Source organism: Erpetoichthys calabaricus, chromosome 16 (genome assembly GCF_900747795.2).
Source record: "Erpetoichthys calabaricus chromosome 16, fErpCal1.3, whole genome shotgun sequence".
Classification (NCBI taxonomy): Eukaryota; Metazoa; Chordata; class Cladistia; order Polypteriformes; family Polypteridae; genus Erpetoichthys; species Erpetoichthys calabaricus.
This window is the reverse complement of record NC_041409.2, coordinates 76,711,733-76,955,880: the sequence shown is the minus strand read 5'-3', so window position 1 is coordinate 76,955,880 and position 244,148 is coordinate 76,711,733. Positions and strand designations below refer to the sequence as shown.

The 244,148-nt window shown below is 38.8% G+C and overlaps 1 protein-coding gene across 9 annotated transcripts; it reads right to left on the bottom strand.

Annotated features, from left to right (window-relative positions):
* Positions 1-1,270: 1,270 nt before the first annotated feature.
* eml1 (EMAP like 1) lies at positions 1,271-233,140 on the bottom strand. Of its 9 annotated transcripts, none has more exons than XM_028822316.2 (23): positions 232,986-233,140; positions 124,083-124,265; positions 115,001-115,133; positions 105,678-105,731; positions 86,135-86,269; positions 78,650-78,678; positions 58,758-58,887; positions 57,410-57,559; positions 49,419-49,488; positions 38,411-38,521; positions 38,101-38,196; positions 33,647-33,781; positions 32,679-32,778; positions 29,006-29,160; positions 27,404-27,529; positions 25,786-25,917; positions 24,205-24,272; positions 16,856-16,944; positions 15,854-15,951; positions 14,525-14,612; positions 13,708-13,803; positions 12,696-12,826; positions 1,271-2,284 (listed from the first exon to the last, which is right to left on the bottom strand). In XM_028822316.2, exons 1-23 carry the CDS (start codon positions 233,011-233,013, stop codon positions 2,159-2,161), a joined length of 2,463 nt encoding a protein of 820 aa, XP_028678149.1. In that variant the 5' UTR covers positions 233,014-233,140; the 3' UTR covers positions 1,271-2,158. The 9 variants fall into 9 exon arrangements, with proteins under 9 accessions (XP_028678149.1, XP_051775857.1, XP_051775853.1 ...); XM_051919897.1 differs by lacking the exon at positions 232,986-233,140 and adding an exon at positions 232,856-232,982; XM_051919893.1 differs by lacking the exon at positions 232,986-233,140 and adding an exon at positions 210,362-210,508.
* Positions 233,141-244,148: the final 11,008 nt, after the last annotated feature.

Here is a 244,148-nt window from a genome sequence, read left to right as displayed (position 1 = left end):
CAAACAGAAAACAGTATGTTTGGATGGGTTCCCACCTCTCAAGACTGTGTCCAAATCAGCACACATGCTGTGTTACAAACTCCCCAATGTACACCAATGACTGTAGGTCTACAGACCATAAGGTAAAAATCTGATGACATCACTATTGCTGGACCAATTACTAATGGAAATTAAACAGCAAATAGAAAGAAGGTGTCTCGAGTCTTGGTGTGCTACAAATAAGTTCATTAGCTCCATGACAGAGGAAATGGTCAATGACTTTATAAACAACAGTTAGAACCTCTCCCTTGAGTAATTAATGATTCTATAGTCAATGTGGCAGAATCCTTTAAAAGTTTGGGCAGAACTATCACAAACACTCTCGGCTGGAATCTTAACTCCACTTCTATCACTAAGAAGGATCAGCGCCGGTTATACTTTTTACACCACCTGAAGAAATGAAATATCTCCCAGCCTGTCGAAGTACAATTCTACAAAGCCAAAAGTGAAAGAGTGATCACATTATCCATTGTTGCTTGATTTGCTTCAGCAATGGTCGGCTCCAAAAATAAATTGCAGCTTGTTGTGAGGTCTGCTGAGAAAGTAATTGGCTGTGCTCTTCCATCTGTTGCAGGCCTGTATGCATTTAGCGTCATAAACCAAGTGAAAGGGATCAGCACAGACTCATCTCAGCCAGGTCATCACTTGCTCCAAAAACTCCCCTCTGGTAAACACTTTAAGTCAATTAAAGCTTAAACTGTCAGACAGTGGTAACGTTTTTTTTTTTTTTTTTTTCTAAGTCACTAAGGTCATTGTTAAATAAAGTGTACAAGTAAATGTGTGTGCATATTGACAAGTGAAAGCATAAATGCTAAAGTTGGGCACCTCAGATTTCATATAAAGTTCTCTTTATACAAAATATTAGCTTGTTTGAACTGAAAAAATGAGGAAATTCATTCAAATGTTTCTTCTCCCAGTGATGGACCAGTCCGCACAGTTTTACAGCTAATTAACCAGGTTTGATAATATTATTCTGTTTTGCGTCTCTTCTGTTTTATTGCCCAGATTTACTGAAGCAAACCTGTCCCGTCTGCCCGTACCACTGGCAATTACAGGTTTTTATTACAGCATACGGTACACGGTAGTTCTGGGATTTCAAACGTTTTACTCAAATGCTGCATTTTCTTGCTTCAATTATGGTCTCTTCAAAAGATGTCAATGAACATTTTGTTCAGCATGTGTGTGCTACTATAAAAGGGAAACAGTTATGCAAACATTAACCAAGACAATACTTTTGTTATCAACATCTTTATGTGTATTTTTAGTATTTTCCTTCAACACGTCATGCTTTACAATTTATTAATATTTAAAATCATCTTATTACAAAAAAACAATTTTACAGGTCATCTAATATTATGGATATTTATTGTGATACGAAGTCATTTTGTTTAAGGTCTTTAGACCAAGTATGTTTGATGCATTTTTGTAGCATCATGGCATAAACCTAGAGACCATCAGCGATGTACTGTAGTGTGTTCCACTTGGAGGGCTAATTCCAGAAAAAAAAAGCAGCACAAACAAGCTGGCCCTCACTCGGAATCCTTGGGAAGTCTATTTGAATCAAAAGACTTGATGACAGAGCAGACCTAAATCTAAATAAAGTTGATATGGTTAAAAAAGATGCGCCTGGGTATGCATCTGACTGAAAGGCAAAAAACACTGCTACCCCGTGGCAGTAGAAGAAACTGTAGTAGACCAGCAACTGTACATAAAACATTTAGAAATAAAACTCGTTGAAGTCTCAAAGGCATTTACTTTTGCAGAAAAAAAAGTTGTTGGAAGGATACTGGACACGTTTACCTGTTTGCTGACGCAACAGAAAATACTCATTTTAGATGCTCACTTTCTATGTGTATTGTCAGCAAGAAAAATAGTTATATCCAGTTTGATGTAAAGGCTCCACGGTGTCTTTGACTCTGTATGCACCACTTTTAAAAAGAACGTGGACCACTTATTGAAAGCACTTTTGTTCCTGAGCAGCAAAAAAAAAAATAAAATAAAATAAAAAAAAAAAAAATTCCAGAATTGAACCTGCAAAGTCAAGGACTGCCCACAATTTACCACTTGCACATTTTAAATATCCCAAAAGGAGAGTTCATCTTTGCAATCCTGGACATCCTTATACAACTCTCCACTGCATAACACTCATGTCTTTGCCGCCAGTGGAGATGAGGTAACTGTCATCAAAGAGAAAGCTTACATTGGTCACATGACTACTGTGTCCACCATACACATGGCTAGGAGCCTGGAGGGAGGAAAAAAACATACATAAACAAACAAACCCACGCAAAGGTTAACTTGAAAACACATCTACTTTAAGGTACACATTGCAATTGTAGGCTAAGATTTCCTGTCCCTGTCCACAAAATTGGAAACTGCATCATATAAATATCCGTCTATTTCCAAGTTTGCATTTTCCAGTTTAGTAACTAAAATATTAATAGGTTATTTATGATATTACTGTGGTCATTTATTAATTAATGATTCATTTTTAGCATCTGTTTTAATTTCCATGAGGTTGCAGATTTAGTGTGTTGCCCAACCTTAACACAACTGCACTATAAAAAGGTGTCGTGTAGTGTGTACAGTGAGGCATTTAAGCTTTGATTACTCAAAGAAATTAATTTGTAAAAGATTGGTGCTCAAATGCTGAGCTTTACAAAAACATTCTAACTATTAGCTAACCAAATTAGCATGATGGACAGAACAGCCCCCCATCTAAATACAGTGCAGCCGGAAAGTATTCACAGCGCATCACTTTTTCCACATTTTGTTATGTTACAGCCTTATTCCAAAATGGATTAAATTCATTTTTTTCCTCAGAATTCTACACACAACACCCCATAATGACAATGTGAAAAAGGTTTACTTGAGATTTTTGCAAATTTATTAAAAATAAAAAAAATTGAGAAAGCACATGTGTATAAGTATTCACAGCCTTTGCCATGAAGCTCGAAATTGAGCTCAGATGCATCCTGTTTCCCCTGATCATCCTTGAGATGTTTCTGCAGCTTAATTGGAGTTCACATGTGGTAAATTCAGTTGACTGGACATGATTTGGAAAGGCACACACCTGTCTATATAAGGTCCCATAGTTGACAGTTCATGTCAGAGCACAAACCAAGCATGAAGTCAAAGGAATTGTCTGTAGACCTCCGAGACAGGATTGTCTCGAGGCACATATCTGGGAAAGGTTACAGAAAAATTTCTGCTGCTTTGAAGGTCCCAATGAGCACAGTGGCCTCCATCATCCGTAAGTGGAAGAAGTTCGAAACCACCAGGACTCTTCCTAGAGCTGGCCGGCCATCTAAACTGAGCGATTGAGGGAGAAGGGCTTTAGTCAAGGAGATGACCAAGAACCCGATGGTCACTCTGTCAGAGCTCCAAAGGTCCTCTGTGGAGAAAGAAGAAACCTTCCAGAAGGACAACCATCTCTGCAGCAATCCACCAATCAGACCTGTATGGTAGAGTGGCCAGATGGAAGCCACTCCTTAGTAAAAGGCACATGGCAGCCCGTCTGGAGTTTGCCAAAAGACACCTGAAGGACTCTCAGACCATGAAAAAGAAAATTCTCTGGTCTGAGGAGACAAAGATTGAACTCTTTGGTGTGAATGCCAGGTGTCACATTTGGAGGAAACCAGGCACCGCTCATCACCAGGCCAATACCATCCCTACAGTGAAGCATGGTGGTGGCAGCATCATGCTGTGGGAATGTTTTTCAGTGGCAGGGACTGGGAGACTAGTCAGGATAAAGGGAAAGATGACTGCAGCAATGTACAGACACATCCTGGATGAAAACCTGCTCCAGAAGGCTGATTGAACATCTCTGGAGAGATCTTAAAATGGCTGTGCACCGAAGCTTCCCATCCAATCTGAAGGAGCTTGAGAGGTGCTGCAAAGAGGAATGGGTGAAATTAGCCAAGGATAGGTGTGCCAAGCTTGTGGCATCATATTAAAAAAGACTTGAGGCTGTAATTGCTGCCAAAGGTGCATCGACAAAGTATTGAGCAAAGGCTGTGAATACTTATGTATATGTGATTTCTCAGTTTTTTAAATTTTTAATAAATTTGCAAAAATCTCAAGTAAACTTTTTTCATGTTGTCATTATGGGGTGTTGTGTGTAGAATTCTGAGGAAAAAAATGAATTTAATCCATTTTGGAATAAGGCTGTAACATAACAAAATGTGGAAAAAGTGATACGCTGTGAATACTTTCCGGATGCACTGTATTATATTCACACAATATATATATTATATATATATATATATATTTTTCTTCTGGTTCGTCCTGCTTCCACTTCAAAACTGGTCCCGCCCACACACAGCCAACACAGCATTTCTCGATTCCTATTCGCCCTCTTCCAACCCTTCCCCACGCTGCCTGCAGCTCCATAGGAACAGAAAATGGTGAGAAAGGAATTCAGAAATCAAGAAGAAAGAAATACTTCTTGAAAGACGCAGTTGTGAATAGGTGTTTTGCTGGAGACAACAGATAATGAGTCAAAAGATCTAACCCTAGAAAAACCCTGGTTTTTGTAGATTAATGCAAACGTTTGTCCTTGGGACTTGTTAATAGTCATGGAGAAGGCGAGTCTGAGTGGGAATTGTGTGCGTTTAAATTTAAAAGGGAGATTGGTGTCAGAAGGAAGGAGAGAGGTTCTGGGAATGAAGACTGTTTCAGAATTTTGGATAGCTATCAGTTTGCACTCAATAATATGTGTATGTATTCGGGTAATGATGAGTCTTGTTCCGTTGCAAAGACCTTTTGATGGCATAATTTTTTGGAGGAGCATAACTACGGCTCCCACCTTTAGATGAAGGATATGGGGAGGCATGCCAGTTGGTGTGAGGGTGTATAAAAACTCCTGTGGGTATATTAGTTGATCATTAGGATCGTCACTGACCACTGTATCTACACTCTTGGAAGGTCACTTTTTCACCCTGTATAAGATCAAGAACTTTGTTGTTAATACGTAGAGAATCGTCGTTTGTGACGCTCAGTATTGCTGTTGCAGCAAGTTCTTGGGGAGTTACAGTTGAGAGATTAATATCGTAAAGTTGAGCAACTGGGTCTTGTTGTTGTGGTAAACATTGAAAAGGTAGTTCTGCCGTGTCTCCATTTTTACCTTCCCCAACTTGAAGAAGCCATCGAACAAATTGAGTTTCACTTTTGAGAGCTCTCATATTTTTTTGTGAGTTTTAGGACCTTCATTTCGTTCCACAGCCTGTGTTTGTTGATGCAAGAGGCAACGGTGAGGGCTCGGGAACTGCGGAAGATAACAGGCAGTATTTGGCGGAAATCTCCACCAAGAAGAATGGTTTTATTACCGAAAGGTGCATTTTCGTGAGTGAGATCTCGCAGTAGTCTGTCAACAGCTTGAAATGCATCACAATGTGTCATTGGTGCTTCATCCCAGATGATAATTTTCGCTTCAAGTATATTATTGGCATTGTTGGTATTTGGCTTCACATTGCAGGTTGATGTTGGTGTGATTTGAAGCGGTATTTTGAACACGGAATGTGCAGTACAGCCACCAGGTAGCAAAGTTGCTGCGATTCCAGTTGAAGCAACCGCTATTGCCACGTCTCCTCTACCTCTAACAGAATGAATGAGGGTTTTGTATACAAAGGTCTTGCCTGTTCCTGCATGGCCATCGAGAAAGAAATATTTCTTGGAATTAACAGGTGGACTGTATATTGCCTGCAGTACTGTTTGTACGACTGTTCGCTGATCGTCGTTGAGTTGTTGTGTGTAATCTGAAGCTATGTTTTGTTCGTGGAGAATGTCAACACAGGTTGGAGTATAAAGGTGGGATGAATTCGGTGACTGGGAGATGAAATTGTTGAAGAGTCATGCCATATCACTTGAGTATTTCATTAATTTCCGAGAGAGCGTACATCGGGGCAGTGTCAGTTGAATATTTAGTAAACAGGTCTTCGCAAATTGCCAGTTTATGTGTTTGCCATAGGTCCGGGACGTTGACAGGTTCCCCAAAGGCACAAACGATAAGGAAGCTGCATCATAACCTTTGTGAACATATTTGTAGAGAAATTTGATGGACTTCATAGATGAGCAATCTTCGACTTTAATATATGCATTGAATTTTTTACTCAACCAAGGGTTGTACGGAACTATCCATAGATTATCAATTATAAACTTGCCTATTTGTGCAGTTTGCCCTTCTCTTCTGCAGTAGATTGGGTACCGTTAATGTTTTCTTGCGTGTGTTCCTTGTAATCTTTCGGGAATCGCTTGGTGCAAGTACCATCCTTCATACACAATGCTGTTTGGTTACCTGCTGTACCACATGGTCCATGTACCATTCATTTAGTAACAATTTCAAATAACTTCGGGTCAATGTCAGGGTTAGGGAGTTCAGCAGTGACATATTTATCAATGTCATCTTTGGTTCTTATTTTAGAATTATTGTGAAGAGTAAACAGCATGTGGGCATGAAGGCCGCGCACTTCTGAAATTTGATTACATAAATATAAGAGATAACAACCCCAAAAAGATGTTGTTGTAGAATGTCTCTAAATAATTCCTGCAGCGTAGCTCTTTTAGGGCGGATGTCGACTTTTGTCGACAGGAGGGGTTGAAGGCGAATGTCGACAAAAGTCGACATCCAGGGATAAAGGGCGACAATCAGCTGTTAATGGCGACAAATCTCACTGTCACGTCACAGGCATTCCCTCTGTGCTTGGAGGAATGCTAGACTCGTTGACTCGGCAAATAAACATTGCGTGTGCGTGAGTTGCGAAATGTAAACAATGGCAAGATGGCACCGACATGTGAAAAGGCAGCGAAGCAAGTGCAGAAAAGAAAACACTTGGCAGACGTTGTTTTGCGCATTACCGCGGAGTCGGACTCTTGATTTTTCAGAATCGGACTTTATTGGCAGTGATCAGGAGATCGAGCAAGAGAGTTAGAAGCAGGCATCAACTGATCAGACACCAGCCGATGCCGCGCGAGCGGATCTGCTGCCAGTTGAGTGCCTTCGCGCAGCCGATGCATCTACGGCAAGGTTCGCATGGGATAAATACACATACATTGATCCGTTGAGAGCCGATATGGCTACCGGAGTTTACAAGACGGCATGGCTTGCTTTTGGACACGACAGATCACCAGCTGCTGTACTTCAGGTTGCTCTCTCCTGATGCTGCTTTTCAGCTACTGTCAGACGAGACAAACAGGTAGGCAGAGATTTTTTTTGAATCGCGGGCTGCGTTTGCATCGCATTCTCGTTATTCAAAGTGGAAACCCACAACGAAAGACGAGATGAAGCGCGCTGTGGCATTACAAATAGAGATGGGACAGAACTGGTGAGATAACTTCAGGGAGCATTGGTCCAAACGTGTTTTGTCCCCTGGTGGCTTAGGTACGTGCTGCTGCAAAGTTTTATTCACTTCTGTAATAAACAGAAGCAAATCCCATGGGGTGAGCCAGGCTATAATGCCATACATAAAGTTCATAAAGTTTCAGAAGATGAAAAGAGGTGACAATACGGTTTTCATGCAGGCAGAAAACTTGGTGGCAGTGGCATGGCACGATGGCAAATGGGTGACTTGTCTCTCTACAGTACACACTAACAATATATGTTAGAAAATGCAGCAACAGACAATTGAAAAATAGGCATCAAAACAACACATAGAGAATTCAGGCTCATACAACATGCAAGACAGTAACATTTGTCAAAAGTAAATATTTTTTGTTGATTTGATATGTTAAACAATTGCTTTGTGTTCTTTTTTAAAAAATGTTAGTTTTTGGAAAAATATTCAGCCCTGGGAGAAAAGAAACAAAAAAAAAATTAGCCCTAAAAGAGTTAATCCAAAAGACTCGTACTACAAAATCAGGTCTGTGCTCCGGTCTTTGGGTATCCGACAGCGCATGTAGAATTTCCGGCCAAGCAGGATTACATGTGAAAGTGATAAATAAATCAGGCTTTCCGAATTTACGTACTATGGCCATGGCATCCTGATCATTTTGCCTACACGTACGTTTTTATTTTCAGCCTTTGCTAGCAGTGCGTCTGATAGTCCTTTGTATTGTTCCATGCGCAAATCTTGTTGATGTAATCTGAGATAGTTGAGACGCGCGCCCTCTGTTTTAACATACGCATCTACGACATACTGTTGGAATAGTTTGCAGCTGGAGTGCAAAATACTAAATGTATTCCTCATTGATAATCTGTATGCGTAAAATTGGCATTGAGTAAGCCTGATTCGGTTGGTGGTTCTTTTATCGGGAACATGTTGTAAATCTTTGTGCCAGCCAATGTCTCCGTAAGGGAATAAAAGTGGGTAAACCATAGGATCGCAATTCATATTGAGAGTGGAAATCTGTTTACAGGAGTTGCCTCTGGGATAGATGCAAATATCCCTTTCGGCAGGGGGTTCGCCATATTCTCCGACGAAAATCACTGTAACATCGGTGTGACATTGTATCGTCGTAAATCCTGCCCAGGGTTTTCCTTGAAAACCATTCGTACAGATGCTGTTGGACTGGACTGAGCGATTTCATGCATGTATTTGTATGATTTAGCGAAGGGGTTGATTGTTCTGAGCATGGAATCTATCTGGAGAAGTAAATTTTCGCTGCATGCAAAGTTTGCTTTATTTTGTAAACATACTTCAGTAGCTTGTGCTGTGTCAAAAACATACAACTGTCCATATCCTAGACAGGTAGAAGTGTTAGCGTATAGTGGAGAGATTTGGTGATAAATTTGCCCGTGTATTTTAAAACAGTATGGTTCGTGGCCAGGAGGTTGAGTTATCTGTGCACCCATGGAAGCAAACGCTAGAGAAGAGTTGTATTCTCGAATGTGTTCATGATAATTTTTACCTTCTGATGTTTGCTGTGTAAGAAGCTGTTGCAAAGACACAGGTGGCTCCCGCAAAGATGGTAAAGCTACTTTACCGTCGTGGTAGCACCTCGAGTACTTGTTGGATGCATTATGCTCAGCAGGCCAATATAGTGCATGATAGTGTTTGCACTGTTGTTCTGGAGTCCCAATGTTATACTCTTGGATGGGAAGACAGGAATGAGGTGAAGAAGTACCTGTGGTAATGGGAAGAGGATTGTGTGCATGTCTGCTGAGACTGCGTTGGTTTGGAAACGTTGCTTTGCAGATGTTGCATTGAAAGACTTATGAATGAGTTATGTTGTGTTTAGTCAGACAATCCTGTGTAGTGAAGTTCTTATTGCATTTCTGGCACTCATATAGTTGTTGGGAAGAATGCCTTTTCTTGTGCTTAGCAAGTGAGGTTCGCGTTTGAAAAGTTTTCTTGCAGGAATCGCACTGGAAGAATGTGTTACTGGAGTGGGAGTCAGGTAATTTTTCAGTGGAGTGACTTTTTGTGCGTTTGTGAAGATAGTTCTGCGTTGTGAAACATTTTGTGTAAGTGTGACACTGAAACAATTTGTCATTGCAGTGACTTTTCTTGTGTTTGGCAAGGCTGGGTTTTGTTTTGAAAGGTTCACTACAAATGTCGCAGAGGAAGGTTGTACCAGTAGACGAAACTGTAGTGTTTTGTGGAAGAGAAGAATGACTGAGGACTGATGTGTTGGTGTTATCAGATATTATATGCTGCTGTGGAGACATGATTGGAATCGGTAGGAGTGCTTTATAGTGGCCATTGTCCAGTTGTCCTGAGTACAGAATGTAAATGAAGAGAGTATTTCCAGAATTGTAAATACAAGGCGGGATGTTGGGGTCGTGTTTGAAGTAAATGACAATGGTAGCATGGAGAATCTCTGAAAGAGCTTGAATTTCAGCTTCACCACCATAAACTCCAGATGTTGCCATGTATTGATAGTACTCCTGACTTGTTGTGATAACTCGATTTGCGTTGGAAAGAACAACAGGAAGAACGTCTCCAAATCTGTCCCAACGTGATGCAACAAAATCTACTGCCCTATGTCGTAGTGAAAGTGCATTGCCTTCGTCAACCGTTTGTGTCAAGAAATAACCCATCGATAGGAACAGGCACTTGCCGGATCGCGGAATAGAGATGACATTGTACAAAAACCCGTCGACAGAGAAGAAACTGTCGTTCATTTTATAACAAAGGCTTAGGAAACAACTGTCGCAGTATAACGATAATAGCAACGTGTATGGGAGGCCGCAGGCAGCGTGGTGAAGGGTTTGGAAGAGGACGAATAGGAATCGAGAAATGCCGTGTCGCATGCGTGTGGGCGGGACCGGTTTTGAAGAGGAGCCACAGACATCGTGGGGAATGGTTTGGAAGAGGACGAATAGGAATCAAGAAATGCTGTGTTGGCTGCATGTGGGCGGGACTGGTTTTGAAGAGGAGCTGCAGACATCATGGGAAAGGATTTGGAAGAGGATGAATAGGAATCGACAAATGCTGTGTCGGCTGCGTGTGGGCGGGACCGGTTTTGAAGAGGAGCCGCAGACATCGTGGGGAAGGGTTTGGAAGAGGACGAATAGGAATCGAGAAATGCCGTGTCGGCTGAGTGTGGGCGGGACCGGTTTTGAGGTGGAAGCAGGACGATAGGAGGTGGAAGCAGGACGATAGGAACAAGCGGTTGCCGGATTGTGGAATAGAGAAGATGTTGTACAAAAACCCGTCGACAGAAGATACTGTCATTCATTTTATAACAAAGGCTTAGGAAACAACCGTCGCAGTATAACAAAAATGGGAGGCCGCAGGCAGCATGGGGAAGGGTTTGGAAGAGGACGAATAGAAATCGAGAAATGCCATGTCGGCTGCGTGTGGATGGGACTGGTTTTGAGGTGGAAGCAGGACAAACCAGAAGAGAAATAAATAAGTGGGGAAAGTCTGCTTGTGGCCCTCACTGCACATGTATGGAAATTGAAAATTCCATTCGTAACTAATGCCAGTGCTAGACTCCATAACACAGTAATAAGAATGCAACAAGTCAAAGAACATCAAAACAACATCCCTCAAAACAGCCCTTCTCAAGACTACATGATGTTAGATGTAGGCAACAACATAAAGGTTAGCCAATTAAAGATTGAAAGAATTTCTAGACCTAAGTCAGAATTTTTGAGTCATTTAATGGGTGAGGAAGACATGGACATAATAGCAATACAAGAAACTCACACCAAATCAGGCGACAACCTCTGGAACAGAGGTAGCATTTCAGGATATGTCCTAATCGACACTATACACAGTAATGTGCATGGAATCACAACATACTGTATGCTAAGTCCTCTTTGACTAATTACAAAGTAGTATACAAAGGCTATGCTAATAATATGCACATACAGGCAATAAAAGTTAATGGAGTCACTATAGCCAACATGATTTACAATGTTGCATTGTAGACGTGTGTCATTTTTTCCACTCTTTATCAACAGAAACAACCGGCCACAATCGTCTAGTTCTCTACTTCTTTTAACTAGTGTTTTACCATTCCGTAAGAATTTATGCAGCTCTTTATTTGATGCATCAGGGGTACTGTTTATCAGATTCTGAATGCACAGCTGAAAAGTGCTTCATTATTGCAGAGTGTATTTTTGTTGTATGTGAATTTACACTACCATACTAGGAAAACAATTCAATAAAATAAACTTTTTATCATTCAATAAAAAGCATTACAAAACATTTTGTGTTCTCAAGAATTATGAATGTTTTGAAATAACTGGTAAATGGCTAGATGGTGACAATGCTGACTGGTGAAGAGCAAGGTGGTATCATGAATCTGCATTATAGCTTTAATGAACTTGTTTTGATGGACTTTTTTAAAGTTATAATTTATATCTTTTTTAATTATGTTTATAACAATTAGTTACGAATGCTCTGAAATCACTTCAGTTTTTTTTTTGTACACCCCATCTGGACTCACAGGTATGAGAAAACTTACATATGTGATATACCATTCGACTTGCTTTGATGTCCACTTATGCAAGACATTGCACTTTTTGGTGTTACCCCCATCTCTGACCCTTCAGACCCAATAAACACACTTTTTGGAACATATTTTCTTTAGGAAATTATACCCTTATGATAAAGAATAAACCAATATGAGTCTTCAGTAGATGGACTTGAAGTTCTGCATGCCACAAACACAGACCCAATGGGGTTCACCCCATAATGGTATACGAGGGGTCAAAGTTACTCCTTTTCACAAAACTTTGAAAAAAATAAGGATCAGTAATATACCATATGGAGTGTCATTTACTGCTATTTTGAGGTTGCTGATCATGAATATGATAATATTTTTCATATTTCTTTACCAGTTGTCCTAGCCCTCTAAGATGCACTTCCAAAAGGTTAAAATGACAAATTTCAAACATAAGCATGTGGGGTATCATTTTAGACTGTTTCGAGGTCATTGTTTAGGAATATGATGTTATTTTTGATCCTTTACTACGGTTCTAGCCGTCTATGGACATCTATTGGAGGGTCAAAAATGACAAATTTGTATTACACTTGAGAATATTCAGACATTTAAATTGAAGCAAACATTTTAAAATTTCAAATATCTGACACAACTGTTCTCGTTTATTCTGTTCTTCAATATCATTAAGTAAATAAATTTTTTTTTTTTTTTTTTTTTTTAAGAACACCCTGTTTTAGGATGTTAAATAAATAATGCAAAAACTAGTCAAACCAAACTGAACATGTTCCCTCACTGATTTTACTATAGTGAGTAGAATCTCTTACCCGGAACTGGGAGCAAGGATATGAGAAAAGGTGGACCTTCCCAAAGTCATCACCAGTAGATAAAAAGGTTTTGTCATGAGACCTGTAGACTGCATTTATATCAGTGCCATCAGATCCTTCTGGCCACAGACCTGGTCAACAACAACAACAACAAAATTGTTTGCTTAATTAGCAAGATTCAAATACGGTGATGGAATACTATATTAATATCTGATTAAACACACACACACACACACACATATTATATGTGTATATATAGAGGATAATGCTTAGACTTACAAGAATCAAAGGAAATATATAGCAAAAAATTCCGGGGGTTTGGGTATGTGTGGGAGGACAAACTTCAAAAAGAATCGCAACACGTATACAGGAACATCGCAACGCCGTCAGAGGAAAGGACTCACTATCATTGATCTATACACATACTAAATCAACAGGACATACATTTAACTGGGATAATGTACAAGTAAAATTTAAGGCCAGTACTAAAAGTGCCAGAGAGCTGACCGAATCTTGGCTATCAAATGAGAATGCCATCAACAGACACTTGACATAAATCCAGCATATGCAAACTTAAGAACATGTTCATAATAAATAAACTGTACACCCAATACCCCCCCCCCCTTGATCACACTGACTTAGCCACCTCCCCCCATAATTTTTTGCTGTATATTGCCTTTGATTCTTGTAAGTCTAAGCATTATCCTCTGATGAAGACCCCTGCCAGGGGTTGAAAGCTCAGGAATAAAAACAACTTTATGATACGCGATTCATTTTTCTCCCTTTGTGGATCTCCAGCTGCAAATATGTAAACCGTATCACAGACCTTCTCTTCCATATGATATATTATATATATATATATATATATATATATATATATATATATATATATATATATATATGTATACATACATGTACATATACATACATACATATATATTTATACATACACACACACACACACACACACACATATAATATGTTGATGATAATATCAAAAAAAAAACCTTACCAAAAACATGGAATCCAAGTGGGCAGGTGCAAGTTTCCCATTCAATATCTCTGGTTGTTTCAACACTGACAACTTGCTTGCATACAGATGGGATCCCTTCAAGGCACATAAATTAGATAACATGGCTCAGTATTTACAGAAGAATGATAGACAGCATTTATTGGAAAAAAGCAACATTTCAGGTTTTTACTGCCAGGTAAACAATGTCTTTTGAATTTAAATACAGTACTTCACTGAGACTACAAACTTCAACAAACTACATGAATTTGTTTTTGATTCGATTAAGTGAATTCCTAATTTAAATTTAAACTTGTCCGGTGGGCTTTGTAATTCTAAATAATGACATATTTATTTCAATGCAGGGGTAGTGCTTTTTGCAGAAGTCTGGTCTTGCACCTGTTGGTGATTGCAGATGGACACACGAAAAATTGGGAGTTTGGTCATTCAGTTTGGGCAAGGTGAGGTTTATGTTGATAGTGTTCATTATAATAAAAAATGATAAGGAAGAGCTAAAGAAACAAATGACAATGACACTTTTCAAGGATACAAGATATTACACTTGCCACAAAACCTTTTAAAAAGTCAAATGTTCTCACTGTAAAAATGTAATATATTATTATGAGAGAATCAAAATGAGACTTGACTTATCTGGCAGCTTATTCATGACAGATGCACGGAATTCCTGTTTACTAATAAAAAATTCTCAATAGCTCGAACACGATTGGTTCCCATGCAGCCTGCAAAGTTTACTTTACTTTTGCCTGTATCTCAAATTAACTGTATGTAAATTGACATTTAAAGCATGAATGATACTTACAGTACAAAATTTCATAATCTCCTGAGTTAGACATCAGGTATTGGGAATCAACAGACCAGTCCAGGTGAGTAATAAAGCTGGAATGACCCTGTAAGTAACAAATTAATCATCAGAACAAAAAAGCATTAATATATATTGTAATAAAATATGACTGTGATATGTTTTGCATGGACCTGCTCATTGGAACATACAAATATATTTTTAGACACTTTCAAAATAAGGCAACCTCTTTTTTTTTAGTAATTGCGACTAATTATAAGATCAATTCACATTTTTACTACCCATCTTCACTTAAAACATTCATGGCAAATTGGATATAATATTAAGTACAGAAACGGCCATTGTCGCAGACGGCTCGGGCCATTATCCAACCGGGATGTGATTATTGTGGAAGGATCTGGGGAGAGAGCGGATTCAGGTCATTAACTCCCCCGGGTTGCTAGGTGGCAGACCCCCTGGATTGCTGCGGTGCACGGATTCCTGAAGAGCTCCATGGGAGTTGGAGTTTGCAGCAGCCCTGTTGGGTTCTGTGGGCACTGCCAAGAGGGTGTTGCAGGAACGGTTGAGCTCTTTGTTACTGCACTTCCGCCACACCAGGAAGTGCTGCCGCAAGAAGATCACCGGACACCTGGAGCACGTCTGGGTGCTCTACAAAAGGAGACAGCTGTCACTATTCTGGGAGTCTGAGTTGGGAGGGAGGCGAACAGAGCTTGCTGGAGGAGGAATGAAAGCAAGGATGAGAGAGAGCGAGACAGAGAAAGAAGAAAACAAAGTACTCTGTTTGATTGTACTGTGCTGCTGTGGGGAGCGAGGGAAAAGCGCTTCCCCACGTGAATAAAAACATGTGCTGTGTTGCTAAACTTGTGCCTGGTGTCTGCTTGTGTCGGGTTTGGGTGGCTGGAGCGCCCCAGTCAGGTCACACCATAAATCATGCTTTTGAACGGAAATTCATATGCAATCTAAACATCTCAATATTATTCAAAACTGATCCAATTTATGATAATGTATTTATATAGGTTAAATAAATACATGCAAAGATAAATAAAGGTTTCCAATTTAAAATTCTAGCCATAAAGAATTCAGTAACATGTGAAAAGGAAAATTGAAATGATATTAGCCTTGTATATGTGGATGCAATTTCAAGGTGAGTCCGCTTATTAAAAATACCAAGTAAACGCCACAATGGAATAGTGATGCACTTTTTTCTTGCACAGCTGGACTGTAATAAATATTCATAAGGGCTAGACAGTATGAAATGAATGCTCACCACATGATAGCTAATTGTATAAATTTAAAGAAAGCACAGAAGTCAAATCAATTAAAGCTTACCGAACACTTTCCAACTCTACTGTATTTCTTGCCATTTTCACTGACACAGTATATGTAAATGTAATTGTCATGTGAACCAATAGCCAAGAAACTACCATCTGCAAAAAATACAGAAAAAACATGTTAAAAAAAACTGTACACCATTTTATGGCAATCAACCTCAAAAATATAAAAAGTACATAGTAATGTGAATAAATCAATTACTTTATTATTAATTAATTCCCTGGCAAAATTTTGCATAATAGGGCTTTGGTGCTCAAATTGAGTGAAAGTGGGAGAACATTGATTGTTTCTGATTAAAAAGTAACTTTTAATAATTCAAAATTTAAACGTTTTGCTTTAAAGTACTGTTCAGTAGCACAAACTCCTAGAATTAAAAATTATTTGCTTAGAATGAATTGAAAATTGCCCAAAGAGCAAATCCCTGACCTACTATAATTTATAAATGACAATGAGTATTCTTACACTTTGCTGAAGAAGCAAAGACAGGCCCACGTTTACATGGGCATAAAATATCAACAAGGCAGCTACAGTTCAAGAAGGGTTGAGAAACATTTCTGAAGTCCTCTGCAATGGCACTGAGAAACATATTTCACTGAAAAATATCAGAAAAAGCCTTTCGACGCTGTTTAATAAAACAGACATTTGAATATCCCTACACTTATTTTTGAACTTTACAAAAATAACATTTCATTTAATTTCTAAAATGCAGGTTATACTCCCTATAAATTATAATCTATTAACTTTTATCGTAAAAATAATGAAATATAAAACTGAACTTTTTTCATACATCACTACCTCTCTACGATTGGAAAATTTTTGTCCAGCTTGGAAACATGTAGAAAAATGGCTAGAAAACTATTGTATGTTTTAAGCTGTATAATTTTGGAATATATGCCCATGGCTCCTGCAGAGGTATGAAAACATTGAATTCTAAACTATTTCTTTATTCACATGGTATCTCAGTAGTCCAATCCAGTTTTCCTAAGTCCTTTAACTAACCTGGCGAGTACTGCATAACTGACAGTTGCTCACTGCCATCCGTATGTACTGTGATTAAATCCTTCGTTTCAGTGTCCAGAACAAGCCACCTGTAATTGAAAAGCAGATGCATTAGCTCTTCATGGAACAGACACAAAAAATTCAACAATTTAATAAAGGTTGTGCAATTTAATGGCGCAAAGAGAAGCGGGAGGGCAGTGTAAACAGCAGGAAGGGATATCTTAACGTGGCCTATATGCCAAGGCAAATGGCCCTTAGCTGCAAGATACACTAGAGTATGAATCTTCAAGGCAACAGTGGACAGCAGCTATATTTGGCTATATATATTCCTGGAAATAGTCTTGCAAGAGAGATAGGAATCAAGATAGGAGCAGTTACAGGAGCTTGCCTTGTGAGGAGGAAGAGGTCACTGATTAAGGAAGAAGAATGGTGCAAGGTAGAAGGACTGCTGTACAGCTGGTTTGTTAAGCCTGAAGTGTTTAGTAAGTCCAAGCCTTTATTGTTTTATTCTCTATATTTGTGTTTCTTTAATCCCTCAATTTCACTGCCCCACTGTATTCTTGGTTTTGAACAATACATTAGCCTTTATAACCTGTTACTACTAGTCTATACAGTTTTCACTTTGGGTATGGGGTCTGCTCCAGAATATCCTTGTTTTGTGACAATGATATATAACATCTCAAAGAAGTTTATAAAAAATTAGTGCACTACAAATATTATGAGTGTGGACTAGGAAAGAAGCATTCTCAAATTATACAGTGAGCTGAGGATTAGCACACAATCTGTAATGGTGGGAGTTCATGGCTTGTATTTTTAGTCTTTACACAGCATGACTCATTAAGTACTTGAGCTTACATTATTTTGAATTTAAAGATTAAAATCCACACAAATCATGTCTTGAAATATGATTTACAATCATATTTTCACTAATAATAATAATAATAAATTCTTTGCATTTATATAGTGCTTTTCTCACTACTCAAAGCACTTAGCAAGAGCAGAGTCCCTTTTGGCATTTTACAGGATTCGAACCGGCAACCTTCCGATTGCCAGTGCAGATCCCTAGCCTCAGAGCCACCACTCCGCCTACTCAAAAAATACTCTAAAACTCGAAAAACATCTGAAATTACATTTTGACTATTCAGAATATGAATCACAAGTTATGTCTTTTTTTCATACAAACCTCTGGCTTCTATGGTAGTTTCAGACTGTGATATCTGTAATTCTATTGTGATTAATTAAAATCAGAAGTAGAGAAATCTCTAAAGTACCTGAATTAGATTTCAAAAGCATACGTTTTGGTATCTAAAATGAAGTTTTAAGTAGTCGAACTTTTAGATTTTTACAATTCTTATTTAGAATAATCAAAATATAATCACTAACATTTAGGAGTCAAGTCATGTTACATACAATACATACAAATAAATTTGCAAAAACCTCAAGTAAACTTTTTTCACGTTGTCATTATGGGGTGTTGTGTGCAGAAATCTGAGGAAAAAAATGAATTTAATCCATTTTGGAATAAGGCTGTAACATAACAAAAGGTGGAAAAACTGATGTGCTGTGAATACCTTCTGGATGCACTGTATACTGTATCACAAAATACATTATGAATACCTCTAAATTACCTTCAGATGAGTCAATACTGAAATTTGGGTATGTGAAACTTTCATTTTTGACAAGATAAAAAAATATTTTAGCCTTCTCAAAATCAAATTACGACTAGCAAATGTGACTATGAGTCATCAATTAAAGACATTAAAAGTTACAACAGCTGAAAGGGAAGGCAGCAAAAAATAATGGAAAAGAATCCACAGAAGAGAAGACATTTGAGTATTGCTGTATAAAAGCAAAACTGCAAAAATAGAGATCTGTTTTAGTCAGATAAAATGAACCAGTGTAATGGGTAGTAGTTAAAAAAGTGAATCAGAGCAACATATTTAAACATTAGCTGTTTGTTATTTAATTAACTTAAAGTTTCTTTACATTGTTACATCATGAAGATTAAACTACCACTTTCCTGAAACTCTTACAACCAAATTACATTTCCATTGCCATAGCAAAGGAGAAAAGAAACAGTAAAGGGTTTACAAGTACAGTGGAACTTCGGTTCACAAACGTCTCGGTACACGTACAACTCGGTTTACGACCAAAAAGTTCGCCAAACTTTTGCCTCGGTTCACGACCACACACTCGGTATACGAACAAGCCAGTTTCCCTTTCGGTTTGTGCGCGCTGATGATTTCCGCACGTGTTGCATTGTTCTCGGTCAGACGTGCATGCGTGCTTTCGCTGTGAATTCTATGTGCTCTATTTCATTTCCCTTCCGGTTCGTATGTGCCGATTACTGTATTTAAGCACGTGTTCAGCCTCTCCCTGTTCATTGTTCTCAGTCAGACGTGCGTGCTTTACCTGTGAACTCTTTGTGCTCTACAATATTTCATGTGCTTTTGCAGTTAACCATGGCTTCTAAGCAAGTGAAGAGTGGTGAGAAGAAAGGTTTGCAGAAAATTGAAATCGAAGTAAAGAAAGAAATTATTGAAAAGTATGAGCGTGGCGTTCGTGTTACTGATCTTGCCGCCGAGTACAAGAAGTCAAAACCTATGATTTCGACTATTCTAAAGCAGAAAGAATCTATTAAAGCAGCTGATGTTGCAAAAGTAGTTACAGCGTTAACCAGGCAGAGGCCTCAAGTGCTGGAAGAGGTGGAAAAACTGTTTACCAGTTTACTCATTTACCAATTTGAGATCCCTCGTGCTTTCAAGTAGCACAATGTAAACAAAGCCAGACTGCCAGTGATGTGGAGGGCAAACACGAAGGGTTGGGTCATAAGAACTTTGTTTTTGGAATGGCTACACGAGGCTTTCGCTCCCACCAGCTAAACAGCTAAAAACACCAGAAACCCAAGAAATCACAAGAGAGAAAACACCTGAAGGAAAACATGCCTCCATCGCGGAGCCAGACTCTCCCTCAAAACTGTAACCTCCTGTCCACCCTTTTTCTCCTCACTTCATGCCAGACCTTGACTCATGCAAGGTTAGTTTTCTTGGTGGTTTATGGTTAGTTTTTGTATTACAGATTTTTCAAATGTTCCTTTTTTCCCCCCTGTGTTTAAAACTCATTAAAAAAAGTGTTTGTACAGCGATCAGTTGCAAGGCTATAGCGCGAACTCCTGTAAATGTTACTTTCTTGGCTGCTTGTGGTTGGTTTTTAAATAAAGTTCGGATTTGTTCAAATGTTTCTTTTTTTCCCCTGTGCTTAAAACTCATTAAAAAAAAGTGTTTATACAGCAATCGGTTGCAAGGCTATAGCGCGAACTGCTGCAATGTTACAGAGAGAGAGAGTGGGCTCGCGTGCTGCTGAGAGAGAGAGAGAGAGAGAGAGAGAGAGGGCACGTGCAGCTGAGAGTGAGCGAGCAAGCCTGGGTATTTGTGTCAGTGTTATTCAATGTTTTTACATTAGTTTACTATTACACTGTGCATTCTATGGAGTAATTAACTATATTTGTGCTTAAAAATCTTTAAAAAAATATATTTTCATACAGTTTGTACGGTCTGGAACGGATTAATTGTATTTACATACAATCCTATGGGGGAAATTGCTTCGGTTCACGACCAAATTGGTTTATGACCAGAGGTTTGGAACGAATTATGGTCGTGAACCGAGGTTCCACTGTACACCTGCAGAAACAACAAGAAGGAAGAGAACCACAGGCTGCAACAGCCAAGTTTTTAATAGTAGCTGCCAAAGAAGAATTTTCAGGGTCCCAGCGTGAGTTTGAAGCTAAGAGAGCTGTACCACATAGCTTAGCATTCCTACATGTTCAATTTTACATTCAAGTTCAACTTCAGTTTCAGGCTGAATTTTAGGTATATTGTGAGCAAATCTGAAGCCTCTTCCTCTGCACTGCTTACTTTTGTTGCTATGTGTTGATCTGACATTCCATCTAATTTGTCTACCCCACCAAGGAGAATTTAATAAAGGACACATACTAAACAATTATTCACAGGATTTAAAACATATTACAGTGGTGCCTCACACAACGAACTTAATTCGTTCCAGGAGCAAGTTTGTTATGCGAAAAGTTCGTTATGTGAAACGCGTTTTCCCATAACAATACATGTTAAAAAAAATAATTCGTTCTGTAGCATAAAATATGCTAAGATGACATAAAAAAGAATAAATTTTTTGTTATTATTTTTATTTAGATACATCTAAAAACATAATTTTTTTTTAAAAAAACACACATTTTTTTAATTTTAAGACAGACTAAGTAGAGTCTACCGAATCTTACACATCTTCATCCATTTTCTGCTTTTTGGCCGATGGTTTCATGAAAAACCTGTCCAAAGTCGTTTGTTTTTCTCTTTTCTTCAACATCTTCCGGAAATAACGGACAAGAGTATCGGAGTAAAGATCGTTGATCCTGTTTGCTTCAGCTGAATCCGGATAGTGGGCATTGGTAAACTCCTGAACTGCTTTCCATTTGACCAGGATGTTCTTGATGTCAGCAGTTGGGATTGGTTGATTGTTTGATTGTTGCTCCTCGTTATCAGATGACGCTTCCCTTTGAGCATTGTCCTGTTGCTGGACCAGAAGTGCTTGGAGCTCTTCAGTTGTCAGCTCTTCTTCGTGTTCCTCAATAAGCTCCTCTACATCCTCTTCCTCTACCTCTAATTCCAACCTTTGGGCCACTGTGATGATGTCCTTCACCACTTCTGTGTCATCAACTACTGCTTCTTCCTGGGTCCACGAAGGCACAAGCATCTTCCAAGCAGAAATGAGGGTCCTTTGTGACACTTCTTCCCAGGCCTTCTGTATAAGTCGTATTGCCATAAGGACATCAAATTTCTCCTTCCAAAACTTTCGGACAGTCATATTGTCTCCACCAAACTCGCATTCTTCAAACACCTTATTAAAGAGGGCTCTAGTGTAGAGTTTTTTAAAGTTTGCAATAACTTGCTGATCCATTGGCTGAAGAATGGATGTGGTGTTTGGTGGCAAATACTGCACCTTGATAAAAGGATAATTTTCCTGCAATATTTCCTCTAGGTCTTTTGAGTGAGAAGGGGCATTGTCAAGTATCAGAAGGGCTTTGAGCGGCAGTTCTTTTTCCAGCAAGAATTTCTTCACGGCAGGAGCAAAGGTTTCCAGAATCCATTCGTTGAAGATAACTTGGGTCACCCAGGCTTTTTGATTGGACTTCCAATGGACGGGCAGTTTGGACTTAATAACGTTATTTTTCTTGAAAATTCTGGGATTTTCAGAGTGATAAACCAATAGAGGTTTGATCTTGAGGTCTCCGCTGGCATTAGACGAAAACATAAGGGTAAGTCTGTCCTTCATGGCTTTGTGTCCTGGCAATTTCTTCTCCTCTTTTGTAATGAAGGTTCTGCTCGGCATTCTTTTCCAGAAAAGACCCGTTTCATCGGCATTGAACACTTGTTGTGGGCAGTATCCTTCATCCTTAATACATTTTTGAAAGTTAATAGAGAACTTTTCTGCTTCTTTCTTGTCAGCACTGCCAGCCTCACCATGCATAGTAACGCTGTGGATTCCACACCTTTTCTTAAATCTAAAAAACCACCCCCTGCTGGCTTTGAATTCTTCTTCATTATCTTGATTGCTGCTACTTCCAGGGACGTTTTTCTTTAGATCGTCATAAATTCTCTTGGCTTTGTGACAGATAATATCTTGGGTTGTTACGTCACCTTTCACCTGCCTGTCCTTAATCCAAATCGCTAATAGCCTCTCCATTTCCTCGTGGATTGAAGACCTATGTTTTTCATGAAATAGTTTTGATACTCCTTTGGCTACTTTGGCTGATTTGATTGCATCCTTATTTGTCAAAATGGTGAAAATGGTGGTCTTGCTGAGGCCAAACTCTTTGACGAGGTCACACTGTTTTACCCCACATTCACTCCTTCTAATTATTTCCTGTTTCATTTCAACAGAAATCACCTTCCTGCTTTTTTTAGAAGCCATGATATACAAAAAATATTGAGTTTAACTTAAAAGGACGACTGCCGTGATACGTGCGTGATTTAATTCGTAATGAAGAAAGATTGCCGCGATACGTGCTTAAGTTAAGCGCAGTGACTAACGACTGCCTGCAGTGCCTGCGCGGAAGGATGCAATACATCGGCAGCGATCGTGGAAGCTCGGGCGAAGCAGTCGTGGAAGCTCGGGCAAAGCGGTCGTGGAAGCTCAGGCGACTTCGTTGTGTGAAACGAAGTTCGTTGTATGAATCATGAAATGAAGTTCGTTGTGTGCAGCGTTCGCTGTGCGAGGCGTTCTTTATGCGAGGCACCACTGTATAAGTATTTTACTATATTATAAGGATTGCAAATCTAAAATCTTCACCCCATTTCTAGAATTCCACAAATTGAAAGCACAAGGAAACAAAAAAGTATTAGCTTTCCTAAAAAAGTAAAGCTTAGAGCATTGCTTCTCTAAGCTGTGTTTAATGAAAATTAACAAAAATCACATGCAAACATCAAAAGCAAATCAATGTACTGCTATAATTTTTAAATCACTTTCACACTTGTAATGTTCTTAAGCTGCCAACAGGTGTCACACTTTGATAAACAATCTTTTTTTCCCCAGAAATACCAGCGTTCTCCCTTAAGGTCGATGCCATAGAGCAGTGTTTCCCAAACTCAGTCCTGGGGAACCCCTGTGGCTGCAGGTTTTTGTTCCAGCCGGATTCCTAATCAGTGACAACACCTGATAGCACTGATCTCATTTAATTAGCTGGTATTTGTTTTTCTTTTATTCGACATTCAGAAAAGCACAGCAGCATGATTTTTACATTTATAAGACATTTAGAAATATTTCTGCTTTTGCTATCGATTTAAATGCTTAACTCTTTTGTTGATTTCATTATACTTTGCCCTTTCTCTGTGCAGTTTTTCCCCTTTCGTTGCATCTTAATAATGACAATTTAAAATGAGCAAATCAGACACCCAGGCAAACAACACTGAATAATCAAAGGCTGCAACTACTTTAAAGTCAGAGCCACTAATTAGTAAATAATGGATTAATTAAACAATTAGAAGACCTAGAAAAGTAGAATGAAAATCAAGATGAAAATACTGTTAAAAAAGAAAAAAATACATTATTCCTATATAACTGCTTGGTACATTTTAATATTTTTGTATTAGCAAACTTAGTTTTCTAATTTCTATATTGTTCCCTAAACACATAACTTGGGAAATATCAGTTCACTTAATTAGCCCAGGAGTTCAATTAAAAACAGAAGCTGGTTGGAACAAAAGCCTGTAGCCACAGGGGTTACCCCAGGACCGAGTTTGGGAAACACTGCCATAGAGCAAACTCTAACAACTCACCTGCCTGTCTGTGTTCCTATTGCGATCATGGCCCCAGAGGGATGAAATCCTGCTGACTGTGCTGCATCCTATTATTTATTACCAGAGAAAGGTAATTAAGAAATTACATGAAACAAAATTGAATGAAAATAATTACAGGCAAAACAGAGGTTTAATATGTTATCTTCCAAGAATTAAAAAAAAAAAATCCCTGTGATAACAGAGGAATCTAAGAGGTAGCATCTGTAATTTAAAACAACTAATGTTACAAATGAAAAGCATTGAGAAATGTTAAAATTCAGAAAATGCGGACAAATTATAAATAATATTAATGTTTTTGAATGATAAAAAGTAGCATAATTTGTAATGCTCAAGGACATTATAAGGGTTAGAGGAGAAAATGTTCTAGCACTGTATAGTGGATAACAATTGAAAATCGAAAGCTGTTTTTTTTTGTGGTTAACACATCTTCTGGTATATGAATTACACTATTACATAGCTGGACAAAGGGAACATTAATTAAGAAAAGGTCAGGTCAGGTCTAGGAGAATGCACTGGCACAGTGCATCACCACATCCACCACATGATGGATGAGCTCAAGATCCTGGTTGGCCTACCCCCAGGCAGAGATGCGGTCTAGTGCCACTCCCCGGAAATGACCATCTATCTGCCACAGCGAGGTGTTACAAGGGCATCCCCTTGGCCTGGTCCAGCCACTCAGGTCCTCAACAATGAGGATTCTGTGAGCCGGATCAGCCTCTGGGAATCGCACCACATGGCCATAGTGCCATAACTGATTCTCCCTCACAATACAGGTAATGTGCCTCATTCGGGACTCCATGAGCAACCGCTTGTTCCACACAAACTCTAACCGGCAGTACCCAAGGATTCTCCAAATAGACACAGTTCCAAAGCAGTCCAGTCATTATCTCAGGTACCCAAGGATTCTCCAAAGAGACACAATTCCGAAGGAGCAGAGTCATTATTTCAGGTCACTGAACAGAATCCATGTCTTGCAACCGTATAGCAAAACAGGAAGCACCAGGACACTAAAGACTTGGACTTTCTTTGTCCTTTTGCAGAGATATCAGGAGAGTCACACATCCCTTTTCCTGCGACCTCATGACTTCCCCATGCTCTCCCAATCCATCTACTGACTTCAAAGGAAGAGTCACCAGAGACATGAGGTAAGTCAATCTCTCGACGAGGACAACATTGTCTCCACAGTCAAGACACATTGTTGATGACTGTGCCCAAGAGGTCATTAAAGGCATGGATATTGGTTTTTAACACTCACAACCCTCGCTCAGTCTCTTGAGAGCCCTGATCAGAGCCTCCCAAAGATCCCAGTATCGTTGGCAAAGTCAAGATCAGTGAATCTTTCTTCAACAAACTAAGAACCCTAATACTTAAGGAGCTGGCAGAAATGTGCTCTCCATCACCCCAGCCCAACAACTTGGCTCAGTGGGATGGTTTGGTAAATACTTTTACACAGCTCAAAGACAAATCAGTTTTACCAAATGTTCACACTACAGATAAGCACGACAAAAAGCCAGTCTGAACTGAGTCACAATGACATGATGATGATTTCAATACATATACCTCAATTATTTTGTTCCATACAGGACGACGCATTACAGAGTCCCATAAGATAACATGTTTGTCATGACCACAAGTTAGAAACAGAGGTTTGGAAGGATGAACAGCAAGTCCCCAAAGCTCATCTGTATGACCCTAAATAAAAATAGAAAAAAATGCAGTGAGTACATCTAATTGATTTTATTTAGAGAAAGGCAATTACTCAGTTTCATTTGCTTCCCTATGCTTTTTCCTTCAACAAGCTAACAGCATTCCTTGTAATAAAAAATAATGTTTTTTTACTGTTAAAAGTTTTCTTTTAATAAAGGAATGTACAGTGAATAAGTATATTAAGTGAATATTTTATTAAACTAGATTAGAATACGGTATTAGTATTTACGCTATTATTACCATCTCTGTAGTTAAATTACTTGATTGGTCTTGGGGCAAAGAATAAAAAAAATAAAGCTATAGATGTTGTAAACTAGAATAAGTTAGTAATGTTTGTTCATGTACATTCCATCCAAAGGACCTTGTATCCAAACACTACTATGACACAAACATGTCTGCACCCTGTAAAACTGGGATTTATTTTGGCAGCTGAGATCCTAGAATAAATGATGTATTGCCAGTTAAATTTGGGAACACAGCCCATGAATGGCTGGAAAAATTCTTCAAATGATATTCCAGCAGATGACAGTCTCATATGATTTAAACATGTGCAGTGTCAAGGGTACACTGCTAATCGATGTAAAATACTGAATAATCTCTTTAAAAAAAAAACTATTGCTTCAAATTCAAACCGCACACATTTTTAAAAATAAAATTATGAAGGGAATTATTTTTAATACTATAAGGTAAAGAGCATCTATGCAAAAATCCCCTATACCTTGCATTTAATATTTTTAGAAATTCAACAATGTTTTAACAAGTGTTCTTTATAGCTCTCTTTAAATGTAATACAAAACCCAATAAATATAGGATATTATGCATGGGAAAACCTTATATGATTGTCACGCTACAAATCTGCCTTGGGTAGATGTTGCAAAAAAAGAGCAGGTTATTCACACACACCATATTAGATGACCGAAGCACAGTTTTTTTTAAATCAGTCATTCAATACTCTCAGATACACTTTTGGCTCCTTTGTTTTTCTTTGTAGGTTTGGAAAAATAATTTAAAAAATGGAAATAGAAAGGCAATGCTTAGGAAACACTTAACTTTATGGAGATGTCTAAAAAGCATAACCGTGACATTTTAATTTTTTATATATTTTACATTTGCTACATACCACCAGAAACAAAAGCGAAACTAACAAGACACTTTTTCTATCCAATATATTACTAGCAGAAAGAACTATTGTTTTGTGGTTTCTAGTTTTTCAGATGCATTTAAAGAATGTGTACTTAAAAGGATACAAAAATATCAGTTGTTAAGCAACTAGCAAGAAATGTGTTCATTTCACATTCCCACTGCATTTAGAGCTTGTTTGAGAAATTATAATCAGGTCAGAAACTTTTAGGATACACGAAATTGATGGAATGGCCCCAGCTCAGTTCATCTTTTACCTGCAATCTTTTAAATCTGTGTTTTTACATGTTTTTGAGCTATTTGAGATGTAATTAGTTTTCTAAATATTTACCTGTGTGATTGGAGTAAAGTCACCCCATAAAGTGCCCTGAAGTACAAAATTTTTGGTGGTACCAATGAGAACGCTTTCTCCTTTGCTTTCAGCTACTGTTCGTACAGGTCCAAACATCTCAGGAATCTAATTGGGGATATAAAAATAGCAAGAGATTTAACAGTAAAATAAATTATTTGGTTTTATGATAGAGCAGTGGCACATTAAATCTCAATTCCTCTGATTTACTAAACTAGAATCTTTATTTTTCGCAAAATATTCTGACTTTTTAAAAAGAGCACATAGGTAGACAATAGTTATGTTCTTTCTATACAGAGTCTACTAGGAAGGTTAGAATATCAACAGATCAACACAACATAAAATAAGGGTATGATCTGTTTTTCATTATGGCAGTGATAAAGTACTTACACCCAGACAGATCTTAAACTGGTATTTCTACATAGACATACATTTGCAGCAGATGTTAATACAAAAAAGGATAGATAAACAAAAACAAACAAATAAATAAAAGAATTAACTTTGTTAACATCATAAAAGCAAACAAATAAATAAAAGAATTAACTTTGTTAACATCATAATGTGTAATTAAATACAGTATATTACAAGACAACTAAAAATTTAAATGAGTAGTAAATCCATTCATCACTGAATCCAGTTCAGTGTCATAATGACCATAGCCTACTCTAACAGCATCAAGGGAAAGGCAAGAAGCAACTCTAGATGAAACACCAGTCCATCACAGGGTATATTCCTGGATCCAGGATCCTGGATGTGTGAGGCAGCACTGTTAAACGCTGTACCATCATGCTGCCAGGTTACTTACAAACAATGTAAACAGTCTGTACCTCACTTTCAACTCTTTAATCAAATACCATGACACAACTGACACATAGAAATGGAAATAAAAGAAAATTAAATATTCTATAAATTGCGACCTGTTGGGGGTGCTCTTAAGTCAACCCTTCACTTAAAATGACTCACAGACACCACATGGTCCAGTCCCAAGGGTTTTTATTTATAAAAAGAATGGTTCCAGGGAGGTACAGGGAACAGGTTATACACTTAGTACTTAATGGTCTATCTCAACAATACATGAATTTTTGTCCCTAACCTACCTTTCTCTCCCCTCCATCACTAAAGGTATTAGAAGGTTTCTCTCTTTTCTCTCCACTTCACTCCTGACTTCTCCATCACCTGGCTGAAGGAATGAGGCTGCATTTAAAGTGTAACTATTGACGACTTCCAGGGTCTCAGCCAATCAACTGACCAATAGTTCTAGGTCATTCCTGACCTATTAGGAATTATACTACCATCCACTTAATGGACCGGGTGGAAACATTTTTTGCTGTAACCTGAGAGTAGCTTGCTGCTGCTCCCTCGCTGGCGGGAGGTGGTATCTAGTCCTCCTTTGGCCACTTCCACTACTCCACCCAGAACAGGATCCCTAATTGCTCCTTTGTATCCCATTTGGGTATTGATCCCAAACAGCTCCCTGACTGCACAAAAAAAAACCTTAGCAGTGTGCCTCTGTACATTGCTTACTTCACAACATACATTGCTAATTAGTGAGGACAGCGTTTTTACACAAAACATACTTCTTACCTCAACTGTCTGGATCTTTTGAAAGTTTTCATTCCAGGATATAAGTCGTCTGTCTTTCCCACCACCTGATACTAAAACACCACTGCGCAGCATACAAAGTGCAAAAATACCTCCTTCATGTGCTCCTTGAATTGCATAAATAATTCTGTTACAACCTGCAAAATAAAAGCAAAGTGCTCTCTTCACTGACAATCTTCACCTAGTGCCACTCTCTAGATTACTTAGTTACAATCAAAGACAAAAAGATAATTTGTTCTTGACTTAGTTCATTACATCAAGACTGGTATTAATGGATATCACATAATTTCAAGATGTTTGTATTTGTTATTTCATAAATAGATGTGTTTTCTGAAATTGCCTGAGTATTATTTCAAATGTCAAAATACATTTTTCTCCTTTATCACATTCTGTTAAGACAGAGTGCACTCGTTCTGCTCCGAGCCGTCTGTGTCTGCCTTTCAGTTATTTTATACCAATCAAATTTAAAGTTAGCTTCTGATATTGTAAATGAAGAACTTAATGTTTTGCAACAGAAATCCATCAATATCAGATTCACTAAGCCCACCCAAAGACCTGTCCCAAAGCTGAATATAGCCTATATTCTAAGATGGATTATCAACAAGTCATTTTTATGAAAATTACAGGGTACATAATGTTTTTTGAGTGATGTGAAAACAAACACACATGTAAGTCAGCTTTACTTATACAGATATAGCTTGTGTTTTCATGCTCTGTCTAGGTATTATTTCAAAAGTATGCTCTAAATTTGAAGTAGGAAATTATTTTAGTCTGAAAACCATCAATCACTGACTCCAATTTGAAATTTGTTTTGTTAAGAAAGTACAGAGTTGACCTAGTGCAGTGATGGAGAACCTTTTAGAGACCGAGTGCCCAAACTGTAACTCAAAACCCACTTATTTATCGCAAAGTGCCAACATGGCAATTTAACCTGAATACTGAGGTTTTAGTTTAGAAAAAACAACTCACACATTAACATCTTTTGCCTTAAAAGAAAAACACAATAACAGAACTTTCAATGATACAAACAACTTTTTACTGAAAGGTAAAAGTTTGCATTTGGCATGATTTTGAACAATTAATGTAATTTTTGCTGTTGTATGCATGCTGATAATTTGTCTAACCTTAGCTCATACTTTGTAAGTTTGAAAGCAACACATGTAGCACTCAGGTCATCTGTTAGTCTGTTTCTGGTGTAAGATTTGATATAATTCAAAGCTGAAAACAGCTGCTCACAAGCATAAGATGATCCAAACAAAGTAAGGAAAGAAATCCCAAGTGCTTTCATTGACTTAAAATTATTTGACAGAGAATTCCACACTTTAAGGATTTAATTTCCAGAACTAACTGTGCTGTCCTTTGTCATCCCTTCTATCTTCTCAAGTGTTTCACGCAGGTCTTCCCCATTAACCTTCGTTCCTGTTCTCTCTCATTTTTTTCCCCTTTCCATCCACCTCGCGCTTCTATTATATATTATGGGGACATGGATCAGGTGTGGCGATTATCAGGTCCCGGCAACAATTACAGATGCGGACGACTCCTCACCTGTGCACTTAAGAGAGGACCGCCTGCATCATGAAGCTCCTAGGAACCGCTCTGGCTACACTACCACACCCCCCTCTAAGCCGCAAGTGCAGCGATTATCTATTAAAACTGGCCTTTTCAATTTTGAGCTGTGGACCCGCTATACCACATCCCCTCCAACCTAGCTCCTCTCCAACCCCACCATGGGAATCACCTTCGCCACAGACTCAACAGGCTGCTGTCCACGCCACACCCTCATGCCGCATGTGAGCCGCCCTCCTTACCCCAGACAGGAGAGGGAGGAAGCTCTCCCACTGGGCTGCTGGGCAGAGGGGCGAGTGATCTGAGAAAAGTCCTCAGGCTCGCATGGAGAGGGGGAGGGGAGCAGCCCCGCCCCGTGTCTCTCTGGCTTTCTAGTAACGAACTCTGTGCTGGGGCGACGGCGTGCATGCCAACAGAGTGGGCTCGGAGTGCCCACTCTAGCATGCGTGCCATAGGTTCGCCACCACTGACCTAGTGCATACTAGAGTCACCTAATACTTTGCTTGAAAACAGTGCCGGTCCACTGAGAAATCCATAAAGACACAAAAGAATCCCAATCACAACAGGGCACAAAGGACTAAAAGTTAATGTACAGAACTATGCTGCCTCCTGTAACAGAGCAAGTGCCTTTTAAAGAAGGGTCAGGGTGCAAGGACAAATAAAAGGCCACTTCTCCTTGGTTGGAATTGACACGGAGATTGGCGCTTAAAGCCACCTCTGTTCCAGAGGCATCACTAGTTGAGAAGAAATTGGGTTGTACATTCGAATAGAGTGCCAAGGTCTATAGAGAAAAAGAAATATCACAATAGGAGAGCTTTACTTTAGTACACTAGTAGGAAAGTAGGTGAGGTGCAGCACCAGAGAGACAGACGTTTCAACCTTTACAGGTGGGCAAAGGGAGCAGCAGGTTTAATGATTTGCTTTTGCTTATGTTGAACTTTGTATTTTGAGTTTTCTTTTTTTACATACCTTCCAGTGACTATTGACTATTTTTTTTTACTGACAAAGGTAGTTTATACTTTTTGCTTTTCTTGGAGTAATTCTGGTTGTGGACAGTTACAAGTTTGATTTTTTCCCTTTTTTGTATTCTTTCCAATGATTACTTTTTTGGTTTACTTCAAGTGGTGGAGGGCTTCTACTTTATTAAAGTATACAGGTATGTAACTAAGGTTTGCTATTTTCTGACTTATAACCTGTACATAATATAATATTGCAAATAAAACATGCAATTCAGTAACAGGGCCGGACAGTGGGAGATCTGGGGTTCAAGTGCCGAGTGCTCTATGCATAGAGTTTACCTGTTCTCCCTGTATGCAACAGTATCCTCCCACAGTCTAAAAACAAGCAGGTTAGGTGGACTGTTAATTCTAAACTGGCCCCTGACTTGTGTGTGTGAGTGTGCGTGTGTGTGTTTGTTCATCCTGTGATGGGCTGCTGCCCTGTCCAAGGATTTTTCCTGCTTTGTGCTAGATACTTCCTGGGATAGAGCTCTCACTTCCCTGTGGCCCTGCTTTGGATAAGTGGATTCAGAACACAGAAATGGATACAATTCAGTAATACAAACAGCTCACAATTTATCTAACCAGCTGGGATAAAGATGATCTCTATCTCATATAGTTAGCACCAGTGTACGATTTAATTTGCATTAAATCACTCAAAGTTTTCAGTCCCGAAGAGCAGGTGTGTCTACTGTAGTACTGTCCTTCCTGATGGACAGCAGGGGAGACATGGCTTGTGTCTCTAGCATTTTGCATTTTAGGGCCATATTAACAATGATGCAACATGATGTAAAAGACCACAATTGAAATTTAAAAGCACTCAAGAGCCAAATGTGAAAAGTTAAAATCATGCAATGTAAATCTGCACTGTTCAGGCCAAAACATGTTAATAATCACTTCATTCTCAGTAACCCAGCAGAGTTCATCTCCAGTGAGGCTTGTTGCTAACTGCAGAGCTGAATTTAAATCCCGTAACACCAAAGTGTTTTTCAAACCTTCATGGCTGCCTATATTATCAATACAACTATCTGGTCTACTATATTCATACCTAATAATGAATATGTGCTCACATATGGGAAATATTTACATACCTTTTCCCCAAATTAGGATATTACCACTGGAGTCACCAGTTATTGTGTCCCCATTTTCTGAAAAAGTCACACACAATACAAACTTTGGCTTTTCTTGCTTCTGCATGAAAACAAAAAAGTCAGTTTTTTTAAATTTATATACAAAGTTTTACTAATTTTGAACACTTTTATAAAGTTGTCCGTTTTACATGGATTTTATTAAGAAAATTAAACATTGACTTAGTAATAATAATAGAGTTCATCTCATGGATATTTGGTTTGTTCACAGGCAAATACACAAATGCCACTCTTACAAGAGCACCATAAATTAGGGCAAGTCCTTATTTTTTTTCTTGCTACTGGTTTTTCTACCAAGTTCACAGAAACCAGCTGTGAAATGTTATGGTTTTGGTTCCAATATGCTGATTCCTTGGTGTTCACATTTAAACGAGGCTACAGTGAGGTGATTGTTGCACACAATCTCATGTAGGCAGTCAAAACTGTAATGAAAGAATTGTTGCTCTGAGAAGTGTTTAATCACACATTCTTTAGTAGTTTAAATATATTTTTAGCAGTATTTTTTCTGCAAAATGAAGCCAAAAGTGAACTATAACTACTTCTTGCAGTTTTAGCTGATGACAGTGTGCAGCACAACTTGGAAACCTTAATCCATAATGATAAAGTACTTATGCAAATACCAAAAAAGCTTCAAGAAATATACCTCTTGCAAACTGTAAAACTGTACACAAAAAATATCTCCATATGGTTGTATAAATATCCATCTCTTTTATGTTTGATAACTCCAATGCATGTTTTTTGCTTAATACAGAAAAATACATGGAAAGAAGATATCAGCCTGGTTCTGACTGCTGTTGGTACCTGGTTTTAGTGCAAAAGGGTAAAATTTCACAATACTATAAAAGACAAGTTTGAATAATTAGGAAATGCAGGTAACATTGTATTAAATAGTGCCAATTTTTCAGGTTTACCTCAAAGAGTCCTTGTTTTTTAACAAGACAGCCACCTTCCAATGTCCAGAAATACAAATGTGATTTTCCACAGGTCACAATAATGTTGGCATCTGTAGGGTGAAAGTCAGCAGCAAACACAGCTTCATTTGAGCACTGCCAACAAAAGAGAGATTTAAGTGTTAAATTGGAAATAAGTGTAAAAAATTCCAGATGTTGTAAATGTGTAATAAAATAATTGAACTGGACCAAAATAATTTCACTACACAAAGCAGCAGATGTCTGGCACCAATCACAAAGCAAGTTGAGTCAGTATGCTCCTGGGAATACAATACATAAAAATTCACAAAGAAACATCACCATTAAGAGGTCATATATACATTGCAACACATTACATGCAACTATCTGGGGCACTGTTTATACTTGTTAATATTGGTACAATGCCGCTTTCCTTTAGCCCTGTGTATAGGCACTGCTGATTATTCGACTAAACACCAATTTAAAAATCTATGGAAACTAGGCAGATATTATTGTTTAGAACAATTTACTCAAAAAGAAGGTGTGAAACTGCAGGATGAATTACATAAAGAGATATTCAGTACACACCCTCAATAAAAATGACAGCAATTTGAGTTATCAACAAATTAACTGCAGAATAAGTTATTTTACATAAAAGCTACATATTGTATTTAACTTTAAACAACTATAAGTGAAGATTCTTAAATTTTAAATTACACTGTCCATCCATCCATCCATTCTCTTCCGCTTATCCGAGGTCGGGTCGCAGGGGTAGCAGCTTGAGCAGAGATGCCCAGACTTCCCTCTCCCTGGCCACTTCTTCTAGCTCTTCCGGGAGAATCCCGAGGCGTTCCCAGGCCAGCTGGGAGACATAGTCCCTCCAGCGTCTCCTGGGTCTTCCCCGGGGCCTCCTCCCGGTTGGACGTGCCCGGAACACCTCACCAGGGAGGTGTCCAGGAGGCATCCTAATCAGATGCATCTAAATTACACTGTATAGCATGAAAGTTATAACAAACATTGGTTTGTAAATATATAATTCATTATATTGATTTACCTAGGGCTGTCTTATGCAGTAAACATGGTCTGTTCATTCATTCTTAATGTAAACATTCATCTTATTCATCTGGTTCAATAATAATGTTCTGATAAGAGATGCAACATATTTTCAGGTGATGCAATTCAGATTAACAGGAAGACTCTTGCAGTACTAAGAAGATCACACACAGTTACCAAACTGAACTTCCCATCTAAACTAAATATGAATGATGTCACATTCTCAGCAAAAAATCTGTGTTCAACTCTGGATTTAAACAAATAGCCAAAAGAAGTTGCAAAAACATTACAATATTAAACTCTAGCAGAGTCAGAATACTCGGAATTTCAGGTACCTTAAGACATAGAATTAATGCATGTACAAAGTACAATAACTCTGGCTCATCTGGAAAAAAACTGAAATGTTGCTGCAGAGAAAACAATACATATTTACATTGAAAATGGAGGGTCTGCTCAGCATGGCAAGCAAACCTCAACTATGTGAACTGCACAGGTCAAATTGGAACCTCATTAGTGCTTTCCCACTGTGCAAATGTTTTCCGGGGAGTTTTAAAAACCTGGGAACTTTTGTAGCATTTCCATCACAGGAACTTGGGCTACTTGGAGTCGTGGGTACTTTTTTTAGCTCCTTCTTTATTGTATGTACTTTTCATTCAACCAGGAAGTATCGTGGATGGGATTCAGGCAATGAATTGTGCTGATTGGTTGACCACAAGCACTGACTCCATATTACAAATGTATTAGTAGTTTGGACTTTGTAGAGTTATCAGTCAAGATAGAGCACCGCACTTGCACTGCATCACTATTCATAGCTGCCTCCCAGATGCGCTCTGTTACTCAACACATCAAAGTAATAACCTTCCCTGCGAAGTAGCCATCACTTCCAAGAAAGTAAGGTAGGTGTGTGTGGGGGGGGGGTTCCCCCTTGTGGACTCCCAATCATATATCACTTCACACCACATCACATATTTTGCAGAAAGGTTACTGTTCTTGCTGGGAGGTGTAAATACGACACACAAAACTGCCCATAGATCACAAGTAGCACAGGATCTTCATTGTAGAGGAACTCATAGGTTACTGAAAACATAGCTTTTGTGGTGGAATAATGTTTAATGTTCATTTGTCTAAAGTGTTCAGCCGAAACAGAATGGAGACATGATGCAGGAGGTAGACAATACAAAAAGCACATTCTAAATAACTATCATGGGTCAATACCAGAGTCAGACTTTGAGAACAAAGTTCAAAATGCTAACCAAAAATCAAGTCAAAAAAACACATAATAACTTTTAAGCCCTTTGATCAAACACACTACTAACAACATAAAAGTATTTTGTTAAGTGTTCAGCTTCACTAAGAACAGCTAGATATCACTACTGCATGTTGAATTCCTAGTCCTTTCCTCACAACTGGCAGGATTTATATTTACTTAATACATATTGTAACAAGGTCCTCCTTATCCAGAATAATTTTATCCAGAATAATATTGCAGAAGACAAAGTCTAATTAAAGGGTGTGATTATTCAAAAGCACGGGGAAGAGGGTGGAATGAACAAAGAGATAACACAAGTAAATCAGTAACAAGCTTGTCTGAGCCTACCTGTACTGTTCTGATACATCTAAATGGTGGTGTAGCTCAGCCGTCTGCCCTCCTCACATTACACAAAAAATGGATATGTTGACTTTTTTCCTTGTCTCTTTTTGTCCTGCCACTGAGTTCTTGCCCAACTTACCTCCTAAATCTAGGTATAATCTTGTGGCCACTTCTGGCCTGGCTCTGAATTATGTCCAGAATCATGAATTGGTCTATAATGTGTTGGGGCTACCGAGCCACAGTTTCCTCTGGTGGGTACCAAGCTTTCCATGGCCCTTAAAAGCAGGGCCACTTAGGGAGCCTCTCAGCTGTTGTTCTTAAAAGGGCAACTGGGTCCCACTCCTTATACTCTCACGCTATGTGCTACTACTTACTGTATCAAGCTGGAAAGAAACTACTGGCATCTAGTCAGTGCTCCTGGACTTTCCCTTTGAAATGGTATCCATGTTCCACTCCAAAGTCAGGTCCAAGTACATTTAACAGCTTAACACAATGCAATGTAAATTGAGTGAATTATAACACTGGCTGTATCGCAAATGTAAGAGGAGCTCCAGACACAACATTGCTGGTATACATTTTTTGTACCGGCATTATAGTTTAAGTTTTCCATCCAGCACAAATCTACTGGAGAAAGCATTGTTTACTAGACAGTTAGCAGCAGACCTGTAAGAAGGTTGTGATTTTACTCTTTCATTTCAGTCTGCTGGATGAAGTGATTATGGCTAGAGGTGTTATCTTTGCTATGTCTGTATCTCAGCACACTTACTTAATGTTTTAAAATAGGTTTTTATCAATGATTTTAAAAAGATGAAAGAATTTATACTTAGTCTCATGATTAATTACCGGTTCACACCTGGGGCAAAGCAGTTATAAAACAAGACTAAAACCGGTTGGGTTCAAGTCTTATTAATGTCACAAGCTTCTTTTTAATTCAGAATGCAAAACCCAGCTCTTCAGCAACTAAAACTATATTAGATCAGTTTTTGTTTGCTTAGTATAAAATTTTCATTTGATCTTTAAATCACTTGATTCAATTAAAATTGTCAGTCTTGATTACTATAGGCCTTTCAGAATCACAACAGGCAGTGATGCAAATTCATAATTTTACACAAAAAGCAAAAATGAGTAATTTATCCCTTTCAATTAACAAGACAGCATGTCTTTCACATATTTGAGGCTTTTTAGATAGAAAGATAGATAGATAGATACTTTATTAATCCCAAGGGGAAATCATTTTGTGATTCAAAGAAAAGAAATAAGCAAATGGAAGATATACAAATTTTTATAGTGCAGAGATTCTAAATCAAAAGAAAAAAAAATCAAATATTCACTTTATTATGCATATTGAAACTGTTTCCTTCTTCTAAGAGGAATTAAATCCTGGCACATCTGTCTTCTATGTTATGTGATGTGATGGGAATGTGCCAAAACTGAACCATGGAACAGTGATTTTACTCACAAAAAATGTCTTCAGAACAGCTGGGAAAAACTGTGCCAGTGTAGAAAGGGATAGCCAGTATTCAAAGTATAACAACAAAGCACTTCACAATTTTTAATAACTGACTAGAAACAATCCAAGTAACACACCCGCATTGGAAATTCTGAGTATGAAACAAGATTGAGAACTAATATAGTAATTAGGATTTAGAAAACCTAGTAGCCAAGTTAATTTCATATACTGAAGCCAATGTTTCAGTTTACAATACTTTTCTGGTTAACACAAAATCCACAATTGTTTTCCACATGTATAAATAGAACTAGCTACATTCAAAGCTGTAACATTTATTTATCACAGTGAATTTTTTAAAAATACCTTGGCATCAGCAAGTCTCTCCACTTTTTGCCAGTCCCATACTGAGAGAACATGGTCATTGGAGTCATCCACCATGCACAGGTTACTGCCCCCATTCTGTAAAGTACAGATATAAATAGGCATTCATTTTTCAAGGCTGATTACTCCAATACTGGTTATGCAATAACTTTCCTGTAGTACAGTTTCTATGGAATTCATCATGTTTATCTGTAAATCTTAAAAACACACTAATTGTTCTTCCTGGTAAAATTTCATGGTCCCAAACAATTTAAAAAGAAAGACAGAAAAATAATCCTGTAGTAGAACTTACAGATTTTGAGAATGAAACACATGTGACAGCACGATCACAAAATCCTGTCCCAATAACGTGAAGTGTGTTCAGGCTGACTGAATCCCAGACTCTTACATGTGGGGGTAGCTGCTGTTGAGAAAATTTAAATGATTAAAATTTTACTTATCACATATTCATACTAATCCTTTCTTTACATCTCTACTAATCAAAGTTAGCATTACATACACAGCGCTTTCTTCAAAAGGCTATATATACTCTTATGTTCTAAAACTTTCCAAACAAGAATTCAGTAGATTTTCACCTGAAAGACAGTTTAAGTACTGCCTTACAGAAAAAGCCATTATTACCATCAACTGCAATAATACAGTTCAACCTCTGAACCTTAGGACAGTAACACACAATTTGAGGTGCAATTTAAAAATATCCTCTCTCTTACAGAAGGAACACCTTCATCCATGCATTCCAATGCATATGGCTTTGACCTTATGGACTCAAAGGCATTTTACAATGTTTACATATAAAACCATTTGACACTAGGAAAACATATTAACATATTTTGAAATCATACTAAGAGGCTGAATCTTTAAAAACAGTGTTCAAACGATTTGTAATAATTGGGTGATAACTTGAAGGAAGAATTCAGCAGCAGATTTACCAGACTGAACAGTTTATACTAGGATATAATTTATATACAATACAATCCCTCTTAACCGGCCACCTTGGGACTGGACCCATGGCCAGTTGCCATTTTGGCCAGTTAATCCGACGCAAACCTATTTTCATGTAGAAAAATATTTCTAAGCTATGTACTTCAATGTTCCTGAAGAAACCATATCCACAAGGCTTCATCCACGATTTCGCACAGAGGTTTTTTTTCCTCGTACAACGACTGGACAGTGTGGTGTAGTGGGTCCACAGCTCAAGTCAAAAAGGCCACTCTTTAAATAATAATCGCCGCCCTCGCGTCCCCGTGATAAATAGAAGTGCGAGGCGGCTAGGGGGAGAACAGGAAAGAACGTGAGGTTAATGGAGAAGGAAGCAGGTAGAGGAAAGCCGGTGCAGGAGAGCGAGTGAGAGAGAGCAGATTCGATGGAGCAAAGGCAGGCAGCTAGGAGGTGAACCCCTGCAGAGGAGTGTTTGGTCGACACTCTGTGGGGCTGAAGAAAGCGGTCACTCCAGCTGAGCGATCACGGAGCTGGAGTGACCGGTATTGAAGACGACTGACCGTCGAAAGGCAGCAGCAGTTGGAGGCTTTGGGCTGGTTTAGCCCCAGTGTGAGTGCCCTGGCTGCTGGGGAAAGAACCCAAGTCTCGGTCCGGATGGAGCCCGACGTAGCCATGGATTGGAGGGCTACCGGACCAGTGTGGAAGGCAGCTGCACCTGCAGGTAGGGCGACTCCCCTGTTGCAATGCCCTATGGGATAAGCAGGGGAGCTGCCAGGTAGAAAGAAGGTGGCACCATGGAAAATTCATAAAGGAATATGTAAACAGGAATCACTCTGAGCATAGGAGCCCTCTCACCTTCCAGGAAACAAGGAAGTGCATACATCTATAATAATAAAAGGCAAAGCCCTCACTGACTGACTGACTGACTGACTGACTCACTCACTCATCACTAATTCTCCAACTTCCCGTGTAGGTGGAAGGCTGAAATTTGGCAGGCTCATTCCTTACAGCTTACTTACAAAAGTTAGGCAGGTTTCATTTCGAAATTCAAAGCGTAATGGTCATAACTGGAACATATTTTTTGTCCATACACTGTAATGGAGGAGGCGGAGTCACGTATCGCGTCATCATGCCTCCTACGTAATCACGTGAACTAAAAACAAGGAAGAGATTTACAGCACGAGTCGCACGCGGGAACGAAGGTAAATGACGTTAATTTTTGACTGTCTTTTAATACTGTGTAAGCATACATATTAACACATGTGCAATTAAACGTGTGCATTTACGGGGTGATTTCTCAGGCTTAAAAGCTCACCTTTTATCAAACACGGGAACAAAGGTAACTGACGTTGTTCACCGTCTTTTAATACTGTGTAACCATACATATTAACACATGTCCAATTAAACGTGTGCATTTACGGGGTGATTTCTCAGGCTTAAAAGCTCGCCTTTTACTAAAAAGGTAAATGCAAAACTATTTTCAATCAGTTTATTGAAACGCTCCCGTTAAGGATTGCAATAACATATTCGCGAGATAAAAGAACAAAGTAGGGGGAAATGGAGGAACAGCCGCAAACAGCGAAGAGCAAAAAATTAATTAAACAATTGAGAACGGAGCGAGTTAAGCATACAAGCATGTTCATAACGGAAACAAACCACGGTGTAAAACGTAAGTTTAAATTAAGTTTATAGAAACGCTCCCGCTGCGGATTGCAATAACATATTCGCGAGATAAAAGTTTAATGAGAAGACACGAGGTATAAACGAACCACACGCCGTGGCGCAACGTTAGGGGCAACAGTTTCAACCATTCTATGATCTGCTTCTCGCAACTGAAAGACGGCACATGGCGGATGTTAGCCGACTTGCTGACCGCAACGTTAGGGGCTTCAACTATGGCGCTGACGCCACATCTCAGTGCCAACACTTTGCAGACTCTACTTAAAAGACACGCCCTCCTCACTGGACAGTTAAAAACACCAATCAAACTAACGATGACATCAAGTATTACCCAATCAAAAGTAGGAAAGGAGGCATCTTCATAAAATGCGTGTGGGATGATTTGCATGAGACGCTGCTTTAAAAAAAAAATGATAAAAAAAATACGGGATAAATCCCGTCCAGTATTGATTCAAAACGGGACGCGCAATTTCATTCTCAAACGCGGCACGATTCCGTATTTTAAAGGACGGGTGGCAACCCTACAGTGCCAGGTAACCACCCATACAATCACATTGTGATTCAGACTAGGAATGCAATGAATGTAATTACCCCGATCTACATACAAGGCGAAAGTCTTGCAACATTCAAAGATGATGGTTTGGGATAAGTACACCATACAACATAAAAGAGCTTATGAAGCCTTGAACCGAAAAAAGCAAGATCTCAGAGATCGTAAAAAAAAAATAGGAGGTAATGTTGTTTTACTTGCTGTACATTTTAGTCAAACATTACCAGTTATTCCACGAGGGAGACCAGCAGATGAACTCAACGCGTGTTTAAAATCCATGCTTCTCCCACGCTCGGTTATATGTCGCGTGTTCTCCGGTAGGTGCACCAAAAAATGTATACATTTAAGCATGTAATGGGCAAACAAAAAATGAGGTATACCCGAAGGCACTGCAGTAGTACTTAATGTAACTTTACTTCTTAAATGTTAATGTTTTACTGTTTAATAATTTATACGCTTCTTATATGTTGTTCAAATTCTTTTATCAAAATACCACTGACAGCGCAATGCACGATAACATGGAGTGAATACGCCATACGCATCCGCCCACGGCTGCCCTGCTGTGCGCAGATAGGAGTTGATTCTACAATAAAATAAAATAAAGATAAAAAGAGTAAAACAATCATCACCCATAAAGCGTGTGTGTGTGTATATATATATGTTGATATGTGGATGTGTATATGTATATATATATATATATATATATATATATATATATATATATATATATATATATATATATATGTAGATATGTATATATATGTGTATATGTATATGTATATATATGTTTATACAGTGGTGTGAAAAACTATTTGCCCCCTTCCTGATTTCTTATTCTTTTGCATGTTTGTTACACAAAATGTTTCTGATCATCAAACACATTTAACCATTAGTCAAATATAACACAAGTAAACACAAAATGCAGTTTGTAAATGGTGGTTTTTATTATTTAGGGAGAAAAAAAAATCCAAACCTACATGGCCCTGTGTGAAAAAGTAATTGCCCCCTGAACCTAATAACTGGTTGGGCCACCCTTAGCAGCAATAACTGCAATCAAGCATTTGCGATAACTTGCAATGAGTCTTTTACAGCGCTCTGGAGGAATTTTGGCCCACTCATCTTTGCAAAATTGTTGTAATTCAGCTTTATTTGAGGGTTTTCTAGCATGAACCGCCTTTTTAAGGTCATGCCATAGCATCTCAATTGGATTCAGGTCAGGACTTTGACTAGGCCACTCCAAAGTCTTCATTTTGTTTTTCTTCAGCCATTCAGAGGTGGATTTGCTGGTGTGTTTTGGGTCATTGTCCTGTTGCAGCACCCAAGATCGCTTCAGCTTGAGTTGACGAACAGATGGCCGGACATTCTCCTTCAGGATTTTTTGGTAGACAGTAGAATTCATGGTTCCATCTATCACAGCAAGCCTTCCAGGTCCTGAAGCAGCAAAACAACCCCAGACCATCACACTACCACCACCATATTTTACTGTTGGTATGATGTTCTTTTTCTGAAATGCTGTGTTCCTTTTACGCCAGATGTAACGGGACATTTGCCTTCCAAAAAGTTCAACTTTTGACTCATCAGTCCACAAGGTATTTTCCCAAAAAGTCTTGGCAATCATTGAGATGTTTCTTAGCAAAATTGAGACGAGCCCTAATGTTCTTTTTGCTTAACAGTGGTTTGTGTCTTGGAAATCTGCCATGCAGGCCGTTTTTGCCCAGTCTCTTTCTTGTGGTGGAGTCGTGGACACTGACCTTAATTGAGGCAAGTGAGGCCTGCAGTTCTTTAGACGTTGTCCTGGGGTCTTTTGTGACCTCTCGGATGAGTCGTCTCTGCGCTCTTGGGGTAATTTTGGTCGGCCGGCCACTCCTGGGAAGGTTCACCACTGTTCCATGTTTTTGCCATTTGTGGATAATGGCTCTCACTGTGGTTCGCTGGAGTCCCAAAGCTTTAGAAATGGCTTTATAACCTTTACCAGACTGATAGATCTCAATTACTTCTGTTCTCATTTGTTCCTGAATTTCTTTGGATCTTGGCATGATGTCTAGCTTTTGAGGTGCTTTTGGTCTACTTCTCTGTGTCAGGCAGCTCCTATTTAAGTGATTTCTTGATTGAAACAGGTGTGGCAGTAATCCAGGCCTGGGGGTGGCTACGGAAATTGAACTCAGGTGTGATACACCACAGTTAGGTTATTTTTTAACAAGGGGGCAATTACTTTTTCACACCGGGCCATGTAGGTTTGGATTTTTTTTCTCCCTAAATAATAAACACCATCATTTAAAAACTGCATTTTGTGTTTACTTGTGTTATATTTGACTAATGGTTAAATGTGTTTGATGATCAGAAACATTTTGTGTGACAAACATGCAAAAGAATAAGAAATCAGGAAGGGGGCAAATAGTTTTTCACACCACTGTATGTGTGTGTGTGTATTTTATATATATAAAACACAGCAACACTCATAACAATGACAACACAATTACATTCACAATCATGTTACGTTATTTTTAAAATGTTTCCTTTTTTTTTCATAACCTCTTTAACACACTACTTCTCCGCTGCGAAGCGCGGGTATTTTGCTAGTATAATATAAAGAACTCAGGATTTAAAAAAAAAATTTATTTTAATAGGCCGGTTAATCCATTGGCTGGTTAATGCAAGGCCAGTTAAGAGGGAATGTACTGTAGTAAAAAGTACATTTACTACATGGATACATTCTTAAAAGTTAAGAATATGTATGGTGTGCCAGATAGGGGGCGCTATCGCTCTCTTGAACCCTCAGATCAGACGCCAGACACCAGATAAAAGTCAAATAATTGACTTTATTATAATAATACAGTGCACCAAGCACCCTCCACTCCACAATACTCATAAATAAATACAATAAACAATATCAATAATCAATCCTCCACTCCCAGACGCATTGTCACCCTTCCTCCCGACTCAGCTCGCCCGTCTGGGATCTCCCACAATCCTTTATAGTCCTTGGCCCATAAGTGCTTCTGATCCCTCAGTTCATGTGATCATCCAGCACTTCCGGGTCAGGTGAAAACTCTTCTTCTTCTTCATCCCGGAAGTACGTCATTTCTTCTGTCGCTGTGACTAGGACGTACCTCCGGGTTATAGTGCACATAAAACTCCTTATGCCTCCCTGCAGCGTCCTCTGGCGGCCCCTATGGTATCCAGCAGGGCTGTGAAGGAAAACTCCAATGTCCATAATTCCCTGCTGGCATTCGGGGCACCTCCATCCTGCAGGGAGGGCTCCATCTGGTGGTCTGGGGGTATTGGCCGGGATGAATAGCCGGCCATATCCCACAGAACTCCCCCCCTCATGAAGAACCATGGTCCTAAGCGTCCAGCCCCGCGAGGGACGTCTTCCTCCAGGAGGATCCATTGGTCGGGCCTTGGCAACGTCTTGAATAATCCGCTATGGATTAATTGCGGGCCCGTGTCACTCTGCGTCCCTATTTCATTATATACGGTACCGGTAAAACTCACCTGTACCACCGAATCAATCATTACGGGAGGCTCTCAACCCAATCGCCGCAGGTATGCATCTACCTTTTTCAGAGGCGCTTTGGCCGTCGCTCCCAGTTCTTTTATAATCTTCGTGATTGCCATCAGCATCTGCAAAAAACTACGTATGGGCTCAATTAGCTTTTCGAGTTCCTGCACGTCCATAAAGTTATTTAATTCGGCCGAAGGTAGGCTCAAACCATCTTTTGCCTTACCTTCCGGCCGGAAGCCAATGAGCACGCCTGCTCCTGGCACGTGCTCTGACGGGCTTTGCAAGAGTTTCTGGGATTTGGAGTTTTCTTTGGCCGAGGACCGGGTCACCATCTTTGGCTGACTGCGATCTGCCTGTATTAATTTGTCGGCAGATCAACCAGCCATTTCCCGGCCCTCCTTACCTTCTCATGGGGTGAGCGGTGCTTCGCTCGCCTCCCCCTTCCCCTTCAGAAAGTCTAAGTTCGTCTTCTTGAGGTAAAGTCGAAAACAGTAGGACACAGACATCCTCTTTCCCCTAATCCTTCGGGGTGGGTCACGTGTCCCTCGCCAGCACCCAACATGCGGAAGTTCTTCTCGCTCATCTGCTCCATTGATGTGAGCGCACCACCATCTTCAGGATTCCCTCCTGCCTCCCGCAGAACCTCCGGATGGACTTCTGGGAGGTATGTGCACGGGACAAAATGTGTTATTTTAAACAGGTTTTCAAACCCATCCCCGGCACATACCTCATTGTAGTCGTTCTCATCTGGAAGTTTCTCCCGAAACGCGTAGCCGCTCCATGGCTCGCCTTGAGCGTAGGCAATGTTGAGCCCTAGACCTCCGCTATTGCTGGTGCTCTGTTTTGTCTTCTTTTTACCCATTACAGACTTGGTGGCGATTTTTCTGCATGTCGTGACGCTGTCTTCTTGGGGTTTTTTCTGTCCACAGAAAATTTTTTCAGGTCCTCTGCCAAACCGACGGCCAGAGTATCCTGCCGACTACGCCACTGTGACAGATAGGGGGCACTATCACTCCCTTGAACCCTTGGATCAGACGCCAGACACCAGATAAAAATCTAATAATTGACTTTATTATAATAATACAGTGCACCAAGCACCCTCCACTCCACAATACTCATAAATAAATACAATAAACAATGTCAATAATCAATCCTCCACTGCCAGACGTGTTGTCACCCTTCCTCCCGACTCAGCTCGCCCATCTGGGAACTCCCACAATCCTTTATAGTCCTTGGCCCATAAGTGCTTCTGATCCCTTAGTTCATGTGAGCATCCAGCACTTCCGGGTCAGGTGAAAACTCTTCTTCTTCTTCATCCCGGAAGTACGTAATTTCTTCTGTCGCTGTGACTAGGACGTACCTCCGGGTTATAGTGCACATAAAACTCCTTATGCCTCCCTGCAGCATCCTTTGGCGGCCCCCATGGTATCCAGCAGGGCTGTGAAGGAAAACTCCAATGTCCATAATTCCCTGCTGGCATTTGGGGCACCTCCATGCTGCAGGGAGGGCTCCATCTGGCGGCCTGGGGGTATTGGCCGGGATGAATGGCCAGCCATATCCTACAATGGTCATATATTGAAAATATGAATATCATGAGAACACTGGGAAGATCACATTAATTCATCCAATCTGACTTTGGTAAAAAAAAAAAAATAATAATAGATATGTAAACTGAAATTAAATACTGCACTGCCCATTAATGCTGCTTTACATTTCACATACAGAGACTGAGCCTTGGAATAAAATGCAAACTTGGTGTTTTATGACTCAGTGTTTGTATATACCATTGCTTACTAGCACAGTTACCACTTCATCTTTTTACAGGAAGGTCAGTAAGTAGACTGTGGAAATCACAATTTTTTTTATTTTAAGGAAATGTGAGGATATTGATAAAGAAAAATAAACATTTTCGTAGTGTGAGGGGAAAAAAAAACAAGTAGAGTTCTGACAAAAAAATTTGATTGAGAAGTCATCTGAATTTTCTAGATTCCTTTATTAATGGCTTCAAAATATATGACTCATCTCCATCTGCATCATCATCATCATAGACTATGAGTCTGATTACATATAAAACACATCCATATTATTAAACTCATATTCAAGGTCAAGGATGAAAATAGCATGTAGACCTCAAGGAAAGTGGGTAACTTGAGTCCAAACAACAAGATAACATTCAAATTTGGGCTTGACATGCCTTGCTCTGTAATTGAAGTTTCACTAGTTTGTTTTCCTGCGCTTCACAACAGAGGATTTCAGACAATGTCCAAATAGTCGCTGAAGCTCATAAAGCTGGAATACTACATCAAATAATTTCTAATGACCTGAGAGTCCATTAACTCAGAATCACACAGACACAAATACAGAAAATTCAGTTCTACTGCCACTCTCCCTATGAGTGGGTGTCCTGTAAAGATCACTGCAAGAGTACAGGTGTTTGCAATACTTAAGAAGATGACTAAAACACTAGGATGATAGCTAAAGGTCAACAGGTGTCTCTTGCACTTGATAATGTCTATAACCAAATGTTTGCAATAAGAAAAACAAGACTGGTGTTCATTTGAGACGTCCATATTGACAACACAAAAATGAAAGGAAAAAAGAAAATATATACCTGTTTAAAGTTTGCTAAAGACCACCTAAATATTCTACTGAACTTGTTGAACAATGCTATGTGGGCAAACGTGTCAAAAATTAAACTTTCTAACAAGGGTACATAGAGAGATATTTAGACAGAACAACAAATCACACCAAAGCATTATCCTAATGAATATAATGATGTTTGGCCGCTATATCATCTCAGAGGCTGGATGGCTTATAGTCATTGAGGGAGCAACAAATTCTATGTTGCATCGGAAAATTCTATAGGAGAATAATCGGTTTGTGATTTTGAAGTTTAAAAAAGTGACCCCAAAAACAGTACACATTTTACAATATCCAAGTCAAAGTCCTAACTTCATTCTTGCTGAAATGATGCAACAGGATCTGAAGAAATACATCTTAGAAATACACTCACTGGCCACTTTATTAGGTACACCTGCTCAACTACTTGTTTAATGCAGTTATCTAATCAGCCAAACACATGGCAGCAACTCAATGCATTTAGGCATGTAGACATTGTCAAGATGACCTGCTGAAGTTCAAACCCAACATCAGAATAGGGAAGAAAAGTGATTTAAGTGACTTTCAATGTGGCATGGTTGTTGGTGGCAGATGTTTACAGAGAATAGTCCAAAAAAAGGTAAAATATCCAGTAAGCGGCAGTTCTCTGGGCAAAAATGCCTTGTTGATGTCAGAGGTTAGAAGAGAATGGCCAGACTGGTTCAAGCTGATAGAAAGGAAACAGTAACTCAAATAACCACCCGTTACAACCAAGGTATGCAGAAAAGTACTTCTGAATGCACAACACAGTTGAACCTTGAAGCAGAGACCACACCGGGTGCCACTCCTGTCAGCTAAAAACAGACAACTGTGGCTACAATTCATACAGGCTCACCAAAACTGGACAACAGAAAACTGAAACAATGCTGCCTGGTCTGATGAGTTTTGATTTGTGCAGTGACATTCAAATAGTAGTCAAATGTCCATCCCTTTATGACCGCACTGTAACCATCTTCTGATGGCTACTTCCATCAGAATAACATGCCATGTCACAAAGCTGAAATCATCTCAAATTGGTTTCTGCAACACAACAATGAGTTCACTGTACTCAAATGGCCTCCACAGTCTCCAGATCTCAATCCAATAGAGCACCTTTGGGATGTGGTGGAAAAGGAACTTTGAATTACGGATGTGCAGCTGAAAAATCTGCAGGAACTACACAATGCTGTCATGTCAATATGGACCAAAATCCCTGAAAAATGTTTCCAGCACCTTATGGAATCTATTCCACAAAGAATTACAGCAATTCTGAAGGCAAAAGAGGGTCAAACCCAGTACTAACAAGGTGAACCTAATAAAGTGGCCAATGACTGTATAAAAAGTGCAATGTGGAGAAATACCTCCTAAACACCACACAGGACTGACCAGCCACCACAGGAGCCATTTAGTAATTGCTGTTTAACCCAGTTCCATAAGTTATTAAATCATCATCATTTTCCATTAAAAAACATTGTTTAATTAACAAATGACAATTTACTGTTTTATGTGCACTATTTTAGAAGCTTATCTAAGGCTTAGATAAAGATCAGAACACATTTTACAATTGACTCATGTAGGGATCAATGTTTACCAACTTCCACTCATAACTATGTCAGCAACTGAGGAATCTGAGATAAATCTAAGGAATTTGCATCCATATGGAATCTCATGCTGTATTTATATTCTCCAAAAAACGAATTTGGGAGATGGATTAAAAAGCACTGCTTTACTAGGGGTAAAGTTGCAATTCCCCAAAGACAAGGAAAAAAAATTAATTCACAAAATATTTGGAGTTTGCTAAAATGGTTAGGAAGGAAGTTCATCTACACATCTATTGTACCAAACACAAGAAAGTGTCACTTCATAAATTGAAGAAATATGCTTGCGCACGTGTGACAAATCTGCTTTGAATCAAAAAGTGTATGCTTTGAAAACAGCAAAGCTGTATCCCCCTGCCTCCCACCAAACACAATGAGAAAATTCACTTACTTTTCCATCACTGGAGGTGCCAGCTACTTGGCCTGTTGCTATAGTGATTTTATCTGGATGGACTGCTAGGCTGTTTTAAAAATAAAAATAAAAAAAACATTAATTTAAAAATAAAAAACAAAGGTAAACGCAAAGTCCATCCTGCTGGAAAAAACAACAAAAGGGTTTTCAATAAGCATTTAGTTAACAACAATAATAGATTTTAAGAAAATATCACACACCAACTAAGGCACTACTCTACATTTGTCAGGTTCACAGATCAAGTTCTTTCTCATCAACCCATCAATCCTACTATTCCTGGGAGAAAATGTGCTAGATTAAGTTTAAACAACACTAGAATTAATAGGTAATTAAAAAAAAAAACTCCACAGTGGATTAATAAAGATTTAAAAAAGAAGCTGCAAAGGAAAAAAACTGCTTAATACAGCACATAAGACTAATGACTGCAGAGTGAATTGTAGAACATATGAGAACATGAGAGCAACCATTAAGAAGGATATCAGGGAGGCTAAAATACAGTTGGAGAGGAATATAACAGATAAGGCAAAAGGTGACCCAAAGAGATTCTTTCAGTATTTTAGTAGTAAAAGAACAGTCAAGGACGAGGTGAAGCATCAGAAATAGAAAAGGGGAATTAAAAGATACAGACAATGAAACAGCAGATGCCCTAAACTTACATTTTCCTGAGGTCTTCCTTCACAAGTGAGCAAGTGGATAACCTCCCAGAGGTAAATGGGACTACTAAGGAGGTACTGAGGGATTTGGAAATTGTAGGGGATGCTCAGATAAATAGGCTGAAATCAAACAAATCACCAGGACCAGATAATATTTACCCTTGAGTTCTTAAGGAGACTAGTTAATAATATATAAACACTTTATATATAGTGAATACATATATAAACACTTGACATATATTTTTAAGGAAGTCCCTGTGCACTGGAAAGATTCCCAAGGACTGGAAAATGGCAAATATCATCCCATTATATAAAAAGGGTGACAGGGCAGATCCAAGCAACTATAGGTCAGTAAGCTTAACATGCATCACAGGAAAATTAGAAGGAATTATTAAGGATAAGATTAAGCAACACCTGGCAAGGACAGGAGTTGTTAGGAACAGTTTCAGAAGAGGGAGGTTGTGTTTTACTAACATGCTGGAATTCTATGAGAATGCAACAAAAGGATATGATCAAAGTGGAGTATATGATATTATTTATCATGACTTTCAGAAAGCATTTGATAAGGTGCCACATGAGAGGTTGGGCATCAAACTAAAAGAACTGGGAGTTCAGGGTGATTTTTTAGATGGGTGCAGAATTGGCACAGGCACATGAATCAGAGGGTGATGGTTTGAGGAACCTTATCAGAATTGGCCGATGTTAAGAGTGGTGTTCCACAGGGGTCAGTGCTAGGGCCGCTACTATTTTTAATATATATATAAATGATTTAGATAGGAATATAAGTAACAAGCTGGTTAAATATGCAGATGATACCAAGATAGATGAATTAGCAGATAATTTGGAATCTGTTATATCATTACAGAAAGACTTGGATAGCATACAAGCTTGGGCAGATTTGTGGCAGATGAAATTTAATGTCAGTAAATGTAACATATTACACATAGGAAGTAAAAATGTTAGGTTTGAATACACAATAGACAGTTGGAAAATTGAGAGTACACCTTATGAGAAGGATTTAGGAGTCATAGTGGACTCTAAGCTATTGACTTCCCAACAGTGTTCAGAAGCCATTAAGAAGGCAAACAGAATGTTAGGTTATATAGCATGATGTGTGGAGTACAAGTCCAAGGAGGTTTTGCTCAAGCTTTATAATGCATTGGTGAGGCCTCTTCTGGAGTACCGTGTGCAGTTTTGGTCTCCAGACTACAAAAAGGACGTAACAGCACCAGAAAATGTCCAGAGAAGAGCAACTAGGCTGATTCCAGGGCTACAGGGGTTGAAATATGAGGAAAGATTAAAAGAGCTGAGCCTATACAGTTTAAGCAAAAGAAGATTAAGAGGTGACATGATTGAAGTGTTTAAAATTATGAATGGAATTAGTATAGTGGATCGACACTGTTATTTTAAAATGAGTTCATCAAGAACATGGAGACACAGTTGAAAACGTGTTAAGGGTAAATTTCACAAAAACATTAGGAAGTTTTTCTTTACACAAAGAACGATAGGCACTTGGAATAAGTTACCATGTAGTGAGGTATACAGTAAGATTTTAGGGACTTTCAAAACTCGATTTGATGTTTTTTTGGAAGAAATAAGTGGATAGGCCCTTCTTGGATCGAGGCCCTGCGCGGTCTAGTGATCCTCGGAGCTATGTTGTTGGGAGCTACATGCTCCTGGTAGGGCTTCCCAAGGCAAACAGGTCTGAGGTGAAGATCCAGACTAACTCGATCCTGAGACCCCATATGGAGTTAAACCAAGGATTGGCGTTTCCCTTGCCCGGGAAAGGGTACCTGGGGCCCCACCCTGGAGCCAGGCCTGGGGGAGGGGCCTGCTGGCAAGTGCCTGGTGGCTGACCACGGGGCCCAGCCGGACTCAGCCCAAAGGAGCAACGTGGTTCCGCTCTCTTGTGGGCCCACCACCTGCAAGAGAGGCCATAGGGGTCGGATGCAATGCAATATGGGTGGTAGCCGAAGGCAGGAACTCTGGCGTTCCGACCCTCGGTTGCCAAAACTGGCTCTTGGGACAAGGAATGTTACCTCTCTGGTGGGGAAGTAGCCTGAACTGGTGCGAGAGGTTGAGAGGCACTGGCTATAGATATAGTTGGGCCCACATCTACGCATGGTCTGGGCTCTGGAACCATTCCTCTTGAGAGAGGCTGGACTTTGTTCCACTCTGGAGTTGCTGTGGGTGAGAGGTGTCGGGCAGGGGTGGGCTTGCTTATGGCCCCCCGGCTCGAGGCCTGTATGTTGGGGTTCTCCCCGCTGGACAAGAGGGTTGTTTCCCTACGCCTTCAAGTTGGGGGAAGGACTCTGACTGTTATTTGCATTTATGCGCCGAACAGCAGTTCAGAGTACCCAGCCTTCTTGGAGTCCCTGGAAGAGGTGGTGCGAGGCGGAACTCCTGGGGACTCTATTGTCCTGCTGGGAGGCTTAAACACTCACGTCAGCAATGACAGTGAAACCTGGAGGGGTGTGATTGGGAGGAACGGCCTCCCTTATCTAAACTCGAGTGGTGTTCAGTTGTTGGATCCCGGTGGTGGACACCTAAGGTTCGAGAGGCCGTCAAGCTGAAGAAAGAGTCCTATCGGGTCTGGTTGACCAGTGGGACTCCAGAGGCAGCTGAGGGGTACCGGCGGGCCAAGCGTGTGGCGGCATCGGCTGTTGCAGAGGCAAAAACTCGGGCATGGGAGGAGTTTGGGGAAGCCATGGAAAACGACTTTCGGTCAGCACCAAGAAGGTTCTGGCAAACCGTCAGGCACCTCAGGAGGGGAAAGTGGTGCTCCACCAACACTGCGTACAGTGGAGATGGGGCCCTGCTTACTTCAACTGCAGACGTTATTGACCGGTGGAAAGAATACTTCGAGGATCTTCTCAATCCCACCAGCATGTCTTCCTTAGAGGAAGCAGAGCTGGAGGACTCCGGGGGGGGGGGCCCGTCCATAACAGGGGCCGAGGTCGCCAAGGTAGTTAAAAAGCTCTGAGGTGGCAGGTTCACCCTAGGTTCCTCAAGGGTCTGGATGTTGTGGGGCTGTCCTGGTTGACACGTCTCTGCAACATCGCATGGACATCGAGGGCAGTACCTCTGGATTGGCTCAAACCGGGGTGGTGGTCCCCCTTTTTAAGAAGGGTGACCAGAGGATGTGCTCCAACTATAGGGGGATCACACTCCTCAGCCTCCCTGGTAAGGTCTATTCAGGGGTGCTAGAGAAGAGAGTTCGGTCGATGGTCGAATCTTGGATTCAAGAGGAACAATGCGGATTCCATCCCGGCCATGGAACACTGGACCAGCTCTACACCCTGGCCAGGATCAAGGAGGGGGCATGGGAGTTTGCCCAACCAGTCCACATGTGTTTTGTGGATTTGGAGAAGGCATTCGACCGTGTCCCTCTAAGCATCCTGAGGGGCGTGCTCCAAGGCTCGTTGTTACGAACCATTCAGTCCCTGCACAGGTAAGAGCAGGAGCTTGGTCTGCATTGCCGGTAATAAGTCGGACTCGTTTCTTGTTGAGGTTGGACTCCGCTGGGGCTGCCCTTTGTCACCGATTCTGTTCATAAGTTATATGGACAGAATTTCTAGGCGCAGCCAAGGAGCGGAGGTGGTCTTGTTCGGTGACCTCAGAATCTCATCTCTGCTATTTGCGGATGACGTGGTTCTGTTGGCTTCATCGGACAGTGACCTCCAGCTCTCACTGGAGAGGTTCGCAGCCGAGTGTTAAGCAGTGGGGATGAGAGTCAGCACCTCTAAATCCAAGGCCATGGAATGGAATGCTCTCTCCGGGTTGGGAACACATTACTGCCTCAAGTGGAGGAGTTCAAGTATCTCGGGGTCTTGTTCATGAGTGAGGGAAGAATGGAGCGGGAGGTTGACAGACGGATCGGTGCGGCATCCGCAGTAATGCGGGCTCTGCAATGGTCCGTCGTGGTGAAGAGAGAGCTGAGCCAAAAGGCAAGGCTGTCGATTTACCAGTCGATCTACGTTCCTACCCTCACCTATGGCCAAGAGCTTTGGGTAGTGACCGAAAGAGTAAGGTCGTGGATACAAGTGGCCGAAATGAGTTTTCTCCGCAGGGTGGCTGGACTTTCCATTAGAGATAGGGTGAGGAGTTCAGTTATCCAGGAAAGACTCGGAGTAGAGTCGCTGCTCCTCCGCATTGAGAGGAGTCAGGTGAGGTGATTCGGGCATCTGGTTAGGATGCCCCCTGGACGCCTCCCTGGGGGGGGTGTTCCGGGCATGCCCCACTGGGAGAAGGCCACAGGGCAGACCCAGGACACGCTGGAGGGATTATATCTCCCGGCTAGTCTTGGAACACCTTGGGGTCCTCCCAGAGGAGCTGGCTGGGGAGAGGGAGGTCTGGGCTTCCCTGCTTAGGCTTCTGCCCCCGCGACCCGACCTCGGATAAGCGGTGGAGGATGGATGGATAAGTGGATAGGACAGGCGAGCTTTGTTGGGCTGAATGGCCTGTTCTTGTCTAGATTGTTTTAATGTTCTAATAGGTCACTTTTGTAATGTTTAAATCACAGGACAGAGTAACACTTACTTAACTGATAAAGACAAGATACTTATTAGCATGTACTTTCACAAACCAGTATCAACAACCAATTCAGCTATTACACTTTAACACCATTAAATAATAAAAGCAGGTGCTGTATTTGTCTAAGGCAGGAACAGCAGCTTTCTGTTTGTTACAGATCTGGATTAAAAAGTAGACATGACAGGAGGTCAGTAGTACAGGCATACCTAATATAGCAGTGTTTATTTAAGGGCAAAAACTTGGAGGCTTCAGTGTTACACACACCATGTATGTTCATTCATAAAGGATAACAAGCCACTGCTTCCTAGTTTTGAAGTCAATGCAAGTTTTAGACAGTGCTGACCCCCAAATGCTAAAATCATCAGACATAAGTAAAGAATCTTATTCAACTAGTGTCTATTACCAAGTAGATGATATCACCTTTAAACTGTACAAAACTCTTCAAGTAATGACCTCTAGTGTTAAATATTAAATAAACAGGAATGAAAAAAAAAAATCAAATATTCACTTTTTTATGCATTATAAAGTGAAGTTCTCTCTGAAAAACAAAAATAAATGTAAATGTTACATTGGGTGAATACCTCAGTTTGAAATGTGCTTTTAACTTCTGTTTTATTTCAGATTGTTAAGGCATTTATCTTTTTGTAAATGCAATTTGGCTGTAAAGACTTTGCACAAACAGACTCAGAATGTTTTATTGTAGGTTCAGGAAAAAAAAGAATACTGGATTAAGTTCACTTAGAAAGTGTTAATATATGTAACTAATTTTGCAAAACAGAGCAGGTTCTTATACTTGAATTACTTGAACAAAGTGCTAGAAATCGGTCTCTGTTGTCACTGAAATGATAACTTTTAGCTCATAAATTCTGGGAATGTACCTCACAGTGAAACAAGCGAAGCATAGGGCACGCTTGTTTATTGCTTGATCAGTGCAACTGCAGGCAGACTGCCTTATTTAATTACAGTGCAGTCAGTGATTCTTCACAAAATTTATTACCACTATTAAATCAATACATTCTCCTCTTCAAACGACTTTACATTTACAATGACCTGGAAATAGCATAGCTGCTATCTTTAAAAATTCTGTATTAGTCTCAGCAAAAATTATATGTGTATTTTTAAACTTTTTTTTAAATAGTTTAGAATTTTCATAGTTTTATCAAAGAAAATATATACTGCTGTACGATATACCCATTTACTGTCAAGTTCTTTAAAATTACACTTTCAATATTTTCAAAGAGACATCAAAGCAGGCCATAGCCAAGAAGGTAATCAGCACTACAAATGGTTTCTTTACCTCTTTTTCTACTTTAGAAGAATCTTCATATTCAGTGGTGCTTTTGTAACCCCAAAAACCAAGTGTTTAGTGTAAACAAGTAGATGTGATTCTCCCATACACATTGCTAAACAGCAATAAACCATGTAAGGAATAATGTTAAATTAACAGACATTTCCCAATTGTCCCTTTGCAAATGAAGCTGAGATTGTGGACAGTGCGCCATTGAGCTCAATGTTGCCAAGATTGGTTCTGGCTCCACACAATCTTGTAATGGAGAATACGTGACTAGAAAATGAATGAGTTAATTTAGAGAACTAAAATCAAGAAAACTGAAATCGCTCTGTGACTGCATTCCATGCAGAGCCCCATATGAAAATAAACTGAATTGAATCAAATCTACAATATTTTGCATGCTAAACAGACACAAATATTGCTCCTGATTAGATCTTTCATTGAATTATATATGTACAGATTGAATATACAGTATACCACATACTGTAATGGTCTTCTTACCTAAGGAACTAATGATAATCTGGGATAAACTATCAAACTGTTGCCTTAATGTGAAGGAACTTGATCAAATGAAACAATTTTCTATTTTTAAATTAAGTTAAAAAAGGGGAAATGAACAAACAAGCCAACAAGTAACTTTTACACAAAATACCTATACTATATGACAGCTATCCATTGTGTGTGTGTGTCACTCACACACATCACAGAAAAGTCCCACAGTAGGACATATTTAAGAATGCATTTTTGTAAAAGAAAAAAAAAAACTTCATTAACTATGTATTTTTTAACTTATTTAAAAATAATGGAACAATGGATTGTATTACCTCTTATTTTAGATTATGATAAAAACAGAGCTATATCATCTTACATATACTCTTGGTGTGCGTAATTTATGCTTTTTTAAGTTTTATTTTGCTGCTATTGCTGTTTGTACTGACCTACCTTTATAAATTCACTAAGATGTTCTAATTATGAAGAGTTTTACATGTAAACATTAGATTTTCTAGTCTATTTCATGCTAAACTAACTGCTCATGCAAAATCTCATAATGATAACGTTATCAATTAAACAGTCAATTGAAAACTGTGCATATAGTTGAAGGATATACTAATACTGTACTCTCACTCATACACTCAAACACATACAGCACATTTTTCAAATGAAGTTGCGATTTCCTTTTCCCTTTCATCTGCCTTTATAAAAGCATATATATGCTATCCTAACATGAATATAAAAGTGAGTGCTACATGTACTGCATAACTCTTTTGTATTTGAGCAAAGCTATTGGGAACATACAAGGCAGGAAGCTGTTCTGAATTTTGATAAATAAGATGAAAGACAGCCAACACTACACATTTGATGAAAGACATAGGAATAAATAAATCAGTTAATTCTCATCATCTTATCAAGATAGTAAGAAGTAAAATCACACAAGGCAAATTCTTTAGACAACTTAAGAGTGTTCAGCTGACTTTTTTTTGCAGGGCACTTACCACTTAACATCATCATTGTGGCCAGTGTAATGCCTTTGAAGTTGCTCTTCAACGTTGTATAGCACAACAACTGAGGCAATAAAAAATACAGTCTCTCCAGTAGGCAACAGGTATAGATTGGAGCGGCAGTCCCGGCCTCTATATCCATAGCTGGCATTCATGTAAAGGAGAAAGTGGCACTAAGAAACTAATCTAGGGAGTGAGGTTAGATAAAAAGGCAAAATTTAACACTATACGGTATATACATGTATAACAAAATAAGCATGCAATTGCTGCTAATAACCAACTCAGACAGTACACTAGGCACAATATTCTCAGTAGCAGAAGTACAATAACTGTAATTGGCATGCACTTGGGGATAACTAAATTGAACATTCTGCTTTAAATAAGGAGAAACTAAGATTAATTTGGTTTATTTTCCTTTTAACCACAGGGCCAATTTATATTCACTTATCCATATTCTATTTTAGGTTTCTCTACAATAAGATCCAGGAAGGCAAACCCTGCCATCACAGTTAATACTATTAATTTTTCAATGCTTTGGAGAACAGGCGTCTAGACTACAAATATTCAGGTTTTACATAATCTGCAGGTTTTAACTGATTTTCGGTGGAAAATGAAGGCCTCGTGGTAAGTTCTGGAAGGCTTAAACTTCATCCCAAAAATAGATGCAGACCATTCAAGATGTCAACAGGATGTTCATACAGAACATTCTAAGACCAATGCCTCTGGCATCTACAAGAAATGTTTTAGTAGTTAATCCTGAAGGGGATAATTATTTATACGGTTGCATCTAAGAGAACAGAAACCTTGTTTATATTCAATCTGGCAACCAGCGAGCTATCAACAGAATCACTAAAAGTGTCTTCTGATGTTCAATACGCAAGATTATATAGCAAACATTGATTAATAATTGCATAATTACACATTATGTTAAATTCTTAATTGAATATTAATCCCAAAGTTAAAGAGACATGTTAATTTTGTTTAACAGAAACTTGACACTTTTAATAAAAGCTTAAGTGCTTACTGTGTTTTAAATGTTACAAGAATAGAAGGAAATACGCTGTGCACAAATCATTCCTAGACCACCATAAAGGGAAAAAACAGGCAACAAAACAAACAAGTATTCTTCTTAAAAATACTGGCAAGGACTAACTCGAGAACAGCACAATTGGCAATTCAGCTATTTTGAAAAAAAAACTAGTCTGAAGGGAGGAGGGAAGTTTCATATTCCATGTGTGTTCGCCTGTTATAAATGTACTTACTATCTGTTCCCATTGAACAGTCTTGGAAGAAAATGCTAATCCCCAACCCACAGCAATAATGCTTTGTTACAAAAGGATACACCCAATCCAATTTAAGCTTCTTGGATGTCAGTTCTCCTTTGGCCTCCAGATTGTATGATTCCACTTGATCTTTAGGCATGTACATGGTAACGGGGCGGCCACGCAAAAACATTTTCACATACCCTTCTTCTAAAACAAAAAAAATAAATAAAATATCTTCAAATGAGACAGTGTCATTAAAAATAAACATTTAATGAAAAATTGTGCATACTGTATATAAAAATGCAACCGTTTAAAACAGAACAGATATGAAAATTCAGTAAACACCAGAAAATCAAGTCTTTAGTGAAATTTATTGAGTATTTGATTACAAGTTAAGAGCATGCAGCTATTAATATATTAACAAAGCAAGTCATTTTATTTTGTTAATTTACATGGTTAAATACATGATTCATGCTTTAGAAATCAAGACTAATTGCATGCACAGAAAGAAGAAAAAAAAAAGACACAATTCAAGTTAAAAATAAACATATAATACACAGAAATGACATACAGTAAATATATAAATGCAGGAAAAACAGCACAAACAAATCAAGTCACAGATACAGCAGTGTTTACAAATTTGCTAATAATAATAATGAATTTATATAGCACAATTCACCCAATAAATGTAGCTTAAAGTGCTTGAAAAAAAAAAAAAAATACCAATTACTTTAACATTATTATATATATATATATATATATATATATATACACATACACATACACACACACACATGCATATATACATATATGTATATATACACACACACACACATATATGTATATATACACATACATAAAAAGATATACTTGTAAAAGAATTAAAGTATACAGAGTAACTTAAGTTGCTAAAACCATTATCTATTTATTCTACAAACGAGGATGTTATAGAGTCATAAGCTTATTATTTTTATAATAGCTATTGTTGCATGGCAATGGAAGAAGCAGGATTCTGGAAAAAATAAACCTCTGTGGGCTCACTGTCTTCAACATCTTAAGTAAAGTTTTGTTGATGTAGGCCTAATGACCACTCAGTCCATCGTAGACATTCTACATGTACAATTTCCAAGTCCCTATCTGTCAAGATATCACAGAGGTCTGATGAAGTTGCAGTCGCTGAAAAAGTTTAACTCTTCAACCAGCTGGTACACAATCAAATGTGTTATAACAGAAAATAAAACCACAAACTCTCCATTAATCAACACCCTTAATAACAAATCTGAAAATACTGACTGGGAGATCTAATAAGGCCTTTCAAGCTAGGAGACCTAGTCATTTCAATAGAGTTATGAAGCGGTTGGCTGGGGCTTTTGGGCAATGATATTGTGAAAGAAGGTGATCTGCATGCTGTTGGCTTCACTGCAGGATTGTCGGCCATGCTCTCTGATTCAGGGAAAGAGGCAAGATGCGTTGGTTTCATCAGCGCCCCAAGAAATGCAACCTGGCTCTCAGAAGACCCAATCCTTTTTGATTGATGACTCAGAAATATCTGCACAGTTACTAGGTAAAGTGGTAAAGATGGAAGGGAAGGGAAGGGTGAAGGAAGGTACAAGTAGTAACGGCAGTTACAAACAAAAAAAAAAAAAAGGAAAAAAGAAAATTATACATTTGATATTCTGCTCAAAACACGTTTCAAAGATCTTGCACTCCTGCCATTCAGAAAATAACAGCAATTTCTGGCTGTGTATTTTGCCATTTTAATCTCTATTCCAAAAAAACAAGTTACGAAAATAAATATTTAAATAAATGGTATTAATTTCAAAACTTTGTTTCCTTTGGCTTTACTGATACTTTATCTTCTCTTGGACAGAATGAATGGTGTAGAAACTGTGCTAAATGTATTGCCTGCTGCTGGTACATTAGGAGGCTGACATGACATACACAGACAGGCAATTAGTCAACTGGCAACCGAGTGCAACAGTTGTGCCGAAATTGGCACATTAGAAGGTTTAACTGAAATCAATTTTTTTATTGGAAGAAAGAAATAATGGAATAACACACACATTTAATTGGAAACAAATAAAAAAAAAATCATATATACAGCCCTTCTCCACATAATGCTCACTATAACCCACACTGCCCATGAAAGACAGATAGGAACAAAAAGTCAGTTATTGGACCAGTCCTCCACCACCATCAGCTGCAGCTGATGACTTGCCACTACTTATAATGGATAACCTGTTAATCTGGAAAATGGAAAGTTCCGAAAACACTAAATGTAAAAAAAAGACAATTTCAAGAGATCAGGCAGAAAAGAATTAGGAGACTTCCATGCACAGGCAAAACACATTTTTGATGCTTTGGTGTGTAAAGAGAAAAGTTTATGCTTTACAGTATAGGTAAAAGATATACAGTAATGCAGATGCAATAGACAACAAACAAGACAACAAACTATGAGGCAGAAGAGGAATGTTTGAAGATGTGATCTAAGAGAGAGATTTGGGGTCAAAACACCAGAAGGAAGCAACAGGGAAAGAGTCCATGGGCATGTGGATAAAGGTGCCAAGGGCATTAATAGAGCAAAGGTTATATAAAGGGCTGAAGGTGAGTCTCATGGTAAAACATTCCTGGATGTGTTGGTGGTTAAGACTTTTAGAGACAGAAAATTGTTCTTACTTTTAGTCCTGGGCAATGGAGGAGCAGAGAGAAGACTGAGAAACCAGATAGATCAAACAGAGTGGGGACAATAGGACACTTTAGTAAAAACAGCATGAAATGTGCTGACTGATTTCTTGGTGGGAGTTATAGAACAAAACATTTAAGGCTGAAGAGGGTGAGAAAAATACTGAACAGCACATGTCCTTAAAATGATCTCAGCTGAAGGTAGAAAAAGAAAGAAGGGATAGACAACTTTGAATATATTGAATATTAGGAGTCCACAGCTATTAAAAATATCATCCAATGTACTTAGACCTAAATATGGGGAAAAGATGTACTGCAAATACCAACTCTAAGGGACTTATTTAAAAAAAGAAATGGGTGTTTGGGAATTCCATGCATGTCAGTAACCTAAATGCCTCTCAACTTAATAAGTTCTGAGAGGATGACAGATGAAATACTTTACATATTTACACAGGTTCAGTTTCATTTTAAGGGAAGAGAAAGAAAAAAATGGATAGTAAACTAGAAGAAATGCAATTATTCCATACTAAACCCAGATGGGACAATGGAGTGCAATTTAAACCAAAAGCATACTGGATGAAAAGTAAATGTCCAATGATAAATTATCAATCTAGGAATGCCAATCTTGCCATTGAGCAATTTAGTGTCAAATGTTTGAAGGAAGGTCTTCCAGAGCTCCAAAGACAACAGTAAAAAAGACCACTAATCTCTGACCAGAATTCTCGGGGGAGCAGGGGATAATTAATAACTGCCAACCAGGAACACAAAACACAAAGGAAGGGAAGTCTAGGAAATGTTCAAAACAACACAGCAATTGTATATCATTATCTTAAACCAAGGTAGGGATCTCTATACTAGGGATGTGAATTTTAAAAAGTTCAAACACTTACCTGATATAATATTTAAAACAGTTTAGGAAAAAAAAAAAAAAAAAAAAAAAAAAACTTAGTACCCAAGCCCCCCAAATGACAATGCACTTCATGGAGAAAACAACATTTCAGCATTGCCACTTTGTCAAATTGCAAGCTGAATCTATAAATCAAATTGGCATAATTGAATCAAAGTGTGCAATAACAAAGAGACCTCTGACAGACACCGTTAAAATGAATTTTAGAATACTTCTGCACTGGTCGTCCTCATTTTGCGCACTCTGATGCAGCTTTTAGTTAATGGGTATGTTAAACTTGGCAACTGAACTGTTGATCTCATCACTGGACCATGTCGCTTTACGCCAATATCATATTATACAACTAGTGGTCATTGGGTTATGTCATACTTGTCAACTGGAGCTGCTGAACTCATCGCCAGACCACGTCAGCTTTAGCTGATGTCACATTATGCAACTTCTAGTCATTGGGAATGTCAGACTTACCAACTGCTGTTGCTAAACTCATTACCAGACAATGTTAATTTACATTACTGAAAATTGTTGGGCATGCCAAATTTAGTGACTGTTTATATTTCCCTTTTTCTGTGTAACTTTGGCCTAATATGAGTGCTGAAAAATACACATAACAAAAAACAACCACCGACATAAGTATAAAACATTCTAGAACAGTGATTCTCAATCTTGGTCCTAGGGACCCACTGTGACTGAAGGTCTTTTGTTCCAATCAAGTTCTGTTTTTAATTGGACTGCTGGCCCAATGATGTGATCTGTTATTACTCAGTTTGAGAATTTTGGAGTCAATGTAAAAATTATGAAACTAAATATGGTAAATTTTTATTAAAATGTACTAAGCAGTTTTATATATATATATATATTACTTTTTAACAATACTTTCACCTTAATTTTCATTGTTCAATTCCAGGCTTTCTGGTTAATTAATCCATTATTTACTAATTAGTGGATCTGGTGGGTGGCATGGTGGCGCAGTGGGTAGCACTGCTGCCTCGCAGTTAGGAGACCCGGGTTCACTTCCCGGGTCCTCCCTGCATGGAGTTTGCATGTTCTCCCCGTGTCTGCGTGGGTTTCCTCCCACAGTCCAAAGACATGCAGGTTAGGTGCATTGGCAATTCTAAATTGTCCCTAGTGTGTGCTTGGTGTGTGGGTGTGCGCGCCCTGCGGTGGGCTGGTGCCCTGCCCAGGGTTTGTTTCCTGCCTTGCGCCCTGTGTTGGCTGGGACTGGCTCCAGCAGACCCCCCGTGACCCTGTAGATAGGATATAGCGGGTTGGATAATGGATGGATCTGGTGCTAAAGTATATGAAGCCTTTCATTATTCTGTGTTGTTTTCTCAGGTGTCTGGTCTGCTTCTTTTTAATTACCATTATTAGGACACAACAAAAGAAGCAAACTACACAGAAAAAGGTCAAAATAATAGAAAAAAAAGTTAAGCATTTAAAGATATTGAAAAATTAGAAATATTATATAAATGTAATATCATACTATTGTGCTTCTCTGAATTTAGAATAAGAATAAAAAGACCAGCTAATTAAATGACATCAATTATTATCACCGATTGTGAATCTGGTTGGAACAAAAGCCTTCAGCCACAGAGGGTGCCCATGACTGAGTTTGAGAACCCCTGTGTTAGAAGAACAGTGTGATCCATGTGACATTTCAGTATTTAGTAGAATATATCAAAAATAAAAGGAACATTAAATCTCTGGTCTTGTCCGTTGAGGGAGATGGACATCTGAAGCTGAGCTCCGTTAGCAGCGGTGTTATTATTTCTTATTTTCCCAAGGTATCCTGTATTTATCCAACCCGAGGGTTCTATTACAGTATATGTAAGCATATATAAACATGGTCGGCAAGAAAGGGGGTCAGAAAGAAACGGAAAAGAAACCTAAAGTTACATCCAAGCCTAGACAGGCAAGTTCAAGTTCAAGTTCAAGTTCAAGGTACGGCCTATTAGAGAATGACTTGGAACAGACAGGCGAAAGCCCAGACTCCTCTGGACCACGATCCGCTGCATCGTCTTCAGTTGAGAGCGAAAATGGGAGTGAAAGTGCAAGTTATGCAGGTCATGATAGCTCGCCGATTGGAGAAGATCACTTGAAACTGGAAAAGGCCTTGCAGTCCACGCTTTCACCTACTCCTTGCGAGTCGGAAACATCGGCTGTAATAGAGCCCGCCGCTTCACCTACGGTGCATGAAAGCAGAAATGATCTGTCCAAACTGAAGGCGATGATCGCTGAGCTCAAGCAAGAGATAAAGAATGATATAAAGAAAAATAAATAGTATGCCCAAGATAAACGATAGGATAAGTGAGAAGACAAGCGAGAAGACAAGTGAGAAGCTGCGGCAAGATAATAAAGACTCGGAGAAACGCGTATATGATTGCTTTGAGGTGGCCTTTAAATGTATGCTGGAAAAAATTGAGGAGCACATTCAGGAAAATGCATCTAAACTGAGCACATTTGCTGATCAGCTGGAAGATGTTAAGCAGACATTCACGACTCGAATTGAAACAGCCGAAAATCTAGCATCCACCGCTGATGGAAAAGCAACAGCTGCGAATTCCGAATGCAAAAAACTCGAAGACACACTTGCTGCTCTGGAAGATGGATGCAGAAGGAATAATATTAGAATTGAAGGTCCACCTGAGAATCGCGAAAGTCCAAACCCAGTGAAATTCGTAGATGAACTATTCTCCAAAATAATTGGAGAGGACTTTAAATCAGACACCGAGATAGCTACAGCTTCTCGCATACAGGGATCGAACAACTCTAAGCATAGGACTTTTATTGTGCGCTTCGAGAAGTTACAATCTAAATTAAATGTAATGTCACTTCTCAGACAGAAACAAGAGATTATGTTTGAAAATAACCTAATTCATATTTTTCCTGACTTCTCACCCTCAACAGCTGCTAAGTGTGCCTCTTTTTATAATATTAAACAGTGCTTACGAAAAGCCAATATCAGATACAGCCTCTTGTATCCTGCCAAACTGAAAGTGGAGATTCAAGGAAAACATTACATATTTACCAGTAGAGAGGAAACAGAAAAAGAGTTAAGAAAGCTGATCCTGACACTTTCCTGAAAGTAGACCGTGAGTTGCACCCTGTCATGGCATCGTAAAGAAGATATCACTGGCTGTCTGATCCGCTTGCAATGACACTGGTACTGTAATTATACATCTTTTTCCTTTCTCGGTCACTATCTGTTTTTATTTTAAATTACAATTATACACGTTTATGTATGTACTAGACAAAGAGCCCGTTTCGACAATGTAAGATGAAACGGGCATGAGTTTGTGTCAGCAGTGTATGAAGAACAAATGATAAGTAACGAAGAAGTTGTTTTGTAATGATTGTAGTCCACTTTACTCTTTACTGTACAGGCTTGTACTGTTAGTTGATGAATTTTTCAGGCCTATAGTATAATATTGAATGATGAATGTTCCAGTACAATATGGAATAGTAATAAGTATAAGCACCATAAACCTGATATAGGTGTATTGAATGAATGCGTAACTGAATCAGAATGCGTAATTAGACCTCGAGGTGTAGTCGAAATCGCCTTTCAGGCCTCTAGAGCTTTAATTGAAGTCGCCTTTCTTTTCGAATTTTTGCAGCCGTAAATCCGCCGCCTGCCGCGATGTTGGGGTTGGATGTCGGTCTCGTAAGGTTTTTCAGGCAGCTGCGCAGAAGGCGACTGCGCATTCGGCTTCGGACGTGCGCAGAAGGCGACTGCGCATTCAGCTTCGGACAGATGTGAATGAGTGAGTGAGGAGGCAGGCGAATTATGTATTAAGATGTGTGGAAGAAATTAAATTAGTAACCCTTTTCTTTTTTTTTTTTACTATTCTAAAGGAGACTGTTTAACACCATTCCCTGGGGTTACTATCTTAACATTTCAAGAATGTTGAAGATTTTCTTTTTTTTTTTTTGTTATGCTTATACCATTTAGACTGTATTGGCAATAGATATCTCTATTTTAATTCATATACACCACTGCTGGGGGCTTGTTTTGTTTTGGATGTGCTCTGTCTCTAGGTATGTCAGAGGACTGGGACATTGCGAAGTGTGGTTCAGCCTCACGTCTCACGTGGGGAGGCAAAGCGGGGGGGAGGGGGGTGCGGGAACCAGGGAGGGGGAGAAAGAGAGCAAGCTATCTCTAATCTATTCTTTTAATCCTTATAATTATAATCACCAACGTAACAACAGACTGCATGGCAATAACTCCTGGGAAAATTTGAAATTAAGGTCATTGCTGTCTTACTTTTGGTTAAGACTACAAAATGACATCAAAAATTCAGAATTAATGTCTCCAAGACGGGACAGTTAATTTTGTGAGCTGGAATGTTAAAGGACTGAATCACAAATTAAAAAGATAGAAAGTATTCTCTCACCTAACAGGTCTAAACGCTAAAATAGTATTTTTACAGGAGACCTACTTATTAAGCTAAGATCAGTTCTGGCTGCAAAAAGACTGGACTGGCCAAATGTTCCATTCCAGCTTTACAAAAAAAAAAATAGAGGTGTGGGAATTCTCATACATAAAAACAGTCTCATTTGTAGTATCAGATGTTGTATCTGATCCTGAAGGGAGATACATCATTGTTATGGGTAATTCATTTAATTGTAAAGTGATTTTGATAAATGTTTATGCACCCAATGTGGACGATAGGGAATTCATCCAAAATGTATTTGCATCCATTCTCAATGTGAACACTCATAAAATTATAATGGCTGGGGATTTTAATTGTGTTTTAAATCCAGACCTAGATAGGTCTCCTGCCACAGGAGCAATGACATCTAAAACTGCAAAGACAATTACACAGTTTGTAACTGACCACAACTTATCAGACCCCTGGAGATTTCTAAACCCAAATTCAAGAACATATTCCTTCTACTCACCAGTGAATCACTGCTACTCAAGAACTGATTATTTTTTTGTAGATAACCATTTCATGCCTACGATTAAATCCTGTAAGTACGACGCTATTGTTATTTCCGACCATGTCCCTCTGATCCTGGAGATAAAATCATTATGCTCCACATACTCATCTCGCAGATGGCATCTTAACCCTCTTTGATTAGCAGACGAGAACTTTACAGAATTTATATCAATACAAATCAGTTTTTTTCTAGAGACAAATGTATCCTCAGAGGTCTCTGCAGGAATACTCTGAGGAAACCCTGAAGGCCTTCTTAAGAGGACAGATAATCTCATATCTTTCCCAAAGAAATAAATTGGAAATCAAGCAGGTATCAAAGCTAACCAACGAAATTACTACAGTAGAATAGATGAAGAACACGCCAGGTGTCCAAGTGAGGCTCTTCATAGGAAAAGGCAGGCTCTGCATTCAGAGCTCAACCTCTTAACAACTAAAGAAACTGAACAACTCATTTTTAAATCAAGACATCATTACTATGAACATGGAGAGAAAGCTAATAAGCTTTTAGCTCAACAAATCCACAAGCAAGAAGTTCGCAATGCAATCCCAGCAATTACCAACACAAACGGAGACATAATCATTGACCATTAAATATAATGCACATATTTAGAGACTACTATAAATCCTTATATTCTACTGAGTTTAAAGAAGACAACACACAATCTAATGCATTTCTGGATACATTACAGATACCACAAATAGATACTCTTAGTGCAGAGGAATTGGATAAACCTCTGGCGCTACCAGAATTATTAGATACTACAAAGTCACTTCAGAATGGGAAAGCAGCAGGCCCCGATAACTACCCTGCCGAATTTTATAAGAAGTTCTCCACTCAGCTAGCTCCCCTCCTATTAGCAACATTCACAGAAGCTAGAGACAATAAAATTCTACCTCAAACTTTTCGTCAATCATTAATCACCATCTTTCCTAAACAAAATAAGGACGTATTACAATGTGCATCATACAGACCAATTTCACTTCTGAATAATGATGTTAATGATGAGATACTCTCCAAAGTCCTAGCTAGAAGGATGGAGAAAGTGCTGCCTTCAGTAATATCACAAGATCAAACTGGATTTATTAAAGGACGACATTTAGCGTTCAATCTTCGACGCCTGTTTAATGTAATATAGTCACCCGCAAAGTCAAACATCCCAGAGATTTTAATATCCTTGGATGCAGAAAAAGCATTTGATATGATTGGAGAAATTTGGGTTTGGCCCGAACATTTGTGCATGGATCAAACTACTATATACCAATCCAGAAGCTTCAATTTGTATTAACAACATTAATTCAGACTACTTTAAACTAGAACGTGGTACCAGACAAGGATGCCCCTTGTCACCGCTACTTTTTGCAATCGCCATTGAGCCACTGGCAATTCACTTTCGAAATGCTTATGAGATAAAGGGGATTATCAGAGAAGGACTTGAACAGAAAATTTCTCTATATGCAGACGATATGGTACTGTATATATCAGACCCACAAAACACTGTGCCTACAGTCCTAACAGCATTAACAGAATTTCAAAAGATGTCTGGTCTAAGAATTAATTTGACTAAAAGTGTGCTCTTTCCTGTGAATTCTCAAGCACACAATATTGGATTGGACAACTTCCCTTTTATCATTGCAGATCAGTTCAAATATCTAGGAGTAAACATTACAAGTAAACATAAAGCTGTTTATCAACAAAATTTTGCTGTCTGTATGGAAAAAATCAAGCAAGACTTTCATAGATGGTCAACCCTTCATCTCACTTTAGCTGGAAGAATTAACATTGTTAAGATGAATTATCCTCCCTAAGCTTCTATTTTTATTTCAAAATATTCCAATATACATCAATAAATCGTTCTTTAAGAAATTAGATTCAACCATAACCACATTTATTTGGAATTCAAAACATCCACATATCCAAAGAGCGACCCTACAAAGGCCAAAGGCAGAAAGTGGCATGGCTCTACCTAACTTTCAGTTTTACTACTGGGCAGCAAACATACAACATATTAAGACCTGGGGCCTCATGTATAACGCCGTACGTAGAACTCACACTATAACATGGCGTAAGCACAAAAGCAGGAATGTGCGTATGCACAGAAAAATCCAGATGCAGTGAATCTGTACATACGCATACAATGGGACAATGGGAAAATATATAAGAATTTCAGCGAATACCAAGTGGAGGCAAAGGAAAAACGTACTATTTGTTGGTTTAAACAGTGGTATAATCAACAAAAGGAAGTTGATCGAGTGACAGAGTGTCGGAGAAACTCAAAAGCTCAACTTCACAAAGTCGCACAGTGCCCAAAATAAAAAAGAAATCACATATCAAAGTCGCCGTGAAAAGGCAAGTCGTAGTCCACCGTCCGAGTGTCATATGAAAGCTTATTAGGGTACAGACAAAAAAAATAGGCACACAGTGGGAAAAAAGCACGAAATGTCAACTTTAATCTCGAAATTTCCACTTTAATCATGTAGTTTATTTTGCCATTAAAGTAGATCATAAACTTCATCTTAAAATCGTTTAATTTACTAGTTTCTCAAATCCCACTGTAACAAAGTAGGACGTTAAATGCTTTGTTCTGTATTTGATCTTCTTTGTGCTCTGTGTGTGAATCACTACCTGCTTCTTAAACGGGCTTTCTTTTTCTCTGACAGGACACAGAATCCATTACATTCGTGATATTACAGCTCTTTGAATAATTAAAATACTGAGATGTATACGTGATATCTTTTTCATGATGATAGGAATGAAAGCATGTTATTAAACATGGGAACACGGTGGCGCAGTGCTTGTTCATATCTCACGCAAGAGGCTTGTTGCGCCATGCGCAACCTTCAATGAAATAATTTATCACAGCAGTACTGTTTCTTTCAAACGTACTAACCTCCAATTCCTGTCCTTACTTTTCTTTCTCCAAATACCCAATCGCCACACAATCAGCTATGTAATAGACGTGAAGCTATTTGTAAGCTTAGAATGCAGATTCTTCAAAACTTTTAACGAACATTGAAATATCTTCGTAGTACATGTTTAATTATTCTATCCGTCTATCTTTCCAGTGTCGCGTCAGCGCAAGAATACAACGAAATGCAGGAACAATCCCTGAACTAGCTAGCGCTGCGGCACCGTGTCCTCACATGTTTAATTATTAACAATACAGATTATTTAAATGAAGTTAAAGTTTTATCTGTATAATATAATCAACATATTTTGCTGCATTTCATCTTAAAAATGAATACCGTCATCATATGTAAATACGCGCTTTATAAAGTGGCGCAGGTTGTGCAATATTATAACTGTAGTGCAAGTTTACAGTGAGGTAATTGTACTTATAAGTAAACAGTTCTAAAAGGAGCCCTTGATGGACTGACTGAGTGCGTTTAGAGTTCTTGGGATGAAACTTTTTCTAAACCGCGAAGTACGTACTGGGAAGTCTCTAAAGCGTTTTGTCGTGGCTGAGGCAGCGGGTGCTTCATGCTGTGTACCGATAATTCTCTTTCCGATCAGCTGCTGCTGTGATTCCCCACTCAGACACAGTGATATAAATACTCCGAGTGGTGCAGTGAGAGTAATATGGAAAAAGATGATCTGCCGTGGCAACCCTTAACGGGAGCAGCTGAAAGAAGAAGAAGATGCAGTGAGAGTTACAACGCTAAAGCAGTTATGGTATTTGGAATACTATGGCTATTCCCTGGACCATTATATTGCTGCAGGTTAATTACAATCAGATGCATTACACTAATAAACAATATGCAGTTAGTTTCAGTGTATTTATAAAGCCGCATCAGGAATGTGGATCTAAGAAAGAAAGCGTGATCACACAGGAACAGTAGCACTGCTTTGACGCTGGGTGCCGCCAGTCTGCAAAACCGAGCGGAGAAATTGCGTACGCCAAGGTATGAGGTACCGTGGAAATGTGCGTGGCTTTACACCAAGTTTAGGTTTTACACATCACGATTTGAGGGTGGAAACATTCGTACGCAACATTTCTTATCGTACGCACCGTTTATACATGAGGCCCCTGGACATTGAAACAAATAATTGAACATATGCAGGTTTGGTCTGCAATAGAAATAGAATCCTTCAGTTCATCTTTATATTCCTTGCTTTGCGTCCCAATAAATGCAAATTATTGCTAATACATTAATAACCCAATAGTGCCTCACTCACTCAGAATATAGAACCAATGTAGAAAGCATTTTAAGATAGAGAATCTTTTATCGGTGGCACCTGTGCATGTGAACCACCTTTTTCAACCCTCGCAAACATATGCAGTTTTTAATGTCTGGAAAACATTTGGGATTAAATCACTTAGAGATCTGTACATAGACAACGTCTTTGCATCCTACAAACAATTACATTCTAAATTTAACTTTCCAGTAACAAATTTCTTTCACTATTTTCAAATTAGAAACTTTGTTAAACAGCACCTGCCCAATTTTCCTCATCTCCCACCTCCCTCTATACTGGAAAATATATTCCTCAGTTTCAAGGACTTAGACAGCATCTCCGCAATATATAAAACCATTTTACAGTCCTTCCCTTTCAAAGAGCCAAGAGGACAATGGGAAAAGGATCTCTCCATCAACATATCAGAAAAGGAGTGGAAGGTAGCAATGCAGAGAATTCACTTGAGCTCCATATGTGCAAAGCATACAATTATTCAACTAAAAATTATATATCGAGCACATCTGTCTAGCTTAAAATTGTTCAAAATGTTTCCAGGGCAAGATCCAACCTGCGAACGCTGCAATCAAGTTCCAGCCTCACTGGGTCACATGTTTTGGGCCTGCACCAAATTAACATCATTTTGGACCGAGATTTTTAAATGCCTTTCAGACAGCCTTTGTATCACAATCCCTCCTAATCCACTAACAACTGTGTTTAGTGTTCTTACAGAGGGGCTTAAAGTGGAGAAGGACAAACAAACTGTAATTGCCTTTACTATACTATTGGCACATAGACTTATCTTGCTCAACTGGAAGAATCCTAACTCTCCCCTTTTTAGTCAGTGGATAACTGATGGAAAAAATAAAATTCTCACTTAGAGGATCTGTGCAGAAATTTTTCAAAACCTGGCAGGATCTAATCAATAACATTTTAGAATAAGCTTTTAAAGCACCGAGGAAGCAGATTCTCTCCCTATTCTCTATTTTTTTCTTTTTCTTTTCCATTTATCTATATTCACTTATTAATTTATCTATCTGCTTATTTTTACTAGGCTTAAGTTTTATTATGCTGCTCATGCTCTCTTTCTCAGGGGTGGGGGTTGATTTGTTTTCAATCCTATCCTTGTAAAATTGATCTATTTGTATAGAATGCTGTGTGATTTCAATAAAATCAATAATTTTTTTTTTTTTTAATTTAAATAAATAAATCTGAATAATTTAAGTTGCTGCAATTTGACATTAGTAAGTCAGGTTTCCTGTAAACAGATATATACTTCCGAATATTTTATATAAAACATTTTACAAATATCTTGGATTTTAACATCTCAACTCAGTATCAAAGTACTGAATGTTATCAGATTGGATGAGGGAACAGTGGTTTATTAGTAAGAAGAGCAGATTTGTGTTCTGCCAGTGGAGGAAAAGGGATTTTTTTCACTGACCAGGAGATGGGCGAGAAACATCAGAGACAAGAACTAGCAGTGTTCATTACCAGAATCATTATCTAGTTTCACCAAAGCCCAAAACACTAACCAAAACTCAATTCAAAGTAAAATGCTGTTATGTGGTGTAAAAGTGTCCAGGAAAGGCATTTTAACCTTTGAGGTTCTTTCTATGTTGGTACACAAGTTACTGGAAATGATTAAACTGTTAGACTTGATTGACACAAACGCTCTTAAAAACGTACCTATTCAACATTTACTCAGCACAGATAAGCTCCAATATAAAAGCAAGCATTTCTCAACATTGGCCTAGGCTAACTACTAGGTATCAAGGTAAGGTATAAGGTATCAACTTCAATACCTTACCGAGGGCTAAAAGTCACTCCACTCACAAGGAGTCCTTACTGGGATTTGCTTATGCATTGATCCATCTTGTGATCAACACATGGAAATCTATTTCGAAGCCTTCTGTTACCATTCTTAAATAACCCACATTAACTCTACCTAGTAATTGTACAGGTCAGAATCTGAACTCTGGAGCCATTAAGCATTAAGTAATCTTACCCACAGTAGTTACATTGCACACCTTTCAGTATTACCCAACTGTTAGACCAAATCACAAATTACTGGAGCCTGCTTCTTTCACCACTGGGTTGCAGAGAGCTGCAGGCTATCCTAAAACATCAGGTATAAGGCAAGCACCAATCCTAAACTTGGTGTACCGGTAATCTTATATACATATGTAGTCTCACTCATAGCATACAAATGTAAAATTCACGAATAAAAGTAACAAGCATACTTTGAATACTCTAAGTTTAGAAATCCATATATTGTTGCATACATGGATAATGTGTAGACTCTTGAGACTACAACCCTTCCAGGAACTGAATCTATATATCCATGTATGTGGGTGAGTGTGTGGATGAATGTCCCATGCAATGGCATGAGAATCATTCAAGGAGGTTTAATTCTTTATGCCTCACTGTCACTTTATGATTGGCTCTGCATCCCAGTGATGCTGTAAAGACTAAATCACTTCATGCAGAAGTCACAAAATAGCACAGTATTTCAAATACGTGTCCAATTCCCAGCCAAGTCGCTGCCTGTATGGAGATTACATGCTGTCCTAGCTTTATAGTTTTAATTTTGTCTGGAAATTTATTATTCCCAGTTTCTGATGACTTATTTTAATTGTCATGTATCCTTAAATTACATTCTTTTATGTTATGAGGTTTATGATGGTAGGCTAATTTGCTTTATAATATTTACACTAAATCTTCACAAATGTGCATGCGTGTGTAAAGAACTACCACATTTTGCAATACTGTTCATATTGGTGCATTGCAAAATGATGTCCAAAACCATCAAATATTACACTTTACAATAACAAATCTGCAATCAGTACCCAAAGTGAATACCCACCAAATAATCTTAGAGTCCTCAAATTCTTATTGATTAATAAAAGATGCCTCAACGTTGTGATATTTCACATAAATGCAGTTAAGTTAGATAATCCTCCTAATATCCAGTACTGTGTTGGTAAAGTAGAAACCAGAAACCAAGGGCTATGTCATGTACTAGCAACTCTAAGTTAATTAAGCACTCTAAGTTATTTAAGCAAGAGCAGTAATCTTGTACATTCTCATCACTGTTCTGGAGATTATTTATACTTTAAAACAGGAATTAACCAGGAAAGCAATTTAAGATAAATACCACATACTTTGACATACCCATGTGCATTTCATCAAGTAATGTTTTTTTAATTACTTGATTTATACAGGAACATCAATTAAAATCAAGATTTTATTTACAATGGAACACTGTGTGATAAGGGAGGGTATGGTAAGTGCATCGAGGAACCAAGTTGGAGTCAACTGTTTGCTGATATATATATATTTATATACACCCCCCCAGCCGGGTGCCACAATATGTATATGTATATGACGCCCAGGAAGACCAGAGGAGGGCTTGTGCCTCCTCCAGACCAGGAGGGGGCGACCACCCTTGTTCCTTTGGGGGCCATGGGTACCGAGCTGGGAAGCTCAACCCTGTAGGGGCCGTGGTCGCCGCCAGGGGGCACCCCCATGCCTGGAGAGCCCTGGACCCCAACACTTCCGCCACACCAGGAAGTGCTGGGGGGGAAGACGAGTGGGAACACCCGGAGTGCTTCCGGGTACGCAGCTGGCACTTCCGCCACACTGGGCAGTGCCAGTGGGAGACTGCCGGGAAGCACCTGGAGCACATCTGGTATATATAAAAGGGGCCGCCTCCCTTCACAGAGTGGTTAGAGTCGGGTGGAAGAGGACAAGGTCTGTGAAGAGAGAGAGAGAAGGAGGCGGTCTGAGGAAAGGCATACTGTGGTGTTGGCCTGGACTGGGGTGACTGGTGCTGTGGCACTGGGGTTTGTGCAACTTTAAGACTTGTAAACATTGTAAATAAACGTGTGTTGGGTGACTTTAACATGATGTCCGTCTGTCTGTGTCCGGGGCTCGTTCCACAATATATTATATATATATATATATATATATATATATATATATATATATATATATATATATATATATATATATATATATATATATATACACACACACACACACAAGTGTGTGTGCGTGCGAGTGTATAAACACTGCTTAAAATATACTGTTTAATTTTAGGCTAACTGTACCTGTCATCTGATAATGCTTAACCAGTTATGATGCATTATCTAAGAGTACAATCATACAACAGTGATATTAAAAGTAACTTATAAGAAATCTGTTAAATTTACTAACTTTATATATTATTTTTTGAAACACACAACACCACTCAAAACTGTAGACTGTAAATACAAAATGTAATCATTTTTGATTAATAGAAAAATACACAGAGAAGTGTACTTAATCCAACACTATCAATATGATATGTTATTACAAACCTGGTAAGACAAAACAGTCTCAGTTACTTTATTTTGTTCAAAGTGTGAAATCCCATATTACTTGTTTACATTATTTGCCAAAAATAGTTAAGAATTTAGCAATACAGTAAAATGCATGTTTAGGTTAGAATGGGGAGGGACAAATAACCAGCAAAGGTATAAAACAAGGCTAAATGTAGCAACTACTTCACAATGCATTAACACCAACTAGCATGCTAAACTGGTACAAGATAAAATGTGTGCAGAGACGATGATGGGAAATTCCTTTGCAAACACTATTAGTCAAATGCCGACTTCAGCTCTCTTCACATCCAAAAATGAAATTCAGTCAATTATTTTTAAAGCTGTTTTTATCAGCGACTACAGTAACTGTGTTACTATGATAAATCTGACCCATTTTCATTAAAACCAAAAGCACCTACCAGACTGGTAGGGTCATTTTTTGAACATTTTGGAATGAGATCAGTGTCCCATATTCACTTAGAAATGATAAAAGTGTCTGAAAGCTTTCTGCCACCTGGTTATATCCCCATCACTTATACAGGCAAAGCTTCTGAACACTTTTTCTTTATATATATATAAACACAGTTTTTATAAAAGATATTATAACAGATTGCCATATTAAAATTTAAGGATTAATGGGACAGATGTAATGTAATGAATGTTCAGAGAGCTACACTGGTTGAGAAACAAAGCCTACCTTTGCAATGAGTCACTCGACGTTTCCCTTGAATGTGACAGAAACAGAGACAGACAAATGGACTAGTTGATGACAGAAAAGGACAGCTAATTCCAAAGTTTAAAAATCTCCCTTTTAAGCAATTTCTCACCACTTTAATGTTGCTTGCCTGTGCACTATTTACAAATCCAATACATCTGTAAGTGCCGTGCCCAAATGTCTGGAATGCAATTTAATGTCAAATGACCAATGTAAAAAGACTGCTGTCTATATTATACCAAGTACTACAAAAAAAAATGATGTACAAAAAATACACATGAATTGGATTTCCTTGAAAGATAATTGGTAAGTTCTCTTAACACAAGAATTTTAAATCAAATGATTATTAAATATTAGTTTGAATTATTATTTTATATTTTGATATGTACTAGCAATAATGGATGCTCACTGATTTTGTTAATTGATTGTTGCACTAATCACAGAAGCTTTTGACTGCTGTTTGTGTCATCCCTGCTCTGTAAACAGAGCACAACTGAAGATTGATTTTAATTTAATACGCCATGCAACATCTCATGTCAAAGTTAGGCAGAATGTGCAGATTTTCACTAAAACAGGAGATACATGACTAGTCAGTCCTGGAAGCAGTGATGATGAACAAGTAATTCAGCCTACCTAAAACTAAATGAACTAAGAATTCTAATAGAGCATGTAAACATCCATAGCATGACTAGAAATTTAAAGGTTCACTAAAGGAAGGTAATATAATAGTTTTGTGCATTCAAAAGTAACAATTATTTCCACACTGCTAATAAAATATATTGTGTTTTATTCAATTATAAATTTCAGACATGAATATATAAAATTACCTCAGAAAATGTGAAAGAAAAGTAGTTAAATGTATTCATTATTTCATGGACCCACTTATTGTAATAGGGTCAGAGGGAGCACATTTGTCAAATATGTGAAACATATTGCTATAAAAATCAATCATTTGCAGCCAAATAATAATTAATCTCTGGTTTCCTTTAATTTCAGAAAGAAGATCCGTGAAGCTCCCTGTAATGATTAAAAATAGATGGTAAACCAAGTATAGATAGGAGGTGTAGATAAGCAGTTAATAAAATGGCCTATGTAGCTAAAATGTGTCTTCTCCTGTTTAACAGTCACATGCATTTTTTTTAAATAACATATTAGGATGTAAGCCTGTTCTCTATAATGTTCAAGGAATGTTACTAACTTGAGTTCATCTATATGGCTCCTATTGCTTTTACAGATGACATTTAATTTTGATTTATATTAAATTCACAGAGAGAAAGACAGAGAGAACAGATTAGCTCCAGTAGCATGAGCAAGAGCCCACAGTGGAACTCATTCATTTAAGTTGTAATCTGAATAGCTGCCATGTATAAGAGACTAACGATATTGCAAAGAACACCCTCAGGTTAATACTGAAGATACATTCTCTGCTCTGCTGAACAAACCCTCATTTATTCCAGCGTAGTTTTATACAGTTCAATTTGTCATATTCAATCATACAAATGAATAAAACATCTCCAACAAACTACCTACTGCAAGACGTTCTACAGTCATATGCTGATTCAACAAACAATACCAAACAACAATGAAGTGTACAAAAATACATTTAAGCAAACTGGGGTAGTATATTACATGTCTGTTACTCCAAATTCAACAGCAAACAATTAGCAACTATAAAATGCAATTAAATTTAAAAACTCTAAAACCAGAACCATACACACATTTTTAGACTTATGGTATGAATGCATACAGTACATGTACAGTACATGTGACATTTAAAATTGTATGAATGTAATTTTGGTGTACTAGATACACATTTAAAAATAGACTATTTGTAAATAAATACATTGTTTGATTTAAATGGAGCCTTTCTCAGGTTTTATTTAAACATTGCAAAAGGCATGAGGGTCAGTACATCATACTCTATGTATGCTAGTTTCAATTTGCATGCTTCCCAAAATGTGAAAAAAAACAAAAAAAAACCTAATAAATATGAATTGATGACTCAGTGGAGAAGGCTTTGATAGATTTGTTTACAAATGCTGAAGTAAAAGAAGAAGCCTATTAATTCTTCTGTCATCAAGATTAACATTGTGTAAACAGACAATGAGCCAATGTGAACTGTTGAAACACAAACTTAAGGTTATACAAGTTCTTACTTGTGAAGGGTACCGTGCAATGTTTGTCACTTACCAGCACTAAAGACAGGCTCCCTAGGTTTGCTGTTAGGCAAAAAAAGACAAAAGACATCAACATTTCAATAGTAAGGAAAACTGCATCTTATTCAGTCAACAATTAATTTGATACAAATTTTGTGAGACTAAATTCCATACACAGAAAGCTATTTTCAGATATTAATTTCTGGAGGTAGCTGTCTAATAACTCATGAAATGCTTCGATAACCCCAACACTTAACCTTTGAACACACTGGCAGTAATATTAATTTAATACAAGATACCTAAATAAAATGTAATATTGGTTAGCAAAACTAACAAAAAATACTGACCAAAATTTGATAGTCTTCTAAATATTTTTTAATCAGATTTCAGTTTCTGGCCAGGGGATCAGTGACAAACAGATGTAGTGACACATTCTGGTATGTTATGGAATGTAAATTCCAAATCATAGCTCCAGGGATTATATATAAAGTTAGTCAAAATATACGAACACAAGTGACAATTTATTGCTGAGTGAAATAATTAACTTTACTGTTGTTCCCTTAATTATTCCTAAATAACACATAACATTCTCAAACCATATTAATCTCATAGTGTGATTTCAGGACCCAGAGGTTATTCTGGCAACATAGGATGTAAGTCATAAAACAACACTGAACAGGGTACTAGTCCATTAGAGGGCTGCTTCTGACAACGCACCAGTAGACTATTGTCTGCTCACTTCCCCTCCCCTATAGTTGGGAGACTTAATTATGATGGTAAAGATTTGCACGAAAGCAATAACTTAAAAAAAAAAAAAAAGCAAATAAATAAAAATACCATTATGTTCATCTAACCTCATGAGAAAACCTTAAAACAGTTAGACAAAACAGATAATCGAAACGGTTTAACCAAAATGAGAATGTATTAACATACTAATTTAGGTCAGAAAGAGGGCAATAATGAAAGACTACCGAAAGCAAGCAACAGAGGTTTAAATGATAACCTACACTAGCGTTCAAAAGTTTGGAATCGCCCAGAAACATTCATGTTTTTAATAGAAATTTGTCTTTTTTTTTTTAATCAAGGTACCGTTCAATTAATTTAAAAATACACCCAAGACTGTTACAAATGCATATTACTGAATGACTGATTATAATTTATTATTCATATATGACTGCAAAGCTTCAGTTTTGGCAGCCATAACTCCAGTATCCTAGTTGTAAATTCTCTTAGCTCATCCTTAATTTTTTAAATGCTAAATAGTTACTGGAGAAAATTTTATATTTTGTTAGAAATTTGAAACCTGTTATTCTTTTCAGTAAAGCAAGTAAATTGTATTTTCTTGGACTGCAATCTACTGGCATTCCTGAAGTTCTATTATTGATTCTGAAATGGCCAAAATGAAATGGCATTCTCAAAAGAACATGTCCACCTATTGTTTTTCAAATTGAAGGTTATACCATGCAGCAGGTTTTTCAAGAAACTGAAAATTTTGCACAAGGGTGTCCACTATAGTCTTTAAAGCTAGTATATGGAATACTAAAATAGGTTACATTGAGCCTGCTGTGGACTGTAATGATACACACCATCCCCACCAAATCTGTTTGTGTCTCATTATTTCAAATGTCTCTTAGTTAAAATGTGATAGTTACTTTGCAACTTTGGCGTAATTAATCACCAGTTAAGATAGTCTGCTCACTATATATGAGGGGAAACCCAAAAATTCTCTAAATTGATCAATAGCAAGAGAGAAAGGTATAGTCATTAACTGTGCAGCCTACAGTCTTGTTAATTAGTCTACCAAATGGCACTGTTGATCAAGATGAGTATTTCTGACATTTATTATACAGTCATGCACATGGCATGTCAGATCATATCAAACATCAAGATAATGAACGTGTTTTTTAACATTAATGGACTTGTTAATAAAGAGTGTCCCTGTGAACAGACAGATAATCAGCAACCGCTGAGGCATCTGCAGGAAAGAACAACAATTAAAAACATCTAGAGCAGTGGCGCACACAAAAGTGCATTTTGCATCTTGACAGCAGACCTGTACACACCACTGCACCATGATAGCCTTCCTGCCTACATTATCAGTCAGAGATTTTGACCAAAAACACATCTCCTATATTCACCAGATCTTGCTCCTTGCTACTTTTGTTCAGTCTTAATTTTAATTTCAGGAAGGGAAGACAATTTGCTACTGTATTAGAAATCCAGGAAAAAAAATTAAACAAAAAAGTGCAGGAGGTTTACTCATAAACAAATGATAGGTACATGGAAGGTTTCCAGGAATAGAAGAAATGCTAGGACAAGTGTATTGCATCTCAAGGGGAGCAATGACAGTGACTAAAAGGCAATTGCTATTAGTAGTACAATAGTTTTTTTTTTTTTTTTTTTTTTTAAACAATTTTGTGAGTTTTTGGGTCTCCCTCCACATACATGGATAGAAATCTTTGAAGAAGAAGGAGCCGTGGATGCACTTTTTATACTAGAGGACATCACCAATGACAGATTATACAGTGAGGATGTTTTCTGAGATCAGTTAAACTTTTTATCTACTATCTACATGGACCGCAGCTGCATCCCACCTGCAAGTGCTCTACTACATGCAGTCACACTATTCCAGTGGAGTTGTAAGGTCGCTCTGTGTATGCATGGGTTCTTTGTAAGGAAGATATGTCAGATAACCAAGCCAACTCTCTGTTGAAATATGCCTGTTGTTGAGATGGCTATCCTTCGCATATTTCTGCAATTCATTGGTTTCCCATACAGCAAAATAGCTGAAGGCCCATACAAGAGTGGAGAATTTGAGCAGAAGATGGGATTTCAAAAAGTGATTTGTGCATTAGATTCCATCCATGTTGCCATATGAGCATCATCAGTAAATTAACTTGTTTACCATATCATACCATTTTCTAACCCTGCTTAATTCTGAAGAACAGGAAGAAGACAGCATTTAATAAACTTTCAGCTCATCTGCAGTTCCGCTTACCATTTTAACACGGTTAATTATGGGTGATTTCTTGGTGTGTATAAGGCACTCCATTTTACCATATAAATGATATTTGAGGGTGCTCTTTGGATGGAAACAATGTGCTTATTCATGTGTGCACAAATTTAAGATGATTTGTGATTTATTAACAGGCTGGTAATGGGACAGGAACATTTATTTGTGCATACAGGTGTTTTTTGTGGCAACCTTTTAGATAGTAACGAAGTTCTAATTTAGGATAATTCAACAAATGTTTTTATAAATGAGGCCCTGTGATTTCTATATGTCCTGGGTATGACGTTAAGCTGCATCCAGCCCTGCAAGCGGTACTCCAACTTGCAGGGAAATTATGGGGGTTGGTGGCAGGACTGCCACTCCAGTCACCATAAAAAAAAATATCACAAAGCTCAGAGACTACAGAAAGGACTCCTTTTTGCTCTCCGCAGGAGTAGCTCTGCTGCAGCCGCCCATAGGAAGGCTGCTTGCATCATGAAGGGGATGGGGGAAAGCCCTTGGGAGGCCCAACTCCGGCCGAAACCGTTGGAGAGCCAATAGGGTCAGGTCTGTTGAGGATCGGAACTGATGTGGTGCTGAGGCGTCGCCCGCTGCACAGCAGCACTCGGGTCCCAGTTTGAGGTGGCCCATACGGGTGGGCGCATGGAACGTCTCGTCTTTCCGGCAAGACGATCATCTTCCTCTGCTGTCGGAGGAGCTGCGTAAACTCCGCATTTCAGTGGCAGCATTCTCTGAGGTGCGCAGACTGGGGACTGGCCAGATCTCTGTAGGTGGATACAACTTTTATTGGTCTGGTTGGTCTGATGGCTGTCATACTCGGGGAGTAGCTGTTGCTGTAGCGGATTGGCTTCTTTCAATGGTGTCCGATGTCACTACTTTCAACAAGCGTATTACGAGACTCAGATTACGGCACTCTCTGGTTGCCTTGTCTGTTGTCTCAGTGTATGCTCTGACCGCGGTGAGTGATGTTTCGGTGAGGGAGACATTTTATTTGCAGCTTCGCTCGGTGGTTGATGGGTGCCCAAGAGGTGACACCCCTCTGGTCATGGGTAACTTCAATGCAGCCACTGGCACTGACAGGGCCGACTATGAGGATTGTCTCGGTCCCTATGGGTCTGATGACCGTGGTGAAAGTGGCTCCGTGTTCCTTGACTTTGAAAAACGTCAGGGGCTGCGCATCGTTGGACTTGGTACTCCAATACTGGTGGTGCAGTGAAAGAGATCGATCACATCCTCGTGGGCAGATGCTGGAGGTTCTTACAAAACAGCAGGGTCTACAGAAGCGCCCCAGTTTGTAAATTCTGACCACAGGCTTGTTGTTGCTACTCTTAGGATCCAGCTTAGGTCAGTAGGTTACCACCTACTAGGAAAATAAGCCTGGACTTGGCCAGACTCCAAGACCAGGCTATTTCTAATGAGTTTGCACACAGTTTGTGTGAGGAAATTTCAGATTTGGGTACAACTGCCAATCCTAATGTGATGTGGGAGACCTTCCATGACAAGACCCTGAAGGTTGCTGAGGTTTGTGTTGGTGTTACCGGTGTTTCCAGAAGGAGGTATTTCATCTCGCAGGGCACCCTGGATATCATTGAGAGAAGTCGCAGCACACGGCTCAATGGCAACTCTGGTCTGTACCACGAACTGTGAGGGATGGCTGCGAGAACTCTGAGGGCAGATAAGGAGGCATTTGTTAGAGGAATCTGTGAGCAAGTGACACACCATCTGTCATCTGTGACCCACGTCCTGCTTACAGAGGAATCAAAGCATTATGCACATCTGAATCTGTTCCTCGGAGAGTCGCAGTCAGGGCAGCTGATGGAACGGTCCTTACAGATGACACTGCAGTTGTGACCCGCTGGGCTGGCTACTTTGAGCAGTTGTTCAAAGCTGATCCTCCGGCTAGGGCATTGGATATCTCTGGGTCCACGGTTCTTGAGGCTGATCCTCCAATTAGCTGTGAACCACCACCCAATCTCACAGAGATTGCACAGGTGGTGAACCATGGGGCTCTGCAGGGATCTGTGGTGTCCGAGGTGAACTTCTCCAGGCTGGTGGTAAGGCTGTCCTCCTGGCATTGCAAGTAATCTTTGCTTCCATTTGGGAGAATGGCATCATCCCAACTGACCGGAAAACAAGACTTTTCGTCCCTATCTGGAAAGGGAAGGGTGACTGCCTGGATTGCAACAACTACAGGGGGATAACACTGCTCTCAGTGCCGGGTAAGGTCCTTGCTAGGGTCGTCCTCAATAGGATCCATGATCACTTGCTCGCCTACCAGCGACCAGAACAGTCTGGTTTTACACCTAAGAAGTCTACTGTCGACCACATCTTAGCACTGAGGGTTCTCATAGAGCGCAAACGCGAATATCGGCAGAGTTTCTTTGCAGATTTGTTGATTTTTGCAAAGCGTTCAACTTAGTAGATTGAGCTGCCCTGTGGGACATCCTGAGGATTCGCGGGATCCCCTCGAGGTTGCTAGATATTATGGCCGGCCTGTACACTGGTACTGTGAGTGCTGTGCAGAGTGAAGGCAGGACCTCTGCATTTTTCCCAGTTCATTCTGGAGTTCGTCAGGGGTGTGTACTTGCTCCCACTCTGTTCAATGCTTGCATGGACTGGGTATTGGGCAAGGTCGTGGGGCCCAGCAGCTGTGAGGCATCTGTTGGTGAAGAAAGGTTCACAGATCTTGACTTTGCTGATGATGCTGTGATCTTCACGGAGTCAATGGAGGCTCTGATCGGGGCGCTTGAGAGATCGCGTGAGGAGTCTGAGTGTCTGGGCTTGCGAGTGTCCTGGATAAAAACCAAGATCCAGGCCTTTAATGACCTCTTGGGCACGGCCATCAGCAGTGTGTCTGTTTGCGGAGAGAGTGTTGACCTTGTTGAGAGGTTTACTTACCTTGGTAGTGACATTCATGTCTCTGGTGACCTATGAAGTCAGTAAATAGATTGGGAGAGCATGGCAGGTCATGAGGTCGCTGGAAAGGGCTGTGTGGCGCTCCCGATATCTATACAAAAGGATGAAGGTCCAAGTCATTAGAGTCCTGGTGCATCCTGTCTTGCTATATGGTTGCGAGACATGGACGCTATCCAGTGACCTGAGACGAAGACTGGACTCCTTCAGTACTGTGTCTCTCCAGAAAATCCTTGGGTACCGTTGATTTGACTTTATTGTCGAATGAGCGGTTGCTCATGGAGTCCCAAATGAGGCACATTACTTGCATTGTGAGGGAGCATCAGTTACGTCACTATGGCCATGTGGCGCGTTTCCCTGAGGGTGATCCATCTCGTAAGATCCTCATTGTTGGGGACCCGAGTGGCTGGACCAGACCAAGGGGTTGCCCACATAACACCTGGCTGCAGCAGATAGAGGGTCATTTCCGGAGGGTGGAACTAGACCGCGTGTCTGCCTGGGGGGGTTGCAAACCGGGATCCGGAGTTTTTGTGTTGTGTAGTGGGTGCAGCAACGCACTGTACCAGTGCATGTTCCCCAGCTTGACTTGACTGGATTTCTTCCTTGTCACATTATATTCAGAAACAACATAATTACAATTGTACAATGAGCGTCCACTTTGCTGTTTACATCTTCCTTATATTAAAATGTTTTTTTCGTTGACTCCCAAAATGAAATTAATTTAAAAGGGTAGGACCTCAACAAGGTGTTAAAACTGAGGCAAAAACAAGCTTCATCTTCAATATGTCTATTATTTTCTACAAATTAGCAAATGGAGAACCTTCCCTCCATATTGTTTGTTCCAACTCTTCCCCGAGATTACAAATGGGTTCAGATCTGGAGACTGCAAAGGTTACTGTATTAAGATGAATTCACAGTCATGTTTCTGAAACACTTCAGGACATTCCTCTTATTATACCATAAAGCATAATTTTACTGACAAGGACAATGCTGCCATGAAGAAAGTAACCTGATCAATGACAAAGTTAAGAAATTCATAGGATGATCAATCACCACTCCACAATTTTAATAAGGTATGGGGAATTATGTATTTTGATATGCCTCTTCTATCACCACGGTTGTCTTCAGCTATTATTTGAACAATTAAATTCAGCATATTACTCTTCAGATGTAATGTTTGCCTCCAGCCTCTTTCTTACAATGGATAGCTGAATGTTTTATGGATGATGGCCCATTCTTGACACAATTACAAAATTGCTGTGTGTGAACACTCCAGTCCTGGTATGTCTGCTGCCTATTATCATTCCATATTCAAAGTTACATACTCTTTCATTATTGCCCATTTTCTCTTTGAATAGTACAAGTGCACATTTGTTTGTACCATCTATCTACTTTAAATAACATTACCTACATACCTGGCACTGACTGAGCAGTTTATTTCATGGAAAGTGTGGGTATGCCTAATAAAATGCCCACTCAACATAGAATGGAGCTGGCCCGTAAACAGTGAAACTTCAGTAGGAGATCTAGAAAACCTTGGTATTCAGAAATAATGGAAGCAGATACAATTTGTGGAAAGACTTGTTTCCTCACCTCTCACTGTTCTTTTTGCTGCTTGAACTGCTGCTTGTTGAGCCTGTGCGGTTTCGAGCGTTTTTCAAATCTCCCATACTCTCACGATGGCTGCTGGAGCCTACACGCTCTGAAGAGCTTGTGCGTTTTACCACACTACAAGTAATGAAAATGTCATAAAAAGTCCATTAGAGAGCCAATTTAAACAAATATAAAATATAAACTAACCATATTACAGCATCAAATTGTTGTGGCTCAATTACAACTAGAGCAAGGAAAAAAAAAATCATAATTAGTACTATATTATACAAGATCTTAATCCATCATACTGGTATTAGTTACCAATACTACACTGTAATCAATACAATTATATGTCACAAATGATGGGAAAGAAAAGTAGATTTCAAAATACATTATATACAACTGGAACCATCTTTCAGTCCCAGAAAAGAAAAAAAAAGATTTACTGTAGGATTGTTTTAGACAGCTTTAAGTATATACAGAAATTGTATGTTTTGGGATATAAATCGATCTAAATTGTGTTAACATTCTTGAACCGCTACACGTAGATGACAGATGCTGTCCATGAATTGTTTCTTCCCATTACTGACCATTTTACCAGTATCTCCAAGAAACTCATTAGCTGCCAATAATCAAACCACTGCCTTCAGAATCTAAATACAATCACCTGACACTTCATTGCAAACCTAATTTTATACTCTTCCTTTTGTCTTTTTTGTACAATACAACCCTTTCAAAACATTGTTTTTTTAATTATGTACACTACACTCAGTTTTAACACATTTTGATGTAACATTTGTTACTTAAAGTACAATGTAAAACTGCTACTTGTAAAAGAATGTAACTTAAAAAAATAAGAAAAAAATCCAGACACATCTTTCAACAGTTTTTTGTTTACCAACGTGAAACAATACATTTAAGACAAGAGAAAGCAATTGACATAGCCTGAATTTTGACATTTAGAAAAGCACATCATTTTTTCATACAGCAAGTTCTGGTGGTAAAAAACAAACAGCAATCAAGGTAGAAGTGTGATATAGGAAAAGCAGGCAGAACCCCAATGAATATGAACATGGATGCATTTTTTAGCATGCTGAAATATAAGTCAGCATATATTGTAGCCATTCTACAAATGATAAATCTGTCATATCAGTCATAATCCAGAATAATCCATTGTAATGCAGAAATTACCCATTTTTGCACAGGTTAAATGTACAACTGTTTTATCTTCCCAAATAACTGGTTATTCTGGCTAGTTTAAACACAGAAAATAAGATTCATCACAAACAGTGAGATACTTTGTGTGCAAAATACAACAGCAATATCATTACTGAGAAGAACAGCCTCAGATATGCATTTCTAAAGCACTGCCATCTCAGAGAGGAGCTACCTACTGTACAAGAAAGACAAAGCCTTCAAGCATCAAAATGCTTCCAGCACTGTGATAAGAAATGTGAGCTATGTGCATGCACTGTAATGATTTCACAAGCAATAAAGTACTATACAAGTAATACTTACAACAAAACTTCATGCTGTGAAGATTATTTTGCTCAAAGTCATCTCAGTTTTTATCGATACTTTCATTGTATAAGTGGTTCTTCAGAAAAAAATGCTATGCCCTGCAGTATGCAATTTATTTATCTTGTAAGAGTTGTCACAGCTTGGGAGTACACGAGTACAAAAAGCGCAAACCTGGTAAGAGGTGGAAGAAGGCATTTCTTAAAGCATGCTTTCCCTTTTCTAATTCATTTAACAATTTTGTACATTTGTTAAGTTTTGGAAAAGTCATGTCAAGAAAAAACAAACAGAAGCACCAAAACATATGAAAGAAAAGTCACTTATACTCCACTAAAAATGAAAAGTGCATTCATGCAAGAAGACAAACTAAAACAATTTGTATCTACTTCGTATATATCAAATTATAAACTGTACAAGAGACTGCTTATGTCTCTATTTCCGAATTAGAATTATTCAGAGCTACACTTCTTGCCATTGGCAGATATTCTTTGTCTACAAACTGTAAGACAGAAATGAAAGAAAGCTGTGATGTTAAATATCCAAATAATGGCTTACATCACATTAATTCTCTGCATTTTTGCCATTAGGTCATACACAACACTGAATCAGCTTTGAAAATTATGGTATAATAATGTCACGATAACAATCTGTATTCTACTGACTCAAACTAATAGACAGGATATGATGTATAGAATACTCAGAACAGCTGCCAATAAAGCTTTGCTTACACACACCTATTGAAAATAGTAACACACAAAGATCTTTGTACAAAATGTTTTTTCTGTATTTATGAAAAATGTAATAATAATAATAATAATTCATTACATTTATATAGCGCTTTTCTCAATACTCAAAGCGCTATCCACACAGGGAGGAACCGGGAAGCGAACCCACAATCTTCCACAGTCTCCTTACTGCAAAGCAGTAGCATTATGTACAGTAAATTATTTCTGGCAATAACAGAAATTTTAAAAGTAGTTTTCTTTTTTAAAGTCACTGTGCTTTTTTTGTGGTAAACTTGCACAATACATCATTAGCTGCCAAATCTTCTATTTACTATTTTCATGAACAATTCTAATCAATGTATACTGTAATAATTTTCTTTATGACCTTTTGTTTCTTCACATATTTAAGGTAAGGATATTTAAACTAAAGTAACATGGTTTATTGAATCTTATTTTTTGCTAGAGCCAAACTTCTCTGGAGTACAGGTTATTTACAATAATATATGGACTAAAATAATGGGAACACAGCATGAAAAAGTTATTTAACCTTAAATGCATCTGCAAAGAGGAGTCATATTAAGTTGTTTACAAATTTGCCAATTAGCAGTATGTGTCACTTTTAAGAGGTCTGACAATTCGCACTTTGATAAGTGAGTTTTCAAAGTAAAACGAGGCAATTAATGAAAGCAGGAAAATAGCAAATGTACAAATTGTAGGTGCATCAGTCACAAAAAATGCAATATAATTTTACGTTTCTAGGGAAACAATCTTAAAAATGATGACAGCATATGCCAAACATGGACAAACTGCATCAGCAAGAAAGCTTACAGACTGAGAAAGAGAGACTGTTCACAGGATTGCTGCCACATCCTGCTCAAAATAACTACAGAATTGAATCAACACCTCTGTTATCCCGTCTTAACAAAAATTGAATCTCAAGAGCTTCATAAAGCTAAAATTTCTGGCAAAGCTGCGATTTGAAAAACACTTACATCCAAGGCCAACACACAAGGATGCCTAACCTGGTGCAGGTATCACAAAAACTGGACCCCTGAGCAATGGAAAAAGTAATATGGTCTGATTAGTCATCTCTCACTCTCTTTCATACATCTGGATTGGTTTACTTTTTTTTGAATGCACCATGTCTTTTGCCAACTGTTAAATACAGTGGGAGATCCACAATGGTATTGACAGCCATCTCTTGGGAGTCATTGGAAAAAAAGAAAACAAGCGGACATAAGGAAAACGGGCAAACTCCACGCAATGACTGGGATGAAATCTGAACCAAGTCTCCATAGTCCGCATGCCTGGAACATGATTTTAATTTTTTTTTTTTTGTGCCGGCTTTTTATATTGACACACTATTTTTTGTTATTTTCACCTGTTCATGTTTTTAGCATTTTTTGAAGTCCTATACAGTAGGTGTTACCATTTTGTTTGATTATTATCATGAGCATTTCCATTTTGAAGCTATGAACACTGTGCATTCATGTGCATTTTGCGTGCTGTCATCACAGACATGCAATAAAAAAATGGTAGTGAGTACAAACTAGTCTATTATTAATAAAAAAAAAATCTTGGAAGGAAGGCGAGATGTGATCTTCTCAGAAGAGAATTTGACGTCCCGCGAGACACACTTTAACATCACGCAAGACAAGGCAGTGATACATCATTTAAAACAAGTTCACAGACATCTAACCTAGCAGTTGATGGAATGCTTTTGGCAGACACGCTTTATGTGCTCCCAGCTCTTAAAACAACAACAAGCGACAACCAAAACATGCACCTCGCCAGCAGCAGCAAGCCAGCAGATGATCCGACCGTTTCTCCTTAGCATGCGTTCAGTGCGCACTTTCTTTTAACATGCAGGAAAAGATGGCCTCAAGACAAAAGGCATGTAATCTCTAGCTGTGAAGCAACTATATAATGTGAACTACTGTATGTCTAATATTGTTCAACCACATGAGGCAGATTATAAACACCTGCCTTACACACTATCTGATTACAAAAATAATCTCTGAACAGGTCAATCTCTGATAATAGTCACTATGCTTGTGCCTGTTTTATTGGCGGAGACAGAGTACCTGCTGGCATGGATTCATCTTCCTGATATTAGCTGACTAAGTAGAATTGTGTCACTCAACTCATGCAGTTATTTAATTGCTGTCATTCTGGTATGAAAGCAATTCACTACAATAATTTCAAGTGATCAATTGGAGAATTACAGTGTATGTAAATTTCTTTTCTGCTTAAGCAGTAAGGTGAAGTAGCATTAGGACTGCTGCCTCCAACTGCTTGGACCTTGTTTCATTTCCAGCTGAGGGGTCTTTTGTTTGGAGTTTGCATGTGTGGGTTTTCACACAATAGCTATATTTGGTAGATTAACTACTATATTAACTGGCCCAGTCTAAGTGAATTTACGTATGTGCATATCCATTCCGGGCGGCACGGTGGCGCAGTGGTAGCGCTGCTGCCTCGCAGTTAGGAGACCCGGGTTCGCTTCCCGGGTCCACCCTGCGTAGAGTTTGCATGTTCTCCCCGTGTCTGCGTGGGTTTCCTCCGGGTGCTCCGGTTTCCTCCCACAGTCCAAAGACATGCAGGTTAGGTGGATTGGTGATTCTAAATTGGCCCTAGTGTGTGCTTGGTGTGTGGGTGTGTTTGTGTGTGTCCTGCGGTGGGTTGGCACCCTGCCCGGGATTGGTTCCCTGCCTTGTGCCCTGTGTTGGCTGGGATTGGCTCCAGCAGACCCCCGTGACCCTGTGTTCGGATTCAGCGGGTTGGATAATGGCTGGCTGGCATATCCATTCCTTGTGAATGACTGGTGTCTTACTCATGGCTGATTCCTGCCTTGCACTGTGTGCTGCTGGCACAGGTAATAGCTTACATCAACTCTAAGGAAATTACAAGCTCAGAAAATACATTAACGGGTTAGTAGATTTATGCTACTTGAAAGTCTGTACATCTCAGTGCAGCTCATCAGATTTTTACCTTTAAGCATGTTTTGAAAAGAATTCCTTACTTTTCTTACAGAAACCGAGTTCATCTTCATTATTTCAATGTATTTTTTAGAGAAGGTGATATATGCAGTAGAACAAAAACACACATATTTACTTAATATAACACTTTTATACAGTGTATACCATCCCAAAGCACTTTAAACAGAACAACTGTATGGTATTTTTGTTTTTATATTTGGACCAAAGAAATGTTAAGAGACTTCCTCATTGTTTATCTAGGTATGGTAAGTCAAGAGGTGGTTAAATTGCGTATGAGAGTCTATTTATTTTCCCAGAATGAACAGAAGAATTAGGTAAATTTGAATAACCTCACATGCAAAATGTGTGCTCCATGAGGTTTATTAGCTCAGTCAATGATGTATGAACCAGTGTTACAATAATTCAGGGCAAAGTTAACCCAATTAAAGAGCAAATCACAACAAGCAAACCTAAGGTATGAAGGTAAGGAACTTAATTTTCTCTTAGTCATATAGGTTAACGTAATATACCAAGCCAAAACATAAACACACTTTAGACGACTACCATTTACCTATTGCATGAATCAGTTCTTCTGAAAAACATGTATTCTATTATTGGATATAAATTTTTTCTTTACTAACAATAAGTCTGATTGGGATTTTGCAGGACAAATATAACAGATAAAGAATAACCATGACTGTACACAGATTTTCAAACTGCACTGTACATACAATGTAAATAAAATTTGCCACATATTTCCTTCTTTTGAATGTTTATAAATAGAATTTTCAAACTGCACTGTACATACAATGTAAATAAAATTTGCCACAAATTTCCTTTTTTTGAATGTTTATAAATAGAATTTTAAAAGGTATGAAGTATCATATTCTACACTGTTATACAATGATGTCTACCTATCATTAAAATCCAGCAGATCAGTGAAATACTATCTCCTACATAAACCTGTGCAGACATTCTCCTAATACACCCGGAACAAATAGCTCCTATTTTTGTTTTAATAATTGATCCATTATTTAGCATGTAATGCAAGTTCGTGTTAATTATCTTATAATTATATGCCAGCATAAACAACCTTTTATGCAAAGGCACAATTTTGTCTAAGATTATAATTTATAATGGTTTGTACACTTTGTAGAGAACACAGAACATAATGGGCATTAGAGGTTTCTAAATATTATCATTTAAATTTTGTGATGACTAATACACATAATGTTTGCCACTAGAGATTTATCTTTTCCTTGAGTCTCTGGAAACATGTATTTTCCTATAATTTACAGATAATTTAATGTGACCTGACTGCCCTCTGCTGCTAATGGCACATTTGTGATCTCATCACTGGTGAAAATAGGCATTTTATGCCTTTGCTATTTTCTTACCCTTATGCTCAGGCATTGCACAGAGAAGAAAACACACTGGAATGAAACTAAATATTGTTTATAAGAATATATCTTAAGACAGCTCAATCCTCCTAAAGTCAGAGAGGCTTTTCTCGGTTCTTCCCAGAAGCAATAATAGCAGGACACTTTTAACTCTACATCCTGATGTTTCTACACATTATGGACCCTTGTCACTGCTTTATGCCTAAGGAGGGGAGAAGAAGTGTACTGTTACTGATTTTTAAGAATAAGGGGGATGTGCAGAGCTGTAGAACCTACAGAGGGATAAAACTGATGAGCCACAGCATGAAGTTATGGGAAAGAGTAGTGTGAGCTAGGTTAAAAAGGGAGGTGATGATTAGTGAGCAGCAGTATGGATCCATGCCTGGATAAAGCACTACAGATGTGATGTTTGCCCTGAGGGTGTTGATGAGAAATACAGAGAAGGCAAGAAGGAATTGCATTGTGTCTTTGTGGACTTAGAGGAAGCATATAACAGAGTACCTTGAGAAGAGTTGTGGTATTGCATGAGGATGTCGGGAGTGGCAGAGAAGTATGTAAAAGTGGCACAAAATATGTAAGAGGGAATTGTGACAGCGGTGAGGTCTGAGGTAGAAGTGACTGATGCATTCAAGGTAGAGGTGGGATTATATCAGGGATCAGCTCTGAGATCCTTCTTATTTGCAATGGTGATGTACAGTTTGACAGACAAGATTAGACATGAGTCCCCGTGGACTATGATGTTTGTGGAAGACATTATGATCTGTAGCAACAGCAGGGTGCAGGTCGAGGAGATATGCTCTAGAGAGGACAGGAATGAAGGTCAGGAGGAACAAGACAGAATACATGTATGTGAATGACAGAGAGGTCAAAGAAATGGTGAGGATGCAAGGAGAAGATAAGGCAAAGGTGGAGGACTTTAAATACTTGGCATCGACAGTGCAGAGTAATGGAAAGTGTGGAAAAGAGGTGAAGGAGAGTGTGCAGGCAGGGTGGATTAAGAGTGTCAGGAGTAATTTGTGACAGACGGGTACAAGCAAGAGTCAAAGGGAAGGTCTACAAGACAGCAGTGTGACCAGCTATGTTATATGGGTTGGGGATGGTGGCACTGACCAAAACACAGGAGACAGAGCTAGAGGCGGGAGAGTTAAATATGCTAAGATTTTCATTGGGTGTGACAAGGGTGGACAGGATTAGTAATGCGTACATTAGAGGGTCAGCTCAGGTTGGACGGTTGGGAGACAAAATTAGAGAGGCGAGATTGCGTTGGTTTGGACATGTGGAGAGAGGAGAGATGCTGGCTATACTGGAAGAAGGATGTTAAGGATGGAACTACCAGGTCAGAGGAATGGATGAAGGCCTAAGAGGAGGTTTATGGATGTGGTGAGAGAGGACATGCAGGTGGTGGGTGTAAGGCTGGATTTATACTTCATGTGACGCAACACGTCTGCCTGCGGACGCAACTGCTATGTAAGCGGTGTACAGTTTATACTTGTGCATGTACTTTACATAAATCTGGAAGATTCCACCAGATTTATCTCACCTTATCTCATCTTTATTCTCACTCCAGGTAGAAGTGAGAGATATCATCACAGTGAAGAAACATTCGGCTTTGTTGTGTTGTGAATTGCCTGAAACATCCATTAAATTCCGAGGACACCTTGCCACAATATCTCTGAGACGGTTGGATGTTTAATGATCAATCAAGGGATGTGCCCATTCCAGCATGCATTGGGTGCAAGGCAGAAACAATCCCTGGACAGGGCATCAGCTCATTGCAAGGTGAATACAAGAACACACATACACTAACGTCATTTTAGCATCACCAAATCCCCGAACCTGCATGTCTTTGAAAGGAAACCAGACCACACTCAGGAAACCCACCAGGAAAACATGCAAATTTCAGGCAGGGAACACCAAGGACATGACTCCCTATTGCGATCCGCCACCGTGCCACCCCCACATGTGTAATTATTAACAGTATTCATTATTTAAATGAACTTAACGATTTATCTGTAAAATGTAATATACATACTTTAATGCATTTCATCATGAAAGTGATATCAAGTGTAAATCTAATGATTCAAAATGTGCAGAGAGCAAAAATATTGTAAATTTAATGTGTTCTGTGTGGTAATTGCTGCTTTCCGCTGCAGTCAGTGCAGGAGGTAGCCCCAGAAGCACATCGCAATTAACAACTGGGTCGGTTTTAAGACAATGTTTATGACGTTCTACTTTAATGACAAAATAAACTACAAGATTAAAATGAAAAATTTCAAGAGTAAAGCTGAAATTTCCACTTTAAATCACAAAACAGATCTTTTCACTATGTCCCTATTTTTTTTTTCTCCGTGGCTCAAATATACACCTGTATGTCAGCATTTTGCTTCACCACATTAGGAATTAGTAAACTGACAATAAAGAATTAAGACAGTGTGTTGGATGGTAGTGGGTGTTCAATAAAGGTCTATAGGGCAAAGTGGCAAGAAAAGTATGCTGAAGTTACAAAGGAATGCACAGATCACGATAGGGCATTGGCAAGTTGGAAAATAATACCAGACTGAAATTCTGTGAAAGTTTAATACAAGTCTATGGATTCTTGCATGGTCAAACTAAAAAAAACAAACAGCACAGGTAAATATCTAACACGGACCACTCCAAAATATCACATCTTCTGTCTTAACACTGCACAGTCTGAGTATCATATTTGAATCATTTCTATGTGCAAACCCACTGGTCATGAGCCCCAAAGGACAAACGGGACTTAAAACACTAAAGACCAGACACCAGTGCACCACATTTCAGAACCTTTCAGCCCAACAACAGCCAACACCACTTGCAGTGATGAATGAGTCAATAGTGGGGGTCATAATAGATTCTATTAATGTTGTTAGCAACCTTGCAGATTGTCACACAATTCACTGGTTTTCCTGTTGGGTGTGAAAGCCTGCCATAATCGCCAGCACCATCTCACAGTTTCAGCTTTTTTAGCCATTATGTCCTGATTTATGTCAAAGACCAATGATCTGTTGATTAGCATGCTCAGTTAATTGTTTGTGCAATACCAAATGCATCATTGGGTAATTGTTTGTATCATCAGGCCAAGCTCAGTGTGATTTTATCTCATGCAGTTATTAGCTATTTAGAGTGATCCCAATGTGTAGCCTTATAGAGTTTCTGATTGGTGGAGTAGGTGATGATAACCATAACCTAATCATTTGCGTACCTAACCTTGTTTATCACCTTTGTCTAGTTTCATGAAAACTGAACAATTGCATTGGATGCAATTATATTGTGTTTGAGCAAAAATACTTGTAGTATTAACCATATGCAGAATTTTTCAAGTTATTCAATAGCCCATAAGAATTTCATAGCTTTTAAGCCTATTTCTACTTTAAATTATAAAATATTAGCAAGAATATTAACTAATTCATGTAAAATTAAAAAGGAATCAATTAAACAAAACATAACATATTCATTCATCAAATTAATTTTAGGACAAATTTATAGTTTTGTCTCATGTAAGGGTTAAATTTAATGACCAAATGCATCTAAAAGGCTCCAAAAGATTCTGACACACTAAACCACAAACACTGTCATTTCAAAAATATGCAGCGACTAGCATTCCCTTGGACTGCAACAACTTAACACAAATTAAAGCCATCAGACCAATGTTTGCTAGACATAACCAAACTGCAACAGTTATAACTGTAACAAACACATATCATTAGTACTGTAGCACTGAATTTGAAATTTATTTAAGCTACTCAGATTTTTTATATGTATATTCATTATTGATCAAGAGTATTAAAATATTAAGAATAACAGTGTGAGAGAGTAGTGAAGGTGGAGCAGGAAGATAAAAAAATTCAGGTACAAATGTGGCAAATGGACAAACCAAAGAGGCTGTAGATAACAGCAATAGTAGATGACAGGCTAGAAAAAGGGAGAGAGAAGAGTCATGAAGGGCAGAGAGAAAACAGAAGCAGGACATGTTCAATCGACTATTTTCTTTTTTTAAGAAACAATACACTTGAAATTTTTAAAAAGATCCATATTACTAACCGAGAATGGTAAACCGGAAGGCACAGACGCAGGTCTCGGTAAACCGGAAGGCATGGACGCAGGTACACGGCGATGGGACCATGAGACAAAGTGCGCAGGCGCCTACAGTGCGTGTCTCATAAATCGCAAGCGAAGTCTGTTCCACCGCAAACGAAGGAGTCACAGCCCAAAAACGAAAGAGCTCAACTGACGTGAATGAGAAATGAAGCAACAACGCGCCCATAGCTAACGACGAACGACACAGCCACACAAAAAAGAGGATTCTGCGCTGCACCCCAGAGTCAAACGTAAGAGGCAACAGAGGCCCCACAGGTCCACAAAGATAGTACGGAAGGCGCGTGAAAGTACGAAAGGCGCATGCGCCTACAACACGCTTCTGAACTAAACGTCCACACTACACAGCATGGTCCGGGTAATACGAATAAACGAACTCTCCGTATTAAACGTACGGCATCCTCACACGTCCAAACCATATAGCATATGTGAATCACATTATAGTGATGCATTATTAACAGTACAACCACAGAAAACGCTCCGTATTAATAGTAAGTGCAATTATCCATATTACTAATGGTAGACAACGGATAACTAATGGAGTCACGGTCACGGCTCCAAAACGATCCAACTCCACTAACGGAACTACAAAAGCGAGCCCGCATGGATAAAAACAATAGACGTGGGCGCCTACAACGCGCGTCTGAAACCGCGGAAGCAAAACTGTCTCGGTTCCAAAACCAAACAGCTCGACTAAAGGAGCTACAAAAACGAGCCCGCATGGACAAATACAATGTACATAGACGCCTACAACGCGCGTCTGAAACTGCGGAAGCAAAGCAGGCACAACAGCTGGGGTATCGCCTTGGTAACCCCATGTACTTCTGAAACTGTGAGAGGAGAATAGCACGACTTTACAGACAGGAGTCCAATGCAGAATTATTAACTGCTGATGATGCAGATCGTTTTGTCTGTGCTGAAATTCCAAACAGAGGAACCTATCCTGACCTTATTAAAAGGATTCAGCATATTGGGACTCGCAAGATTACAAATATTTTTTTACAGAAGTTCTGAAATAAAAGTGAAACTAATGAAATAACAATTCAAAGAAAAAAAATCTTAAAAGTGTGTATCCGGAAAACCAAACACGGGGGGTGGCGAGCGAAGCGAGCAGGGGGCGAAGCCCCCTAGTAGATGGTTGAACTGAATAGTGAACTTTGTAATCATTGTGAACATGGAGATCTTATAAAGTGCCAATTTTTCATGTTTTCTAGGTAGCAAAAAAACATTGACATTATATATAATATATATATACCCAAAAATAACTGGAATTTTGTTGTTGTTAGGTTATTTATTTATTTCCAGTTATTTTTGGGTCCCCCCTCGTATTTTATATATTATATTATATTAATATATATATATATATATATATAAATATATATATATATATCTATATATATAAAAATGGAATGGGTGGGTCGTCGAGTGGGCCTTTTTTTCATTCCGTCGTTTTTTTCGACGTTTTGAAAATGTAGAATGATTATTTGATTTTTTTGTTTTTATTTGATCGTGTCTATGTAGCCGCCGTCGTAATAAAGTATCGCTAAAATCGTCATTTATCGTAATTTATTTTTGACGTATAACGTCGCCGTCGTCGAGGTCAGTGATACCAGTGCAAAAAATCTGCTTACGGTTGAAAGACACGCCCTACTCACTGGACAGTTAAAAACACCAATCAAACTAACGATGACATCAAGTATTACCCAATCAAAAGTAGGAAAGGAGGCATCTTCATAAAATGCGTGTGGGATGATTTGCATGAGACGCTGCTTTAAAAAAAAAATGATAAAAAAAATACGGGATAAATCCCGTCCAGTATTCATTCAAAACGGGACGCGCAATTTCATTCTCAAACGCGGCACGATTCCGTATTTTAAAGGACGGGTGGCAACCCTACAGTGCCAGGTAACCACCCATACAATCAGATTGTGATTCAGACTAGGAATGCAATGAATGTAATTACCCCGATCTACATACAAGGCGAAAGTCTTGCAACATTCAAAGATGATGGTTTGGGATAAGTACACCATACAACATAAAAGAGCTTATGAAGCCTTGAACCGAAAAAAGCAACATCTCAGAGATCGTAAAAAAAAAAATAGGAGCTAATGTCGTTTTACTCGCTGTAGATTTTAGTCAAACATTACCAGTTATTTCACGAGGGAGACCAGCACATCAACTCAACGCGTGTTTAAAATCCATGCTTCTCCCACGCTCGGTTATATGTCGCGTGTTCTCGGGTAGGTGCACCAAAAAATGTATACATTTAAGCATGTAATGGGCAAACAAAAAATGAGGTATACCCGAAGGCACAGCAGTAGTACTTAATGTAACTTTACTTCTTAAATGTTAATGTTTTACTGTTTAATAATTTATACGCTTCTTATATGTTGTTCAAATTCTTTTATCAAAATACCACTGACAGCGCAATGCACGATAACATGGAGTGAATACACCATACGCATCCGCCCACGGCTGCCCTGCTGTGCGCAGATAGGACTTGATTGTACAATAAAATAAAATAAAGATAAAAAGACTAAAACAATCATCACCCATAAAGCGGATAGTAGACGTGACGTACTATATGTGTACCACATTTCAAGTGTATAGGTGCAACGGTTTGCGAGCTACAGGTCATTTAAAATCCTGGACAGACACACAAATTGCCACGGTAGCAAATTACAGAAGAAGATTTTACTGTTTAATAATTTATATTTATATGAAATGTGCTTCTTATATATTACTTCATATTCTCATATGATAATGATGTTAATGTTTATATTGATTTCTGTGTTATTAAAACTGCATGTATGTGTGTATATGTATATATATATATATATATATATATATATATATATATATATATATATATATATATATATATATATATATATATATACTAGCAAAATACCCGCGCTTCGCAGCGGAGAAGTAGTGTGTTAAAGAGGTTATGAAAAAAAAAAGGAAACATTTGAAAAATAACGTAACATGATTGTCAATGAAAGCCCGTTTCACTCAGTAAGTCTTATGTGTGTGTTTATGTATGTGTGTGTATATATATGTACATGTGTATACTGTATGTAGATATGTATATAAATGTTTATGTGTGTGTGTATATTATATATATAATATATATATATATATATATATATATATATATATAGATATATATATATATATATATATATATATATATATATATATATATATATATATATATATATATATATATATATATATATATATAAAAGACAGCAACAGTTATAACAATGACAACACAATTACATTGACAATCATGTTACGTTATTTTTAAAATGTTTCCTTTTTTTTTCATAACCTCTTTAACACACTACTTCTCCGCTGCGAAACGCGGGTATTTTGCTATATATATATATATATATATATATATATATATATATATATATATATATATATATATATATATATATACACGAGCTGTATATACCCGGCGTTGCCCGGGGCAGAAGTAACCTAATCGGTCAAACACTTACATATATACCAAAGTAAACCTAATCGCTCAAACAGTTACATATATAAAAAAAGCGAACCTAATCGGATAAACAGCTTCATATATACAGAAGCGAACCTAATCGGACAAACAGCTAATGTATATACATAAGCAAACCTAATTGGTCAAACAGTTACATAAATACAAAAGCAAACCTAATCGATGAAACAGCTTCATATATACAGAAGCGAACCTAATTGGTCAAACAGTTATGCATGTGCAGAATAATTTTACAAAGATTATGCGTGTTCACAATCATTAAAAAGAAAAGATTGAGGAACTCTTCTTCTATATGTGATGAAGCTGGATGAAGCTGACTTGACGAAGACGTAGGTGGCATAGATTGGTTTTTCTAAAACAGAAGAAAAAAATGAGTATCTATTATTATTTTAAATTAGAATGAAAATGAGAACCTTGATTACAGATAGATTATCCGTATTAAAATATGTGCATGAATAAACTTTTGCTAACTCTCTAGCAAAAGTTTATTCATACAAATTGGCATGGGATGGCTTTGTGAAAAAGTAAAAATTAGATAAAAATAAATTGAGAATGCGTACTTCGATTTGACTGAGATTATCTGTAATGATGAAAAAAAAGTTTAGTATGTTTTTTTTTCCATACGGGAAGGATGTAAAACCTTACATAGGCACCCTTCAGCCCGTACTGAAGGGTAGTGTCAGATTCTTACTGACTAAAAAACACCCTTTTTATTCCACAGCTACCCCAAAAACCACTATTAGGCATTACTTTGGGGTGGCAGTAGTTTAGTTATGAAACAGCTGGGTCCTGAAAAAAATCTGTCTTATTAGTGGCTTCATCACATATAGAAGAACAGTTCCTCAATCTTTTCTTTTTAATGATTGTTAACACGCATAATGTTTGTAAAATCATTCTGCACATGCATAACTGTTTGACCAATTAGGTTCGCTTCTGTATATATGAAGCTGTTTGATCGATTAGGTTTGCTTTTGTATTTATGTAACTGTTTGACCAATTAGGTTTGCTTATGTATATAGATTAGCTGTTTGTCCGATTAGGTTCGCTTCTGTATATATGAAGCTGTTTGTCCGATTAGGTTCGGTTTTTTTATATATGTAACTGTTTGACCGATTAGGTTTACTTTGGTATATATGTAAGTGTTTGACCGATTAGGTTACTTCTGCCCCGGGCAACGCCGGGTATATACAGCTCGTAATATATATATATACACATATATATATATATATATATATATATATATAATATATATATATATATATATATATATATATATATATATATATATATCCTCTTTAATAAAACCCTTGTGTGTGTCCAGTGTCCGTGTGTGTCTTCTGGTGAAGTGCGCATGCGCGGGGCACGGTGCGCTGCTTCAAAGGCCGCCTGATGCGTCACACATATAAAATATGGCGTGGCTGATCCAATCGGATTTCTGTAAATGAGGTAAGACTTAAAACAAAAGGCACAAAAAATCCAATCGGGTACTGATATGCGGAGACCAGCTTCCCCAAAGAGGTGGGATTAGTGTTTGTTGTTGTGCAAGTGTTCACTCTGAGGATGTCAGATTTGCGATTAAGAAGCCTGGCCCGGTAAATTGTAAAGTGTCAGTCGTTGAAGGGGTTTTCCTAAATATACCAATTTTCATGATATTACAATAGGATGAGTTTTAAAAGTAGATTTATTTTCGCACACATACAATCGTTGCTGGGGAGACACCACACATACAATAATCAGCTGCACGCCAGCACGGATTAAAATACTTGCTGGGGAACTGCACAGTATTTGCTGGAGAGACGCCACAAGCACGATTATCAACTGGACGCAACACATTACATCAGTTGATGGGGAGAATCTGCTGATTGCCAACTGTTGTCACAGAAAATTAAATGCATATTACGGTCATCAAAGCCATTATTACTGTCAGAGAAAATTACACGCATTTTACGGAAATACAAACCAGTATTACTGCGAGAGAAAATAAAAGGCACACAATACAGTGACACATATTTCAGCCACATACAAGCCAGTATTATTGTAACAGAAAATATTACGGACGTACAAGCCTATATTACTGTGACTATCTACTAACAACATGCCACCCAAAAAAGAAGAAAAAGAAAATGAGCCTCAGAAAAACACTAAAAGAGAAAGACTCGGAAGAGCAAATAGATCTATAGAAGAACAGGAAAATGAGCGTAAAAAAAATATCAAAAGAGAATGCACTACTGTTCTAGTGCCCGTTATTGTATCGGGCTTAATGTCTAGTGTATATATATATATATATATATATATATATATATATATATATATATATATATATATATATATATATATATATGTGTGTGTACAGGTGCTGGTCATAAAATTAGAATATCATGACAAAGTTGATTTATTTCAGTAATTCCATTCAAAAAGTGAAACTTGTATATTAGATTCATTCATTACACACAGACTGATGTATTTCAAATGTTTATTTCTTTTAATGTTGATGATTATAACTGACAACTAATGAAAGTCCCAAATTCAGTATCTCAGAAAATTAGAATATTGTGAAAAGGTTCAATATTGAAGACACCTGGTGCCACACTCTAATCAGCTAATTAACTCAAAACACCTGCAAAAGCCTTTAAATGGTCTCTCAGTCTAGTTCTGTAGGCTACACAATCATGGGGAAGACTGCTGACTTGACAGTTGTCCAAAAGACGACCATTGACACCTTGCACAAGGAGGGCAAGACACAAAAGGTCATTGCTAAAGAGGCTGGCTGTTCACAGAGTTCTGTGTCCAAGCACATTAATAGAGAGGCGAAGGGAAGGACAAGATGTGGTAGGAAAAAGTGTACAAGCAATAGGGATAACTGCACCCTGGAGAGGATTGTGAAACAAAACCCATTCAAAAATGTGGGGGAGATTCACAAAGAGTGGACTGCAGCTGGAGTCAGTGCTTCAAGAACCACCACGCACAGACATATGCAAGACATGGGTTTCAGCTGTCGCATTCCTTGTGTCAAGCCACTCTTGAACAAGAAACAGCATCAGAAGTGTCTCGCCTGGGCTAAAGACGAAAAGGACTGGACTGCTGCTGAGTGGTCCAAAAGTATGTTCTCTGATGAAAGTAAATTTTGCATTTCCTTTCCCAGAGTCTGGAGGAAGAGAGGAGAGGCACAGAATCCACGTTGCGTGATGTCCAGTGTAAAGTTTCCACAGTCAGTGATGGTTTGGGGTGCCATGTCATCTGCTGGTGTTGGTCCATTGTGTTTTTTGAGGTCCAAGGTCAACGCAGCCATCTACCAGGAAGTTTTAGAGCACTTCATGCTTCCTGCTGCTGACGAACTTTATGGAGATGCAGATTTCATTTTCCAACAGAACCTGGCACCTGCACACAGTGCCAAAGCTACCAGTACCTGATTTAAGGACCATGGTATCCCTGTTCTTGATTGGCCAGCAAACTCGCCTGACCTTAACCCCATAGAAAATCTATGGGGTATTGTGAAGAGGAAGATGCAATATGCCAGACCCAACAATTCAGAAGAGCTGAAGGCCACTATCAGAGCAACATGGGCTCTCATAACACCAGAGCAGTGCCACAGACTGATCGACTCCATGCCACGCCGCATTGCTGCAGTAATCCAGGCCAAAGGAGCCCCAACTAAATATTGAGTGCTGTACATGCTCATACTTTTCATGTTCATACCTTTCAGTTGGCCAACATTTCTAAAAATCCTTTTTTTGCATTGGTCTTAATTGATATTCTAATTTTCCGAGATACTGAATTTGGGACTTTCATTAGTTGTCAGCTATAATCATCAACATTAAAAGAAATAAACATTTGAAATACATCAGTCTGTGTGTAATGAATGAATCTAATATACAAGTTTCACTTTTTGAATGGAATTACTGAAATAAATCAACTTTGTCATGATATTCTAATTTTATGACCAGCACCTGTATATATTATATATTTTATATATATATATATATATATATATATATATATATATATATATATATATATATATATATATATATATATATATTTATTATATTATATTATACTGTATATATATATATATATACACACACACACATATACACACATATATGCATACACACACACACACACACACACACATATATACATACTGTATATACTGTATAGCTATATAGCATGCATCAATATTACAATATTAAATTCCAAATCAGATACAAAGTAATACCTAATGTACACATTGAAAAACACACAAAAGGGAATTATTCATTTGCAAACATTCTGATTATTAAATAATATGTCAATGAAAACTACTTGAAAACAATCATGAAATGTGTTTAGTCACCAGTAGTCATTTTATGGTGCCCAGTAAATTACTCTTACAAAAGCTTTTTTCATGCATACTTCATTCATATTTTTTATTTACACTGTGTGGTCTCAGACAAAGTTCACTTAAATTTTCTAGTACAAATGTGTATTATTCAAGGGTTTGAGGTTATAATATTTAAATTAAGTAATAAAATAACATTTTCTATGTCCATCTAATCCTATTTACTGCCAACAAATCCAAAGCAAATAGGTTACGCATTTTAAAATTAGAAACTACTGTAAAATAGCAACTAAAACTTCGTCACTAGGCTGAGGATCTACCATAATAGTGACCAAGACTATGAAATCACTGTCTAATAAAATCAGTTTTTAGTCAGGGTAGTAGTGTTGTTTTATAATTCCCAAAATACCTTATAAACATTCTTCTTTGATTATGCAATCTGAATGCACAATCATATAAAGGAGGTCATAGGTAAATTCAAAAGGTTTTCTTCACACAAGACCAAGAAGTACAATATTAAAGTTTTTCAGTAGATATAGCAAGGCTCGACCTTGACAGCAATTTGTAGATCATGCTCTGCCTGAGGTGGTATTTTCTCTCTCTCTCTCTCTCTCGCTCTCTCACACACACACACACACACACACTCACATATATATATATATATATATAATTTTTAACCCAGCTTCAGGGGTACAAGAAGCTGAATGATGTCTACTTCAATGCACTTAATACAAAGTAAGAACCAAGCCTGGACAGAGCATAAGTCCATTGGAGGGCACACTAAAAGTCACATCCACACTTGTTCATAATTGATTCATTTAGAATTGATTAACATAGTTAAAATTAAAAAAAAAAAACATTTTTGACAATTTTCCTAGGCATTTTTGTTTAGTCAGTGGTTTAATACTCATGGTCACTCCAATATAGGTAGCCGAATTAGAGGTTTAGGTTTTGCTCACCTGGGGGTCATTTTAGCTGGTTTGGATGCATGATGTCCAGATTTGTTAAATCCACTTATGTACAGTATGTATGATTGAGAGCAGAAGAAAAAGGAAATGAACTGAATGAGTAACTGCAGTGAAATACAGGCAACAATGGCAGCAGATATTTTCATGAACCAAATTCTTCTTTATGGATAAGGCCTGAATGATTCAAACATAGCATTACATGCATAAGCCTTAAAGTAGCCACAAAGTTCTAACATAGTTTTTAACTACTGTGGTGTTGAATTTGTGTGCAATGATAAGTAAGGATTGCTCCATTAATGTAGTTACACAATTTGCCTCAATCATTCAGATGTCTCGCCAACAGATGGGCCAACATAGTTTTACCACTTACCAAATACGCAAAAAAAGATGTTCGATGATAAAATGTCCAAGTTGAAGTACATACAGCATGACAAACTGAAACTAGCAACTTGCAGCAAATACTGTAAGTTATGCTATTGCATGACAAGGCCTATCTCCCAAACAACTACCAAAGGACATGAAACATTTCAGCCATTATGCTTTTAGCTTTAAGATGTTTTGATGTTAGAAATTACACAGCTGCAACTTTGCTCTGCTACATTTTTGTTTGTTATAATCTTAAAAAAAAAAAAAATGTTTCAGCATAGTAAATTTTAAGCTGAAGGACATAATGCACACAGCTACACTATATGCTACCCAGCATAAGACTTTTTTTATTAAAGTACAGAAAAGGTTGTGTGCCTCTGAGTGCTTAAGAAAATCAAATGGACTATATTAAAGATTCAGGTTGCACTTCAGAGATCTCCATTGCCGACAGGCCACTTCAAATGTTTGTGTGTGTCTTAGTGCATTCCATTTATGACAGAAACCAAGTTCTCTATTCTGCATGAAAACAGGAGATTAAAAAATTTCATTGGCCATCACTACAAACTACATGGGGTAAGTAACATAAAAAATATATTTTGGTGGAGTATTTCTTTAATATGTTTAGCTTTTTATTTCCTTGAGAAAAGAAAAAAGAGGTTGTCTTTAATATCTTTTCATCCAATAACAGTGAGTTGGAGTTCTCAGGAATTCACGTGAATATAATGAAGTGAGAAGGTGACATGTCACAGGTGGTAGCTCAGAACATTCCCATAACACATCAACAGAACATTACATTAGCACTCCACAGCCTAGAAATGCTTCCTAAATATATAATTAACAGTTGATTTTCCAAAGTGTTCTTTGTGTGTTGTAAAGATGTTTTTTTGACATATGCTAAGTTGTGTATCTTTTTTTTTTTAAGTTACTGAAAAATATCATTCTATATACTACTAATTTTAGGAAATGCAAACATTTACTCAAACTCAATTATGCATGACATTCTGAAATACGTTTGTACAATATGTTCATCACTCCATCAAAATCTATAAAATAATGAATACCTGAACACTGTACCTTTCTTAGTCTGGTAAATTCAGTTGTTTAAGACATTGATATAATACAAGGGAATATTTCTAGCAAAGAAGAAAATCTATCCAAATATGTAAGTGTTAAGCATACTGTATTTATAGTAAGAATGGCTTACCATACTATTCTGTACATGCAAGAGCTTATGTGACAGCATAACTGCAGTAGAAAATGACAGGCTGGTCAATTAAGATTCACTCAATTTAACCCAACTGATAAGAAACAGTTAATGACGCACAGTATTCAACACTTACGCTTTGAAGGCCCAGTGGGAACAACCAACTGGCAGCATGCCAGAAGACTTAGATGCAAAACAATCAAGATATAAAGTAAGACAGCATTATTTTTTTTCTTCAAATGTTAAGATAAATAAACACAAGATCAATACACGTATATATGGACAAAGCTGGCACCTTGCAAATCTCACATAGATATATATCATCATTCCCTAAGCACCTACCTATCACCATTATATCACAATTCATCATTAAAAGTATTTAAAATGTTGGACAATCAATCCCAAAAGACATGTAAAGCACTCCAAAACCACATTTGCTATCAAAGTTCAGTTGCACACATGATAAAGTATATACAGAAAAAAGTTTCTTTCATTGTTTTGTACTGCTGAATCTGGACATGAAAATTCAAAAGATGACACTCTGAAACAGCTGTTTGGAATACTGAAAAATTCAGAAATTTCATAAAGAAACGCACTTAAATATGAAACATACATTTTGTGTATGTTTCTGTTATCACATTACAAGAAATGGATGGCCAGATTTGAGCACAGTCTTACGTTTTTGAATGCCACACTGACATAGAAAAAAGTCACAAATTGGCCAAGATGCACAATGCACCTACTTCATCTTTACGTGTTTTTAGTGTCAAATGCACTCATCCTTCATCAGCAGTGTGGCCTGAAGGGGGCACACCAGCTCCCCAAACCCAATACAGACAGGCACTAGGCACAAATCCAACAACACACACAACTTTAGTGTGATATGGGAAACACTTTCTCTTCATTTCCCACCTGCACAACACAGTACAATAAAGCACCAACAGGTAAATACACATAGCACTTTTCTTCTTTCTCTTCCTTTCACTGCCTCCTTCCACCTCCAATGCTCCTCTTCCCGACATTGGCTTCCCGAATGAAGGCAAGTGGCTCCATTTTATGCTGCACCTGGGAGTACTCCAGGGGACTCGTTAGTGAGGTCTGGAAGCACTCCCAGGTGTGGCAAAAGCCCAACAAAGTTGGGCTCTGCAGCTCCTCATGGTAGCCCCTATAGAACCAAACTTTGGCTGTGCCAAATTCCAACTCCCATGGAGTCCTATGGGACGCCAAGGCACCGCTGCAAAGCAAGGGGACTGCCATCTAGCACTCATGGGTAGACAGTGCCCTATGCATATCTGCTCCCCGAGTCCTTCCTATAGAAATGCATCCTGGCCAGGTAAGGGCCCTGGCCATCCATCCAGCAGATCACACAATTTCGCAGTGCCAATAATTTAGCAAGGTCAGAAAATGCCACTGGAAGGGGTACCTGGGACCAAATTAGACCCTTAGAATTAAGCAATGGGACACAAATTCAAATAAACCCATCTACTAAACTGTAATTAAGACAACACTTTTCAAAAGGTTTGATAAAAAGCAATTGGTATTAATTCAGTTGGTATTAATTCCCTAAAGTCTCTTACACTTCTCCAGTTCAACACACCAGCACTCTGTCCATGTCTTCGCCAACCTGACTATTGCTATCGCACAGAACCAGACTTTAAAAACAGCAGGCATTGTCTTACATGATTATCCCACGGCCAGTTCAAGGGCAAGTACAGAATAGAATTGTGTATTTGTGACCCTAACCTAACCAAAAATATAGTTCAAAAGGTAAAACTACTACACTAATATGCATTACTTGATTGATTTTGTGCTAAATATTTGAATACTAAAATAATAATATCAACACTCAAGGTCAAAGACAAGATCACTGTAATGTATAACAAAGCTCAATATTTATTTTTTAATAGTCTGATGTCAAAGTGGCCAGAATTTTAAATAGGCTTTTTATTTCAATGTAACATTCTGAAACTTGAATCTATTTTAAGGTCAAGGAGACCAGAGCCTCTCTTGGCAGCATCATGCACAAGAAAATGACAATTCCTGAACAGGACAACAGTCAATATGAGACATAAAATCACTAGTTCACCTAAAATGAAAGTCTGTAGCAGTATTTTTCAACCAGTGTGCCATGACATAGTCGTGCGCCATAAGAACTTCCCAGGTGTTCCACAGAAATAATAGTGTAGTGCACTTGGGTCTGAATCAGAGAGGGAGAAGCTTTGCAGGTGGTCAAGACCCATCTAAGTGGGACAGAACTACCTGGAGAAGCTGGCATAAAAACAGCTATGTTAAAGCACTTTGGACATGTCTTCTGGCTACTAGAGTCCATCTGCCAGGATGCGTGGTCGCCAGACTGCCATATAGGGCTAGTGGATACTGGGCAAATGAGTTGCCTCTGGGGCAGAGAGGAATGGTCAAAGGGACAAAGCAGCTGGGAGATGCCACAAAAGTGCTTACTAAGGGCCTGCGAATAGTGATCACGAGGCTGCTTTTTTAATGGCTTCTCCAGGGGCCTCATGTATAAATGGTGCGTACGCACAGAAATGTTGCGTATGAACGTTTCCACGCTCAAATCGCGATGTATAAAACCTAAACTTGGCGTAAAGCCACGCACATTTCCACGGTACCTCATACCTTGGTGTACGCAATTTCTCCGCTCGATTTTGCAGACTGGCGGCACCCAGCGTCAAAGCAGTGCTACTGTTCCTGTGTGGTCACCCTTTCTTTCTTAGCTCCACATTCCTGACGCGGCTTTATAAATACACTGAAACTAACTGCATATTGTTTATTAGTGTAATGCATCTAATTGTAATTAACCTGTAGCAATATAATGGTCCAGGGAATAGCCATAGTATTCCAAATATCATAACTGCTTTAGCGTTGTAACTCTCACTGCATCATCTTCTTCTTTCAGCTGCTCCCGTTAAGGGTTGTCACAGCAGATCATCTTTTTCCATATTACTCTCACTGCACCACTCGGAGTATTTATATCACTGTATCTGAGTGGGGAATCACAGCAGCAGCTGATCGGAAAGAGAATTATTGGTATACAGCATGAAGCAGACGCTGACTCAGCCATGGCAAAACGCTTTAGAGACTTCCCAGTACGGACTTCGCGGTTTAGAAAAAGTTTCATCCCAAGAACTCTAAACGCATTCAATCAGTCCATCATGTGCTCCTTGTAGAACTGTTTACTTATAAGTACAATTACCTCACTGTAAACTTGCACTACAGTTATAATATTGCACAACCTGCGCCACTTTATAAAGCACGTATTTACATATGATGACGGTATTCATTTTTAAGATGAAATGCAGCAAAATATGTTGATTATATTATACAGATAAAACTTTAACTTCATTTAAATAATCTGTATTTTTAATAATTAAACATGTGAGGACACGGTGCTGCAGCGCTAGCTAGTTCAGGGATTGTTCCTGCATTGCGTTGTATTCTTGCGCTGACGCGACACTGGAAAGACAGACGGACAGCATAATTAAACATGTACTACGAAGATATTTCAATGTTCCTTAAAAGTTTTGAAGAATCGGCATTCTAAGCTTACAAATGGCTTCACGTCTATTACATAGCTGATTGTGTGGCGATTGGGTATTTGGAGAAAGAAAAGTAAGGATAGGAATTGGAGGTTAGTATGTTTGAAAGAGACAGTACTGCTGTGATAAATTATGTCATTGAAGGTCGCGCATGGCGCAGCAAGCCTCTTGCGTGAGATATGAATAAGCACTGTGCCACTGTGTTCCCATGTTTAATAACATGCTTTCATTCCTATCATCATGAAAAAGATATCACGTATACATCTCAGTATTTTAATTATTCAGAGAGCTGTAATATCACGAATGTAATGGATTATGTGTCCTGTCGGAGAAAGAGAAAGCCTGTTTAAGAAGCAGGTACTGATTCACACACAGAGCACAAAGAAGATCAAATACAGAACAAAGCATTTAACGTCCTACTTTAGTTACAGTGGGATTTGAGAAACTAGTAAATTAAACGATTTTAAGATGAAGTTTATGATCTACTTTAATGGCAAAATAAACTACATGATTAAAGTGGAAATTTCGAGATTAAAGTTGACATTTTGTGCTTTTTCCCCCACTGTGTGTCTATTTTTTTGTCTGTACCCTAATAAGCTTTCATATGACACTCAGACGGTGGGCTACGACTTGCCTTTTCACAGCGACTTTGATATGTGATTTCTTTTTTATTTTGGGCACTGTGCGACTTTGTGAACTTGAGCTTTGAGTTTCTCCGACACTCTGTCGCTCCATCAACTTCCTTTTGTTGATTATACCACTGCTTAAACCAACAAATAGTACGTTTTTCCTTTGCCTCCACTTGGTCTTCGCTGAAATTCTTATATTTTCCCCTGTGCTTTTCCCATTGTCTTTTTTCAGAAGGCTATTTATATCGATTTGCATATTCAAAGAGGCGTAATTCTGGGAGGAGTTGGGGCGGGACAGAAGGCGCGTGCACGTGCATTACTTTTCACGTTGATTGGGATTTATGTAGTGGAAGAATGTGAAAGTTTGCGTACATACAGATTCCTGCATCTGGATTTTTCTGTGCGTACGCACATTCCCGCTTTTGTGCTTACGCCATGTTATAGTGCGAGTTCTACGCACGGCGTTATACATGAGGCCCCAGGTCTTCCGACTTGCAGGGAAAACTCGGGGGTTGGTGGAAGGATTGGCACTCCAGCCACTGTAAAAAATCTCACATTGTTCCATTCCATCTGAGCTGGTGTGGTGCTGGGGTGTCAACCCATTGTATAGCTGCACTAGGGTCCTAATTTGTGATCCTGAGGTGGTTTGTTGTGTGGTGGATGTGGCAATGCGCTCTATCAGTGTATGTTCCCAACTTCACTTCTCCTCTCCTCTCCTCCAGTAGTCCTGCCCTTCGGACAGTTCAGCACGTGTATGAGATATAATGTGTTTTTTGTAGTAAAATAATGGTTTGCCTTGGGATGTTTTTGATAAAAAAAAAAAAAAAAAAAAAAAAAGTGTGCAACCACAGAAGTCTATAGGATGTGTGAAAAGCCTTTAAAGACATGGACAGAACATGCAAACTCCACTTAGAAACCTGTAATCTGTAAAAAGAATGAATACCACAGCTAGTCTGCTACATTTAGCAGTTAAAGTAAAGCAGTTCATTTATAAAATATTTGCTATACTTTGTAAGTCAGATATCCAAAATATGATAGTTCTATGTAGGTTTTTATTGTAACATTTACAGTATACCAGTAGATGCACCCTCCTAGATGTTAAGTGTATATAATCATCAAAACCCATTTTTACAGCATACATTAATTATGTTATATGATATAAATATTTTAGGATATTTTATTTTAATTTGTCTTCCATTAGCCAACTGAAATTATACCTCATCCAATCATCACTGAGACCAATTATCTAGGATAAAGCTGTAAAAGAGAACAAAACTGAATTAATGAATTAAAGATTCAATAGGGAATATGTAACTATTATGCTTTCCTATGAATTTTAATTGGTACAGCTGGCAGGTTCAATTAGGACAGCTGATTCCAACAGTATTTATATACACTACTATAAAATTGGGAAACACTGTACTGCCAGCATTATGATGTGACCAAGTGTGAAGTCTTAAAATGAAAAATCTGATTATATAATCAAAAAAAAACAAACAAACAGGAAAAGCTCTGTTGTTGATGATTTGCTATTGATCATCTACAGTATGCCTTAGAGAGAGAGGGGGGTTGGGAGCATGCACTGATAGCCTTAATTCATGTATACTTTCAGCTAATAGATGTTGCTATTTGCATTCTACACTAGCATTTTCAGTATTACACAAGCCAGACAAGATGGTGAACATTATACAGTATATTATAATTAAACAGTGTCTGTGTTGACCAGGAAAGATATGGTCCCAGTACAGTTTGATAAAACACCTGCTTTTTATTTTTATTTTAAACTAGGCAAATGCTGAACTACTTTAAAAGTACAAAGATAAGCAATGGCTACAAGTTTTTATTCCAGTCTAAACCCACATTAACAGGTATATTTTTATTTTGTCAGTTTGATAAATTGTGCATTTCTTAGATTTAAATTTTGCTGAAAAAAAAATATATTTTAATGAGAATAAATTAAGCCAACTTTTCCGTAGCACTAGTGTAGCTGATATTTAGAACCTAATTTACAAGAAGTACAATAAGCACTTAAAAGAAGGTTCCCAAAATTTTGTCATTTTGTATTTAACACTGCAGAGTATTATTTTATATGCACACCTTAAATGAGGCAGACATATACAGTCCACTCAAGTTCTATAAAATATACTACAAGCTAGTCCAAACCTAATATTACTTATTGACCAAATATCCTTTTATTCATGCTCCTGTACTATACTCGTCAGAAAAAAAGACTTTTGCAATTACAGTAAATTAGTGCATAATCATAATTCATTAAAATGTAAAGCTATTAGGCTAGGAAACCCATAATGAGAAAACAAAAATATATCCTCTGATGAAAAGATCCAATAACTGCAATGTAAACATACAAAAAAAAAAACACAATAAACTACTATAATGACCTGAGGTAGCAAAGTTATTTATTGTTTTTGTTAAGATCTTCTGTGCTGTACATATTAAAGCTAATATAAACTTCTGTAAAAAGACAAACTGTATGTTAAATACATGTTAACTAGAATATGTCCATCCTTTCTGAAAACTGAAACGGTTGAATATTATTATGCATTTGGAAATGCATTAGAATATTTACTTCAAAAATATTCCTATAAAGTTGTGCTATTTGCCACCTATAAAAAAACAAGCAAGTTTTGGATATCAGAAACTACCAGATATTAAAATGTGATACCTGGCCAGAACAATACATGGGATGGATGACTCATTGAAAATGAACATTTTAATTAATCTAGATTTTAGAATCACAGGCATATTAATAATAATGGAAATCTTATCTTTATCTTGGGCAGCTATTTTACTCTCAAGCAACACTGGGATCCTAAAATCAGCCAGACCTTTTTCATGGCAATGTTGTTTCTACATAAAAAAGTTTTTTTTTTAAAAAAAAAAAAAAACACATAAAAACACAAACTGACAAGGTATACAGTATATGGTCAATAATCATTTTCATAAAAGGTGCAAGATCAGCCTGAAAAAGTGAGTTATTGCACTAATGAAGGAATAGAACATGCATCAACACTGGGGAAAAAAAAATCACAGAAAACATAACATATGACAAAGAAAATGATTATAGAACAATAAGATAAATATGGTGTTCAATTAAATTACTTTGACTAATCAGAGGGAACTCAGGTTGGAAATGGCAAAACAGCAATTATCAAGCAGTTGGTAGTGCCACCAATTAGGGAAAGTGTCTATAGAGAAAGTCTCAGACAGGTTTTTAAAATGAAAGATAACAGAAATAATCAGTTTAGTAGGTGATAATTGAAAAATGGTTTCCATTATCCCATGGAAAACAAATGTCAGTGCTCATTTCATCAAGAATTTTGAAACTATAGAGCTTTATCAGGATACTAACATCAAAACATTTCTCCACCAATTTATTAATAAAAAACAGTAAAAAATAAACTTACTTATTGTGGAGGTAATGTTTTATCTTCTTCCATAAAAATGGAAGAGGTTTACAGATATTTGCAACAGAAAGACTAAAATATTCAAATAAAATGGCAAGCAAAAATATACCAGTTTTAAATCAAAATATTATTATACCTCTTATTTGTTGAAGCTGTAATGTCCTTTTTGGGTCCAGATGGAGAAGGCAGAGAGCCACTTGATCTCTTTGGTAATATAGTCCCATTATTCAATGTTGATCTTAAAGGCAATGAGGGTACCAAAGGTCGAGCTGAGGGAAATAAGAAAATTAAGTTATTGTAGGCAGCTACTGTGTAAAAACCAAAACACTGTCTCGCTAGTTTATAATGTAATTGTGGTCGTTCTAAAGTATAACAATGTATTCAAATTCCTACACATTACTGAGCCACTAAATCCTTCATTAAAATTAAAATTGGGACTGGAAAATATAGTTTGCAATGAGCCTCAATAATGTGTGAATGTTCTTTTATTACAATGTACATTTTAGTAACAAGAGAAGCGCTCACACCTTTTTTGTTACAATCCAATTTAAAGAAAATGCGTCTTTCTCAGGTTAAAAATGCAGCATGACCAATTCAGTCACTGTACAATAGCAATTTCCATTTCAGCCAGTAGATAAAAGAGCAGAGACAAATTGCGTGAAAAACTTGGTTGTTCCAAACATCTTGGAGAACTAACCACAGATCTTCTGTGGATGTAGGCTTCCTCACATCCTTCTGTCTCTACATGTAATCCCAGACACACTCGATGTTGAGATCAGGGCTCTGTGGGGGCCATACCATCACTTCCAGGACTTCTTGTTCTTCTTTACGCTGAAGATAGTTCTTAATGACTTTGGCTGTATGTTTGGGGTCGTTGTCCTGCTGCAGAATAAATTTGGGGCCAATCATACGCCTCCCTGATGATATTGCATGATGGATAAGTATCTGCCTGTATTTCTCAGCATTGAGAACACCATTAATCCTGACCAAATCTCCAACTCCATTTGCAGAAATGCAGCCCCAAACATTCAAGGAACCTCCACCATGCTTCACTGTTGCCTGCAGACACTCATTACTGTACCGCTCTCCAGCCCTTCGATGAACAAACTGCCTTCTGCTACAGCCAAATATTTCAAATTTTGACTCATCAGTCCAGAGCACCTACTGCCATTTTTCTGCACCCCAGTTCCTATGTTTTCGTGCATACTTGAGTCGCTTGGCCTTGTTTCCACTTCGGAGGTAAGGCTTATTGGCTGCAACTCTTCAATGAAGACCACTTCTGGCCAGACTTCTCCAGACAGTAGATGGGTATACCTTTGTCCCACTGGTTTCTGCCTGTTCTGAGCTGATGGCACTGCTGGACATCTTCCGATTTCGAAGGGTAATAAGCTTAATGTGTCTATCATCTGCTGCACTAAGTTTCCTTGGCCGACCACTGCGTCTACGATCCTCAACATTGGCTTGAGCTTGAATAGCACACCTTGAAACCACAGTCTGCTTTGAAATCTTTGTCTGGGAGAGACCTTGCTGATGCAGTATAACTACCTTGTGTCTTGTTGCTGTGCTCAATCTTGCCATGACATGAAACTGTCTTCCACAACCTCACCTTGGTAGCAGAGTTTGGCTGTTCCTCACCCAGTTATAAGCCTCCTACACAGCTGTTTCTGTTTCAGTTAATGACTGTGTTTCAACCTACGTGTGACATTGATGATCTTTAGCACCTGTTTGGTATAATTGGTTGATCATACACCTGACTATAATTTTACAAAATCTCTGACTTTGTGCAAGTGCACCTATAAGAATTGATGCTGGTTTGAAGGCAAAAGGTAGTAACACCAAATATTGATTTGATTTAGATTTTTCTTTTGTTCGCTCACTTTGCATTTTGTAAATTGATAACAATAAACAATCATTATTTATATTTCTGAAAGCATTCTTTGTTTACAGCATTTTTTTACACCTGCCTAAAACTTTTGCACAGTACTGTATATATTATATACTGTATTATATATCTGTCTTATATATATATATCTATATATATATATATATATCTATATATATATATATCTATATATCTATCTATATATCTATATATCTAGATATATATATATCTATCTATATATCTATCTATATATATATATACACACACACACGTATGTAGTTATTTGTTATTAACATTTTTGTAAAGGTATTTGCATGTATAAATAATACTGCATTTGCTTCCTTGTGAGGCCTGGTACTGCAGTAGTTGGCACTGTTGCCTCACAGCTTCAGAGCCCAGGCCTAGGTATGCTATGAAGTTTGCAAGTTCCTAAATTGTTAGCATGTTTTTTTTTCTCCCTGTATAATCCACTTCTCCTCCCACATCCCAAAAACATATGTGTTAGGTTAATTATCCACTCTAAATTAGTGTGTACATGAGCTTGCTCTGTGATAGACATGCATCTTATCAAGGGATGGTTCCACTCTTACACTGTCTGAAAATGAACAAGATTAAGCTGGGTCAAAAATGAATGCATTGATGTGGTTTCCAAGCTGAAAATAAACTAAGCAACAGTTTTCATAAAATATATTTAATAAAATATTTGCTTTTTTTCATGTGTGATCGCATATACACAGTCATAGGTTTCAACCCTAATGATACCCAAGAGCATGGCCAGTAGTGGTTAGAAGGCAAGTGATGACAGTTTGATTTTAAACATTCATTTTAATACATATATTGGATTTTTGAATGAAAAAAAAAATCAGATATTTTTAATAAAACTTGCACTAATATTACTAAGCATTTTCTCTGAGGGCAGAGTGCCTTAAAGAAAGCAAATTAATGATCTGAACTCTACTGGAACAGCCTTAACCATTTCCCAAAGTGATATGCAAATAAGATGAAGAACATTTGTCTCACAGCAGGGCATTTTGTTTTTAATTGGATCTATGATGCATGAATTTCCATTGCTACAGCCAAACATAAAATTCTGGTGCACAGACTGATGGTCAAGCAGCATACAGGCAGCATGGGGGGACTTGTTCCACTGGCATGCTCTACAGCTCACTAGCAGGCAAAATGTTAATTATGTAGATTTGTTGCTTTTACTGCCAAGAGATCATGCACACAAAAAATTGTTAGATGAAAAACACTGGCAGTTTTTGGACATGCTTCTGCAAATGTTTTATACCAAAGCAGTTTGTACCCTTCCTATACAGGACGATTGGGCTTAACATTAGGCATGCGCAACGTATAGGCAGTGGGTCAAATCCATCCTAACAAAAAATCTGTTTGGCTGCAAGTCTAACATATCCCTGTCACTATCTACATTGCGCAAAATCACTTCTTCAAACCATATCAACCAACATACAGCACCTTTATACCAATGTCAATGTGCCTGCATTACTGTGCCTGCCAATTCAGACATTTTTCTTTCTAACTTTCCTCCTGTTTTGTCATTCTGGTGTATATTCAAGGGACATTCAAAAAGTTTCCACACTGTTATATTTTCATTGGTAACAGTGAAGGCAGGAGGAGTAGTAATTGGGCATTAAAAAGTTGGTACAACGCTGGGAAAATTGCATCGCAAACGAAGGTGACTATGTAGAAAAGTGATGCAATTTGTTTTTGAAATTCTTAATAAATACAGTTAATAAAAAGTGTGGAAACTTTCTGAATGTCCCTCATATATTGTATATGTATATGCATATACATATACAGTATATACACACATACACATTATATATCCTCTTTAATAAAATCCCTTTGTGTGTCCAGGTGTCCGTGTGTGTGTGTCTTCTGGTGAAGTGCGCATGCGCGGGGCTTCTGGTGAAGTGCGCATGCGCGATATTACTGTCAGAGAAAGTTAGAGGTGTTTTACGGAAATACAAACCAGTATTACTACGAGAGGAAATTAAAGGTACACAATACAGTGACGCATATTACAGCCACATACAAGCCAGTATTACTGTCAGAGGAGATTAAAGGCATATTACCAACGCGCACGCCTGTATTACCGCCAGAGAAAATTCAAGGTATATTACGGACGTACAAGACAGTATTACTGTCACAGAAAATTAAAGACACACAATACACGGCGGCAGTCCACGAAGAACGGTCAGCTCAGCAAGTAAACATCAACAAAAGAAAGGCTGAAAGAAAGAAAAATACGACCAACAAAAAGAATGAGGTCAAAGTCCCTTGCCATTTAATATAGACTGTTCCTACTAATGTTTATGCACTACTGTTCTAGTGCCCGTTACTGTAACGGGCTAAATGACTAGTATGTATATATATAATATATATATATAAAATATATATATATAAAATATATATATATATATATATATAAAATATATATATATATATATAATATATATATAATATATATATATATATATATTATATATATATATATATAATATATATATATATATATATTATATATATATATATCCATCCATCCATTTTCCAACCCGCTGAATCCGAACACAGGGTCACGGGGGTCTGCTGGAGCCAATCCCAGCCAACACAGGGCACAAGGCAGGAACCAATCCTGGGCAGGGTGCCAACCCACCGCAGGACACACACAAACACACCCACACACCAAGCACACACTAGGGCCAATTTAGAATCGCCAATCCACCTAACCTGCATGTCTTTGGACTGTGGGAGGAAACCGGAGCCCCCGGAGGAAACCCACGCAGACACGGGGAGAACATGCAAACTCCACGCAGGGAGGACCCGGGAATCGAACCCAGGTCCCCAGATCTCCCTACTGCGAGGCAGCAGCGCTACCCACTGTGCCACCGTGCCGCCCATATATATATATATATTATATATATATATATATATATAATATATATAATATATATATATATATATATATTACACACACACACAGTGCATCCGGAAAGTATTCACAGCGCATCACTTTTTCCACCTTTTGTTATGTTACAGCCTTATTCCAAAATGGATTAAATTCATTTTTTTCCTCAGAATTCTACACACAACACCCCATAATGACAACGTGAAAAAAGTTTACTTGAGGTTTTTGCAAATTTATTAAAAATAAAAAAACTGAGAAATCACATGTACACAAGTATTCACAGCCTTTGCTCAATACTTTGTCGATGCACCTTTGGCAGCAATTACAGCCTCAAGTCTTTTTGAATATGATGCCACAAGCTTGGCACACCTATCCTTGGCTAGTTTTGCCCATTCCTCTTTGCAGCACCTCTCAAGCTCCATCAGGTTGGATGGGAAGCATCGGTGCACAGCCATTTTAAGATCTCTCCAGGCTGCCATGTGCCTTTTACTAAGGATTGGCTTCCGTCTGGCCACTCTACCATACAGGCCTGATTGGTGGATTGCTGCAGAGATGGTTGTCCTTCTGGAAGGTTCTCCTCTCTCCAGAGAGGTCCTCTGGAGCTCTGACAGAGTGACCATCGGGTTCTTGGTCACCTCCCTGACTAAGGCCCTTCTCCCCCAATCGCTCAATTTAGATGGCCAGCCAGCTCTAGGAAGAGTCCTGGTGGTTTCGAACTTCTTCCGCTTATGGATGATGGAGGCCACTGTGCTCATTGGGACCTTCAAAGCAGCAGAAATTTTTCTGTAACCTTCCCCGGATTTGTGCCTCGAGACAATCCTGTCTCGGAGGTCTACAGACAATTCCTTTGACTTCATGCTTGGTTTGTGCTCTGACATGAACTGTCAACTGTGGGACATTATATAGACAGGTGTGTGCCTTTCCAAATCATGTCCAACAAACTGAATTTACCACAGGTGGACTACAATTAAGCTGCAGAAACATCTCAAGGATGATCAGGGGAAACAGGATGCACCCAAGCTCAATTTCGAGCTTCATGGCAAAGGCTGTGAATACTTATGTACATGTGCTTTCTCAATTTTTTTATTTTTAATAAATTTGCAAAAATCTCAAGTAAACTTTTTTCACGTTGTCATTATGGAGGTGTTGTGTGTAGAATTCTGAGGAAAAAAATTAATTTAATCTATTTTGGAATAAGGCTGTAACATAACAAAATGTGAAAAAAGTGATGCGCTGTGAATACTTTCCGGCTGCACTGTATATACACAGTGCATATGCATACTGTACATACACACATATGTATGTAGATAGATAGATATTATATATCTATATATATATCTATATCTATATATATCTATATCTATATATATCTATATCTATATATATATATATATATATATATATATATATATATATATATATATATATATATACACACATACATACATATACATATACACAGGTGCATCTCAATAGATTAGAAAATCATCAAAAAGTTCATTTCTTTAATTCAATTCAAAATTTAAAACTCATATTATATAGATTCATTACACAAAGTGATATTTCAAGCGTTTACTTCTTTTCATTTTGCTAATTGTGACTTACAGGTAATGAAAACTCAAATTCAGTATCTCAGAAAATTACAGTATTAGATAAAAAATTATTTTTAATACAGAAATGTTGGCCTACTGAAAAGTATGTCCATGTACGCACTCAATACTTGGTCAGGGCTCCTTTTGCATGAATTACTGCATCAATGCAGCGTGGCATGGATGTGATCAGCCTGTGGCACTGCTGAGGTGTTATGGAAGCCCAGGATGCTTTGATAGCGGCCTTCAGCATGTCTGCATTGTTGGGTCTGGTGTCTCTCATCTTCCTCTTGACAATACCCAATAGACTGTCTATGGGGTTTAGGTCAGGTGAGTTTGCTGGATAATCAAGCACAGTGATACCATGGTCATTAAACCAGGTATTGGTACTTTGGGCAGCTTGTCAGCAGAGAGAAGCATGAAGTGCTCTAAAATTTCCTGGTAGACGGCTGCGTTGACTTTGGACTTGATAAAACACAGTGGACCAACACCAGCAGATTACATGGCTCCCCAAATCATCACTGACTTTGGAAACTTCACTCTGGACCTCAAGAAACTTGGATTCTGTGCCTCTCTACTCTTCCTCCAGACTCTAGGACCTATATTTCCAAATGAAATGCAAAATTTGCTTTCATCTGAAAAGAGGACTTTGGACCACTGAGCAATTGTCCAATCCATTTTCTCCTTAGCCCAGGTAAGAAGGTTCCGACGTTGTCTGGTTCACGAGTGGCTTGACACATGTCCCGGATACGTTTGTGTGTGGTGGCTCCATGTCCTGGATACGTCTGTGTGTGGTGGCTCTTGAAGCACTCGCTCCAGTCATGGTCAACTCCATGTGAATCTCCCCCAAATTCCTGAATTGGCTGTGCTTCACAATCCTCTCAAGGCTGCAGTTATCCCCGTTCCTTGTGCACCTTTTTCTGACACATTTTTTCCTTCCGTTGAACTTTCCATTAATACGCTTGGATACAGCACTCTGTGAACAGCCAGCTTCTTTAGCAAAGACCTTTTGTGGGGTGTCAATGACTCTCTTCTGGACAACTGTCAAGTCAGTAGTCTTCCCCATGATTGTGTTGCCTACTGAACCAGACTGAGAGACCATTTAAAGGCATAGGACACCATTGCAGGTGTTTTGGGTTAATTAACTGAGTGGAGTGTGACACCATGAGTCTACAATATTGAACTTTTTCACAATATTCTAATTTTCTCACATACTGAATTTTGGGTTTTCATCAGCTATAAGCCATAAGCAGCAAAATGAATAGAAATAAATGCTTGAAATATATCACACTGTGTGTAATGAATCTATATAATATATGAGTTTCACTTTTTAAAATGAACTACTGAAATAAATTAACTTTCTGATCATATTCTAATTTATTGAGATGCACATGTATATTACAGTATATATAACTGTGACATCATTGTATCGAAATCACATGAGTATTTGTGTCTGAACAAGTTTGAACTAATATGTGTAGTATAAATTGCAAGCTGATAGAGCCAGTTGTTAGTTAGCTATTGGAAAGGTAATAGATATCTGCGTGTTCACTTTGGCGTAAAAATGGGTGATCGAAATTTAGAGCAAGATATTAATATTAAATTTTGTGTGAAAATCAGCAAATGCGCTACTGAAACTATTGCAAGTGGCATATGGTGAAGATGCTATGAAAAAGTCGAGTGTGTTTGAGTGGCACAAGAGCTTCAAAGATGGGCAAGATGATGTGATGGAGCATGCAATGGAAATCAACAGGTTCACTGCACCCTAAAAAAGCATGCATGTCGCGCTCACAGTTTAAGATCATGCAAGTGTGTTTCTTTGATCACAAAGGACTAGTCCACCAAGAATTTATTGAACAGGGACAAACAATCAACCAACAATGCTATTTAGAAGTACTGAAAAGATTAAGAAAAAGACCCAAATTGTTGCCTGACAAGTGGATCATTCATCATGACAATGCGCAAAGTCATACTGCGCTCACTGTGAGAGACTTTCTGGCCAAAAAAAACGGATTACCCAATTAGATCATCCTGCCTATTCACCGGACTTAGTTCCCTGTGATTTCTGGATATTTCTAAAATTAAAAGCTGCACTAAAAGCAGAAGATTTTCTAATACAACTGATATCCAACTCAATTAGCATTAAAGCAACCCTTTTTTGGTAAACACCACCAGTAAATAAACAGCCTTTCATTAAGCAGTTAATCAAAACTCTGGTCCATATTTGAAAGCAGTTGTGTGTCTCAGTGCTGGATGTTTCTTGCTATGTCAGTATCAACTGTATTTTTAGTGCAGAGTTTCAAACAGTCTTAGTTGGTTAGTCAGTACTTCTTACCAGGCTTGGCTGCAATGCCTGACTTATCAGCCTCAAAGTCATCTATTATTTTGATGGCGGAAGGATCTAAATCTGTAGAAAGTTTTAGTATAAATTATAAGATGGAAAAAATTAAAGACATACCATAAAAAGAATGAAAACATTTGCATAAAAACTATGGTATAAACAGAGAAAGAGGGAAATTGACAACAAAATAAAAAAGGAGAAAAGGAGTAAGCAAAGATCTAATCTGTCAGAAACGATGATTTGTAAAAGTGTGAGAATACAAAGAAGTTTCATCATCTTGATCTTTCTCACATATAATTAAATTTGACATTATGCTGCATTCATAAATTAAATGAAACAGCATTATTAAATTAGTTAAACTTAATTTTACCAGTAAACTTTTTGAAATGTAAAAAGTTGGTGTCTCAGAAATATGAGGAATCATTTTCAGCCCTTTGATTAATCAAGAGAAAGCAATAAATTAACATGGAGGCTTGCCTTTGGTAGGTCCTTTTCGATTCAGCATTGCCTGCTGCTCCTCCGAGATATTCAGCCGTCTTACAACGTCTGCCAAAGCAGACTTTAAAAGCTGAATCTCATCCTCCTGCATCTGGACTCGCTGCTCCAAAGAAGCGATACGGTCCGTAACATCCATGCTGCTGGCTGCAGAGGCACTGTCATCTGGAAACAGACAGAAATGGGTATCAAAATCAAGTACCCTGAAAAGAGCAAAGAGCCAGGAACAACAAAAATTCCCAAAGGTAATGGTGCTAAGATACTGATGTTGCATCTTAAAGTGTCAAGTCTTCTGCTTTTTCATTTGTGTGCCACTCCTTTTCAGAATGGCAAAAAAGGGGTTGATCGGCTAACGTCATGACTGTTGAAATTATAGATTTGTTGCTCACACTGTCACCAAATTGACTCCTGTAGAATGTGCAACTTAAACAGGCTTAAATATAGCATTTTCTGCTCATTTTATGCATGCTAATTTATAACTTTCCAGCAGCAACCAGTGCTAACAAAGGCTGATAATACAGATTGTTCATTAGAAGCAAGCATCATCTCTGTAAAATAGAAAAAGGGAGCAAAACAGTTCGAAATAAGGTTAATAATTTTCAATTCTTTCTCCATTAATATCTTAAAATCCAATTTATTCAATTTCAATCTTTACCTCTCGACAAGTGGTCAATCTTTCCTTACTTGGTGGGGGACTGAATAACCTCCACTCAGTGAACACATTCCCTTCTTTTCTCTTCTTTTGCCTCTTTTGACATCTTTGTGGGACTACCCTTATACCTCTGTACTTTTCACCCTTTGTTCCTTCCAAAAAGCTGGGATAGGGTTATGCAGGGGGGTATTTCTTTAACATATTGCATGAAATAATTGTTGTGGGTTATTTGACACTTTTTTGTTGTCTCATTGTAATTTTAATAAAAAACTTTATCACAAAAAATAAGATAATAAAGATGAATATTGACTTTCCAATGTTTGAAGCACTTCAAGACTGACGTACTGTAGCTTTCTACCAAACTGAGCCATTTCAATTAGATATACAGAGTCTCAAAGAGCAACACAATACAATCAGAAATAGTTAACATACAACATTGGAGGTTTCCCAAAACGTAGCAACAATCTTACACAAACAGCATGTATTAAACCAAATCAGTAAATCCACACAAATTGCAAACTGAAATTCTAGGCTGAAATTGGGACATAGGCACTTATAATACCTCAAACAAAAGAAACAATGTAATGAAGGTAGGAAACCAAATAAATAACAAGTACGATTTCCATGGGAGCAAATGGCCCAGACACATATATAACTTATTTGTGTTTGAGATGCTAAAAGTATTTTTATGAAAAGATTTGCAGATGAAGACACCAGCCAACCCAATGTGCATGGCAACCTAAATTGCAACATGTTTGTAAATACTATTTTAAAAATAGCAGCTGCAACTAATACACAAAACTTAAAAATAAAGATAAACAGTGTGCCAGAAAACAACACTAAACTGTCAGTCTTTGAATTTATAATGCAGAACAGCACTCCAGCCTTGAGACTACACTGCCTCAGCAGATGTTTTTTTAAGGGTTTCAGGTAACCAAAGTATGATCTGACATGCCCGCCTTCCCTCTCTGGGTTCCCCATGTTCTCTCTCTCATGGCTATGTATCGAGAATTGCCTTCTAGAGGATATCTTGAAATACAATCTCGGGGCCTACTACCCTCTAGAGGTTCATGCATGTCTAGAGTAGAATATGGAGAAATTCTGTTTGCAGCTGAAAAAAAAATATTTGCACTAACCCTTGACAGACATTTCCCTTGTTCTCCACCTTTCTAGTGCCACTTTTGCTAGTGGCAATTCTCCACAACTATTAGGTTGGATAATTTTCAACTCTGACCATTTTTCCAAGTAAGAAGCAGCCAGCATTATCTACGGTGACTAATGTCACTACAGATATAAATAGATGAGTAATGCCACTGAAAACAGAGTTATCGTTTATCAGTGTTGCATATGCTTAGACACTACCTTATAAATGCTGCCAAAAATAATATTGGAATAGGAAACAAATGCGCACATTGCATTATATGATACATATTTACACAAAAATCAAGGAAATAGTATGCTTAAGAAAAGTACTGACTAATCCTAAATGTATTGCTTTGCATCATATTCATTTAAGTTACAAATTCCATAAACATTCTATCCAGATTAGACAGACAGACAGACAGACAGACAGACAGACAGACAGACAGACAGACAGACAGACAGACAGACAGACAGACAGACAGACAGACAGACAGACAGACAGACAGACAGACAGACAGACAGACAGATAGATAGATAGATAGATAGATAGATAGATAGATAGATAGATAGATAGATAGATAGATAGATAGATAGATAGATAGATAGATAGATAGATAGATAGATACTTTATTAATCCCAATGGGAAATTCATTATTCATTGTTGGTACCTGCTTGGTCCAGCTGATGGTCATGGGACAGAAACACTCTCACCAACAACAAAATTGTAAAGTTAGTAACAACAGAAGTAAACATATTTTATATCAATGTGACGATGCTGGCTCCATGCTCCCATCTCCCTTTTGAGAGTCGGTAATGTAACCGGATGAGGTGAACAATGAGGACACCAAATGAAGCAAGGGGAACGTGCAAAGTTCAAACAGTGCTTTTATTAAAAACAAACAAAGCAAATCCAAATAATGCTCAAAAGAAAATGCAGTACTTCAAAACCTTTCAATAAATAAATAATCCATAAAACCAGGGTGAAATGTGGAGGTTAAAATAATCCAATATATATTCCATTTAAAACAAGGTTAAAACAACCATAATGGCTGGAAGAAGTCCTTTAAAAACCCAGTGCCTTCTTTAGCTGGCAGCTCCCCTACTTCTCCCATCCAGGCCCTGCACCACAGGAGTCGCCCTACCTGCAGCTGACCTTCTACTTCTGGTCTGGTAGCCTTTCGATCCCTAACTTCATAGGGCTCTCGCCAGACCGAGACTTGGGTTCTGGGGTTTCCATCTGCCAAGCCTCCAACTCCAGCTGCCCTCCACGGCCTTACGTGGCAAGCCGTCCTCGGTCGTGGCCACTCCTGCTCCTCTGCAAAATTCAGCAGGAGTGCCCCAATCCATCTGCCCCTAGGTGCCAGCCAAACACCCCACTAGGGCTCGCTTCCAAGCTGCCTATCTTTGTTACAGTGAGCCTGCTCTCGCTTGCTTGCCCACTCACTTACTCCTGCACCAGCTTCTACACCTCCTGCCTTCTCCTCCTCCGTCCCATCCTGTTCTTTTTTCTTTTTTTTTCCCCTTCCGCACTCGCACTTCTCCTATATATAATGGGGATGTGGCACAGGTGCGGCAATTAGCAGCTCCCGGCATCAGTCACAGACATAGGTGATCCCACACCTGTGCACTTCAGTTTGGAAATGCCCAAGCCCATATTGTGCCTGGGAACCGTTCCAGCCACACTACCACGCCCCCTTTTAAGCCGTGAGTGTGACAATTATTTATTTAAAAGCTGGGTTTTTCTTCTAAGCCACGGACCCACTACAGTATACCACAATCAACAATATAATTTGGTCATGAATACACAGCTCTTATGCTGAGCACCCAGTATGATGGAAAGGAAAGTAGGGGAGAACAAAAAAAAGAGCAGATCCAATGATGAACTGGTATTCCAGTTAGTGGGTCAGAAAAATGTATATATACACTGTCCTGCTCCACTGACAGACTGAGAAGATCATTCCTCCCCCAAACTATGCGACTCTTCAATTCCACCAGAGGGGGTAAACGTTGAACATTATTCAAGTTATTGTCTGTTTTTTACCTGCATTTTTTATTACTCTTTAATTTAATATTTTTTGCTGCTGGAGTATGTGAATTTCCCCCTGGGATTAATAAAGTATCTATCTATCTATCTATCTACACACACACATTATATATGTCACTTCTTTATAATGGACTTTACTGTGCTCCTTGGGATTGATAAAGCCTTTGAGATTTTTTTGTATCCATGGTATACAACTTTATCTCCAGTTTCTGTAGTAGGACTGACAACTGCCCCAAAATTTTTTTTTTTTTTTTTTTTTTTTTTTTTTTAAAGTGGTGGCTCTGTGTGGCTAAAAGATCTGGGCATGTAACTTGAAGGCTGCCAGTTCAAATCCCGGTAGTGACAGAAGGAATGATGCTCCTTTGGGCCCTTTAGCAAAGCCCTTAACCTGCAATTGCCCCAGAGGCACTGTACAAATAGTTGACCCTACACTCTGAAACCCCCCCAATAATAATAATAAAAAAAAAAACTTTCTGAAGAGTAAGTTAGGGTATGCAAAATTGATAATACAACAAATTTTATATGGCGAATAAAGGATTAAAAAAATCACTAAAATCACTTAAATGATAATCAGCAAGAAACGCATTCAGGGCCACACAGTGAGACAACAACACTTTGTCAGATTTTAAACAAATCTATTTTGTAGCATACTATCCCATCCATCCATTTTCCAACCTGTTGAATCCGAACACAGGGTCACGGGGGTCTGCTGGAGCCAATCCCAGCCAACACAGGGCACAAGGCAGGGACCAATCCTGGGCAGGGTGCCAACCCACCGCAGGTAGCATACTAGTAATTTCAAATTATGAAAACAAGAATACACTTACCAATCATAATTTGCATTCAGTGCCTAGGTACATTGCTCAGCATGTATTTTATACAAAACATTTAATAGCAAAATGACTGCAGAATACTGACAAATATTTCATTATTACCATACAACATAAAACCAAGTCCACTAGGTATTATGTAAAAGGGTATATGTGGGAATGGGGAAATAACATTCCTGATAAATGTAGAAGTTTGACCAATGGTGGAAACTAGCATTTGGTTAAAAAAAAAAAAAAAACTCCCACAACCTCACTAGCATAATAAACTTCTGGTCTAGTATGCACTATCCTTTCCTACAACAACACACACTATTCTGTACTGCTTCTTTCGGGAGCATAGGATAATTAGATTTTGTTGCAGATACATTTAACAAAAGTAATGTGAGCACCCTAGCATAAGCAGCTCATGAACTCCAAGGCTATACATTACATGTTCACATTACAGCTTGTTGTCGGCATGTATTATAGCCAAATGATTCATTGTGAGTTCCTTCCTATTAAATATTGCATGCTCTACAGCACTCACTAAAGAAACTTGTAATCTATCACCAGTATCTTCCAGTAATGGCATTTACCAAAGGACTAATTACTGTGTCTCGAGAGTTTTCAACCTTAATTCCACCTCTGAAAGCCATAAAAGCATTTTCTATAATGGATTTTATCACTCTCCTTGGCTACGCAGCATACAGAAGGAGCATGTGTTTAGTGTATTGCATGCATACTACTTAACTTCCACTAGCTATACTAGTTTTGTCTTACAGGAAACTTGACCCATCTTTGAATCCTCAGAAATACTCCGAGACTGCAGGAACAGAGACACAATAGTGAGAACAATGATCTTCGCCCACTTTAAATTAACCTTTTTCTTTCTTTCTGTAGAAAGTGATCAGTAAACACTGTTGAACATACCTGCCAAGAATGAAATTTGAAACCAACAGAATTGTAAAGCTCTACAAGTAAAATGAGTCTGAAAGAACCTCATTTTGAAAAATCATTTAATTCAAACTCTGTTTCACAAACAGAAGCATCAATAGAGTTCCTTCAATAAGTCTTTCTTAAAAAAAAAAAAAAAAGATACTTTTTAATCCTCAGATTTAAAACTAATAAATATGTAAAAACTGAAATCTGGTTTTACTTGTATAAAAAAAGAGTTTCTTCAAGTGACCCTTTTGTTCATACAAAGCAGAACTAAAGCAGTTAGAACTATCCTGTTCAGTATGAATAATAATTTACATAAATGTCCGATTGGTGCATATGAAATTTTATTTAGGATGAAACACTAATCTTTTAAAAACTGTGAGATAAAAATCAGTTACTGATCCATTGTTGAACCCGATTAATTTAGTTCAGGGCTATGGGAGGTGAAGCCTTTTCCAGCATGATCAGGTGGAAGGAAAAAAAAACCCTTGATAGGTTACCATACGCATGCAAACACATATCCCATCATATATAATGTAATGTAATGTAACGTACAAAACTATGGGGCTGCCACAGATTGACAACAAGATTTCATTGACTTTATGAGAGGGACAATTGTTAACACATTTGGCAGAGGCTTCATTTATGAATTCTCACAAGACAGTGATGTCCCACAAGAATAAAAAATGCTAGAACTGACGTCCAAGGGGAAAAACATCAAAAGCTATTGGCACATTTGTTAAAGAAAGTATAAGCTTCTCAACCATGATGACCACCATTATTAACTGTCGATGCAAGGTAAAACAGGCAAGCAACTCTCCATCACTCAGCTGTCATTGTCATTCTAAGGAAACTATGGGATGTTAAATCATTAAGACCCTATTAAAACAATTTATGTTGAGGATTCTATTACTTTGTCACTTCAGTACATAAAAGAATGTCTTTCCATCTAGTGGTCATTCTGAAGAGTCATTTAATCATCAGTGGTTTTGTGAGACATCAAAAGGCAAAGAGGCAACAATTATGTGGAGGACACTTAGCATTGTGCTGTGCAGGTATTGCTTTTGAAACTTAAATAGCATTCTCAAAGCTACTTAACACAATTTAGTTCATTCTTTCTTAAAAAATGGCACACTCACAAGTAGACAGATAACTTACTGAACTACCTGGGCAGTTACTGTGGGACAGATTCAGACACAGGAAATTATGCCAGAAACATAGGAATATTATGAGACTTAGCTTGCCTGTTTTGGCCTAGTATTAAAATTAATGCAAATTTTACCTGTTCCCTATGGGATTTTAAGCTGCAAGCCAAAAATAATTCTAACTTATTTTATTATTTTCTGACATTGAATAGAAACTGAAAATGATTTGCTGTCAGTCTCCTTAGTGGTGCAAGTTTTTTGTTGAAGTAGGCATGCCAAACACACCAGGAGCTGTCAAGCTCACAGAAAGAAAAAGCTGTATTTCAGTTAAGCAATAAAGACACTAGGGCGGCACGGTGGCGCAGTGGTAGCGATGTTGCCTTGCAGGAAGGAGACCTGGGTTCGCTTCCTGGGTCCTCCCTGCGTGGAGTTTGACTGTTTCCTCCCACATTCCAAAGACATGCAGGTTAGGTGCATTGCCGTGTGTGTGTGTATGTGTGTGTCCTGCGGTGGGCTGGTGCCCTGCCCAGGATCTGTTCCTGCCTTGCGCCCTGTGTTGGCTGGGATTGGCTCCAACAGACCCCCGTGTTAGGATATAGCAGGTTGGACAATGATGACTGAATAAAGACACTAAAAATGAAAAGATATCCAAAAAAAAAAAAAAAACAAACATTGAGATAACCATTATCATCCTCATATTCGCTCTGCTTTTCCTGGCGAGAGTTATCATAGCAGCATATTGAACAGGGCTGACCCTATCACCAATAATGTGTACCAATTCAGAAATTAGGGAATAAGGGGTCATCCATTTTACAAAACCAAACTTGAAACACAGCCATAATAGGCTGGTCAGCTGAACATGTTACTTTTCTATAGATCATATCAATCTTCAAAGAAACAGATGAAGCTCAGGCACGACCAGCAGAGCAGAAAAAAACTGAGAAAAAACAAAAAACAGTTATAGCAGTTTCACTATTCATTTATGTGTACAAAACACTATTTTGATGGAATGAGGTTTTAAGACACTCATTCTTTAAGATGTAAATATGAGCTTGCATAGGAGAGAGACAGGAACGAATAAATGTTAACTGTGAATTTTTATATTAAGTATTTTAAACAAAAATGATAGATGTTTAAGTGATTAGCACAGCTGGCTCATAGATCCAGCGTCTTTGTTTCACATACTGTGCCTTATCTGCATCTGTAAGAGGTCTGCACAATCTTCCTCAATTCTGGGGGTGGATTTTTCTTCTGGTATTCTCATTCTTAAACTGGCCCTGTGAGAGTGTGTTTATGAATACACACTGCAATGGAATGTTACCACCTACAGGATTTGTTTCTGCCTTGCTCCCAAAGCTGCTGGGATTGGCTTCAGCAACCCACACAGACAGCTTCTGAGTGTTACATCATAAGCACCATTTTAGTTTATGAAGGATTTATAGGAATAGCCTGTTCATTTCTCCAGGTGAAGTACAAAACGGTACAGCAAAATAAAATGATGTCCCTGACAATCAGTAAAAACAGATTGGGGGTGGATCAATGCGTTAAAATTAAAAGTATTTTCAGTATAGATGAGATATAAAAATAAAGTCAGCAAAGACAGACAAAGAAAACAAATCTTAAATTGCTAACCAAATAGCAGTTTACTGCGTCTGCTACAAATGTGACACAGAATTTAATTTTTAAAGCAGCCAAACAATGTTTAAGCAGACTGAGGAGAGGCAAAGTCCTACAAAGACAAAGTGAGGTCCTTGAGAATATTGATGTCATGCCTTGTAAGCAGCAGATAAACAATGAGTTCTGGGCAAAAGCAGAACCTTTATTTGGAGAGTTAACATGCTTCAAGAAGCATTTGATAATGAAAGCATTTTCTTGTGGAGACAAATAAACTTGAGGCAGCAGTAAATAACTAGGCGTCTGATTTATACTATCTATGTTAAATAAGAAAATAATTTATAGTCATAAAAGACCTATTTATTGAGGCTAATATGTTTAACCTTCTGCAGCCAATATAGATAACAGAAAACCCTCTCGTTTTCAAATGGATGTAGTGCACATGAAGGTGAAAAGTACATGATCCCTCTGCTCACACACCTAATACTGGCCGTTCCACTTGCAAAATGCACAATAAATGCAAAGTCTAAAGAAAACTAATATTCCCACCAAGACAAAAAAAAAAAAATAATGATGCACATTGGTGGTAGGTTCAGTAAAGACTAAGGTATATAAAATCTTTAAATTTAGGTGTGATACCTCAAATAATTTTTTTTTTTACTTTTTTCCTATCAATTTCTTTGATTTATTTTTGGATACTAGAGTTTTTTGGATGTAAAAAAAAAAAAACAAATACACACAAAATACATGTGATGGGAGTCAAGTAAATACACACAAAGATAATCAGCATAGTCATATTCACTCAGGTTTTCCTGGCATAAGTCACAGTAGCAACTGGCTGAATACGGCTGATCAGACCTCCCTATCCTGACTATATTTGCCAGCAGCCTTTGTGGAATACCGAAACACTTCAAGTACAGTTAGCAGACACAATTCCTCCAGTGTGTTCTGGCTCTGCCCCTCAGTCTTTTCCAAGTTGTCCATGCCTTAAACAACAGCCATGGAAGCCCAAAGTACCTCAACTGCCTCCTCTCCTTTAAGAGCAGCAGTGGTTCTATTTTAAGGTCCTCCCATAGACAGTGAATCTAACCATGCACTACAGAAAATTTGTTCTGGTCACTTGTAGTTGCAATTTAATTCTTTTAGTCCATACCCATAGTTTGTGACCATGGTGGAGAAAAGAGATTAAAACTGTATAAAATGTGAAATTATGCTGCAAAGTCATTTCTGAGTTGTCTACTTTGACATACACTGTGATTTCTTATCATGTCCTCTGACATATTCAGGCAATGAGATCATCAACTTCAGGGGTCAAGTCTGACACCACCTCCGACTAGAAATCATGGAATGTGCCACAGGCTAAAAAAACAGAATTTCTTAGTCTAATTAAAGAAAAAAGTTACATAATCCATATTACTAACCGAGAATGCTAAACCGGATGATGGACGCAGGCACATCCGGCCATGGGCCGTAGCTGCAAAAAGACGTACTGCGCAGGCGCAAAAAGAGTCCGCGAGAGTCGGCTGAGGAGTCGAGAAAGGCAGACAAAAGAGGGCGAGAGAGGCGGATGAGGGGCCGCGAGAGGCGCAGGCGCAAAAAGAGTCCGCGAGAGTCGGAGAAAGGCGGAGAAAAGAGGGTGACAAAGGCGGATAAGGGGCCGCGAGTGGCGGACAAGACCACAGAAAAAAGGAGTGAGCACATACAAAAAGGAGAAATGAGGCGCAAAGTCAAACGCAAGCAAAGCACGAAACACATTGCACACGAAACTAGACCCGAAAAAAAAAAAAAAAAAAAAAAAAAGGCTCGCGCACAACAGCAAGGCACCCCCCCCCCTACAGGAACCGGACGGGACACACACCAAGAGGGGGATTCAACAAGCCCATGGAACACAAAAAAAAACACAAAACCACCCCACAGACCCTACAAGCGAGGGACGGGACACACACAAAGAGGGGGATTCAACAAGACACAGGAACACAAAAAGAAAGAAGACGCTCGCGCGACAACAATCCTCAACAATCCCCCCCCCCCCCCCCCCCCACCCACATCCATAAGAAGTGACACCCAAAGCCACATATTCTAAAGTGAACGTCAACACCTTCACACTAGACAGCATAGGTGTCAGCATTGGTGGATCTCCTTACAATAAAGCACTATTAACCGTTCAACTGCAGAAAAGGAAACATATTCACAGTGACTGCGACCCTCCTTATTACTTATCCATATTTCGGATGCTGAGAAAGAAACAAGTCATGAATACACGGTCACGGGTACATAACGAAAAGGAAAGGATAACAGGAACAAACACACGAACACGAAAGAAACAACAAAATAGACGGCTATGCAGCATAGGTGGATCTCATTACAATAAGGCACTATTAACCGTTCAACCGCAGAAAAGTCTCCATATTAACAGTGAGTGCAATACTCCTTATTACTTATCCATATTTCTAAAAGAAAAAATGTCTCGACTCCAAAAACGCAAAGCTCAACTAAAGCTTCTAACTAACGATGTACCTAAAAGTAAAAACTTTATGAACTGCGTTAGATCCTACAATAGTTCATTTGCTTTTAGTAAATATCAGGCCACCAAAAGGCAATGGCCCATACTGCTTTCCCATATGTGCACAAATACTGCATCGCATTGGAACAGTGCACCCTGAAACAAATCAACGCAAATATGCACAAATCTACATCCTGGATCCACATGACGCAAACTATCAATCAAAGTGCTGCATCGCAACAGGCACGGATTCAAAACGAAACACCTCCCGTCTCAGACATACGTTAACGGCAAGGAAGGCTACAACGGGCGTCTCACACAGCACAGGCAAATCGATTACAGCTCCAAAACAACACGTCCCAAATACTACACATGCAACAACGCGCCTCTCAAACGGCACAAGCAAAACATACACCGGGAAAATTCATTCGGATTAATGAATGTCATTTGCAATCATTGTCATTCAGTTCACTTCCCTGAAGAAACAACTGGCAATACAAGTAATACATTTAGACGTTGTTGTCAAAAGGGTCAAATTAGACTGCCTTCTTTACATTCATATACTGAATATCTACAGAAGATTCTAACTGACGATGTACCTGAAAGTGAAATCTTTATCAATTGCATTAGATCCTACAAATCGGTATCCACTATGAACATTAACGGTGGCACTGCACGTGACATCCGTCTTCAAAAAATATTGTTTATTGATGAATGTACAATGGCATGAAGTCACTTACTCAACACCATTCATAAACTTCTACAAACGTTTATGAATAATAATATTCGATTTGGAGGAAAGGTACTTTTATTAGGAGGAGATTTTAAACAGTGATTAGCTATTCTTCCAGATGCCATGCACTCAGCTATTGTTCAGTGCACCTTAAAATACGCAGACAATTGGCATTGCTTTCAAAAGATACAGTTAGTAAAAAAGATACGATGTCCAGAACCAGATCATAACAATTGCTTATTACAACTGAGAGATAGTACACTCACCAATACAGATGGACTTCAGCCACATATTATTACAATTCCTCAAGCCTTTATCTGCGACGACTTAGTTACAGAGAGATTTGGAACAGCAATCTCATTAGACCAAATGCCCCTTTTAACACAACGCACTATATTAGGTCCAAAAAATATTAATGTGGAAAACATAAATACCCAAGTCATTCCATTACTTCCTGGAGAGACACAACTCTTTCTAAGCTCTGACAAACTTGACTCTGATCACAACAATAACCATCTTAAATGACCTTACAAGTTCTGACCTGGAATTACCTTTTACACTTAAACGGCGTGTACAAAGAAATTTTCCAATAAACCTTTACACTGTGCCACACACTTTATTGTTTGCTTTCTATTTGCATCATCTACACCGTCACACTATTCTATATCTCATTCATACATCACGCTCTTTGTCATTCCCAACACCAGGGGTTGGCGAGCGAAGCGAGCAGGGGGCGGAGCCACCTAGTAAAATTATATATGCACTGAGTTGCATTACCGATTCCTCATTCAAACTGGCTTAAAACACTCAAACATAATATCAAGAACATAATATAAAAAATGGTAACTGGATTGAATTTTAACTCCATTGATGTTCAAGCTGAACAGTAAGTTTCTTCTCTGCTTTAACTCAATGGTTTGAATTACCTCTTATTTACAAACTAAATTAAGCTGAAAACCATGGCTTTATTTAAATAAAATTATACAAGTTCCACATTCAGTTGGTCATGTTTTGCGTACAATTTTATGAAATCTATTTACGTCATCGATATAGAAGTAGCATAGAAGTTACCCCACACAAAGACAACAGTGATGCTTTGATTATTCACATTACAAATGGCACTGGATACAAAGTTGCTATTACTCCTTTTTTTTTTTTAATTAAAAAGGTCCTAAATCTTCATATACTATGTTTATTGATTGTCAAAAGACTTTAAAAAAATAATTAAGACAGAAGTGCAAAACATTTATAGTTTAAAGTAACAGCTGTGTCAAATATTTTATATTCAATCATGTGATACCCTTTAGAAATGCCCTTTCAGTCCTGTGTATTTAATTTTCCTTATTTTATACATTACGTTCAAAATTCAACGGAACAGTATTCAGTGGATTGAAGTTTAAACAAAAAGGCAAAATGCCCAGTATGTCCAAAAACTTTAAAAGCAAATTCATCTAACAATGCAAACTCAATTTGTTATGCTGCTGAATAAATGAATAGCATCCTACGAAATAACTTCTCTTCAGAGAATAGAGTATATTTTTTTGGGAGTGGTTTAGGCAAACACTGTAGAAGAGCATGAAGTCATGGTGTTACAGTATTTCAAATAAAATATCAATATGTCCTTTTAACAAACTGAGCCTGTGATGGCATCAAAGCTTAAATGCAGATCACTTCTTAGCTTGGAAGCACTATGTGTAAAGTTTACATGTTCACTTACTTGTTCAGAATTCCTCTAGGGACACCAGTGATCTCTCATATTTCCAAAATCAAGCAGTTAGCTAACTGCTTAAACGTCATGTGATCATAATTCAGTGGAACTCTTGATGAACTGGCTGCCAGAATTGGCTGCAACTACCCACAAACACTTAATGTGAGCAGTAGGTGTAGAAAATCAACAGATGAAAAAAAAATTTAAGGGATGTTGAATTTTTACTCAGAATTTTTTAATTGACTATTTATTCTCAGTGTGGACACAATTTAATACACACTGTGGCTGAGAAGTTAAGAGGTTTACATATAGTTCTATGAAATTAGTACAGTTTGACTGAAAACATATTATGCAGAGATGTGTTTACTAACAGAAGCAACACAAGCCTGTTCCGGTAATACTGAGTGCAGGGCAGGAATCAGAACTGGACTGCGGCACAAGACAACGCCTAGGCACAAATTATAATCACAAGCATCAGTTTTTAGTTATGTTGGAAGAAACACAGTGCACCAAGGGTTATCAACTACACCATTCTGCAGCATTTAAAATGTGCTTTGTTAAAGGCACATTCAAAAATTAAACACAATCAAATCGGCAAAAATATGGTTAGCCATATAAATATGAACAAATATGGCATAATTCTACACTACAGACTGAGAACTTGTATGCCAGTTTAACTAATACATGTCTTGTATTCTACCCATACAAGGTGAGCTTTAACAAAATTACACTGTGGTTCTGTATACCCCACCAATGCAAAGCTCTGTTGCTCAGTACTGTTTGAGGATTATAAGCTATATATAACAATTTTAAAATACAAAAAAGATTAACTCAAAATTTGTGATTTGAAATCCCCTGGGAAGAATCTCCTGCTTTGCTACACACATGTTCTTTTTGGTCACTAGTATTATTAAATGCAATCTAGTGTACTCTTCTTTTTCAAGCATAGCTTCTCAAACCTTTATCATTTCTTAAAAGCATCAAAAGACTGAAACTTTTATCATGTAAGAAGGTTTTCACACATCACTGTTTAGAAGATTAGCTCAGTCTGGTGACATAATCTTCTTAAAAATTAAATTATACAAATTCAGAGTTTTCAATGAAATACTCAACATTTCCAATGAATTTCCTAGAGGACAAAATGCTTTGTTGTCATATGCTATGACCAGCATAAGCAAGAGCAAAACAAAAAGACACAGATGATGACAGGTATAAGAAATTCATTAAAATGCCTCTGAAAACGTTTTCAGTTTCAGCTGCCAGAAAATAAATTAAAATTAGTGAGATCATTTTATGAGCGGCACGGTGGCGCTGTGGGTAGCGCTGCTGCCTCGCAGTTGGGAGACCTGGGGACCTGGGTTCGCTTCCCGAGGTCCTCCCTGCATGGAGTTTGCATGTTCTCCCCGTGTCTGCGTGGGTTTCCTCCGGGCGCTCCGGTTTCCTCCCACAGTCCAAAGACATGCAGGTTAGGTGGATTGGCGATTCTAAATTGGCCCTAGTGTGTGCTTGGTGTGTTTGTGTGTGTCCTGCAGTGGGTTGGCACCCTGCCCAGGATTGGTTCCTGCCTTGTGCCCTGTGTTGGCTGGGATAGGCTCCAGCAGACCACCGTGACCCTGTGTTAGGATTCAGCAGGTTGGAAAATGGATTGATGGATGGAGATCATTTTATAGACTTAATAATGTTACAGCTTAAAAGGTGTTATAGCTACCCGTTTAAAATGAAAAACATAAGAAGGAACGTCAAATTGAATTGCATTAACAAACAACACAGCCACACTGAAAAAAAAAAGGTGATGATTCACACTTAATATTTTCAATCTGAACCAATATAATTATTTTTAGCTTATTGATCCCACAATTTTTAAGTTGAGGCAAATCATTTAGAGTGATTGGGTGCAATTCACTTGTTTTATACTAAATCTATTTTTTAAGTTGTTGTTCGTTTTTGGCAGTTGGAAAGCCAGCACGCTGGAAAGTTCTACCGGAAGAATATACAAACGGCCCCTCAAACACAGCACATGAACAAACTAAAATATTAAGTTAACTGAAATAGGATTTCTACGTTTATTCCCTCCACCATAACTTAATCAAAGTAAAAAAAAAATGTTTGTACCAAAGTGAGATCTGAAACCAAATATTTCAAGCTACAGCACTAAATGACTAATCTTAAGTTGCTTGAAAGAGAAAATTTACATTAAATGAACAACATCAATGTTATACTTTTTTCAGTGCAACAGAAAAAAATATATCATTCCATGCAAAAACTCCTTAGCAATACATGCTACTTCCACCATGAATTATACTTAAGACGGCTTGAACAGGGCTCTCAAAGCTGTAAAAGCAAGCTGGATGTAAAGAGAAGTTGCCTCTTGGGAGCTTCATTGTAAGACTAGTGGGGATCCATTTATCAGAGGAGTCTTTAAGTGCATGATGATTGCATAAACTGTCCATCTAACCACGGTGCAGTAGATCTGTTCATATAATTTAAAGTTCATATGCAAACAAAACCCCTAATATGGACACCAGTTCAAACAAGATCAGAGCCGACTATATCTGCTGAAAACTGTCAATGGTCAAACGGTTAAGAAAATAATGTACAGAATATATAGCACAACAGGCCATTACTCAACAACCACCTGGGCACGGTTCAAGCCCCTTTCCAATAAATCACTTCCTACAATGTGAAAAGCATGAAAGGAAGAACACATGAGACTAGCTAACACATAAACTGCTCTGGTCATAAATTAGCCTCATCTCCCAAGTTTTTTTATCATTTGATTCACTGTGCTGTTTTCCTTGTTAAATATTTAAAAATGCTAAAAAGAAAGAAATTTTAAAAAATCTAATTCAAAGGCTAAAACCAAAGGCAATGTTATGTATAAAGTCACCAATGACTGAGTAAGAAGTTATTTGATTTTTATAGCTGACAGAATGTGTCTTTGCCGAAATGAATATTACAACAGCAGCTCATTAGACTGAGGTTATCTTCTTTGTTCTGATGCACAAAAAACGTGGAATTAAATCCCACAGGACACAGCCTGCAGCTTTAAGCATCCCTTTCACGGCTCAGTTTTGTGATGTGCAGCCAAACACACAGCAAGGACTGATTATTCTATGATCAGTCTCTTCACAACTTGCCAAACAAATACTTCATGGTGCTGCTCTCAGCAGAAAAATGGAGAGAAAGATAGGTACCAACCATAGCTCATACTCATAAAAAAATCACCATGGACATTCTCCAAACCTCTAGTGTGCTTTGTTTATAATAAAAATGTATTTAATATGTTTCTGAAAAGCAACCATTTACATTATAAACCTTACGTTGGCATATTTCACAATATTGTGAAGGAGGATTATAACATTTTCAGAGATTTAACTGTAAAGAAATATTTTTAAAAAAGTCTTCAAAAAATGTGCAACGATGCAAAAAAATATCATACTGGAATTCAATATAATCTTATCAGTGAAAGAATGCTTTGAATTATCTATGCCAAAGACGCTTCTTTTACAAAAATAGTCTATGTTATGTCTATTAGTAGCTTTCATATTTATTCCAGGAAAGCTGAATAAAATTAAACAAAATGAAGGACATATTTAACAGTCTGATGTATATAAATATGTGCGTTATCGTTATTTAAGCAGTATGTGCAGAATTTCACAGACAAGGTGTGCCTTGACTAAATGTGAACATGATTCATCCGTTTTATCTTCTGCAGTACTCTAATGTGTTAAATACCTCATAAAGCTAAAGCATCATTAAATATTCCCAATTTAAAAAAAAAAAAAAAAAAAAAAAACTGAAACCCCAAATTCACTATTTTACTGGGTGATGAGGAATACCAGGTATGAGACTGGGACCAGCCATGGATGGGATATCATTCCATAAGAGGGAGTCTGAACTGATGACCGATGTTCATCTCATTTTTTCTGAAAGGATGGGAAAAAAAAAAAAACTTGGGAAATGTTTCTCCACTGGGTAAGAGGCTATGATCGCTTTATGACACTTAATGGCTTTATTAATGCAAAGAAAACTGCACAGTTAGCAACTGTGGTCAGATGTACACAAAAACTACACTTAGGTATAAAACCTAAAACAAAAACATCAATAAAATACAAATGTCTATGCATAATGTGTTTGAATTTACATATTAAATCTGGAGAAAAATATAGTCTAGCTAAATGGAATGTTACGACATTAGCAGGTATAAAATTATTTTGGATTTTGTTCCCTTATATTAAAGGTATTCTACGTTATTGATCATGGTGTTATGCAGGGAGTGTTACACTTTGCTAGTGATAGCCAGAAGCTTAGCCAACATCATTCTCTGTTAATCTACCAGATATTACAAAAATAAATCACATAACCCCAGTAACAAGAGAAGCAGATTGCTGTCTGAGTGGGAAACTTCATCAACAATCTGCTTTAAAAAGTTTACTGCATTTTCTTATTAAGTGAGCATTCAATTCATCAAGCCGTTTAAAATTCACATGCTTCATTTTGCTTTCTACATAAAATCCGCGAACCTGACATCCCTGGGAGCTCTATTGTTCCTGTATCTGAAAGCTCATATTTCAGCTTCCTTTGACAGGTTAATGCGAGAGAACTTAACAAAATTTCTCTTTATGTAAGACATTAAGTCAGAAATTTTGACAGCTTATATTTCAGGATATATATTTTCATCATCACAGCGTACACTGCTTCCCTACACATTATCATAATACTCAATGAGGTTTCCTTAGTACTCAGACAAGACCATGCCACACAAGTTGAACTCAGACTAATGAAATAAGATCTCATTCGTAATTCTTTCTGCAGTGTTTATCACACTATTATACTTGTTGCCATTGACACCACTATGAGACTTTGCAATACTAATAAGATTTCTAGTTTCACCTTTACCTGGACTTTTCACTTGACCTACGTTAAGAAATGTATTGACAATTATGTTGGTACTGCTTCTTGCTCCTAAAGTTAGCTACAGAAATTTATTAACCAGTTCACCAGCTTCCATTTGTCTTTGAAATTAAGTGTCAACATAACTTCCACAACTCTGCCTTTTCCAACATATGTCTCTTCACGTCAATAGCTATTCAACCTTGCTGATTTACAATTACATTCTTTACAGCTCTATGCATCCCAATCATGTTAAAAAAAATCTTTACAGCTTTTCAAACTCTGTCACCTCAGTAGTCCTGAAACCAACTTCCATAATAAAACACTTGGGATGCAGTTGTCCTTCAACAAAGGATATCCTGTACATTCAACATTACTGATAGAGCAGTTATCAAAGTCAGAAGCAGAACCAAGAGATTATATTTCTGTGGAAATAACTTTCACATCCTTTTTTTTTTTTAATCACTTAACATCACCCAAGAACTTTGTCCTACAATGCAACCACAAGAGAATGAATTCATTCTAAAATGCATGTTTATAAGCCTAAACGAAAGCTTTAAGTCTAAATGAAATTGTCTCTACTCAAGAAATCACACTCACCTAAAAGAAATCACACTAAAAATTACACATAACCAGCTGTTGGAAAAACATAGAGCACACTGCACACCTTTTATGGTGACTGATGCTCCAGCTGTTAAGAAATAAAAGTTAGATTTAGCTAAAATGAAGTATTTCCAAACAAAAGCAAACAAGAAAAATACTGCAGAAGACATGACTGTTTCAATAGTAGACGATGCTATTTCCTTTTTAATAGAAAAATGTGCATAATACAATGCACAACTGAGAAAACTATTAACAAAAAATATTTAAAAATATGTAATTGTGACTTTCCCCAGCCAACAAGGCAAGCAAAGCACATGCTCAAAGTTGTGATCTGTGTGCATCTGAGGCTGATATGAATGCATGAAAAAGTTGTCCAGAGTTACTGTGCAAAGCATCTACTTTGAACTCTGATTTCATCATCGTTTGAGGAGTCTGCATCTGAGGTGTCTGCTGTTAATTGTGGCACCTGATGGCCTGAGATTTACATCCATTCTACTGATGATTCACCAATCAAAACACAGTACTCACTGGTGCCCACCCTCTCAACTTTGACAGGTGAAAAATTACAATTTTCATTTCAAGGCATATTTTGTCTTGCATTTGGTGTCACTGAAATAAACATATGAGGAAGGAAACAAATACAAAGAACTAACCAACAAAATACATATATTTTGTGACACATTTATTTATGTTTACATATCATTTTGTTATTATCCATCACATTTCACAATGCATTTACAAGTGTGTTTATTTATTTACTGCATTCATTCATTGGTTTACTTTTGCTCTAAATATTCCTCCACAGATGCATTCACATTTTGCTACCTACAGTACAATGCATCATAATTTGGAAACAGTATACCACATTTACAGAGCTGTGCGGCTGGAATACCACTGCTTTGATGTACTGTAATAATAATCAATTATTCATGTTATTTTAATCTGAAATGTTCCTGTACTATCCAGCATTGCCTCCACCTTTACAGTTCTTATTACTTTCACTTTCTCCATACATGGAAAGACTGACAGGGTGAGTGATATGTTGACTATATTTTGTCAGGCTTAGTTGTTTTAAGGCATTCCTGGGTACAATCACTCATTTCAGCCTTGAAATCTTTGTCTGTCCTTTCATCTGTGCATGTGGATCTGTAGTAACAAATAACTCATAAATAAAATTAACAGATCATGATCAAACTGGTATTCTTATTACAGTATTAAAATATCAGAACCTTACCGATAATAAACATACCTAGTTTATTGGAGCTTTTGTTTTACTATCTAGGACAGTGGTTCTCAAGTTCAGCTCTGTGGGGCCCACTGTGGCCACAGGTTTTGTTCTATTCATAATTAATGTCACATTTTGTACCTTAATTTTTAACCAGTCTTACGGTTTAATTAGCTATCCTTTATCTTTTCCTATTTTGCTTTCAAAAAAGTGCAGTTGTGAATGATCTAAACATATTTTTGCCATACCTTTGAAATGTTTCGATTTAGTCATTCTCTTTCTTGTTTACATCTTTTCTGGAGTTTGCTCTTTTAATTGTATCTGAATACTGACAATTATGACAGTAGATGGCGCTATACCAGCGCTTAACCCTGCACAGACAGACACAAGAGGCACACTTACACAAGTTCACGCTTATTATTTTCTTCTTCAGCACAATACTCACAGTGCACCAACCCACAATAATTGCTCAGTCCTTCCTTTCTCTTTTCCCAAGTCTTCTGCCGCCTCTACTCCTCCACTGGCAAGCTCCGTCCTCTTCCACCTGACTCCGGCCCCTGAATGGAGTGAGGCAGCCCCTTTTATAATGCACCTGGATGTGCTCAAGGTGCTCCCTGATGACCTTTCTGCAGCACTTCCTGGTGTGGTGGAAGTGCTACATGGGCACCCGGAGTGCCAGGTGTATCTGCTTCCTGATCCGGCAACACTTCCTGCTGTGGCAGAAGTGCTGCATACCATGGCTTCTGAGCCATCCAGGCGGCCCCTGGCGGTGGCCATGGATCCCAACAAGGTTGAGCTTCCAAGCTCTGTTCCCATGGCCCTAACACCCACCAGGGTGGCTGCCTTCTCGTGCTCCAGGGGTGGTACTGCTCCTCTCCTGGTCCTTCGATCTTCCAGACGTCCCGACTGGGCATGAGCCCCACCCGTCCGCCACACAATATAATGGCAAGTAGTACAAACACCAGTAGAAACAACACTGAATACTAAAGGGAAGCTTTTTCAGTTTTACCCACTGGCATGCTTATTAGTGAACAAGGGCTTAAAAAAAGAATAAAATATTTGACACATACAGAAAACATATTTTACCCATTTAAGATGCATATATTCTTGCTTCAGTAAAAATGTAGCATAATACATTAGTAGTTTCTGGATTGAAACGACAACAAAATGGTTTGCTTAATTATGGCAGAAGTTGGCTGGGACAAAAACCTGCCACTACATGGTTAACTTGACTGAAAATGAGAAGTACTGGTCTAGGGGACTATGACTTTGCTTTTGGGAAAAATGCATCAAATGAGACATTAGAATTGAAATTATCAAAATATTTTTGAGCAATGATGGATGGGGAAAAAAAAAATCACAAATTATACAGGTTTAACATGTGTACTCAATGAAATCCAGTTTATCTTCAGTCTCATCTCATTTGCGTCAAATGTGGTATAATGTTGATTTTGTTCAGTCTAAATATGGAACATGCAAAATAAATGTGCTACCAATGTGAGTAAGAGTTTAGGGAAATAGTTTGTTTAGCTTAACCCAGTTCAATAAGAATAACATGACCCTCTCAAAACCACTTAATTATATCTAAAAAAATCAAGATGCATACAACATGTTAGAGTCCTTTTGTTTCACTATGCAAAGTTCATAGTATTCCGAGAGGAAATGTAACACTTCATTTATTACAAGGACTAGATGAACTTGCAGAACGTTTTAAATTAGATCACAACTAAATGGGGAGCAGGCAGAGTTAGAAAAAGACAGAAAAAAAAAAAAAACAAACATACATGCAAACACAAAAAAGCCAAATGGAAATTGAGTATACCAAGCACCATCACAAGGTAGTTTTTAAGTAGATCACTAAAAAAAATTAAATAACACTAAAAAGCTATTGTCCTGCTAAGATATGCAAAAATGTACTTGAATTGTGATTTTGTGTTCATATAGTTTAAAAATGTATTATTTCTTTGAAACTGTATAAACCTAAGAAATATTTATTTTTTCAAATTCTGAAAAAGAAATTAAATTGTTTTAAGTGGAATTATAGTAATTTTTGAAAAATAAAGACTGGTATTCTTGCACATGATGACCTAGAATAAAACATTAATTTTCTGGGACTACTTATTTTCAAATTTGAGTACATTGCTCGGTTCCCAATCCACCAAAATATCAATTGTATTGTAGCAAATGATTGTCTACAATGCTGGCCCAATGCAACAGTTTTTTTTTTGTTTTGTTTTTTAAACCAAAACACTCTTTAAGATGTCTGAATAAGGCTTTATGACTCCCAAAATATTTAAAAATGATTTTAAAAATTATAGCATGAATAGTCTCTTGCTATGGGAAATATGACAAATAAAGTTCCCAGGGGAAAATTACACATAAATACCCTTCACATCGACAGCTAACAGTTGAGAATTTCTAGATTTTTTTTAACCCAAATTCACCAAGTGGTAATGCAACTCTGACTTCTCACCCGATATTTTACATATAAAAAGTCTCAGCTAAAAAGGCTATTTTGCAATCATATTGTATTTTGGGAGAAACAAAATCCATTTAACATGTTTTATTTGCCATTATTTTAACAGAGCATTGTACAAACCTTATTAAACCAAAAATAGCCTGTTTCTACACAGGAGTCACAGAACAGACACCAATTATTTGCTTTCCATTTACCTTGTCTGCAAACATCAGTATTGTCATCATGCTAACACATGCAAAAATGTGCTTCATTTGTCATTTTGTGTTCACAGATTAAGTATCCATACAAATATCTGACCTATAGAGATTAATCAAGATAAACTCAGACCATCCTGTCTCTTTAGGAGACAATATTTCGACGGTATTCACTGTTAGTCAGGCAGAAATTATTTGGCCTTTCAGAGGTTTAATGACTATCCTGCTGTTGTCAAAGGAGAGAGAATGTCACAGATTTTGCACTTAAAGAATTCAAATGAGTGGATGGGGTTAGGAAAATGGGAAGTCAATGGAAAGGTTTGGAATGGTGCAGAAAGAAAGACTTTTAAAAACAAAAGATTTTATAAGCACAAAACATCCAGGCTAGTGCAATTTATTAGGCTCTATACAATTGAATGACACATCTGGAAAAGAACTAATACATTAATTAACAGCTAAATGCATATTTTATATTTTTATGTAAAATCATTTTAGTGTATGTATAACTCTCCCTCTGACGTTCAGTAGATTTAATAAACAGATGCTGTTCACTAATATTTTATTTAATAGTCAACAAGCCAGGTCTCGTCATGTATAGGAATTCGTTGTTATATTTTGTCAATTTTGGTCAAAAAGTTGATTTTAGATTTGAAGAAAAAGCTCTTATTTTAACTAATCGTAACACAGTTAGTTCATATAAAGCTTTTCACAGAACAAACACTTCACCACATTGCAATTTATAAAGTAAACAAACAGTGCTGCTCTAATCAAAAAGATAAGATATATTTCAGATATAGTACCTTGTGTGTATGATCTATTGTAAGGGAACAAACTTTTAGAGATTAAATATAAACAGCACAAGTGAGAAGACTGACAATAGATGATGACAGATTAGAACAGAATCAGGGTACACTCAGATCAGGCGAGTTTAGAATTGCCAGATAACATAACATGCATTTCTTCGGGGATGTGGGAAGAAAACCAGTGTAGTCAAAGAAAACCTCAGACAGATGCAAGAAAACATGTAGCCTCAAAACAGATGATGACTATTTGTGCAATTCAAACCCAGGAAACCAGATCCATGAGGCAGAAATACTAACTCACCGTGGTTTCTTTTATTATGTCATATTCACTCATTTTTAAGTTTATTATTTAAACAGAACATACAAATTATATGTACATTTTAAACAAGTGTCTGCTAGTCTGTTTCACAAAAAGTCCTTTCACTCCTTTCCAATATTATAGTCTTTTCAGTCTTCTCTAGAAATTCTCTTTATTTCATTAATGTCTTCTATCTTTAACATTAAGGCTAAAGTAAGGTGGTACTATAATGCAGATTTTACACTGTAGTAGCACAGCTCCAGGAGAATGGGTTTGAATTTGGATTTTTTCCACAGTTTTTGTTATTTGAAAGTTTTCCAATTGTCTGCATGGGTTTTCTTGGTGGACTCAACTTTTCCTCCTATATCCCATAGACAAGCATGTTAGGTTATCTGAAAGCACTAAATTGACCTCATATGAATGCATTTGGATGTGTACCTGTTCGTGTCCTGCGATAGATTTTTACACCAGGCCAACTGCCAAGCAGTACTAAATCAGATATGAATATGAATACATAGATAATTTCAAGAACGATACATTGATTTTTCAGTGACTGTAAGAACTTCTGATTAACTTTTTTAACAGGTTTTTTAACAGGTTTGACCACCCTAACCCACTCTCACCTCAGAGTACTGCACCCTCCAACCATCCTTCTGCTGATACCAGCATAGGAGAGAGTTTCCCCCAACCCACAATTACAGCAGCGCAGGTGAGCAGACAGCTGAGGAGACTTTGTGCCAGCAAAGCAGTGGGTCCAGATGGAGTATCGCCACGACTGCTGAAGGTCTGTGCGTTGGAGCTGGGAAGACCTCTACAGTGCATCTTCAACCTGAGCCTGGAACAGGGGAGAGTACCGAGGCTTTGGAAAACATCTTGCATCACCCCTGTCCCAAAGATATCACTTCCTATTGAGCTGAACGACTTCCGGCCTGTCGCTCTGACGTCACATGTGATGAAGACCATGGAGCGGCTGCTGCTTCACCACCTAAGGCCACAGGTCCGCCACGCCCTCGACCCTCTGCAGTTCGCATACCAGGAGAAGGTGGGAGCAGAGGATGCCATCATCTACATGCTACACCGATCCCTCTCCCACTTGGACAGAGGCAGTGGTGTTGTAAGAATTATGTTTCTGGACTTCTCTTGCGCCTTCAACACCATCCAACTTCTGCTCCTTAGTGACAAGCTTACAGAGATGGAGTAGATTCATACCTGGTGGCATGGATCATGGACTATCTTACAGACAGACCTCAGTATGTGCGTCTCGGGAACTGTAGGTCTGACATTGTGGTCAGCAACACAGGAGCGGCGCAGGGGACTGTACTTTCTCCAGTCCTGTTCAGCCTATATACATCAGACTTCCAATACAACTCTGAGTCCTGCCACATGCAAAAGTTCGCTGACGACACTGCTATCATTGGCTGCATCAGGAGTGGGCAGGAGGAGGAGTATAGGAACTTAATGAAGGACTTTGTTAAATGGTGTGACTCAAACCACCTACAACTGAACACCAGCAAAACCAAGGAGCTGGTGGTGGATTTTAGGAGGACCAGGCCCCTCATGGACCCCATGATCATCAGAGGTGACTGTGTGCAGAGGGTGCAAATCTATAAATACCTGGGAGTGCAGCTGGATGATAAGTTGGACTGGACTGCCAATACTGATGCTCTGTGTAAGAAAGGACAGAGCTGGTTATACTTCCTTAGAAGGCTGACGTCCTTCAACATCTGCAATAAGATGCTGCACATGTTCTATCAGACGGTTGTGGCGAGCGCCCTCTTTTACGCAGTGGTGTGCTGGGGAAGCAGCATAAAGAAGAGGGATGCCTCACGCCTGGACAAACTGGTGAAGACGGCAGGCTCTATTGTAGGCATGGAGCTGGACAGTTTGACATCTGTGGCAGAGCGACGGGCACTGAGCAGGCTCCTGTCAATAATGGAGAATCTACTGCATCCTCTAAACAGTATCATCTCCAGACAGAGGAGCAGCTTCAGCGACAGACTGCTGTCAATGTCCTGCTCCACTGACAGACTGAGGAGATCATTTCTTCCCCACACTATGCGACTCTTCAATTCTACCCGGGGGGGGGGTAAGCGTTAAAATTATACAAGTTATTGTCTGTCTGTATACCTGCATTGTTATCACTCTTTAATTTAATATTGTTCTTTATCAGTATGCTGCTGCTGGAGTATGTGAATTTCCCCTTGGGATTAATAAAGTATCTAATATACCTGAAGATAACATGGCATCTCAAATTGCTGGCTGAACTAATAACATTCCTTAGAGGTACAGTTCTTTGTTATTTGATGTACCAAATATAAATAAAGCTTTGAAAACTTTCCAAATTGTATCTATATTAATTTAATTACCTATATAAGTGACTACTACAATCCCTTTGTTTTGCATTGAGGAAGCAACTTGGTTGTACATTGATATAATTCCAAAGTAATTTTATGTGGACTAGAGCATACTCGTTTTCTCACTTTAATCATCAATTGGTGTCCAAACATACAAAACTTCCTTTCTAAATTGTTAATTACCAAGTATGTAGCAAAGGAAAAATTGTAATCATGACTCCAGCACATTTAACATGCATTTTATATACTGAATTACTTTTCAAAGTATACCTGTAACCCTAGTGATTAATAAATAGACAAACAGGATGATATCACTACCTTTTTCTTTAAGAAATCCCCATTAGGGATTCACCTCCACCCCACCCCCCAAAGCAACAGGCAAATCTCAAGTTTTGCTCCCTAACCTGTCTAACCCTGCCATACAATAACAGGAAACAGTGACTCTAGCATCCAATCTGCTTCACTGATGCCTCTTGTGTATTAAAGCAAGTTCAGTAACAGGTGGCAGATAAGTTGAAAGGCTCCGGAGAATTAAAAAGAAGCATGGCATGCACCACCTCACATAAGACTGCTTATTTCAAGAAGTACAGTAGTTCATTTTTAGAGTCACACCAACCAAAAGTAAAATTTAACACTCACATTGTAATTTCTAGTCCTGCTCTTCACCCTGGCTATGCTACATTTTAAACAAATAATACAGATAAGCTGAATGGAAATATAAACCAGATGCATTGATGATACAAACATTAGGCTTCCTCAGAAAATTTAAACAAAACAAGAGGTAACACTTACAGACCAACTTAATCCAATTCAGGCCAGGGCCAACCCTGAAAAACTACATAGAAAACAAGAAATGGCCCTGAAAAGGATGCTAGTTCTTCAGAAGACCCATTCACACCCGCACACGCTGGGTTCTTTTGGAATCGCCTGTTTAGCTAGCATGGAGGTCTTTGGGGATTTGGGAGAATAGCCAAAGTAGTGAGAGGAAAACCTTCACAGTAACAGAGAGAATATGCAAAGTGCATGTGATCAACAAACAGGCAGGGGACTGAAATCTTGGATCTGTGAAGAAACAGCACTACTGCGCTACCCACACAAAATAAATGTTATAGTAAAATAAAGTGGAATTAGAAAATGCAAGAATAAAGAAAGTAAATTGTATCATTAAATAGTTGCAGCGGGGCAACTAATTAAGGCAGATCAAGGCAAGAACACTCACATAATAGCACTTAAATGCATCACAGAGCACATTCACACAGAAACACTGGGCATGAACTTCTTTGGGATGTGGGAGGAAACATGAAATTGAAGTAAAGCCACACAGATATGTTAAGAACAAGCCGAGTCTACACAAAGAGGTTAGAAATTAAATACAGGGCTCTGGAGTTGAAAGGCAGCAGCACCATCAGCTATAACCCTGTGCTTCCCAAATGAAGTTTTAAACATCCTATATTATGACAGGCTGTAAAATTAACATCAGAAATGATGGCAAAGGTTGTAACTGATAAGCAAAATTACTATTATACCAGTATAACTGCCAATAATTAAATAAACAAGCATCTGGGGTTGACTCAAACCTGTAGCAGTACAGTAAAATAGTATCAGTTAAAAATATAGAATACTAGGGGGCTTCGCTCGCCAACCCCCCAGCCTGCACTACGCACCAGCCACTTCGCGTCTCTGCCGCTTGCGTATGTGGATTTCACTTTCACCAAACAATTTTGTGCTAATGCGATCTTTACTATACTTTTTTGGAGACTTTCGAACTTTAGTACTTTCATTATCTCTAACCTGCTCTGCATATGTATCTCACCAACGTTTTGGAACCGCTTTACAACATTCTAATTTGTCATCTACTCTTTGTCTTTTATTTCCGGCCCCAGGTGTGGTTAAATTTCTTGGCACAAAGTCTTGTTTCGCGGGACACGAAAGTATCTCCCTGTAAAAGTCTGGTCTCATCCCTGGTTGTTTTTTTTTTTTTTATATATAATAGAGAGATATATACTGATGTCAAATAGGAATACAATCCCATTCTTAGTGTGAGAGATTGCTGGCAGTTTATCCCGGCCAACACCCCCACGCCACCAGATGGAGTCCTTCTTGCAATGTGGAGGTGCCCCGAGTTCCAGCAGGGCATCATGGACATTGCAATTTTACATCACAGCCCTGCTAGATACCATGGGGGCCGCCAGGGGATGCTACAGGAAGGCACAAGGATTTTTAATTATAGCCCGGAAGTACTCTTGAGTCACAGGGATGGAAGGAATGTAGTACTTCCGGGCTGAAGAAGTAGTCTGACCCGGAAGTGTTATGAAATCACATGGACTGAGGGAAAGAAGCACTTCCTGGTCAGGGAATATAAAAGGACGATGGGAAAATCCAGCAGAGTGAGCCGTAGTTGGGCGGAAGTGTGACGGAGCTGCTGGGAGGAGAGGAGGATTTATTATTGTGATTGATTATTATTATTAGTTATTGTGAGTATAGTGGAGGTGCTTTGTGCACACTATTTTGTTAATAAATTCATTTCTTGGACTTTTACCTGGTGTCTGAACGTGTCGTCTGTGGGTTCAAGGGGCGACAGTGACCCCTATCTGTCACATTAGTTACATGCACAATTAATGTATGTATACTATAGATTACAGAGGTTCTCAGTGTCGGTCCTGGGGGCCCACTGTGGCTGCAGGTTTTTGTTCCAACCAGCTTCTATTTTTAATTGGACTCCTGGGCTAATTAAGTGAGCTGTTATTTGTCAAATTTTGTGTTTTGGGAAAAATATAGAAATTAGAAAACTAAGTTTGGTATATTAAAATGCACCAAGCAGTTATATTGGAATAATGTATTTTGTTTTCTTTTTAACAATATTTTCATCCTGTTTTTTGCAGAGTGTTCTAATTGTTTAATTAATTCATTATTTTCTTATTAGTGGGTCTAACGCTGAAGTAGTTGCAGCCTTGTTGTTTGCCTAGCTGTCTGCTTCGCTGGTTTTTATTATTAGGATACAATGAAGGAAGCAAACTGCACAGAGAAAGGGCAAAATAAAATGAAATCAACAAAAGGTTGTTAAGCATTTAAATCTCTAGAAAAATCAGAAATATTCCTAAATGTCTTATAAATGTAAAACATGCTGTGGTTCTTTCTTTATGAAGAATAAGTGAATAGAAAAAAAAATGTGTGCTAATTAATTGAGCTCAGTGTTATCAGATGTTGTCACTGATTAGGAATCTGGTTGGAACAAAAACCTGAAGCCACAGTGGGCCCCCAGTACCGACATTGAGAACCCTTGCTATAGAATATCATTCTAATGGTATGAATATAAAACCACCAGTCATCAAAGTTTACTGGTGGATTCATTTCATCAAAATTATATGAACTTGCTATTTCCAGATTTCAAGTGAACAGGTCTGAAATTCAAGAAATGCCCACACACTGCAAGAAGATGTAAACTTCTCAAAGGTACATTTCCAAAGAAGCTAATACTAGGAGTTAGCAGTAGTGTTAATGTACCGAGCAAACAATGTAAAACAGGTTTTCTGACAATCTTTAGAAACATACTTTTTACATTTTGACTAAGCTTACATTCTTGCTCAAGACTGAATACAAAAGGTAAAAACATTCTAAAAATAACACTGAATATCTAGAATAGAAGATGTCTGTGTTGGGTTGGGTGATATAACAAAGACTACATATAATACAGATGAAAGAAGAACCTGGGGAGAACACCAAATACCAAATAAAACTGCTGTTGTCACACTGGACTTGATTTTTACAAATCTTAAACTCAGAAAATGTATTTTTGTTATTACTCTAGATCACAGGTATCGAACTCCGTTCCTCGAAGGCCGCAGTGGCTGCATGTTTTCATTCTAACCATCTTCTTCATTAGTTAGCCGTTTTTACTGCTAATTAACTTCTTTTGCTTTAGTTTTAATTATCTTGTCTCAGGCCCCTTAGTTGTCTCTTTTTCCTTAATTAGTAGCCAAACAATAAGGAGACAAACAAGCCACCATATGACCAGGGGGGTATTTTCCATACGTCGCTTAAATCATCCGAGATCAGATGCCTCATTTGGATGAGTTAATGCCAGTGAAACTCATCCGGGATAAGTTGGTTTTTCAAACGCAGCCGTTTAGTAGATTAGTCTAGCTGGATCTAATCATCCAAGATGAATGCGCGCGCCCGCGCTGAGTGAAAAGCCCATATATAATGAGTCTAGAAAACATGATCAGCAAGTCTTTGATAGGCTGTAACAAAATGATGAAAGAACGGATGCTTTTTTTTTTTTTTTTTTTCACACAAGCGGAGCAAGACCTTCCTTTTATTCGAAGGACATGAAGAATTTCAAGATTTAATATGCACAAGGGGTAACACTGCAAAAGCAGCCCAAACCAGAAAAGACAGCTGGCAAAAAGTGGCCGACAAATTAAACGCGTGTGCATTGTACTTACTGAAAGCAGCGTTTCATTTCCTATGTGTCAGATTAATTATTATTTAATATGTCATAATTCCAGATCAAACGTGAGCACAAGGAGAACACAAGAACAGGTTAAAGTGAAGTACAAGAATATACTTCAAATTGGTAAATATTGGTATATAACTATTTAAAGAATTGTTGACATAAAGAATCATATATAATGTAAAGAACATTAATTTTAAAGCTAATAAGAAGGCAGACAAAGCAAAAAACAGGTGGAGGTCCACGCGGTCCAGACCTAACCCCTGCAGAAGAGTTGGCTCTCCAGCAAAATGCCCATCGCCCTGTTTCTGAGGGCATTCCAGGGGGAAGCTCCTCCTCAGAACCAGTGGCAGGATGCAGTGGTCACTTCATTTCAGGTAAAGGATGGTCATTGCATACATTTGTCCTCAATGTATGTCATAGGTAGGTTCCATATAGCCCTCTTTTTTTGTTGGGTCAGTTGCAGGGAATGTCATATCCCTAGAACCTGTGTCTGACCAATGAGATATTGACAAAGGTCAAATATTTGATGAAGACACTGTGTCTGATTATTCATCAGGAGGAGAGGTACATTTTCCAAATAATGTTTGATCAAACTCCACTGTGATCAGTCCCATGTGCCCCAATCACATTTGGAAACCCTGGGTAATGAGAATGTTAGGCTGATTGTGAGATTCTTCATGGAACTGTGGGTGTTTTTGCCTGTGTATTACCTACCTGCAATGGCATGAAACGCCTCTTTTATCTGCACACGCAGGTGTCCAGGAAACACAATGAAAACCCGAAGGAAATATTTCAGAGCCAAACAGACTTTACAAATTGCCTGGCAAACTGCACTTTTAGATAGATTATCCGCATCGCCTACAGTATATAAAAAAAGTGCCGCTTGCAAAAAACCTCAAAGCAATGCATACTGTCTGTGTGGTTGTGAGAGCCCGACTTCGCCGAGTCTGACTTCGAATATAAGGTGGTAATAAATTTCTGAGGTACAATATTCCCCCTCGGCTAAAGCGGTATCTTTCGAAAAGAATTTCCTCCGGGAGCAATAAAGGATCTTGCCGATCGAGCAAACCCCTCTCTATATGAAATTCTCTTCTTATAATTTGCGTACCAATATCAATTGGTCGCTCATTCATGAACGGCAAAGCCATGACTAAATGAATTCCACTCACGGACACTGATTAAGTGTGTGAGCTAATCCTTGTTTACATAGAACAAACCTGCTCCGAGCAGGTTTGAGGATTTGGATGTGTTGCTATGACAACACTTCTAGCAAGAGTTTCGAAAAACCGACAGATCCAGGATCATGCCAAATCATCAACAATTACATCCGGCTAAACGAGTAATCCACGTACGAAAAATACCCCCCTGCTCACCTGTGCCCATCACACAATATCTGAAAATAAAGAAAGGTGAAGGTCTCAGTAAGGTTGGTCTCTCAGGTCACCAAAACATTTTGATGGTGTTCTTAGAAAAAACAGAAAAATCAACAAATTTGGAAATATCTGCAGTGGCAGAATGAGAGCAGCAACAAGCCATTGAATTAAATAACGGGCTTAATTAACATCAAGAATCAGCTTCTCATTAAAAGACTGTTTGGAATGAAATTGGTTGAAATTTGAAATCCCAGTTTAGCTCGTCATCTGTTGGCTCGTTTCACATCTCATTTCTGTTTGGCTGCCATTTAATGAAGAAACAAATCAATTCAGAGGACTGAATCCTTAAAAACAGGGCTATTAAAACGAAGGGATAAGGAATTAATTAGCAGTGAAAACTGCTCACTGATCAGGAAAAGGGTTAGAATGAAAACCTGTAGCCACTGCGGCCCTCCAGGCCCGGAGTTCGACACCCCTGCTCTGTACCAAATTCACAATATAAACACTAATTAATATTTGACTCCTCAACATCTGACTATATAATACAGAACATTCAGAAAAAAAATGTCAATACAAAATACTAAGATAACACAGAAAGTTCATCTGCATGACATTACACACTACTAAGAGTAGCTCTAAATCCAGAACAGTTTATAGTCTAATAAAGAGAAGGACAAAACAGCTGAGCTGTCTTGCAAACTGGGATTAGCTTTAGATTCCAGATGACTGAGATGCTTTCTCATTGCCTCAAACCACCTGTCTGTTTTACTACAATGGGAGACTGTCACATCTGTGTAACAAAACTGCATGTTGCTGTCAGTATGTTCCCAATAGTTTAATCACAGCCTGCACAAAACAAAGTTATGCATTTTCCACACCAATGAAGATAATTGCCAGTTTGTGCCAAACATATTTATTTAACGACCAAAACATTTCTCAAGGTGATGGTGTAAGCTTTAATGGCATATAAAGAACTGCTTGCAATAACTGGTGTGGAAAGCTTGTCAACTAAACTAAGGTTATAAACGGTTCACAATTCCAGTTATCTTCTAGTTGTTGCCTGCTGGGAATACTAAAAATATTTGGGCATGTAAAGTGAATGTTGGAGTTCTCTTCAGATAATTTTGACAGATGTTTGTACATTACTGTCATATGTGATTTTGGTTATTTCATCTTTTTATATTTACGTTACATTTACTTATTTGGCTGGCGCTTTTATGCAACATTTAATGATACAATTGATTAAATTTCTTTTGGTTTTCCAATTGGAGCACAGGCAGGTCAAGTGACTTGGTCATGGTCACAAGGTGTCAGTAGTGGGACTTAAACCCACAACCTCTGGGTTTGAAGTCCAAAGCCTTAACCACTACATAACACTGCCTCGCCATTTTATTTAATTTATTTATTTTATTGAGATGTTTTATTTATTTAACTATCTTTAAAAATGTGGAAAACAAAACTCAGAAAGTGTAGGGGTATCCATCTTCATCAATCAATTTCTGGAAGAAAATCCCGTTGTGTCTACATTTTTGGGATGAAGCAAGGTTTGAACAAAATGGTTAACTTTACCTGCAGCCACAATCAGACATCACCTTTTTCCCCCATTTCACCTCTACCACAAAAGAGGGTCTGTTGTTCGTGGAATGCAACTATCATTTATATAATGCATGAATAAAGTTCTATTTATCCAAACATAATAATCATCTCAGGAACAGAATATGGCACTTTGCTTTCAATTTGATTCTTTAATAATATTCAAACAGAAAAAAATAAAATTAGTATATACACTATTTGAAACATCTGTAGGAGTCACAATAGTCTAGTATATACATGCTATACGTTTGACACTTGTGGAGTTCACACTCTTCTTAATTTTGGGCAATGTACTGTTATGTACTGCATTTTATAATTTGTCTACCTATCTTCAACAAATGGCCAAAATCCTACTGCTACACTGGCAATAGCTGCTACTGCCAAGCATCAAAAATAGTAGCAAACATGTTCCTCCTGCACAAAGCTACTCCAGACAGCTTGAGGCCTTCCTAAAAGACTAAATCCTGAAACATAAGCCATAGCTAATAAGCTTGAAAGACAAAAGTAGAGTGCACATTGTTATACATGAAACACAAATGCTGCAGGCTGAGGCAAAAGTCAGAATAAACAGTTAAATAAAGGCCAGTGTTTCATGGGGTGCTTCAGGCAGCCTTCTCAATTTATCAGTTCTAGCATTAAGCTACCTGGCAGTAGATTAATAAGCTCAAGGATAGACTCATTCATCATATCCTGGATATGTGGACACTCACCTAAGTAATGCCATATAGCTAGTAACTATTAAATCCATATCTTTCTCCATTGTCAAAAATAGATCCTGAAGTATTACAACAGCCAAGGACATGCTCATCTTTAACATACTGCAAAATGACACCCTCCCATTATATATCAACATCTTTCATCAACTAACATACCATTCAAAATATCACAATCATACATACTTGTATATGGGCAACACTAGAAATGAAAAATACTGAATAAAGTTTTGACCTTTTGATGAATAGCCTTCCAATGCCATACAAAAGGACGCACTGAATTTCTGTACAGTATACTGCAGAAAAGTTGGGTAAACATTCAGTATACTATATTATTTAGAATTTTCACAGTACAAAACTAGGGGTGGAGTTCTAACAAGACACTGCCGAAATACAATGAAAATTGATTAAAAAAAATGTTATAAGAATAACAAATTTTCAGATATGCTGACATGGAAGGCTAATAACTGTATGAGCTGTATATCATTTGTGGCACAAAGTGAATGCATACTGTACTTAACAAAATGGTAATGCAACTGGAAGACACATTTTCAGAAAATTTTCCTTTTTCTTAGCCATTAAACCAAACAGACCTATGATTAAATTAATTCAAAATACAATCTTTAAAAAATGATATAATCCTAGAGCGTCACACTTCAGAACTTTGTCTAAGCAGACATCTGCCAATCCTGAAAATGTGTCACAAAATGTAACTACTTTTTTCAACACATGTGAAGTTTGTAAATAGGAGCAGTACAAACTTTAAATTATTTTAATCACTCTGTGTGTACCTTCACCTAAAACGTGCTGGTATGAATAAGACTAAAGATAAAGACGTTTCCTCCCTATATTATAAATTTCCACTGTGATTTGTTTATAGCAGACATTTAAAATCATGGCTGGGAAAGGCTTACTAAAAGCCTTCTAGCTAAAAATCCTTACCCATTATCAGAAATAATATATAACATACATTGGTTCAAAGATGAGCTTAGTTAATTTCCAACTTTCTTTTGATTCAAATACTTGATAAATAAAAAAGTATTTTCCATAATATAATATTTTGTAATATTTTTTTGTCTAATAAATAATAAATTATTTATCATGCACTTTTCAGAGCCCAAGGATGCAGTACATAACATAACAAAAATAGTTAAAAATAATTTCAAATACCAGAAAAGGATAACAAAATGGATTACACAAAAGATTTAGTAAACAGTTAAGTTTTAAGCCTATAAAAAACTGGTATTGACTTGACTTCTTTGAGCTTCTGAGGAAATGCATTCCACAACAATGTCAATTGTTTTCTTCTTATTCTGAGGACTGATAAGTAGAGGACCGATTTGAAATGGCAGACGGGAACATACAGGGGTAAAAGATGAGAGAAATAACATGGAGCTTGGTCACTTAAGGCTTTGCAAGTTAACATAACTATTTTGTCATGAATACAAGATTCAAATTACAGTCAATGTAGTTCCCTTATCGTCGCTGTAATATGTTCCCAGGGCTTGGTGTAAGTGAGAACACAATATAGTTTGTTAAGAACCAACTTTGGAAGACAATAAGTCATTTCACCAGTCTAGTCTAGGTGTAATAAAATGGGCTAAACACTAAACAAGCATATAAGGTCACAGTTGGTCCAAGTTGTGCTAAATTCCTTAATGATAAAAAGCTTTTAAAAAGAAGCTTTTACTAAGTTGTCATTGTCTAATTCGGTAATTTTTGCTTTTTGTCCAGAGATCAGACAGCAGTCAGTCAGCTGGTATATGGAAGATTGTGTATTAACTCTTCCTCTGGACCATAGCCCCCTACTAGCTCATTTTCTTTAGGAACTCTGCACAGTAAACAGAGATTTGGTTTCCTGTCCATTTGTTTCAACAACTTCTGCTTAGCCTTATCTTAATGTAATTCAAAATATCTTCTTAAAATTAATGCTATTTATTGGTTGATTTTTAATAATACACACACACACACACACACACACATATATATATATAATACATTCTTAGTTCTGACTCGCAATCTGATTATTTAGGTGGCTACCTACCAGGTAACGCTTGAGGTTGTTCGGCCAGTCAGCAAACACTCGCCACATTTTCTCAGTTGTGTGAAGCAGTTCATAGATATGTGGTACAGTATCTGCCAAATAATATAAAGAGTACACGACACATGTTTTGCCATTATTGGGGCTCATCAGGTGCCATGGGCCCAAGCGCTGATGTCCAAGGTTTGATCGCCGTATACAGTATATAAGGTTTATAGAGACATTACCATCATTTGTATAGAGTATGATGAAATTCTTACTTGCATGTGCTAATCAGCAAGAAATATGCTATCACTCTCTAGTGCCATATAGTACAGATAATTGTTTTTCAACCATTGGGTCATGACCCACCGGAGTGTTGCAAGTTGCTGTTTGTTTATACTGGTACAGGGTTGCAATGGGTTGCTGTTCTGGTGATCGTACTCAATCACACTTACCAAGGGAGATATACTCTGACCCCTATCCTAAAACCCAACTAATATGGGAAAAAGTGGGTCCAGAAACACTAAAAATGTTGAGAAGAACTGGTGCAGACAGAATGTGTATACAGTATTTGCATTATTTATATTTATATTTGCCTTAGGTTTTGATACATGGTGATTTGTATTTTATTGAATGTTATTTTGTATTTAATGTTAACTATGTTATAATTAAGTGGTTAGAGCCACTGTGTCACAATTTCAGAGTTGTGGGTTTGAATACCAGCCCAAGCATGGCCATCTGTTGTGTATGCTTATTCTTTTTTGCTTTTGTGGGATTTCCTCATTGTACTCTGCTTTTGCCTTCCATATTTTGTATGTTAAGTTAACATCCAATTTTACACTGGCACAGTAAACTAAGTGTAGGTATACACATATACACTACCATTGACTGGCATGCCATATTATGCTGAAAAGCACAGTAACAGCGATCTATATTAAATGAGTTTGAAAACAATTTATGGATAGATATATAATTATTATGTGTACAACACTTGGTATAGACATATACAAACATATAATTTTATGACAGTTTTGGTTCTTAATACAATTCCTTCTGTAGTTCACATGTGCACTTGCCCATAGCTTTCAGTAGGTAGTGTTCATGAATCACTTCAGCAACACATTTGCCTTGGTTAACATTTTACATCTATAATTAGTCCTTTTCCCTTTCTTCTGAGGATCACAAAGCAAATATCAATCCCTTAGGACCCATACTAACTGGGGTGCTGTGGATACTGCTAGATTAGCTTTGAAGCAGCATTCTTCAGCTCCTTCTTAATTAGACTTAATTAAGAAACTACAGTATCTTGTTGTAAATGCAATTTAACATGCCAAGCCAAGTTATACCATGACCTCGTCAATCACACTGCAAGCCCAGCCAGTCTTGTGTAATCTGCACTCTGAACACAGCAGCTGACCTCTGACTTGAAAGATGTTTCAGGATATGTTCAAAATTATAGAAGCGCCTAACTAGTGGCTTCTCTAAACCCTTCTTCTCAACTTATTTATTATTGAACAAAAACAGACCCATACTGTAGAATACATTACACAGAATAAATCAATTCAGACAACAAAATTAAATAAAGATCTAAGTTTCCTCTCTCAGAAGGGCACTAATATACAAAGGGATTTGGGCTCACTCTATTCTTGAAAAATGCAGCCTATATTAATTTATTTTTTTATAATCTTAAGCCAATTTGATCTTTATATTCAGCTAGCAAACAAGTCAGACTGCCTCAGAAGTCTGTTGATACTTAAAGCCTTACTCTCGAACTTCCTATCCTGTTCATAATGAAAAAACTGTAATATTATTCAATAATGCTACTTTACTTACATTTATTTATAGCAATGTAGTAAGGAATAAAACATGTATTTTGTGCAAAATGCAAATATAAATTAAAATAGTGAATGAAATGGGATGACATCAAAAACACCCAGCAGATGCAGCAGAGGAGATAACTGCTGCAATTGTATTTCATTTACTTTTAGCTTTTTGTTTTGTTTTTTTTTTTCTTGTTAAGCAATCCAATCCTTTCAACACAATAATACCATAACAAGATAACAATGTGAAGACTGTGGTAATACCTGTTAATGATTCAAAATGAAAGAAAAGGCTGTTTTTTTTCTGGAGTGACAGGTTTGTCTTGCTAGAAACACATTTTTGAAATACTTGAACTTTTGGCATCTGGAGTTTTCAAATTCAGGAAATGCAGAACTGTAATAGCTTTTACTACAGTTTTCACTTCCATAAAACCCCCTGAAACTATATTTTTTTATTGGAGAGTAACATCTTAAGGAATTTGAGTTGATAATTAAATTAGATTTTATGACTAGTGCTTAGGAATTTCAATAAAGACATGCACTGAATGTCTTTAATGTCTGATACCATATTTCACAAATGTGCTTTTTATCTGTTTGGTAGAGTGTTCTGCCATTTGGGTCGATCTGTGTTTTTGGGAAATATGTATGCCAAGCTAAAGTTAATCTATGACTCAAGATTAAAGCAGACAGCAGAATCACCTTGTGGAAAAACTATAAACAAAATATGTTGTAAAACACATGATTAAAGCTTTATTAATCCTACTTATCCTCTACACTATATACAGTACTACCTTTATAACAGTTTGACAAGGTGTAGACCTTTGAACTGAATAATAAGAACAACACAGTTTATACCTTCAGCAATTCAGTTGTTTAATAATAAAGAGATGCACAAACACCAAGCATTATATATCCAATATGAAGACGCTTTGCAAGGAGATAATAATATAATAAGAATGGTTGCAGCACTACATACCACCATAGGGAACCAAAAAGAATGAGAATGGGAAAGACTTAGTAACAAGCCAAACACAATGATTGCTACAATTACTAAAAAGCAGTATGGACAACTTCATCAGCATCTTCAGTGAGAGTATGCTGTGCTACAATAATGTGTGAACAGCCACAATGTAATTATCAGAACAGGTAGGACCTTTGTAATACTAGCAGATGAATCCACCCAAAATATGACTGCACTATTGGCTCCTAGGGAAGCTTTATTCATACTGGACATTTTAAAAAGAGGTGTATCTTGTGCTTGTTGTGTATGTTTTGGAGTATGGGCATTAATCCTTTGTGCACATTTACATTTTTTAAATTTCTATTTATATTACACATACATATCAAATGTGAGAAATAAACAGACAAGACAGAGAAGATGACTGAAGAAAACCTTGTTTTATCTCTTGAGCTATCAAAAACTCACTGTTTCTCTCATATTTATGATCTATAGAGATTAACAACCATCTACAAAAATGGAATAAACCTTAGCTGATTAACTACTGGAGCTTCTGCGCGAGCAGTAGCATGAGGCTGACAAGCTCTTCCATATCACTGATGGCATCTACTGGACAGAAGACTTTAGTTAAGAGTCAAACCTGCTTCTTTCCAAATCACTATATATGATAACATTATAATACACCTTCAGAAACATACACATACACCAAAAGAGAAAAGAGTTTTATATTCATGGCTGTTTCTCAAAATTTCTTCTAAGAAACACAAAAACAAATGCAGCATGAAAACTCTAAAGACATTACTTCTCAAGTCAGACTCAAGGTAGAAGAAATGTCTGCTGCCTATAATATTTAATGACTGTTTCAATCATCTAGCCACAAGGCTGAAGGAGTCTGTAGCATCTGTTTTCACTAACTGTGACAAATGAGTAATCTTTCTGCCCTGCACAAATGAGCTGGTATCACTGTTTCTCACCAGATAAATGGCATAACTTGGACATGCCGGAATATTACTATCAGCAATGGACTACAACATTCAATTCAATCAATTTAATTTCAGTTTATTTTGCATAGTCCTCTTCATGGAGTGCAGGTTCATTGTGTTAGAACAAGTTTATAGGTCAAATGTAATAACAAAATTACTGATTACATAATGTATACACATAAAAATACTGACTCATGGTAAAACAAAAAAAATTCAAACTGATTAATATTAAAGAATCCTAACAATACATGTCCATTACCATTAACATTGAGCTAGGAAACAGACTGGTAATGTGGCATTGAAAAACACAACCATCAACACTTACTCTGATTAAAAAAGAAAAAAGCCATTTAATTAAAATGGACAAAGAAAACAATATAAGATTTTGTAATATCCTTTGGCAGAAGCACAGATGTGAAAGCAATGTCTAAAGAGTTAAAGTTAACCAATTGTCATCCGACACTACTCACAGAATAGAGCCTATCATTAAAAGGAACCACTGAGCTTACCCTTACTACATGCTCACTGGTTTTGAAACAGAATCAGCGTATGTGATTCCACTTACCTTCGTTAATTTTTTTTTTTATATATATCATTTTTAAAAAGAAACATAAGTCATAAAATTCAGTCTGGAAGCAAGTTCAATAGATGAAAGGAATTTAAAAAATAAAGTAAATTAGAAGTTATTGTATATATATTAGGAAATAAAATTGAGTTACTAATTATTTTTTAATATATAAATTGTCTTTACACTTAGTGTAATGCAATATTAAAGCTTAGACAAGAGAAAACATATTGTCATGTCACTTAAGTCATTTCTGAAGGACAAAGAGTAGGACTTCAATAAATCTGACTGATCAAAGAAACTGTCAAGCCCAATGTTAGTATTGTGGACAAAACCTCATGAGCTAATGCTAAGTCTCCCAGTCCCTCAACAACCTGTACGTAATAGGACTATGCTTGTTTACTAACTCACTTTTAATGATCACCACATGTAATTCGTTACTGCTCCAGCAATATAGGAGCACACTCTGGATAGGACCTCAGCCTAGAGCGAGTCCAACACAGACAACAGCTATACCAGAGATGCAGGGCCAACAGTAAATTTGAAATACTTCAGTAATTAAGGGTTTTCATTGAAACCTCTTTTTCCAGATGATAGGCAAGATAAGTGCAATTACGAAACTCTCTCCCTACTTATTCTATTACTTTGGTCACTTATTGTATGAACTAATGACAAGCCTAATGCATATGTTTTGTTTTTCTAACAAATCTACTAAATATGGATTGCACTAAAGAGTTCTAAATAATAATAACTAGGGGGCTCTGCCCCTTGCTCGCTTCACTCGCCAACCCCTGGGCAGGCATTAAGTGCAAGCTCGCTTGCATATGGGGATGCAGATGTACAATTTAAACAGATTGTTATTTTCATGGGAATTGTTACATATGCATAACAGAACTAACTATTTTACATTACAGCAAGTAATTAACCATAGTAAAAAATAGTAAAACGTAATAAATTGAAAGAAAATTATGTTTCATGTTGCATTAGAGGTATTCGTTGTGTTATACATTTTCGTTCTGTTTGGCTTTGAAATTAACACACAAATACTTTTTTAAACTTAAACATTTACTGTAAAACTTCAGTAAAAACAATTTTTTCAATTAACTTTTCGTCAATGTCGCACTGAATTTTGATTCCGGGTTTGGAGTTACATCATGACAACGCAACATATAACTGCCCGTGAGTGAATATCATTTCATTTTTTTCTAATAAAGAAACCGAGTTTTTCAAATGTTTGTTCCTGTGATTTGTTAATTGTCATAGCAAAAGCTATTCTTACGGGAAACTGTAAACATTTTAATACAAATGGCATATCAAGATTTCCTTTGGTGTCTAATGTTATCCGCGGAAGATGTACATCCTTCTTTCAACAGTAATTCGGCCAGTGGAAGACCAGACGGTGTTAATGGTTGTAGATATTCTACAGGATATTGTAAGCTGATGTTTTCATCTTCCGTACCATCACCACCAACTGTTTCAGTATAGTCTATTGAGACGTATTTAACCAATTTGCCATGTAACTGATCGACAATTTTCACATTAATTCGTTTGACTTCATCATTTCTCGGTGCTAGGATTGCTCGTGTACTAATTTCTTCTGTTGATAACCCTTTGGGGTGAAATTCTTCAATAAGATTTGGACATAATAAGTCTTCTTTTATTCATAAAAGTGAGGAGAACGAAAAAATTTATAAAAGTGCAGGAACAGTGTCTGACAAAAGCATTCACATGAATGAGAGGTGAGAGGACCGTGGGGGTGGTTGAAAATGGTTGAAAGGAGGGCAGGACTTGAAAAAAATCTCTTGGCAATAGTCTCATCTTGTGGGACTTGAAAAAAATCTTGTCTCAAGATTTACTTTTATAATAGGGAGATGCATTTAATTTCACACATATATGTTGTATTTCATCAGCCTCCTACTTAAAATCTGTCTTTTACTTCAAATATTGCAAAGAAAGTGAAAAGGAGCAGCTCACTTATGGCCGCTCACCTGTGGCTAATGCTGGAGACTTCCAAATTATGAAGGCCTTTGATGAAACAGAATATATGGAATAAAACTACTCCGGAATACATTTCTGTGCTCACAAATCCATAACAGTAGCACTCACCTTTTATCACTCTGACAGCAAAGATCCATTTGATCTCTACTCTGGCCACGGCAAAATAAGCCCAAAAACGTCTCTCTCCATTCTAGGGAAATTTAAAGACTAAACACAAGGGTAATTTACAGACTCCAATCAGTCTTTTATCCTATCCACCCTAACAATGTGACAGGTTTGAAACTAAACATTTAGTAAAAGAGCCCTTAAAACAACAAGAGAAATAAAAAGTCTGGCAGAATTCATCCCAGCAAGGATTTAACTAAGGAGACTGCAACCTGAAGGCCATAGCACTGTTATGCAGCGGCTAGTATTACTGACTCAGAGCTCCAATAGGCTGGTTTAAAATGCAGTGTTGGTCTCGGTGATATGCATTAGGTTGGCATAATGTATAGGGGCTGATTCTGGCTGCATCTTGCAGAGGTTCTCAAGACTGTCACATTAGATTCAATAATAGATGGAAGAAAAGATGACAGCAAAATTACTCATTCAGTATATTATTCATTTTGCTTGTTTACCATGAAAGCTGAAAATTAAGGGATTACAGGATATTTGTGAAGCTTAGATAAATTGTGCCTTTATCATTCATGTTTTAATAAAATATCTTTCTCTTCAGCTTTTAAATTATTTAGAAATCTTATATCCATAGAAACAATTATGAAGTAAACAGAAGTCAATTTTATATAGTGCCTTTTATAATAAGAATCAGTACAAGAAGATGAATGAGAACTATACAAAACCACCAGCCTTTGATTAATTATTTGACTGTTTTATGAAGTTTAACTTTCATACTGAATCTATACAGTATATAAAGTAGTTTAAATGCAGATATGCATACATTTTTCAATTAAATGACTAAACGTCAAACTGTATGCTGTACATTCACAAACTTGTTTCATAATATAAAAGTAAATTAAAGACTGGACTCATTCTGCAACATTGTTTAACCCACTTGTTTGAACACAAGAGAAATTTCTGAAACAAAACTAAAATACTAGCCATAAAATGAGTTTAATTGTATATTTTATTGCAGATCAACGAGGCTGAACTTGTAAATGTCTAATGGTCATGCAAAATAAAAAAAAGAGTTTCTAGTCATCAGCAGCTCCTCTTAAACTTTGGCCATGACTCTTATTCGTGTCTTACAACAGAGTGACTGTGGTGGTGCAATAGCAGCACAAAAGTACAGCTAATGTCTTCCTCAAAAAAAATAAATAAATAACCAACAATACAGAGCATGCACAATCTGTTGCTGAAAAAAAAACTTTTCACAGGACATGCCAGTTAGGGAGAAATAAAGAGGACTGAAATGAGTGACCATAAAGGATCAGAAAGGCATTCTCTGCAGATACTGAGAAACTGCATTCTAATAAACTGTCAAAGATATGCAAAACTGCTCTTTTAATGATGTTAATATTGGTCTGTTTGAAATATTAAAATCACAAATTAATAACCTTTTTAATAATCCCTAGAGCTGTATAAAAATATTGTTCTATCACATCATTGATTAATACAAACTTTTCTTGAAATGAAAATGAATGTAGAAACCTACTTAAATTTCTGTTTTCAACATTTTTCAGTATTCTTTATACAATTAGAGGGTTAAATGCTTATCCTTTCACTTTCTTATGTGGAATATCTCATTGAAATTTAAGCAGTCAACAATTATAAATAAGAAAATGTGTTTCTTTTGAAACAATATTATCTGATGAAGGGAATTTAGCAAAGTAGGATATGTCTTTGGGATAAATAGTGCGGATGAGAATATATGCGTACAAGTTTTAAACTAGCTTTAATTTTAACTTAATTCATATATGGATTATTTTAATTTACATCCCAACTGAAAAAAAAAAAATCAGCAGCACACCAGGCAGTTTATGTCTTGTAAACAGGGCTGGGTGCATGTCATTCTCTCTTCTAGCGCTGAACTCATCTCAAAGCTCTTAATTACAGAATAATTGAACTGATATGCTCAAACATTAATTAAACTATATTATAATTATTTTCACAAAAAAATACATCTGCTCTGTATGCTGTGCTCAGGAATGTCAAATGCCTTAACACCACGACATGTGTAGAGCAGTTGAACAATTTTCTTAAGGATGCAATTACTTGAAATCTTCTTTGATCATAATAGACTACACAGGCCCTCCTTCACTTCTCCATTGCAATGTTACTGTCTTCATTGTTTTTATTATCCGATATTTCAGTGGCAATGATTATATCAGGTATTCTAGCATCTGCATTTTCTTTTACAGAAACTACTTGTAGGGTTAAATTACAGCTATACTCCATCTGTTGTATACTGTAATATTACCCAATATCTCCACCAAGAACGTCCATATCTTTTCTAGGCCAATTACCCAGGTCAGTATTGGTTGAATCCCTTGCCTCATCTAGCAACACTGATAACAAGGCAGTTACCAACAATATGGTCAATGAACCATACATTCACACAAAGACACATACTCATGTAGGCCAATTTAGAGTCACTGGTTCACCTAACACTTATATCTTTACCATATGGAGTAAAAACTAAAGTACAGTACATGGAGAAAAACCCAGAAAGATATCCATAAACTAAGTAAGCTCCACACATTGACAGGCATTTGGATGAAATGAGGTTTCTAGATTCGTAAGACAATAACACCAATGATCACTCTACTATGCTGCCAACTGTGACCATGCAAAACCCATTTCCTTAATGAAATAAAAGCTATTGTTTAAATACAAATTTCAGTTAGAGGAACCTTTCAGTAATCTAAAATCCAAGTTAAACTTTAATTAGAAAGCAAATTATTTCAAAAGAAATGGGAAATAAAATGGTTTAGGGTCTGCAAATAATGCAATCAAAGTAAGAAGGGTAATCCCAATGGAGGCAAACATTCAAAAGGCTATAAAACATTTATCTCCACAAACAAACAAGTGCACTGCATTAATAATCTAATAACTAACCTCAATGCAGGTAAAAAGTCTAGACAGTGCGGCATAAATACAAATAATTTAATTACAATTACACCACTAGATGAACAATGTATTAAAACTATAAAAACAGACTATAGATAAATTTTTTTTTTAAATTTTATTAAATAAAAAATACGCACAGAGCGGCGCTAATACAAATAACTTAATTTCTATCTTGAATACCCATAACGCTCCTACAATTCAGTTATGCTCTTCCCAGACATTAAATATGGTTTTATTAAACGTTAGAGCATTAACCAACAAGACTTTTCCATCAACGATCTTATTAGTGATAGGAAAATCAATTTTATTGCATTAAGTGAAACGTGGCTTAGCTCTGATGGTGCAGCTGTTTTAATCGAATCTGCACCTCCGAATTAAAGCTTTGCTCATGCGGATCACCAAGGTAAAAAAGGCGACGGTTTAACAAACATTTACTCAAGCCGGTTACAGTATAAAGATGTCGGCTTTGGTAAATTCAAGTCCTTTGATTATCTTGACATTGTTATTCATGAAGTTTCTCAGTCTCTAGTATTGTCTGTGTATAGACCTCCTAAATACAATGCGTCTTTCTTTGAGGAATTCTCAGACTTTGTGTCAATTGTAATTACAAACTATGACATGTCCCTAATAGTTGGCGACTTTAATTTTCATATCAATAATCAGTGTGACCTGAAAGTAAAAGAATTCATGAACCTCCTCTTCTCTTCTCTTTTGATTTGAGCCAGCATGCTAGTCAGCCAACACACAAAGCAGGGTATACATTGGACCTAGTACTTATTAAAGGACTAAAAGTTGATGTGAGGCAGATCATTGATACTGGTTTATCAGACCATTTTCTCTTGCTATTTAATATAGAAATAATAGAAAAATTTCAAGAGAAGCATATTGTTAAAAAACGCATCTTTGATTCATCAAAAGCTTCAAAGTTTACAAATATTCTAAGCAACCAGTCTGTTTGTAGTGCTTACTACAATAGCGAGGATAATGTAAATAGTACGGTGGAAAATTTTAATACTAAAGTTAGAGCTGCTGCTGAAAAGACATTTAAAAAATCCTCTAGCACTATTGTACCATGGAAGACTCAAAGAGTGTCTGATCTAAAGAGAACATGCCAGAGAGCGGAGTGTAAATGGAGAAAAATTTAACTGATTATCCACTATGAGATATTGAAGGTTAAAATAACAGAATACAACAACATAGTCCTTCTGGAAAGGCAGTGTTAGTTCTCATCCATCCATCCATTTTCCAACCCGCTGAATCCGAACACAGGGTCACGGGGGTCTGCTGGAGCCAATCCCAGCCAACACAGGGCACAAGGCAGGGAACCAATCCCGGGCAGGGTGCCAACCCACCGCAGGACACACACAAACGCACCCACACACCAAGCACACACTAGGGACAATTTAGAATCGCCAATCCACCTAACCTGCATGTCTTTGGACTGTGGGAGGAAACCGGAGCGCCCGGAGGAAACCCACGCAGACACGGGGAGAACATGCAAACTCCACGCAGGGTGGACCCGGGAAGCGAACCCGGGTCTCCTAACTGCGAGGCAGCAGCGCTACCACTGCGCCACCGTGCCGCCCGTTAGTTCTCTAGAATTATAAATAATATTAGCGCCCAGAGTCTAATTCTCTGCAATTGATCATCTGCGAAACTCAGGTCACTCAATGGAATGCCTCCGAAAAACTTCCAGTGAAACTTGAGGCTTTTGCTATATTTTTTAATCACAAAATCAAATGATATTAGAAATAATATAGTACATCTCCCCAATACTGATCCTCTTAAACCCCGGTACTCCATTTTAAACAAATTAAATTCTTTCGCCAGGATAGATTTACCTGATTTATATAAAATAATTTTTCAACTGAGACCCTCCACCTGCATCCTTGACCCCAATACCAACATGTTTTTTCAAAGAAGTATCGGGCATGCTAATTGATAGTATTCTTGACATTGTAAACTCGTCATTAGATATGGGCGTCTTCCTAGACTGTCTTAAGATTGCTGTAATTAATCCCCTGCTCAAGAAAAATAATCTTGACTCCTCTGCTTTTGAAAATTTTACACCTATTTCTAACCTGCCTTTCTTAAGTAAAATCCTAGAGAAGGCAGTTATTATGCAGACAAATGACCACCTCAATAAACATGCTATTCTTGATAAGTTTCAGTCGGGTTTTAGAACAAATCACAGTACAGAAACTGCACTCGTTAAAGTAGTAAATGACTTGCGGGTAAATGCAGACAGAGGCCGTTTATCTGTTCTCATCCTCTTAGGTTTGAGTGCCGCATTTGATACCATTGATCACAATTTTCTAAGAAATTGCCTTAGTCAACGGGTGGGCCTCTCTGGAAGTGTCTTAAATTGGTTCGAGTCCTACCAGGCAGGTAGAAAATTCTCTCTTAGTTATGGTAATTATACTTCAAAGACACAGGATATTCTACGTGGTGTTCCACAAGGCTCTATCCTGGGTCCACTGCTTTTTTCGATTTACATGTTTCCGTTAGGTCAGATTATCTTGGGGCATAACAGGAGCTACCATAGCTATGCTGATGACACACAACTGTGTTTAACAATAGCGCCTGATGACCCAGACTCTCTTGATTCACTGACACAATGTCTTACTTGTGTTTCTGAATGGACGAGTAGTCATTTTCTCAAACTAAGTAAGGAGAAAACAAATTTTAGCGATTGGCAAAAATGGATATAATGAGTGTATTAGAAATAAACTTGATCCATTAGGATTAAAAGCCAAGATGGAGGGGTAACTATCGACTCCGACCGGAATTTTAAAATCACATATTAATCAGATTACTAGGACAGCAAAAGTTAGACCTCTTATAACACTGCAAGATGCTGAGAAATTAGTTCACGCTTTTGTTTTCAGTCGGCTAGATTACTGTAATGCACTTCTCTCAGGACTACCCAAACAAAGACATCAATCGATTGCAACTAGTGCATAATGCAGCTGCTAGTATCTTAACTAGGAAAAGAAAATCCAAACACATCTCTCCAGTTTTGATGTCACTACATTGGTTACCTGTGTCATTTAGAATTGACTTTAAAATACTGCTTATGGTTTACAAAGCCTTAAATAATCTCGCTCCATCCTATATGTCAGAATTTCTTTCACCTTACACTCCAAATCGTAACCTCAGATCTTCAAATGAGTGTCTGCTTAGAATTCCAATACTTACTTACTTACTTACTTACTTATGCCCTCCACCCCTTCCGGGGTATGGGCCGCCAAAGGTAGATCTCCAGAGGTTTCTGTCCTGAGCCATTCTTTCTAGTTGACTCCAGGTGTAGCCCATCCTTATGATGTCTGCCTCGAGGTCACGTCGCCAGGCGTTTCTTTGACGGCCTCTCTTCCACTTTCCTTGGGGGTTCCATCTGAGAGCCTGTCTGGTGATGCTGGTTTGTGGTTTGCGTGTGCCCTATCCATCCCCATCTTCTCTTCCAGATTTCTGCTTCTACTGAATGTTGGCAGGTCCTTTCCCATAGATTAGTGTTACTGATGGTGTCTGGCCAGCGAATGTGGAGGATCTTTCTGAGACAGGTGTTGATGAAAGTCTGGATTCTTCGGATGGTGTTTTTGGTTGTCCTCCAGGTTTCGACCCTGTACAACAGTACTGACTTCACATTTGTGTTGAACAGACAGATCTTGGTGGTCAAGGTCAGTTCTCTGGAAGCCCAGATGTTCTTGAGCTGGATAAAGGCGGCTCTTGCTTTGCCGATCCTTGCCTTGACGTCTGTATCTGTTCCACCCTGCCCTTTCGATGATGCTTCCCAGGTAGGTGAAGGACTGTATCTCCTCCAGGGAACTTCCATTTAAGGTGACTGGGTTGTTGCTGCTGGAGTTGATCTTAATAATCTTTGTCTTCTCCATGTGTATGTTGAGTCCAACCTGTGATGATGTGGCTGCCAACACATTTGTCTTTTCTTGTATCTGCTGCTGACTGTGGGAAAGAAGTGCAAGATCATCTGCAAACTCCAAGTCTTCCAATTGGCTCCACAAGGTCCACTGGATTCCATTCCTGCGTTCACTAGTGGATGTCTTCATGATCCAGTCGATAGCGATGAGGAAGAGGAACGGGGATAACAAGCATCCCTGTCGGACTCCCGTCTTCACTTGGAAGCTGTTGGTGAGCTGCCCTCCATGGATCACTCTGCAGGTTATTCCCTCATATAAGCTCTTGATCAGATTGCCCACCTTGGCTGGAATGCCGTAGTGTAGAATTCCAATAGCTAAACTTAAAAGAAGTGGTGAGGCAGCCTTCTGCTGTTATGCACCTAAAATCTGGAATAGCTTACCAATAGAAATTTGCCAGGCTAACACAGTGGAGCACTTTAAAAAACTGCTAAAAACACAATATTTTAACATGGCTTTCTCATATCTTCATTTTTAGTTTAATAATGATATTCTCTATATGCATTTAAGTATCATCATACTAACCCCTACTTTCTCTGCTGTTCTATTTCTGGTTTTCTGTGGTGGCAATCTGCACCACCACCACCCGATCAAAGCACCGTGATGTCCCTACATTGATGGATTAAAGGCCAGAAGTCCACATGACCATCATCATCAAGATTCTTCCATGTGAAGCCTGAATACCATGAGCACTGATTGAGGTCATTTATGTTAGGTAGAATATCTAGAGGGGGGCTGGGCGGTCTCATGGCCTTGGAGCCCCTGCAGATGTTTTTTTTCCCCTCCAGCCATCTGGAGTTTTTTTTTTTTTTTCTGTCCTCCTTGGCCATCGGACCTTACTTTTATTCTATGTTAATTAGTATTGCCTAATTTTATTTTTTATATTTTGTCTTTTTTCTCTTTCTTCATTCTGTAAAGCACTTTGAGCTACATCATTTGTATGAAAATGTGCTATATAAATAAATGTTGTTGTTGTCCACGTATCAGTACTTTGCTTTGCTCACCTCAAACATCTGTCCTAATTTAATTCTTATCTGTTTCATATCATTACTTTCTCCTTGTCTATCTCAAAGTTCCAGGTTTCTCTTATTCTTCTAGAGAGTGTCCTCCAAACACTCTTTTCCAAAAATTCTTTTTTTTTTTTTTTTTTTAATTAAATTTTATTGTAATCATTCATACAAATCAATCAATTTTTACAAATAATAGGATTGGGAAAAAAAAAACAAGAAACAAGTCGACCCCCACCCCTGAGAGAAACAGCATGGTCAACAGAGTAAAACTTAAGGCTTGTAGACATACCTAAATTGAGGAGTTTAATAGGCCAGTAGAGATGAATGGAGAGGAAAAAGAGATGCGGAAAGAATTGCTTCCTTGGTGCTTTAAGAGCTTATTCTAAAATTTTATTGATTATATCCTGCCAGGTTTTAAAAAAATTCTGTACAGAACCTCTAACTGTATATTTGATTTTTTCCAATTTCAAATAGTATAAAACATCGGTTACCCACTGACTTAAAAATCTTTTCTAAAAATTCTGTAATAGCGCTCCTTTCCCTGGAAATACATATAAACTCATTCTTCCTATGTACCAAATGGCTCCATAAATTTGTAAGTCTAAATCCAATTACCTCACTGCTCTTCCCAAATTCCATTGCAGGCTCCACCATGAAACTTAGTCTTTGACCAAGGTATCATTATCAGAGAGTTGTTTGATACCCAAATGTTTATATTACTATAAATATATTTTTGCCATTAGCACACAGTATAACTGAAAATATTTGTATATTACAGAAACCTTCAACAAAGATACTGTAGCACTAGATATCAAAAAGAAACTAGTCATTTTAGCAGTTTTGATAATAAGTTACCACAAAGGATTTTTAATAAACTTGTTCTTTATTTAGAACACAAAAAACAAGGTGTGGCGAGCGGCTGGGGGCAGTACCCAGCCGGGAAGCCCGGAAGGGCTATGGCAGGGATGGGCAAAGTCATTCCTGGAGGGCCGCAGTGGCTGCAGGTTTTCATTCCAACCCAATTGCTTAATAAGAAGCACTTATTGCTCAAGTAACACTTCTGCTTCATTTTAATTGTCTCAATTGCTAAGATTTTGAATCCTTATTGTTTATTTTAGTCTTAAACAGCTGTATTTTGTTTTTTAATTGCTCCTTATTAGCAATAAGATACAAATAACAAAAGAAACCAACATTTCTCCATTTAGTTTGTTTCCATTTACACCTATGTGTATTTATCATGCACTATTTGGTTTTATTAAGTACTTGGTAGGAAAGTGAAGAGAAAAAAAGTGAAGGGCTGAGAATTAGTCATTTGTTTTAGACTTCAAATCATTTAAGTGATTTTCTTTAGAAAGGAAAAAAAATCTAGGATATGAGAATGACCTGACATGGCAGATTTAAAGCACTAACAAACCATAAAATTAAATTATTGGCAAGGATTGTTTTCTAATTAAGTAACTGGGTTGGAACAAAAACCTGCACCCACTGCGGCCCTCCAGAACTGACTTTGCCCACCCCTGGGCTATGGGGACCAAGGGAAAGGAGCATGGAAGCTCAACCCTATAGGGGCCTGTGGTCACCGGCAGGGGATGCCCAAATGCATGAGGAGCCTTGGCCCTCAATACTTCCGCTACACCCGGAAGTGCTGGGGGGAAGAAGACCAGGGACACCCGGAGTGCTTCTGGGTGCACAGCCGACACTTCTGCCACACCAGGGAGTGACGGCAGGTGCTCATTGGGAGGCACCTGGAACACATCCGGGTGGATATAAAAGGGGCCGCCTCCCTACATTCGATGGCTGGAGTCGGGAGGAAGAAAGACCGAGCTCGGGAGGAGAGGAGAGAAGAGGAATGGAGGCGGACCTAGAGAGAGAGGCATTGTGTGAGGCCTGGACTTTGGGGGAGTACTGGGTTGTGTGCTGTGTTACTTGTATATAAATGTATAATAAACATGTGCTGGGTTTTGTACTTACAGTGTCCGCCTGTCTGTGTCTGGGTCATATTCCACAAAGGTAATGTTTAAACAAAAATATGGAATTAAGTAAAACAATTAAACTAGTTCAACTACCACACAAGAGAAAAGAAAACAAGGTATTACTGGCAATAAAGAACTACAGTTAACTGCATTGAGTTTATCCAGTCCCACCGGATTATTGTGTGCACGTTATTTATTAATACAACCTTAAGGTCTGAGCATATGCAAACGAAAGCAATCATTATTCAGAGGTGCACTTCAACCATGGATAAGTCTATTACTATTCTCAAATAAATACAAACAAATGTTTTTTTATTTGTTTGATAGCAGCCTAAAGATCTTCATTTTTGTTAAAAACCTCCTTTTTTTTTGTGGTTGTCCTTCTCAGTCCTCTCAGAATTAGAAGTACTCTGTTATGCCTGTTTAATGTGTCTCTAACTTTTCCCTTAGTGTATCCCTAATTTTTAATTTGTTTATACTCAAACATTCTTTAATGGTTTCTGCTAACAGTTCAAATTTAGCTGCTAGAGTTCGACACTGAATACATACATCTCACACTGTTACAGAATGTTCATCCATCTTTTTTCAGTAACTTAATATTCTTTTCTCTAAATTCCAATTTACTTGTGCAACACATCTTCTGTGTGACACATTCACTGCACATGTCTGTGTTGCACCTTCACAGTCAAATTTAGTGATCTATAAGCACTTTGTTGCATTGATTGATGCTGCTGCCTCCTAGCTCTAGCAACCTTGGTTAAAATCCTTGGCTGGTCACTTTCTGTGGTTTTTGTCTGGGTAAAATGATTTGCTTCCAACAGCCCAAATATTTTCGAGTTAGGTTCACTGCAGAATCTAAATTAGGACTGCGTGCAGGTGTACAAGAGTGTGACTGCCAATAAACTGCTGCCCCATCCAGGCTCAGTTCCTTCACTGCATGCTGCACTGCCAATGTAAGTGCCAATCCCCAAAAACCTGAATTGTATGAAGCAGATAGACTAGCAATTATTTTTCAGTCTTGGCGGAGAATATTTACACTACAACACCATCCATTTGTTTTTGCTTACTTAAACAACTAAAAATTAGCACTAAAGAAACTAGACAACTATGTGGTCTAAAGCTAGACTAGTAAAATGCTCTAAAGTCCTTTTCCCTTTTGCTGACCTGTCTGCTGAGCCTTAAGTGCTCAATGTTTTCAGAAGGACATGATCAACACTTCATGTATTTTAGCAGGGCATTGGTCTGTCAAAAATACATCCAGTCTCAAATATAAAATACCTTGTTCTGAAAGATGAAAGTACAGAAATTATAAGCTTTTCACTTCTTTTCTTGGGAGCCATCTAAACTTCATTATTTCAATCATTGATACTACTGATTGGATGGTGATGTATTACCAAAATTTTGCTCTAAACAAATTACTGTTCTACTGACTCATAATAATTTGTCTAGAATCAAAACTTTAACTGAACAATTGTAAGTTGTTGCTCTTATCCAAAATACATCAATTTATTTTTAAAATAGCACTGTACCCCTTTTAGTGGTTCACCTGCTTTCTTCACTTAAGTGCTACAATCAAAAACAGATTTATGTGTAAAAAATATTTGTGTTTAGTTCAGTGTGAGAATGACAAAAAGTAAAGATTCACATGGCTTTAAACTGCAGATGGGTCTGAATTATCAAAAATCTATATTAGAGTAACAGTACTTCAAATATTACATTTAAAACCGAATAACTGATTACATTTACTATTTCTTAAAATGTGTTTCTTTTATAACTAGCATAAGGCAATTAATTGCCACTACCACAATTCTTTTTCCTGTAAAATACTAAAATGTGAAAGGAACTATTGTCAAACAAATAAGACATAATATTATGTCTTATAAAAACTGATGGCTATTGCTTTCACCACTCTCCACTCCCTTTCAGCTGCAAAATATGATAGCTGCAAATAAGTAAATGATGCTAAGTTTATGAATTAACTGCCTTTGGAGAACACCTATGTGTCATCTTCTAAAAACAAGTGTTGAATTTTTCATTACCTTAAAATGTGTCAAAACAGGCTTATTAACAACAGAATGTCTGCAGTTTTTTCCCCATTGACAAAAGTGTATATAGTGGGCTGCTCAATATACTGTATATCCAGCCAATAGTAGCCCACCTGCCTTAAAGAAATGTTTAATTATGGAGCCTTTGGAGAATAACAACTTGCAAAGCGTGACATACAGGCTACAGATAGTCAGTAAAATAATTGTGGAATACACCAGTGGTGCTGAAAAAGGGGTAATATGAGAATATGCAACACATTATAACTTATCCTTGATGGGAAATCTCAGTTGACAACTTGACAGAGTTTTGGTTTTCAATGTAATCATGAGGAACAAAAAATGGTATTACAACAATGAGTTAAGGAACAAAAACAGTGGAGACTTTAAAAAACGACATCACTAAGTTTGACGATTCTAACTCCCTGGTGACTAGCACTATAGAGATGGCCAAGGTTATGGGAAAAATCCCAAGAATCCACAGATCTACTCTGTCAGACATCCAGTGTAATATGGCCACCATCCCTGATCCCTATTCAAACTCAGATAAAAATAGTCTGAAATAAAACAAATACAGTAAACAGTACAAATGCATAACATAAATGTTTCTCCTTATTTAAAATAACTGGAGCACTGGAAGGTTAATTGACTTGTACAGCATCACATAGTGAGTCTTTGGTGGTGAGAAATGAACTGACAACATTTAGCTTAATGTGCAACATCACAGGCATTCAGCCACATTCGCATATCAACCACACACCTCACGTATTCTCCCCTGCCCGGCCACAAACACACACACACACACACACACTTTTCCCACTTTTTGGGGCAAAAGTACTCTTTTAGCTTATTCTGTTTGATATTTTATCCATTAACTTAAGAGTATTTTTATCTATATTTGAAAAGCCTTTTACAAACTTGTGGCTTGGCATTTTTCTAAACCAGGAAATTAAAAATGCTGTTTTCCTTTAACAAAAAGTACTTCTAAGAATGGAAATGAACAGACTGCTGTTTGAGTTTATTAATGGATTCAAATGAATATACAGCATCCTTGCATCAACTAATCACAAACAACACAAACGCACAAGGACAACAAATTACAGTACATTGCTGAGAACTGCAACCACTGCTCAGTAAGTAGCTTAAACAAATATGACATAAAATATTCAGGTCAGAGATTCCTATTCTTAACATAATGGTAAAAGTAGGGGGAAATACTCTGTTACCACTAAAAATATTTTGATAGCATCAAGGAAAATGTAGTACACTGACATTTATGTAAACTAAACAGTAAACATAAGTAACAATTTGATAAATACATCCCCAAATTTAACAAAATAACCAACACCTACTGCATTGTTGTAAAGAGATTTTTTTTTTGTGTTTGTTTTTTTGTTCTTTATTTCGCCTTATACGATTTCTCGTATTAGGAATTTGTTAGTTTTCGCATACCCCTTGGGGTCAGAGTGCAGGGTCAGCCATTGTACAGCGCCCCTGGAGTAATTACAGGTTAAGGGTCTTGCTCAAGGGCCCAGCAGAGTAGGATCTCTTTTGGCAGTGATGGGGATTCGAACCGGCAACCTTCATGATACCAGCGCAGATCCTTAGCCTCAGAGCCACCACTCCACCCAGATGGGTGTAATCTCAGTATATCTGGCAAGGGGAAATCAAACATTCCCAAATGTGTACAAAATACTGACTATATTATCATGACAACGGTGCACAACAGAAATATAACTTCAAACAAATGTGGTTTTAAACTCTCTGTCTTGTGGCAAATCATCATTGCTCAGATCCAGAAATATCTATGACAGTCTGAAAAATAATTGCTCTTTCTCACTCAAGGGAAGACGGCAAAGTCATTTCCATAATAAAGTTCATCTTTTCACAGCCAAGAAGATAATCCACAGAAAACGAAAATTACAGGCTGATGCCATTCTACCAAATTCCCTCAGTGGTAAATGGTGCTCCAGATAATCTCAAGGAACCTCCAAATATGTTGTATGATGATTACTTATTTTACTGAGATCATCTCTTTAACATTTCATCTTTTATTATTTCCTTACCAAAAACTTACAAACCATTCACCAATCAAAATACATCTTCTTTTAACCAAATAAATACAGACAATCGTCATTAAGTCTTCCTGCCTTGTGGTTCCATCAAAAAGCTACCCTGAGACAAACCACAGCCTTTCATACATTCTGATTTCCCATCTTCTACTTTCTAGGCAACAGGAACTTAATTTATTTGAAAATGTAGTACTTCTGCCCTCCTCCAATGCAGTTAAAATTCTAAAACTCACACATTCCCTTCTGTTCACCAGCACCAACATGTAATTTGATTCCTTTGTTTTTTGTTATCCCCTAATAACTTATTTCAAAGGGAGATTGCTGCTAAAGTGCAAAAGTAAAAAGATCATAACAGCCAGTGACACAGATATTAAAAGAACACCTTAACGTACCTTTAAATGGGAATTACAGAACACTTAAGACATTAAATAACATAACAAGTGGGTGGCACAGTGGCAGTGCAGCTGCCATGCAGCAAGGACACCAGGGTTCACATCCTGGGTACTCTCTGCATGGATTTTGCAGGTTCTCCCCATGTCTGCGTGGGTTTCCTCTGGGTGCTCGGATTTCCTCCCACAGTCCAAAGACATGCAGGTTAGGTGGATTTGTGATGCTAAATTGGCCCTGGTGTGTTTGTATGTGTTTCTGCCCTGCAATGAACTGGCACCCTGGTCAGGGTTAATTTCTGCCTTGCATTCTACACTGGCTGGGATAAACTCAAGCTCCTCATGCGACCCTATTCAGGACTAAGCAGGTCAGAAAATGCCTGACTGACTGACATAACAAGAACTAACAGCTAGATACAAAAATGATTGCAACAACAGTACACAGAGAAAGTTTATCTGTGTATTAAACCTTCTTATAAATGTGATTTTTTCCTTTATATGCAACACATCATCTCAAAAGTCAGAAGAACAAATAAAAACACTAAAAAAAGGAGGCAGTGTCCAAAATGCTGAAACAATGAGAGAGTTTTTCCAGTCACATCAGGTTACTAAGGCACCCAAAGAGGTTACTGCAGCCCACACACAAGAAGCTGTTCACCAAAAGTCAGCGACACAAGTCCAGGTGCACCTGTCATATGTCTGAAAAAGCTGTTGCTCCAAGGGAGGTTCATCAACTAAAACCCAAGAAATGTACATTTTAGTTTGTTTTTATACATCATTTTGATTGTTATTTTGCCAGTTTCTTTAACAGATAAATGCCATAGGTACAGATAGTGCTATGGAGAGGTTGCTTTTTTGTGTTTTCATTTTTATTTAAATTCCTTCAAAGACCATGTTTTTTGTTGTTTCGATCCCCCCAAACCTGTTGACTGACTTCTGCTTTTTATATGTGTACATTAACATTTCACTTCCTGAATGGGTTTAAATGAGACATACATTTACTCAGCAGTCAACAAGAGGCAATTATTTTGCAAACCGAGATAAGAATGAAAAACGCATGTACAGTGAACGGGACTTTTTTTTTCTACATTAAGACCCTGAACCCTCAAAACCACCTTAGAAAGTCTCCTCTCATAAGCAAATCACTTGAACTTTTCAGAAAATTGCACCTTTCAAATTTTATAATAAATATGAAACAGTTTTCAGTTTAATGAAAACATTTACAGCAATCCAGACTCAACTGAAGTCTGCCTATGAAAGGTTGAACACTGTTCCAAATTGACAATTCCTATACTTTATCAAAATGTTATCAGTTTTTGTAGTACTCATGAAAATGTCTGTAATCAAGTTCAGTAATTTATTGTAATTACTGACATTGTTAAATACAAATTACATTTTTAAGTCAATTTTTTCATTGGAATATGTTACAATATACAAACAAAACATGTTTAAGTACTCAACTTTACACATTAGAGTCATGTGGAGACATTCCCAAGCAGTACTGATGGCAAATAGTCCCTCATATTGGACCAGTTTAAACTAGCATGCTAGTCTTTGGTATGTGGCAATACAATTCAGTACCTCCAGGAAACCCATACAGATAAGGGAAGAATGTTATCTAGGCCTGGAATTGAACCCATGATCTTAAAATTGGAATAGACAGCAATGGTAATCATTGCACCTCCGTGATAATATGAATACAAATATTACAGGTTAGTTATTTTAAAAGAAACAATTTTATATCATAACTACTTTTAAGCTACTAAGACCTATCTAAAGCTGCTTTTGGTTTTTTAAATTATGCCTGCAATCTCTATAACCAATTTCGGCATACCAATTCACAGCAATGAACCTTTGTGATAAATGACTTGGCCTTCCTATCCTGTATTGCTCTCTAGGTTACTTCCATCTTAAGGTACAGAGGTGCCTGATACACCAACCAGAATCATTGTGTTTCTCCCTTGGATCGGATTATTTAGCTTTTTAAACAAAGCTTAAGTGCCTGAAACATTAAACATGCAGGAGTCACAAAATCTGATTAAACTGAGAGTGCTCAGGCAAGTAATCAATGAAAATAAAATTTATGAACATTTGTGGGCCTTTTAGTCTTTCGGTCACTGAAAATGATTCACCAAGTATATGAAGGAATTAAGGTAATGAGAAAGAAATTCCTTCATTTAAAGATTTTTTGTTAAGGCGATTGGGGTCACTGCTGAAATTTTGCAATGTAATTCTTAGACAAAAAACAATGTAGATGCTTGATTGCAAGAATAATGCATTTGATATAGAAAGGTATAAAGAATAGAAAATCTATCAGTCAGTCATTTTATAAATAAAATGGTAAAACATAACAGACTAAAATCATGGAAGATAAACAGACAAAAGAAAATACCAGCAGATGATATTATCTTTGTATACTTAATGACAGAAACTGTAAGAGCATCATAGTATTAATCTCATCTGCTCTGTGTAAAGTACAAAAAGACTGTGGAAAAATGGATGTCATACTGCCTATGCTGGACTGGGACCATGTACCTAACACTGCCCGGATACGAGACACTGGCTCTAACAATCTATCTACTTGAATAAGTGGATCTCTATGAATAAACAATGAAGGGTTCCTACAGTCCAAATCCATGCTATTATATCGTTAAACTAGACTGGCATAATGGATTTGCATTGATGTGTTCATGTGTGTCATGGTAGTTATATCTTCCACTATTAGTTTTTTTTCTTTTAATTTCAAAATAACTAATAAAAATGAATCTGCAAGAAACTGAATGATTTTGTTTCTAGACAACAGGAACAAAAGCAATTAGCAGAATGCAAGAAGTACTTATGTCAGTACCAGGGCTACTTGCAAAGCCATCAACATCTTAAACACAGGCACAAGCATATAGTTGATTCTTGCTCCATACCTGCACTGAGTAAATCTAAAGTCACACCAGCTAAATTAACAAATACATGAGGCCTTTGACATGGCAGAAAGGGGGCAAAACTCTGTATCGATACTGAGAGAATGTGCAGACTTCACAAAGGCAGTGACCATGCTGAAGCAGAAATACTCACAAGTATTTGATTTTTGATTCTTTTTTAGCAGTCCAAATCAGGGAAAATGTAAGAAATCTTTTTATCATTTTTGAACTGCCATTTGAAAACACATCAAATTTGTTAAAAGAAATTAAGAGAAACAATAATAATAAATGTGACAAATGCCATCACATTAGCTGTCAGGTCTACTGTACTTAAAACTCTAACTTCACTTTTAAAATGTTTACTCACTGCTTCAAACAAAAAATGTGACTGACACATATCATTTCAAATCTAAAGAAACAAAAGATTATCTGCTATTTTGATCATTTACCTCCTCTGATTATGAGCAATGATTTCTTCCTATATAGTACAATGTTCTCAACCCTGCCTGATTCAGTTTATTGCTGTAGAGGCCAAAACCTACCCAAGCAACACTGGGTGAAGAAAACAGCCCTGGACCGTACATAAATCCATCACAGGTCTTAATCTCACACTTAATCTCACACATACATGCAAACACACACGCACACACGCACACACGGCCAATTAAACTAACCAGTTCAACTTGCATCATTGTAGGAAAACCTACATTGTAGGAAAACCTACAAAGACACAGGGAGAATGTGCAATCGCTACATGAAAAATATCTCATGTAGAATCTGAACCCAGGACAATAGATGCTTTTGGAGATATGTACCCAAGCTGCAACCATTCTATTTCTTCCTATACTAATCTACCAATTTACTACTAAAATTTCAAAAGTATTTTATATGTATTCTAGATCCCAGATACCATTATTCTTACATTTAACAATGATTAAAAAGAAAAATGACCTGAACCTGTGGTTAAATAATAAATCTGCAAAAGAGGAAAGCAAACACAAAATACGGCAAACAAGCTACATCAAGTTAATATGTAATTCATAATGTCCACAGTCAGGTTTATTAACAAAAGTGGGCAAGCATTTAACAGAAAATGGCAACCTTACTGCACAAACATTTATGATGTTAATGAAGCTGCTCTCCTGCCAAAAAATGCCTCTCCATCTAATATGAATCAACAGTAAGATATAAAATGCAAACAAGTCACGTTTCTGTGGCAGACCCCACATTATGAACTCAATACATTTTGCCATTAGCTGTACAGATTTCTGTGCTAGTAGCAGATAAACCTGCTGCCCTAGTTGAAAACAGAAAGTGGATCTTGTGTTGCAATTGATCATACAATCTACATCTGTATTATCTTGACAATTTTCTTCGGTGATGAAGCCTCATGGGAGACAACTGGGAGGATTTGTAAGCTATGCCTTTCAACAGTGAAAGGAAAAAAGCCCTACCTCCCTCTTCATGAATATTAATATGTGAATAATTACCCGTAGTATGGAAAAACATTTGTGAAAATAAAAAATAATCATTGACTTTTCCAGGAAAAAGTCTTAATTTTATTCAATGTTCATAATTAAAAAAGCAGATTCAAAGCTGAATTTCTACAAATGCAAAATAAACAATAAACATAGATAATCGAATTAAAATAAACATACTAAAATTGCAACAAAATATGAGGTTATAATGAGGTTAGAATGCAACAACTAATGGCAGCTGATAAAAAAAGCCCGTGGCAGCACTCCCTGTAGAATGATAGTACAATCAGTCTTCTGCTAAGGGTGCTCCATGGTTTGACCGGGGTGTCATGGAGATTGCGCTACACAAGTCTTTAATAGCATCCTATTCTCTGTTGCCAGAGTCAAGTCTTGGAGCCCAAAACAGAGCCTGGCACACAGATTAACCAAATAAGTGTTCCACCCACACTAAAAAAATGATTTGTCTTGGGAAATACTGCTCACTATAGCCCTTTATGTATATGGCTTCGGTACTTGCAGACAAATCTAGATTTCTATTGAGGTATACATTTTAGGGTTCCATCACCTCAACCACTACTCCTTAGATGAAGATGAGAATCACAGAATCCCTGTTTCTTAATAGTTTAAAAAGAACAAATACATATATCCTGTCTCCTGTCTTGGTTAAATGGTCTTTTTTCAACAAAATTGTCTTTTCCGGCGGCACGGTGGCGCAGTGGGTAGCGCTGCTGCCTCGCAGTTGGGAGATCTGGGGACCTGGGTTCGATTCCCGGGTCCTCCCTGCGTGGAGTTTGCATGTTCTCCCCGTGTCTGCGTGGGTTTCCTCCGGGCGCTCCGGTTTCCTCCCACAGTCCAAAGACATGCAGGTTAGGTGGATTGGCGATTCTAAATTGGCCCTAGTGTGTGCTTGGTGGGTGGGTGTGTTTGTGTGTGTCCTGCGGTGGGTTGGCACCCTGCCCAGGATTGTTTCCTGCCTTGTGCCCTGTGTTGGCTGGGATTGGCTCCAGCAGACCCCCGTGACCCTGTGTTCGGATTCAGCGGGTTGGACAATGGATGGATGGATTGTCTTTTCCTTTTCCACCTTAAGGCTAACATCGCAAAGTGAGAGGAAGGTGCTAGACTCTGCTTTGTAATCACAGCAAAATCAGTTTCGCTCTGATCATGGAGAATGTAAATAAACATGTTAAATCTAACAGGTATTTATAAGTATAAAAAGCATAGTTTCTTTTGTGTGTAGCAGCGATTAGTGCTGCAGTATTACACAACTCCATAAGACTGGTTTGAATCCAGACTGGATATTATCAGTGTGAAATTTATAAAAGTTCTTTCCGTTTCTATGCAAACATTTCCATAAAGTTATCCAATTTCTTCCCACATCCCTAAGATGTGAAGGTTAAATTCATTGTGGACTTTAAAATGGCCAGGTGTGCCAGTGAATGCACATGCCAATGGACTAGCCAAGCAGTGCAGGATGCCTTCCAACACTTGCTCCCAATGCTTCCACAGAATGAGCTCCTCTGTACCCACCCCTGAAATTGAGTTAAGAAGGTTTAAAAATGGATGAATAAGTAGGTTTCTTTTAAAATATAATTTAGGATCCAGACTAGAAATAATGAAGTGAATAAAATACATTTTCGTTGAGTTGCATGTGACTTCAATAAGTAATCAAGAGAGACAAATTGCTGGAGTCTCTAGAGTACAGACAGACAGGTTGGGAGCATACACTAATACAGTGCAGACAGACCCTAATTTTTACCCGGGGCCGGGGGATTTGCCTTTTTACAGAAGATCAATAAATAAATACACACACACACACACACACACACACACACACACACACACACACACACAAGACTAAAAAGAAAGAAAGCATCTGGCTTCACAGTTACAGTCACAGTGAGGAATTATGCAGACTTATTGCCATTGGTATAAAGGAGCCCCAGTAGTGTTTCTCCACACACTTCTGCTGAAGAATTTGATGACTGAAAGTACTGCATACTTGGAAGCAGAAGAGCATTAAATGTATAATAAATAAAAAGTCCTTACAATTAGTCAGTCAAAATATTAACTAAACACTAACCAGATCAAAAAAAAATCTCAAAACACTGATCCAAAACAGAAGCCAGCAGAAGAACCAATTATAAAGAGACTAACATTAACCAGAAAAATAAAGTAAATAACAGGGAATAAATTAAACTCTAAAAAGAAACTTCCACACTTCTGTTCCTTACTTCAGGTAACTTCATGGCTTAACTTGAAGACAGCTTGTTCTATGGCCAGGATTTACAATCACCACACTCTGTGAAACTGCCACAGAAGAAAAATGGGCCAAATGCGGACCACACAAGGCTCCTGGATAAGATGTCCAAATGCTATTCTCTTTAAAGCACCTATAGTATCAATTACAGCAGTTTCTTTTTAACCACTGCCACTGGAAAGGTACATTTCATATTTATTAACCCCAACTAACCGAACACTAAAGAAAATTTCCTCAAAGGATAAAGTAAAAAAAAAAAAAACCCTAAAAATAAAAAATCCATCCATCCATCCATTTTCCAACCCGCTGAATCCGAACACAGGGTCACGGGGGTCTGCTGGAGCCAATCCCAGACAACACAGGGCACAAGGCAGGAACCAATCCTGGGCAGGGTGCCAACCCACCGCAGGACAAAAAATAAAAAATGGAATTTAAATCTATTTAAAAATTTCATTTCCAAATTTAAATAAGCACTCCGCCTACATTATTAATATTCAATTATGAAAGGTAATCCTTTTGTGTTGAAAGGATGGCAATAGAAAACACATGATCGGCAGACCCAGCATGTTCCCATGTCAGGATGAACTTTGATGCAGAATTAATTTCTCGAGCGATTTAAATTAAATTCAAAATTAATTTTTAATTGCATTTGTTCAGTTTCTCAAAATCGGTTTTATAGCTTATACCTTAGCTTACTCTGAATGTTAAATAAATCCACTAAACAAAAACAAACCCACAACAACTTGAGACTCATCTTAGTTGACACTTTGACATCATTGTGAACGTCAACTACGCCACTGGACTGCACGAAAAGACAGCCTCTCCACACAGAGGACGCCAAGCCCCTATTTATTTCATACTTCTGTGTCTTCACTATGACCCTAAAAGCCTTACACCTACACAGTCTATCATTTCACACAAGCTATTTAAAAACTCAGCTCCATACTTCAAACCTGTCTTACTACCAAGGTTTGTATGGCTAACCTAGTGCTATACTAGAACTAGGAGGACCTTTACACAGTGGAGATTCAGTTGAAGGCGCATACCTCCATTCATACACTCAACTGCACATCTTACTGCCTTCACTTACAGTACAAAGATACATAGCTACTAAACATTATTAACACTTTTGCTCAACACATTTGTCTCTGCGTAAAAGTCAGCTGCTTATCTACACCTTGAAGCTCTTTGATGGATTACTCTTACATACTTAAGGATTTTGGCAACTGATTTCTCTTCATATATAGGTTTGGACTTATTCATGACAGACTACACGGTCGTCATCCACCGCCTCCTCTTACCCCAAATTCAGGCTGAACACGGGAGCCTCTTACCATACGGAGCAGAGTTTCTAGTGTGCGCAGAATTTTCTCACTCGAATTTCAAGCTACAAAGAAGCCTGCACAGTTGCTCACTGTTGGGCCGCTCTTACACAAGGCGGCTTCTCCAAATGATTCGCTGTCCTCAAACATCTCACTCTCGGGGCGCCGGCAGGCCTCGGGGTCGCCTAGTCTAACTAAATTTAGCCCAGTCGTATTACTCCCTATCAGACGTGTTGCTCGCCTCCCGCCACTCTTAAGACACTCGACAACAAGCAGCTTTCAAAAAGCACTCATTACGGGTGTTTTCCTTCATCTTCTGTTAAAAAACACATGCCACTCCATTAACAGGGGGAGAAGTAAAAGTTTTCCCATCTCCCGTCATGTCAAGTGACTTGCTGTAGACAGGCAGACAAGAATCGCCCCCGCAATCGCCACGTCCCCTTTTTGCTTTACAGCGCCGAAACGCGAGCGGCTGCTGACCGTACCGTTGCAAAACTGGAGCAGCGAGGACGTGTCGTAAAGGCTGCCACTGCTGTAGCCGGAGAAGCCGTCCTCCATCCCGGCGATCTGCGCCGCTCTATGTCTCCCAGATCCGGCCCGTTACTTCACTTGCACTTGTACCGCCTCGCGAGCTTCTCCCTCTTCAACGCGCGAACCCGGCCTGCCACCCTCAGTTACCATGGCAACCAGCACTCTCCTAGTTGGTCAGTCATGTGAGCGCGGGGAGCTTCGGAGAGTCTCTGTTCGACAGCGGTTCTGGCAATGCTTGGATAGGGAGTTTCTCACTAGGAAAGCGAGACGATATCAGTTTCACTGTGGCTCTGTATGCTTTCCATTTGCTTCTCTTGTTGAACACGCCTAGGGAATTACAAGCGTGAGCTAGACGAGGATAGAAGTCGCTCCTACTGGCCAAAAAATAAATAAAGCGCGCCTCTCAGCGACGAAACCTTGCGATAACCAGCCGAATCTCTGGAAGGTGTGGTTTGGTCTCGCCTTCAGGGATAATATGGACCAATCGGAAAAGTGGGCTGGGACCTCCCTTCCAAATCAGTATTGAGCTTGAAAGGACTCCTACCATTTCGCACCCTTTCTCCCAATGTACGATATTGGGTACTACTTATCAAACTGTGGCACTACGGATGTATCTTAAGGTAACCAACTTAAAATGAGCTTCATTAGTACTAACCACTCAGATAATCGAGAAACATTAATACATCACATACATGTGAGTCGTTATTACCTTTCGTTGATCTCATTGTTTAATTAGCTGTTCTTATTCAGAAAAGTGCATTTGCGTTAAATTTACCTTTAGAAGAATTGTTGGTATTTTGGCTATATCTTTAGATGTTTAACTGTGTCATTTCTTTTTAATTCACATTTTCTGAGCACTTTGTACTCTTAATTGCATCCAGATCCTGTCAGTTAATAACAAGCATAGTATGCAAGCACCAACGTAAGTGAGACTGACTTCTAAACAGCAGCTACTTTAGTGTTACTCACTTGTGTGCTTATTAGTAAACAACGGTATAAATAACCACAGAATTAAAACAAACAAAATTCTAAAAGGAAAAAAAACCTCCTATACATTTATTTCATACTTCGTTCAGTAAAAATTTAGTATAATCAGTTTGTAATTTATGGATTGATGCAAAAACTGTTCTCAAGGACTGTTCTCATCAGCTTTTAACAGATATCTTAAATCTCTCCCTGGTGTATGCCACTGTCCCGGCCTGTCTAAAATCTGCTACCATCATCCCAGTGCCTAAGCAATCCAACATCAGTTCCCCCAATGATTATAGATGAGTGGCCTTAGCACCAATTGTCTCAAAGTGCTTTGAGAGACTTGTTCTGGGGCACAAGAAGACAACTCTCTCTCCTACCTTGGACCAGCACCAGTACGCCTATAGGGTGTACAGATCCACAGAGGATGCCTTAAACACTATGCTCCACATTGTAATGTCTCACCTAAAGCAGAAAGGAGCATATGTGAGGCTTCTGTTCGTGGATTATAGCTCTGCCTTTAATACTACGTATTGTCCCTAGGATACTAGTCAGGAAGCTACAGGACCAGGGCATCCACGAACATGAGGCTATGGATTAAGGACTTCCTGACCAACCACCACCAAACAGTGAGACTTGGTCCCCACACCTCCCCAGTCCTGACACATAGTACAGGAGCACTGCAAGGATGTGTGCTTAGCTCTGCTCTATACTCCCTTTACACCTACGACTGCACACCCATTCATCCCACAAACATGATCATCAAGTTTACAAACAACACAACAGCTTGGGTCTCATCTCAAATGACGATGAGACCACTTATAGGGATGAAGTCTCTAGACTGACGGGATGGTGTGCAGTAAATAACCTGTCCTTAAACATCAAAAAGACAAAGGAGCTCATCCTGGATTTCAGGCGGACTCAGGATAGGAGACCAAGAGGTGGAGCAGGTCACCAGTTTTAAGTGTCTAGGGACCCACATCAGCAGTAACCTAAAATGGAGTATAAACACCACTGCTGCAGTGAATAAGGCCCAGTAAAGATTGCACTTCTTCAGGATACTGAGGCAAAACCACATCTCTGTCACTTTGCTGAAGGCTTTTTATCACTGCTCAAAACAGGGCTTACTGACCTACTCCATCCTGGCATGGTTTGGAAACTGTTCAGAGGAAGACAGGGCAGCCCTCCAGAGGGTGGTCGACACAGCACAAAAAATCATTGGACTCTCTCTGCCTCCTTTGAAAGACATCTGCAGGTGACGCTGTTACAGCAAGGCCTGCAGAATTATCAGCAATACTAGCCAACCTGCGGCATAGCATACACCACATAATTATTTATTGATGGGTGAACACTTCCTGAAAGACACAGTTGTCCAAATGGGGTGGGTTTGAGGATATGACTGTGAGTGAATGAAAAGATGGAACTCTGGAGAGAGCAACATACAATTGTCCGTAACTGAAAACTGGTTTTGGCAGATACATGCATATCTTTTTGAAAGTTTGGCCCTGTGCCTTATTAATTGTCATTGAAAAGGTCAATCTAACAGGAAATTGTCTGCGTGTAAAAGTAAAAGGCAAATTTGAATCTGATGGGGTCAGGATATCCGGGGAATAAGGACAGTTTGTGAGGTAGGAGCTGCGATAGTTTTACACTCCAGTACATTGCAGTGAATGCTGGTAACAGTCCGTCTAGTGCCATCACAGAGACTTCTTGCTGGCATGAGGTTTCTGAGAAGCATGACGACTGAACCTATTTTAATTTTGAGTTTATGCGGAGGCATGCCAGTGGGAGTAAGACTGTTAAGAAATTCTTCAGGGAACGAAACTTGATCTGCGGGATCGTCTGTGACGATGGAGGCAATGCTGGTGAAAGTTACTTTGTCAGTAGGGATAAATTTCAGCACTTGTTCATTACGGTGTAGCGAGTCTTCGTTGGTGACACTTAATATAGCTCGCGTACTGAGTTGTTCCGGAGTCACAGTCGAGAAGTCGATGTCGCCATATAGTTGTTGAACGGGATCAGAAATAAAAGGAAAACAATGTGAAGGTAATGGACGTGTGAGGAGTGTTAGAGTTGGCGGGCGGGGCTCTGTCGTGCGTGCCATGGTCAGCTGCTTAGTGAATTGTTGGTGGGCGGGGCTCTGTCTTGCGTGTGTCTTGCTTGCCATGGACTTAGTGAATTATATCAGCAATATTACTCACCCTTTCCATCATGTCTTCACATTGCTACCCTCTGGAAGGCGCTACAGGGCCCTGAAGTGCCATTCCACGAGACTGAAGAACAGCTTTTACCCTTCAGCTGTCCAAGAACTTAATTTTCGGCCCTCTATCCCATTGCCCCTACTTTCACTTTCATCATTTTAATAGCCTTGGACTTGCTTTCATGTGGGTCTTATGAACTTTAATTATTATTTCATTTTATTATGTGCATGTGTGTTAGTGATGAAAGCATCTGTGGGAGAGGTGTTTTAAATTTCATTGTATTGTTCTCAATGCAATGACAATAAAAGATATTCTATTCTAAAAATTAAAATAAGAAAAGTAGCCTCTATCACATCCAGGCTACAGAGTGTCTTAGGCCACTGAATGAGCCTGAAACTCCGAGTGTCACGTCTGCAGTTGGAATCTATTGGGCCACAGGGGGCCACCAGAACTGAACTTGAGATTAACTGTGCTAAATCATACACCACACCAATATTGAACTTGCTGTTAATAATGATGATCAAGATGGCAGTACTGAAAGGAATTTTTGAAAGTTTCCTTGGTCAAAGAATATTTCCCAATATCCAAATATATAATGCATTATAGACCTAACTCTGAGGAATTAATTAACCTTAGACTCTTAAAAATCCTGGTTCTTTAATGGCATTTTCTGGTTCTTTACTGGGTTATGTGGTTCCTCATATACTATATTGCTTGACAAAGCACAACTTAATTCTGTGAAGGGTTCTTTGCATATGAAATTGGTTCTTCTTGCTTTGAAAAACTTCTTAATAGAAAAAATCCTAAAATCGTTAATGTTTCGTATAGGCTACATATAGCAGGAAACTTAACAGGTTAAGAAAACCTGGACTTAGTCGGTGTTATTGCATTTTTTTAAATCATGATCCACTGGTATTTCACAAATCTGTTACCATCATGATTATTTACTGGAGCCTCTTCGGGATCCATATTAATAAATGCTCTTTTGATGGATCTTTTGGGAACCAAAAATGGTTCCCCCATGGCATTGCTCTGAATAACTATTCTGGCACCTTAACAGTGTACTTCCACATATAGTGACTTGGAATGAACTATAACAAAGGTTAGCGTGGGAAAACGTATTATTTAGGAGGGAAATTTGTTTGGATCAGGAATGTACAAACATAAAATATTGTACCACAGATACAATAAAAGAAGCCAATAGAAAGAAAATATTACGTATTCGACCGTTATAAACACGAACCCACGCCTAAGTTGATTAAAGTTTTGAACGTGATACAAGTGAACCAAATAAATCGTTCAATAAAAATCATTTACATTATACACGTGAAAGCTCGTGAGAATTCTCAACTGTTGCTTACCAAATGCACTTAATTATTATGACGATTAAACAATAATCAAAATAATGTAGAAACATATTACCTGTATTTGTCAGAGTAGACCAGTTTGACTTGTCACTTGCGATGAACAACAAAAAGCAATGCCATGCGTATCGCGGGATCGCTGAGACAAGGTGCTTTCAGGTTATTATAGCATAACAATATATGACAGTAACTGCACTACTCCAACTCCAGATAACAATATTAGCTCAACCGGTTATTTGTGTGTGCGTTTCTCATCTAAACTATGATACCAAGGGCCGGGTTTGATATCAGATTAAAGGAACCACCAGGAATATCCGATCACTGTACATTACAGTGGAATAGCATCCTCGCATAATACGATTTTTTTTGTGTGAACACCACAAACAAATACACTAGGACCTTTATATAGTGCATTTTTTGCATACCACGCCAAGGACGTTCCCAAGTACATTTAACAAAACTGTAATAAATGAATAAACAGACTTCTGACAAAACAAACGATATACATTTGCTTGGCAAGAACTAAGGTTTAACGCATGAAGTAACCCTTAATAGGAAGTCAAGTTTATCTTCAAGTACACTCAGACACTGCCCATACTTACTGACAACGGGAATACACGATATAATATCAAGAAGGAAAAAGTACTCACGGTTAACAATGTGAGGAAAAACAATATTGTTTATATACGAATGAATGTATGCAAAGTTCAGTAAACAAGATGTTCCCGTATGAAAAACAAGAAAGCTGAAAACACTGTTTGGGCGTTGGTCTGCGTGTTTATCTTGTGTATTCATCTTCTGAATGTGCGTTATTTAAAAAAAAGGACACTTGGCGGACTGGGTAGCGCTAGCCAAGTACCATCGTCAGTAAGCGTGAACAAGCTCTGGATGGTGCACCGATCCGTCTCACAGCACAGTTGCGCAACTCGGTGGCGTCTTAACAGCCTCAAGGGCCCCCGGGCAAATTAGTGCGTCGGGTCCCCTGTTTTGACGCAAAACAGAAACATACATAGGCATCAAAAACATCGTGGACCCCTGTGCTCCTGGGGGGTCCATCCAGTGTGCTGCAACATGCGCCCAGTTTATAGTTTTCTGCCTAACTTTGTACTGGTACTGAATCTGGGTGTTTTAAAGACACCAATTAGCCAAATATGATAGTTTTTGTAATGTAAGCGACAATTCAGAATACCTGGAGAAAACCCACAGACTCGGGAAGAATTGCCCCCCGCCATATGATTTGAACCTATGATCCTGGTGCTGTGAGGCAGCAGCGTTTAACTCCATTTATTGATTGATTGATTGAATTACTATTAAATCATTGTTACGGCAATTAAGTTATTATTAATGTAAATCTTCAAAAAACAGAACTTTCACCCGTTAAGTTAAAACAAATTTCAGACTGGAGTCACAGCGTAAGTTGCCTGTATGGGAGTGTGCATAGTCTGGGAACATCGCCCGAAAAATTCATTCTGCATCAAAGTTCATACTGTCATGCGGAAATTCTGGGTCTGCAGATAGTGTGTTTTCTATTTAGTCTTGCGCCATCCTCCCGAAACAAAAGGATTACCTTTCAAAATTGAATATTAATAACGTAGGCGGAGTGTTTATTTCTGGAAAATGGGAGGTGTCAGAAAAAAAGCTCCTACAGTTAATAAATATTATACTCGACCCCGTGGACGTGACAAGAAGACTAAAAGCTGGCGATTTTTTTGCTAAAGAGTTGAGAAGGCACGAGAAATTTCCAGATTTTTGTGAAAATTCAAACCGGAAGAAAACGTACAACATAGCTAGGCGTTTTTCATGTCTTATTTCAGTCAAGTTGTGAAGGACTGTCGCCCCGTCTGCGGATTGCTCCTGCGTTCCGTCCTGTGCTTGCTGGGATAGTGTGTGTACCCCCACACCTCCCCCGCGACCAGGTTTAAGATTAAGCGGTGTTACAAAATGGTATGCTATGGTATTTCAGTTTTTCCAGTTTTCTTATTAGTCTTGAATGTATTTCTGGTAATATGCTGTGTGATTCATTATCAAATCAAATACTATTTAAGGGAAAGTCACCATTCAGACATACCCCAGGATACCAATTATATTAAAAATCCCTATTTCTATTAAATCACTACAGATTACGGGGATCATAAAGACTGAAGGCCAGAAAACATTGTATCATAGTTAATATCAAAAGAAGTTTGTGTTTATACTCAGTCTTAGAAAACAATGGTCATTTTTACCTATAATATCTATTACTTGCATAAACGTACAAAGTATTATTTAACAATAAACCAATACATTAAATTAGATTAATTATCAGATGACTTAAGGCTGTTTTTTGCAATGTTCTGTAAGTATTCACAGTCATCCTTTCAATTATTTATTAAATCCATCTAATTAAATTTTAGGGTCACAAGGGGTTGGGGCCTGTTCTTGCAGAACTAGGCACATGTCAGGAGACAATCCCATAGAGTAAATGTGCTCCCAGAACTGGTTCTGATCTAAAGTTACATATCACCAGCTTGTACATCAAATCTGAGTTTATGTTGAGAGATATTGATGTTGTACTTTTAAAGGGCCATCAAATAGCATTATCAGGGTAAGTCCATAATTATCCACAGTGTGTGTGTTTGTGTTTGTGTGTGTGCATTAGAAACATGGTGGTAAAGTTTTCAACTTTGATCAGCCAGATTCCCTTGATGTTTTCTAGTTGTAAAGGTGGCCATTCCTCTCTCAATTTTCACAAAAGATGAGAAGGAGGCAGTAATCCACTTTTTATGGGATGAAGGTTTACCATAAGTGAAAATACAGAGAAGGCTTTCTGCACAACATGGATAAAGAATTTTAAAACAGCATGTTAAGCATATAGAAAGAGTGGGACATCCATCCAGGTCCACTACCAATGACAATATTGAGCAAATTCATACCATAAATATACTGAACTGACAAGGGATTTTGGCCCCCTGGTGCACTTTAGCCCATAAAAAGCAGTTCACTGTTTGCTGCTCTTCTTGGTTGCAAACTGGGAGCAAAGTGGCCATATTTACTCCTAGAAAATGACAAGAGCGGCTGACTGATCAAAGTCGAAACTTTACCACTGTGAAATAAACACATCATGTTTCCACATGTGTGCATGGAAAGCTGTAGAGGGCAGCTCAAACAAAATTATCAGAAGTGTGGATAATTATTGACTTTGAATTAAACACGGCCTCACTCACTGACTGCAGGCCATTTTAGTATTTCCAATTAACTTAGCATGCCCTAGGATGTGTTTAAAAAGCCAAAAGTACTTGGAGAAAAACCACCACAAAAATAAGCAGAACAAAGCAAACTGCACACAGACATTGTTTGGGTTCATGCTTGAAACTCTTGTTGGATTTAATTTTGCTGTAACTGTATGAAAATTCTGATTTGAATCTTCTGTACCAACTATACTAATGCTAATTCTACTGTACCCTGTATTGCATCCTGTCAGTCTTCTTTTAAATTTGTTCACTTTTGTGTTCATTTTCTGCTTATGGACCAGCATTCTAATCACAATACCACATTTCTAAGTTTGTTGCACTGCAACTATCATGTGTTGAGTGATCTTGTGTGTCATCTTGTTACTTTGGATTGGACAATTGCTTGGTATGTTAAAGAATATACCAAGTTGAACCCTAGTTGTTTCAAGTGCAGTTTGCTGAACCTGAACTGCCTTCTTCATATGTTGCTTGTCAGCCCAGAGAAAGCTGAGTATCCAGCAGGCTTTATTTATTAGGTGTTTTTTTCTAAAAGAACTCTAGGCCTACAGGGTTGTTTGTCCAGGACTCACTTCACAGTGGACTTGGCTTTATATTTTCAGAAGCCATACAGACTCTGACTGGTTTTCACTATAACTGTTAGGCATGTGTTATACCTAGTTAGGTTTGGTGCTCCATAGAGGCAGCAAACAAGGACACCACTGCAGGAAAGAGAGGGAGAGAGAGCACTGGGTTGAATGAAAACATGCAATTCTCTCCCAGAATGCAAGAAGAGAGGCAATGCTGCAGTAGTGGGAGAGAGTGAGAGACAGAGAGAGAAAGAGAGAGAGAGAGAGACCATGGTCCGCTGGCAAAAGGCTGGAAGGCTTCTGGCCCAACAGGTGATAATTAAGGGACACTAGGCAAGCTACTGATGCAAGTTGCTCATTTAATGGAGCGGTCTTGGAGGACTAGCAGAATGCCGGTATTGTCTCACCTTCTCATTGGGAGCCAGCACACAATTCTTTGATTTAAATTAACATGATCATGTTATTCTATCTGGGTAAGACACAACTGATAAGTTCCTCATGGGGACGCTCCAGTTTAGGCTTTTGAGTGCAGAGATTACAGCAGCCACTAGTGGGAGCTCTAGCCTGGTGTTAGAGAAAATGGATTACCCTTCACTCTGGAAGTGATTCTGAATCTAAGCCAAAAGAGGTTTGAAGTCCCTTCTTAGCAAAGATTTCATTCAGTCTTCAGTCAGGAGGAGAACTGGGATGAAGGCCCAATAGTGGGATGAAGTGGCTGTGGTTGTATGGATTCAAAAAGAGTCAATGCATTTTTTAATGAAAAGGATCAAGAGATGAAATGTAGTCAAAACGTTAAACGAAAATTTTTACCAAAAACATCAAACTAGTTTGTAGTCAAGTTCAAAACGTTAACCAAAAAATCAAAGTTCTTAATGCCAAAAATAAGTTCTATTACTAGGGAAAGTTTCTCACTAAAGATCTGAAAACTAAAGCTATATCTGTCCTTAATTCCTGGATGATCCAGAGATACACACGCCGACCTTTGTACAGTTGCTACAGTGACATCATACACCTTCTGTTTTCTGGTTATTCTGGGTGGTATCGTAACTGCTGAAGTGATCACTCTAAAATGGCAGTCCATAACAAAACAAAATGGTGTAAATTTTCAACTTTTTTAAAACTAATCATATTGGAAATAAATACCAGAATCAAATTCTTTGGTTTAAAGAACCCCTTACCTCACACACAGAAGTCGAGAAAACTCCATAAAATATTTACAGAAAAAACACAGGCTGAGAAATTAAGTGCTTGGTGGTACTTTGGATGTTGGCAAGGTAATAACCTGGGGTCTCATGTATAAATGGTGTGTATACACAAAAATGTTGTGTATGCCCATTTCCACAATCACATTGCAATGTATAAAAACTAATCTTGGCATAAAGCCACGCACATTTTCATGCCAGCTCAATCCCTTGTGTACGCAAGTTCTCCGCTCGATTTTGCAAACTGGCTGCACCCAGCATCAAAGCAGTGTTACTTTTCCTGTTTGGTTTCCCTTTCTTTTTTTAGATCCACATCTCTGAAGCGGCTTTATCAAATACACTGAAATTAACCGCATATCATTTATTAGTTTAAGGCATTTCATTGTAACCAAGCAGAAACTATATAATGGTGCACAGAACGGGCAAACTATTCCAAATACCATAGCTGCTTAAGCGTTGTTATTCTCAGTGCACCACTCAGAGTATTTAACCGACTGTATCTGAGTGTGTAATCTCAGCTCTACAGCAGCTGATCAGATTATCGGGATACAGCATCAAGCACACGCTGACTCAGCCATGTGCACAGTCTATTTGAACTTCGTCCATATAGTACAGCAAGCGCTTCAAAGCCTTTCCTATAGGGACCTTGTGCTTCAGAAACAGTTTCATTCCAAGAGTTCTAAATGCACTCAACCAGTCCATCAAGTGTTCCTGGTAGAACTGTTTGTACTTCTAAGTACAATCACCTCACTGTAAACTTGCACTACAGTTATAATATTGCAAAACCTGAGCCACTTTATAAAGCACGTATTTACATAGGATGACAACTGGCTTCTAAGTCGATTCAGATTTTTAATCGCTATCTTCTTGGAGCTCTTGGAATAATTTTTAAGATGAAATGCAGTAAATATTACATTATACAGATAAATTTTTAACTTCATTCAAATAATGTATATTGTTTATAATTAAACATGTGGAGACACGGGGCACAGTGGCAGCGACAAGCTGGTGCCCCATTCAGGGATTTCCTGCCTCACCCTGAATGCTTACTGGGATTGGCGTGACCCTGGATGGATAGATGGATGGCATAATTAAACATGTACTACAAAGATATTTCAAAGTTCCATAAACGTTTTGCCAAATCAACATTCTAAGCTTACAGATGGCTTGACATCTATTACAGAGCTGATTGTGTGTTGATTGGTTACTTTAATGACAAAATAAAGTACATGATTAAAGTGGAAATTTCAAGATTAAAGTTGACGTTTGGACATTTTTTTCCACTGTGTCCCTATTTTGTTTTTCTGTTCTCTGTACCCTAATACGATTCCGTATGACACTCAGATGGTGGGCTACAACTCACCTTTTGTGACTTTGATATCTGACAACTTCTTTTTTATTTTGGGCACTGTGTGACTTTCTGAACTTGAATTTTCGAGTTTCTCTGCCACTCGGTCACTCGATCAACTTCCTTTTGTTGTTTATACCACTGCTTAAACCAAAAAATAGTACCGGTATATTTTTCCTTGCCTCTACTTAGTATTCGCTGAAATTTTTCTTTTCCTCCATGATTTTGCTATTGTCTATTCACAGAATGCAAAACATAAGGGGCTATTTATATTGATTTGCATATTCAAAGAGGTGTAATTCTGGGAGGAGTCGGGGTGTGGTGGCAGGTGCGTGCACGAGTGTTACTTTTCATGCTGACAGGGATTTATGGAGTGGAAGAATGTAGATGTTGGTGTACGCACAGACTTATGCATCTGGATTTTTTTGTGTGTATACACATTTCTGCTTTTGTCCGTACACCATGTTTTAGTGTGAATTCTACGCACAGTATTATGCATGTGGCCCCTGGTAAATATGGTCTTCACACCATCTAGGCAGACCCAGAGACACAGCAAGGTCATGTTTTACCTCTGCTTAATTTTTACTTTTTGTTCTTACTTATATTTCCATTTCTTGTTAATTTTGTTAATAAACACGCTATTTCTGTGTGCTCTCTGGATCTTTGACATTTTTGAAGTGTGGAGAGACAGCATTATTGTACCCTATTCAGTCACAACACAAGCTGGTATGTTATATATTTGGTGTTATTTTCGTAGCTATGTAATAAAAAGAGTATTATTGTTAAATATTTGCTAAAGCTTTTATCCATGGTGACTTACAGTATCAGTGTACATTACAGTTGTTTACATACGTTTTTTACAATTGGAGTACTGGCAGCTTATTTGACCTTTTCAGGGTCATAAAGTGAGTCTAAGGTAAGCATTGAACTGGTAACCTTGTGTTTACAAGTGCACTGCCTCAACCAATGGGCCACGCTGACTGGCCAGTAAGATATAAAGATGGATTGTTGTACTCGGAGGAGGAGTGGTGAGGTCTTGCCACAATGTGAACCATAAATACATAGGAGCTGCATAGATTTAGAAGAAGAGATCGGGATTGTTTATGCCAGTAATCAGCCCTCTTGCTGAGCCAGAAGATTTTAAGGAGGGTGACTATAGGTGATTTCCAGTTTCTAACAAGTTTATACTGGGAATATTGCTACTGTTGTGGGTTATTATGATTAGGAAGTGGAGTACTGCAGAATCCAATAGCATGTTCTTACTTATGTGGTTGTGCTTATTCTCACCTACAGTATGTGTGGTATAGCGGGTCCACAGCTCAGAAAAAGGTGTCCAATTTTTAAATAAATAATCGCGCCCTGAGTGTGCAGACTCCAGTCGGGTGCGGGTATGTGTGTGTTTCACAATTGGGGAACTGGCTGACCATGCCGCATACACTTGTGGAGGTGGGAGGATCAGTCAGGCAACCTAAATCCTTGCACCTGTGCCCAGTTAGGCAGCAAAGAGTAAAGGAGCCTGCACAGAACAGAAGGAGAGAATCAAGAGAAAAAGAAGGAGAATTGGAAAGGAGAAAAATGAAAGAAAAAAAGAAAGGAGGTTAAAGAAAGGAATTGAGAGAAAGGCAGGAATGACAGATAGCCAGTACAAGAGAGAAGTAAGGAGGCGAATGGGAAGGAGAGCCCCAGGAAGAAGTATGTGGCCAGCACTTAGGAGGAGGCTGTAGGATCACTCTTGTTGAGCGACTATGTAGCAGGAGCGACTGTTATGCTCAGGGTGTGCTCTCACCGGGAGGACCCAAGCATAGGCAGAGGTGTGAGCAGAGTAGGGCTTGGCAGTTCCCCGTGGAACATCATGGGATTGGAAGCAGGGACGTGGGCTGGAATGAAAGGTTGTCTGCGCCTGTTGGACGGATCAGCGTAAGACGGAGATGTCCATTTTAATAGGAAGGCACCAGGGCTCAGAATTGCAAAGGACAGTTTCTTGCTTGTGTTTTAACCTTGTTATAAGGGATTTATTGAGATTTACAATCACTTCTTTTTATTTGTTATTTATTTATTGAATTTTTACACAGCACTTTGGTTTGAACACCGTTTGTTTTTACTGTTTTTAATAAAAGTACTGGAGCACTTTTGCACCCATCCATTTCCCTTGTGTGTTGTGTCCTCATTCCCTGGCTCATCCATTGGGTCATCATTGACGGTAGCGAGCTCAAGAAGCTCCATAGAGCCATAGGGAGTGTGGAGCTACCCGCACCATGCACATTAAGTTTGGCTGTGCCTGAAGTGTGAGACTGAAGCTTTAGGGCACTATCAAAAATAAATTCAAAGCTGGTGACAAAAGATTATAGAATTATTAGGCAGAGTCTAAATTTTAGACAGAAAGGGTTGAGATTGCTGAGTTGTGCTGAAATGCTCTTCACCCATTCTTTTTGTCATTCTTCTCTCATTGGGGCTGCAGAGGGCAGAAGCTCATCATCAGAGTATGACGTGCAATATACAGTAACAACAATACTGGAATGCATGCCAATCTTTAGACCCTACAAAAAGCTTCCTGACATCCTGGCAGCAGGTGCTGAACTTGTATATAGTTGATGTGCTCCCAGAACTGATGTCAGTCTAAAGTTAAGTGTCATCAGCTTGTACATGAAACATGAGGTCATGTTGGCAAATCAACCAGCTGTCAACCCCTGATAATTTCAGTAACATTTTCAATCCCAGTCTGAGTCACAGCCCCAATCATAATCCTATTTTAAGACCCTTTTAAAATGCCAGTCCAGATCTCAATTCAAGTCCTTGTTTTACCTTCATTCCATTTCCTTTTCATGTTTACAGGCATAGTAACAACACCAGCACATTTCATGAGTCAGGTTTAGGAAACACAGCCATATCAATATAAATTGAGCGGAGTTAGTGTTAGCTGGTAGGCATGTGGTTTGTGCAATTTGTATATTCTGGCATCACTCAAAAATGGCTTTATTTATACTATATGCCAAAAGGTATGTGGACAGCTCTCTAAATTGTTGAATCCCTGTATTTCAGCCACACACAGAAAATACAAGGTTGTTAACAGGTGCATAAAACCAAGCACCTAGCCATGCAATCTTCACCGTTGGCAGTAGAATGAGTCATACTGTAGAGGTCAGTGAATTTAAATACAGCACTGTCATATGTCACATGTGTGTGCTTAGGGAACAAATTATGGGCTTAGATGATAACAATGTTACCCCACACCAACCGAGGGCGCAAAGCAATAATGGTATCTATTCTTCTTTCCCCTCTGCAGAAACTAAGATTGACGAGAAACCACCTATGACATCACTTCCAGGATCAGCCCATCTGTGTCCGCCTCTTCCTCCCAGAATGCACCATAAACGAACCCACCACTATCTTGGGTGAGACTTGTCCTGAACAACAGGACTAGTCCAAATTTGCGTTAACACGGATTTTCTTTAGCGACTTTTGCACTCTTTACAATATGGGTTTGCCTTCGGGTGTCCCAGACCCTTTATGAGCTTTTTTGTGCTTTATGTGTCACAAACATTTGTAGTGCTAAAATGCTTTCCAATTGTCATTCCAACAGATGTCACATCACAAACATTAACACTGCTTTTAGGAATGTGCTTTTAGGATGGTGCACTGCTAATGTTAAACAATGAGGTCTATGTTGATTAACTGAATTTAAAACCATCTTAGATGGGTAGCACAGTTAGTGTGTATAAAAAGTGTTAATAATTCCACCAGAGTGGTGTGGAGGTGTGAAAGTGATGGGGCTTGGGTATATCTAGCAGTACTTCTCATGGAACAGCACTATATTTAGATTATAAAACTGAAACTGGCACTTCCATGTCTCTCTCACGCTCGGGTTTTGCCTACCATTTTATTTTGCTGATGGTGTTTGTTGTGGCTGCCCCCTAGCAACCAAATATCATCAGCATCTTGCAGTGTATGTCAGTAAAACCACAAAGATGCAAATTACATTAAAAAGAAACAAAGTACAAAAAAATTGTACCCACTAGTAGAAAAGTGTCATTTTACACACCATACTGTAGCAAACTCCCACCTTTGAAAAGAGAGCATATATGGGTTTATACGTACAGATGAGCTACTGACTGTGTCACTATTATAGGGAGATTGTGATCTATTTCTGTTAATTTATCTTACTACAGCTCAGAATGATAAAAGGAAATTTGATATATTAGAAAAAAATAAAAAAGGAGTAAAGAAAAGTGAAAAATGTTAGCACTTTGTTCTTTCTATTTGCACTTTATGTTTGACCTGGACTTAAGAATATGCAGTGTGTCCTTGAGATAGAAATAGCCACTAATCCTGGCATGACAGAGCATTACCGTATTACTACAGATATAAAGCAGCTATCATGAGTTCTCCCACAGGCATACAAGCAAACCCCCAGGGAAAAGCACATCTGCAGCATTCATGGAGACTTCTTACAAAGTTACAGCTGGCAGCACTAATCTAGAATCAAACAGGTTCATAATCTCTCCCGAACCAGGAGACAGCCAACCACAAAATATCCATTGTTCTTGGCTGTATCCATCAGGTAACTCCTCTGCAAGTGGTATTAAGAGTTAGATCTTTTATCTTCTCACTCATGAACTGCTCTTCATCAGAATCTGCATCCAAATACAGTAGTAATCCTCTTCTCAGTTAACTATTTTTATTAACTCAGTAACCTGCTGGAGGACAAGCTCCTGCCAAAGAATGATCTCTTGGTTTGATCACAGATGTGTGACATCCAAGCTGAAAGAGAGGGATAAACTATGGGGGAAAAGAGAGGACCTCTAAACAGCTCATAGTGCAAACTTCTCCTTTTCCAGGAAAAGATTGGAAATGACCTTTAGAGTACATGCCCAGTAAATAGTCCAGTGGTGCTTAAGAGTAGATGCCACCTAGGGAGGTGAAGAACAAACACAGAAGCCTGGCCTCTTCCGATAACATCTTTCCAGGGATCACAATAAAAAATGATGATGAACAGACAGTAAGTCCTACGCTTCATAATTTGAGAAAAGAAAGATATCCACCTAGCCCAAGGTGTACTTAATACAAAAAGTGACACTGATTCTGAAAACTGGGGGGGGGGGGGGGGGGGGGGTCTACTGTATTTTTGTTTTCTAAAAATTAAGAACAGTTTTGATAAGGCTGTATGAAGCCTAAAGAAAACTGTTGTTCAGAGAGTCTGAAGTGGCAGAGGGAACTCTGTACTACTAATCTGAGAGGGACCAGGACTATGGGACTAACCATAGGAATTTCTGTTTGGTGGATTTGCCCATTGAAATACTTTGGCGTTGCTGCATTGGCCTGAGTGTGTGTGTGTGCGTGTGTGTGTTCACCCTGTGATGGACTGGAGCCCTGTCTAAGGATTGTTCCTGCCTTGTATCCAGTGCTTACTGGGATAGGCTGCAGGTTCCCTACAACCATGTTTAGGATAAACTTGGAAACTGGAAGGAAAGATGGATGGATTGCTTTCTGTTTTAATAAAATGTAATTCTGCATATTGGGATGAAAAACCTTGTGCACTGGTTTGTGCTTTGCTTAGCTGAGTGTCCCACTGTGGTAACACTTCATTTCAATACAACTATAAAAGAATCCGTTCATGTATAATCAGTCCCTGTTGCACTCACCAAGGAGTAAGCTACCTCATAGTTGGCTAATAAATGGTCACTAACCATAGGGTGATGTCCGTCAAAGTCTGTTCAAAAAGAGACATTTACATCAAAGACAGCAACCAAAGAATCGGCCCATTCAGTATCAGGCCCTCATGAATCATTTTACTAAGAAAACAGTCAGCTTCTACATACGGGAGTCATTGTCAGGATGCTGCTTATATTGTTTTGTCATTCTTGTCTGTTTAGTGTCACATAGAAACAAATTATCATCATTTGAATGTTTATATTTATTCACTGACTATCATTTACCAATGATTGTGCTTGTGTCTTTGTTCTCTGCTGTTGTTGCTATGCGCTGCTTTTTTTACATAATAGAAGTCCAATGTCTTTTAAAATCCCCTGCTCAAAAAGCAATATTCAAAAGCTTAATTTATTTTAAAATATCATTGAGTTAAACAAAAATAATCGCATCAAACAAAAAAGTAATTAACTAAGTAAAAAAGCATAAAACATTTCAATAATGAATACCACAAAGAAACAAATAATACAGCAAATAATCACAACATGCCAGAGATAGGAATCTTTTTAGTTAGCCAATAAAAGGTTTTGCGTGACGTCTCCTTACATTTGTGTGAAATCTGCCCTGAACAAGTTTCCAACTGTGTCCCCATGTTCTTATTTTAATGTAACAACTGGGGTCCACCATACTTCAGTCATATCCCCTCCTTATCTGAAAGGGTTCAACTCCTTCAGTTTCTCCAGTAGCTCATACCTCTTAGTCCTGGACTTAGCCTAGTCACTCTTCACTGTCTGGATGTAGATGGTGATGAGTCCACTATGACTCCCAGATCCTTCTCATAAGGGTATTTTCAAGTTTCAGACCTCCCATTGTTCATTCAAATCTAACATTTCTCCTTTCTATATGTAAAACTTTACATTTTACATGTAATACTTTAAATGTATTTACTGTACATTACATTTTATCTGACACAAATTTGCCCAAGACTGTGTGACATCCAAGTCCCTCAATAACAATTTAGCTGATTTTGCATTATCCGCCCTTCCACCTACTTTTATTATCATAAGAACCTAAGAAATTTGACAAATAAGAGAAGACCATTCAGACCATCAAGCCTGTTTGTTTAGCTAATAGCTGAGCTGTCCCAGCATCTCATCCAGATCCTTTTCAAAGGTTGTCAAAATCTGCGCTTCAACTACATGGATCGGTAACTTGTTACAGATTCCCACAACTCTCTGCGTAAAGAAGTGCTTGTTTCCTTCAGTTTTAAATGCACTTCCCCTTAATTTCCACTGATGTCCTCGAGTACGCGATTCACCCTTAAGATGAAAGAATTCTGCTGGATCTACTTTATCAATGTCTTTGAGGATTTAGAAGGCCTGGATTAAGTCCCTATGTAGTTTACTCTGTTCGAGACTAAACAGATTTAATTTTTTGAGGCTGTCACAGTAGGACACCTCCTTGACTTTTGGGTTCACCTGGTTACTTCTCCATTAACAGCTTCAAGTGCTGCTATGTTTTTCTTGTAGTGTGGTGACCAGAACTGCACACAGTACTCCAGATGTGGTCTAACTAGTGCATTATATAGTCTGAGCCTAATGTCTTTTGACTTATATTCAACAGTTTTTGTGATATAACCTAACATTTTATTTGCCTTTATCATTGCTTCTGTACATTGGTTAGTCGATGTAGATATGTTGTGTCAACATCTTCTTCTTCTTTCAGCTGCTCCCATTAGGGGTTGCCACAGCAGATCATCTTTTTCCATATCTTCCTGTCCTCTGTCTCTTGCTCTGTTACACGCACCACCTGCATGTCCTCTCTCACCACATCCATAAACATTCTCTTAGGCCTTCCTCTTTTCCACTTGCTTGGCAGCTCTATCTTTAACATCCTTCTCCCAATATACCCAGCATCTCTCCTCTGCACATGTCCAAACCAATGCAATCTCACCTCTTTGACTTTGTCTCCCAACCTTCCAACCTGATCTGACCCTCTAATGTACTCGTTTCTAATCCTGTCCAGCCTCATCACACCCAGTGCAAATCTTAACATCTTTAACTCTGCCACCTCCAGTTCTGGTCAATATATACCCCTAAATTCTTTTCAGTTTGCTTCCTGTATGATAATGTCTTCCATCTTGTGTAATATGCACACTTAATAAGCTTATTGATTATATAACTTCTATATCATGTGAATAGCAGCAAGCAAAGTAACAGAATACTGTAAGGCTGAAGCTATAAGAGAAAAAAACACAATGGAGTCACAAAAATTCCAGGAAACATATGTAACAACTACAAAAGTAGTAAAATATTAACAAAAAATGTGCTAAAATGAGTCTTTAGCATTCAAACAAAAGAGCATGTCAATAATAGCTTTGTCGAAGTGAACGTTTTTCGGTCCTCCAACACAAGGCTCACATCTTTCAAAAATGAAAAATGACCTCCCACTGTGTTTGGCTTCAAACAGCCATCTTCACAACGATGGTTGTTTCAGTCCTCTCAGAGCAGATTATCTAAAGGGTTTTCTGCCCATTGTCACTCCAATAATTTTAAAGTTAGCCAACACAGGGAGATGACTTTGTGATATTAACCACACAGTCACCCTCCTGCACTTTACTCGCTGAGCAACTAAAAACTGAATTCCTAAAATGTCACCTACAAAAGACCTCGGCTCCTGAACTGTCACCTGTCACCAAGGCAGCACAGCACTAGTGTCAGCTTCTTTTCTTTCAGCTCACGTCCAAAAGCCTCAACTCTCTCCTACTGACTACCTGAGAGTCACCTTCCTCACTCCTTTCTTACTTCCCAGTCAGCCAGCACTGAAGGTTTACCTTTCTTACTGCTAATTGCTACAGTCACCACCAATATTTTATCTCCATTGTGAATACCTCACCTCCCTTGTGGTTTGCTTTGCCAGGTCCTTTACTGAGAATAAGTGAGCGTCTAAGGCTTTGCTCTTAAAATAATACTTTTTCTTCTTGGCACCTCTAGGACAGTCATCTGCCAAAGAATGTTCTAATGCAGAGTAAAATTCTATTCTGTCAGCTCTTCTACCTGTTTATCAAAAAATCTCCGTCATAGAATGCAGCTGTACAGTTACTACCCTTATTATTATCCTCTTGAAGAGTTAAATTACGGACAGACAGTTCTTTAAGCCTACCTGGGCTGCTACTAAAGTGTCCTGTCTTCACAATCGACCATCTAAATGTCACTTCAGCCCACAGAGTAAACAGCCAAACTTCAGAGATGCATGGACCACTCTCAGGTGACTAGTCACCTCCAACGTTGCAAGTTTTAAATAATCAAGCTAAATATTTATTTGGGACCTCAAGCCTCGTGTCTCAGTCAAGGCTGGTAAAAGTGAAAAAATAAAATGTGGTTAGAGTAGACAATGGACATAAGATGTGTAAGGCCATGGCAAACAAACTGATGAATTTGGGGTTCTGCTTTCTGTAAAACAGAATCTTCTCTACACTGATGCAGTGTTTAATGTGTCTGGAAACAACATTTAAATGTCTATTTTGCCAAGCATCTCGTTACATGGGCTTCTTTGAATCCATGTCTGAACCCAAGCAGAACAATTTAACTTTTCTCTCCATGAGATGCAGCACCCACAGCCCCACAAAGAACACCAACATCAATTATAGGTAAGTAACCTTAATGAAAGGCACTATACATAGAACAAATACTGAGGAGAGTAGTAGATTCAATCTTATTAATGATAATAATAATTCTTTATACAGTATTTATATAGCACATTTTTTCACTATTCAAAGCAATCTCCCTGCAGGGTGGACCTGGGAAGCGAACCCACGATCTCCTTACTGCAAAGAGCTTTAACACATTGAAAGGGAGAGATCAAAAGGGAGCTAAAGGCAAACAGACTATGAGAGCAAAGACAAGCTCTAAGCTTATTCCACATCATCTCACTTTGTCCTCTTAGACTTTTTTAAGTATGAAATGGAAGTGACCCTCATATTAGTAAGGCATAAACAGCATAAACTTTCCAGCCACATTCCAACTAAAGTTACACACAATCTCATAGGTTTTTCCACCTCATATATTCTTAAGATCTCCTACCAGCATCCCACAATCAGAAATTAAAAAGACCAAACCAAAACCCCTGTTCACCTGGAACACAACTGTCTGACCCTGCCGGAGTGGACTCCTCTGGGATGGGCTTCATGTTCAGTCCAGGAGGTGACAGGATGCCATTCTCAAGGTCCATTGAAATCTGCCTGAGTTCTGCCCTGTGGTTGATGCGATGCTGAGGAACTAGTCACCTTGACCAAGGAGTTAAAGATAGGATTAACTCCATAAGCCAGGTTCAGGGAAAAGGCAGGGCCATGTTGTAATAGGCCACTTTGGACAAGTGACGTGGATGGGTGCAAGCAAGGAAGGAATCACTTGAAACAGATGGAGAGCCATTTGACAGGAGGATTATAGAAATCACTGACTGAATTCGCAGCTACTGTAGGAAAGGAGGACAACTTCCCGTTGGCGAGTAAAACACAATCTAACATGGCCTAGTTTTTCAGCTTTTTCTAAGCAAATATTTTAAAACTTGAAATCTAAATGGAGTTTGGATCCATGCTGCACCCTGTGTATACTGACCATAGTGAGGGGGAGCTGATTTACAGGCAGACACTCTGAGTAATCATCAATCAATCCAATTAAACACTTAGCTCCTCTAGGCGCTGACGCACAACACTGGCCTGCTTATATTGTACTCCAGCCTGCCGATAAGCTCCAGTCCACCCATCTGAGCTGCTGCCCAGAGTGCAGCTGGGATTTAGTGGGCTGCACCAGCACAAAAGTCACTGAATGAGGAATGAGTCAAATGAGCTGCAAATCCCACTGAGAAAGCAAGACAAAGTGTGAAAACACAAACTTTTTCTCCACTGAAACACATTGCCTGTCCCAGACAGTGACATACTGTAGCTATGATCGTGCACACATCATTTCATGGAGAAGTCTTGCCCAGAGGGTCTGACTGCAGCCTCTAAGCTTACGGTAATCCCTCAGTTAGTCGCTCAGGCCAGGAGTGTTGTGTCAGTGTGATCCCTACCATTTTAAAAGCATCTGGTGGACAAAAGTATAAAGTCCATTTTGCTTTTGTAATTCCCTGCTGCTCCGGTAATTCCCTGCCGCTCCGACCTGCCCACTGAAACACAATGGAGAACAGGAGAACACAACTACATCATTATTTAGGATACATTGGCATCACTGGATACCACAATAGCGCTGCACGGTCAGTGTCAGTATACAGTGCCCAAGATGACTCTCCATAATTTATAAGCAATTTTAATACTGACATATTTCCTTCTGCACTTTTAAAAATAAAGGTAAAGTAGTGGTTCTTCAAAGTGATGCCATTTTTGGTTTCCTAAAGAACCATCCACATGAAAGTCCGAGAAAGATCCTTTCTTTATTTAGATCCATAACAAGCTCCACAAATTACCAGGAATAGATGATGACAGATCTGTGAAAACCAAAGGGTTCATGAGTCTGAAATGACCACAGCTTAAATTCAGGTTTTCTTGATCTTTGGTATTCTGCTAAATACCCTACTAAGCATTCAAGGTTTCTGTTTTGTCCAGATTAGGAGCCTTTTTAAAGTCAGAAGAACCAACTTTACATGCAAAGAACCATTCCCAGAATGAAGTGTTACTTTGTTAAGTAAGGGATCTACAAGGAACCACACAACCCAGTAAAGTGCCATTAAAGAACAGGGTGTGGACAAATAAAGTGCCATCTATCTATCTATCTATCTATCTATCTATCTATCTATCTATCTATCTATCTATCTATCTATCTATCTATCTATCTATCTATTGTGATCACAAGGGGACACCAGAGAGAGCCACAAACCACAGACACAGTAATAATCCACACAATATATGAATAAAATAATGGGGATTTATTCTCTTCAAGCACTTCTTCTGAAACATCTTTCAGCAATCAGCCACAATAACCATACAAATCAATAAAAATCAATAAATCTTTCTCCTTCCATCCTCCGATGAATTTTGTCCGCTGCCTCCTGAGTCTGACTCCCTGAAATGAGGCAGCAGACTCCTTTTATGTTGGACCCAGGAAAGCTTCCGGTGCCATGCCATGTCTTCAGGGAGGCACTTCTGGGCCATAGAAAAAGTAGAGAGGTCCTCCCTGAACAGCGCCCTCTATTGATCACCAGGGATGCCAAACAGGACTGCACTTCCAGACTGCAAGTCGCAAGCACTCCTGTGGGTGTTCCCATTGGATTACCATATGTGGACCACTGCCACCTAGTGTGTGGGGGTTGGAACCAATCCCGATCTTTGGTTTTCCCTAGTCTACACTGTATCCACTAAATCCCAGCTGGGTATAATTTTATTTCTTTATCCCCAATTTGTTTGCATCATCGTGCTGGCCACTCGTCCGGTTAATTGTATGTCATGTGATTCAGCTGGGATGCCCGTTCTCCTCCTACACTATCTATTATGTAGTGCCTCATCTATCTATCTATCTATCTATCTATCTATCTATCTATCTATCTATCTATCTATCTATCTATCTATCTATCTATCTATCTATCTATCTATCAATTACAGTATAAAGTGTTTTTTCTATCTATCTATCTATCTATCTATCTATCTATCTATCTATCTATCTATCTATCTATCTATCTATCTATCTATCTATCTATCTATCTATCTATCTATCTATCTATCTATCTATCTATCTATCTATCTATCTATATAAAGAAATCCACTACAGTAGATGTCTGTGTTTGCAATATATTTGTGATGGCTCAAAAGTCCATTTCCTATTTTTTCCTACCAACTCACTTGTCATTGAGACTGCAGAAATGGAAGGTGGATTGTAAAAATAAAATAAAATCTCTTCTGCAGCTGTGTATGTAGTAGGGGTATTTTTGAACGCCCACATGTATGGCCACATAGAGAGGTTATCTGCATCAGGAATTAAGTAATCCTACATTTTGTATAGCTTGCATTTTGTGCTTCTGCAGGTTATGACTATATCAAGAGGAATGTACTATGTGTGTGTTATGACCTTAGTATTTTAAACACTAAAGTCCATTTCTGCTAATATTTATTTTTCACTTTTACCTTGTTTTTGACATTGTTACTGTTTTTACTATTATATTAGTGATGTCACCCCATTGCCATTTATTCTGACATTGCAAAGACAGAAATTGGAAGAAGAAAAGCTAGGAAAAATGATCAGGAGATGAATACACAGACTTGAAGTCTTAAATAAGTCCTGGTCAATGCCGGAAATTTGAATGCACCAAAATAACAAGGACTGAAAGGAAACACAAAAAATCAAAGTCAAAGAAAGAAGTCATGACTACCAAGAATTTCAAACTAGTTACTGAGCACTTTCTTTTGGAATTCTTAAGTCAGATAATATTTGGCCTGATAAGACAAAAATTGAACTGTTTAGGCAGGACTCTCTGCACAATGTCTGGCAAAAACCAGGTACTGTTTATCCCCTGTCTAATACCATCCCTACAGTGAAGCATGGTGGTGGCAGCAGCATGCTAGATGTCTACTTTTCAGTGTCAGGGACAGCAAGACTGGTCAAAATGAGAGAGGAATGAATGCAGCCAAATACAGAGAGGTCCTTGAAGAAAACCTACTCCAGAGTGCATGCCGCCTCAGACAGACGTGACAGTTCATCTTTCAATACAACAATGACCTGAAGCAAACTGCCAAAACAACACTGGTGTGACTTTGGGACAAGACTGTGAATGTCCTTGAGTGGCCCAGTTAAAGTTCAAACTTAAACCCCATAGAACATGTGTGGAGAGACCTGAGGTTGGTAGTTTACATCCAATCTAACAGAGCTTAGGAGGCTCTGCAAGGAAGAATGAGATAAACTGCCCAAATTTAGGTGTGCAGGCTTGTGGAGACTTACCCAAGAAGACTCGACGCTGGAACTGCTGTCAAAGGGGCTTCTAGAAAGTACTGAATTAAGGGTCTGAATATTTATACAAATTAATGATTTCTGGTTTTTATTAATAATAAAATTTCAAACCTTTCTGGAAATATGCTTTTTTTTTGTCATTATGGGTTTTTGAATGTAGATTGCTGGGCAAAAATGGCAAATTTCTCAAATGTATCATTTAAAATTAAATCTGCAACACAATAAAGTGTGTAGAAAGTGAAGGGTCCAAATACTTTCTGTATCCCTTGTGTGTGTGTATATATACAGTGCATCCGGAAAGTATTCACAGCGCATCACTTTTTCCACATTTTGTTATGTTACAGCCTTATTCCAAAATGGATTAAATTCATTTTTTTCCTCAGAATTCTACACACAACACCCCATAATGACAACATGAAAAATGTTTACTTGAGGTTTTTGCAAATTTAGGGAACACCCCTACCGCCTCCCGGAGGCAAAACATGCTGAGGTTGAATTAGAAATCCAACACATGTTGGACATGGGCATTATTGAGGAGAGTCACAGTCCTTGGTCCAGTCCCACTGTCCTCGTTTCCAAACCCGACAGTACCTGGAGGTTCTGCAACGACTTCTGCTGTCTCAATCAGGTCTCAAAGTTTGATGCCTACACCATACCCTGGGTTGATGAACTCCTTGAGCAGCTGGGGAATGCACGATATTTGACTACTTTGGATATGACGAAGGGGTACTGGCAAATTCCCTTAACGCCATCCACGAAAGAGAAAACTGCATTTAGCACCCCTAGTGGACACTGGCAGTACAAGGTCCTCCCATTTGGATTGCATGGGGCACCCGCGACTTTCCAGCGTCTGGTAGATAGAATGCTGAAGCCCCACAATGCCTACTGTGCCGTCTACCTGGATAACATGGTCATTTTTTCCGGCACATGGCAGGAACATGTCCTGCAGGTTTATACCGTTCTTCTACTGCTAGCGAGAGCCGGTCTGTGCATTAATCCCAAGAAATGCTTCTTCAGGTTAAATGAGGCTAGGTGTTTAGGCTACCTGGTGGGAGAAGGGATGGTTAAACCGCAATGTACCAAAATCAAAGCCATTCCTGACTGGTCCTGTCCGATAACCAAGCAGCAGTTACAAGCTTTCCTGGGATTAGCGGGTTACTACCGTAGGTTTGTACCTTGCTTTTCGGAGAAACTTGCGCCCTTGACGAACCTCACAAAGAAGTCAGCCCCGCTGCATGTGGTGTGGGATGAGGCTGCGGAGCAGGCGTTCAGTGACCTGAAAATGGCCCTGACTACGGCACCTATATTAAAAACCCCTGATTACTCTGTTCCTTTTATTCTCCAGACCGATGCTTCGGACACAGGCTTGGGAGCCGTGTTGAGCCAAAGCATCAATGGTGTCAAGCACCCCGTGATTCACCTGAGCCAGAAACTGCTTCACCAGCAGATGAGGTATGCGGCGGTGGAGCGAAAGGCCCTGGCAATAAAATGGGCGGTGACCCAACTGCGATACTACCTGTTGGGTTGGGAGTTCACCCTCGTTACAGACCATGCCACTCTTCAATGGATGGCAGTGCATAAGGTGGCTAACCCTTGGGTCACCAGGTGGTTTTTGGATCTGTAGCCTTACAGGTTCACGGTCCTTTATCATCGGGGGAGTCTCCAGGCTAACGTCGATGCCCTTTCCTGGGTATACGACCTCTTGGTTCGGGTTACCCGTCCCGGTGGGTCTGGGCTAAGTGGGGGGGGGTCATGTCACACATGCACGAGTAGTGGGCAGCTAAAGGACCCGACGTGTGCCGTGAACCCACAAGACGGGGGAAAAAGCCAGTGCACTAACCCATCTCTCTGCTCTCTCACAGGAAGGATGACCCACAAAAGAGCCCAGGGCCGTAACTTTACTCCCCGTGCTACAACCAGATGTTCGGACTCCTTCTGCATTGCATCAAGTCACGTGTTGTCCCTCCCCGATGACATCACCTTGCTGCCAGGATTCCCTGTTGTTCCTGACATCCTTTCCACTGTCCTGGCTTCTACAAATACACCATCTTGCCACCAACATGTTGTCTGTGCTGATGTATGCAGCTAGGCTGTTTGTACTGACCTAAAAAGAGAATGTGAAAGAGTGATACTATACAGGGACAGTTTCCCCAACCCTTAATATTGTTTCCGTGTGCTTCCTTTTACAATCTAAATATATATATATATATATATATATATATATATATATATATATATATATATATATATATATATATATATATATATACTAGCTGTGTAAGCCCATGCTGTACAATAAAAAGCCCGGGATCCTAGAAACAATTGAAATCGTCAGAAAAAAAACTGAAATGTAGAGATGTCAGGTAATTGAAAGGAACTACTCTGGGCATCTCTTTCCTAGGAGGATTCATTTCACCGACGTGCTCACACTGCTTGTGTTTTAGTGGCGGGAGGAAAAGTAAAAGGGATACCATTTTGCCAATGTTAGTGGCTAAGCAACTTTGTCTTCCTTCTGCGAGGTTTTGTTTTGCTGACGTGCTGGCCTCGCTTGTGTTATTAGCGGCTAAGCGAGTTTTCTGTTTCCTCTGTGGTGGAGCCCTTAACCCAACTCCACCTCTCACTTCCGGGCTGGATAGACAGACACACTTCCACGAGTAAACAGTTATATATAAGATATGCAGTATATACAGTATATCCATCCATCCATTATCCAACCTGCTATATCCAAACTACAGGGTCACGGGGTCTGCTGGAGCCAATCCCAGCCAACACAGGGCGCAAGACAGGAAACAAACCCCGGGCAGGGCGGTTTCTAAACTTGTTTGGGACTCCCCGCAATGGGACAACACACCGAAGACTGTCCCGAAACGTGAGCGCCGCTTCTGTGGAAGACAGTTTATTAGTTGCCGGGTCAACCACGGGCTCTCAACACTGCAGCGGCTTGCAGATAAAGCAAATCCGAGTTGATTGTGGTCGCGCTATAAGCGGTTGCCATCAATGGTTGATGCAAGGAACCTTATAATTGCAGGGAACAGTATTACTTGGCAACTAACCTGGCATGACCCTGCTTGATTGCTGTGTCTGTTGTAAAAAAGACAACAAACAAGCATAAAGGTTTGGGGTTCCATCCCCGTATACTGTAAAAGCAATCACGGTCAGTCAGGTTCTTGTACAACATAACAGACAAATGAGGGGTTGACAGGCAGACAATTTATGAGGTGGGAACAGAAGAGAACAGATGGGATGCTGGGAAGAAATCGCGGTGGTGGATGGGAGAAATTACGTCATCAGGAGGGGACCAGAGGGAAGGAAGGAACTTGGAAGTGGCTGGTTTCTTTAGGAGTCCGGGTAAACTCATGACAGCGGTGCTTCGTTCTTTCTGAGGAAATAAAGAAAGAGAGGTTAGTACCCCACCGTTGTCCCCTGGCATGACATGTCGCGGTGCGTGTCGGGTCCTTAAGCTGCTCCCTATGCGCTCGTGCATGATACTGTGTATAGGAGCGTTGTAGATCCTGCTACAATAAATAACCATGCTGTTCCTGTTTAAAGCTGAATAAAGTTGGTTTTGCTAAAGTACTGAGACCCAGCCTCGTGTTTTGGGGAGCAAGACAGAGACTCACACGTCACTATATATATATATATATATATATATATATATATATATATATATATATATATATATATATATATATATATATATATATATATATATATATATATACTAGTCATTTAGCCCGTTACAATAACGGGCGCTAGAACAGTAGTGCATAAACATTAGTAGGATCAGTCTATATTAAATGGCAAGGGACTTTGACCTCATTCTTTTTGTTGGTCGTATTTTTCTTTCTTTCAGCCTTTCTTTTGTTGATGTTTACTTGCTGAGCTGACCGTTCTTCGTGGGCTGCCGCCGTGTATTGTGTGTCTAATTTTCTGTGACAGTAATACTGTCTTGTATGGCTCTTTTCAATAAGGGCGCGCACAAAAAGGTGAGCCTCAAAAGGGCGACCTCAATCGCCTTTTTGTGCGCGCCCTTATTGAAGGATACCGTCTTGTACGTCCGCTGGCTTGTACGTCCGTAATATACCTTTAATTTTCTCTGGCAGTAATACAGGCGTGCTTGTCGGTAATATGCCTTTAATCTCCTCTGACAGTAATACTGGCTTGTATGTGGCTGTAATATGCGTCACTGTATTGTGTACCTTTAATTTCCTCTCGCAGTAATACTGGTTTGTATTTCCGTAAAACGCGTCTAACTTTCTCTGACAGTAATATCGCGAGTCGCACCGTGCCCCGCGCATGCGCACTTCATCAGAAGACACCCACACACGGACACCTGGACGCACATAGGGATTTTATATATATATTGTCTCCGGTGGCTGGGGGGGTGACCCAGCCCGGGACGCCCCGGAGGACCGGAAGAGGGCTTATGCCTTCCCCAGGCCACATGGGGGCGACCGCCCTGGTGGTTATGGGGACCATGGGTACAGAGCTTTGAAGCTCAGCCCTGTAGGGGCCTGTGGTCACCGCCAGGGGGCGCCCCAATGCCTTTGGAGCCCTGGACCTCAGCACTTCCGCCACACCCGAAAGTGCTGAGGGGAAGAGGATCGGGGACACCCGGAGTGTTTCCGGGTGCACAGCCGGCACTTCTGCCACACTGGGGAGTGCCGGTGGAAGATTGCCGGGAGGCACCTGGAGCACATCCAGGTGGTCATAAAAGAGGCCACCTTCCTCCATTCGATGCCTGGAGTCGGGAGTGAAGGAAGACAAGGTCTTGGTGGAGAGGAGTGGAGGCGGCCTGAAGAGAGTGAGGCATAGTGAAGAGGCCTGGACTTTGGGGGAGTTTAGGGGTTGTTGTGCACAATTGTAAATATGAGTAGTGTAAATAAACGTGTGTTGGGTGACTTTAACGTGTCTGCCAGTCTGTGTCCCGGTCATCTTCCACTATATATATATATATATATATATATATATATATATATATATATATATATATATATATACACTGTGGAGGATTGCCGGCTTTCCAGTCCGGCCCTCACCCCCAGGCCGCTAGGAGGAGCCCTCCGGACAACATATTCGTGCCCCGAGTTCCAGCAGGGCCTCATGGACTTTGTAGTGTTGTGACACAGCCCTGCTGGATACCTTGGGGGCCGCCAGGAGTCGCTGTAAGGGGGCTGGTGGACTCTTGTATGCCCTATAACCCGGGAGTACATCTCAGTCATGTGACTGGAAGAAGCGACGTGCTCCCGGGATGAAGAAAAGGACTGTTTGCCCTGACCCGGAAGGAAAACGGACTTGTGGGTTTGGCTTGGAGGCACTTCCGGGTCAGGGGCTATAAAAGGACTCTGGGAAGCCCAGAACACTGAGCTGAGCTGGGAGGTAGGGTGGCGACGTGTCTGGGCGAGGAGGTATTGGTTTAAAGAATAGTGTATTGTGTTTATGAGTGTGGGGAGAAGAGTGCTTGGTGCACCGTATAGTAATAAAAAGAATATTACTTATACTTTCACCTGGTCTGAAGAGTGGTACCTGAGGGTGTTAGAGGTGGCTCCACGCCTCATCTGTTACAATATATATACACACACACATGCGCATGGCGGCCAGCTTATAAATTCAGATAATAGTAATTCCCTGCCAGAGCACCAGAGGGCGCTGTTAGCCGAGGATATAAAAAGCTCACAACATTTCTTGGCTTTGTCTCTGTCTTCATCTTTCCCTTCTTTGTTTTTGTCTCTCCTTCTGCCTCCACTCTTCATCCAGCAAGCTTCATCCATCTTCTTCCTGGGCTTCTTTTATCCTGCACCCAGGAGTACCTCCGGTAGGCCTGTTAGCGTGGTCTGGAAGCACTTCCGGGTGAGGCAGAATCCTGACAAAGTAGGGCTCGGCATTCCCTGCAGCACCCCCTGGCGGCACCCATGGAACCCAACAGGGCTGTGCCAAACTATGATTCCCATGAAGCCCTGTGGGAATCCGAGGTATGGCTGCAACCCAGAGGGGCTGCCACCTAGCGCTCTGGGGCAGATAATTCCCGGTCCTTCCTTTGTGAATGTGTCCCGGCCAGGTAAGGGTCCTGGCTGTCCGCCATAACATATATTTGTAAATTCAGAGAGAATCAAACAGGAATATTTTTTTAAATTTACAGGTTCCCTTCTAGTGAGTCTGATTGTATTTCATGCCCAGTTCAGTTAGTTGATGTTAACAGTAACTCAGCAGTGACATACGTGGGACCTTGTGCATACATTAAAGTCAATAATATAGATCACTAGAATTATAAAGCATCATTAAAAAATACAGTCTGAATGTTAGAAAACAGATAAAATACCATCTTGCTATTGTAATCACAGTTAAGAATGTATAAAAGACTCAGTTTAATATTGCAGTGGACAAAGCCCTCATTGATGGTGACAGAATGTAGCTAAGCAAGTGGTAGGAAGAAGCCTTGTGCTGCAATTAGCCGCTGTCAAAGAAGCTGTTGTGTGTGCCAGGGTCACGTACTGTGGATGGCTTGGGCACAGACCTTCCCAAACAAGCTATGGTGAACTAACACAGAGGGAGCTCCATGCAGGGTGAGATGTTATTTCTGTTTCTCTACTACCTTGCTGGATATGTGTGTGTGTATGTGTGTGTGTGTGTGTGTCCTGCCCCTGCCATTGGGTTTACATTACTTAAACATACAAGTGCTGTCCACCATGGGGATGCTCAGTTCTGGTATTGAGTTCATGGTTAACATATTCTGTAACATTTGATTAAATTAAAAGCCACCACGCGTGCACTGAATAAACACAAACTCCGTATTCAAGTTTCATTTAAAGCAACCCCACGGCTGCATTATTGGCAGATTACCCATCCATCAATCCATCCATTTTCCAAACCTGCTTATCCAAAGTACACCACCAGCCTATCTGGGCTTGTTTTTTTTTTCTTTTGATTATATTTTTGAAAAGCAGAACATTACAATGACATGCTACTAATTAAACAAATAATAATAACGTAACAGATACAATCATTTACTTAAAGAGAAAACAAAGGAAAAACAGAAAAACAAAGGGAAAATAAAATAAAACAATATTCAACCACCATCCAGGAGAAAGAGCAAATGAAGAGAGATACAAGCAAAAAGAAAATAATTATAACTTTTTGAAAATAATAGAACAATGGACTTGATTTAACTACATAGTGTTGTCCTTTCATGTCATTTTCAAACCCTCTAAATCCAGGCCTGGGTCACGGAGGGTGCTGGAGGTATTGTAAAGTTCTATTAAGAAGCATTATATTTTATGTAGAAATTCATGCGATCACATTCTATTACACCTTTTTTTATACTTTGTTAAACAAAATGCGATAAAATATACTGTATAAACAAAAATAAGCTTTTAAAATAACTAATTCAGCCCCCAGGTCCAGCTGAATGCTCCGCAGTGCTTCTCTTTTCTAACATGTTCATAGTATTCACTATGAAAGACAATATGAAGAACAGAGACTGAGAATAATGTACTTCTTCATTTCTTTGTCCAGAGCACAATATACATTTTATTATAATACTTTTATTAATTAGTGCGTACAGCACTTTGGAACAGTAAGTTTTGTGAAGGCACTATATAAAAGAAAGACTAATGGTAATATTACTTACGACTACTTGTCACTACTTGTACAGGTCAGTCAATATCAAAGTGGCTGATAATGTTGACCCCTGTCTCTTTGATTAGTGCCTTGTAGGGGTCACTTCTAGAACACAGAAATACCTTTCTTAATTTCATTTAAAACAACACTGCTGATATATGGATCCAAAGTCTTGGGTTCATGCCCTGCACCTGGTATCTGCCTGTACAAAATGTGCTCCTTCTCCTCTTGTCTGTGTGGATTTCTCTCAGTGTACTCCAGTTTTGCTCCCACTTACCAATAACACACATCGCTCATTAACTGCGTGGGCATCTGAGTGAGTGGGCACAGTGACAGACTGGCACATATTAAAGGGCTGCCTAGTGCTTTACCCTTGATGATGCTGGTCCAGGTACAAACCTCTGCAACCCTGAATGCAATGAAATGGCTTTAAGAATGTTACGCTACCTTTTATTAGGCTTTTAAGACCATTACAAGGTAGTGAGCAGTATGAAGGACACTGCACACAATAAAGACTAGTTATAATAAATTATAATATTGTAATATATTGTCTTGTGGTGCGGGGACAACAACCAGCAACTCAACATCAGCAAGACAAAAGAGTTGGTGGTGGATGTCTGACATGCCAAGAAGCCTCTGCGGTTACCATTCAAGGGGAGGACGTGAAAGTGGTGCAGACCTACAAGTACCTAATAAGCAAACTAGACTGGTCCGATAACACATGATGGGCCAGAGCAGACTGGACTTGCCAGAGGAAACTCTGGTCTTTTGATGTGTGCAGCCAAAAATGTTCTACCAGTCCACTGTAGCCGGTGTGGTGCGGACTCCAGGGGAAGTGGCCTGAGCTAAAAAGAAGCACAATGTCTGAAAAAACATATCAGGAAAGCCTGCTCCATCACAGGGCGAACCCTGAACACGCTGCAAGCTGTTGTGAAAAAGAGGATGGCGGCAAAATTGGATGCCATCATGAAAAATCCCCTGAAGGAGGCGCTCTCTCACTTTTAGCCACAGGCTCATTCCACCATGGTGTGTTAAGCAGCGCCTCTGGGGGTCTTTTCTGCCCACTACTTTATTTTTAAAATACCATTTTCAAATATCTGAACAATATACATTTATTTATTTATTTTATTTATATTTACACACCAATTGAAAGCTGCCCTGTGAGTCGGTATCTTTCAATAGTTCTGCTGCTGTATGCATGTGCATTTCCTTTGTAAAGGACAGTCGGGTTCCATGCCCGGCAGGGACGCCTCTGCTGCATCTGTTCCAGGGGAGCCACCACGGGCAGCTCAATACCTCCCCCGGGACGCTTGGTGGCAGCCTCCCTGGCGGATGATGATTCCCCAGCCTGGTGCATGGCTCCATGGGACATGGAGTCCTCCACAGCCTGGTTGGGGGCTTGGATGGCCGCCAGGAGGAGCTGCATGGTCTTGGCAGCCCGGCTGGTCAATTCCTCAGCCCCACCCGGAAATGCAATTAGGCCCAGGTGATCAAGCACCTGGAATACTTCTGGGTGGGGTATAAAAAAGGCCAGCCACCACCACTGAAGAGAGCGAGAATCGGGAGGAAGAGGACGAGGTTGCCTGGGAGGAGTGGTGGTGCTGAGGTGGAGAGAAGAAGTGTAGTTTGTGTGTTATTTAAGTGCTTGTGGGACTGTGTTGGGCCTGTGGGACACGGGGAAGGTGTGCCCCACGGCTGAAGAAAAATGAAAGAAACTGTTTGCGTTACACGTGCCTCTGCCTCAGTCTGTGCCGGGTCGGGCGCTATAAAGCGCACATATTACACCTTTTAGGATAAATACAGTTTATCTAATGTAATCTAATCCAATCCAATCTAATAATTTCTACAATTCAATTGCCTTTTGTTTATTATGAAAGATACAAAAAATAATGACCTGGCATAAAATTAATCTTGACTGACTTTTCAAATGACGTGTTTTCAATGATGTATGACGCCTGATCACAATATTTGTCTTGAATGGTTTTTACAGCACTTATTGATCAAAAGTCACTTTATAAAATGGTTCACTGGCTGTTGCCCTATCCAGAGTTTGTTATTACTTTGTGTCCAGTGTTGCTAGAATAGACTTCAGCTTTTTTGATCCTAAACATTGATTAGGCCACTTCAGTAAATGAATCGAAAGATGTCATATTATATCTGATTCTCGACACTGTAATTTATTTTCTACAATTAAAAAACAATGTTGCCTTAAACTATACTAGATTCCAGCTTTGCTTCTAGCTTACCCTTTAATCACATGGTAATTTTGCCTTCTAAATATATCCTTTCTTAAGGAAGCTCCTCACTTATCTGTTCTGAAAGTCAGTATTTGTTTCAAAATAGCTAGAAGTGTCTTGTGGTGTGTGTGTAGTTTTTTTTGTACAAGTTTTATTTTCACACACAGTTTGTATTTTGTCTGCCCAGTACATTTGCCAAGGTGGCTGCTCCATTAATCCTGCATGAACACTGCTGTTTCTTACAATGTATTAATACCAGTACCACTTCCAGCATGAAAACTCTAGTGGGGCCATACCAGAATTTCCGTTTCTTTAACATTAGGTTAGCTAACTATTAGCTGTCCTTTGTCACACACATGCGAGTAGGAGGAAGCTGTATGGACCAAGTGAGGGTAATTCCACACCAGGCCAGGAGGTGGTGGGGTACGCTAAACCTTCTTCTGTTATCTCTGCAGACCAAACACAGGAAAACCTGTCTGATTCATCCCTGAAGACGTCACCTAGGGTTCTGGTGCCGGCACCCAGAAGCACGTCACTTCCGGTTTGGACTCCATTGAAGACACATCTCTCTATTATATAAAAAAAATCCTGTAATGAGACATGACTTTTTCCAAGAGATTTTTTCAAGTCCCGCAAGATGAGACTTTGGCCATGAGATTTTTTCAAGTCCCGCCCTCCTCTCAACCATATTCAACCAAGCACACGGTACATCTCACCTCTCATTCGTGTGAATACTTTTGTCAGACACAGTGCCTGCTCTCTCAGATCTTATAAATTTTAATGTTTTTCTCACTTTAAGTTCCCAATTAAAGAAGATGTATTATGTCCAAATCTTACTGAAGAATTTCATCATGAACGGTTATCAGCAGAAAAAATGAGTACACGGGCAATCCTGGCACTGAGAAATGATGAAGTCAAACAAATTAACACCAAAAATGTCAATTGGTTACACGGCAAATTGGTTAAATGCGCATCAATAGACTATGCTGAAACAATTGGTGGTGATGTTGCGGAAAATGAAAACATCAACTTACAATTTCCTGAAGAATATCTACAACCGTTAACACCATATGGTCTTCTACTGCACGAATTACTGTAGAAAGAAGGATGTATCCAAGAAAGATAATGTAGTACATCTCCCGCAGACAACATTACACAACAAAGGAGATCTTGATATGCCACTTGTATTAAACCGTTAACAATTTCCCATTAGAATAGCTTTTGCAAAGACAATTAACAAATCTAAGAGTCAAACATTCGAAAAAGTCATTTTATTTAATAGAGGGAAAGAAACAAAATTCAATCACGGGCAGTTATACATTGCATTGTCACGATGTAAGTCAAAACACAGAATCAAAATTCAATGCAATATTGACGAAAATTTAATTAAAAAAATTGTTTTTACTGAAGTTTTAAAGTAAAAGTGTAAGTTTAAAAAGTATTTGTGTGTTAATTTCAAAGCCAAACAGAACGAAATTGTATTACGCAACGAATAATTCTAATGCAACATGAAACACAACTTACTTTCAAATTATTACCGTACGTTTTACTATTTTTTAATATGGTTAATTACTCACTGTAATGTAAAATAGTTAGGTCTATTATGCATATGTAATAATTCCCATGAAAATAAACATCTGTTTAAATTGTACATTCGCATCCTCACACGCGAACAGCAGAACCACAAAGAGGCTAGCATGCAGCGCAGGTCCAGGGCTTGGCGAGCAAAATGAGCAGGGGGCATAATCCCCCTAGTCTGTGTTAGTTTTCAAAACCCATTGCAGCCAGGGATGTTATACAGATGGCTGCCCCAAATCTTTTTAAGTGTGTCAAGTCTAATCATTTCACACCTTCTAATGACTCATGAGACGTTCATGCACTGTTCGCCTCACAAAAAAAAAATATCAGTCAAACAACAGGATGATGCTGTCTGTCCATCTCCACATCATTGTGATATCCTCTGACATCATCATCATCAGACAAAATAAGGCCATTTACTGTAGATTAAAACGTTAAGTAAACTGACAGCCTCACAGACACCCACAGCCCAGGAAAAATGAGCCAAGAGCCAGCACCTCAAGTCTGGAATTGTACAGCCTCAAGGTGAAAAAGGACAATAACATGGAAAGAATGCACAGACTACATACACTGTATGACTTGAGCACAAAACTCTTGGGTTGGCCAGCAGCAGCACTAACCACCATGCAGCCAGGTGTCCGCTGGACAGGTGGGATCAGAGTTAGAATTTCAATCTCCAATGTTAACAAATGCAATGACAATGGGGGAAAAAAAACACACTGAGTAACACATCAGCCAAATCAGCAGACTTAGAAACAGCAGAAATAAAGAGAAGAAAAGGCAGTCTGCTAGTAATATGAGAAACAGACAGTTCAGTCCAAACCAACAAGCCCAATGATATTACAGCACAGAGGAGCATTCTGCAAAGATTGAGCACATCTATTTCACAACAGTAAATGTAAACCCTGTAGCATGCAGCCGGGGCTCTTGCCCATTGGGACGCCTCCACGCTGGGAGGACCAGGGGAGCAAGCGTGGTCAGAGCGTTACCTCCCCCGGGATGCTTGATGGCAACCCCCCTGGGTTGCAGCAGTGCCTCGGACTCCCGCAGGGCTTCATGGGAGTTGGAGTGTGGTACAGCCCTGTTGGGATCCACAGGCACCACCAGGGGGTGCTGCAGCAGGAGCTACTGAGCCCTTATGGGCAGTTCTTCCACCACACCACACCACATCAAGCACCTGGAGCACTTCCGGGTGCATTATAAAAGGAGCCAACAGCCACTACTCGGGAAGCCAGAGTCAGGAGGAGGAGCGACGAAGCTTGACCCGAGCAGTGAAGGAGGAGAAGGAAAACAGTAAAGGAAGGGATTCATTGTTTGTGCTGTACTTGTGCCGGGACTGTGTTATACTTGTGGGGAATGGGGAAGGCATTTCCCACAAGAGAAAAAGAAAAATAAAACTTGTGTGCTGTGAACCTGTGTCCCACGCGTGTCTGTGTCGGGTTTGGCAAGCGGTGCCAGCCTGGTGGGCCACAACCCGTAAAACATTGGCTAACTCTGACTAACTCTGGCAAACATAGATGGGGAAACTCCCCCATTTGGCACTAGCCACACTGACCAACAACTATAAATCTAGAAACTGTACAGTATATATTGTCACGGGCGTGCACATGGGAAACAGCTAAAAGGCTCAAAAGATGGTAATTCCTCGCCAAACCAGAGGATGGCAGAGTGCATTAATCCTTGATCTTTTCCATTAGCAGACTCGGGAAATTCCGCTTGGGTCTGATGATGTCACTTCTGGGTCCGGCTCCAAGATCATCACTTCCAGTTCCAGCCACGTCACTCCCAGTTCCGGCCCCCGAGGATGTCACTTCTGGTTCCTACCTGATGACATCATTTCCTATCTGCCACATATATAAATGCCATGTTTGTTCTTTGTTATGGACTGATCTGTACCAATTTGAACCACCTCTTTGCAACAATTTGGCAGCCAATTTCAAGAATACGGGCTGCTGCCCCCAACCCTCTTTCCTGTGTTGTCTGGATCACTTTACAATATACAGTATTGTCATGTATGGGGGTGGCATCCCATGTGGGATGACAGAGAGATTCTTACTCAGCCGGGAGGCCATGAAAAACGATGAGTATAAGAGATGGAAGTATGTCCTGAGACAAGGATTCAATGTTCATCCTCACAGCCAGGAGACTTACTGTATATGGAAGGACAAAATAATGGATGGACAGGCATCTCATCCAGATTGCATGATGCCTCCTTGGCCATAATAGGGGAGACTTAACACCTGGGACAGATGGGTGCTGCTTCCTGCCTCAACGGATGGACAGAGGGAAGCTGCTTTTCAAAGGTTTTTGTTTCCTCCATATGCTAGGCAGCAGTGCTCCTCTAGTGAGGCTCACCCTATGGAGTCCTGCACGGTTATGTGGGACCTGTAGTCCTGGAGGACAGCCCCATTGGGTTCTTCAGGGTGCTGCCAGGAGAGGACTCCCTTATTTTTTGGCCATTCCACCTGACCCAGAACTGCTTCCTAAATATGTTGTTTAGGTGCTGGAACAGCAAAAAAGCAGCCACTCTGCACTACACCGGCAGGTTGAAATCTGAAGAGGAGAAGGACAATGCTCGACTGGAAAGGACTGCAGGTTTGAAGGAAGGAGAAGAAGAAAAAGAAGAGAATTTGTTCTTGTGTAAAACAGACCTTTAAGAAGCTCTTTTGCTAAATAAACAAGCCTTTTGAAACTGTGATGTCTTTGGACCAGTTGTACCTGGGGCTTGGGGCTCTGCTAGGGGTCCTACTAGCCACAGATATATCTACACTGCAGATGTTGCATATATATTGTGGAAGGCATATAAGGAAAAAGTTTGGGGTGCCAACCGGATCAACTCGCTTACGGCAAATGTCCAAAATTTAGAACAGAAATGAGCGTGCAGTGGCAGAACAGAAAACAGCTGCACAATATCCCTTCTCTAAATTCTCAGCTCTATCGAGTAGCGTCTGGGTGTGGGAGCCTGCTCATGCGGGACGTAGTTCTCAGACTGAGATGCCATCTTCCAGGAGTCCTCGAATTTAGAAGAAGTGGCTTAGTTGAATGTGGGTGTGGCTGCTGCACCCTCCTTGGGCAGCTTCTTGGAGCTACGGAGGGGTAAAAAGATGGTATTGTTAGCAATGGTGCCCCCTACTGTTCTGGCAGGTCATTGCATACCTTATCCGAGTCTGGAAAGGGACCCTCAGGCGCCCATGTGTGACAACATATTTACTTGTGCATGTGTGTGTGTCTTTGTTCGTATTGAATTGTTGTCACTGCTTTGGGGTGAATTTCACTGTGTTATGTACACATTACAATAAACCTGAACTCGAACTCAAAGTGTAATACACAAAATGTGAGTGAAATTTGGGTCAGATATTCCTCTACTGTGTCCAATATATATAGAAATAAAAAAAAAATCAATCCAGATCTGGACCCAGCAATGAAGGGAAAAGGAGAGAAAACTACTCCTATATGACCTCAGCAGGCCCTAATAGTCTGGAGAACAAAAGTCTCCATGGCTTTACACTGCGGCCAGACTAACCAGTCGAGCTATATTAAGAAGCCAGAGAGGAAACATCTTTGGATTACATGTCAGCCAGCTCAGCTATACTAGGAAACAGGAAACTTCCTGAAGTGATGCATTGTACAAACCAGCCAGTTTATCTTTACTGGAATACAGTGAATACAACTTCCACCATTTCTCTTAAACTCAGATACGGAGAAGAAACTGTGAAATGGACACGTGAATACCATCAAGATAGAGATTTGCATCCGAAAGAATCCCAGAATAATGCTATTTTGGAGTCATTTTCTGAAAATCTTTTAACGTCTGCTTGAATTTCAGCATGTGGCTGATTACATGGCCTTCACTGGGCACCGCAGAATGGCACAGCTTGAAACAAGCCTGGTGCTTTGTACTGAACGGCTGAAACAACATGAAGGAGACTTGCAGCTCAAGGCAGGCCAGGCCGGCCAGGATCAATACTGCAGATTTGTCTCAAGAGCTGCTGCAGTGCGGGAAATGCAGAGAGAGGAAGGTGACTCCTTTGGAAGCCATAGAGGCCTGACAGTGACTCACTGAGCAATGTGGCTCTGCTGCTGGAGCTCGAGGGTCACTTAGACGAGTCACTTAGCCTTAGTGCAGGGAGAAGTAAAGCTCAGGTAGGCCAACCTTTGTTTATCGTGTATAGTGCCTTTTAGAGCAAGAACTATCACGAGGTGCTTCACAAAGCAAGAAAAGAGTAACAAAATACAAGTCAACAGTGAAAGAAACAGAAATAAACTTCATATCGCTTTAGGTGACCACTGTGGTAGACCTGAAAGAGCCCACCAACTTAATAATAATAATTCATTACATTTATATAGCGCTTTTCTCAGTACTCAAAGCGCTATCCACACAGGGAGGAACCTGGAAGCGAACCCACAATCTTCCACAGTCTCCTTACTGCAAAGCAGCAGCACTACCACTATTTATAAATAATGAAGAGTTGTTTCTGTATCAGCATTTAGCCCACTGAGTTCCATGTTGGAACCTTTACTGCCATAAGGGATGTTACGGTGCAATGAGCTGCAGCGTCAACAAGAACCAAAGGGATGTCAGCAGCCATCGATTGTTTTGCCTGCTTAGGTGTGGTTTGTTGCTGCTGTGCAGACTGTAAACTTGAGGCTTGCAGGGGTCACATTACTAGAGTGGGGGGCTAGGACCCAGAGGGTATTATCAGCCATTATAAACTGTTAAGAAGGATTCCTTTGGCATCTAACTGGTTGCTGTACATCACAAGTGTCTGATTTCCAAGAGTGTTAGCATTCAGCAAGGTGCCATGGGAATTAGCGTTTCACTAGCTCAAGTACCCAGCATTGCCTAGTGTAGCTGCCCCAGATGACAGCTGGGTGGCCCATCAAAGAAGGAGGTGGAATGCTTATCCAGCCGGGATGCCATAATGGAAGGATGGACAAAATGGTGGGGGGGGGGGGGGGGGTACCTGTTTGGGAAGCCTTATGATCCTTGTCTTGTGTGGGATGCCCGAAGATTACTGGCGGGAGTGCATGGCAAGGAGCAGCTCATCCCCCACTATACTAGGTGGCAGTGTCCCTCAAATAACGTCCCAGTTTGGATACCCGCAGGGCTGCACGGGAGTTGGAGTCAGGAGGAGCAGCCCTATAGGGGACCCTGGTGGACAACAGAGGGCGCTCCCTGGCTTTCTCACTGGCTACATCATGTCACTAGAAGTACTCCCAGGTCCTCAATAAAAGAGACCGCACTGCCTTGTCCAGGTGAGTCGGAGCTGGGAGCGAAGACGGGCAACACGTGACTGGAGGAGCAGCCGTACAGAGGAGAGGCAGAGAGAGAAAGAAGAAGAAGAAACACCGTTTAATTTTTATACCAGGTATTTGTGTAATAAGATCTCTTTTATTTGAACCCAGGACCGTGTTTATTCGTGCTTTGGGTTGGGAGCTCTGTGGCGCCCCCTAGCCTTCACACCGGGTATGTTTGCATAGTGGTTTGAGGTTAGAAAGCACATCCATATCCATATTACTAAACGAGAATGGTAAACCGGATGGACGCAGGGACATCCAGCCATGGGCCATGGACGCAAAAGACATACTGCGCAGGCGCCCCCACAAAACCCCACCCCTCCAAGCAACGGAAACCGGATGGAAAGCAACGTAAAATAAGAAATGAGGCGCCGCGCCCATAGCACACAGAAAAAAGGAGTCAGACACCGGCGCCACACACAGCCCATGACACACAAAACGGAACACACACAAAGAAGAGGATTGAGACCCACGACACACAAAGCCCCCCTCCAGTAACTGAAATAAGAAATGAGGCGACGCGCCCCTAGAACACCAAAAAGAAAGGAGTCAGACGCAAGCGCCACATAGCACGCGAAACGGTACGCACAGTTGACACTTTTGTCAATGTTGGCTGAAATACAAGCACCCCATTTGTCATCCTCACCACCTCTCTATCAATTTTTCTGCTCCCATGAATTGAGAATTTGTTCTTTTTGTGTATATTTTCCATAATTGCTGTAATAACGTGCTGGGTCAGAACCATGAATGCTACTTAATTGTATTTCTTAGTTTACTGTTTTTTGGAATGGCACATTTTTAAGCCATGACAACATGCCTTCCTCATGAACATTTTTAAAGTGCTGTGTGAATTTCCCCTTGGGATTAATAAAGTATCTATCTATCTATCTATCTATCTATCTAACATGGATTTTACATTGGTTCAGCTTTATTATATATTCAAACTTTCATTAAAATCAAGTGTTGTGGAACAGTGCACAGTTTTTGGGATTGCCCCCCACATTATAACCCTTACTCTGAAGTATTTTTTGAAATGTCATAAAGCCTATACTTAAGTTGGACCAAAGGCAATCTAAAAGCAAAAATTACATGGAAACAAAAATGTGACCTGAGGGTTGAAATGAGATTTTCACCGTGTTAAATGGATAAATAATGTCAAAGGAAGACAAAAAATGTAAAAAACAGACCGAAGGTATTTCAATTTTATTTATAGGGATGAGATCTAAGAAGGACTTTCACTTACTGGATTTTAGCAGGAACTTGGACCTAAAAAGCTTGAGTAGCCACCTGATAACTTTGAGTATCAGAAGTTCAAAGTGGTCCCATGGAAGTCAACACCTGAGATTATGAAAGGCTGTATTGCTGTAGAGTCTCCGGGTCGCATCACAGACCTAACCCAAAAGATTTTAGTAGCCATCTGAACTTTCTAAAGTATTTCACTAGCCATCTTTTTTAGTGGACACAGTAGCACTAGAAAATTAGAAGCCCTATGGACAAGATGCAGTCACGTAATTACATGTTTCCCACAGGACTGCTATTACTTCCACATAATCTGGGCCTCAAGGGCTTTAGTGGCCACCTAATTACTGTGTGAATCAAAGGGTCATCTCTCGGACAAATGAGGCCCCAGTCCATTAACAGCCATCATGACCATTACCTACAGCTGTAGCCTCAGGGGACTATTGTGTTATCCTGCCGTAATGGTCAATTACTACTAACGACCTGCAGCTAAGTGTCAGTCAATAGCCGCTCTTCTCTAAGGAGTGATCACTGAATGTCATCAGTGGCTTCAGAAACACACGGGTGCAGTTTCTGAGACGCTCTAGCTGTCACTCAGTTTGTGGCGACCACTGCTCAGAGAAGAAGACAACAACAGCGGCAGTTGTGGAAAGTGGAGCCAACAACAAAGCAAAGCCGTCCATCAGTTTTTTTAAAGAAAGTTTCAAAGAACTGTTACGATTACACACATAAAGAACCCGCGGTCCAAAATGCCACGCCTCTCAGTGCGGAGCCGCTTCCGAAACTCGACCACCCTGCGGACCTTCCGAGGGCTGCACAGACTGCACTTCCGATAAACAAAATGAGCTACTCACCAACCGTCATCCCTTCAAAGTCCGACATCCTGCAGGTGGACGTTCAAACATGGAACTGAAAAATACAAAAACGAAACTGATCAGCGGGGAAATCCGACAGCCCGCCAGTGGACGAGGCGTTCCTTCCTTTGCCGGACTATTCCCGTCCCCGGACCTTTGCGTACAATTCAAACAGCGCCGGCTACTGCAGCGAAAGCGCAAGTCATCAAATATGCCAGATCGGCAAATTAAGTGGCGTGTACGGCTTTCCACAATACTGTATACTACGGTAATGTAATTAAATGTTTCCCATGGGCACACGCGCATGGAGAGATTTGTTCAGAGCAGAACTATTTGAGGTTACGACGCAAGGCTGAGTTGCATTGTCGCGTTTAGGGGTCGGCGACATTCTCGTATATGTATTTCTCTGGCCATCGGACCTTACTCCTTTCTATGTTAATTAATGTTGTTTTATTTTAACTTCTTATTTTGTCTTTTATTTTTCTTCTCTTCATTATGTAAAGCACTTTGAGTTACTTTTTGTATGAAAATGTGCTATATAAATAAATGTTGTTGTTGTTGTATATGGGACGTATATACACTCGTATATACACTCTATTAGTATAGATCCGAAGGTGGCTTTGTTAATTGTGATGCCGCTAGTTATTCGGTTAAGAATGTTGTGAAAAAAGTCAAAGTTTAACACAGTGCCAAGGTTGTTTTCTGTCTTCGATTTTTCACGAAAAGTGAAATTACACTCCATCCAGAGAGTGGCATTAAAGCGCGATCTGGAGACCACTACACCAGGTTCGCGGCCACAGAGCCGTAATACCTCGGCAGCAGTGTATTAAAGTTTGAGCCTTTTTAGGCTACTGTCCGACCCCCGCTGGCAAGCTGTTATGGGGCTAGCAGCCATGCAATAACCTTCTCTGTATTACACGTCATAGCTGCGCTTCAGTTGTGCACTCTGAAGATGGCGAGGCACTCAAATTAGAAAGCTTAGACAATTTTACGAAGAGTTCATTAAGAATGAAATTATCATATTCTTCTCTGACTACACTGCAATGGTCCTCGTGTTCAATGTGTTTCTTTCAAATTCCATGCAACTACTTTAGAAGAAGGTGGATAAAATTAAATGGTGGGGTTAGCTGGACTACAGTGTAAGAGATAAAGATGTCAGATAGGGCCTTTACAGTTAAGTGGACATCACTACGTATGTAGCAAGTGGCTGTTACCAAAGTACCTCAGGAGCAAGAACGAATAAACCACACTAAACACTCTTAAAATAATCTTGAACTAAAATAGGCACAAGTGCTAGCTCGGCAACAAAATATGGAAATGAACCAAAGCAGGAGAACAGGCTGTTTAGCTAAGGTAAGCTGGCAGATCTGATGTTTGAGCTGTGCCAATGCATTCTCTGGAATGACCATCTTATAATGGCACTTCAGTGATTTGGGTGGTCCTTCTAGAACCATTGCTTGGCAAAATAAATATTTTGTATGAACTTGGTTCTTTGGGCTTTGAATGGGCTCCTAATATGGATAGGGAGATCGAAACCATCAGTCCTGAAGAAAATTGTGGTATTGCAGCAGCAGACAAAAAAGCCACAGCTATACATATAACAAGAACTGTAATAATCTTAACTTTGCTAACAAGGTACAAACACACATATCTGACCTCATCTTATTTATACCTACAAGCCTGTGATTGACAGCAGTAGTTCGCTAATTCAAGCCAGAGGTTCTTAAATGTGTTTAGGGAGGAGTTGTTTGTTATTTTATACTAGCTGTGCTACCCATGTTAGACAAGCTTAAATCTAAATAATCAACATAGACGTCATTGTTAACGTTTGCAGTGCACTATGCAATTCATATGTCTCTGTTATATGCCATTTGTTATGGAATTCTCAAAAGCAGCGTTAATGTTTGTGATGTGCCATCTATTGGCATAACAGGAACATAGCAACTTGATGGACTATCAGACACTTATTCTTTTATGAATGTGGATATATATATTCTATTATTTCTTGAGCATCCATAAAGTTTAAATTTCCCTTGGGGCTAGTGGCTAAGGCTTTGATGTTGTAGGTTCAGATTCCATTACTGACACTGTGTGACCCTGAGCAAGTCACTTGACCTGCCTGGGCTCCAACTGGAAAACCAAAAAGAAATGTAACCAATTATATCATAAATGTTGTAAGCTGCCTTGGATAAAGGCGTCCTTCAATTAAGTAAATGTAAATGTAATAAAATATAATCTACAACAATTATCTATAAGTAAATGAACAAAGTATAGGCATTTACGGGTGGCTTGGTGGTGCAGTGGTAGTGCTGCTGCCTCGCAGTTAGGAGGCCTGGGTTCGCTTCCCGGGTCCTCCCTGCGTGGAGTTTGCATGTTCTCCCCGTGTCTGCGTGGGTTTCCTCCGGGTGCTCCGGTTTCCTCCCACAGTCCAAACACATGCAGGTTGGGTGCATTGGCGATTCTAAATTGTCCCTAGTGTGTGGGTGTGTATGCCCTGCGGTGGGCTGGCGCCCTGCCCGGGGTTTGTTTCCTACCTTGTGCCCTGTGTTGGCTGGGATTGGCTCCAGCAGACCCCTGTGACCCTGTAGTTAGGATATAGTGGGTTGGATGATGGATAGGCATTTACAAAGTGGAACTGTCACACATGGAAGGCAGCTAAATGGCTCTGAAGATGGTAATCCCACCCCAGACCAGGAGGTGGCAGTTGTGAGTGTCGTGTACTCATTGTCCTGCCCATCGCTGATACACCCGAACTTTCGGCAGATGATGTGATTCAGTATTGCAGCTAAAGTCTGAGGTGTATGGGGTAAGCAGTTTCGTGTCCACAACTGTTTTGTGTGTTGTATTTATCCAGTTTTTTGACACCCATTGCATGACCAATCTACCTGGATGAGGGTCTCTCTCTCTGTCTCTCTCTGAATTGCCTTTGCCAAGATTTCTTCCAATTTTTACCCTAAAAGAGCATTTTTTGGGGGACTTTTTTCTTGTCTTCTTAGGGAGTCAAGACTTGGGGGGAGGGAGTGTCACAAAACAGGGCCAGTCGAGGCATTCCTTGTGAGATTTTGGGCTATATAAGAAATAAATTGTTGTTGTGAACAGAAAGGGAGGCAGGACAGCGCTCTGTTGAACAGCATGTCTGATACACAGTTATTAAGCTGCACAAACCAGTTAAGTAAGCCATCATCCAGGACACGGTGGTAGCATCCACCCTCATTGACCACAGCTTCTGTGCCTGCAGGTTTTTGTTCCAACCAAATTCCTAATCAGTGACATCAACTGATAACACTGATCTCATTTAATTAGCTGGTACTTTTTTCTCTTCTTCTACATTCAGAAAAGCAGAGCAGCATGATTTTTACATTTATAAGACAGAAGTATTTTTGCTATAGATTTAAATGTTTTTTGTTGATTTCATTATATTCTGCCCTTTCTCTGTGCAGTTTTCCCCCTTCATTGTATCTTAATAATGACAATTAAAAATGAGCAGAGCAGACACCCAGGCAGACAACACTAAATAATCAAAGGCTGCAAGTACTTTAGCGTGAGGCCCACTAAGTAGTAAATAATGAATAAGTTAAAGAATTAGAACACCTGGAAAAGTAGAATGAAAATCAAAGTGAAATATTGTTTAAAAGAAAGAAAAATACATTTTTACCATATAACTGCTTAGTAAATTTTAATACATTTTTATTATTTTTTTTTTTTTTTACCAAACTTATTTTTCTAATTTCTGCTAAGGGGCTTTGCCCCCTGCTCACTTTGCTCGCCAACCACCGGGCCTAAGCTACACGCTAGCCTCTTTGCGGTTCTGCCACTCGCGTATGGGGAATGCGGATGTACAATTTAAACAATTTTTTTATTTTCATGGGATCTGTTACATATGCATGAATGCAACATATAACTGCCTGTGATTGAATTTTGTTTCTTTCTCTCTATTAAATAGAATGACTTTTTCAAATGTTTGGCTCTGAGATTTGTTAATTGCTTAACATAAAGAAAAATGATGTATGTTTTGCTCATTTAGAGCAGGCGACTTAATAACTTACATGTAGTTTAGGTGTCTGGCTGGGGTTCAAATTCAAGTTTTATTTCTCTTAATTGATGACTCTTTTATGTATGTTTAGGTGCATCTTTCTTTAGTTTTGGTTTTTCCTGTGTATGCAAGTCACCTGCCTATCACCTCCAAGAACAACCACCCCCCCTTAAATCCGGGGGGGTCTTCCACAGTTCCTTGTGAATGCACTCTGGAGTGGTGAGTTGTTGTATTTTTTAAAATACTTTATGCCTTGTGATTTTTCTGGATTTTTTCAGCCTTCTGCTCTGTGTCTTGACCAGGGGTGGGCAAATTCATTCCTGGAGGGCCGCAGTGGCTGCAGGTTTTTGTTCCAACCCAATTGCTTAATAAGAAGCACTTATTGCTCTAGAAACACTTCTGCTTCATTTACGTTATCTCCCTCGTTAAGATTATGAACCCTTATTGCTTATTTAAGTCTTAAACAGCTGCATTCTTGGTTTTTAATTGCTCCTTATTAGCAATAAGATGCAAATGACAAAAGAAACCAGCAGTTATCCATTTTGCTTGTTACCCTTTACACCTGTGTGTATTTATCGTGCACTATTTGGTTTAATTAAATACTTGGAAGGAAAGAGAAGAGAAAAAGTGAAGGATTGAGAATTACCCATCCGTTTTACACTTCAAAGTATTTGGATGATATCCTTAGAATGGAAAAAAAAAATCTAGGATATGAGAATGACTTGACATAGCAGAGTTAAAACACTAACAAGCCATGAAATGTAATTAATGGCAAGGATTGTTTTCTAATTAAGCAACTGGGTTGGAACAAAAACCCGCAGCCACTGCGGCCCTCCAGGAATGAATTTGCCCACCCCTGGTCTTGACGTTGCTTTCCAGTTCTGTACTGGGACTCTGTTCAGCTGGACTGCCTTCTTGTTACAGGCAATTCCATGTTACCTTTGTGCCATGACATTATGCGAAGAGAGTCGGGTAAGATTTTATTTTTCTTTCTTTCATCCATTGACATTTTTAACATGCATTGTCGTTGTAAAGCATTGATCACCATTGGCTTGTATTCTGTCATAACTGTTTAAAATCTCCATTCTGCATGATTAAAACTTTTTCTTGGCCACCATTAACAGCTACATGGAGTAAGTAACATATACAATTACAATCTATATATATAATCGACCAAGTCGCCCGACCATGGGGTACGCACGACAGAGCCCCATCCGCCAACTGTAACCCTCCTCCTGCATCCACCGTCGCTCACGAGGCATGCGCACTGCCTGCTTATGTGCCCGCCCGCAACTCCTCACCAAACACATACTACTCACTCGCTTTGGTCTGTGCTACAGTCCACATGCACCTCTGAGCCACGTTGACTGTTCATTTTCCTAACATGGCCACCGCTTCACATGTATTGCATGGAAACAACTCTTCTTTCAAGGTTATACAAATTCCTGCATCAGGTAACTGTTTCTTTTTATCAGTCGGATATTTCTGGAAAAATGTCATCGACAAAACTGTTGCTGTCGAACTTCGCAACGTGGCTGTAACCTTTGTTTGCCAACATTGCGATAACTTTGGCGACGTGCTGTCCGTTGTTCTTAGTCACGGAAGCATAGTCATACAGTCTGCTCAACAATACGCTGACTACATGAATACCTCCAGAGTTTATGGTGGCGAGGCAGAAATTGTGGCGATGTCCCAAATACTTCCAGCTACTATCACCATTCACTTCCGAGAATGTCCTTCATTCCCCGAAGAATTTCTTAACAGTCTTACTCCCACTGGCATGCCTCCGCATAAACTCAAAATTAAAATTGGTTCAGTCGTCATGCTTCTCAGAAACCTCATGCCACCAAGAAGTCTCTGTGGTGGCACTAGATGGACTGTTACCAGCATTCACCGCAATGTACTGGAGTGTAAAACTATCGCAGCTCCTACCTCACAAACTGTCCTTATTCCCTGGGTATCCCTGACCCCATCAGATTCAAATTTGCCTTTTACTTTTACACGCAGACAATTTCCTGTTAGATTGACCTTTTCAATGACAATTAATAAGGCACAGGGCCAAACTTTCAAAAAGTTATGCATGTATCTGCCAAAACCAGTTTTCAGTCACGGACAGTTGTATGTTGCTCTCTCCAGAGTTCCATCTTTTCATTCACTCACAGTCGTATCTTCAGACCCACCCCATTTGGACAACTGTGTCTTTCAGGAAGTGTTCATCCATCAATAAATAATTATGCGGCGTATGCTACACCGAGGGTTGGCTAGTACAATTTATTTTTGTATAGCCCAAAATCACACAAGAAGTGCTGCAATGGGCTTTAACAGGCCCTGCCTCTTGATAGCCCCCCAGCCTTGACTACCAAAAAAACACCAAGTAGGGAAAAAAATGGAAGAAACCTTTGGAAGGGCAGTTCAGAGAGAGACCCCTCTCCAGGTAGGTTGGGCGTGCAGTGGGTATCAAAAAGAAGGAGGTCAATACAATACAATACACAGAACAGAAGTAATCCTCAATACAATATAATAGTGCGATAGAAATATTACAAGTACAGAGCAGAATGTAACAGTAGATGATATAACATAATACGATTTGGATTTGTTCAGAGTTCTGTAGACCTCGGCCATCAAGCTGCCTCCCCCTATTGGCCATTCCACAGCTGAGACAGCGCTGGGCCAGCCAATCCGATGAAAGGACCCCTCTACCCGATGCTTCCTGTGATCCTCCATCAGAGCACGTATTTAAAAAAATATTTTTTGGTGAGGGTTTCCTTTAAAGGTTAATTCATTTTCTAATAATTCGGAATTTTATGAAGTTTAGAATAGAAAAACAAAGATTTAATCAATTTAAAAACTTGAAGATGCTGCTATTACAGACATAGCTGATCTTACTTTAACGGCTAAGGGTAGGGTAAACTTGAATTTTCTTCAGTAACAATTAGATCATATTCATTATGAGAAAGCCAAAGGGATATTTGTAAGATCAAGAAGAAAGTGAATAGAAGTAGAAGGGGAAAAAAATCATAATTTTAAATGTATATATTTACCTCCCTGATCGAGACATTTTTTGCCCAGTTACTCAGTTTGACTGGACGGCCAGCTCTAAGCAGACGTCTTCCATTGACCGAACTTGAGGCCGCTGTGCTCTTAGAACACTCAAAGCTGTACAGACGGTGCTGATCAGACGGTTTGATCCCCTTGCGCGTCACCTCAGTTTGATCGTGGACGACTACAGCGAGTTCCTTAAACATCGTGGTTTGATTTTTGTCCTGACACGCAGTGTGAATTGTGAACCTTCCGTCCACAGGCGTGTGTGTGATTAATAATGTCCGCTCAATTCAGTTTGCCACAGCTGGACTCCAGTCAAGTTCTAGAAACGTCTCAAGGAGAATTAAAGCAAACAAGAGACAGCTGACCACAGTCTGCAGTGCCACAGCAAAGAGTCCGAAAGCCTCAATGAATGAGAGATTTCAGGTTTTGATTTTTCGTATATTTAATCAACCTTTCTTAAAACATGTCTTCACTTTGTCATTATGGGATAGTTGGGTGTAGATGGAAGGGCAAAACTAAATGAATCAATTTAAAATGAAATCAATAACACACTCGTTCAGTGCTCCGCAACTCTGGAATTCTCTCGCTGCTCATATTCGCCAACAAAATTGAAAACTATTCTTAAAACACACCTCTTCAAATGGACCTATCAAATATGATTTTATTATTTGTCAAAGAAATTGTTGTAAGTTTGTTACTTTTGCTGTTGATTTTATTTTATCTGTTCCTATATTTAATTCTTTGTAAGGTGACCTCCAGTGTTGAGAAAGGCAGTCAGTCAGTCTCCAACCCGCTATATCCTAACACAGGGTCACGGGGTTCTGCTGGAGCCAATCCCAGCCAGCACAGGGCGCAAGGCAAGGCTAACTAAAATGTATTACTGTTATTATAATAAAGTGTGCAGAAAGTGAAGGGCTCCGAACACGTTCTGAATCCAGTGTATTTCTTACAGTTAGCTAATAGTGATATCATGGTAACTAACAGTTTAAGGTGAGTAGCTGAAAATCCAAAACAAGTTGTGATCATCTGGTCAGACGCTTCTGTTGATTTTTTTTTGAATGGTCATTTCCTTGTACTTTTTACTGTGCATTGATTTATAGATTTGAGTTTATCAGCAGGGCAGGAATCCTCAACTGGGCTAGACACAGCAGTAGACTTTATGAAGATACAGTATGTTGTGCAATCCATTCGTTAAAATAAATAAAAACACAAATAAACTAATAATATTACCACATTGATGAACATTGTTCTAAATAGGGCTAACCAAATAGCAAGCAGGAAATTACGAGGGACTTTCAAAAAGTTTCCGTACTTTTTTTAACTCTATTTATTACGGATTTCAAAAACAAATTACGTTTCTTTTCTAGATAGTCGCCTTCGTTTGCGATGCAATTTTCCCAGCGTCGTACCAACTTTTTAATGCCCGATTTCTGCTCCTCCCGCCTTCACCGTTTCAAACGAAAATATAGAAGTGCGGAAACTTTTTGAACATCCTTCGTATAAAGAAATGCGATTAGAATTTGCCATAGAAACACCAGGCACAGCATTCTTTTCAAACTATGGACTGTTTGCGTGTGTGTATAAATTCATATACAACAGTGAGAAATCGAAAAAATAGGAAATTAATTCTGCCGTTGTGTTAAGCGGCTTCGGGTGTCTGCTATTGCAGTTGGAAGGCACGGACACAAGAGGGCGCCCTTGGATTTTCCTTTTGCTTTCCTAAAACTTCAATTCTGAAATCTCTTTTCTGACTTTTTGTTTTACTAATAGTCACTTTGTACAAGCCCTGTTTGTTTTTTTTAAAGATTTGCCTGTAAGTGTTCGCATTTACAAAAGCAAAAAACGGCCAATGTTTAACGTTCTTTGATTAGACAGTTTTTTTCCATAGAAATCTATGGTAGCCAAATGCTTAAAGTGGTTTTACTCTTAAAAATAAAGGGGCCAAAGTTGTTTCTTCGGAGTGATGCTATAGGGGGACCATTTTTGGTTCTCAAAAGAACCAACCACATGAAGGTACCAGAAAGAACCTTTCCTTATTTAGATCCATACTAGGCGCTACATAGAGAACCCTAAACAAGTGGTAGCAGATTTGTGAAATACCACTGGGTTTCCTGATTTAAGGACTCTAACACATAATAACACAGAATAAGTTCAGATGTTCTTCTGCTGTGAACATCCTACTAGGCAGCATACAATACATTAAAGATATCTGCTCTCTGTCCACGTATTGGGAACCTTTTCAAAGCCCATAGAGCCAGTATCATATGCAAAGAACTCTTCACAGAATTCATGGGTCCTTGTCAAGGAAAGTTTCTACAAGGAACCACACAGCACAGGTAAGTACCATTACAAAACCAGTATGTTTAAGAGTGTAGGTAGGTTCATTTACATCTGCGAATGATATTTTACTCATCATATTCTTTGTTTTTTAATTTGCAGTACAAGGTGTCACACACAAGTGCTTGTGAGAAGGTTGGATGGTTCAAATGATGTCATTTCTCAGCCGAACCAGGCGTTGGCACTGTCATCTGATCATCTCTCCTTTTGTCCCTCTGCAGACCAGCAGAAAAAACACCCAAACAGTGACGTCACCATCAGGCTTTGTGCACAGGGGCACAGTCATACTGGAATAGAAAAGAACCTGTGGGGGCCACAAAGTGAGAGACACAATTGACTAAAAGGACTTTGTAGCATTAACGGTACTTTCTACCGCAACCCAGTGGTCTCAGCCCAAATCCTTGAAAACAACCCCAGGCCATTATCTCTCCTCCACCAAACTTTATAGCCGGAAGGCAGCATTCTCCTGATATCCACCAAACCCAGAATCAAACATCATGACTGCCAGATACTGAAGTGTGATTCAACACTCTAGAGACACATTTCAATGGCACTCCAGCCGACACTTGGCATTGTGCATAATCATCTTAGAGTTGAGTTTAGCTGTTCAGCCAAGGAAACCCATGTTCATGAAACTCCTGACACACAGTTCATGTGCTGATGTTGCTTTCAGAGACGGTTTGTAACTCTGCTGTGAGTGATGCAACAGAGGACAGAGATGCGATTTGTATGAGCACAAGGCGGCCCCTCTCTGTGAGTTTGGGAGGTCTACCACTTTGTGGATGAGGTGTTGTTGCTCCTCAATACTTCCACTTCACAATAACAGCACTTACAGTTGACCAGGGGAGATCTAGCAGAGGAGAACTTTCACTACTGCCACATTCAGACTTGTGGCAACGGTGGCATCTTATGACAGTGCCACGTTTCAAGCCACTGAGCTTTAAGAACGAACTGCTGCCAGTGTTTGTCAATGGAGATAGCACGGCTATGACTTGACTTTTCACCTGTTAACAAAGAAACCCCTGAGCTCAATAATTGGGGCGGGTGTCCACATATGTTTGGCCATAAAGCGTATTATACCCGCTTGTTAACCACATATTAGAGCAGAGAAAACTACAATCAGTGAAAGAATTACCTACAAAAGGAAACCCTTTTAAAGGGAGAATAGCAAATGGGAATCAAGAAAGGATGTGAAAAAACAATCACAAGAACAATAAAGTGTTATCCAAAAGTTACAGGTCCAAAAAAAAACAAAACAACTCGGAGCTTGTTCTAATAGACTTTCTCTGATTCCAAATGGAAAAAATCTGTGCTGAAAAAAGTCATCTGCATGGAATTTATTAAAATAAATAGTTAATAGGTTTGTTTATTTGCTCCGGGGGTTTTGACGGTTCCTATTTCCATTTTTTTTAGATGTTAGGTATAGGCCTTTTGTTAGTGTTTAGACATTAAGCTTTTTTGAAGTAATCAGACTTATTTAAAGGTTTGTAGGCCCGAAGTTTCACAATTACACAGAACTCACTGGCTTTACTGAATTTCATAAAGTTCTAAGCCTATCAGGTGCTAAAGCTACATGAAGACTCCAAAATATTAACATGCATAGAGACCTGGATTATGTTACAGCCAGAGTCTCTCCTCTGGTTGTGTTTAAATCACTTTTTTATGTCTTCTTAATTCATTTTTATGTCTTCTTTCTTTAGTTTGATTCCTTTGTTCTTGTCAATATACGTAGTTACTTGTGTTTATTT

What these genes read in the sequence shown, in the direction of transcription:
- eml1 (XM_051919893.1), bottom strand. Translation starts at nt 210,458, where the DNA reads ATGGACCTTGAGAATGGCATCCTGTCACCTCCTGGACTGAACATGAAG. An exon ending in TCGAAAAGGACCTACCAAAG is followed by an intron (nt 115,134 to 124,082) that starts GCAAGCCTCCAT and finishes TATTTCCCTCAG; the next exon opens with CTCGACCTTTGGTACCCTCA. An exon ending in ATAGGAACACAGACAGGCAG is followed by an intron (nt 16,945 to 24,204) that starts GTGAGTTGTTAG and finishes TTTCAATTACAG; the next exon opens with GTGGCTTGTTCTGGACACTG.